This window comes from Crocuta crocuta, unplaced genomic scaffold, assembly GCF_008692635.1.
Source record: "Crocuta crocuta isolate KB4526 unplaced genomic scaffold, BGI_CrCroc_1.0 scaffold561, whole genome shotgun sequence".
Lineage (NCBI taxonomy): Eukaryota > Metazoa > Chordata > Mammalia > Carnivora > Hyaenidae > Crocuta > Crocuta crocuta.
In genome coordinates, this window is record NW_027530529.1 from 347,059 (window position 1) to 611,520 (window position 264,462).

General features: G+C 39.2%; 2 protein-coding genes and 1 pseudogene across 6 annotated transcripts in view; 1 reads left to right on the forward strand and 2 right to left on the reverse strand.

Annotated features, from left to right (window-relative positions):
* Positions 1–101,695, reverse strand: part of GDPD4 (glycerophosphodiester phosphodiesterase domain containing 4) — a 142,129-nt gene extending 40,434 nt beyond the window's left edge. Inside the window, exons 1-17 of one of the 4 annotated variants that reach the window (XM_077767563.1) lie at positions 101,643–101,695; positions 87,502–87,564; positions 87,102–87,304; positions 82,293–82,396; positions 77,560–77,653; positions 68,308–68,367; positions 59,974–60,072; positions 59,809–59,902; positions 58,888–58,965; positions 57,962–58,107; positions 57,494–57,576; positions 41,283–41,439; positions 28,871–29,092; positions 27,808–27,962; positions 7,881–8,028; positions 3,788–3,870; positions 3,295–3,344 (exon numbers count right to left, since the gene is read on the reverse strand). In XM_077767563.1, the coding sequence (XP_077623689.1) occupies positions 3,295–3,344; positions 3,788–3,870; positions 7,881–8,028; positions 27,808–27,962; positions 28,871–29,092; positions 41,283–41,439; positions 57,494–57,576; positions 57,962–58,107; positions 58,888–58,965; positions 59,809–59,902; positions 59,974–60,072; positions 68,308–68,367; positions 77,560–77,653; positions 82,293–82,396; positions 87,102–87,290 (1,762 nt within the window). In that variant the 5' untranslated portion in view covers positions 87,291–87,304; positions 87,502–87,564; positions 101,643–101,695. The remainder of the gene's footprint in view (positions 1–3,294; positions 3,345–3,787; positions 3,871–7,880; positions 8,029–27,807; positions 27,963–28,870; positions 29,093–41,282; positions 41,440–57,493; positions 57,577–57,961; positions 58,108–58,887; positions 58,966–59,808; positions 59,903–59,973; positions 60,073–68,307; positions 68,368–77,559; positions 77,654–82,292; positions 82,397–87,101; positions 87,305–87,501; positions 87,565–101,642) is intronic. The other 3 variants (XM_077767564.1, XM_077767565.1, XM_077767566.1) reach the window with 3 other exon arrangements.
* An 11,379-nt stretch (positions 101,696–113,074) lies between these two features.
* PAK1 (p21 (RAC1) activated kinase 1) lies at positions 113,075–200,529 on the reverse strand. Of its 2 annotated transcripts, none has more exons than XM_077767531.1 (15): positions 200,340–200,529; positions 182,975–183,182; positions 161,552–161,652; positions 160,898–161,045; positions 157,618–157,655; positions 145,808–145,924; positions 144,038–144,212; positions 141,654–141,717; positions 137,513–137,561; positions 132,339–132,451; positions 128,961–129,078; positions 123,297–123,396; positions 121,017–121,213; positions 118,073–118,210; positions 113,075–114,414 (listed from the first exon to the last, which is right to left on the reverse strand). In XM_077767531.1, exons 2-15 carry the CDS (start codon positions 183,162–183,164, stop codon positions 114,328–114,330), a joined length of 1,635 nt encoding a protein of 544 aa, XP_077623657.1. In that variant the 5' UTR covers positions 183,165–183,182; positions 200,340–200,529; the 3' UTR covers positions 113,075–114,327. The 2 variants fall into 2 exon arrangements, with proteins under 2 accessions (XP_077623657.1, XP_077623656.1); XM_077767530.1 differs by having other exon boundaries at positions 182,975–183,185.
* LOC144234290 (small ribosomal subunit protein eS10-like) lies at positions 196,000–240,776 on the forward strand (annotated as a pseudogene).
* The last annotated feature ends 23,686 nt before the right edge of the window (positions 240,777–264,462 follow it).

Below are 264,462 nucleotides of genomic sequence, written 5' to 3' on the forward strand. Positions count from 1 at the left end.
GCTCCACTTACATTTGATGTAATTAATAAATGGTTGGATTTATGACTATCATGTGTCAACTTGTTTTCTGTTTGTTTTGTCTGTTATTTTACTTCCTTTGGTCTCTTTTTCCTGAATCTATCTGTTATAAGATATTCTCCTGCTGGTTTTGAATAAGTAAGCTGCCATGTTGTGAGAGGGCCATATGGCTGGGACCTGAATGTACTCTCTAGGAGCTCAGAGCAAACCCTGCCAACGGTGATCAAGGAAACAGAAACAATGTCAGTTCTACAGCTTACAATTCAGTAAGGAATTAAATTCTTCTAACAATAACTAGTCTCAGATAAGATTGCAGTCTAGACTGACACCTTCATTTTAGCCTGGTGAGACTCTTTTGTTTTTCATACAATTTATTAAATTTTTAAAATTTATTTCTGAGAGAGAGAGAGAGAGAGACAGCATGAGCAGAGGACGGTCAGAGAGAGAGGGAGATACAGAATCCAAAGCAGGCTCCAGGCCCTGAGCTAGCTGTCAGCACAGAGCCCGACGCGGGGCTCGAACCCACGAACCGTGAGATCATGACCTGAGCCGAAGTTGGACGCTTAACTGACTGAACCACCCAGGCACCCCTGGTGAGACTCTTAAGTACAGAACCCTTATAATCCTCTACTTAAAGGAAGTAAAAGGTTTACATCAATTTGTTACACAGCAATAAAAAACTGATACATACAGAAATAGAAGCTACTCAAGAGGAAGCAGAGAAATTAAATAGGCTAAAAATAACAATAAACAGAATCTCAGCAACCAATGAGATAATATCAAACTTTCTCATATCTATGTAATTGAAATCCCAGAAGGAGATAGGAGCAAGAAAATACTTGAAAAAATGAAGACTGAAAATTTATCCAATTTGATGAAAATTATGCTGACTAATCTAAAAGTTCAGCAATCCCCAAGCAGGATAAACACACACATACTCCTATACACCAAAGTAAACCATAATCAAATTATTGAAAATCAGTAAAAAAGGAATAATCCTGAAAAGCAGCTAAAGAAAAAGACATATTACAAATAGAGGAACAAAGATAAAATGGAAGACTTTTTTTTCTTGTAAAACCTTTCATAAGAAACTATATGAGGCAGAAGACAAAGGATTGACTTCTTTACAGTGTTGAAAAATATATCCTAAAGCTAGAAAGATGAATGTCTTATGGTGGCATCAGTACATACCCATCCTGGAGGTTGTTGTAGTGCAATATGTGACACTGTATTTACTATCTGAGGTTCTATTCTCTTCAGCCCCAATGGATCTGGACTGTGGTTTTAGCTTCATTCTTCCCTGTTCCTTCCCTGATTCTAAACTTGGTCCTGTACCTTCTAGGTGTCTCTTAGAGGCACTCAAATAGCCTTTCAATGCATTTTCTTTCTGCTCAGATCAGGCAAAATTGTTTTTTGTAACAGATAACCAAAAACTCTTAAACAAGAAAAATTCTTAATTTATGTTCTATTCATCTTATTTTGTTATTATCATTTTAACATGGTAGGTAGTTGGGGTCAAGTTAACAAAGTACTTTTTCCTTTATCCGTATTTATACATTCCTTGAATTTTCCTTCAAAGCTTCCTCTCCCATCCATACTTTCATTATCATTTTCATGGGGTTTTTTTGTTTTTTGGTTTTTTTTCCAATTCTTGGCTCTGTTACTGTTAGGGGCTATATATTGGGCCCCTCAAGTTCTCATGTGGAAGCCCCAACCCCCAGTACCTCAGAATTGGATGATACTTGGAAATAGGGCCTTTAAAGAAGTGATTAAAATGAGGCCTAGTCTAATATGATTGGAGAAAAGAAAATCCGGACACACAGAGAGACACTGGGTGTATGTGTGCACACAGAAGAAAGGCTGTACAAGGACAGAGCAAGAAGATGGCCACCTATAAGCCAATGAGAGAGGCCTCAGAAGAAACCAAATATGCTGACACATTGATTTTGGACTTTTAGGCTCTAGAACTGAGAATATAAATTTCTGTTGTATAAGCCATCCAAATAGTGGTATTCAATTATAGCAGTCCAAGTTTACTAATACAACTACCGAAAATCATAAGGTAGCTAGAATAAAGCCTTCAGAATTCGTAACAGCCAGCAGAGTGATCTTAAAATCCATATAACTCAGGAGTTACTTGAGATCTTTCTGAGATCTAAGACATGTAGGTGAACTTAGTTCGATCCTTCAGTTTCACAGTATTAAAGATAACTCCCCTCCACTTAATTTATTCAGATTTCTGAACTTATTTTTTCATGGTCCCTGTAGATCCATTCCTGCAACTCTTACGTATTCTATCAGTTCAACCCTCTGCAAGCTAGTGTATGGCGTCTCAAGATCTTCACCAGTATCCACAAGAAATTAAATTAATTCATGATTCTGTGTTGTACCAACTTTACCTAAAGCTCCAAGAGCTATGGAAGAAAACTGTATCATGTATTACACAGTCCTTGGTCTCCAACTGGCTTTTCCTTTGACACTGCACTGGCTTCCCAACCAGTTACTCACTGTGTCAATATCCCCACAACCTCCTAAAAAATAAAATCTAGCTTCCCTTCCCTTACTGGGCCTATCTCACTTCCTCAGTCCCTGAGTTATTCTGCTAAGTGAGTTATTCTGTTATTCCATCCCTTTACACAGAAATCTAAGCATACTGCTCCCGTCTTTGAAGCTCATTTTCCATCTCTTGTTAACTTATATGCAGAGCCTAGACTCTAGTCAAGCATTTCAGGATCTCTGCAGTTTTCTCCTCCACCCTCTAACATTCATCACCCACAACTGAAGCCCCATAAAGCACATTCACCTCTCACTGGCAAGGCAGCTACTCTGGTAGCTGGACCTTGGTGACTGTCCCAAAGGTGTCAACTGCTCTACTTTTGCCTCCTTCCTCACTGTTCTTTGGGGGTCAGCCTCCCTCTCTCTTAGGTCACCTCCATACACAGCTTTCAGTTATCATCAGCCCTTCTCAGAATGCCTGGCACAAAGGGAGTACTCAATAACTGTGTGATGAATTAATATGTGAACAAGTGAACAAATCAACACCCATGCTCAAAATCCTCCAAGAGGTCTAACTGCCAAAAGATAAAGTCCAAAATGAAGCCTGATGTCAAGGGCTTTCCAGCCTACATTTACCAACTTATCCCTGGTCCCCATCTCCCACTTTCCCCAGACTCTCTCAGCTCTTATCAGAGACGTGAAAAGCAGGCCCCAAATCCTGGAGTTAAGAGTAATAGGTAAGAATGAAGAGAAAGGAGAAGGCCAGGCCTCTGACTTTACCTTTGTGAATGCTGATGTTATTGAACCTTTCTTTTTTGTGCTCTCTCCACCTGGAAGGAAACAGACCATCCATGAGCCTCACGGGCCTCATCTAAAAAAGACAATAATCCCAGGCAATGGCCAGAAAAAAACATTATCCAGGAGAATTCTCACTTAAGTACAGGGTTTATACTTTCCTCTTTAAAGGATAACTCACAAATGAAGAAATGATGGGTGTTATGAGGTCAACTATGGACTCCTCTAGCTAAAATTCTTCTACCTGGATATTTATTCCCTTTTCCACCTTGAATCTTGCAATCCTGTAGCATCTGCCCTGCAAGCATTCTCAAACGTCATGAAGAAATGAGAGGTTCAAATTATAAACCCTACCTTCCTGAGAGTCTGCCATGTGGGATATAGGAAGAGTCTAAGTGTTTTTTCTGAACTTTCAATAAGAACCACTTAAACTTTTATCTCGGGAAAAATTCATTTGAAATAGCAAATACAGGCTTACCAATGAAAATAAAATATGGCAGCAATGAGAACTGCAGAAACACTATCCATGAGAAGCCACATGAACATATAGTAACTTGGTGTCTGCAAAACAGAAAACAAATACAGTTTAAAAAACTACAGTTGGAAAGGATTTTAGATCACATGGGCCAAGTCTGGTGGTCTGCTCTCAGGGAGGGGGTAAGAGCAGGGGGTGGGGGGAGGCAGACCAGACTGATGTGGTGGTCTCAAACACACAGAGTACCTGCTGGCATCCTAACAATCACCCCTTATATGTGCAGGGGACTCTACACGGGACAAAGAACTTCATACTCTTTATCTCCCTTAACCCTCAAAGACAGAGGAGTCCCAGAGAAGTCACATAGCGAGACTATTCTGGACCTAGGACTGCAGCCCAAGTTTCTTGAGTTCTACCACTCTGTGTTTTCATAGTACTGCTTTCCAAATCTGGCTGCACATCCAAGTATACCTGGGCAGCTCTTAGTAATACAGGGTCCTAGGTCTCACTACATACCTCAGGAACTAGAATTTCTGCATTTTCATCTGCCTCTCAGATGATGCTGAAGCAACTGGACTGTGAGCCGGATTCTAGGAATTTTTGTTCTAAATCATCATGCTTCAAATAAGTATGCTGAAATTATAATCCCTGCCCCCTCCCTTAGCTAACATGCCTTCTCCACACTCTTTGCCTGAATCACCCATTACCCAGAGCTCCATCTCCTGGGTCCTTTTGGGTGAATTTTGTAATTCCCTGAGTTGATCTTCCCTTTCCAACTCCACTGTTCCCTCTCCAATTTTATGTGATGCCATTGGGACTGGCACTTTTTTTCTTGAGCCATTCCTCATCTTATCCCAAGGCCTTTCTGTCGATTGAATAACAATAATGATGATAACACTAATGGTCATGATGACAACGAACAATTAATTAGTTACGATCATAAGAGCTAAGGAAGTATTCTAAGCACTTTAAGGGTGTTTTCATACCTCCTCCTCACAACAGCCCACTAAGCAGGTACAATAGAAGCTCTTAACCAACTTCTACTAAACCCAGCTCTTAATCCCCTCTGGGAAATAATGACTGATAGCTTGGCCTGCTACAGAATGCCCACCAGTTGAGCTGTCCATTTACTAAGAACCAGTTGTTCCTGGGGCGCCTGGGTGGTCCATTTGGTTAAGTGTCCAACTCTTGATTTTGGCTCAGCCATGATCTCACAGTTCATGGGACTGAGCCCCGCACCCAGCTCTGCTGACAGCTTGGAGCATTCTTGGGATTCTATCTTTCCCTCTCTCTCTGCCCCTACCCTCCTTATTCGTTCTTGTTCTCATTTTCTCTCTCTCTCCCTCCCTCTCAAAATAAATAAACCTTAAAAAAAATCTTTAAAAGAATCAGTTGTTCTTTCTCCCTAAATGGCTTAGAACAGTTGTTACAAATGTGCAGTTTTCTTAAATGCCACTTAAACCTAAGTGAAAAAGAAGTATGTCAATTTCAAGAAAACCAAGCCAATGCTTTGAAAATCTCAATGAAGAAAGGTCACAAAAAAATAAACTGCAACTGAATGAGGTGTGACGGAAACACTGCGCAAGACTAGGGTAAGAAGATTATGAAAATCTGGGTAAATCCCTCATTCGGACTGTTTCTCTCAATGACTTTATGTTCTTGTTCTGCTTTAAAGAAACAAAACTTAGAGGTCATAGCTGGTTCATTTGGCTGTTTAAGTAATCAAGTGGATACAGAATTCAATCAGCTGAAATAATCTCAAAGAATGAAAATAAAATGTGTGAGGTAAGTATGTGATAGATTGTTTATAAAAATGACCACAGTATTCCTCCCCAAATGCAGGTCTGTATGCAATGTGATTTTGCTGTTCCTCCCCATCAAGAAATGAAGTCTATTTCTCCACTATTTCACCTGGAATCTCGACTTTGGCCATGTAATTTTTTTGGCCAATGGAGCATTAGCAAATATCACACCTAAAAAACCCTGAAAACTTGCATGTGGATTAGGGCTTGACCTCTCTTGCTGCTGGGAATCCACTGCCACCAGGTGAATGAACAGGCTCAAGCTGGCCTCCCTGAGGATGACTGACGACATGAAGAGAGACATTAGTCATCCCAGGTAAGATCCTAGACATATGAATGCAGCCATTCCAAACCAAACTGGCTGAGACCAGAGGACCATTTAGCTATCATAAAGAATATGATAAATATTTGTTTGAGGCACTACATTTTAGGTGTCTCTTTCTAAGTAGTACAGGCTGATCGACTGTGAACAGATACATAGATGCTTCTGATTTCCCACTTTAACTTTTTCAATTAACAGACCAATGATCAGACTAGTCTGTGGTGGATAAAAATACTTCTGTTGTATTATCATTATCCTTAATTTACTAGTAAACTGAGGCACAGACAGGTTAACTAACATTTCCAAATTCACACAGTAAGTGGTAGAGCCAAGATTTGAATCTGCATATTCTAACTGGAGTGAGCTGCTTGGGAAAGCCTTCGGGATACTGGCCCCATTTTCCTGAATAGAGAAGTGTTGGGTCCTTTAAAAAAAAAATCCAGGCAAAGAAGAAAAGTTTAAAAAAAGTTAAAAAACTTTATGTCCTTTTGTAGCTTTTAAATTTTGAATCACATGAATTTATTATCAATTCAAATAGTATCAAGTATTAAAATAAGCTTTATTTAATAAAACTTCATTTAATGTATGCAAAAGGACAACTTTGAAACATTAATGACTCAGGGCACAGATTTATGGAGGGGTGCGTTGCTCTCTGATTTATGTATTTTTGTAATGATTAAATTTCATATAATGAACAGGTTTACTTTGTAATCAATTTTTTTGAAAGAAAATGTTAGAAAAATATATACTTCACATATGAAGAAAAGTTATATAAAGACGGACAAGTAAGTAGCAAGGCTTCACCTATGCCAAGGGACCGGCCATTCAAGGTTTTCTTCAGGGTCATCTCCAGAAAGCTGCCCAAGCCACCAAGAAAGAAGGTGTCAGCAATTTTACACTGCCATCAGAGGGCCTCAATGCAGATTATGGCCCTAAGAGATTGTGACCTTGACCCTGATCCCCTTTCTCCTGGTCGTGACCCTAAACAGGGGCTGGTGAGGCTGGAGGTATGGAGAAGGCAACACGAAATATTTTTGCTCCTCAATTAGGCTTCTGTGCCCAAAGGTTTACCTTTTAAGGCAACCTGAAGTCTGGATTTTTACTCTCAACTGGACACTTTTATTCTGCATTGAGGCTTTTGGTGACAGGAAGTAAAATTTTAAAACTACCCAACAGTAACTAGAAAAGTTACCGGACCTGAGTAAGAGTTCATTCAGGAGCAGGAAAAGCCTACCTCACAGAGCAATTTAAAGAGTCAATGAAGAGAAATTAAGCTGTTTTCTGTTGTTCACTACTGTGTTCCACTCAGTCAACCTACTCTACACAGATAAGAACAACGAGCTCTGCAGCAGTTACTGGTTAGCTAGGGCTCTTTCCACAGCTAGGAAGCAATAGGATTTATCTGGGCTTGTGACCCAAGTATTCAGGTCCCCAAGCCTCTGGCAATTAGCAGTAGGAGGCCTAGGAGGGGCAATCAAGCCAGGTGGCTGGACACTGGGTCTCCTTTCCAGAAGGATTTTGTTCAGGACACACAGGTTTCTCCCCACAGCCCCTGTCACTATCATTGCCTCTAGAAAGGTGGCATACGAATACGCTACCATAACGAAACTCTGGAGTCAGACCTCATTTTGAATCTTGCATCACGTCCTAGAATCTTAATGTCTGCAAACTTCAGTTTCTTCACAGGGATAATGAAAGTGAGTAAGTTAGAGGGTCAAATTACATACTGCATGAAAAACCGCACTGAGAAGATTCAGTAAACAGCAATTATTATAACAATACTAATTTCTCTCTGCAAATCACAAAAGGATCTGGGTGAGAAAAGGGAGAATGCCACATCTCCAATATCATAGAAGTTTCTGCTTTTAAGCAGCTCCCCAGGTGTCTGCACAGTGGACAATGTAGGTGTGGGGTAAGGACTTAGACTCCCCCTGTACCAGACTTGGAAGAACAATCTGGACAACCAGCTCACCATGAAGAAGTAAGGGTGATTTAGCTGATTCAGGATCTGAATGTTGTCTGTGGTCACTGAATGAATCCTGGAGCACCAGGCCAGTGAGTAGAGCCAAGGCTCATTGACGATGTATAAATTGATGTTGATGTTAGCTGCTTTATAATCTCTGGAATAAAAACAGAACTCACAGTGATTTAGACTTAATCTCACTTTCCTCATCTACAAGGGTAACAGCCACTATGTTTGTGAGAGGTTGTTACTTAAATCACTAGTAACCGCAGCTGGTCTGATGGCAACTTATGACATGGTATGCAGAATGGGTTCATGTTGCAGTGAGGTAAAGGACTGGATTTACTATCTCTGCTCCTATACCAACAATGGTATATTAGCAAATTGGATATCCTAAGGGGAAAAAAGAATATGTAAAGAGAGAAAGCACTATTTGTAGCATTTGCCAATTTCCATGGTGTGAATATTCCTACTATAGTCAATTTCAAGCTAACACTGGTAAAACAGATTTGCAAAGTTTCTAACTATTTAAGAACTGGCTCCCATGAGTGGCATTAACCACCTCCAGCACACGACTGTATAGCAACTCTACTTACTTTCATCAGAGTACTTACCATGCCCTACTATATCTGCTTTCCTATCAGTCTTCTTTACTTGACTTTAATCAGATTAAAAGTAGAGATTGTGTATTATTCATTTTTGTATATCCAGTACTTAGCATAACACCTGCCTTCATAAATGGTAAATGAAGAAATGAATAAATGAATACCGATTTGGTGAATATTTACATTTCAAATATAAAAAATTTTTACAAGCATTGAGGGAATGAAACCAAATGTTTCCCAGTGCACATAATGTCAGCAGATACTTGTGCATTCTTTATAAAAAAAAGAAGAAAATAAGTATTGGAATACCTAGCAATTCTAGTCAAGTTGTCATTTTCAGGGATTTAAATTTCTTACAAAATACACCATGTAAATGGCTTTAAAACTGTTTTAATTTTTCTAAAATGTAATTTATTGTCAAGTTAGCTAACACACATTGTGTACTGTGTACCCTTGGCTTCGGCAGTAGATTCCTGTGATGCATCACTTACATACAACATCCAGTGCTCATCCCAACAAGTGCCCTCCTCCCTTAGTGCCCATCACCCATTTTCCCCACATTCCCAACCCCCCGCCCCATCAACCCTCAGTTTGTTCTCTGTATTTAAGAGCCTCTTCTGGTTTGCCTCCCTCTCTGATTCTAACTTTTTTTCCTTGCCTTCCCCCATGGTCTTCTGTTAAGTTTCTCAAATTCCACATGAGTGAAAATATATGACATCTTACTCTGACTGACTTATTTCACTTTGCATAATACCCTCCAGTTCCATCTGCATTGTTGCAAATGGCAGGATTTCATTCTTTCTCATTGCCAAGTAGTATTCCGTTGTATATAAACTGTATCTTCTTTACCCATTCATCAGTTGATGGACACTTGGGCTTTCCATGATTTGGCTAAACATTGGGGTACATGTGCCTATATGAATCAGCACTCCTGTATCCTTTGGATAAATTCCTAGTAATGCCATTGCTGGGTCATATAGTAATTCTATTTTTACTATTTTGAGGAACCTCCACACTGTTTTCCAGAGTGGCTGCACCAGTCTGTATTCCCACCAACAGTTCAAAGGTGTTCCCATTTCTCCACATCCTTGCCAACATCTGTTTTTTCCTGAGTTGTTAATTTTAGCCACTCTGANCATCTTACTCTGACTGACTTATTTCACTTTGCATACCCTCCAGTTCCATCTGCATTGTTGCAAATGGCAGGATTTCATTCTTTCTCATTGCCAAGTAGTATTCCGTTGTATATAAACCGTATCTTCTTTACCCATTCATCAGTTGATGGACACTTGGGCTTTCCATGATTTGGCTAAACATTGGGGTACATGTGCCTATATGAATCAGCACTCCTGTATCCTTTGGATAAATTCCTAGTAATGCCATTGCTGGGTCATATAGTAATTCTATTTTTACTATTTTGAGGAACCTCCACACTGTTTTCCAGAGTGGCTGCACCAGTCTGTATTCCCACCAACAGTTCAAAGGTGTTCCCATTTCTCCACATCCTTGCCAACATCTGTTTTTTCCTGAGTTGTTAATTTTAGCCACTCTGACTGGTGTGAGGTAGTATCTCAATGTGGTTTTGATTTGTATTCCCCTGATGATGAACAATGTTGAACATCTTTTCATGTGTCTGTTAGCCATCTGGATGTCTTTTTTGGAAAAGTGTCTATTCATTTCTTCTGCCTATTTCTTCACTGGATTATTTGTTTTTTCAGTGTTGAGTATGTAAGTTCTTTATAGATTTTGGCTACTAAACCTTTAACTGATATGTTATTTGCAAGTACTTTCTCCCATTCTTTCAGTTGCCTTTTAGTTTTATTGATTGTTTCCTTTGTTGTGTAGAAGGTTTTTATCCTGATGAGGTCCCAATAATGCATTTTTGCTTTTATTTCCCTTGCCTCTAGAGACATGTCTAGTAATGAATTGCTGTGGCTGAGGTCAGAGAGGTTGCTGCCCATTTACTCCTGGAGGATTTTGTTGGTTTCCTGTCTCACATTTAGGTCTTTCACCCATTTTGAATTTGTTTTTGTGTATAGTGCAAAAAGTGGTCCAGTTTTATACTTCTGCATGTCACTGTCCAGTTCTCTCAGCATCATTTGCTGAAGAGATTGTCTTTATTCCACTGGAAAAATGAGATCTAAAGGAAAGATGTAGCTTTCCTGCTTTATTGAGCATTAGTGGGCCATATATTTGTGGGTCCATTTCTAGATTCTCTATTCCATTCCACTGATATATATGCCAATACCATACTATCTTGATGATTATAGCTTTGCAATACAGCTTAAAGCCTGGGATTGTGATGCCTCCAGCTTTAGTTTTCTTTTTCAACATTACTTTGGCTTTAGGGTCTTTTGTGGTTGCATACAAATTTTAGGATTGTTTATTCTAGCTCTGTGAAGAATGCTGGTGGTGTTTTGATAGGGATTACATTTAATGTGTAGGTTGCTTTGGGCAGTATCAACATTGTATAATAATATCTGTTCTTCCAACCCATAGGACATTCTTCCATTTCTTTGTGTCTTCTTCAGCTTTCTCCAAAACGTTCTATACTTTTCAGCATACAGACCTTTTACTGTTTTGGTTAGGTTTATTATATTTATTATAGGGATGTTATGGTTTTTATTGCAATTGTAAGTGGGATCGATTTCTTGATATATCTTTATACTGCTTCATTATTAGTGTATAAAAATGCAACCGATTTCTGTACAGTGATTTTACATCCCGCAACTTTGCTGAATTCATGTATCAGCTCTAGCAGTTTTTTGGTGTAGTCATTTGGGTTTTCCATGTAGAGTATCATGTCATCTGCAAAGAGTAAAAATGTGAATTCTTCTTTGCCAATTTGGATGCCTTTTATTTGATTTTGTTGTCTGATTGCTGAGGCTAGGACTTCCAACACTGTATTAAACAACAGTAATGAGAGTGAACATCCTGTCATGTTCCTGACCTTAAGGGGAAAGTTCTTCAGGTTTTCCCCATTGAGGATGATATTACTTGTGGGACTTTCATATATAGCTTTTATGATGTTAAAGTATGTTCCTTTCATCCCGACTTTCTTGAGGGTTCAAGAAAGGATGCTGCATTCTGTCAAATGCTTTTCTGCATCTAATAAAAGGATCATATGGTTCTTATCCTTTCTTCTACTGATGAGGTGTATCACGCTGATTGATTTACAAATATTGAAACAGTCTTGCATCCCAAGAATCAATCCCACTTGATGATGGTAATTCTTTTAATGTACTGTGACTTTGACTTGTTAACATCTTGGTGAGAATTTTTGCATCCAGATTCATCAGGAATATTGGCCTATAATTCTCCTTTTTAGTGGGGTCTTTGTTTGGTTTTGGAATCAAGGTAATGCTGNCTCTGCTTTAAATGCCCAGTAAATTTTCCCTGGGAAGCCATCTGGCCCAGAACTCTTATTTGTTGGGAGATTTTAGACAACCCATTCATTTTCTTTGCTGATTATGGGTCTGTTCAAATTTTCTATTTCCTCCCATTTGAGTTTTGAGAAAGTGTGAGGGTATAGAAATTTGTCCATTTCTTCCAGATTGTCCAGTTTGTTGGCATATAATTTTTCATAGTATTCTCTTAGAATTGTTTTCATTTCTGTTGTGGTGGTTGCGATCTCTCCTCTTTCATTTGTGACTATCTACTTGGGTCTTCTCTTTTCTTTCTGAGAAGTGTGGCCTAGGGGGTTATCATTTTGTTTATTCTTTCAAAAAACCAGCTCTTAGTTTCACTGATCTGTTATACTGGTGTTTTTTTTTGGGGGGGGGGATTCTATATCATTTATTTCTCCTCTAATCTTTATTCTTTCCCTTCTTCTGCTGGCTTTGGGCTTTAATTCTGGTGATTTTCTAGCTCCTTCAGGTATAAGGTTACATTTTGTATTCGGGACCTTTCTTCCTTCTTAAGACAGGCCTGAACTGCAATGTATTTTCCTCTTAGGACTGCCTTTGATGCATCCCAAAGGCTTTGGTCTGTCATGGCTTTATTTTCATTTGCTTCCATGTATTTGTTTAATTTCTTCTTCAATTTCCTGGTTAACCCATTTATTCTTTAAAAATTTTTTTTAATTTTTTTTTATTTCTAGGAGAGAGAGAGAGAGACAGCGTGANAAGGGGGATGTTCTTTAACCTCTGTGTATTTGAGAGCTTTCCAATTTTTTTCTTGTGGTTGATTTCAGGTTTCATAGCATTGTGATCTGAAAATATGCATGGTATGATCTCAATCTTTCTGTACCTGTTGAGGGCTGTTTTGTGACCCAATTCATGATCTGTTCTGGAGAATATTCCATGGGCACTCGAGAAGAATGTGCATTCTGCTGCTTTAGGATGGAATGTTCTGAATATATCTGTTATGTCCATCTGGTCCCGTGTGTCATTCAGAGCCATTGTGTCCTTGTTGATTTTGTGCTTAGATGATCTGTTCATTGTTGTAAGTGGAGTATTCAGGTCTCCTACAAAGTAGTATTATCATCAATAAGTTTGCTTATGTTTATGCTTAACTGATGTATATATTTGTGTGCTCTCAAGCTGAGGACATAAATATTTACAATTGTAAGGTCTTTTAGATGGATAGACCCCTTAAATCCTAATATAATGCCTTTCTTCATCTTTTGTTCAGTCTTTGTTTTGAAACCTGGTTTGTCTGATACAAGTATGGCCTCTCCAGTTTTCTTTCCATGTCCATTAGCATGATAGATGGTTCTCCATTCCCTCACTTTTAACTGCAGGTGTCTTTAAGTCTAAAATGAGACTCCTGTAGGCAGCATGTATATGGGTCTTGCTTTTTATCCATTCTGGTACCCTGTGTCTTTTGACTGGGGCATCGAGTCCATTTACATTCAGAGTGATTATTGAAGGAAATGAGTTTCGTGCCATTGTGTTATCTGAAGACTGTGTGTTTCTGGTGGTGTTCTCTGGTCCTTTGTAATCTTTGCTGCTTTCCACTTAGAATTTCTTGCAGGGCTTGTTTAGTGGTCACAAACTCCTTTAGTTTTTGTTTGTCTTGGAAAGTCTCTCTCTCCTCCTATTCTGAATGACGGCCTTGCTGAACAAAGGATTCGTGGCTCTATATTTTTCCTGTTCAGCACACTGGATGTTTCTTGCCACTCCCTTCTGACCTGCCAGGTTTCAGTGGACAGGTCTGCTACTACCCTTATGTGTAGTAGGTTCCTTTGTAGGTTAAGGACCTTTTGTCCCAGCTGCTTTCAGAATTCCCTCTTGATCTTTATATTTTGCAAGTGTCACTAGGATATGCCATGGTGTTGACCTGTTTCTGTTCATTTTGTAGGTAGTTCTCTGTGCCTCTTGGATTTAGATGCCTGTTTCCTTCCCCAGATTAGGGAAGTTCTCACTATACTTTGTTCAAATAAACCTTCTGCTCCTTTTTGTCACTCTTCTTCTTCTGGGACTCTTATGATATGGGTATTGTTTCATTTCAATGAATCACTTAGTTCTCTATTTCTCCCTTTTTGATCCAGTAATTTCTTTTCCTCTTTTTTTTTTAAACGTTTATTTATTTATCTTAGAGAGAGAGAGCGCACAAGCAGGGAAGGGGCAGAGAGAGGGAGAATTACAAACAGGCTCTGTGCTGTCAATGCAGAGCCTGATGCAGGGCTTGAACTCACGAACTGTGAGATCATGACCTGAGCTGAAGTCGGACGCTTAACTGACTGAGCCACCCAGGTGCCCCCCTTTTCCTCTTTTTTAGCTTCATTATTTTCCATAGTTTTATCTTCTATTTCACTTATTCTCTCCTCTGCTTCTTCCACCCTAGCTGTTACTGTATCTAGTTTATTTTGCATCTCAGCTGTGGCATTTTTTATTTGTTCTGACTAGTTCTTAGGTCTCTGATCATTGCAGCAAGGGTTTCTTTGGTGTCTTCTCTGCTCTTTTCAACCTATTAGACTAATGACTGTTGTTCTAAAGTCTTGTTCAGATATGTTTATATCAGTTTTGAGCAATTCTCTGGCTCTGATTTCTTCTTGACCTTTCTTTAGGGGAGAATTCCTCTGTCTTGTCATTTGGGCTTAGGTTCTGTCTTTTGCGTGTTTTAAAAGCTTGTTATGTGTCCTGCACCTAAGAATACTTCTCTAATAAAAAGGTGTCATATGCTGTCCAGGGCCTGGCACTCCGGGAAGTGTTCCTGGTATATGTTGTGTGCACTCTGTTGTTGTGGTTTGGCCGCTCTGTCCCACTGGCCAGACCTCTGCAGAGCTCCTCCTTGCTTGCAGTGATGGAGGGTTTGGACCTTTAACTAGGTGTGCTTTGATTTGTTGCTGAAGTACCCTGGACCAAAAGGGGGCAAGAGGCTGATCTTATAAAAATAAAAAATAGAAAGGGAAAAAAACCAAATATAGAAAAAAAAAATGAAAAAAAAAACAAAAAGGTTGATTCCTGGGGCTGGTGGCTGTGCTGCTCTGTGGGAAAGGCTGGCTGTGCTGGATCAGTCAGTCTTGCTCCAAGAAATGAGCCCTTGCCAGGCACAGAGGGGTGGGCTTTGTTGTAAGAGAGTCCCGCTTCCACTAGGGGACCCTGTGCTGCTCTCTGAAGTCCTATCATGTTCGTGTTTGGGGGAAAAAATGGCATCACACCAATCTCTTCTCCCCAGTCCAAGCTCTCAAGGTATGCTGTGGCAACCCTCCCAGAATAGCGAGGGCATTCAGCTTGCCCTGTGCCACAATTGTGCGGTTTCTCCTTGGCACTCGGCTGGATTTCAAAACCCAAAATCTTAAAGGACCTGGCTTAGTGAGGATCCGGATCCTCTCCCCTCCTCCAGAGTAGAGCCTCACCACTCTGCCGATGCAAGGCCTTTGGATGGCACCTGCAGGGTCTTTTGTCCTTGGGGAAGCAACAACCTCTCTTCCCAAAGTGCTCCTGGAAGGGGATTGTTCTCTCCCGGTGTGCCCCGGAGATCTACATCACACTATGCACACTTCTCCCTCCTCCCCAGGAGTGTGCACCATGGCTTCCAGCTCCATTCTGGAAAAAGTTGTGTGCTTTTGAAACCTCTGAGTTTCAGCTCCAAAGGCCGTCTGCAAAAAAGAGCTGGCACTCTATCGTTCTTGTTCCCCAGTCCGTGGTTCCGAGAGGTTTTTCCTCTTGTGCTCACTTGATGCTGCACTTTCCCTACCCCTCTCTTTTTTCTCCCTTTTGTCTCTCCATAGAGAGAGACATAGAAAGTGTGCCCTCCACTCCAGGGCCATGCCCTCTTATCTCACCCAAGTCATATCCATGCACCTCCTCCTGTCAAGCTGTTTCTCTCCAAAATGTGGAGATCTTCTGCCCCTCCACAGACTGATTTCCTGGGTGCTCCAAGTGATCTGACCTCAATACAGTTGTGTTTGAGGGACGAGGAAAATCCCAGTCCCCTTACTCCTCCACCATCGTAACTCCTCCCTTCTCAGTAGTTATTTTAAATATAAATGGATTAAACTCTACAACAGAAATTGGCAGAAAAAATAAAAACATATGATCCAACTATATGCTGTCTTCAAGAAACTTATTTTAGATCAAAGATACAGATAGATTGCAAATGAAAAGACAGAAAAAAGATATTCTGTGCAAATAGTAACCAAAACCAGCAGAGGTGGCTATACTGACATTAGACAATATAGGCTTTATATCAAAAAAGGGTAACACGAGACAAAGAAAGAGCCTATATATTAATAAAAGCTTCAATACAGTAAGAAAATATAACAATTATAAACATTTACACACCAAATGACAGTCAGGAAAAGGTACAGAGCAAAACCTGAAAGAACTGAAGCGATAGATAAATATGCAGTAATAATTGGACACTTCAATATCCTACTCTAATGGAATGAACAACCAGTTCAAAGATAAGTAAGGAAACAGATGACTTAACACAAGAAACTAACTATACAGAATACACACATATACAGAATACCTAACAATAACAGCATACACATTATTTTCAAGTGCACAAGACATTTTCCAGGATAGGCCATATGTTAGGCCACATATTAAGTCTCAATACATTTCAAAAGACAGATACCATACAAAAGGATGAAGCTAGAAGTCTATAACACAAATTGGAAAATTCATGCATTCTTGAACCACACACTTTTAAACAATAAATGCATCAAAAAATCACAAGGGAGATTAGAAAATACTTAGAAATTAATAGAAATAAAAACACAACATACCAAAACTCATAGGATGCAGTAAAAGTGGTACAAAGGAGAAATTTATAGCTATAAATGCTTAACTTTAAAAAATAAAAAAATCTAGGGACACCTGGGTGGCTCAGTCAGTGAAGTGTCCGACATCAGGTCAGGTCATGATCTCACAGTTCTTAGAGTTCAAGCCCTGCATTGGGCTCTGTGCTGACAACTCAAAACCTGGAGCTTGCTTTGGATTCCGTGTCTCCCTCTCTCTCTGCCCGTCCCCTGCTTGCACACTGTCTCTCTCTCTCTCTCTCTCAAAAATAAACATATAAAAATTTAATAAAAACAATAAAAAATATCAAATCAACAACCTATCTTTATATCTCAGGGAATTAGAAAAAGAACAAATTGACCCAACATAGCAAAAGGAAGAAAGTAACAAAGATTACAGCAGATATAAATTAGAGAAGAGAAAACCTATAGGGAAAAATCAATGAAACCAAAAGTTAATTCCTTGAATAAGATCAACAAATTACATTTAGTTAGGTTAACTAATAAAAAGACTCAAATTACTGAAATCAGAAATGAAACTAGGAATATTACTACCAATGTTACAGAAATAAAAAATATAATGAGAGTATTATGATCATTTTTACCCCCAACAAATATGATAACATAGATGAAATGTACAAACTCCTAAAAACAAATATCCTTGGGGCGCCTGGGTGGCTTAGTCGGTTAAGCGTCCGACTTTCGCTTAGGTCATGATCTCGCGGTTCGTGGGTTCGAGCCCCGCGTCGGGCTCTGGGCTGACTGCCAGCTCAGAGCCTGGAGCCTGTTTCAGTCTGTGACTCCCTCTCTCTCTGACCCTCCCCTGCTCACACTGTCTCTCTCTCTCTCTCTCCTAGAAATAAATTAAAAACATTAAAAAAAAAAAAGATTTAAAAAAAACACAGAACCTACCAAGACTGAATCATGAAGAATGAGAAAATGTGAATACATCTATAATGAGTAAGGAGATTCAATCATTAACCAAAAATATCCCAAAAGAAAGTCCTAGACCCAACGACTTCACAGATGAATTCCACCATTTAAAGAACTGTGAAGAGCGAAAGTTTGACTTCTTTCTTGCTGATTTTGATGCCATTTATTTCTTTTTGTTGTCTAACTGCTGAGGCTAGGACTTCCGGCACTACACTGAACAACAGTGGTGAGAGTAGACATCCCTGTTGTGTTCCTGATCTTAGGTGGAAAGCTCTGTTTTTCCCCATTGAGGATGATATTAGTTTTTCACATATGGCCTTTATGATCTTGAGGTATGTTCCTTCTATCCCTACTTTCTTGAGGGTTTTTTTTTAATCAAGAAATGATGCTGTATTTTGTCAAATGCTTTTTCTGCATCTATCAAGTGGATAATGTGTTCCTTATCCTTTATTATTGTGATGACTCACAATGATTGATTTGCGAATACTAAACCAGCCCTGCATCCCAGGAATAAATCCCACTTGATCATGCTCAATAATTCTTTTAATGTATTGGTGGATCCAGTGTGGTAGTATCTTGTTAAGACTTTTTGCAACCATGTTTATCAGATAAATTGGTCTATAGTTCCCCTTTTTAGTTGGGTCTTTGTCTGGTTTTGGAATCAAGGTAATGCTGGCCTCATAGAATGAGTTTGAAAGTTTTCCTTCCATTTCTATTTATTGGAACAGCTTGAAAAGAATAGTCATTAACTCTTCTTTAAATGTTTGGTAAATACTCCTGGAAAGCCACCCGGCCCTGGACTCTTGTTTCTTGGGAGATTTTTAATTACTGATTCAACTTCTTTACTGGTTATGGGTCTACTCAAATGTTAGGTTTTTCCTGTTTCAGTTTTGGTAGTATATGTGTTTCTAGAAATTTGTCCATTTCTTCCAGATTCCCCAATTTGTTGGTATAAATTGTTCATAATACTCTATTATTGTTTGTATTTCTGAAGTGTTGGCTGTGATCTCTCCTCTTTCATTTACGATTTTATTAGTTTGGTCCTTTCCTTTTTCTTTTTGAAAAATCTGGCTAGGAGTTTATCAATTTTGTTAATACTTTCATGGAAGGAGCTCCTGGTTTCACTGATCTGTTCTGGTTTCTTAAAATCTTGATATCACTGATTTCTGCTCTAATCTTTATTACTTCCTTTCTTCTACTGGTCTGGGGCTTTATTTGCTGTTCTTTTTCTGGCTCCTTTAGGTGTAAGGTTAGGTTGTATATTTGAGACATTTCTTCCTTCTTTAGGAAGACTTGGACTGCTATACTTCCCCCTTAGGGCTGTCTTTGCTGCATCCCAGAGGTTTTAGACTGTCATATTTTCATTTTCATTGGCTTCTGTGTAGTTTTTAATTTCTTTAATTTCTTGGTCAAGTCATTCATTTTTTACTAGAATGTTCTTTAGTCTGGAAGTTTTCTTGGTCTTTCCAAATTTTTCTTGTGGTTAATTTCAAGTTTCAGAGTGTTGTGGTCTGAAAATATGCCTGGTATTGTATCAATCTTTTCCTACTTGTTGAGGGCTAATTTATGACCCAGTATGTGATCTATTCTGGAGAATGTTCCATGTGCACTCAAGAAGAATGTATATTCTGCTGCTTTAAGAGGAAATGTTCTAATAAACTCAAAATGGATAAAGGACCTGAACGTGAGACAGGAAACTATCAACACCCTAGAGGAGAAAGCAGGAAACAACCTCCTNATGTTCTGAATATAGCTGTTAAGTCTATCTGGTCCAGTGTGTCATTCAAAACCATAATTTCCTTGCTGATTTTCTGCTTAGACGATCTGTCCATTGCTGTAAATGGGGTGTTAAAGTCCTCTACTATTATGGTATTATTATCGATGAATTTCTTTATGTTTATGCTTAACTGATGTATATATTTGGTGTTTCAAGTTGGGGGCATATATATTTATAACTGTTAGCTATTCTTTATGGACAGACTCCTTAATTATGATATAATTCCCTTCTTCAACACTTGTTACAGTCTTTGTTTTGAAATCTAGTTTGTCTGATATAAGTATGGCTACTCTGGCTTTCTTTTTTTTTTAAGTTTATTTTTATTTATTTTGAGAGAGAGAGAGAGAGAGAGAGAGCACAAGTGGCAGAGGGGAATAGAGGGAGACAGAATCCCAGGCAGGCTCCACACTATCAGTCCAGAGCCTGATGCAGGGCTCAAATTCATAAACCATGAGATCCTGACTTGAGCTAAAACCAAGAGTTGGCCACTTAACCAACTGAGCCACCCAGGTGCCCTATCTTTTGACATCCATTAGCATGATAGTTTTCCTTCCCCTAACCTTAAATCTGCAGGTTACTTTAGGTCTAAATGGGTCTCTTGTAGGCAGCATAGAGAGGAGTCTTGTTTTTTTTTTTTTTAATCCATTCTGAAACCCTATGTCTTTTGACTGGAGCATTTAGTCCATTTACAATTAGAGTGATTATTGAAAGATATGAATTTAGTGTCATTGTGTTGCCTGTAGAGTTGTTGTTTCTGATGATGTTCTCTGGTCCTTTCTAGTCTTTTGTTATTTTTGGTATTCTTTGTTTTTATTTTCCTCCACTCAAAGAGTCCCCCTTAAAATATCTTGCAGGGCTGGGTTAGTGGTCACAAACTCCATTAGTTTTTGTTGTCTAGGAAACTCTTTATCTCTCCTATTTTGAATGACAGCTTTGCTGGATAAAGAATTTTTGGCTGCATATTTTTCCCATTCAGCACACTGAATATATCTTGCCACTTGTTTTTGGCCTAGCAACCTTCTGTGGACAGATCTGCTGCAAACCTGATCTGTCTTCCCGTGTAAGTTAAGGACTTTTCCCCCCACCTTGCTGCTTTCAGGATTCTTTCCTTGTCTGTGTATTTTGTGAATTTGACTATGGTGACTTGGTGCTGGTCGGCTTTTGTTGAGTCTAATGGAAGTTCTCTGTGCTTCCTGAAGTTTGATGTCTGTGTTCTTCCCCAGGTTAGGAAAGTTTTGAGCTATAATCTGGTCACACAGACAGTCTGCCCCTTTTTATTTCTCTTCATCTTCTGGGACTCCTATACTCTAATGTTATTCCTGTTTAATAAGTCATATGACACTATGTGGAAAACCCAAATGCTCCACCAAAAAAACTGCTAGAACTGATACATGAATTCAGCAAAGTCACAGGACATAAAATCAATGTACAGAAACTGGTTGCATTTCTATACACCAATAATGAAGCTGCAGAAAGAGAAATCAAGGAATCTATCTCATTTACAATTGCAACAAAACCCATAAGATAACTAGGAATAAACCTAACCAAAGAGGTAAAAGATCTACATGATGAAAACTATACAAAGTTTATGAAAGAAATGAAAGAAGACACAAAGAAATGGAAAAACATTCCATGCTCATGGATCAGAAGAGCAAATATTGTTAAAATGCCAATGATTCCCAAAACAATCTACATATTCAATGCAATCCCTATCAAAATACTACTAGCATTCTTCACAAAGCTAGAACAAACAATTCTAAAATTTCTATGGAACCAGAAAAGATCCAGGATAGGCAAAGTAATACTGAAAAAGAAAACCAAAGCTAGGGGCATCACAATTCCAGACGTCAAGCTGTATTACTAAGCTGTAATCATCAAGACAGTATGGTATTGGTACAAAAACAAATACATAGATCAATTGAATAGAATAGAAAACCCAGAAATGGACCCACAAATATATGGCCAACTAATGTTCAATAACAGTAGTTGTTGAATACTAATGGAATACAATGGAATGATTGCAATGGAATACTACTCGCAATCAAAAGAACTAAATATTGCCATTTGCAATAATGTGGATGGAACAAGAATGTATTATACTAAAGGAAATAAGTCAATCAGAGAAAGATAAATAAATATCATACGATTTCACTCATATGAGGAATTCAAGAAACAAAACAGGTGATCATTGGGGAAAGGAAGGAAAACTAAGATTAAAAAAAACTGTGAGACTCTTAAATACAGAGAACAAACTGAGGGTTGGTGGAGGGGTGTTGGGTGGGGGGATGGGCTAAAAGAGTGATGGGCATTAAGAAGGACACTTGCTGGGATGAACATGGGGTGTTATATGTAAGTGATGAATTGCTAAATTCTGCTCCTCAAACCATTATTATACTGTACTTGGATTTAAATAAAATTTTAAAAAATAATAATAATTTGAAAAAACAAAGAGGAACTAATACCAACCCATTTAGATGGCTACATCAAACAAAACAGAAAACATTTGATATGGAGGATGTGGAGAAATTGGAACCCTTGTACAATGCTGGCATAGTTGCTATGGAAAACAGTATAACAGTTCTTCAAAATATTAAAAATGGAATTTAAAAAAAATTTATTTATTTAAATTCAAGTTAGTAAAATGGCAAAAAGTAACAATAAAAAAGGAGATATAAAATTTCTCATATACACCAAAGTTACAGGAGTTCATCACTACTAAACAAGGTTTATAAGCAGCTTTATAAGAAAGGTTAAGGAGAATTCTTTAAGTAAAAAGAAAAGGCTATAATTAGAAGAAAATTATGAAAGGAAAAAAATTCAAAGTTAAGAGCAACCATAGATTAAAGGTAGTAGATTAATCACTTATAAAGCCAGTATAGAGGTTAAATCACAAAAACAGTGAAACTAGTCATATCTGTAAAATTAGTCAAGGGAGGGGCGCCTAGGTGGCTCAGTCGGTTAAGGCTTTGGCTCAGGTCATGATCTCGCAGTTCATGGGTTCGAGCCCCACATAGGACCCTGTGCTGACAGCTAGCTCAGAGCCTGCAGGCTGTTTCAGATTCTGTGTCTCCCTCTCTCTCTGACCCTCCTCTGCTCATGCTGTCTCTCTCTCTCTCTCTCTCAGAAATAAATTAAAAAATTAAAAAAAAAATAGTCAAGGGATACACGAAATGAAAAGACGTAATATATGCATAAAATGGGGAGGAGAAGTAAAAATTAGTGCTTTTAGAATGTGTTCAAACTTAAAGACCATAAACTTAATGTAGACTGCTACACACTGAAGATGTTATATATAAACTCAATGGTAACCACAAATTAAAAACTTGTAATATATACATAAAAATTAGAGAGAGAAAGGAATCCAAGCATACCATGAAAAAAAGCCATCCATGTACAGGGAAGAGAGCAAGGAAAGAAAAAAGGAACAGGGAAAAACTACAAAACAACCATAAAACAAATGTAAAATGGTAGTGTATGTATATATCAAAAATTGCTTTAAATGTAAGTGGACTAAGTGTTCCAATCAAAATATATAAAGTGACAGAATGGCTAGAAAAAATAAGACCAATCTGACACTGCCTACAAGAGACTCAGCTCAGGCCTGAAGACATATACAGAGTGAAAGTGAAAGGATGGACAAACTTATTCCATGCAAATGGAAGCAGGAAAAGAAAAAGGCCAGGGTAGCAATATTTATATCAGACAAAATGGACTTTAAAACAAAGACTACAAGAGACACAGAAGGGCACTATGTGATGATAATTAATCCAACAAGAGAATATAACAACTCTAAGTATCTATGCACCCAACCCCTGAGCACCTATACATATATTAACAGTAATAAAGGGAAAAATTGACAGTAACACAATTATAGTAAGAGACTTTAACACTACTCTTAAAATCAATAGATAGATCAACCAGACAGAAAATCAACAAAGGAACACTGGCCTTGAAAGATACATAAGACCTAACAGATATATACAGAATATTCCATCCACAAATAGCAGATTATTTTTTTCAATTGCAACAGGGAATATTCTCCAGGACAGATCACATGTTAGTCCACAAAACAAGTATCAATAACTTTAGCAAGACTGAATTCATAACAAGCATCTTTGCCAACTACAAAGCATGAAGCTAGAAATCAATAGCAAGAAAACAAATTGGAAAAACCACAAACACATGGTGGCTAAACAACATGCTACTAAACAACCAATGGGTTGATGAGGAAATCAAAGAGGAAGTAAAATATACATAAACATTGGAGAGCCTGGGTGGCTCAGTTGGTTAAGTGTCTGACTCTTGATCTCAGCTCAGGTCATGATCTCATGGGTTTGTGAGTTTGAGCCTGGCATCAGGCTCCACACTGGGAGACTACTTGGGATTCTCCCTCTCCCTCCCTCTCTCTCTGCCCTGCACCCACTTGCATATACCTCCTCCCCCCAACACATACACACAGTGTGTGTGTATATGTGTGTATATATATGTGTATTTACATATACATACACACAAATACACATATATATACACAAATGAAAATGAAAACAATGGTCGAAAATCTTTGGGAAAAAGCAAAGGCAATTCTAAGAGGGAAGTTTATAGCAATAAAGGCCTAACTCAAGAAACAAGAGAAGCCTCAAATACACAACCTAATCTTACGTCTAAAGGAGCTAGAGGGACACCTGGTTGGCTCAGTCAGTTAAGCGTCTGACTTCGACTCAGGTCATGATCTCATGGTTCTTGAGTTTAAGCCTCACATTGCGCTCTCTGCTGTCAGTGCAGAGCCTACTCCAGATCTCTCGCTCTCTGCCTCTCCCCTTCTCTCTCTCTCAGAATTAAAATAAACATTAAAAAGAAAAAGAATACCTTCTTTGGAAAAACAATAAAGGAGCTAGAAAAGAAGAACAAACAAAACCCAAAACAAGTAGAAGGAAATAAAAGATTATAGTGGAAATAAATGAAATAGAGACTTAAAAAAAAAAAAGCAATGAAACCAAGACTTGCTTCTTTGAAAAGATAAGTAAAATCAGGGGCGCCTGGGTGGCTCAGTCAGTTAAACGTCTGACTTTGGCTCAGGTCATGATCACACGGTTCGTGGGTTCGAGCCCCACATTGGGCTCTGTGCACGATACAATCATCAACAATAGCCCAACTATGGAAGGAGCCTAAGAATAAAATGACTGATGAATGGATAAAGAATATGTTGTGTGTGTGTGTGTGTGTGTGTACATAAACATACACACAATGGAATATTACTCACCTATTAAAAAGAATGAAATCTTGCCATCTGCAACAATGTAGATGGAGCCAGAGTATTATGCTAAGCGAAGTTAGTCAGAGAAAGACAAAGACCATATGATTTCAAACTCATATGTGGAATTTAAGAATCAAAACAGATGAATACGGGGAAAGAAGAAATAAAGAGAAGGAAGCAAACCATAACAGAGTCTTAACTATAGAGAACAAATGGAGGGTTGCTGGAGGAGAGGTAGATGGAGGGCCCGGCTAAATGGGTGATGGGTATTAAGGAGGGCATGTGGTGTGATGAGCACTGAGTGTTGTATGTAAGTGATGAATCGCTAAATTCTAGCCCTGAAACCAGTATTACCCTATATGTTAACTAACTAGAATTTAAATAAAAACTTGAAACCAGAAAAAAAGAAGAAAAAAATATATTGAACTAGAGATTAATGTACTAAATGCCACTGAACTGTTTGTTTTAAAATGGTTAATTTTATGTTATGCAGACTTCACCTCAATAAATTAAATTAAAATTTTAAAACACTATAAAATGCCCACATCAGAAATAAAGCAGTGGGCATTTCTATATTCATATAATTTTTATTTAAATAACATATTTAAACCATTCTTGGGGCACCTGGGTGGCTCAGTCAGTTGTGCGTCCAACTTTGGCTCAGGTCATGATCTCACAGTTCATGGGTTTGAGCCTTGTGTCGGGCTCTGTGCTGACCGCTCAGAGCCTGGAGCCTGCTTCAGATTCTGTGTGTCCCTCTCTTTCTGCCCCTCCCCTGCTCATGATCTGTCTTTCTCTGTCTCTCAAAAATAAATAAATGTTTAAAAAAATTAAAAAATAAAGCATTCTTGGTCTAAGTGCCAAGGTCACAATGTCTTATGACAGTGGTCAGATAGAGTATGAAGTGAGCGTAATCACAGAGAATGTATTAGAAATGTGATTGTAATTACAAATATACTGGTCATGAATATTACACAAATAACTGAAGGTACAACTATTTAATTTCTTAAAATGCAGTGGTCCTTGAGGAGAATGACTTGGAATAATGTACAACTCATGAGTTCATCACAATCACCCTTGCAGTACAGCTACATGGAAAACCCTTATTTTCCTTACGTGGTTTCCTTATGGGAAAAGATGGTGCCTTCTGGCTTTTCCCATAAAACTAGCATGGTGCACTTGTACATGTTATTACTTGGCAAAGATTTGCTGGGCTAAATTAAACTGCTTGACTTTGTAACAGAACTTAGGATATAATTCCTCTCAAATCTGATACGAGTTGAAACTATGCCCACATAACTACAGCCAAGGAATAACTTTAAGGCCCTAAGGTGAAAGAACTCTAGGGTCTGTGAGACCTATGTTTAAATCTCAGTTTGGTCCCCTACTGATCAAGTACATTAATTTTGGTGAATCACCTAGCCTGTCTGAACTTTGCCTCTTTGGGGGCAAGTTTCCCCATTTGCAAAATGGGGATGATGATTATTTCCAGGGCGTGGCAGGTAAGGATGGTGATGGTAAAAGCAGTAGCTAACACTTAATTGTGTTCTTACATTTGTCTTGCATTTTGCATGTGCATAATATGAAGAATAATCTCCTCTAATCTTTAAACCAGTCCATCAGAATATTGCTTTTTTTCTCCTTAAGCTATTGCTATTTGGAGCTGTCAGTGCAGAGCCTGATGCAGGGCTCCAACTCATGAACCACAAAATCATGATGCGAGCCAAAGTCGGACACTTAACCAACTGAGCCACCCAAGCATCCCAGTTACTGCTATTCTTATTTACAAATGAGGAAATGGATGATTAGAAATTTGTCCAAAGTCACATGTGTGTGTAGCTGATAGGTAGTCCAGGATTTGAAAAAGAGCCTGTGGTCTAACAAGCACAGAACACGACATATAGTAAAGGCTCAATAAATGAAGAAGCTATTATAACTATTTTTTAACTACTAGATTAATCTAAACTATGATTAGGAGGAGGGCACCTGGGGTGGCTCTGTCAGTTGAGTGTCCAACTCTTGATTTCGGCTCAGGTCATGATCCCATGGTTGTGAGACTGAGCCCCATAGAGGACCCTGTGATGGGCATGGAGCCTGATTAAGATTCTCTCTCTCCCTCTCCCTGTGCCCCTCCCCTGCTCATGCTCTTTCTCTCTTTCTCTCAAAAAAAAAAAAAAATTAGGAGTAGGAGAAGGACATCACCATACACCCATTTTCTATTTGAAAAAAGTAAAACGAAAGAGAAATATACTCAAAATAGAAGTAGTAGTTGAGCAAAGAGAAATTCTCTGATTGGGAAATAGAGGTAAAACATATATAATTTTCCACTGCTAAAAGGAAAAAGACATATTTTATGATCTAGCACCTCATGGCCAGAGAAGCGGGAAAAGTGAGAATAAGAACAGAAGTAAATCCAACAGCCTAGCTCATGGCCTAAGATGCAGAAAGGTATCTAAGGGTAATTTTTATTAAGTCCAAGGAGATTGTAGAGAGATATATATCCCCAAGGAAAACATTGTCTTTGAAGCATTTAAAATCATCTGAAAAAATTTACTTTTAAATCTAAGAGAAAGGAACTATGGATTAAATTAAGCAGTGATTAATAACAGGTATGTTTGGAGAAAGTTGCTATTTTATCCCCTGGTGCTTTTAATTCTTAAAATCTGTTGCTAATTACACATTTATAAATAAAGCCAATAATTTTAGTTTCTTCTTATGCTTGGCTGTTTTAAGTTGTTTTTATTTTTTAATGACTTAGGTATGGTCTTAATTATCTCATAAGAAATCTGGCTATCTGAACCATAAAGCTATTTATGAAGTACTGCGATTCTTCTAGTAATGGCTGAAGGAAATAAACAACTTTCTGATTTCTGACTTACATAAAAACAAAAACACCAACCACACAAAAAAGTGTGTTGAATGATAACAGATTGGAGATAAAGAAGGGGCTGACGACTATGTTCCAGGGACAGGGACACAGTCTACAGTTGGCAAATGTTTGCTAGTGGGGGAGGGGGAGTTGGAAGACAGGGTGAGAAGGGTAAGAAGGGGAAAGTAGGGGATTCAAAAAGAGCCCCACAAAGAAATCCTGAGAGGAGGAGGAGATGCTAATTAAAGTAGTTTGGTGGGAATGCAGATTTTATGCAAGACAATACATGATGTGGTCAAACACTTACTTCAATCCTTTGTAGAACAACTTCTTGTAGTCAACATTTATTCTACTGATATTTTCTTTTGTAAGACGTTCAATGGAATATAACCGGCCCACTTGCTGAAAACCAGGAGCTTTGCTTTGGACATACTGCCTATCAAAGCTTGGCAACCAAAAAATCTGTAAGGAGAAAAAGGAAGTCTTTAGTGGATAATGAGCTCTCCAGCTACAAAGAGCCTCATTCCAGCACTGGTAACAGGCTATAGATAGTAGAGAGAGACTCTAGCCCTTGGTAAAAGAGCCAACATGGCCTAACACTATCTAATGAATTCTTATGATGGGACTGGCATCAGGGTTGTTCTGGAGCTGAGATTTCTCAGAGTTAACATCCTGAGTCAAGGGCCCATTGTATCCAGATAGTCCCACACCAGCCAAAGTGGATGAGGAGTTGGTAGGAGCAGATGAAGGTAGGAATTCTATTTCCTCTAGATGATGCTGTTAAAAATCATCTTTGAGAGGGATCATTTCCGGTCAATGGGGAATACTATTATGACTCATCTGTGGAAATAGTTCCGTTTGCAAGAAGACACACATTTGCTTCACTCAGGACTCTACCACATTTTAAGAACTTAAGAGATTTGGAATGACTGCCCAAGTGCAGAGTCGCTTCTAAAAAATATGGTGAACAAATCTCTGCTCAAGTAAGAACCAGCTGTTTCTTCTGTATCATTAATTAAAGCCAAATCCTCAAAGCCTTAGTGTCACCCAGGCCCCTTCTAATAGTTCTATGCCAGTGATGGTGCAAGTCACATTATATAATCATTACACACATGGTTTCTTAACTGAGTGCTGTTATTTCCTTTGGTTTGGAACAGCTCCTGTGTTTTTCCCCAATGAGATATATTTAACTGGGTCATTCTTAAATTGCCACATGTAGCTACATAAGCAACAATGTCCATTTCTACAGATAGCAAAATTATTCAGGCATCCCAGGGAAGATCTACAAGGTAGGTCAGGTTCAACTGCTGTGCTCCTGGGACATGCTACCCACCTCCCAACCTCCACCATAAATAATGAGATAGACATACCAGATGTTGCTCAATTTTAGAGGCAAGGATCACGCTTACTACGTGGCGAATATACGTGTTTCTGAGAGGATGTTTTTGTGGAGGGGCATTAAGATCAAATAGCACAAATTTTTTTTCCTTCTGTGCAAATTCCAATAAATCAGTTAGTTTTGAAATCCTCTGATTTTCTGCTTTTTCACGATCAGCCTTTGATAGGGGTTTCATATGGTAAAATGGTTTAAACTAAAAACAAATACATCAGAGAATACATTGACTCCTATCAAAAGCAATTTCCAATTTTCCTGCTATATAGTCCCACACCCAGGTCTATTCCCACGTTGCTCCATTATCATTCAACCCACCATACCCTCTGAAATACTGGTCCTGAAATAACAGTTGCCAAGGAGAGAAATTAAACGTAATCTTCACAGGTAATCATAGTATTTGGAATGATTTCTTCTATACTGTAGAACATGTTGTATTTGCACTGAAAGTCCTTCATATTTTTTTCCTGACCTTCCTTTCAGCTTGTTTTTCTATAACTTGAGTTAATACAATCTCTTTTTATAAAAGTCACACTGGCTTCCCACATTTGCTCTTACTGTTCTAGTTATGTATAATGGAAAATCAGGCTTTGGCTTCAGATTAAATTGGATTCAATCCCAGCTCTATCACTCATTGGTTTTCCTTGCCAAGTCCACCTGTTAAACCTTATTCTAAACCTACAAAGCCCAGCTCAAATGCTATTTCCCTCATAAAGCTGTCTGTAAATATTCCTGAACTAAGAGACTTTGAGGGTATTAAATTCCAAAGGCTCATTTTTATGGCTCAGTTGTATGTTTCATTTTGCCTTCTATTTGTTTATGTCTTAGGCAAGATTCAAATTCCGACTTCATATGCTTCTTGCTGTGTAACTGTGGTAAGATCATTTAAATTCCCAAAGTCTTCACTGCCCAAACTATAAAATGGGAATGGGGAGAGGTAACTTATGTATTTCTCAGGATTATTTTGAACATTAAATACTATAAAATATTTACAGGTTCATGTCTAGTACATAGAAAAGTGCACAATTCGTATTAGTTACCTCACTCTCTACTGCTTCTACTGGAGTGTATTTTCCTTATGGCAAGAACTGTTATATATTCTTTGCAATATTTTGCAAACCATTTCATTTTATACCTCAGTCCATACATCTATTAGCTACGTTAAATTTAAAAGATAGCTACTTTTATAGTCATTTGTTTATTTTAGATAATTTGTGGGTGAAGTCAGTGATAAAAGGCTATCTCTAAGAAGGAAACAGGACATGAATCTTTTTCTAAGACTCAAGTAATATCTTCTTCTACACAACTTTAACTTCATTCTCATTCTCACCTGTGCTATTTCTTCCCCTTCCTCTGACCTCCTCCTTCTCAGCAAAGAAATAATCATATTGCACAGTATCTATCACCAAACTAGAACACAAGTCAGATCATAGAGGCTGAATTAAATCACGGTCTAGATCTCAGTTGAGGTCTATTATTAAGGGTCTTCTTAATCATCAGGAGAATAAAAAAATTGCCTCAGAATTCAAGATTTTGTTAGAGTCATCCAGATATAGAACAACTGATTCACTTAATTATTAGGCCTTCATGTGGGGAAAATTGTTAAAAGAAAAGAATGAGAAACACCAATATAGAACTTAAGTAACTCAGCTGTGCATAATTTTTAAAATGTCCCTGAATGGGCAAAAATAATAAGAAATGCTCTATACAAGGACATTTGTTAAAGCCTTTTAAGGATAAATTTAACAAAAAATTTAAAAAGTAAGTATTAAACAATAGAGTTTAAAACTAGATTGCAATAAGGCAGAGAAGGACAAATATCATATGTTTGCACGTATAGGAGGATTAGGAGGAACTTGACGGAGGAACAAGGGGGAGAAGAAGGGCGGAAATGGTGGGGGAAAGGGAGAGAAGCAAACCATGAGAGACTCTTGAATGCTGACAAAAACTGAGGACTTGTGGGGGGAGGGGGGGATGGGCATGGAGGAGGACACTTGTGGGGATGAGCACTGAGTGTTATGTGGAAACTAATTTGACAATAAACTATTTGTAAAAAAATAAAAATAAAAAAATAAAACTAGATTGCAATAAACTTTAATATTATGGGGTAGGTCTAACAGCAGAAGCAAACTGAGCTTCTTTTTTGGGTACATAAAATAGGAGACTTAGAAAACTAAACTGGAATGGGACAAAAAACCAGTTTAGATGATCTCCAACAAGTGGTTGAACATTTTTAAAAAAAAATCCCTAGGGAGTAACAAGCTAGAAATGAAAACAAACTTATGGTTCTCCACATAAAAACAACACTAAAAATGTCCTCATTCTCTGTGCTTATGCTTACAGAAATTACAAGTAGGGGAATCCAATGTATCCTATTGGTAAGAAATGGAAGATTTATCCAAAATCTGCCCAATGTTACCACTTAAAGGGAAACACTACTACCCAGTATATGATTCTGAAAAGAAGTATATGTAAACATAGATGAACAACAAAATAGCTTCTTGTTGATACTGGTGCCACTACCTTTACTATTAATCCCATTACCGTGGAAAATCAGATTGCTCAAAGTACCCAAACTATTCAAGTAGTGGGAAATTCTAACCATCTTAAATCCTTTTCCATATCCCAACCTATAATTGTTACTTTTGTCAGAACTCTCCTTTCTTCTCTATGGCACTTTCCTATAAACTTATCATTAGGAATCTACTGTGCAAAAAGATCCACCAGAAGAAAAATATATCCACTGCAGACAAAATATTCTCAGGAGTTACAGAAAATTCTACTGCACACATTATCAACTTATAGCATGGAAATTAGTATACTGATTCCAAAACAAGCAAATAACTGGGCATGGTACCAGAACCCCATGAGGGGAAAAGACAGAATAATTGAGAGTCAAACAGTAAGGGTTCAGATTGACTCTTTTGACCCTGTTGCCTAAAATCCTCTTAATGCTGAAGGTAAGGAAGATCTAAGCCAACTATAACAGTTAATACAATAAGGATTAATTATCCCCTGCTTTAGTCCAAGCAAAATGTCTGTTTTACCTAGTTAAAAAAGAAATATCAAAACTGAGATGGCAGTAGACTCATCCCCCATCTGTAAGCTATTAACCAAAAAGTTATATACCTCATTTTCTAGTACTGTCTAACCCAAATATACTCTCTTTGGCCCTATCTTTATTTTCTTTCCTGTTTTAGATGATGAAGACACCCAATATTCATTGCCTTCACCAGGGAACACTCAACAATTTAGCTGGAAAATGACGCCTTAGACATTTACTGAAGCCCCATCCAGTTTTTCTCAAGTGTTAAACCAAGATCATAAGGTTATGCAATAAGACATTGTGAAATTGTAAGATCAACTATATATTCATGAAGCTTCTAAAAAGAAATTTTAGGGGCACCTGGGTGGCTCAGCTGATTAAGCGTCTGACTTGTTTCAGCTCACATCATGATCTCACAGTTTTGTAAGCTCAAGCCCTGCATCAGGCTCTGCACTGACAGCACAGAGCCTGCTTGGGATTCTCTCTCTCTCTCCCTCTCTTGATGCCCCTCCGTCCCCCACGCCTCTCTCAAAAAATAAAATAAACTTAAAATGTTTTTTAAAAAATGAAAATTTTTAATTCTACAAAATAACAGTTCATTATCCAGGGTTCAGTAAACTTATTCTGTGAAGGGCCAGACACTAAGTATTTTCTACCATGCAGTCTGTCACAGCTACTCAACTCTGCTACTATAGTGCAAAAACAGCAATAGACAATTCATAGTAAGCATGGCTGTGTTCCAATAAAACTTTATTTATGGACACTTAAATGTGAGTTTTATACCATGTTCATGCAACATTTTTCTTTTGATTTTGTTCAACCATTTAGAAATATAAAAAACACTCTTATGAGCTCACAGGCTATACAAAAATAGCCAGTGGCTGGATTTGTACAGCAAGCCATAGTTTGCCAATACTTGACCTAGATCATGATACACTGGCTGAGGAAGGACATAATCTAATGAGAGATACAAATTATCCAAGGCCAAACACCAAGGACAATTAAATAATTTCTGGAATTAAGTGGATGTTGGAGAGTATGCGCAGCAGACTCTCTTGAAACAGGCCTCTCTGTGTGACTAGACTTGATCAAACATTTTGGAACCATTCTCAGAAAACAGGGAAACCAAAAAGACCTTCAGTAATCTCAAAATATTTCTTCAACAATCATCTTTGCTGATCTTCTAGATCGTGACAAACCTTTCCTTTTGAAAGTACATCAAAGGAGAGGCCACAGTCTACAAGCGTGAACAAGGTGGCACACAAGAGACTCGACCTACTAATACCCAGTGATGCGGTGTCAAGGTTTTTTATCTTCTCCTCAGAAGAAAATGCAGTCCTAGTCAGATTAGTCTAAGAATCTTCAGATGCTATACGAGGTTCATCTTTCTATTTTATGGTAACACATTCCATACAATCTCTGTTGTTAACTGAAAATACCCAGTACTTAATGTTGGTTAATTAATTATTAAATAGTTATTTTCTTTTCTCATATTGCTATTCACCAATATAACACTCTTCATACAGCAACTGAAGGAGAATCTCATAATTTCTGTAATCTGAGAAACTGTCCATGCTTGGGCGCTTCTACATCAAATCTTGATTTAATATTGTTTACTGACAGGTTTTATCTTAACAATGAAAAAAGATAATAAAAAATGGAGTATGCACATTCTGCATAATGAACTGTTCTTTCCAGATTCTCTCACAGAATCTCAAATCTATTACCAGATATTAAACTGGCTTGAGTGGCCAAAATTATGGCCTCCTCTAGGGCATGTGAAAAGTTTTTTTTACCTTTTTAGTTATCTGTATTATACATGAATAAAAAATACACAAACTATTGGGAGCATTGAAACTTCCCAAATAAACTGCTGTCCTAAAGGTAGAGGTCCACAGTAAAGAGACATTAGAAGAAATACTTTAGCAGATCATCATACTAAACATAATGCTCTAAAATCCTTAGACAAGGACCTCTTATAAAGAATAAAGACCAATCTATGGAGTTCAGGAATTCCATCATTGATGCACAAATCTGGCCCCCAATTCTGAAAAGAAACACTACAATTAATCAGGTTGCCAGATTCATGGTGGCTACCTTGTAGCACCAGTTAACTTTTTTAAAAAAATGTTTTAAAAGTTTGGTTTTTGTTTAGAGCATGAGAAGGGGAGGGGCAGAGAGAGACAGAGAGAGAGAGAGAGAGAGAGAGGGATTGAGAATCCCAAGCAGGCTCCACACTGCCAGCAAGGAGCCCAATGCAGGGCTCAAACTCATGAACCGTGAGATCATGATATGAGCTGAAACCAAGAGTCAGATGTTTAACTGACTGAGCCACTCAGGTGTCCAACACCAGTTAACTTCTAATGGATATTTCCCCAAAGTCTCCATGACACAGTTCATCACAGTAGGGATAAATGGAGTGCAATATCAAACACTGATGGGGTAACTTTCCTATGACATCAGAAGTATGACCAGTTCTTTCCTCACCTGTAACCAACATAATCCTGGAAAAACTATAAAGTGAGAAATGAATTGGAACTTTGCACAAAAGGACCCTATGCAGATCTCTAAAATGTTTTTGTACCATGTCTTCCCTCTGTGGACTATGAATTTATACTAGTAGCCATATTTACTTTTTGGTTGGGCTAAAGCATTTCTGTACTGAATAGTCACTGCAACTTAAAAGAGCTTTAAAAACAATGTCTACTTTTTGGTATTTATCCTATTTGGTATTTTCTCAGATTCTTGGATATGTGGTTATGATGTCTGACACTAATTCTGGAAGATTTTCAACCATTATTACTTCAAATATTTTTTCTTCTGTATTTGGTATTCCTATTCCCATATATGTTATATCTTTTGTAATTTTCCCCATAATTCTTGGCTATTGTCTTCTTTTTAGTTATCTCTTTGTGTTTCAGTTTGGGAAGTTTCTGGTGATGTATCTTCAAGATTACTGATTCTTTATGTGTCCAATCTACTCATAAACCCAACAAAAGAATTCTTCATTTCACTTAAACATTTTTTTTATTTCTAGGCTTTCAATTCTTAGAGTGTTTATCTCTCTGTTTACATTACCTATCTTTTCTAGCATATTGTCTACTTTTTTCATGGAAGCTATTAACATATGTCTACCTTTTCCATTAGAGCTATTAACATATTAATCATAGTTATTTAAAATTCTCTAATAATTCCAGAATCTGTGTTATGTCTGGGTTTTCTGGTCTCTTCATATTGTGCTTTATCTTGTCTTTTAGTATCTTACAATTTTTTGGTTGGAAGCTGGATGTGATGTCATAGATACAAGGGACTGAAATAATCATGTTTTTATATAGCTATGGGTATTAATGTTCAGTTTCCATGTTTTGTTTCCTCTCCTATTATCTTTGGGTTCCTTCTCAACAGAGTATGTTTTGCAGCTCTCTCCACTGTAACCCATTATTATTATATTGAAGCCCTGTTCATGTTGTGATATGGTGTTGGGGAAAGGAAGCATTCTACAGTTTTATGATTAAATCTTAGCTTTTAGTGAGTCTAAGTTCCAGACTCATTTCCTAGTCTTTTTTTTTTTTTTTCTCCTCTACCCTTACATGAGACAGGAAGACTAGAGTGAACTGTAGTTGACTAATTGTCCTTCCGCATGTTAGATAAGGTTCTGGAATAGTAGTTCTCCCTGAAGACTAGACCTTTGAAATGGAGAACACTCGGGATGTATTTTGAAAAAGTTACTTTTCTCCTCCTGCTGCCCCAGACAGAAATCTTCTCCCCAGTTCTCACATGAAAACCTGATGGAGTTCCTGGGGGCAAAACCTACAAAAATGTGTCTATATAAAATTGGGTCCCCAGGAGTTTTTAATTCTCAAGCTAGTCCACACTCAGCCTCCAGCATTAATCAAAATTACCAATAACTTAAACTGTTCCTACGAGTTCTTGGCCCCCAGTGGCTTCTGCTTCTAGTACACTTATCTTTCTCTCCAGATTGAATGGCTCTGTCCAGAGTAATGGTTTGCCCTGTGATTTCAATTCTTTTATGGATCTAAAAGAGGCACTGATTTTCAACTTGTTTGACTCTCTTCTCTTTTCTTCCTTCCTTTCTTTTCTTTCTTTCTCTTTTCTTTCTTTCTTTCTTTCTTTCTTTCTTTCTTTCTTTCTTTCTTTCTTTCTTTCTTTCTTTCTTTCTTTCTTTNTTGATTTTCAACTTGTTTGACTCTCTTCTCTTTTCTTCCTTCCTTCCTTTCTTTTCTTTCTTTTTCTTTCTTTCTCTTTTCTTTCTTTCTTTCTTTCTTTCTTTCTTTCTTTCTTTCTTTCTTTCTTTCTTTCTTTCAAGATGGGAGTGAGCACTTTCAAGCTCTTTATGTGTCGAAGCTGAAATCAGAACTCCTCTCTGATTAGATTGAGGGTTTTTTGTTTTGTTTTTTGTTTCTTTAAATATTGACATTGTATCCTGTATCCCTACTAAATTCACCTATTAGTTCTTGAATATTTTTTGTAGATTTCTTGGGATTTTTTACATAGACCATGTCTCCTACAAAGAGAAACAGTTATATTTCTTCTTATTCAGTCTGTATGCCTTTTTCTTCCCGTATTGAACTGGCTAGGATTTACAATATGATGTTGAATAAGACTGGTAAGACATTCTTCTTTTTTCCAGGTCTTAGGGAGAATAACTTCATTCTTTCACGAATAAGTATGATGTTAGGCATATTACAGAATTATCTTTATCAAGTAAAGGAAGTTCCTTTATATTTTTAGTCCTCTGAGAGTTTTTATCAAGAATGGAAGTTGAATTTACAAAATAATTTTTTTACATGAATTGAGATTATAAATTTTCTTCTTTGTGTGTATTAACAGGGTTAAATTAATTGATTTTCAACTATAAACCTTGCATTCTCAGGATAAAACCTCTTTCATCACAGTATATTATCCTTTTTATATATTGCTGGATTCAGATTGATATTTTGTTAATGATTTTTTATATCTGAATTCATAGGTTTTATCAGTCTTGAGATTTCTTGAAAATGCTTTTTTATAGATTTGTTATAAGAGAAATTCTGGTCTCATAAAAATGCACTAGAGATTATTACTTTTCTATTTCATGGAAGAGAATAGAAGAATTATTTCTTTCTTGTGCATTTGGTAGAATGTACCAGTGAGCACATCTACAAATTGGTTTCCTGTTGGATGTTTTTAAACTACAAATTCAGCTTCTTGAATGGATGCGGGACTATTTAGGTTACATATTTCTTCCTGAGTTTTGGTAGCTTGTGTTTTCAAAAAATTGTTCCATTTCACCTAAAATTTTCATATTATACTCACAGGGTTGTTCATAAAGAATGATGTGTTGTTAAATGCTTAACAAGGAGCTCTTGAGGAATATAAAAATCTGATTTTAGTGCCTGTCAATTTTTTGTTGGTTAAATACTACAACCATGCCTAATTTCATAAGTGATTTAACAACTGATTCCAAAAATTCTGATATTTAATAATTGGCTCTTATGAGCTAATATGAGTCAGCTCCACTACTACTAGTTTTTCATTTTTATCTTATTTAATGTCTGGAGGGTCTGGATGGATGAACCTTATTTCATCTCTAATACTGGAAATTTGTGTCTTTTTGTCTTGGTCACTTAGCTAGAAGCTTACCAATTTTGTTGATTTCTTCAAAGAATAAGCTTTTGTTTCACTGACATTTTCTATTTCTATGTTTCCATTCCATTCCATTCCATTCCATTTCTGCTCTGTATTACTTCTTTTCTTATACTTATTTTTGGTTTAATTCACTGTTATTTTTCTAGTTTCTTAAAGAGGAAGCTTAGATTACTGATTTGAGACTTTTCATTCCTAATATAAGCATATAATCCCAGGAGTTTTCCTCTAAGCACAATTTTAGTCGACTTCTACCAATTTCAGTATGTTCTATTTTCATTCAGTTCAAAATATTATCTAATTACCTTTGATAAACCCTATTTGATCTATGGGTTATTTAGAGCTGTGTTTTTAAAAACATTTGGGAATATTTTTAAAAAAACAAACAAATTCTGGAGCTGAAGAACTCAGCAAATGAGAAAGAATACATTAGAAAACACTGGAAATAGAGCAAATCAAATGGAAGAAAGAATAAGCAAGCTGGAAGACAGGAATCTGGAAATAATTTAGGTAGAAAAGAGAGAGCTAAGATTTCTAACAAATGAAGAAACCGTATGAGAACTATCAGACTCCCTTAGAAGAGCCAAAATAAAAATGATGGGTATACCAGAAGAAGAGAAAGGGGCAAAGAGTTTATTTGAAGAAATAACAGTTGGAGGGGGAACCTGGGAGGCTCAGTCGGTTAAGCATTCAACTTCAGCTCAGGTCATGATCTTGTGATTCAAGAATTTGAGCCCCGCATTGGGCTCTGTGCTGACAGCTCAGAGCCTGGAGCCTGCTTTGGATTCTGTGTCTCCCTCTCTCTCTGCTCCCCTCTGCTTGTGTTTGGTTTCTCTCTCTCTCAAAAATAAATTTTAAAAAATTAAAAAAAAAAAAGAAATAACTGTGGAGGGGTGCCCGGGTGGCTCAGTCATTGAAGCATCAACTTCGGCTCAGGTCATCTGGAGCCTGCTTCAGATTCTGTGTCTCCCTCTCTCTTTGCCTCTCTCCTGCTTGTGCTCTGTCTCAAAAATGAAAAGCATAAGGAAGGAAGGAAGGAAGGGAGGGAGGAAGAGAGAAAGAGAGAAAGAGAATGAACGAACAAATGAACAAACAGTAGAAAACGTCTCAAACCTGAGGAAAGAGTTGGGACACAAAAGTCCATGGAGCCAATGAATCACCTTACTATCTCAATGTGAAGACCTTCTCTAAGACACATTATAAACAAGCTGTCAAAAGTCAATAATAAGGAATGTGAAAGGCAGCCAGGATTTTTTTTTTAAGTCACCTACAAAGGAACCCCTATTAGACTATCAGCAGATTTCTAGGCCAGAAGAGAGCGGAATGACATATTCAGGGTACTGAAAAACTGAAAACTGTCAGTCCAGAATNGTTCTCACAGTTTGTGAGTTCAAGCCCTACACTGGGCTCACTGTTGTCAGCATGGAGCCTGCTTTGGATCCTCTGTTCCTCTTTCTCTGTTCCTTCCCCATTCACACTCTCTCAAAAATAAACAAACATTAAGAAAAAAATTTTTTAAGTTGAAACCTAGCAAACCATTGTGGAAAACCACTAATTTTAAAAGGCAGGCAGAAACACAAGGAAAAAGAAATAATGGAGATACAAAATAATCAGAAGACAAAAGATAAGATGGTAGTGGTAAATCCTTACATATCAGTAATCATCCTAAATGTAAATGGATTGAACTCACCAGTTAAAACATAATTAAGACAGAGAGGCTGGATGAATTAAAAAAAATAATACCCAACTATATGCCACCTTCAGGAAGACTCACTTCAGTTCTAAAGACACAAACAGGCTCAAAGTGATGTGGCAGAAGACGATATTCCAAGCAAATCAACAAAAGAAAGCATGCATAGCCATATTTCTATCAGACAAAATAGACTTCAAGCCAAAAAAGTTAACAAGAGACAGAGAAGAACATTATATAATGATAAAGGGGTCAATACATGAGGAACACAAAACAATCATAAATATGTATGCTCCTAAATTTTATTCCAGTATAGTTAAATACAGTGTTATGTTAGTTTCAGGTATACAGTACTGTGATTAAAAAATTCTATATATTACTCAGTGCTCTTCATGATAAATGTACTCTTAATCCCTTTCACAGATTTCACCCACTCCCCAACTTACCTCTCATCTACAATAAAACCTTGGGTTTTGTTTTTTTTTTTAGTAATTTATTCTGTGAGTGTTCTGCAAGATGAGTGAACATTACTAATAAATTTTAACTTCATAAATGAGCAATGTCTTATGAGTAGCACATGACACCAAATGTCACCTGATCACAACTGAGCCAATGGTTCTCTCTCTCTCTCTCACTGTGATATTGTGGGTGATCGTCTTCCATGCTCAGTTTCAGGCCCTGGTGTTTGGCAGAAATTAGTGATATTTCAGAACACTGGAAGGTGCCCACAACTGCCACTAGTGTATTTTTTGTCACTTCAGAGCACCTATGGACAGTACCTTGCTTTTCCATACAAGAGTAAGCTTAGGAATGCTTTGCTTCATTCTAGATCATTGGATAGGTTCCTTGTTAAAGTTGCACAAAAAGAAAAAGATTCAACTGAGCCAATAGACAGCAGTGATTCCATTAGTGATAGTGAAAGCTGTCCTACATAATAACCCTCCGCTCTGGTCTCCCTCACACCAGCTACAAAGTTTTTCAAAGATAAGTGCATGGATACATTTGATTGGTATAACTTAGGGCACATGGATTCCCACTAGATATATTATTAGCTGGAAATTGTAAGCTGTTTTGTTTTCTTTAATCTTTTTGAGAAGGCAGGTTTGACTTTCACCATATGCAAATCTGACCTTTAATTTAGCCACTTTAAAATACACAGGATAGGGGGGCCTGGGTGGCTTAGTCAGTTCAGCGTCGGACTTCAGGTCATGATCTCGTGATCCATGGGTTTGAGCCCTGAATCCGGCTCTGTGCCGACTGCTCAGAGCCCGGAGCCTGCTTTGGATTCTGTGTCTCCCTCTCTCTCTGCCCCTCCCCCACTCATGCTCTGTCTCTCAAAAATAAACGTTAAAAAAATTTAAAATACTCAGGATAAATTATACTACGCACAGCAATGCTTTATATTTTACCACATGTTTACTAGACTTCTTCAAGATTCCCCCATCTCCATCTCTCAGACTGAATTAGAAGTTGCTCTTGTGTGCTCCTAAGCTACCTGACTCTAGTTCAGTACTTATCACAGTGCACTGTAATTGTCTCTTCTAGCCTGTGAACTCCATTAGGGCTGACTGTGTGTTTATTCACCATTGTATTCCACATGCCTCATACCCAAAAGGTACAAAATAAATATTTACTGAACGATCAAAAGGAGTCAAGCATAAATATGTTTCCCAGTATGCCTCCTCTAGGACTGTGAGCTACTCAAAATGCCTAGGAAAATACTATGTACATGGCAGACACACTGAAAGTTTATGAGATACTTGGATAAAAAGGAATTAAATGACAAAAGTAAGTTGGCAAGCTCATCTTCAGAATTTCCAGTGAAAATATTAAGTACCAATTAGACTGACTGCATTCCTGGAAAAGCCCTCCTGCCAATGCTACAGTTCTGCTGCCAAACTGGGATGAAATCTTGTGTATGCTTGTCTTTATTTATAGGAGCAGCATAGGACCTCGTACAGTAGAGGGATTCAATGCAGGTTTGTTGAGCTGGGGAATGTGTCTTACCCGTGATTGTACAAACCATTTGCCTGCATTCAGAGTCGACAGGAAACTCCACAGGAAGAAGCTAGAATGTGTGAAGGAGGCATTTGGCTGGACTTCCCTAATATTGGTTGTTCTTCTCAGGTCATTGTCATGCATGAGAAAAGGCACCTGATCATAACTGTAGGCAGAAGGGGAAAAGAAGAGGGAGACAGGCTGAATTCAGACACCCTGGTAGACAGGGTTCTCAGAAAGCCCATCAATGTCACAAGTCTTACAGAGGTTCCTTACTCCCTCCCAAATTTCATCAAAGGACTAAGAACTAGTCATTTACACTTTGACTTCAATATTTTTATGCTCTAGAAATCAGTATTTTGTGACATATAATAATATTAGTAATACTGAAAAAGTAGCTTCTCTATCTAAGGGCTTTCTGGCATCAAGAAAACAATAGGTACAGTAGTAACCTGTGAGTAAAGGAAGCAGGGTAGGAATGGGGCAAAACTCTGAGGTCTCCAGAAACATACTAATCAGGCATCCACACAATCTCCCTATTCTGACCCATTTCCCAGCTAGGCATCTGCTGTGAGTATTTCTAGCTCTAGATGCTTCACATCAGATGGTATCACTTGAAAAGTTCCTTATCCTCTGTTATTTGCCTTTAAGTATCTCTGGATTTATGAAAAGCTTTCTTTTTTGTTAAAATACCTGTGAAGAGAACTCTGTAATGGCCATGAGGGTGTAACAGAGTTGAAACTTAGCTTCCTGCCTATAAACAACTAGAAAACTAGAGAAAACAAGGGAAATAATTTTTTCAGCCCAGTGGGGAACTGGGGACACAGTACGATTATCTCTGAAAAAAGGTAAACAGATGAAATTAGTCCCTCATTACTCAGGCTTCCTTCTTGCAAGTGAATACTTGAGTGTGGCACAGAGAAGGGGAACCTAAAAGGAACCCAACTATCATGCTGAAATGAGTAGAAAGAAAACAAATTAAGGAGAGGTCAAGACAGCTAGAATTTGTGGGTTAGTCTCACAAAGGAAGGAGCTATAAAAAAAAAAAGAGAGAGAGAGATCCAGGGAAACAGCGGTGATCTGTTGAGTGTGTGGTTAAATATTAATTAGTACATATGCAGATTAAAACTCTATAACAACTTTCAAGGAAAGAAAAATTACCAGAAAGTTCTAAGACAATCTGCAGAGCACACACACAGATGTGAAGTTCCATTCAGCAAGAGAAAAGAGACTTCAATAATTACAAAGGCATTCTTCAGACACTCCAGAGGGCCATGTCCTAGAATGGGAATAATTTAGAACTAGAATGACTTTTATTAAAAAAATTTTTTTAATGTTTATTTATTTCTGAGAGAGAGCGAGAGTGAGAGAGAGAGAGAGCACGCACAAGTAGGGGAGGGGCAGAGACAGAGGGAGAGAGACACAGAATTCCAATCAGGATCCAGGCTCTGAGCTGTCAGCACAGAGCCTGACATGGGGCCTGAACTCAGGAACTGTGAGATCATGACCTGGGCCAAAGTTGGACACTTAACCAACTGAGCCACCCAGGTGCCCCACAGAACTAGAATGACTTTAGGGCTTCCATTAAAGAATTTAAAAACAGCCTCCAAAGGACCAAACTAACTTCAAGTAACCCCTTGCTAGAAAATTCCAAAATTGTTTCAAAGAATACAACAAAATATAGCATTCAGTCTGTTAAAATCAACGTCCAGCATTTAACCCAAATTTACCAGACATGTGAAGCAGCAGAAAAATTTAACCATAACCAGAAGACATTACTCAATAAAGACAAACTCAGAAATGAAATAGATGATAGAATTAACCAACAAGAATATTAAATAATATAAAACAAAAAGTGGATATGTATATATAATGTCAAGAAAACATGAATAAAAATATAACCATAAGACACAAAAAATAAAGAAATGGAAATTCCACAGCTGAAAAAACATAACAGTTAAAATAAAAATTTCACTGGATAAAATTAACATCAGATTAGGTATGATAGATCATATACAGTTCAGTGGATTTGAAGACGTAGCAACAGACTCTACTCAAATGATCTGTGAGACAATATTAGACAAGTAATATATCTGTATTATTAGAATCCTAAGAATAGGGGAAACAGGGAAAAATCTGATGAAATAAAAGTAAAAAATTCTAAAAACTGATGAAAATTATGCAACAAATTGAAGAATCTTAATGAATACCAGGAAGGACAAATACACTTCATATTTAATACACATATACCCCACATTAAAGATTATTACATCTAAATTGATGAGAAACACTCAAACTGATGAGGAAAAGAAAATTGTAAAAGTAGGCAGAGGGAATCAAAGGACAAATTTAGAGAGAAGCAAAGATAAGCATAGAGCCGACTTCTCCTCAAAAAATATCAAAGATAAAACACAGTGAAACACACTTTAAATGGTGAAGGAAATAACTATCAACTTAAAATACTTCAGAAATAAGGGGTGCCTGGGTTGCTCAGTCGGCTAAGTGTCCAATTCTTGACCTCGGCTCAGGTCATGATCTCGCAATTCATGAAATCAAGCCCTGCATCTAGCTCTGTGCTGACAGCACAAAGCCTGCTTGGGATTCTCTCTCTGCACCTACCTTTCTCTTTCTCTCTCCTTCTCTCTCTCTGTCTCTCTCCCTCCCTCCTTCCCCCCCCTCCCAAATAAATACACTGTAAACAAATTTTATTGAAAAAAAAATCCTTCAAAAATGAAAGAAAAGAGGTTCCTGGGGATATGGCAGAGTAGGAAGCACCAGGAATCTGTATCCCCAACTAGAAACAACTGCACTGGCCGACTCTGTCTAATGTGACTATTTTGGAACTCTGGAATATACTGAAAGCTTACAACCTCCAGGGGAAGGCTTGCACATGAACCAGGGTTAATTTTGGTCAATTTTAGGTCTTACTACCAATCCCCACTCCAGCCACATAGCAAACAACTGTGTATAGTTCTAAAAGTAGCCTTAACAGTAGCTTGTGAGAGCCAGAGTGGCAAAAACAACCCCATACTCCAAATATAGGGGATCTGTGCTCTGGCCACTGTTTGCTGCTTTTTGCCACAGAAGGGTACCCAGAAAGGCAAGCAGCCGTTGTAGTACCTACTCCCACTCTTGCAAAGTCCTCCCCTTCTGGCTGAAGTGATTGCTGGGAAATGTAAAAGACTAACACTCTTTTTAGTCTCCTTCGTTTTCTCCTTTTCTTAGACATTAAAGACCAGCACATTACAAACTGCCACAAATATGAGGACAATTAGAAAGTGGGGCGCCTGGGTGGCTTAGTCGGTTCGCTTAGGTCATGATCTCGCGGTTCGTGGGTTCGGGCCCCGCGTCGGGCTCTGTGCTGACTGCCAGCTCAGAGCCTGGAGCCTCTTTCGGTCTGTGACTCCCTCTCTCTCTGACCCTCCCCTGCTCACGCTGTCTCTCTCTCTCTCCTAGAAATAAATAAAACATTTAAAAAAAAAAAAAAAAGAAAGAAAGTGACTGTGCATTCTCAAGAAAAGGATCAGAAAACCTGAGAAAACCTTAATATTACACCTCAGGCTGACTCACAGCTCAGAGACATCCTACAATGATTTAAAAATAATAACAGTAATAACAAAAAATAGGGGGACGAAGAATGTCTGATTTCCAGTATTACATTATTAGATTCAAATGTCCAGTTTTCAATAAACAAAATAATAAAGAAACAGGAAGTATGGCCCATTCACAGATGGCAGATATACCACAAAAAGACTTTAAAATAATCATCTTAAAAATACTCAAAGAACTAAAAGAAGATGGGAATAAAGTCAAGAAAACAATGTATGAACATAAGGGAAATATTAATAAAGACTTAAAAATCTAAAAAAGAAACCAAAAAAGAAATTCTGGAACTGAAAAGTACAATAACTGAAATGAAAAAGTGACCAGAAAGATTCAAAGGCAGATTTAAGCAGGCAAAAGAAGGAATAAGTGAACTTGAAAATAGGACAATAGAAGTTACTAAGTATGAGGAAAAGAAACAAAAAATATTGTTAAAAAAGGGAAGTAATGATAAGTTTTGTGTATTATTATTTTATCACAATTTTTAAAAAAATTACCAAAGAAAAAGGCTACAATATAACATTTACTTGGTAATGCAACGTAAGTGAAATAACGGTTTTCTTGGTAAATAAGTATATTTCAGAGTGGAAAAATGAAAAATTAAATAATGTTTACTAATACAAATTACATTTGTAAAAAAATGTTTATTTAAAACCTTAAAAGAATTTTTAATAAAATATGAAATTGAGTAACTTATCTAGATTTGTGAGTATAAGCTCATATCTCACTATATTTATGGATTTGAACAATATATGAGAAATTAAGGTCTACAGAGTTAACCTTTACTGTATTGTAAGAATTTATAATACATTTTATAAGATTTATAAGAATTACTTAAGTATTCTGAAAATATTTCAGTCAGATAACTACAGTACCAAAACAATATATTAAATATATAAATGCATTTTAAAACATCTAAATTAAATGGAATTAAGTATTTAGAGGTCCTCAAAAATGATAGTTAGAACAGTAGACTTATAGGATACAAAATCAATGTACAGAAACCTGTTGCATTTCTCTAACATTAATAAGGAAGCAGTAAAGGTAAATTAAGAAAATAATCCCATTTACAGGGGACCCTGGGTAGCTCAGTCAGTTAAGTATCTGGCTTCAGCTCAGGTCATGATCTCACACACAGTTTGTGAGTTTGAACCCTGTGTCCAGCTCTGCGCTGACAGTTCAGAGCCTGGAGCCTACTTTAGATTCTGTGTCTCCCTCTCTCTGCCCCTCCCCTGCTCGCATTCTGTCTGTCTGTCTGTCTCTCTCAAAACTAAACATTAAAAAAAAAAAAATCCCATTAATAATTACAACACAAAGAATAAAATATCTAGTAATAAACTTAACCAGGGAAGTGAAAGGCTCATACTCTGACAAAATGTTGATGGAAGAAATGGAAGATGACACAAACAAATGGAAAGACATTTCATGCTCACAGATTAGATGAACAAACATTGTTAAAATATCTATATTACCCAAAGTGATCTACAAATTTAATGCAATCCCTACCAAAATACCAGCAGCATTTTTCAAAGAACTAGAACAAACAATCCTAAAAGTTATATGTAACCATAAAAGGCCCTAAATAAAGCAATCTTGAAAAAGAAAAATAAAACTGGATGTATCACAATCCCAGACTTTATATTACAAAGCTGCAGTCATCAAAATAGTATGATATTGGCACAAAAACAGATACATAGATCAATAGAACAGAGCAGAAAATCCAGAAATAAACCCACAATTACATGCTCAGTTAATCTATGACAAAGCAGGAAAGAATATCCAATGGGTAAAAAAGACAGTCTCTTCAACAGTGCTGGGAAAACTGAACAGCTACATGCTAAAAAATGAAACTGGACCATTCTGACGATTTTCCTACACAATACATAAAAGTGAACTCAAATAGATTAGGGACTTAAATGTGAGATCTGAAACCACAAAAATCCTAGAAGGGAGAACAGGCAAGTAATTTCTCTGACATTGGCCATAACAACATTTTTCTAGATATGTCTCCTGAGGTAAGGGAAACAAAAATTAAATTACAGGGTCTACATCAAAATAAAAAGCATCTGCACCAAAAACCATAAAATACCCAGGAATAAATTAACCAAAGAGGAGAAAAATCTATACACTGAAAACTATAGAAAGCTATGAAAGAAACTGAAGACAAAAAAAAAGAAAAACATTCCATGCTCCTAGATAGGAAGAACAAATATTGTTAAAATGTCAATACTACCCAAAGCAATCTACATAGTCAATGCAATCCCTATCAAAATTAACACCAGTATTCTTCACAGAGCTAGAACGAACAATCCTAAAATTTGTATGGAACCAGAAAAGACCCTGAATAGCCAAAGCAATCTTGAAAAAGAAAACCAAAGCAGGAGGCATCACAGTCCCAGACTTCAAGCTGTATTACAAAGCCATAATCATCAGGACAATATGGTACTGGCACAAAAACAGACACTCAGATCCATAGAAAAGAATAAAGAACCCAGAAATGGACCCACAAATGTATGGCCAACTCATTTTTGACAAAGCAGGAAAGAATATCCAATGGAATAAAGACAATCTCTTCAGCAAGTGGTGCTGGGAAAACTGGGACAGCGACATGCAGAAAAAGGAACTTGGATCACTTTCTTACACCACACACAAAGATAAACTCAAAATGGATGAAATGCCTAAATGTAAGACAGGAAGCCTTTAAAATCTTCAAGGAGAAAGCAGGCAAAAACTTCTTTGACCTTGGCCACAGCAACTTCTTACTCAATACATCTCTTGAGGCAAGGGAAACCAAAGCAAAAATGAACTACTGGGACCTCATCAAAATAAAAAGCTTCTGCACAGCGAAGGAAACAATCAGCAAAACTAAAAGGCAACCAATGGAATGCGAGAAAGATGTTTAGAAATGACATATGAGGTAAAGGGTTAGTATCCAAAATCTATAGAGAATTTATCAAACTCAACACCCAAAAAACAAAGAATCCAGTGAAGAAATTGGCAAAAGACACAAATAGATTCTTCTCCAAAGAAGACATCCAGATGGTCAACCGAAACATGAAAAAATGCTCAACATCACTTATCATCAAGGAAATACAACTCAGAACCACAACGAGATACCTGTCAGAATGGCTAACATTAACAACTCAGGCAACAACAGATTGCCAAGGATGCGGACAAAGAGGATCTCTATTGCGCTGCTGGTGGGAATGGAAACTGGTGCGGCCACTCTGGAAAACATTATGAAGGTCCCTCAAAGAATTAAAAATAGAACTACCTTACGACCCAGCAATTGCACGACTAGGTATTTATCCAAGGGATACAGGTGTGCTGTTTCGAAGGGGTATATGCATCTGAACCCTCATAGCAGTTCAATAGCACTATTGACAACAGCCGAAGTACAGAAAGATCCCAAATGTCCATCGACAGATGAATGAATAAAGAAGATGTGGTGTATGTGTGTATACACACACACACACACACACACACACACAAACACACACAATGGAGTATAAGTAGGCAATCAAAAAAGAATGAAATATATATATAGTATATATTGTATATAATATAAATATAGGATTGTATATATGTATATATATACACACACAATGGAGTATAACTTGGTAGTCAAAAAAGAATGAAATCTTGCCATTTGCAACTACATGGATGGAACTAGAGGGTATTATGCTAAGCAAATTTAGCCAGTTGGAGAAAGACAAATAGCCTGACTTCATATGACTTCACACATAAGGGAAGGGAAGTAAAAATAATATAAAAAAAGAGAAAGGGACAAAACATAAGAGATCTTAAATACAGAGAACAAACAGGATTGCTGGAGGGGTTGTAGGAGGCAAGATGGGCTAAATGAGTAAGGGGCACTAAGGATCCTGAAATTATTATTGCACCATTATAACTAACTTAGATGTAAATTTAAAATAAATTATTAAAATCTTAAAGTAAAATAAAAAGCTTCTGAACATTAAAAAAAAATTAAAAATGGGGCGTCTGGGTGGCTCAGTCAGTTAAGCATCTGACTTCAGCTCAGGTCATGATCTCATAGCTCGTGAGTTCAAGCCCTGCATCATGTTCTCTGCTGACAGCTCAGAGCCTGGAGCCTGCTTCAGATTCTATGTTTCCCTCTTTTCTGCTCCTTCCCTGCTCACACTCTGTCTCTCTCTCCTTCAAAAATAAACAAACATCAGGGCACCTGGGTGGCTCAGTTGGTAAAGCGTCTGACTTTGGCTCAGGTCAAGATCTTGCAGTTCGTGAGTTCGAGCCTTATGTCAGGCTCTTTGCTGGCAGCTCAGAGCCTGAAGCCTGCTTCTAATTCTATGTCCCTCTCTCACTCTGCCCCTCCCCCACTCATGCTCTGTCTCTCTCTCTCTCAAGAATAAATAAAACATTTACAATAAATAAACATTAAAAAAAAGTTTAAAGCTCTGCACAGCAAAGGAAACAATAAAACTAAAAGGCAAACTATGGAATGGAAGAAGGTATCTCCAAATGACATACCTGATAAAGGGTTAGTATCCAAGATATACAAAGAACTTACAAAACTCAACACCCCAAATATAAACAATCCAATTACAAAACAAGCAGAAGACATGAATAGGTATTTCTCCAAAACCAACCAGATGGCCAACAGACACATGAAAATATGCTCAACATCACTCATCACATGGAAACGAAAATCAAAACCACAATGTGATAATCACCTCATACCTGTCAAATGGCTAAAATCCAGAAGAAACAAGTGTTGGCAAGGATGTGGAGAAAAAGGAACCCACATGCACTGTTGGTGGGAATGCAAACTGATGCAGCCAATGTGGAAAACAGTGTGGAGATCCCTCAAAAAGTTAAAAATAGAACTACCCTCTGAACCAGTAATCACAATACTGGGTATTTACCCCAAAAATACAAAAACACTAATTCAAAGGGATATGTGTACCCTATGCTTACAGCAGCATTATTTACGATAGCCAAATTACGGAAGAAACCCAAGTGTCCATTGACAGATGAGTGGATAAAGAAGATGTGGTATATAATTCAGCCATAAAAAGGAATGCAATCTTGCCATTTGCAACAATATGGATGGAGCTAAAGAGTATAATACTAAATGAAGTTAAGTCTATCAGAGAAAGACAAACATCATTTAGTTTCATTCTTATGTAGAACTTAAGAAACAAAGCAAATGAGCAAAGGATTGAAAAAGAGAGACAAACCAAGAAACAGACTCTTAACTACAGAGAATAAATTGATGGCTACCAGAGGGGAGATGGCTCAGGGGATGGGTGAAATAGGTGATGGGATTAAGAGAACACTTATGATGAGCACTGAGTAACGTATAGAATTGTTGATTCATGATATTGCATACCTGAAACTAATATAACATTGTATGTCAACTACACTGAAATTAAAATAAAAACCCTAATAAAAAAGTTAAGACTTATAAATGGAATAAGGTTTATAAACTAAAATTATAAGCTTAAGAATCAAGGTTCTGAATTTAATAAACTGAATACTTATTTTGATTTAAATCAAAGTAAAATGTTTCTAGCATACAAAAATCACTTTAAGGCACAAAATACACTTATATTTTAAAAATAAAAGGAAAATGAAAATGTTTTCATATAAATAACAGACAGGATTCTTTTCTCAATAAAGTTGTACTCTAAGAAAAATTAAAAGATATTGTTAGGCAAAAAGCAAATATCCACTGGAAACTTGGATCTACACAAAAGAATGAAAAGTACCAGAAAAGATAACTACATGAGTAAACATTTAAAACTTTTTTCTCATTTTTAATCTTTAAAAAGATAATCAACCATTTAAAGCAAAAATTAAGACAATGAATTGTGGATTCATGACAGTAACAGGTCACATGAGCGAGGCGAGATGGAAGTATACTGTTAAAAAAGATTTGTATTCTATACACAAAAAAAGTATATTTAGAGAAAGAGCTGAAATGTTAAAAATCATATTGTAACTCCAGGGCAACCCCTAAGACAAAAGGTATAGCTAATAAGCAAACAGTGGAGATAGAGTCCTAAAAAAAATACTCCATTAGTCTAAAATTAGACAGGAAATAAGAAAACAAAGAGCAAAATAGAAGGCACTCACCTCAGGTATAAAATATAAGGAGGGTGCCAAAAATTCAGTAAGCAAGATAAATACTATTTTAATGCAATATTTTTAAAATCTAAATTTAGGAAAAATCCATGACAAACAAAATGCCAAATTTCAAACACAGAATTAATGACTTCACCTTTTGCCTCGGCTCTATTATGGTTTGGCATGGCACATCTTTACTGAAATATCTGACATCTTGTTCATCATGGATATTAAAGAGCAGGCAATACTGAAATTAATGATCTCTCTCTCATACACACACACACACACACACACACACGTGTGTGGACATGCACACACTTGCTTGGTATGACATTTACACTTCCTTCCCCTAAAAAGTTAAGTAGAGATTGAGTTGGAGGGGGAAAATGGGCAATAAGGCCCACACAAGCTTGCTGCGATCTTTCAGTCTCTCTGCTTCAACTTCCTTTGACTCGCAGTGGGTCAACATTTCTCCTTTTAGCTCACAGGAGATCAACATTGCCTCCGAAAACAGGATTTAGTGTCTCTGAGAGGTGTTGCTCCATGCTTAGGGTATCTAGCTGGGCCTTTATGCTATAAACCTCAGCAGCCAAAAGTCTTTGCATAGATTTTATCAAGGCCTCCCATATGCTTTCTCTCAGACACTAAACACCAGTTTACCTTACTTGCTTTTGACATATAGACACGCCTCTTTTTCAGATGTATCTTAAAAATATCATATTCAAAGGAAAACTTTATATAAACATATTTGACATATCATTGAAACAATGTATTTGCAATTTTACAAAATGGGGTGAACACTGTCAAAACAAGTTCACTTTGGGGGGTAGGGATTAGACTTTCTTTACAGATATTTTATCACAGATCTCAAAAAGTCCATCATTTTGAGAGTAAGAAGAGATGGTAGGAGTGAGCAAAAGAAAACCATATAGGAAACAATCCAGAAAGGAATAAAATCATGATAGTATGATACTCTGGAAGCCAAATTGAAAGTGCTTTTTATTTTTTTATTTTTTTTTAATATTGTTTTTATTTATTTCTAGGAGAGAGAGAGAGACAGCGTGAGCAGGGGAGGGTCAGAGACAGAGGGAGACACAGACTCTGAAATAGGCTCCAGGCTCTGAGCTGGCAGTCAGCACAGAGCCCGACGTGGGGCCCGAACCCACGAACCGCGAGATCATGATCTAAGCCAAAGTCGGACGCTTAACCGACTAAGCCACCCAGGCGCCCCTGAAAGTGCTTTTGAAGTGAGGGAGTAATTCAAATGCTAAGAGCTTGACTCTTCCCCTCATTTTACTGAGCTATAACTGACATACTGTTGTATTTGTTTTAGGTGTATAAAATAATGATTGTGTGTGTATGTATGATTATATATGTATAAAATGAGTGCATACACACACATGTGCACATGCACGCACACACACAGGTTGACCTTTTAAATTATTGTTTTTTCTCTAAGAACTTTTATTTCCATACGGTTCTTCCTTATTCCTTCCATTTCTTTGCTAAGACTTTCTACTTTTTCATTTGTTTAATGAGTGTTCATAATTGTTTGAGATACTTTATGACAGCTGCTTTAAAATTCTTAGATGATCCCAACATCTGTTTCTCTTGAAATCTATTAATTACCTTTTCTCATTTAAGCTGAGATTTTTTTTTTGCACATTTTGATATGATGAAAACTTTGGATTGGATCCTTGGCATTTTGGGTATCATTAAATCCTCACTGCTATTTAAATTTATTTTAGCAGTCAACGTGTTTAGGTACACATGTCCTGGCCCACGTTTGTGGGCCCTGGTTTAAAAGCCAATTCAGTTTTTGAGGACTTTGCAGTGCTTTTCTGGACTTTCCCACTATGTGCTACCCAATGGTAAATCTAAAACCCAGATGGTATTCCAGACCAATGTTCAACGAGCAAATCTTCTGCTGTGTTGTTTCTGTGGGGTTTCATGAATTAATTACACAATGGTCTACCTATGATTTTATGTACCAGTTTTAAAAATCCCTTTCTCCAACATGTTTTGCTACAATCCTCTCTTGCCATTTTTTTTTAGAATGACAGCCAATGGAAGAAAGACATGGTTTACGTTTTTTGATGCATGTTATGAGTGTCACTTGATTTTAAATAATGAATAAAAAGAATGAGAACTATGCTTGTCAAAAAAAAAATCCCTTTCTCCAACACAGTACTGCATTTCCTCAGATAATTAAACACAAACTTACTATATGTTTCAGCAATTCCACTTGAGTATATCCAAAAGGAATTTAAAGCAAATATAAAAAATATATTTTTAGACTCATGTTCATAGCAGCATTATTCAAAATAGCCAAGATGTGGGGAGCCTGGGTGGCTCAGTCGGTTAAGTGGCTGACTTCAGCTCAGGTCATGAACTCATGGTTCATGAGTTCGAGCTCCGTGTCAGCCTCTGTGCTGACGGCTCAGAGCCTGGAGCCTGCTTCCGATTCTGTGTCTCCCTCTCTCTCCGTCCCTCCCCTGCTCATGCTCTCTCTATCTCTCAAAAATAAATAAACGTTAAAAACTTTTTTTTAAATAGCCAAGATGCGGGAGCAATCCAAATATCCACCAGCAAATGAAAAGATAAGTAAAATATGTTATATACACACCACAGATTATTATTCAGCCTGAAATGGGAAGAAAATCGTGTCACATGGATGAAACTCGAGGACATTATGCTAAGTGAAATAAGACAGTCACAAAAAAGACAAATACTGTATGATTCCACTTGTGTGGTATCTAAAGTAGTCAAATTCATAGAAAAAGAAAATGGAATGGTGGTTATCAGGGACTAAGGCAGGGAGAAAATAGGAGTTTTGTTTTTTTAAAAAAAATACCAGTAGAGTTAACAGTGTTTTACTCTTTTCAGGTGTATAACCTAGTGATTCAGCAATTCCATACATCACCCACTGCTCATCACAAGTGCACTCCTTCATCTCCATCACCTGTTTCACCCACACTTCCTCTCTGGTAGCCATCAGTTTGTTCTCTATAGTTAAGAGTCTGTTTGTCTCTTTTTTCCCCCCTTTGTTCATTTGGGTTTTTTCCCTAAATTATATGTATGAGTGAGATCATATGGTGGTTGTCTTTCTCTGACTAACTTACTTCATATAACATTATACCCTCTAGCTCCATCCATGTCATTGTAAATGCAAAATTTCATTTCTTTTATGGCTGAGTAATATTCCATTGTGTATATACACAGTACATCTTCTTTATCCATTTATATATCAATAGTCACTTGGGCTGCTTATATAGTTTGGCTATTAAAATAATGCCGCTATAAACACAAGGTACATGCATTGCTTTAAATTACTGTTTTTTTGTATTTTGGGGGGGAAATACCCAGTAGTGCAATTATTGGATAGTAGGGTAGTTCTATTTTTAACTGAGAGATCTCGATTCTGTCTTGATAGATATGTACTTTTTGTTACTTGTTTTTGTGGTTCTTTTTATCGTTTTTATCTGAGTTGTCTTCTCTCTTTTTTGGTCCACTGGTTTTCTTAGTGATATACCTGGATTCTTTTCTCTTTATTCTGTGCATATCTATTAGTGGTTTTTGATTTGTCGTTACCATTAGGTTTATATACAACATCTTCTGCATTTAGCAGTCTATATTCAGTTGATTGCTGTTTAAGTTTGAACCCATTCTTTACTCCTTTCTCCCTGTTTTATATCTTTTTGTAAATCCCTTGACTAATGTTTTACAGAAATACTTATTTTTACTGTTTTTGTGTTTCCTACTTTCCATACTCTCACTTATGGTCTTTCCTTTCTACTCAAGAGTTCTCTTTAATATTTCTTTCAGGGCTGGTTTAGTGGTCATGAACTCCTTTAGTTTTTGTTTGTCTGAGAAACTATCCTTCTATTCTGAACGATAGCCGTGCTGCAGAGAGTATTTTTGGCTGTAGTATTTTTGGCTTTGAATGTATGATTCCATTCTCTTCTGGCTTGCAAAGTTTCTGCTGAAAAATCTGATAGCCTTGTAGGGTTTCTTTTGTATGTAACTGTCTTTTTTCTTACTGCTTTTAAGATTTTTTCTTTATCATTACTTTCTACCACTTTGATTACTGTGTGTCTTGGTGTGGGCTTACTTTGGTTGATTTTGTTGGGGTATCTCCAAGCCTCCTGGATTTGGATAGCTGCTTCCTTCCCCAGATTAGGGAAGTTTTCAGCTCTTATTTCTTCAAAGAAACTTTCTGCCCCTCCTCTTCTCTTTCTTCTCCTTCTAGGAAACCTATAATGTGAATGTTATTATGCTTGATGGAGTCACTGAGTTCCCTAAGTCTATTCTCATCTTCATAATTCTTGTTTCTCATTTGTTCAGCCTGATTACTAATTTCTATTACTCTGCGTTTGTCTTCTAGAGTATTAAGCCACTCCTCCACTTCTTTCAGCCTATTTATTCCATTAAGTGTCTTTTTATTTATTGTGTTCTTCATCTCTGAATGGTTCTGTATGTTTTCTATCTCTATTTTAAGGGTCTCACTGATGGCCTTCACTCTCTTCGAAGTCCAGTGAGTATCTTTATGATCATTACTTTAAATTCTCTTTTAGGCATGTTACTTATATCTGTTTCACTTAGGTCTCTTCCTGTGGTTTTATCCTGTTCATTTGTGACACATTCCTCTGTCTCCTCATTTTGCCTTGCTCTTTATGTCTGTTTCTGTGTGTTAGGAAAGTCAGCTATGTCTCTTGCTCTGGAAAGTAGTTGGCAGGATGTACACCTTTAAGTAGGTGAATTTCATCCAGTTTTGTGTTTTTGTTTTTTATAATTCTTAGAAAAACAGGATAGAATCTGCTTACTCCATCTCATCTGGAACAGAAGTTCCAGTAGCTATACTCCTTTGGGTGCTCTTTCACCTCTTTTGGTAGTTAGCCACATTTTACTACTTAGTAATTCTTGTTATCACATTTTTCCTGTTCAAGTTACTGCTGTGGTATTTGTGTCCTGACTGGACTCTGACTAACATGTAATGTTTGGTTATGATAAAGCTTAGGATATGACCATAAATGTGGATGGTGCAGGAACAACAAGCCAAGACACTGAGGGGTTGGAAGGATCATCTACATCAACGTTGAAGTCACAGAAATAATAGAAGAGAGAAAGACAGTATGCCAAGAGCTCATTGGCTCAGCACCTTTACCACATTATGCCATGGCCACCAGGCACTTCAAAAAATGGATCCAGGAGCTCTGATAGAATATCTCTCTTTTTAATTCTGAGTCAAACATTCTGCATGAAACAGTTGTCATTGTTGGGTAACATCAAGATGCCAGTCAGCAGTCAGGAAATCTAGTTTTAATTCTGGCTTTATCATTGACATCCTAGCCTCAACGACCTTAATAACACATTTCCCTTATTTGAATCTAAGTTCAAACCACATTCCCTCATCTGTGAAATAGAATGGTAACTTCTCTTCTGTTTGCCCCACAGAAAGGCTGTAAGGGGAATTTGTACATGCCACATTGTCTAATATACCTATGCTACAGATGAAGCCTCTCTATTTCCAGTTGCCCAGGTACATAGGTTCTCCAGCAAAGCAGGTCTTTGTGTCCTCACCCCTACTCTAATCCAAGTCTTCTCTTGTTTTCTCTTGGACACTGCTATAGTCTATTACCTTTCTCCCTGACAATTCTCCCTCATACACTGCCAGGTGAGCTTTTCTGAAACAATAAAGTGATCTGTCCTCTAAAATCTACCATAGCTACCTATTACACATTTTGGGATCTCCATGATCCAGTCTTAGTGAGCCTTACAGCCATACCTCTTCCTCATATAGCCCTCTCCTGTCCCCAGAGCATAGCACTTTTAGAACGTATACAGGTTAGCTTGTTAATCTACAAACTTGTATTTCTCATTTAGATGCCTTGGAGTAAACTGTTTCTTCTGCCTGGAATACCTTCTTTCTCTGATTGGTAAAATAATATTTTCCCCTCAAGACAACACAAACACAATTCTGAGGACACAGATCTTTTTCACACAATAGGTGGTGGCCTTATCCTCCACTGAGGTTCCCCTGCATTTGACTTATTCATCTCGGGAAGGAACTCACCACAAACTGTTTTATACCCTGGCTGTTATAAACATGCCATGTCTCCTTCAATGGATGGCAACACCTCTTAGGCAGGGCTACATCTTATTTGCCTCTTTCTAGCACTCAGAAGAAGGCCTAGAATATGGTAGGTGCCCAGGGAATGTTGAGTAGATTGCTAAGACAGTGTATGAGGTTTTTAAGCTGTTGGAATGGTTTGCAATGAGGACAAATCTGAATTATGTACAGAGGCTATATAGCAAGTATATGATTTCTGAGACTATGTTGAGAATGTAGGGGTACAGATGTATGGTTCATAAGGAAGAAGTGGTTTGTGTGTGCCAATGAACACCGGACAAACTTCCCAGAGCCTGGCCTGTCTACAACTTGGGCCACGCCGTTTGTCTTCCATGGCATTGGCTTTATCTCCTCCCCACCCCAGCCCCTGCTTTCCTACCTTAATTGTATATCACTCTCCAGCCCACAGGCTCCTTGTTCAACAGCTTTCTCAAAGGACATCATGGTATTCTCAGGCCCCAACTGTGAAAGAAAAAAACATCAGTCCCTATACCTCAGAGTCTCTCTTCCCAACATTTCTTTATGGCTGGGAGGGAGTGCAGTAATGAAAGCACTTTAGGAAGCTGAGTCTGAATCCCTCGGCAATTTTTTCAAGAGGCTACCTTATATACTCCTCTACTCAATCTGATTCTGGGACTCTGCTCATGTGAGGCAATGTCACTGGGCACAGCAGAGCAAAACTAAAAGTTAGGTGACTTGGGTTCAAGTCCAACCTCTACAATTAACTCTTTATTCTTGTCATTTCAAGCCAGCCCCTTTACCTCTGCAGGGATTCCTATGGTTCTGAGGTCCCATTCTCTCATTTACACACCCCATGCAAACCTCTACTCATCATGCTCAGACCTACCATGGGTGCACCTCTATGTCCAAAGAAGTCTGGCTTGGGTCCCAATTTATCTTTCTCCTGAATGCAGGGAGAGTGAATTCCCCATGGCACAAAATAGAGACATAAAAGGATAAGGAAAAAAGGCAATCCAATAGCCACCTGGAGAGCTGAAAAATTGGAGAAGGAAGTGAGAAGAAAGCGGAAGATGAATGGAGCACTATCTCCAGCAACTGACTATCCCAGCAGCAGTCAGTAAATACCTAGTCTATTGGTTTCATAGACTCTGTGAACTGGCTGATTTACTCTCTATTTATGTGACATCCTTACTTATTTTCAGTGATTTAGAAGTACAGGGCTATCCAAATATAAGCATCATTATTAAGAAAAAAAATACTGGAGCCGTACATTTACAAAAAAATGAGCTGTGCAGGGGGTAGGATGAAGAGAAAATGTTATGAATGTTAAGAATACTTTCTCAGGTGGAAGAGTAGTTTGGCTCATTCTGAGAAAGCCCTGAAGCTTGTAAAGATAGGCCTAAAGTGCCCATATTTAAGGCTGAGCAATATTAGTGGAAGAGGAATTAGCTGAATCTGAGTTCAAAGCCAGACTCTATCACTTTATAACTGTGTCACTAAGGACATGTTGCTTAACCTCTCTAGGTCATCATTTTCTTCATTCTGAAAAATGGGGCTATCTTGCTAAAAACCTACCTCACAGAACTGATAGGACAGTGATGAGCCATAACAGGTAATCAGTAAGTATTAGGTATTTGTTCTTGTTACTCTCTCCCCCGCCCCCTCCGCCACAGGCTGTCCACAATACCTATTATCACTGGTCATTTCCCCAACACTTACTATTTTAGACCTCTGAGAATTTTACCCATTTGCACATTTTTAAGTTACCACTTATGCTCCAGTCACATGCAAATCTAGATTTCCAGCTCTAACCTCTCAACTTTGTGAGTATATTATATTCCTTGGCTCTTTCTCTGTCATAATATGCCATCTTGAATCTTCTCATTCTAACTAAAATTTAGGAAATGAAAAAGAAGAGTTCATTATTATCCCCTTTAAGATCTTGTCCCAGAAACATTTCCTAAAATTCACCCTCTACTTACTCATACACACCTGTACAAGGACACAATGGCAAAGGCATCAAGCCAGTCTTTCTTTTGCCTGCATCCTTCCGCAGTCAGGAAGTAAACACTCTTGTTTAACCAATAGTAAAAAGAGAGATATAGAGAAAAGAAGAACCTAATTTCTTTTAGCAAAGGTGCTGAAAGATAACTTCATTCTCAAAACAATTTAGTATAAGGCTCTGATTCTCTTTTGTTTCCATGATATTACGGCAAAGAAAAGAATGGCGAAGAAATCAGTGGCAGAGGCAGACATTTCTGCTTCTGCTGTAAGGTGCCAGGTGTGACAGTGTCTCAGAGGAGACTGCCTTGAATCACTAGGATGGAACCAAGGGTATCTGGACCTATCATAAGTTCATTAGTTGAACTAGGAATACTTGATACAAACAAAAGAACTGTGACTTGCACCATCACTGGTCAAATTAAGATGTACCTCTATTCTCACCCCACCCTCAAACCATTCCCAGACAATATGTAATGACACAGACAAAATTCTTATTTTTCTAGAAGAAGAATCCCTCTTCAGAAGGAGACTTTTGGATTAGGGAAATGCTATGACAGGCCACATATGGTTATGAACCCAATCATAAAGAGCATGTCCAAGTAACAAGTTAAATGAATTTCCAAGAGGTACAGTGGTAGCTATCTACCAAGCTTGCATTTTGCTGAGTGGAGAATACAAGCTAACATCAGAGATGAAAGAATCAGGCAGGGTTCCACCCACATGACATACCTTCTTCTTCCAAATGGATCAAGTAGAAGGCCACAGGCCAGGAAAGGATAACCATCACAGTTATGCCACTCAGGTGCATATAGGGAGCAAAGATCTGGGAGAAAGCCAAAAGTTAGGCTGAACACATCTAGACAGACAGTGCAAAACCTATAGGATGATGCTTACCTGCAGTGACAGGCCCGCTGTCAGCCACCTGTCTCGCCAGAGCTTGCATAAAATCCACAAAAAAAATGAGCATAGCAGAATCACTAGCAGAATCAGGATCTGGGGAAACAAAGAGAATCTCCTGACTTCCAGGCATTACGACTGAATTCAGAACTCTCCTTGGGGATTGTATGTATGTCCCAATAATGTCAGGGACCTTATTCCTTTATCCTTCTAATCTGTCTTGCAAATCCCCAATATGGACTGGATCCAATCACTTAGCTTCTTTGTACACAAGTCTTTCCTGGACAGCATGGCTGGAAAAGAATTACTGAGCTATGTGGTTTAATGTCTTTACTAATTTATCATCTGCAGCCTCAGCTGAGCCCTTAACATTGCTTGGCATCTCTCACTCAACTTCAGCAATGGCCATTACAAATGTTCACTACTTGTTTATATATGACTCTATACAATCACAAGCAAATAATATTTTGTAATTGTCTTTTCAGTATATGTTTTCCCCAAAGAACTATAACACTCATGATATCAAGGACAATGCCTGTTCATGATTATATCCAACATAACTTTAAGTTTTTGCCCTTTAAAAACAAATGTTTTTTAACATCTGTGCTGCCCTCTAAATATTTGGTTACCTCCTTTCCATTACCTATTAAGGTAATTGAATCCATAATTAAACCTTCTCATAACGTATCTCCAGGCTTTGTTGGCTTAAATGGTTAATGTACCAAACATTTAAGGAACAAATATTTCCAATCTTTAACAAACTCTCCCAGAGAATAGAAAAAGAGGGAACACATTCTAACTTGTGTTCTATAGCCAACAAAACATTCACACCCAAAGTCAAGGACATTACAAAAAAGAAAAAGTAAAGACATAACTCAGACATATTCCAGACCCCCACAATAAAGCAAGTATTACACTAAAGCAAGTCAGATCAATTTTTTGCTTTCCTAGAGCATAGAAAAATTATGCTTACACTATACTGTAGTCTATTAAGTGTGAAATAGCATTATGTCTTTAAAAAACAATGTATATCTGTTAAAAAGGCTGTCTTTTTTCCATTGGATATTCTTTCCTGCTTTGTCAAAGATTAGTTGGCTGTATACCTTTGGGTCCAGCTCTGAGTTTTCAATTCTATTCCATTGTTCTATGTGTCTATTTTTGTGCCAGTACGATACTGTCTTGATGATGACAGCTTTGTAGTAGAGGCTAAAGCCTGGGATGGTGATACCTCCCGTTTTGGTTTTATTTTTCAGTATTACTTTGGCTATTCAGGGTCTTTTGTGGTTCCATACAAATTTTTGGATAGTTTGTTCTAGTTTTGAGAAGAATGCTCAGGAAACTAACAATAGAACTCCCCTATGACCCAACAATAGCACTGCTAGGAATTCACCCAAGGGATACAGAAATGCTGATGCATAGGAGCACATGTACCCCAATGTTCATAGCAGCACTCTCAACAATAGCTAAAACATGGAAAGAGCCTAAGTGTCCATCAACGGACGAATGGATCAAGACGATGTGGTTTATCTATACGATGGAATACTCCATGGCAATGAGAAAGAATGAAATCTGGCCATGTGTAGCAACATGGATGGACCTTGAGGGTGTTATGCTGAGCGAAATAAGTCAGGCAGAGAAGGACAAATATCATATGTTTGCACGTATAGGAGGATTAGGAGGAACTTAACGGAGGACCATGGGGGAGAAGAAAGGGGGAAATGGTAGGGGAAAGGGAGAGAGGCAAACCATGAGAGACTCTTGAATGCTGAGAACTGAGGACTGATGGATGTGGGGGGGGGAGGGGGAGATGGGAATGGAGGAGGGCACTTGGGATGAGCACTGGGTGTTATATGGAAACAACCTGACAACAAACTATTTGTAAAAATAAAAAAAACAATGTATATACCTTAATTCAAAATTACTTTATTGCTAAAAATGTTAACCATCTTCTGAGCTTTCATAACATTTTTGCTGATGGAAGGTCTTGCCTCAGTGTTGATGGCTGCCAACTCAGGGTGGTGGCTGCTGAAGGCAAGGGTGGCCTGAGCAATTTCTTAAAATAAGACAAGAATGAAGTTTGCTCCATCCACTGACTCTTCCTTTCATGATTTTCTGAGCAAGTGATGCTATTTGACAGCATTTCACCCACAGTAAAACTTCTTTCAAAACTGAAGTGCATCCCCTCAAACCCTGCCATTGCTTTACCAACTAAGTGTATATAATATTCTAAATCCTTTGTGTCATTTCAACAATCTTCACAGCATCTTCATTAGGAGTAAATTCCATCTCGAGAAATCACATTCTTTGCTCATCCATAAGAAGTAACTCCTTGGGGCTCCTGGGTTTCAGTCAGTTAAGTGTCTGACTCTTGATTCTGGATCAGGTCATGATCCCAGGGTTGTGAGACTGACCCCACAGTGGGCTCTGCACTGGGCGTGGAGCCTGCTTGGGATATTCTTTCTGCCTCTGCCCCTTCCACGCTCACACACATGCTCTCTCTTTAAAAAAAAAAAAAAAAAAAAAAGTAACTCCTCACCCATTCAAGTTTTATCATGAGATTATAGCAATTCAGTCACATCCTCAAGCTCCACTTCTAATTCTGGTTCTCTTGCTATTCCTACCATGTCTGCAGTTACTCCCTCCACTCAAGTCTTGAACCCATTAAAGTAATCCATGAGCTCTGGCATCCACTTCTTCCAAACTCCTATTCATGTTGATATTTTGACTTCTTCCCATGAATCACAAATGTTCTTCAGGACATCCTGAATGTTGAATCCTTCCAGAAGGTTTTCAATTTACTTTGCCCAGATCCATAAGAGGAATCACTATCTGCAGTAGCTATAGCCCTTATGAAATGTATTTCTTAAATAATAATAAGGCTTGATAGTCAATATGACTCCTTGATCCATGGGCTGTAGATTGGATTAGCAGGCACAAAAACAACACTCGTTTCATTGTACATCTCTAGCAGATCTTTTGGGTTACCAGGTGTTGTCAATGAGCAGTAATATTTTGAAAGAAAAATTTTTCTGAGCAGTTGGTCTCAACAGTGGGCTTAAAATATGCAGTAAGCCATGTTGTAAACAGATGTGCTGCCATTTAGGCTTTGTTGTTCCATTTATAGAGCAATGGCAGAGTAGATTTAGCATAATTCCTCAGGAGCCTAGGTTTTCTAGAACAGTAAATGACACTGACTTTAACTTAAAGCCACCAGCGACATTAGCCCTTAAAGAGAGTAAGCCTGTCCTTTCAAGTTTTGAAGCCAGACACTGACTTCTCCTCTCCAGCTAGAAGTCCTAGATGGCATCTTCTTCTTCTTTTTTTAAATTTTAAATAGTTTATTGTCAAGTTGGTTTCCATATAACACCCAGGGCTCATCCCCACAAGTGCCCTCCTCCATGTCCATCACTCCCCTCCCCCTCTCCCCACCCCATCTGCCCTCAGTTTGTTCTCGGCATTCAAAAGTCTCTCATGGTTTGCCTCCCTCCCTCTCCCCCACTATTTTTCCCCTTCCTCTCCCCCATGGTCCTTCGTTAAGTTCCTCCTGATCCTCCTATATCTGCAAACATAATGTATCTGTCCTTCTCTGCCTGACTTATTTCGCTCAGCATAACACCCTCAAGTTCCATCCATGTTGCTACACATGGCCAGATTTCATTCTTTCTCATTGCCATGTAGTATTCCATCATATAGATAAACCACATCGTCTTGATCCATTCGTCAGTTGATGGACACTTAGGCATCTTCTAATACAAGGCTGTTCTGTCTATATTGAAAATCTGTTGTTAAATAACCTATTAACAAAACAGAACCAACCCAACACAAATCTTCATGAATTATCTTAGCTATGTCTTTTGGGTAACTTGCTGCACCTTCTACATCAAAACTTGCTGCTTCACTTTGCACTTTTACGTTACAGAGACAGCTTCCTTCCCTAAACCTCATGAACCAACTTCTGTTTGCTTCAGACTTCTCTTCTGCAACTTCCTCACCTCTCTTCACCTTCAAAGAATTGAAGAGAGTTAAGGCCTTCCTCCGGATTAGGCTTTGGCTTACGGAAATGCTGTAGCTGGTTTGATTTTCCATCAGACCATTAAAACTTTCTTCATATCAGCAATAAGGCTGTTTTGCTTCCTTATAATTCTTGTGTTTATCAGAACAGCACTTTTGATTTCCTTCAAGGACTTTGTCTTTGGATTCATAGCATGGCTGGTGCAAGAGGTCTAGCTTTCGGCTTATCTCAGCTTTTGACATGTCTTCCTCACTGAGCTTAATCATTTCTACCTTTTGATTTAACATGAGAGATGGGACTATTCTTTTTACTGGATCACCTTTAGAGGCCATTATAGGGCTATTAATTGGCCTAATTTCAATATTGTCATGTCTCGGGAATAGGGAGTCTTGAGGAAAGAGAGAGAGACCAAGGTATGGCCAGTAGGTGGAGCAGTCAGAATACACACATTTATCAATTAAGTTCACCATCGTATATAAGGGTGTGGTTCATGGTGACCCAAAACATTTACAATAGTAACACAAAGATCACTGATCACAGATCGTCACAACAAATATAATAATAAAGGAAAAGTATGAAATATTGTAAGAATTACCAAAATGTGATACAGGACACAAAGTGAGTAAATGTTGTTGGAAAAATGGTGCCAGTGACTTGCTGGACACGGGGTTGCCACAAACCTTCAATTTATAAAAAACAGTATCTGCAAACTGCAATAAAGTAAATCATAGTGAAATAAGGTATGCCTGAACATGCCAATCTCTCCTCTGCACATAGATGCAAAAACCTTAAATAACCTATTGACAAAACAGAAGCATCCCAACACAAAGGTTATTTGTCAAATCAGACTCACGTGAATCTCATAGGATTCTATGATCTATCCAACAACGAACTTACTAATGATTCCAAGGATGCAGGCAATTATAAGGTACATATAAAACATATTCCCTTGGAGAAATGTGATCCTGTCAAATGCAGCTACTCTTAAAAAGGTCTTAGGATGCATTCTGATTTTGGGACTTAAAATGTGGGGTGTGTTTTTTTCATTGAAATACAGTTGACACATGATGTTACATCAGTTTGGGGTATACAACATAATGACTGAATAAGTCTCTCTATAAATATATCGATATGCTCACCACAAGGAGAGCCGCCATCTACACCACACAACACTATTACAGTACCGTTGATTATATTCCCTATTCTGTACAACCTTTCATCTCTGTGACTTATTCACTCCATAACAGGAAGCTAGAGCTCCCACTTCCCCCGTCATTTCCCCTTTTAGCTTATCCCCTGCTCCCTCCCCTCTGGCAACCACCAGTTTGTTCTCTGTATTCATGGATCTGTTTCTGCTTTTTGTTTGTTCATCTGTTTTGTTTTTTTGAATCCACATACAAGCGAAATCATGTGGCATTTACCTTTCTCTGTCTATTTCACTTAGTATAATACCCTCTAGGTCCATCTATGTTGTTGCAAATGGCAAGATATCATTTTTTATGGCTGTATAATATTCCATTATGTATGTATACCACATCTTCTTTACCCATTCATCTATCGACATTCAGGCTGCTTCCATATCTTAGCTACTGTAAATAATGCTGCAACAAACACAGAGGTGCATATATCTTTTGAAATTAGTGTTTTCATTTTCTCTGAGTGTAAGGTATGTTTTGAGTAGTTATGTGAAAACATTGCTTCAAAGAAGAAGCCTTTTTGGTTACGAGGCATCCTTATCTTATATCCCACTAATAATTATATCCAGCCAGCCATGTCTCCCACCTTACATATATCTATAAATTCCAGAATTATTCACAATAAGCAACCCTGATTTTTATCTAGCAGGTTATATCCTGCTAGAAATTTTCATTGACAAGGACCCTGTATGCCTTTTGGCTAACAAATATCCTTAGCGTGTTTATCAGGAGGTTGGGTTACTATTAAGTTTTGATCAAGGTCATTCATTCCTCACTAAGCACCCCCAGGTAGAAGAGGAATAGGTCATAGGCTTAATGCTAACCCCTTCCTTCTAGGCTTACTCTGAGTATACTAAAACTGAAACTCCAAGCCCTACAGAATTTCCCTTGCTAATAGAAGCAGTCTCTCTTCCCAAGTTTGACAGTCCTAATTTTTCATGGTTTGAAGACCCAACAAAGGAAGTTACCTTCCAAGGGGATGCCAACTCTTCTAATACCCCACTTTCATCACTTCTCATCTCCTAGAGGCTCATAACTGGAATTAGATCCCAGAATGCCTCAGGAAATAAAGGCTCTGTTAATTTAAATTGACCAAAACCCCTGTAGAATATGTATGGGAATGAATCCTATGGGTGCTAGACAAGGAGAGAAGATAATTTTAGATCAGGTTAAATTGATTGATATGAGTGTACCTACCAGAGATTCTGAATTGAATACCCTAGAATCCAGGTATTACACATCTCAAAGTGGTTCTGTTTGGTTATCTGAAACCATGGCTCATTAGTGGCCTATGCTTAATGAAATTGGCGTGCCAACCATTCCTTGGTGTAATATAGAAAAAACAATCCAAAAATTTATTGAGAAAAGTTTGCTGGAATGCTATCACCTATGCTCAGGTAACCCATTCCCCATCATATTGTATGCGAGGTCTCAGAGCACACTGAAAAATACCCTAATGAGGATCCTTGGAAAGCAGTATCCTTGGAAAGCACTGTAGTGGCTAAACATCTATGTCTGAATAAAGGTGAAAGTTACTGCCAGTGAAACTGGCTTCCTGATTTCAAAGGCAATAATGAGATCCTGCTCTGGCAGCGGTCAAGTAGCAGCACTAACTGCCAGAGGCAAGGTGAGCGTGATTTCTAAAATACAAGCCTAGAATGGTAATCAGAATGGTGTAACTCACAAGGATTCCTTTTTTAAAAAATTGAGGGTGGTTGATACACAATATTGGTTTCAGGTGTACCACATAGTGATTCAACAATTCTCTATGTTATGCTGTGCTCACCACAAGCGTAACTACCATCTGTCACCATGCAACACTGTTAGAGTAACACTAACTACATTCCCCATGCTGTACCTTTTATTCCTGTGACTTACTCATTCCATAACTGTAAGCCTGTGTCTCCCGCTCCCCTTCACCCATTTTGCCCAACCTCCCACCTCCTTCCCTTTTAAACCAGTTTGTTCTTTGCATTTACTGGACTGACTTTGCTTTTTGTCTATTCACCCATTTGTTTTCTCTTTTAGATTTCACATGATTCTCGGCAGTGACTAACTGATCATGGCATCCCAACTCCAAAACAGCTGGTGATCTCAATAAGGCCTAATTTTTCACTTCTCAATCTACATATTTTCCCTATGAGATCCTACAACTTCAATTTTGATCTTTTCTAATAACTCTTAAATTTACGATTCCAGTTCATACTTCTCATTTGAGATAGAGGAAATTTAAGGGGACCACTCAGAGTCTGGTATGTTCCTGGGTTTAAGGAAAAGTAAAGAATGGTATCAAGCCATGCCTGAAAAGACTCTATAAAAAAGCAAGATGCGGTGGCTGAAGCTGCTCAAGCCTGCAGCAGAACACATTGAGGGAGGCTAGTTGGAAATGAGCCGCACGTCCACAGATGCTGGGGTAAAGATGCTACTTTTCTGTGGACCAGATATGATCCTCTGAGAGACATCATTTGGGAGTCATTTTAAAGGGCTCCAAACTAAGGGAGGGTCAAAAAGACCTCAAAAGAGAAATTTCTGGGGCTATCTCTGCACGAAGAGAAGTGCTGTCAAGTTCTCTGGAAATACACACAGGAAAAGCCTGTGGGATGAATAGTCAGCGACTATGCATTGACCTGGCCCAGCATCAACTACAGATGCCCCTCTTGCCCTCCTTGTGCAAGCATGTTCTGTCTCCTATCTCCTCTCTCCCTCACTATCACTGCAGGCTTCCATGCCTGGGTCAGGCCCAAAGGAGAGGAAAAGTCTTATAATGTTGAAGTTTGGGTTATTACAATGAACTGAAATTTTTAATGACTGAAGTAAGAACGTTCTTGAAACTCTCTAAAGGACTGAGAAAGTACTGGAGCTTGCCTAAGATGTTGTTGAGATGGGAAGAACAGGGTCACAGAATGAGTTTAACAAGAAGTGGTGAGACAAAATAAAGTTTGAGTTCAGTTCCTTCAGTAAATCAGTTACATGTTAGAAATTTAATGATTTCAATTACAACACTGTAAATAGATCCGTTCTAACAGGAACAATGAAAGAAAGGGTGACTCTACTTCGCCGTGAGTGCCTAAGAGGCACATTCAGTCCCGGCCCAAGGTCTCCTACAAAGGTTCAGCGTCCTACCTTATGACACCAGTGCAGGTATAGTTCATACCCTTCCCAAATCAACAAAAATCCAAGGACCTGGAAAAGCAAAAAAGAAAAAGGAGGTTATTTTGAAATCATCAAGTTGCTGTCCAAAGTGCTGTTCTGTAGCTCACAATTCCCTTCAGAGTCTAGCACTACATTCACTTCTTGCTCTACCTGCACTTGTCAGCCTCTAGTACTTTGTCAAGCTGCTCCTCTGCCTGAAAAGCTCTCCCTCCCCATGCCACTGATGCTTCAAAGGCAGTTCAAATGTCACCTTCTATTCGTAACTTTCACCAGCAACCCCAAGAATTATTATTGTCTCTGGTATTTCATAGCAATCACCATACTGATATCCTTCCCGAGTTCCTACCAATTTATTTTCCCTATGATGAACTGTATTCCTGGTATGACTTAGACCCACTTGGGAGAGGAGAGAAGGCAAGGGCCAGCCCTTCCAATGGTTATTTAAAAGCTCTTTCTCGGGGTGCCTGAGTCAATTAAGCATCTGAGACCTTGGTTTTGGCTCAGGTCACGATCTCATGGTTCATGTGACTGAGCCCTCATACAGTACAGAGCCTGCTTGGGATTCTCTCTCTCCTTCTCTCTACCTCTCCCCCATGCATGTGCTCCCTTGCTCTTCTCTCTCAAAAAAATTTTTTTCATTAAAAAATATAAAAAATTTTTCTTGAGGAATCAATGCCATTGTTATAACTGTTAGCCACTGTTGTTAACCCTGGTATTTACTCAATAAATCTTAATTAGATTTGGTTGTAAATCTAGCCAGTCACCAAGTCAGTATGGAGACGCAAACAAAATCAGAACTCTCAGATGCTTAGGATGTTAATGAGCATTGGACTTTATAAAGCTCTTAAACTTTTTATCAAAATAATTTTATGTGTCTTATTTCATTTGCTCTTTATGCAGTCCCATAAAATATCATTTTATTAAATGTTATCATTCTCATTTGAAAGAAAACATATTGACGCTCAAAGGGTTATATAACTTGACCAAGGTTACAAAGTAACCTAATGACAGAAATAGAACTCAGGTTTTCCTCTTTGTTCATTTTTGTTGCTACCGCTTAAATCCAGGCTTATATCCAAAAAGACGTAGGGCAGAAAAGAAAGTCTGTTATAGGGGTGGCTGGGTGGCTCAGTTGGTTAAGTGGCCGACTTCAGCTCAGGTCATGATCTCACAGCTCATGGGGTCAAGCCCTGTGTCAGACTCTGTGCTGACAGCTCAGAGCCTGGAGCCTGCTTCAGATTCTGTGTCTCCCTCTCTCTCTCTGCCCCTCCCCTACTCATGCTGGCTGTCTCTTTCAGAAATAAATAAAACGTTGAAAAAAAAAAAAAGTTTGATAAAAAAATGCAAATGGCAATGGATTTGGGGTGTGGGGCTTTTCTGTACCAGAAAGGAAATTGGGATGCCTCAGTGGGTCAGTCGGTTGAGCTACAGACTTCGGCTCAGGTCATGATCTTGCAACCCGCAGTCTGTGGGTTTGGGCCCCACGTCAGGCTCTGTGCTGATGGCATGGAGCCTGGACCCTGCTTCAAAGTGTGTGTCTCCCTTTCTCTGCCCCTCCTCCACTCACTCTCTCTCTCTCTCTCTCTCTCTCTCAATAAGTAAACACTGAAAAAATTAAGGAATTTTGAAATCAGAGAAACATATGTATGTAAGGACACATTGGAAAACCCATATTACCTGAAAACTCTCCTCTCATAAGCTTTCCACTTTTACAGACTTTTCTCTTGCCTGGCCTGAATTTCTCATGCCACATTATGCTCCTATGTCAGCAACAGAGACAGGGTCAATATTGCCGAAAGACTTGCTAAAATATACTCAGCTCCTAGACTAGAGGACTAGCATTTGGTATTTTTGTGTTTTTCTTTTCAAAAAAAAATTAATTCCAGTTGGTTAAAATACAGAGAAATATTGGTTTCAGGGTAGAATTCAGTGATTCATCACTTACATGTACAACCCAGTGCCCATCATAACATGTGCCCTCCTTAATGCCCATCACCTATCTAGCCCATCCCCCACCCACCTCCTTCCATCAACCCTGTTTATTCTCTATCTATAAAAGTCTCTTAAGGTTTATTTCCCTCTCCCTTTTTCTCTACACCCCATATGTTCATTGGTTTTATTTCTTAAATTACACCATGTGTGAAATCATATGGCATTTGTCTTTCTCAGACTGATTTCACTTAGCATAATACATTCAAGCTACATCCACAACATTGTAAATTGCAAGATTTCATTCTTTTTGATGGCTGAATAATATTCCATTGTAAATATATATACTACATCTTCTTCACCCCCTCATCAGTCAATGGACATTTGGGTTCTCTCCACAGTTTGGCTATTGTTGATAATGCAGCTATAAACATCAACGTGCATGTACCCATTCGAATCTGCGTTTTTGTATCCTTTAGGAAAATACCTAGTAGTGCAATTATTGGATCTTAGGGATCTTAGGGTAGTACTATTTTTCACTTTTTGAGGAACCTCCATACTGTTCTCCAGGGTAGCTACACCACTTTGCATTCCCACCAACAATGCAAAAGAGTTCTCCTTTCTCTGCATTCTCGCCAATACCTGTTGTTTCTAGTGTTGTTAATTTTAGCAACTCTGAAATATATGAAGTATTATTTCAACATGGTTTTTGCTTTGTATTTCCCTGATGGTGAGTGATGTTGAGCATCTTGTTATGTGCCTGTCACACAACAACATCTTGTTATGTCTTCTTTGGAACAGTGTCTATTCATGTCTTTTGCATATTTCTTAACTGGATTATTTGTTTTTTGGGTGTTGAATGTGATAAATTCTTTATATGTTTTAGATACTAACCCTTTATCAGATATGGCATTTGCAAATATCTTCTCCCATTCCACAGGCTGCCTTTTAGTTTTGTTGATTGTTTCCTTCACTGTGCAGAAGCTTTTTATCTTGATGAAGTCCCAAAAGTTCATTTTCACTTTTGTTTCCTTTGCCCTGACATGTCTAGTAAGAAGTTGCTCTGGTTGAGGTCAAGAGGTTGCTGCTTGTTCTCTCCTCTAGGATTCTGTTGGTTTCCTGTCTCACATTTAGGCTTCTCATCCATTTTGACTTTATTTTTGTGTATGGTGAAAGAAAGTGGTCCAATTTCATTCTTCTGCATGTTACTGTCCAGTTTTCCCAACACCATTTGCTGAGGAGATTGTCTTTTTCCATTGGATATTCTTTCCTGCTTTGTGGAAGATGAGTTGACCATAGAGCTGTGGGTCCATTTCTGAATTTTCTATTTTGTTCCATTGATCTATGTGTCTGTTTTTGTGCCATATTGTCTTGATGACTACAGCTTTAAAATACAGCTTAAAATCCAGAATCATGGTGCCTCCAGTTTTGCTTTTCATTTTCAGGATTGCTTTGCTATTCAGGGTCTTTTGTGGTTCCATACCTATTTTAGGATTGTTATTCTAGCTCTATGAAAAATGCTGGTGGTATTTTGGTAGGGAATGCATTAAATGTACTAATTTGGATAGTATAGACATTTTAACAATGTTTGTTCTTCCAGTCCATGAGCATGGAATGCTTTTCCATTTCTTTGTGTCCTCTTAAATTTCTTTTAGAAGTATTCTATAGATTTCAGAGTACAGATCTTTTAATTCTTTAAGTTTATTCCTAGGTATCTTATTGATTTTCATGCAGTTGTAAAGGAGACTGATTCTTTGATTTCTTTTTCTGCTGCTTCGTTATTGGTGTATAGAAATGCAACAAATTTCTGCATGTCGGTTTTATATTCTGAGATTTTGCTGAATTCATGTCTTGGTTCTAGCAATTTTTTGGTGGTGTCTTCCTGGTTTTCTACGTAGAGCATTGTCATCTGCAAATGGTGAAAGTTTGACTTCTTCCTTGCCAATTTGTTGGCTGTTCTTTTTGTTGTCTGATTGCTGAGACTGACTTTCTATACAGTGTTAATTGTTAATGGTAAGAATGGACATTCTTGTCTTGTTCCTAACCATAGGGGAAAGGCTCTCAGTTTTTCCTCATTGAGGATATTAGGTGTGGGTCTTTTGTATATAGCCTTTATGATGTGGAAGTACATTCCATCTATCCCTACTTTCTTGAGGGTTTTTATCAAGAATGGATGCTGTATTTTGTAAAATGCTTTTTCTGCATTGACAGGATCATATGGTTCTTATCCTTCATTAAAGTGGTGTATCATGTTGATTGATCTGTGAATACTGAAATAGCCCTACAGCCAGGAAAAAAATCACACCTGATTGTGGTGAATAATTCTTTTAATTTACTGTTGAATTCAATTTGCTAGAGTCTTACTGAGAATTTGTGTATCTTCCTTCATCAGAGATATTGGCTTGAAATTCTATTTAGGAGAGTCTTTGTCTGGTTTTGGAATCAAGGTAATGCTGGCCTTGTAGAATGAGTTTTGAAGTTTTCCTTCCATTTCTATTGTTTGGAATACTTTGAGAAGAAGAGATATATAACACTTTTTTTTTTTTTACAAATAGTTTATTGTCAAATTAGTTTCCACATAACACTCAGTGCTCATCCCCACAAGTGCCCTCCTCCATGCCCATCCCTCCTCCCCCCCACATCCACCAGTCCTCAGTTTTTGTCAGCATTCAAGAGTCTCTCATGGTTTGCCTCTCTCCCTTTCCCCCACCATTTCCCCCCTTCTTCTTTAAATGTTTGGTAAAATTTCCCTGTGAAGCCATCTGGCCCTGGACTTTTGTTTGTTGGGAGACTTTTGATTACTGTTTCAATTTCTTTACTGGCCTGTTAAATTTTCTATTTCTTCCTGTTTCAGTTTTGGTAGTTTGCATGTTTCTCTGAATTTATCCATTTCTTCCAGACTGTCCAATTTGTTGGCGTATAATTTTTCATAATATTATCTTACAACTGTTTGTATTCCTGTGGTATTAGTTGTGATCTCTCCCTTTTCATTTGTGATTTTATTTGGGTCCTCCCTTTTCTTTTGGATAAGCCTGGCTAAGGCTTATCAATTTTGTTTATTCTTTCAAAAAATCAGCTCTTAGTTTCATTGATCTTTTCTGTTTCCTGTTTGTTTCTACGTCATTTTTTTTTTCCTGCTCTAGTCTATTATTTCCCTTCTGCTGGCTTTAGGCTTTATTTCCTGTTCCTATTTTTTGCTTCTTCAGGTGTAAGTTTAGAGTGTGTATTTGAGACTTTTCTTGTTTCCTAAGGTAGGACTTTATTTCAGTATACTTCNTTTTTCTGTTTCCTGTTTGTTTCTATGTCATTTTTTTTTCCCTGCTCTAGTCTATTATTTCCCTTCTTCTGCTGGCTTTAGGCTTTATTTCCTGTTCCTATTTTTTGCTTCTTCAGGTGTAAGTTTAGAGTGTGTATTTGAGACTTTTCTTGTTTCCTAAGGTAGGACTTTATTTCAGTATACTTCCCCCTTAGGACTGCCTTTGGTGCATACCAGAGGTTTTGGGCTGTGGTAATTTCATTTTCATTTGCTTCCATGTATTTTTAAAAAATTTTCCTGGTTTTCATTCCAGGAAATTTTCATTTCCTGGTTAACCCATTCATTATTTAGTAGGATGTTCATTAACCTCCATGTATTTGTGGTCTTTCCAGATTTTTTCTTATGGTTGATTTCAAGTTTCATAGCATTGTGGTTTGAAAATATGCATGGTATGATCTCAATATTTTTGTATTTATTGAGGCTGATTTGTGACCCAGTATATGATCAATTTTGGAGAATGTTCCATATTCACTTGAAAAGACTATACATTCTGATGCTTTAGGATGAAATGTTCTGAATATATCTTGTTAAGTCCATCTGGTACAGTGTGTCTTCAAAGACTCTTTCCTTGTTGATATTCTGCTTAGATGGTCTGTCCATTAACAGAAGTGGGGTGTTAGAGTCCCCTACAATTACTGTATTATTATCAATGAGTTTCTTTACATTTGTTCATAACTGATGTATATATTTGGGGGCTCCCAAGTTGGGCATATTTACCATTGTTAGATCTTCTTAATGGATACACCCCTTAATTATGATATAATGTCCTTCTTCATCTCGTTACCATCTTTGTTTTAAAATCCAGTTTGTCTAAGTACGGCTATTCTGGCTTTCTTTTGACATCCATTAGCATGATAGATGGCTCTCCATCCCCTCGCTTTCAATCTCCAGGTGTCTTTAGGTCTAAAATGAGTACCCGGTAGGCAGCATATAGACGGATCTTGTTTTCTTTCTCCATTCTGCTATGCTATGTCTTTTGATTGGAGCATTTGGTTCATTTACATTCAAGGTGATTACTGAATGATATGAGTTGTCATTGTGTTACCTTTAAAGTTGGTGTTTCTAGTGATTTTCTCTATCTCTTTGTAGTCTTTGTTGCTTTTGGTCTTTTATTCCCCCCACTCAAAGAATCTCTCTTAATATTTCTTGCAGAGCTGGTTGGTCATGACCTCCTTTAGTTTTTTAAAAATTTTTTAATGTTTATTTATTTTTGAGAGGGAAAGAGATAGAGTGTGAGTGTGAGAAGGGGAGAGAAGGAGAGGGAGCCACAGGATCCAAAGCAGGCTCCAGAGTCTGACCTGTCAGCACAGAGCCAGATGAGGGCTCGAACTCATGAACTGTGAGATCATGACCTGAGCCAAAGTCGAACACGTAACTGACCGAGCCACCCCGGCGCCCCTTCGTCCTTCCCCTTTTTCTCTCTCTTCATCTTCTGGGACTCCTATTTTATGAATGCTATTCCCTTTTTATAAGTTGCTGTGTTCCCTAGGTCTACCTTTGGGATTCATTACCTTTGTTTTCCTCTTCTTTTCAGCTTATTTTCCATAATTTATCTTCCATATCACTAATTCATTCTTGCTCTGCATCCATCCTCACTGTCATGGCATCCATTCAAGTTCACATCTCAGTTGTAGCATTTTTAATTTCAGCCTGACTAGATTTCAGCTCTTTTATCTCTGCAATAAGGGATTCTGTAGAGTGTTCTGTGCTTTTTTCAAGCCCAGCTAGAATCCTTATAATTGTTCTAAATTCTAGTTCAGACACTTACTTACATCTGTATTGATTAAATCTCTGGTTGTCATTTTTCCTGTTCTTTCTTTTGGGGTGAATTCCTCTATCTTGTCATTTTGGAGGCAAAATAAGAAAAATAATAAAATAAAAATTTAAAAATAATAATGAAGCTAGATCCTAGTTTTGGTCTGTTTGTGAAGAGAAGCATCCTTGATAGGGTGCCTGGGTGTCTCAGTTGAGTGTCTGACTCTTGACTTCAGTTTGGGTCATGACACCAGAGTTGTAGGATTGAGCCCACGTCAGGCTCCACACTGAGCATGGAGCCTGTTTGAGATTCTCTCTTTCTTGCTCTCTGACCCTCTCCCCCATTCACACATGCTCTCTCAGAAAAAAAAAAAAAAGTTTAAATAATTTTTAAAATATTTAAAGAGAAGCTTGATAGAAAAACATGAAAAATTAAAGATTAAAAAAATAATAAAAATTGCCCTTTTCTTTTCCAAGGGGGAAAAACAAACAAACAAAACACACAAATAAAAAACCCAAAGGAAGTTAGATCCTGTTTCCCCTACAGCTGAAACTTTGCAGCACTCTATGATCATTAGACTTAGTGAGTGGAAGATGTTTGTCCTGTTCTTTTGGGAGAGGGGCCCTCTGTTCTGATTCTCAGGTGGATTTGCGCTGGTGGAGATGTGCTTGAAGGCCCCAGGGGGGCAGGGCTTGCTTTAATGGCTCCCTTCTCCGCTTGGTGGTGCTGTTCAGCCCACTGAGGTCAATCAGTGCTGGTGGGCTAGTTGGTGAAAATGGCTTCACTCCACTCTCTAGTCTCAGGAGTGGGAAGTTCCCACCCTCACAGATGCACAATCAAACACCTCTCCTGTGTCGCCAGCTTCCATCAGATCCCTGCCTTTCACCCTGTCTGTGTCCATACTATCCACCTACTAGGTGGTACTGCCTGGGTTTTATCTCAGAGTGTGTTTCAAAATTCCACAGCTCAGAGACCCGCATGGCTCTGACCCACTCTGATTCTCTGGGGGATGGTTTTGCTGTACCATGGTCAGTGCCGGCTTTTCCCACGAAACAGTTACATGACCACACAGTGGTAGCAACTCAGAGTTTATGGTAAATCACAGCACACAGCCAGTGCCAGGGTTTGCTGTCCTCAGCCGACATTTTTGTTCCTATCCTGGGGATGGGGTAGCTGTATGGCGCCTATCCAGTCTTTTGCCCATGGGTAGGCCAAATTGCCTCTACCAAATGCACTCCGAGGCATGGGAACTGCTTCTTCTCATGTGACCGAGGGGATCCTCAGACCTCGCGTGGCCATACCTGAGGCTCTACCCTGCTTCCTTGCCAGAGCATGACCAGGTGCTGAGCCCTGCAACTTCAGAATCTCTGCTCTCCACTATTTATAAAAAAAAACAAAAAACAAAAAAACTGGTGGTACTGGGACCTTCTCCTTTCCCCTGGTCAATGGTTTTGGGAAACAGTTTTCTTGTGCAGTTCCCTGTGCGTGTTTTCACTTCGTTTTCTTCACTCTTAGCTCACCTCTTTCCAATTGGGATCTCTCCCTACCAGAGAGCTCTCAGCTCTTTTCTCCCACAAATCAACTCTGCAGTTCTTACCTTCCACAGGTGATTTTTGGTTTGCAGATTTTCAGTTTTGCTAAGACTTCGGATTGATTTTTTAGGTGTTCAGAATGATTTGGCATTTATCTAGCTGACTGGGGGAGGAGGCAAGCTTACAGTCATCCTACTCCTTTGCCATCTTAACCCTCCTCTTGAGGACTAGCATTTGCACATCAGAATAGGTTTGATAAACTACCTAATTTGTAAGGCCCAGAAAGACTGATTCTTAGACAATGACATATGAAATGAGATAGTTCAACATGTAAAGGTACAGCTAATATGAATCTGTGAGTGTTTAAAGTAACAACAGTAAATGAACCAAAAAATAGGTTATGAAACAAGACCAGAAAAAGAATGTTCTCTCACCCTTTCAAAGGGAAGATTGTAAGACAGATCCTCAAGTAGCACAAGCCTTTTTTTCCTCCATCCATCCCTTGTGCCTAAGATTCAGGTAGCTGATGTAACCCCCAACTCTGCTAATACAAGAATAATTTTGGGTTCTGAAGGCTCCCAGAACCAACTGGATACCATCCCAGACAGGAGCACCTCATGTGGCTACTCAGGAACACAGTAGGAGAAATGTGAAACATTACTCACCAATAGCAATGGAACATTACTCACCACCAGCAATGAAGAGTAGGCAGTCAGGATCCCAAATAAACTCAGCAAAACAATGGACCAAAAGAACCAGTATCCTGTACCTAGAAAAATAACCCTGCAAAAATGTGTTTCAATCCTTAAAATACAGCAGAAATTAGTAGTGTCTGTGTCAAGGGTAGGGAACAAGACTGGATAGATGAGGCTTAAGAAAATGCAAGGAGATAAGAGAAGTAATCTGAGAAGAGATCTGTGAAGAGCTCTGGAGATACTTAGTTGAAAAGTTTTAACTTTATCCTATAGTCAACTGGGTACTTTAGCAGGGTTCTATACAAGTGGTATGATTTTTTAACGTTATTTAGAATATGTGCTCAAAAATCATGTCCTCTTTTAGAAAATCAATATAATAATACAGAAATTCTGCAATTACAAAAGAGAAAAAGCCATCCATAAGTTCACCACCTTAATAAAATTAATATTTTCCATTTTGGCAGGTTCCTTGTCCATTTGCAGGTATGTTTTCGTATAGAGCTACAATCATAGCCACCATATTAATGGCTCTATGCTAGAGCTAAGAGACTTGGGCCCTTTATTTATTTATTTTTTAAATGTTTTATTTATTTCTAGGAGAGAGAGAGAGAGACAGCGTGAGCAGGGGAGGGTCAGAGAGAGAGGGAGTCACAGACTGAAACAGGCTCCAGGCTCTGAGCTGGCAGTCAGCACAGAGCCCGACGCGGGGCCCGAACCCACGAACCACGAGATCATGACCTAAGCAAAAGTCGGACGCTTAACCGACTAAGCCACCCAGGCGCCCCGAGATTTGGGCCCTTTAAAAACAGGTCGAATGTGTTCTGTTCCTAAAGTATGTTATGAGCGAAAGTTGCTAATAATATGCTAAGAGAAACAGTGTTATATTGGTCTATGTATTATATGTCAAATAATTTGGACTCATTTCCAGATAACAGGAATTACCTTCTTTTCATATAAAACCTGGAGAAATTATATTTTAAGAATATAAAATTTAAATTAGTGAACATATAACCACATTAAAAACAAGAAAGAAAATTCTCTTTCCTCATGGGCTGTAAGGCACACCAAGAAGAAAGAAACAGGCAAGCAGCCATCCCAGAGAGAGCTATTCCAAATCAAGACACTGGGAATAGTATTCCGTAGAAGATGAACTCACAACTGGAAATCTGAAAGCATCAAATAATGTCAGCAAACGAATCCAATAAAGCCAACAAATAGAAAACTTGCACTTAAGAGAACAGAATAGCACAATCAGAAAAGAATCACAAAATAGATATATTTAAGATGTTTAGAGAAATAAAGGAAGGACTAACATCCATGTAACAAGAATATGATGCTTTGGGGGTTTTTTTAAAGATTTTATTTTTTACCTTAAAAATTTTTTTAATGTTTATTTATTTTGGAAGGAGAGAAAGAAACAGAATGTGAGCAGGGGAGGGGCAGAGAGAGAGGGAGACACAGAATCCGAAGCAGGCTCCAGGCTCTGAGCTGTCAGCATAGACACTTAAGTCCAACACTTAACCAACCGAGCCACCCAGGCACCCCAAAAAGATTTTAAGTAATCTCTACACCCGAAGTGGGGCTTGAGCTTACAACCCCAAGATCAAGAGTCACATGTTCTACTGACTAAGCTGGTTAGCGGTGCCCCAAGAATATGATATTTTAGTATGAACACAGAGACAATCAAAACAAATTAAGTTCTTGGGGAAAAAATGAAAGATGGACTTACTATCAGTCTAGATACAGCCAAAGGACTAATGAAACAGCTTAACCAAGAAGCGACACTGACTTTGCTTTCAAGTGAGAATGGAAAGTTAAGGTTTGCCATTTGATGGTGCCTCTACCTTTTCTAATCATTTCTCTGGCTACATTAGATTTTTTTTTTTACTTCCTTTCAACCTTATTTTGTATATTCAATCACACATAAATATTATTAGTTCAATCTATCTGCTGTGAACTTCAGGCAAAGGAAGAGTTTCAGTTTTATTTCTCTCTCTCCCTTTTCTACCTCCTCCTGCCCCATTCATCTGTACTCACTCTTGGTGGTGGTGTGTGCATGTGGTGGGGGTTGGTAACAGAAGGGAGTGAGAAGAATGAAAAGGAGTTAGCTTAAGTGACTGCCTACACATCAGTGGGAATTTAAAAAGGAAGTCTTTCATGGTCCTCACTCCTTTAATCTGGAAACATACAGTTGCTGGGAATATACAGTAGTCTCACTCCACATGGACTGTCCAATGCAGGCTTCTTCTAACTTAGTATTTTCAAACAGTTTTCTCCCTGCTTTGGGCCATTTGTTTTATGTCCCCTTAGCAGCATAATCACATTCTCCTTTTGGGTGAAGGCCTTCTCATTGAATAGAGAAAGTCTGTTTAGGGCGGCCAAATCAATGCAACCTCCTCACCTAAATCCACATTTGCTGCACTAATGCTTAAAGAGACCTTCTAGGATTCCTTCTCAGCTTTCCCATAGCTGCAAGATTCAGCTTTCTTGAATCTTCTCCAAATATATTTCCTACATACCACACGCTTTACATTAGTACCACCAATTAATCGTCACTTTACAGTAACTCTGAGGGGGGTAAAAGACACCTTGTAGTGAGACACTAGGAACTTTCACGTAACATAAGGAATGGGGAGATATGTCCAACCCCACAACACACGTGGGGGAAAAAGGGAAGTGATAGCTATCTCATCAAAAACTATGCTCTATCTCTCTCTAGCTAAAAGTAACAACAACTAAAAAAGCTGGATAATATGTTCTTTAAAATCTAAATGAAGACATCAGGGAGCCAATAAGCAGGGAAGAACTACGGAACCAAGATCCAAGTAAGAAAGGAAAATCCACATACATAACCTGTCATTTGGGTGATTTTTCTCTCAAAGAAGTGTCTCAGATAGAGGAAGCAGGGCTTCTTGTATCTTGCAGGGCTAGGAGGACAAAAAGATGGGAAGGGTAATCTGATAAACACTATACACTTTGATTTAGGACCTTTTAGGGCTAAATTCTAGGAATAAGCACAAACCAGAAATAGACTGCTTCTGGGGGACTGAATTGTAGCTTTGAACAATTCAAATGCATAATACTGGAGTAAGGTGAACATGATTTGCTAATACATGATGTTATCTGTCAGAGTAACTGAGAGAACATCATGTAATTCAAGGTCTCAAATTACCTATACAACTTTTTACATACAATATTGCACTCAAGCAAAACAATCAGGCATGCAAGGATAGGAGACCACATTAGTGAAAGCCTAAAGAGATAACAATATAAAATGATCTTCAACACATCTAGGTAAAAAAGGTATTAAACACAGTTTTCTAAATAAACATCCTTAAAATGTTTAGACTCTGACAAAATTAAGAATTTCAGTATAGAATATTTAAAGAGACCAATTTAAAAAATAAAAGAATTTGTTAAACAAAAATAGGTCAGAAAAAAATATCAAGAATGAAACAGAGACACAGGAACAAATATACAAAAAAATAGAGAAAAGTAAGACACTTGGGGATAAAGAAAGAAGGTCTAATATACATAAAATTGAAGTTCCAAAGGTAGAGGTGGTTAAAAAAATTGAGTAAAAACAATATCTGAAAAGAGAGTGTCTGAGAACTTTTCCAAAATGATTAGAACACTCTATTGGTCTGGGATCAGTCAGAAAAGGATTTATTGTAGGAATCAGACCTTATGCTGTTAGAGAAGCCAATAGAGAAGGCTATATAAGTCTGTTACATCTGCTCTGACATTTGGCCTAAAGTTGCTAGAACTCAGGACAGCAGTTGGGAAGGAAAACTGAAACTGACATATGAGAGAACTAAAATCTATAATGAGCAACCAGAACCCACAAGAACAAACTGAAACACATAAGAGTGGACTGAAACCCATGAGGATACACACAAACAACTGAATCTGTGTCTGTCTATCACTAGGTCAAGCATTTAGCTAAGCTAGTCCATGGTACTGCTGCCTCAACATCCATTTTGCTCGGCCAAGTGGCCTGCAAGGAACTTAAACTGACATTAGCCCCCTCAGAGAAGCCAATTTTTATATTTTCTAATTTTCTGCATTTAAAACAAACCATATTTTACTTCTATAAAGGTAAAACGAAACGGTATTCTATTTTTTAAAGAAGCCTCATATCCAAATATCCCCCTTTCTCCCCAAAATACCAAATAATGGGTAAGATGTGCAACCATCAAGCCAGAGAAACTGCAAGCCTGGTAGCAGTCCAGGATGAAGAGTTTGGCCATGAAAGGGTGCGAAGAAGGACCCACTACTGTGTTAACAGTCCTAGGAAGCTCCCTAATGACAGAAGGAAGGGGCAGAGGCCAGAGGTGAGGTAGAGACCTGAGGGTTGGTGGAGAGAGATCATGAAACCAACTAGTGTAGGCATCAGCAATCCAGACAAAAAGACTGAGGAACAAGGTGTCAGGGAATCATCTGAATAAATACTGGGGATACTGGAAAAACAGAGAAAGCTTCCCACTGAACCAGATTTGGTCTAAATGATAGAGTGAGCACAGGTGGGAGGTAAACATAATACGTGAGGGTGCTGAGCATTCTTCCTCCATCCCAGAGTTAGGCATCTCATCCACCCACTGTGGAAAGCCCAATTTTGTCCATCCTCCCTCTTACGCCACCGGATCTTTTCAGCCTGAGATACAATTTTGGTGGCCAGCAAACCAGAAAGCCTCTATACAAATGAAAATACAAAACATGAAACTCACCAGTCAAAGCCAAAGTATTCATTTGAGGTTTCTATCCACACGAACAGCAAAACCACAGACAGGAGAAATGAAATAATCAGACACGGGTAAAAAATTTTCTCTTTCTGGGAAGAGAAAGAAAGAAGCATAAATTAAATCCATTTATCCATGTCACCTCACCAATATCTGTATATGCTTGTCAAAGTTCTGTATAGTTGCAGTTCATTACCCTCTGGAGGCTGGAATCAACACTGTATTCTCTTTATCCGTATGGAATTTTGTATAAGTCTATTTGTAACATTTATTACACTTAACCCCAATTACATGCTTATATATTTGTATTTGGTGAGACAGTTTCTTCTTTGAGGGAAAGGAACTTCTGTTACACACCTCTACCCTGCCAATATCTAGCACAGTTCCTTAAGTGTAGCTGTTCCCTAACAACCATCTGTTGCATTTATCCACCTCTTCATCTACCAAATGTTTGGTTACTCGTTCATTGAGTAATTCATTCACTCATCATCCACTGATTCATCTAGCCACTTATCTACCCGAATTTGGGGGACAGAGGACAGGTTAAGAAACAAGGCTTTTCTGGAATAACTTCTTTTTGCCAGTACAATGCTAGAAATTTCACAAACTACTTTCATTTTGCTTAATATTTCAATAACAGCCATGTAAGTTAGATATTGTTAACCTCACTTTGCAGAAGAACTAAAACTCAGAGAGGTAAAGTAATTGACTCAAGGTCGCACACCCAAGAAGTGGCAGGGCCAAGGCCTAGATCTCTGAGCCTAAAGGCAGGATGGAGGATATCTTTACAGAGGAGGTACTCAAACAGCGTTGAAGGCAACCCCCTACATGGAAAGTCACACCACAAACCAGCCATACCAGAGGTTGCCAAGCCCCTCCTAGGAATATTAGGTTTGGATTGCTACCTGAGGTATAATCTTAACAGTTATGTATCACATGAATAAGAAATTTTGCCTTTAATCTGTAATCTTTGAACTGGACAAGGCAATCCCTGCTCTGCCTAAATTATGGTTATTATCATGAAAAATAAAAATAAAGAAATCAAATGGAAAATGTAGAGACTGTATTCCAAAAAGGTGAGAGAGATTACAGCTATCAAGGCACAACTTTGAGTTTAGGAAGATGAATAGTACAGGATCTCTGACTCAGGTCTTATTCTCTACTAAACCTTGTGTGGACCTTTAAAAAGCTCTATCAGATGATGTTGTCTCCTGCTCAAAACCCTCCAGAGCATTCAGACTGCCTGACGTGGCCCATGAGATCCTCCATGGTCAACCCTTGTCCATTCCTGACCTCATCCCATTCTATACACTCCATTTCTGAACTCCAGCCACATTGGCCTTCTGTCTCTAGAACATGACCAAATTTGTTTCCACCTCAAGAGCTTCATACTTTCTGGTCCTTTTGCCTGGAAAACTTTTGCCCCCAGAGGTTTACGCAGCTGACTCTACCTCTCTATTAGGAGACAGCCCACGTGACACTTTTTCAAAGAGCTCCTCCCTAACCACTCTCCCATTCCAGCTTCTAACACATTTTCCTATTTATTATCTTCAAAGCTCTTATCACTCCCTAAAATATCTTTCCTTATATATTGTCTACTCACTAATGCATCCCCCTAGATTGTACGCTGCAGGAGGGCTGGAGGCCTTAGTTGTCTTACTTACTGTGGGATGTAGTAAATGTTCCACAAACTTGTTTTTATTGAATAAATCAATTTCCTTATTTTATAATAGATTCTCATTGTTGCTACTCTTGCTCATTTTCAAAGGCTCCACACAGTTTACAAGAGAAAATTCAAATACTTTAGCTTGACACAAAGATGTTTCATAATCTGATCAAAATACTCCTTTCCGACCCAGCTTACCATTGTTTTACATGTCCCTAATTCAACAATGGAAATTTGTTTTCCCCTAAACACACCACTGTGCTTCTCTATCCCTTGACATCTGACCACCTCATTCCCCCTACCCACAATCCCTTGTACCAATATTTCTGTACGTGAAAGATCGGTTCCACAAGTCCGTGGCTCCAAGAAGAGTAATAAAATAGCTAACATTTATTGAGTGCTAATTGTGTGCCAACCACAATTCTAAGTGTTTCCCACATATTACCTCTTCCATCCCCACAACAAATCCCATTGGTGGGTACTGTTATTACCATCTCCGATATTCTAATGAGGAATCTAAAGCACCAGATGTCAAGTAACTTGCCCAAGGGAACACAGTGGTAAAGCTCTAATTTGGAGATAGTCAGTGGTGAAGCCAGGTAGTCTCTTCCCAAAACACAAGATTTTAGTTCCTTTTTTTTTTTTAATTTTTTTTTCCTTTAATTCTTTTTTAAATGTTTATTTTTGACGGACAGAGAGTGTGAGCAGGGGAGGGGCACAGAATCCAAAGCAGGCTCCAGGCTCTGAGCTGTCAGCATAGAGCCTGATGTGGGACTCAAACCCACAAACCCTGAGATCATAACCTGAGCCGAAGTTGGATGCTTCACCAACTGAGCCACCCAGGAGTCCCAAGATTTTAGTTCTTATGCTATATGCTATACTCCTTTCTTTGAGCAGAATGGAGCCTTGAGAATTTTCTAGGGACCTTAGGAATTATCTAGTTCAATTCCCTAGTTGTAAAGAGGCTCAGAGATCTCACATAACCAGCCCAAGAGCAGAGCTGGAAATAGTAACCAAACATTCTCCCAGGCTCTAAAGTCCAGGGATTTTTCCATTATACCACACTGCCTCAAATGTCACCCTTTCCATGAAGTCTCCCTTTCTCCTTCTTTTACTACAAAGTAACTCTCATATAACTTACCACCTCACCCCTAGGTAATAAATATCTGTTGAATCAATTTTCTCTTCTCCACTTTATCATCACTACTCTAAATCAGGCCACCAACATCTCTTACCTTAAATACTGCTATTGCTTTCTCTCTGAAGGCAAAGACATCTCCGTCCCTATTTTGTACTTTCCAATGCATTCTCCACATGATCAAATAATCATTTCAAAACATAGATCAGGCAGTATCATTAGGTTAAAATCATTAGGGATTCTTTAACCCCTACATGGCAGAGGTCAAATTCTTCAAACGACACAACTTCTGTCCCATCTCCCTCTCCAGCTTTGTTTCCCATCATTTCTCCATTTGTATCCTCTGTTCCACCTAAAATTAAACCTTATACTGCCCTCTGACTCCTCCAATACCATTTCTTCTGCCATTCCCTAATCCTTACTTACCCAATTCTTAATCTCCTTTCACCTTCTATATAAAGCTGTTTTCAGCCCCTCCCTTGGCATACGGAAACATGTATGCATACACACACATACATGATACTTAGCATTTTTAATTTTTTTAATGTTTATTTTTGAGAGACAGAGAGAGAGAGAGAGACAGAGGGAGGGGAGGGAGGGAGAGAATGAGTAGGGAAGGGCAGAGAGAGAATCCAAAGCATGCTTCAGGTTCTGAGTTGTCAGCACAGAGCCCAACACGGAGTTTGAACCCACGAGATGTGAGATTGTAACCTGATCTGGAGTCAGACACTTAACTGACTGAGCCATAACCAACTGAGCCACTCAGGCATCCGGACACTCTCACTATTTTGAGACTCCATGTGTGCTTGTCTTTTCCGCCAGCAGACCATGAATTACTTGACACCAGGAATCGTATCTAAGGCATTTCTGTTATTGCCAATCGCTAGTATATAAATTAGTGCTTAGAAGCTATAAGCTAGTATAATATCTGGGAAGCAAAGATATAGGAGACAGAAAAACATTTCTCATAATCTAGGCAAGCCTCCTGTTTCTACCCTTTTCCTGATAATGTGCTCCCTATAGAGCAAGCATAAGAAATTAGTAATCCAACTATTCAGAATCTCAGACCCTAGTTAGGCTACGTCTACAAGTGCATGAAGGTACCTGATATGGCCCTTCTCTTACCACTTCAGTGTGCTCATCATTTTGTCTCTTATAGCAAATAGCCCACCAAAGGGTGTCAGCAGGCAGTTTAGAGTTTAAAGAAAGAGGCCTTGCAGCACCTAGGTGGCTCATTCAGTTGAGCATCCAGCTCTTGATTTGGGCTCAGGTCATGATCTTAGGATCATGGGATCAAGCCCTGCAACCGGTTCCATGCTAAGTGTAGAGCCTGCTTAAGATTCTCCCACTCCCTCTCGGTCTTTCTCTCTCTCCCTCCCTCTGCCCCTCTCCCCTGTTCATGTGCATGCTCGCTCGCTCTCACTCTCTCTCTCTCTAATAAAAAAAGAAAGAAAGAGCCCTCAATGAGGCTAGGCCACATGCTACCACTCAGCCTTACTGAAGTTTTTCATTAGGGAAAATCAGGCATTAGCCTGAACAATAATAAAAGACTATCTTGTTTCCCACTTGTTTTTTGTTTTTTCGGGTTTTTTTTTTTTCTCATTAAGCATAGCTCCTTTGGGAAACTCACAATGAAGAAAGAATTAAGAATTCAGGCATTCCTGTAATTTCTAGTCAAAAACATCTAATTGTACCTAAACTTCCTTTTTCTTAAAGCTCACGAAATGAATAAAAACAAAAATAAATGAATGACATAAAAGAGTTAGGAATAAAAAGAAGTAAAGAACAAAAGTGAAAGAAGATGAAGAAAACAAGCATACGTTTCTGTAAGGTTAACTTTGGCTCCAGAATTGCGGCAGGCTTTTCATCAAAGAACTAGAGCCCTACTATGCCCAGTTCTGGAGAATCTAATGAGCCCTCAAGGCGGCAGGGACCAGCCCACGTTCCCTACATCTGAGAAAGTATGGTCCTGCTCCTCCCCCTCTCTCTGTACCCAAGAGCAGCAGCAGGGTCCGGATCTGGATTTTTTCTCCTGCTCGAGTTGCCACTCGCAGGTGTAGCAACCAGTAATTAAGGCGATATAGCATCGTCGGTTGCAGGTGCATATGATCCACGGCTTATGCTTTTCCAGACTTCTTTTCTGCTGGCCCCCAGGCTCAATCCTGTTGGCCTTCTTAAGCATGGTTCACCCTTCCGCTGCAATGATAAAATAAAACAACAACAACAACAGCAACAAAAAAATTAGGATCTTCAAATGTTTCCCACCTCACTGTTCTATAGAAAATTCCATAAAAATAGATTTTAAAAGTTTACATTCTAGGATAACGTATTGGATTTGGTGCAGATGAGTAGAGCCTCACCCTACCTTTCCCACTAACTTGTTGAATACTTACTGCGGTCATGTACCATTTGAAGTTCAGTTTTCTCATCTCTAAAACGGGATCATATTCTCTGTCCTAGACAATGATAAATACTGAAAGCATCAACTTAGACAATATACACAAATGAGTTTTTTCAACTGTAATATGCTTTTGAAGTAACTTGAGAACTTAAGAGGCATGGGTGAGGTATGTGAAAAATAGAATCGACCACTAAGTGACTCAGATATACAGCTGCCTGCCCCTTCCCTTCTCCTCCTCTCCCCTATGGGATTAGTTAGGGATAGCCTCTGTTTAAATGATGGAATATTCAAAACAGGAATAGCTGAAATAAGACAAGTTTATTTTTTCTTTTGCCAACAAAAATGCTTCAAATATTATGTGGTATGTGGCTTCACAATATCATTAGGAACCCATTCATCTTTCATCTTGCTGTTACACTACAGCACAGGGCTTCCTTCTCAGGGTCCAAAATGGTTGCTCAAGGTACATCTATCATTCTAAATTCCAACTAGGAGAAAGGAAGAAGAACAAAGAAGGATGCTCCCCCTTATTTTAAGGGCACTTACAGATGCTGAACATGACGTTTCACTCACAAGAGGTTTTCTTACTGGAAGGAAGGGAGGGAGGGAGGGAGGGAGGAAAGAAGAAAGATCGGTAGATACTGAGGGATGTCTAGTTGTCCCTGCTGCATTTTCTCACCCTAATGTGATAGGAGACTTTCAGAGAATGTGTGGAATTAGGGGAAAAATAAAAGTATTTAAAAATTGAAAAACCAAGTCTTAAAGGGCCCGATCCCAAGAGACTATTGTCTCCTGATCCGAGAGACTGTTGTCTCTGTCCCTGAAACCTTTGTGTGGTGCTCCACTGTGTTTTCCTGTGAAAGGCAGTGTTGTACTTAAGAGTGTTACAGTTCAGGGGCGCCTGGGTGGCTTAGTTGGTTAAGCGTCCGACTTTCGCTTGGGTCATGATCTCGCGGTTCGTGGGTTCGAGCCCTGCGTTGGGCTCTGTGCTGACTGCCAGCTCAGAGCCTGGAGCCTGTTTCAGTCTGTGACTCCCTCTCTCTCTGACCCTCCCCTGCTCACACTGTCTCTCTCTCTCTCTCCTAGAAATAAATAAAAAATATTAAAAAAAAAAAAAAGAGTGTTACAGTTCAGAGCGCATAGTCTGAATGTACACCTCTGGCAAAAATGGGACTAACAAGGACTGGAGTAACCCTTCCACCTTAAGTACCAAAAGAAATGGGGTAAATATGAAAGAACAGTTTTCTCACAACTGACCACAGGCAGTGAATGACAGCAATCCTTGAGAGAAGAAACAAGTGAGTATTTTAAATGCCCCATTTACAAACTAACTCGCTTCCAGGATGGAGGGCTGGGAGTAAGAATGTTAGGTGGATCCTGGCAGTAGCCCTGAACTGAGTGGACAGAACTGGGAGTTTGAGGAAGTAAAAGATCCCCCCTCTGTGTTTCTCTGAGTCTCTAATTGAATACTAATCAGTACATGCTGGTGAAGAAATTGCCCAAAGCAAGAGACAGAAACACACAAAGGGTGGGTGGTGGTTACACAATCTTCAGAACTCACAAAAGCCTGTGAATAGTTGGTGTTTCCACCAGAGCAGAAAAACCTTATAATACATGAGGCACTAGGAAACATACTTGGAAGGGTACTGCGTCAATAGTGGGGAAAAAATTAGGCCTTATTTTAAAAAAGGCTACTATGCCTGGCCAAACAAAGCTTAGAGGTGAGCTTCAAAAGAATCAAAATGGTTCCAAGTAATCTGGCTATGTTCTGAAACAAAGATCAGAATTAAAAAAACAAAATACAAGAAGCACTGTATTGTAATCAACAAAACAAAATTCTTAATGCCTAGCATTCAATCAAAGTTTACCAGGAATATAAAAAAGTAAGAGAATGTACCCATATGGAGTCAATCAATAACTCAGAAGTGTCTCAGATGATAGAATTAGTAGGGAAGGACACCAAACATTTTTACAACTGCGTTTAATATGTTCAAGACAGTAGAGGAAAACAAGCATGTAAGATATTTTTTAAAGACGTAAAATGAATTTCTGGAGATGAAAGATCTAATATCTGAGATGAAAAATATACTGCCAAGGATTAATAGCAGATTAGACACTACCAGAGAAAAGATTAGAGAACTTGAGAATTTCTTTTAAATGAAGACGTCAACTGTGAGCTGCAGTCTTATATAAATAAATAAATAAATAAATAAATACAGTAAGTAAATACAAAATATATGCAGTCTTATATAAATGTGCCTGGAGTCCCTGAAAGAAGGGAGAGAGAAATCAAGGAATAAACTCGGTATTTGAAGAATTAATGGCTGAAAATTTCCAAATTTGATGAAAACTATAAACCTATAGACCCAAGAACAATAAACCCCAAGGAAAAGGCACATACAGCAAACTATAAGACACATCATAATCAAGATGTTTAAAAACACTACTAAAGAGAAAATCTCTCAACCAGCCAGAGACAAAAAAGATATTACATGTAGAGGAACAAAGGTAAGAATGACTTCGACATTTTTTTCAACAAAAATAATTTCTTGTTGAAAACAATATAACCCAGAAGTCAGTGGAGCAACACCTTTAAAGAACTGAGAACAAACCGAGGGCGGATGGGGGTGGGGGAGAGGAGAAGGGGGCGAAGGGCATGGAGGAGGGCACTTGTTGGGATGAGCACTGGGTGTTGTATGAAAACCAACTTGACAATAAGCAATATAAAAACATTTTTTTAATAAAATCTAGATTGAAAGAAAAAAAAAGGACTGAACAAAACATGCTTAGCTAGAATTCAGCACTCAGCATAAACACACTTAAAAAATGAAAGTGAAATAAAGACCTTTTCAGATATTCAAAACTGGAACTGGGAGAATTAATCACCAACTGACTTATACTATAAGAAATGTTAAAGCCATATAGTAGAGAGGAAAAGGGAGGTACGAGGTGGAAATGCATATTTACACAAAGAAATGAGGTGCACTGGAAATACTAAATATATGGGTGATATAAAATAATATTTTTCTTATTTATAAAATTACTTCAGAAGATAACTGACTGAAGCAAAAAGTTACAATGAATATTGCAGCTTATAACAACTGAAAAAGTAAAATGTATGACAACAATGGTTTAAAGGCCAGAAGAAAGGAAAGTGTAGTGTTATTCAATTCTCATACTATATGTGAAGTGGTATACTATTACTTGAAAGTAGACTCTGATAAGTTAAATATGTATTCCATAATCAAATTTGTATTCCAAAATCACAAAGTAACCTCTGGGAAAAGGTGTATGTATATAATAAGTTAACAAAGAAGATGAAATGGAATCATAAATATTAATCAAAAAGCAAGCAAGAAAAACGTGAAAAAGTACACAGAATAGGAGAAAAAGTAGAAAGCAAGCAGTAAATGCCAAATTTAAACTTAAATATGCCAGTAATTCCTATAAAGGTAAACAGACTAAATGCTCCAATTAAAAAAAAAAACATTAAAAATTGTCTAACCAGGGGCACCTGAGTGGCTCAGTCAGTTGGGCATCCCACTTGATTTCGGCTCAGGTTGTGATCTCACGGTCATGGGATCAAGCCCTACATTGGGTTCTGTGCGGAGCATGGAGCCTGCTTGGGATTCTCTCTCTCTCTCTCTCTCTCTCCCTCTCTCTCTCTCTCTCTCTCTCTCTGCCCCAATTCACACATGCACATTCTCTCTCTCCCTCTCTCTCAAAATAAATAAGAATTAAAAAAGATTGTCTAACTGGATTAAAATAACAAAGCCCAATCATATGTTCCTTACAAGAGTTTGGTTTATTGATACAGAAGATAAAAGAATGGAAAAATATATACCTTGCATATATATATATGATATATATACAAATATATATCAGTTGTCCCATTACCAGGATAGTACCATGTACCAGCCAAAACCAAAACCTCAGTCACATGTAACAATAAGCATTTACTGCTCACACATCTAAACTGATCAGCTATGTGTTCTGCTGATCTAGAATAGCCTCACCTAGTATGATTGGGGGTTAACTTGGCTCTGCTCCATGTGCTACTCAACCAGATTGGCCTCAGTATATTCTCATGGTGGTGGAAACTGTCCAAGAGAGTAAGTCCTAACATGCAAGCCCATTTCAAGCTTCTGCTTCAAAGGATGTCCTCAAATCAAAGGCAGAAATAGAGTGGGTCAACTCATAGCATGGAGGGCACTGTAAAGTTACAAGGCAAAGAGTATGAACACAAAAGGTGTAACTAAAGGAAGGGGAATAAGTGGAACCAAATGACACAATCTACCTCACTAGTTACCAGCAGATCAAAAGACCTTGAGGCAAAAAGCTTTACTAGAGACAAAAAAGAACATTTCATAATGATGAAAAATGACTTGAAAAATAATTTTCAACTTCTAGGCACCCAATCACATGGCCTCTAAAAGAGAAATAGAGAAATCCACAATCATGGTGGGAAAGTTAGCATACTTCTCTAAATAAATGATATAATAAGCAGACAAAAAGTTTATAGGATATAGAAGATTTTAACAACTTGATTAACAAATTAATCTAACATTTATAGAACACTATACTCAATGACTACAGAATGTACATTCTTTTCAATGGGAAATGTAACATTTATCAAAAGTCATAAAAACCACACAACTGGTTTTTAATAAACTTCTAAGAACTGAAATCTTAGTATATTTTCTGACAATAGTGCAATTCAGCCAGAAATCAATAAGAAAAGCAATCTGAGTATATTTTCTGACCATAGTGCAATTCAGCCAGAAATCAAAAGAAAAGATAAATACAAAAATCTATATTTGGGAATTAAACACTATATTTATAAAAACCCATGGGACAAGGGAAAATAATCACAATGTAAATGAGAAAAAAGTCTGAACTGGTTGTTGATGAAACTGTGATGAAACTACATGAGTTTGGAGTTAAGATGACAGAAAAGTATGGCGACCCTAAGCTTGTCTCATCCCTTTGATGGTTATCAAATCATTGTGAACAACAAAGAAATCAATCAGAAGTCTGAATGAACAAAAACTATAAGACTACGTATAGAAAAGGGACCACTCTTTGGAAGATAGGAGGTGCAGAGAGTTTACCAGGGGAGACATTGATCTGGGTCCAGCTGCAGAGAGGAAGCCAGCTTAAGGAGGCTACCGCAAAGTAGTATAAGCAATGGAGCCCAAAATCCAAACTTTTAGCAGTCCTCTACCATGGAGAAAGTGTCTGGCTTAAAGGCGCACAAGCAGTGAAGCAGGGTAGAATCCCCGGAGTGACAGCATGGTCTGAGGATCAATTGGGTTACAAGAAAGACAGGCCACATCAATGTGCTGTGCTGTTTCCAGGCATAAGAGAGGGGACTCATTCCGGCTGAGGGCTACAAGCTGGGGTGCCAGCTTTCTGTTTTATTTTGACATAAACTCTGAACAGCTGAGCTGTCACTCCACTGCTTTTTTCCCATAGCAAGCAAAAGTGTGAGGAGACCTTCCCCCAGAGGAACAGAGGAAAATCTGAACTTTTGGAACTCAGTCACACACCAGAGATAAAAAATAAAAGCTGGGACACAGGCTGGGTGAATGCAGAATCTGATAGAAACTGGGGATATAGGAGGGGTGATTAATTGCTCTTCTGTGAGGCTTCCCTGGAGTGGGGATGTGAACTTTCATCTCCAGGGCTACAGAGCCGGCTGGACCATATTCATTCCACCCTTCAGAGCTGAAAGACTTCAGGGAGCAAAACAGTACCACCTAGTGGAGGCCGGAGCCACTAACACCAAATCCCCAGTTGGATTTCCACTGAAACAAGTCAGCTTGAGAGCATAAGCACAGCAGGCTCCTCCCCAAAAAAACCAGCACAAACAACCCCCTTGCACCTACTCTGCAAATCATAGTGCTGCAAAGCTTAAGCTCCAGGGGAAATAGGATCTAACTTCCATTTTACTTTTATTCTTTTTTTTTCATTTATTTTCTTATTTTTTTCAATTCCCTTTTTTACNTATTTATATATATACATATTCCTTTATTTTTTATTTTATTGGGTTTTTAAATTTTGATTTGATTTTTGGAGATTTTTAATAGCAGACCAAAACACACCCTGGATCTAGTCTTTTTGTGTTTTTGTTGTTGTTTCTTTGTTTTTTTCTTTGTTCTTTTGCTTGTTGGTTGGTTTTTCTATTCTTTCTTTGCTCTTCTCTTTTCTGGACAAAAATGACAAGACACAGAAAGTCACCCTAAAAGAAAGAACAGGCAATAGAACTGATGGACAGGGACTTAATCAACTATATAAGATGTCTGAACTAGAATTTAAAACCATGATTATAAGAATACTAACTGAGGTTGAAAAAAACAGAAAACACCAGAGAATCCCTTTCTACAGAGATAAAAGAACTAAAATCTAGTCAGGCTGAAGTTAAAAATACTATAACCTAGATATAATCACAAATGGATGCCATGACAGCATGGATGGATGAAGCAGAGCAGAATCAGTGATATAGATGATAAAAATTATGGAAAATGAAGCTGACAAGAAAAGAGAAACAAAGGCAAAGGATCACAATATAAAATATAGAGAACTCAGTGACCTATTAAAATGGAATAACATTCATATCACAGAAATACTGGAAGGTAAAGAGAGAGAAAACAGAGCAGAAGGTTTATCTGAGTGAATTATAGCTGAATACTTCCCTAATCTGGGGAAGGATGCAGACATCAAAATCCAAGAGTCAAAGAGAAGTCACATTAAATTGAACAAAAGCCGACCAACACTATGGCATATCATAGTCAAATTTACAAAATGCACAGACAAGGAAAGAATCCTGAAAGCAGAAAGAGAAAAACGTTCTTAACCTACAAGGGAAGAAAGACCAGGTTCACTGCAGATCTATCCACAGAAACTTGGCAGGCCAGAAAAGAGCAGCAGGATACATTCAATGTGCTGAATGGGAAATAAATGCAGCCAGGAATTCTTTATCCAGTAAGCCTGTCATTCAGAATAGGAGAGATAAGAGTTTCCCAGACAAACAAAAACTAAATGGGTTCATGAGCACTAAACCAGCCTGCAAAAAAATTTAAGGGGGGAAAAAAACCCCAAAATACCAAAAGCAATAAAGATTAGAAAGGACCAGAGAAAATCACCAGAAACACCGATCCTAGAAGCAACACAATGGTACTAAACTCATATCTTTCAATAATCACCCTGAATGTAAATGAACTAAATGCTCCAATGATCAAAAGACATAGGGTATCAAGATGGATTTAAAAAAAAAAAAAAAGACCCATCTATATGCTGCCTATGGGGACTCATTTTAGACCTAAATACACATGCAGATTGAAATTGAGGGGACGGAGAGCCATTTATCTTGCTCATGGATGTAAAAAAACAAAAAACAAACAAACAAAAAAAACCCCACTGGAGTGGCCATACCTATATCAGACAAACTAGACTTTAAAACAAAAACAGTAACAAGAGATGAAGAAAGACATTATATCATAATTAAGGGGTCTATTCATCAAGAAGATGTAACAATTTTAAATATTTATGCCCAACTTGGAAGCCCCCAAATATATACATCGGTTATGAACAAACATAAAGAAACTCATTGATAATTGATAATAATACAATAATAGTAAGGGACTTTAACACCCTACTTCCAGCAATGGACAGACCACCAAAGCAGGATATCAACAAGGAAACAATGGCTTTTTTTTTTTTAATATTTTTATTTATTTCTAGGAGAGAGAGAGAGAGAGAGACAGCGTGAGCAGGGGAGGGTCAGAGAGAGAGGGAGACACAGACTCCGAAATAGGCTCCAGGCTCTGAGCTGGCAGTCAGCACAGAGCCCGACGCGGGGCTAGAACCCACGAACCACGAGATCATGACCTAAGCGAGAGCCGGACGCCTGACCGACTAAGCCACCCAGGCGCCCCTACAATGGCTTTGAAGACACACTGTACCAGATGGACTTAACAAGGTATATTCAGAACATTTCATCCTAAAGCAGGAAAACACACATTCTTTTTGAGTGCATATGGAACATTCTCCAAAATCAGTCATATATTGGGTCACAAATCAGCCCTCAGTAAGTACTAAAATACTGAGATCGGACCATGCACATTTTCAGGCCATGACACTATGAAACTTGAAGTCAACCACAAGAGAAAATTTGGAAAGCCCTCAAAAACATGAAGGTTAAAGAACATCCTACTAAAGAATGAATGGGTTAACCAGGAAATTAAAGAAAAAAATTTAAAAATACATGAAATCAAATGAAAATGAAAACATGACAGTCAAAGCCCTTTGGGATGCACCAAAAGCAGTCCTAAAGGCATGCTTTTTTTTTTTTTTTTTTTTTTTTTTTTTTTTAAAACATATTCCAATTCAGGCCTACTTCAAGAAGCTAGAAAGGTCCCAAACATACAACCTAACTTTACACCTAAGGGAGCTAGAAAAAGAGCAGCAAATGAAGCCTAAATCCAAAAGAAGAGGGGAAATAATAAAGATTAGTACAGAAATAAGCGATATAGAAACAAATGAACAAACAAACAAAAACAGAACAGATCAATGAAACTAAGAGCTGGTTTTCTTGAAAGAATAAAAAAGTGATACATCCCTAGCCAGACATCAAAAAGAAGAGAATGGACCCAAATAGATAAAATCATGAATGAAAGACAAGACATCATAACCAACACCAGAGAAATACAAACAATTATAGGAGAATATTAAGAAAAATTATATGCCAACAAACTGGGCAACTGGAAGAAATGGACAAATTCCTAAAAAAACTTACAAATTACCAAAACTGAAGCAGGAAGAAATAGAAAATTTAACAGACCTATAACCAGCAAAGAAATTAAACAGTAATCAAGTCTCTCAACAAACAAAAGTCTGGGGCCAGATGGCTTCCCAGGCAAATTTTACCAGACATTTAAAGAAGGGTTATATACCTCTTCTTCTCAAACTGTTCCAAACAATAGAAATGGAAGGGAAACTTCCAGACTCATTCTACAATGCCAGAATTACCTTGATTCTAAAACCAAACAAAGACTCCACTAAAAAGGAGAGTAACAGGCCAATATCTCTGATGAAGACAGATGTAAAAAAACAATAACAAAGTAGGGATAGAAGGAACACACTCAACATCATAAAGGCCATATATAAAGACCCACAGCTAATATTATACTCAGTGGGGAAAAACTGAGAGCCATTCCCTTACAGTCAGGAACAAAACAAGAATGTCCACTCTCACCATTAATATTTGACATAGTAAGAGAAGTCTTAGCCTTAGCAGTTAGACAACAAAAAGAAATAAATGGCATCCAAATCAGCAAGGAAGAAGTCAGACTTTCACTATTTGGAGACAACATAATACTCTGTGTAGAAAACTGGAAAGACTCCACCAAAATATTGCTGGAACTAAAACATGAATTCAGCAAAATCTCGGGATACAAAATTATCATGCAGAAATCTGTTGCATTTCTATACACCAACAATGAAGCAACAGAACAAGAAATCGAGGAATCAATCCTATTTACAACTGCACCAAAAACAGTAAGATACCTAGAAATAAAACTAACCAAAGAGGTAAAGATCTGTACTCTAAAAAATATAAGACTTATGAAAGATATTGAAGAGGACACAAAGAAATGGAAAAGTATTCCATGTTCATGGATTGGAAGAACAATCATTGTTAAAATGTCTATACTACCCAAAGCAATCTACACATTTAATGCAATCCCTATCAAAATTTTTCAGAGAGCTAGAACAAACAATCCTAAAATTTGTATGGAACCACAAAAAGACCCTGAATACCCAAAGTAATCCTGAAAAAGAAAAGCAAAACTAGAGGAATCACGATTCCGGATTTCAAGCTATATTACAAAGCTGAGGTCATCAAGACAGTACGGTACTAGCACAAAAACAGACACATGGATCAGTGGAACAAAATAGAAAACCCAGGAATGGACCCATAACTCTATGGTCAACTCATCTTCAACAAAGCAGGGAAGACTATCCAATGGAAAAAAGACAGTCTCTTCAACAAATGGCATTGGGATAACTGGACAGTGACGTGCACGGGAAAGAAACTGGACCACTTGTTACACCATACACACAAAAAAATTCAAAATGGATGAAGGACCTAAATGTGAGACAGGAAACCATCAAAATCTTAGAAGAGGGCACAGGCAGCAACCTCTCTGACCTCAGCCAGAGCAACTTCTTAGTAAGACATGTTGCTGAAGGCAAGGGAAACAAAAGCACACAGAACTATTGGGACTTCATCACGATAAAAAGAATTAAAAAAGTGATAAATCCTTAGCCAGATATCAAAAAGAAAAGAGAAAGGACCCAAATAAATAAAAATCATGAATGAAAGACAAGAGATCACAACCAACACCAGAGAAATACAAACGCTAAGAGAATATTATGAAAAATTGTATGCCAACAAATTATATGCCAAAAAAGCTTCTACACAATGAAGGCAACAAAACAAAACTAAAAGACAGCCTGTGGAATGGGAGAAGATATTTACAAATGACATACCTGATAATGGGTTAGTATCCAAAACTTATAAAGAACTTATCAAACTCAACACCCAAAAAATAATCCAGTTAAGAAATAGGCAGAAGACATGAATAGACACTGTTCCAAAGAAGACATCCAGGTGGCTGACAGACACGTGAAAAGATGCTCAACATCACTTATCATCAGGGAAATACAGATCAAAACCACAATGAGATACTACCTCACTGTCATAATGGCGAAAATTAACACCACAAGAAACAACTTGTGATGCAGAAAAAGGGAATCCTTTTGCACCATTGGTGGGAATGCAAACTGGGGTAGTCACTCTGGAGAATGGTATGGAGGTTTCTCAAAAAACTAAAACTACCCTACAGTCCGGCAACTGCCATATTAGGTATTTTCCCAACGGATACAAAAATACAGTTCCAAGGGGTACACGCACTCCAACGTTTATAGCAGCATTATCAACATTAGCTAAACCATGAAGAGAGTTCAAATGTCCCCTGACTGATGAATGGATAGAGAAGATGTGGTGTGTGTGTGTGTGTGTGTGTGTGTGTGTGTGTGTGTTAGCCATCAAAAAGAATGAAAGCCTGCAATTTGTAATGATGTGGATGGAGCCAGAATGTAATATGCTAAGCAAAAATAAGTCAATCAGAGAAAGACAAATACCACGCATTTTTCACGCATCTGAAGAATTTAAGAAACAAAACAGATGAACGTATGGGGGGGGGTGGTAGGAGAAGAGAGGGAAACAAACCACAAGTGACTCTTAACGACAGAGAACAAACTGAAGACTGATGGTGGGGAGGTGGGTGGGAGATGGGCCAGCGGTGATGGGTACTAAGGAGGGCACTTGTGATGAGCACTGAGTGTTGTATGTAACTGATGAATCACTGAATTCTACTCCTAAAACCAATATCGCACTGTATGTTAACTAAATTTTAAATTAAAAAAATCAAGCAAGCAAGCGACCCTAGGGAGAAAAGCCAAGAGTTAACCAAAGAACATTCCCCATTTTTTGGAATTGAGTGACTTGGCAATATTTTTCCAGCATAATTTTAGAATTACTATGGACCAGGGGCTCCTGGGTGGCTCAGTCGGTTAAGCGTCCAACTTCGGCTCAGGTCATGATCTCACAGTTCGTGGGTTCGAGCCCCACATCGGGCTCTGTGCTGACAGCTAGCTCAGAGCCTAGAGCCTGCTTCAGATTCTGTGTCTCCCTCTCTCTCTGACCTCCCCTGCTCACGCTGTCTCTCTCTATCTCAGAAATACACATTAAAAAAAAAAAAAGAAAGAATTACTATGGACCAGTGACTGCTCAGGGCCTCCCATTTCCCCCTTTTGGAATCATATCAGAACTTTACTAGTTTCTGAAACCCTGGAAAGAACATGATGCAGGCACAGGATAAGGCTTCTGGCAGTGCTGGGTTTGAAGTTACCATTATTTTACTTTTGAGAGATATGTGTAACTGAAGCCATTAAGTGGTCTGTAATAGACTGGTGACAAAAATGGGCCCATTTCTTTACCCCTTCCTTTGTCCATATCCTTCACAATGTGACTCTGAAGTCCTCTCATTAAAAAAAAAAAAAAGTCTATTTTCCTACTTTTTAAATTTAAGTTGATGTTGTGAATTGATGTGTCCGAGAGAATGTGGCAAATGATGTGCCAGTTGTGAACCTAGGCCTCAAGAGACCCTGTATGCTTATGCTCCCTCTCTTGGAAACCCGCCGTTCCTGTTTAAAGTTTTTTAACGTTTTTTAAAATTATTGAGATACAGGGAGAGACAGAGCATGAGCATGGGAGGGGCAGACACAGGATCCGAAGTGGGCTCCAGGCTCCGAGCTGTCAGCACAGAGCCCTACGCAGGGCTCACAAACAGCGAGATCATGACCTGAGCCAAAGTCAGTGGCTCTGAGACACCCAGGCGACCCCCGCTGTTCCTATTTGACCTCCTAACTAGCCTGATGGAGTACAAGAGTTACCACAAGGAGGAGAGCCCAGCTGTAAAAGTTAAGGCTCGCCCTAGACCACCTTACAGGCAACCAACCTAAAGCGTATGCAAGAATTTAGTCAAGTTTAGTACAAGTTAGCAAGAGCTACCTGCACAACCTTGTCCTCACGGGAGGCGTTAAGTATTCATAAACAATAATAAATGCTATTGTTTTAAGCCACTGAGTTTGGGGATGGCTTGTTATGCAATGATAGCTAACATGTAATAATCCTCTACAAATCTCACTGCAAACTAAATCAAACTAAATAACAACCAAATCTTCAATAATTCTAGAATTAATTTCAACAGTCTTCTCTTTAAGTAGGGCCAGAACTCAAATTATCATTTTGGGTCCTTTCAACTTAAGACTTTGTTCTTTCTGCCAATGCACAAAGAATAGGAGGAGATTTGGCAAAGTTAGGAGAAAATCCACTATTTACGACAGAAGAGTATCTGATTTTTACTTAAAAATCCATGCATAAACTCATAATGGCTCAATTTAAAAAGGATACAACCCAGAAAAAGAGTGATCAGTTCCTCGTAAGTTCTCAAATAGGTACATATATCTCTAACCATGGAATTTGAGCAAACAGCCTCCCGTGTTTAAAAAAAAAAGATTTTTTTAATGTAAGGCGACAGATAATCTATAGTCTTCTAAAATTTGCTATATATTTATGTGTTCAATATAATAATAAAATTTTACTATAATGAAGCTAAAAAAAGAAGAAAAGTGAATTTGGTGTGACCAGTTGCAAACATTAGTATGTCAAAGAAAGATCTTGTGAACAAAAGCTCTGTGCCAGAGAGGGTGGTAAACTGCTGAAATACTGAATAAAAGGCAGCATTTTAACCAGAATCATTACCACAACCATTTCCCAATAACCAACAAATCCTGAGTTCAATAATTCTTAGGGAAAGTTCAGTAAACATCGTTTCCCTTCCTAACATCTCTGATTTCTAAACCCATACAGCCAACAGCCTGCTGAAATCTCCCCTTGATTTCTCACAGACCCACCCCCCCCAAATTCCTTCTCCCAAACGCCACGCCTGCTTTGCCCTCCCAAACCTAATCCTTCTGGTCCATCAGGATCCTCTCGGCAAAGGGCGCCACCGTTCACCCGTTGCTTGAGTCAAACACCAGGGTGTGCTTGCCGGGTTTGAGAAGCTGGGACAAGACTGAGGCTCCCTCCAAATCCAACTCAGAAACTGGCCACAAGACAAGAAACACTTTCAGATGCTGAACGCGGGTGGCGTCCGGCCAGGATCGCCGAGGGAAACAGAGGAGCGGGGCACTTCCTTCACACCTGTCGGGGGAGGGGGGCTTACGAACACGCCGACGCCAAGCCAGCCCTGGACTGGGCCAGCACTGGGCCTGCCCGGCTTGATGCTCCTGTCGCCCACCGACCGGGACAGGGGCAGGTGGAAGCCCTTCGGCCTCCGCTTCCTCCCCTGGGCACCGGGGTCATGGCAACTCCAGGTTCACCAGACAGAAGGAGCTGAGAAGGTAGCAGCGCCTCAGAGGTGGCTGCCAACTTGATTATTAGTGTAGTTTCCTACTCCTGGAGATGCGTGAGAGGGGGAGCCCCAAGCTGGACGCGTTACTTACAGCGACTTCAAAGCCCCCAAGGCCAACGCGAATTCCCCACTGGAGAAGACCAGCGTCTCTCAAGATGGACGCCTGGTGGAAGGAGGCGGTGGAGGCTGGCCGCGTGGGTGGGCGTGGCCGGGGGCGTGGCCTTCGTGCCCTATCAGCTCCGGAGGCTTCAGTTTAAGGCACACCTGGAACCTTAGCTCTGAGCAGTGCGTTTAAAATGTGTATTTAAGGTATCTTTCATCTTGCTTCTTTTAGAAATAACTTCGGGGCACCTGGGTGCCTTTGCAGGTTAAGCGTGGACACTGACAGCACAGGAGCCTGCTTGGGATTCTCTCTCTCCCTCTCTCTCTCTGCCCCTTGCCTGCTTGCACTCTCTCTCTCTCTCAAAATAAACAAACCCAAAAAAAACCCCAACAACAACAACAAAGAACTTCAGCATAATTTTAGTTTTTGTTAATTATTTAGCTCAGGGATTAACTATTTTTTGTAGCCCAATTATTTAAAGGTTATTTTTTTAATTATTTTTTTCTTGTCTTTTTTTTTTCTTAACCTACTTCAAACAATGGGCCTGTTTCAGTTTTGTTTCATCTTTGATTCCTTCAGCTATTTCTCTAGCTCTGACGTCATTTCTAAGCTCTAAACCCATCATATCCAATTGTCCGCTGGTCATCTTTATCTGAATGTCCTGTTGGAAATTCGAACTCAATAATCCCTATGCAGAATTATTTTTCCCTTCAAATCTGCTCCACCGCCTGTGGCTCCAGATTGCTAAATGGCAAGAACTGAAACGAACCTTCCATTCTTGATTCCTCCCTTTGCTTTGCAGCCCCCCCCCCACACCTCCCATGTGTTACTCCTAGTCATTCCCTGTATTTCAATGCCCACTAGGCCCCTAGTCATCTCAGTAAATACCAACTGCTTAGTAGTTGCTGTGGTCACTACTTTCAGTTTACCTTTCCCCAAATTTGCCTTTCAAAGAGCAGCTAGTGATCTCTTAAACATATACATCTGGCCATGTTTAAAATTCATTCCTCGGGACACCTGGGTGGCTGTCAATTAAGCATCAGACTTTTTGGCTCAGGTAATGATCTCATGGCTTGTGAGTTCTAGCCCTGCGTGGAGCTCTGTGCTGACGGCTCAGAGCCTGGAGCCTGCTTCCGACTCTCTGTCCTCTCTCTCTCTGCCCCTCCCCCGCTCATACTCTTTCTCTATCTCTTTCTCAAGAATAAATAAACATTAAAAAATTAAAAAAAAATTCATTCCTAAGGTTAAAATTCAAGCCCCTTAAATTGGATCCTGCCTTTCTGTCCAGCTTCTTTCTCCCCCTTCTCTCCTCCAACCTGACTCATTAAAACTCCAGCAAAACCAAACCTCTGTACTAACTACCCCTCAACACTATTATGTATCTTTATTCACGTTGTTCCTACTGCCAGGCTCACTCACTTCCCACCCTTGACTTTACAGGCTAACTCCTTTTGTTAGTGTAAGACTCAGCTCAGGAAGCCTTCTTTGATCATCACCACCCATTCCTTACCACCAGGCCCCGTTCAGTACTTCTCTTCCTGTCCCATATGTCCCTCCAAATTAACTTGGTAGTACTATGTTAGCAGCATTGATTAGAATTACCTATTTTGTTTTCCTGAGCTTGTAATTTCTGCTTCCTCCCTGTTAAGTTCATCTACTTAAAGGTGAGACCATACCTAACTCACCACTTATTCCCAGTGCTTACTGCAATGCTTGAGACAACTGGTTAAATAAACAGTCAGAAGCTGTAGAGTGTTAATCCGCATAAGACAGGCTGCGCTTCTTTCTGACCTAGCTGGGTTCCCTGGAGTATACCTCCCAAAAACCAATCAGGAGGACTTGACCAGAAGGAAGAATGGTGGCTTGGATCAGGGCGGTAATAGTGTCGAATAAGAAAAGTAGCTTGATCTTGGAATGTTTACCCTCTTCCTCCTAACTTCTATACGGGGACCCTAGATTAACCCTTGACAGGGCAGTACTAAACTGGTTGGCACCCGCTGAGATTAGGTAACAATCAAGGGATTAAGCGATGTTTTTGATATAAAGATTTTCTGAAACTCCATCTTTTCTTTTTGAATGCTTATCTATTTATTTTGAGGGAGGAGGGGCAGAAAGAGGGAGAGAGAGAATCCCAAGCAGGCTCCGTGCTGTCAGCACAGGGTCCAACAGGTGCTTGATCTCAAGAACTGCGAGACCATGACCTGAGCTGAAATCAAGAGTTGATAGCTTAACCAACTGAGCCACCCAGACGCCCCTGAAACTCCACATTCTGACTTCTTCTTTAGAGACCCTTTTCTCATATCAATAGGGAATGAAAAAAGCACTGGAAATTGGTCCCATGTTTGAGCAAATACAGGCCTAATCCTAGTACTCCTGGTTTTAAAGCAGAAGTGAGACCAGCAAAACTAAAGTGTGCAAAACAGAATGTTAAAAAGGGTACCAGGAGCACCTGGGTGGCTCAGTCAGGTGAGTGTCCGGCTCTTAATTTTGGCTCAGGTCATGATCTCACGGTTTGTGGGATTGAGCCCCAGGTCAGGCTCTGTGCTGACAGAGTGGGCCTGCTTGGGATTCTCTCTCTCCCTCTCTCCTCTCTTCCCTTCCCCCACTCATGCAAATACACACACATACACTCTTTGTCTCTCAAAATAAATCAACATTTTTTAAAAGGGTACCAAAGAACTTATCAAATAAATTATAACATTTTATTTCAAAGAATAGAAATATTCAATGAATCTCTGTGCGAGGCTTCAAATTTACCTGTTAAAAACAATAATGAAGGTAAACGGAGGGACATACTGTGGCACTAAGAGACTGCAGATCCCCATCGATATCTGGGGGAGATTTTTTCCCAGCTTTGTTGTCCCAACAGAACTGATTCAAGTTTATAAACTCATTATTCATCTAATTCAATTGTCCTTTTGCAATGAATACTGTTCAAATTCTGGTGGGCCCTGTTTGATCTGAGACAAAAAGTATGATGAACCCAATAAAAACTGTGTTGGAAAAACTCAATTTTGTTTTTTTTTAAAGATTTTCAAGACTGCAAACTGAAGGTTTGCTAGTCATTTCTTTGAAACTCTACCCTCCTTCTGTAGTGTAGTGGGTCTTTGTCCAATAGTTTCCAGAAGGAGCAAGCTGACCTGAGATACGTTTTTTCTAGGGATTGTTGTCACACTATCAGCTTGCAGAGAATTCTGCTAAAAACAACATAAGTGAGTTTGGAGCTTGCTGTAGTCTATAAAGCCAATTTGAAATATTTTGCAAGCCTACACACACACACACACACACACACACACACGTATTTAAAGCATCTAGGATGGGGTGCCTGGGTGGCCCGGTCATTAAGCATCTGGCTTTGGCTCGGGTCCATGTTCACAGGTGAGCTTGAGCCTCACTTCAAGTAAGCTTGAGCCCTGCTTCAGGTAAACACGAGCCTTGCCTCTCTTTCTTTCTCTCTCCCTCTCTCTCCCTCTCTCTCCCTCTCTCCCTCTCTCTCTTTCTTTCTCTCTCTCCCCCTCGCTCACTTGTGCCCTCTCTCTCTCTCTCTCAAAATTAAAATATAAAATAAGATAAAATAAAATAAAATATCTAGAATGGCACATCGCCACCTAGGTTTCTCAGCAAAATAGAAGCTAGTAATATCATAAAAACACAGCCAATTCCTAACTTTCCCCACAGCCTCAAGTCTAGGCAATAGCTCTTCCAGCTTCTTGGTAATTTTCTTATTTGCAAGAGCAATTTTATCACTCGCCGCTTGGACTGAAGAATGAGTAAATAATCAAAGGTTATTTTAAGTAGTCATTATATAAATCTGAAAAATGGTAAAATTGACACAAAGAAAAGGATAAACTTGAGATCTATGGCTACATATCACCAGAGCAGTTGAGTGCCAGCCTCCGAATTCTCCCTCTTGGCAGCATGCTGGGGTTTGGTGCCAGACTCTAGCCAACCGTAGAGCAGTGGATCAAGCCCAAAGCTGGGACGTTATCTTTGCAAAATGCATATGGTGGCCCTGTTTTAACAAGTGTCCTTTTAATTAAAAGGAATGAATCTCCTCTTTAGTGAAAGGTCCTTGAAATAACTAGTTTTTGCTTTTAATACACCTATAATGAAGAAATATTGAACTACAAATCTTAAAGGGATACTAAATACTAATATTAGGGCTTAATCCTTTAGCAATTTGGCAGGGAAAAAAGGGGGGCCCTAGGCTTTTAAACAGACTATTCTGTAGCAGCTTCAAATGGATACAAGTTTTTCTTTTATTTTTTTTTTATTTTTTTTAACGTTTTATTTATTTCTAGGAGAGAGAGAGAGAGAGAAAGCGTGAGCAGGGGAGGGTCAGAGAGAGAGGGAGTCACAGAATCCGAAACAGGCTCCAGGCTCTGAGCTGGCAGTCAGGACAGAGCCCGACGCGGGGCCCGAACCCACGAACCGCGAGATCATGACCTACGCAAAAGTCGGACGTTTAACTGACTAAGCCACCCAGGCGCCCCACAAGTTTTTCTTTTAAATCAACATTTGATTGACCTTTTGATTCCACAGCCAGAAAGCAGTTACTGGCTAAGATGCTTAAGTACAACCTAGACTCCTAGTTATTGATTCTTTTATAAAACCTCCATTTTTGTGCCAGTAAAAGAGTCAGAGTTGGCATGAAATTTCCTGACAAGCCAAGTAATTTCAAACATTATGAAATGGGACTGAATGTGCTGGATGTCAGGGATTGTGTTAAATGATATACACATGTTATTTTGTTTGCTTGGAATCTTAAAGGTAGATACTATTATTGTACTCACTTTACACATCTAGAAACTGAAGCTCAGGAAGGTTAAGTAGCTTCTCCATGGTCATACATACCTGTGACAGAGCCAAAAATTAAACACAGCCCATTTGACTCCAACTACACTATACTACTTTGTTTCCTCTAGACCTCAGCTGTCCAATAAGATCGCTACTCGCTATGGTTATTTAAATTTAAATTAATAAAAATTAAAATGTAAAAGTCAGTTCCTCAGCCACTAACCACATTTCAAGTGCTTAACAGCCATGTGTAGCTAATGGCTCCCATGCTGGACAATGCAAGTATAGAATCCATTATTACAGGAAGCTTATTAGATAGTGCTGGTCTAGAGGCACCAGTAACTGGCATGCCGGCTCCCTTTTTCACAATGGATACTATACACATTACCTTGTTACTTTAACTTCCTGGAAGTTCAGTTCCAAATTTGAAGCTCAACTATAGCAATACTTTAATCCTGGTAACCAGCATATTTGTGCTTCTTTTTTCCTTGGCCCACTCGTTCTCTCTCTCTGTCTCTCAAAAATAAACATTAAAAATTTTTAAAAGAAGAGTAAAAGCACAATAAAATACTATACTATACACACAAATTGGTTACAATGAAGTAGTCTGACAATATTAAATGTTAGCAAGGATTGACAGAACAATGCAAGGTTGGGCAATATGTATAAACTCCCACAACTGTGGGGGATGTGGGTTGGTACAACCTCTTTGGAAAATTTGTAGGTATTATCTTAGAAAGCTAAAGATATATATGCCCTATGATCTAATAAGTCCACACCTAGGGTATCTAGTAGATAAGTCTGTTCTTGTGAGCCAGGATCAATATACGATAACGTTCGTAGCAGTATTGTTTCTCATCACCCCAAACAGCAAATAACCCAAATGCTAATCAACAGAAGAATGAATAAATAATGTCAACATATTCACACAGTTCAATAGCATGAAGCAAAGCCAAATGACCACACAGGACACATAGCAGGCCTTTGGAATAGTGTTTATTGGAGGAAAGCAATGAATATAGGAGCAGCAGCAGGTTTGGAAGTCCCTTATTGCTCATTCCATTTAGAGTCGGCATGCAGGAATGAGACCCTGATCCTTGCACGAATATGACTATGTAGTATCTCCTCAACTCCCTTCCTCATCACTACCCATGAGGAAGATTGTTTCTTCACAAAGCCAGAGGTCTGAAAAGCCGTAGAATGGCTGGCCGGATGAGGGTTGTGATCCAATAGGAGCATGACATGGCAGAACAATGGCTCCTAGCCCTGAGCCACCACCATTTCATTGACACATATATAGCAAACATACAGAAGAGTCTGTCAAGACTAGGGGCAAAAGACCATGTTTTGGTTTGGCAGACAAGTGACCTGATCAGCATTCTAGTAGAACTGATTTCTCTAAGCATTTGGCTGTAGATAGTTTCCATGGAGCTCAAAGGCCAACTCCTTTCCTGGGAGGCCAGCCAGCAGAGAATATTGGGCAAGTTAACCCTTATTTCTCAACCATTGTAGTTCTTTACCTCCAATCTCTGTGTGATCTCTATACATCACACCCCATTCCATCAGTAATACATACCATTCCAATTTGTAGGCAATCCTGGAGAATGGTTCTCAAACTTCAGCTGTTTCAGAATCTCCTGGAAGACTTATCTGCAGATTGCAGATCCACAAAGCATTTCTGAAGTGCTCTCAAGCAATGCTAATGTTGCTGGTGTAGGAACCACACTTTGAAAATCACTGGAATAGGGAAAGCTATAAACAGCTAACTGTTCCCAAAACCAGGGGCTGAGGGAGCTCAGACTTAGATGAAAGAAAGAGGTGCCAGATTGGGATACACTAAATAACCATACTGCCTTTTTCTATATGCAGAATATTGATTATTCTACTTACCACTAATCATGATCCATAAATAATATGAATTGTTGATTAGGGCAGAGACAGCTGCTATCAGATTATGAAGATCAGTTTTGCAGCCTTAATCCATCTGGTTAAAATAATAATAATAATAATAATAATAATAATGAAAAAATCACCCTGGCTAAGGAGTCCAGCGTAATCTGCCGTCTGGCTAGAGTGATCTCATTAGTTATTTAGCCTAGCATAACTGGTAGATTTCCTATTGTTGTCTTCAGCTTCAAGTCTTTATCTCCACTCAGGAATAAGTCTATGATATCTCCTAGTCCCCTCTCCTCACTACCCACTGGGAAGTTTTCTCCTTTACATCTAGGCAGGTGGAGGCTATGGGGGCCCTGAGAATCCCAGAAAACATAAAATAGCTGGATTATCACCTCAGGGTTATAGGTCATGGTTACTGGATGCAAACAGGTGAAGACCATTTGGCCACACAGGAAAACAGGCTAGGAAAAACATATTATCCAGTCCAGAATTGGGTGTGTGTATGTGTGTGTGTGTACACATGCACACTCACACTGTATGCAGTTAAGGCAAATATTCATAGTTAAAGGCTTTAATAAAGCCTAACCAAGGCCTATAGGACTGCTCCCAAGGCTTTTCCAATGACAAGAAGCCTATGTCAACCCAGGAAGTAGAGGAAGAGTCAGACATGAAACCTAAGAGTCCATTATTGACAGTTTCATAGGCAGGTAGTGGGTAGCAGGATTCAGTGGAGCAGGATAGGAAACACGCAGCAGGTAAATGTTAGAAAACACTGGAATGCTTCCAGGTCTCCCTTGCTATATCCAATAACTGATGACTGATTCAGCATTATGACACATTAGCAAAGGAGCCGTTGTCATAAGAGATGCCTAGAAGAATGTAATAGCCTGGGTCATGAGTCTCTTGAAAGGATCCAAGTATAAGATAGGATGTACTTCCTCCAAATGTCTCCCACGGTTTCCGGTAACCCCTTATTTCTGGTGAGAGGCTTCTTCTGAAATTATCTATAACATCTGGCCAGCACAATTACCTTAACAGCAACCCAGGAGTAGTTCCAATACCACCAACCTCCTTCCTCCATGGTTCCACAGTAGGTGGACTGCATTTACTTACACCCACGGGGGAGGACACCTTGCACAGTGCCCACATGGCAGGTATAAAATAACATCAAATGCAGGATAAAGGTATTAGTGTGCCCTCAGTTGAACTGGTCACCACCCAGACAGCCTCATTGCTCTAGTAGTGCCTTTGGGTGGGTGTCTGTCTACTCTTTTTAAAAAGATTTTTTAAAAATTTTATTTATTTTTCATTAAAAGAGTGTGAGCAGGGGAGGAGCAGAGAGAGGGGGAGACAGAATCCGAGGCAGGCTCCAGACTCTGAGCTGTCATCACAGAGCCTGATCTGGGGCTTGAACCATGAACTGCAAAATCATGACCTGAGCCAAAGCTGGACGCTTTACCAACTGAGCCATCCGGCTGGCCCTGCCTACTCTTGATATAGTGTACAGAGGTATGGAAAAGAATACCTGGGTTCAGGTCCCTGCACTGTAGTTAAACTACTTCAGTTCTTGCCCTTTCCCCTAGTTCCCATGTCCTTAACAGATGCCTGAGAGTAGACAGACCCTTCCAGGATATGCTGGGCAGAATTCTAAGATGACCCAGAGTGCCTGGGTGGCTCTGCCAGTCAAGCGTCCAACTCTTGATTTTGGCTCAGGTCATAATCTCACAGTTTGTGAGTTCAAGCCCAGCATTGGGCTTTGCACTGACAGTGCAGAGCCTGCTTGGGATTCTCTCTCTCTCTCTTCTCTCTCTCTCTCCTTCCTCTCTCTGGCCCTCCCCTGCTTGTGCTCTTTATCTTTCTCAAATAAGGAAACATTTAAATTTTTTTAATGTTTTATTTATATCTGAGAGAGAGAGAGAGAGACAGCATGAGCAGGGGAGGGTCAGAGAGAGAGAGGGAGACACAGAATCTGAAACAGATTCCAGACTCTGAGCTAGCTGTCAGCACAAGAGCCCAACGCGGGGCTTGAACCCACGAACTATGAGATCATGACCGGAGCTGAAGTCGGACACTTAACCGACTGAGCCACCCAGGTGCCCCTCAAATAAGGAAACATGAAAAAAATTTTTTTAAAGAATTCTAAGATGACCTCTGCTATGGTCTGAATGTATCTGCCACCCCTTCAAATTCTTATGTTGAAATCCTGATGCTCAAAGTGATAGTATGAAGAGGTGGGGGCTTTGGAGGTACTTAGGTCATGAGGGTGGAGCCCTCATGAATGGGATTATTACTTTTAGAAAAGAGACCCCACAGAGCTCCCTAGTTCCCCTGCCATGTGAGGGTACAGCAAGACGTTAGCAGCCTGCAACCAGAAGTGGGCCTTCACCAGGACCTGACCATGCTGACACCATGATTTTGGGCATTTCAGCCTCCAGAACTGTGAGAAATAAATTCCTATTATTTATAAGCTCCCCAGTATATGGCATTTTGTTATAGTAGACCAAGTGGACTAAGCTCCCCAAGATTCCCAACCTTTGGTGTACATAACTTCTTCTGGTTTCTCCAATCTAACAGGAATCTAGGTGCTGTGATGAAGGGTTTGGCAGATTGTAATTAAGTTCCCAAATTGGTTGACCTTAAGACGGTGATTATCTAAATAAGCCTGACCTAATCACATGAACCTTTTAAAAGCAGAGTTTTCTCTGGCTGGTTGCCAAAGTGAAAGTCAGAGAAATGTGCTCTGGCTAATCTGGAATCAAGGAAATATTTGTTTCAAGAATTGCCTATGGGGCATGTGGGGCAATAAACGGTAGGCAGCCTCTAGGAGCTGAGAGTTGTCCTTGGCTGACAGCTAGACAGAAAATGAGGACTTCAGTCATATAACTACAAGGAAATGAATTCTGTCAACAGGTAGTGAGCCTGGAAGAGGACTTCAAGGCCCAGGTGAACTATAGCCCTGGTTGATACCTTGATTTCAGTCGAATGAGACTCTGAGCAAAATATCAAGCCATGCCGCACTCAAACATTTGACCTATAGGAACTGAGATAATCTGTATTGTCTTGAGCCACGTGTATGGTAATTTGTTATGTAGCAATAGAAAACTAATGCACGGGACAGATGCTTACAGTACCCATGGTGAATTAAATAAGCAGCAATTGTCTGTGAGTAGCGAGTTTCAGAGTTCTCTTGCCTCCACACTCTGCAGGCAATAAAAAGCATGGACATATGCTGTTAAACTGTATGGGTCTGAAGAATGTTCCATAATCTGAGTGGATGTCTAGATATCCCAGTAATAAACCATCATGCCTATACACCTTAAACAGAGTGTTGGAAAGTTCACAGGAGAGGCAATACTTCTGTTTTAACACCTAACTATCAGACAACTCCAAGATTCTGAGATTCCAGTAGGGCAATCAGGTAACAATTCCTCAGGCCTCGTCAGACTACCAGTTTACCACTGCAAGCTCAAAGTAGAAGGCATAACACTCCTGTCTAACACTCCAGGTGATGGGCTGTACCGTCACCTAACATTCCTCTTGTGTTACACGTCAGCAATGCTGTTGTACTTGTCCTCTCAGTAACTGCATGCAGGACCCCTAGTACCTTTGTAGTTTTTTCCAACATTGGGGGTCACCAACCTTTTCACTTTTTTTTTTCCTTCTAAATATAATTTATTGTCAAGTTAGCTAACATACAGTGTATACAGTGTGCTCTTGGTTTGGGGAGTAGATTCGCATGATTCATTGCTTACATGTTAACACCCAGTGTTCATCCCAACAAGTGCCTTCCTCAATGTCCATCACCCATTTTCCCCTCCCCCCTGGCCAGCCCTCAGTTTGTTCTCTGTATTTAAGTCTCTCATGGTTTGCGTCCCTCCCTCTCAGTTTGAAACTATTTTTCCCCCTTTCCTTCCCCCATGGTCTTCATTCCACATATGATGAAAACATTGGATAACTTTCTCTGACTGACTTACTTCACTCTTCACTGTTGACCCCTTGATCTAAAAGTGAAAGCTGTCAGCTCACTGAGTCCCCGCTGGAGTTCTCTTCACCTGGAGGTGGGGATGGGGCGTGTGATGGTTAACTTTCTGTGTCAATTTCAATGGGCCATGGGATGCCCAGTATCTGGTTAAACATTCCTTCTGGGTGTGTCTGTAAGAGAATTTCCAGAAGGGATTAGCATATGAATTGGTGGACAGAGTAAAGTTGATGAGCCTGCTTGGCTGGGCATCATTGAATTAGCTGAAGGTCTGAATGGAACACAAAGGTGGAACGGGTTGCTCTCTGCCTGACTGTTGAGGTGGGACATCAATCTCCTGCCCTGGGTGCTCCTGGTTCTTGCGTATCAGACTGACTGGAATCTACACCACTGGCTCTCTGGCTCTCAGGCCTTTGAACTACACCCCCGGCCTTCATGGGCCTCCAACTTGCAGATGTGGATCTTGGGACTTCTGTTTCCACAACTGCCTGAGCAAATACCTTATAATATATACACATTTCTCTTAATTTGTATTTAAAATAAAAGTGTTAAGAGGAATGACTACACATTGAAGTACACAGCGGTAAAGGGGCATCTATCGATCTGTAACTTAATCTCAGATTTCAGGGAGAAAAAAATATATATATTTCATAATATAGATTTTTAAGTTTTCTTAAAAGTTTCAAATTATTTCAAAATAAAAAAATTAGAAAAGGAAAAAGGGAAAAGAAGAAAGGCATACTCCAAGTAGAATATTTTCATCTCCTTTTATTGAAGGAAATAAAACTTGTGCTACAGAGGCAGTGGTACCTCAGAGCATAACACGGTAGCCAATGGGACGGACATGACAAGCCACAATGCTGGCCAGGGGTCCTATCATAGTGGGAGGACCAAAACCACAAAGATAGCAGGAGGTAGCAAACATCCCCAACACCCAGTGCAAGCAATTCCATTTGCAGAGAGCTTGGCCATGCATTGTAAAAACAGGGTCCCCTCACGGCCGGCAGAGTATCTTATCAGGTTGCCAAATCCATCCAAAACTAACATGTAGTTTCACATTTGGAGATCCTTCCCTCTGACCCAAAGACTCAGGCCATCAGAAGATCTAAGTTAATCTTTCAGCTCCTTATGCCAGATGGAGAAAGAAGCTGAGTTCTCAAAACAACACATAGGTACAGCGGGACAGGTGCTGACACCCAGCTTTGTTCTAAAAGCAGCTACATTTTTTCCCCCTGACTTCTCACACTGTTCTCACCCAGCATGTGCCTTGGGCAACCTCTCAATGTTCTAAACAAGGACAGAATTGGGGCAGCAGCCTAGGGGATGTAGGGAATCAAAAGCTGCTACATAGCCAAGACCATTTCACAAGAAATAGCACGGGGGACACTACTGGGCGAAGATCCTCCCAAATAGCTGCGAGAAGCATACACAAAGAGAAAACATGGTGGCTCTCCCTCCCATATCTGGATCAGCTGCGCCAAAGCCACAGTCCAGGAAGATGAGCCATTTCACATCCCTGGCAGATTATCAACCGTCACGGCATTCCTCCAGCTGTTCCAATTTTCAAGTACAATAGGTGTTTGGGCAGTTCAGTCAAAGAAAGGCAAGCATTAAAGTAGTCTCAACTGATTGCAAATTGATAATGTTATAAAGCCAAAAAATTATAGAGTCAAGAACTGACTGGCAGGTATGAGATCGCGGTGGGGGGGATGAGAAAAGGAGCCCAAGGGGTTATTCACAGAAGCCCTTGATCGTAAACCACCCTCACACCTGTGAATTGGGAGGAAATTCCTTTTTTAGAAATGGCCATCATCCCATTAGTCAGTTGTAGTTCTCTTCAATGCTGAACACATAGATTTCAAGGATCAAGGTCATGAGAGCACTAGACCAGGAAATGGGAGGAGCAAGGCAAGGAAGAGAGGGCATCAGGGGTTGGACTTTCTAAAATGAGCATTTATTTCACAGAAGTCTTGGCACAATGAGGCTGGGGCAAGCGTGGTTTTAGTGATTGTTCTTGGTTGCCTCCTTTGCTGCAGCAATCAGTGGAGTGAGGCTGGACAGGGGCTTGGCAATCTTCAGGAACTGATGCTAGAAAGGAGAAAAAGAGAAAAAGACACATGACTATTTACCATTCTTCCTCAGTAGCCATTATAGGATGTTAAGGGCATCCATGTTTGCACAAGGCTCTGTCTGGAGAGCTTCAGATCATCCCCAAGTTGAAGAACATTGTTAAGAGATAACAAACCATTTTGGAAAACTGTTTGACAGGATCTACCTACCACTTAAACACACATCTTTGCTACATCCCGGCCTTTCTACTCACAGGTATATTTCCAAGAGAAATGAGTTTGTGTATCCACCAAAAGACACACACAAGAATGTTCATAGAAGCTTTACTTAAAATAGTCATAACTAGCCATTTGCAACAACATGGATGGAACTAGAGTGTATTATAGCGAAATAAATCAGTGAAAGACAAATATCATATGATTTCACCCTTATGTGGAATTTAATAAACAAAACAGATGAACATAGAGGAAGGGATGTAAAAATAAGATAAGAGAGGGCGCAAACCATAAGAAACTCTCAAATACAGAGAACAAACTGAGGATTGCCGGGGGAGTGTTGGGTGGGGAATGGGCTAAATGGGTGATGGGCATTAAGGAGAGCACTTGTTGGGAGGAGCACTGGATGTTATGTAATAAGTGATGAATCACTAAATTCTATTCAGAAAATCATCATTACACTATATGTTAACTAACCTGGATTTAAGTTAAAAAATATATATTTTAAAAAGAATAAACATTTTAAATAAATGTTTAAAAAATAGTCATAATTAAAAAGAACCCAAATGTCCAAGAGAATGAAAGAACGAATAATGTAATATTTATATAATACTATACAGAAAATTACACAGCAATTTCAAAGAATGAAAAATTGACACACTGACAACAGGATGAATCCCATAGACACTATGATGAGTGAAAGAAGCCAGGCACAAGAATCATATTGTATGATTCCATTTTATATCTTAGGTGAAACTAAACTATGGTGAATATCAGAATAATAATTATCTCCAGGGGAAATTACTGACTGACCATGACCTAATGGTATATTTCGATACTGCATTTCAGGAGCACTGATCTAAGAATTTATTGTTCTATCTTTGAGTCCAAAAAGGCCTTCAATAGCATGGTCCTTTTCCAAATCACTTTCATTGGACTGTACTTTGGGCCACACCCACAACTATTAAAGAAGACCATTTTGGGGGCACGTGGGTGACTCAGCTGGTTAAGTGTCCGACTTCGGCTCAGGTCATGATCCCATGGTTCGTTGAGTTCAAGCCTGCATCAGGCTCTGTGCTGACAGCTCAGAGCCTGGAGCCTGCTTTGGATTCTGTGTCCCTCTCTTACTCTGCCCCTCTCCTGCTCATTCTCATTCTCCTGCCCCCCCCCCCATTCTCTTCAGAATAAATAAACATTAAAAAAAAAGGTGGGGGGGGAGCGCCTGGGTAGCTCAGTCGGTTAAGTGACTGACTTCGGCTCAGGTCATGTTCTCACTGTTTGTGATTCTGTGTCTTCCTCTCTTTCTGGCCCTCTCCAGCTCATGCTCTGCCTCTGTCTCTAAAAATAAATACATATTAAAAAAAAAAAAAAAAAAAAGACGACCATTTTGGAGAAAACATCATATGAAAAGTATATCTGCATTTTCAGCAAAACTGTCATGGAAAACAATCCTTTATGTAACTCAGAGCCTCTTAACTAAAAATGATTTTTCTAACATTTAGTAGTGAAAGGGCTTTGTGTCTTGTCTTGAGGATGTGAGGTTTTTCCATTTGGTAGGAAATATAGGAACTATCACATTTCCTTTTCTGTCCTGGACACCAGGAAACGGAGAATCAAATTTGATGCTTAAATTAAACTTAGATAATTAGCATATTTGATCCTTCTGCTATCCTTATAAGTCCCTTTTATTATACCGTCTAGGCACATACACATATAGGCATATATGCACATATTCATTACTGGAAGATGCTTCAACTTCTTTTTGGATACAGATAGGATATAAAAAGGCACTGAGGACAAGAAGTTACTATTACTATGAAAGAAATAAAAAATCTTGGCTAAATCATGAAGATACAAATTCCAACATAACACCCTCTGTATTTCTGTCCGTATATGTGTTCTCACAGGAGAAAGACGTGAAGCTTTTATGATTTAAGATTCCGAAAGTCATGGTTTTGAATATTTACAATGCACAGTAACAAGTTAAAGAACCACTTAATCAAATCACATGTTTCTATAACTCCTCTCTGAATTGTGAAAGTATGATAACCCAATGATCAATGTCACAACATGGATCCAATTACGCATGATCCAAAACTCAACTGGGAAGCCTCAGTTTCCTTCTCTGTATAATGAAGAAAGTATAGTACATTAGCGCTAAAGCCCTTCCAGTTTTAGCATTCTTTGAGGCAAAAGAGCAGTGGCCAAGAGAATACACACTTGAGAGCCAGACAAAGGTTAAAACCCCAGGTCCGCCACATAATAGCTATGTAATCATGTGAAGTTACTGAAACCTCACTTGCTTTCCTATATAAATGGGAATAATAGAACCTATAAATCACAGGGATGTTACAAAGAATAGAGAGAAATATTTAAATTAGTGCCTGAAATGTGGTAAAGATTCAATATAATGCAGTTATAATTAGTTACAATATTGTATCAGAATCAGAAACTCTAGAGGGCACTAATCTTTCAATAACTATAATCTGGTACCTAATTGACAATATCTTCACCAATCAGAGGCTTGGAGTAGTGTTTGAACATTTTTCCATGCTTAGGGTTTCCAGAATAAACCTCATATGAAAGGCAAAGGGATCCTATATTATAATGCCTGTTAGAAGGGGTTTTCAATCCCAAAGGATCCTAGAGACCAATAGGTTACACTTGGCAGAGCCCAAAGCTCTCATCCAACAGACCAGTGCTCTGTAGATCCATAACTCCGAAGAACTGCCAAATCTGTTCTGGAGGGTAGCATTTCAATGAAGGTAAGTAATTTAAGCAATTTCATTCAATTCAATAAATATTTTCTGAATACCTTTTCTAAGTCAGGTCCTAGGTATTAGAGGAGATCAGATAATAAGACAGAAGTTATAATCAAATGGGAGAGACAGAGTTGTTCATAACTAACTTCAATGCAGTAGGTCTGCCCAGCCTTGCTCAGCTGCTCATAGTCCTCATAATACAAAAGTAACTAACTGTGCATGCCTACAGATTCATCGCCATCATAAAGTTGAATGTGATACTTACATGGTGGCCTGTTAAAGGCAGTTTTTTGCAACCCTATGAAATAATTATGTAATTTCAGGATGACGCAGATAGGAGTATAAAAAGTTTGGTAAACCCCCAAATCCGTGCTTCCCCACAACCTGGTGGAATCTCACTCTAATTCAGTCAGAACAAAAGATGTGCTGATGAAAGATATAGGCAAAATTCAACAGGAGCTCAGTAAGCAGATTTTTAAACTAAGCCTATGTGTAGTTTTAATAGACTGAGGAAGAGTCTCAGGGAATAGCGTGAGCAAAGGCCCAGGGATGAAGGAGGTTAGGAACCAGGAACAGAAGTTGAGTATAGGTAAGTTGTAAGAGAGAGGCCTAGTAGTGCCTCACAGACAAAAATGAAGCAAAAAAGGTTTGGTGTAGTGATCCCTTGAATTTGGAGCTTCTCCGCACAGGGACAGTTACCTGCAGTAGCTCTTTAGCTGAACCTCTCTTCTCCACGTCCATCTCCAGACAGCGGTTCAGAAAGTCCCGGAAGAAAGCTGACAGCTTCTCTGGGTTCTGAAGCTCCGGGGTCCCATTGGTGGCAATGAGGTACAAGGCCTGGCAATACAAATGGAGAGTCACCTTGGGCTCCAGCTGGGGCTCTCTCTTAGTCCCCACACTTGCCCTCTAGAAATATGGTCAGCTGCTTTATGCCTTTAGGACACAAAGAGACAGCTTTGGTATACTAGAAAGAATATGACCTAAGGATCAGATTTAACATTTAAAGGCCATGTGAGTTTCCAAATTCCTCATCTGTAAAATAGGGATGATAATAGTGCCCATCTCACATGTCTATAAAAATAAAACAAAATAGTATATTGGAAAGCGCTTTACAAACTTATGAAGTGTGTTCCAGACCCATGGCTTTATTATTATTCTTGATTTAGCCTATGAGTTAAACATCTGCCCATTTGCTGGAGGAAATTATTCTTGATGCCTTCACCTCAGTCACCTAAGAACTGATTTCTTCTAGCAGAAAGGAATATAAAAAGGACATGTCTGTAAAGCAACAATCTGTTTCCCTGTTGCTTCCCTGGTTCCCCTAACATGAAACATCTTATAGAACAAGTTAAAAAACAACAACAAGATAAAACAAAACAAATAAACAGTCCTTTTCAAGAACTCAGCACTTTAATTCACAAAATGTTTACACAAACCCTACCTCATTTAATGACCACAATAAATCTGGATAATAGGCAAGAATCATCCCCGTTTCACAAATAAAATCCAGAAACATAAAGGGATGTGCCTGATATCAAGTTATTCATAGGAGCTCCTGTTCGCGGATTTTAATCCCAGTCTTATTTCCATCACACCCTGCTGGTCATCATTTTCAAGGCTACTAGAAGATGGGGGAAGATGTGGATTCAGAGGCCAAAGCTGGGACCTGCGGGCAGTTTCAGTTTGGTACACTGAAGCACTTTCCAATAATCCAAGCTATCCAAGACGTGTCCAGTTAAGATCGAATGACCCCCTACCAACAACTCACAGATAATTCCTGCACTGGGGGGGAGGGTGGGAGAAATGAGAAAATAAAAGCAATCAGGGTAACTCTCATATTTGCCCATGACCAAAATTACCAACATACTTGCATTTGTATTCATATACTCTGCCTTCCCTCTCTTACTACAATGGATAAATTGTCCATACTCTAATCTAATACTCTACTTCAATACTTGATCCATCCCCTCTCACCTATTAAAGGACATCACTCCTACAGATGTCACTTCTCTCTTTGACATGACCACTCTCCTCTCTTGCTCTAGATCATTCCTATCCTCACATAAACATGATGTAATAATATCTTAAAAAAAAAAATCCAAAACCCTTCCTCAACTCTACTTCTAGTTCCTGCTCCATTTCCCTTTTCTCTTAAAAGCAAAACTCCTTTAACAACAACTGCTTTCACATGCCATCTCAACTTCTCCCATTTGGTGGATTCATTCTAATTAGGCTTTCATTTCATCACCATCACTCCACTGATACTGTCAAGCTCATCACGTACCTCCACATTGGCAAATCTAATGTTTATTTCTTAACTTTATCTCATACAATCAGTGACATTTGACACAGTGGTCCACCCTCCTTCTCCCAACACTTTGTTCTCTTGGCCTCTGGAACACACTTCTCTCAGTTCTAGAAAGGCCATTTCTTGGTCTACTTTGCTAGTTCCTCCAAACTGTAAACACCGAGAGTACCCCAGGGCTCAGTACTCAAACCGTACTCCCTAGGTGAGAGTGATCACATCAATCGTCCAGTTCCAATGCTTTAAGTAAACCAACTATATACTACCTCTGATAAATTTATATTTATAGCCTTGACCTCTCACCCTTGAACTCCAGACTCATATGCTCAACTCTATTCAACATCTCCACTTGGAGGTCTAATAAACATTTCAAATTAACACATTAAAAACTAACTCTATTATCCCATTTTATTTGCTCTTCAATCTTCTCAGTAAATGGCAACTGAATTTTTTCAGCAATTAAGGTGCAAAATCTTACAGGCATTGTTAATTCCTCTTTCTCTGATACCTAATTCATCTTGTCAGCTGTATGTTCAAGATATTTCATGAGTCTAATCACTCTTCATGCCACTAATAAAGTCCACCACTCTTACCTGAACAATTATAACAGTGTTTCAGAGTCTGTGTTCCATTAAAAGCAGCCAAAATGGTTAATTTATAACATAAATTAGGTCATACTATTCTTCAGCTCAAAATCCTTCAATGGCTTCCGATCTCTTACAGAATAAAAGCCAAGTTCTCAAAATAGTCATAAGGTCTTACCTGATTTGGTTCCCTGCTAGTTCTCTGACCTTGTGTACTATTCTCCTCCCCACTCACTTAGGGACACTGGCCTCTTTGGTTTTTACGAGGATACAAGTGTGTTCTCATATCAAGTCCTTTATATACTTGATACCTGGGAAACTCTTGCATCAGATTAATCTCATGGCTTGCTCCTTTCTTCAGGAGTCTGCTCAAATAACTTAAAAGAGAGGACTTCCTTCTCTACTCAATAAAATAGCACCCTTCTCCCCCTTTCCCCATTGCTCTCATAAGCCCTTTACTCAGCTTTTTTCCACAGCACTTACCTTCTGTTACTATTTATTAATTTCCTCATTGCCATTAGAACAGTTACTGTTACATGGTTACATGGCAGAACTCAAATAATTGTGGGATAAATGATTGAGTGACTGTGAATATCTCTTTCCTTTGAGCATTTATACTTTAAATCCAATAGTGCCTAGTTTTATCTAGAAAAGATAGATCCAGGTTAGGATCTGTAGGGAAAAGCCTGAGTCTCATTTCTTGGGACTAAAGACAATAACCCAAACATCTTGAAATGGGACTAGTAACACTCACTCTGAGAGGATTTTCATTGAGGTATGGGGGCTCCCCTTCAATCATTTCAATGGCCATGATGCCCAGGGACCAGATGTCAACCTTGGGCCCATAGGCTTTCCGTGTGACAACCTCTGGTGCCATCCAGTATGGAGTTCCCACCATGGTGCTCCGTTTGCTCTGCTCTGGGGTGATCTGGGCACAGAATCCAAAATCAGCTAGAAAAAGAAAAGAAAAGAAGGAATGGACTTGTATTTAGGGTACATCTTCCAGGAGTACTGACTATGTGCCTCTCCCTAGCCGTCAAGCTCTGCCTAGCGCCCAGCCACGGCAATCCCTGGTCTCTCCAGAGCTTGAATCACATGACTGCAACCTTCACGTCCAGCTCTTAGCCTGGCCTCTGTCCAACATTGAAAAGAAACAGGAGGAACAAAAGAAACATCATCTCTGGCCTCCTACCCCACCTCAAACTAGAAGAACTAGGCATTAAAGTCAAAGGTACCCATTCTGGCCTTGATTACTTGCTCCAATTCTGCTTTATTCTTGAAAACCACTCCCATGCCTCAGAATTTGGCAGTCCAGGTTCTTGCTTTATTTTCTGGGAATGAATCCCAGACTTAAGCCCTAATCACCTACAAGCAGGAATGGCCCTGCTTTTATTAGTTTCTCACCCTGTGCTCCTGGACAAAGACTGCTAACAATCTTCCCATGAGCTGCTATTTGTCTAGGCTACTGGTCCTTACCCTTTTGAACAAATGTTCTGCTTACAGTTCATTCACATTATATTGCAATTATATGTTTATTTAAATTATGAGGTCTTTGGTAGAAAAGGCTATGTCTTCCTCATTTTTTTTTATTCCCAGAGAGTCCAGGTATAATAGATAATTTTATAAAAATTTGCTGAATGAATGAATCAAAGAAATTACACTAACTTCTTTGTAAATGTAAAATTTCTATTTTCTAATTATTATGTCTCCAGTGCTAGACTGAGAACTATTTGAAGACAAGCAAAAGTATCTGTGGTGCCCATCACTGGATTTAGCACACAGTGGGCGTTCAGCAAATTTCTTCTGGCTAAACATATAAATGGATGGGAAAAAAACAGAAATGACACCCTGTATAGTGCTGAGTAACATAAAGAGCTTGCAAATCCCAGGAAATACAGACATATCTCATTTTACTGCATTTCACTTTAATGCACATCACAAATTTTTACAAATTGAAGGTTTGTAGCAATTCTGTGATGAGCAAGTCTATTGGTGCCATTTCTCTAACAGCATTTACTCACTTCATGTCTCTGTGTTACGTTTTAATAATTCTCATAATATTTCTAACATTTTCATTATTATTACATTTGTTATGGTGGTCTGTGACCAGTGATCTTTGATGTTACTACTGTAATTGTGTTGGGGCATCACAAACTGCACCCATATAAGACAGTAAACTTATTTAAATCGATAAATGTCTATGTTCGGACTGCAGATGTGATAGAGCAAGAGAACTAAAGTTACAAGCGCAGCCTGAAGATGTGACTGAATTAGTGCAATCTCATGATAAAGCTTGAACAGATGAGGAGTGGTTTCTCATGGATGAGCTAAGAAAGTATTTCTTGAGATGGAATCTACTCTTGGTGAAGATGCTGTGAAGATTGTTGAAATGACACAAAGGATCTAAGATATTATATAAATGTAGTTGATAAAGCAGTAGCAGGGCTTGAGAGGACTGACTCCATTTTTGAAAGCGGATCTACCATGGGTAAAACACTATCAAACAGCACTGCAAGCTACAGAGAAATTGTCCATGAAGTGGCAGAGAATCAGTCAACGCAGCAAACTTCATTATTGTCTTATTTTAAGAAATAGCCACAGCCACCCCAGCCTTTAGCAGCCACCATCCTGAGCAGTCTGCAGCCATCAACACCGAAGCAAGACCCTTCACCAGCGCAAAGATTATGACTGGCTGCAAGCTCTGATAATGGTTAGCAGTTTTTAAGAAATGAAGTATTTTTAATTAAGGTATGTACATAGTGTTTTAGACATAACGCTATAACACACTTACTCGACTTCAGTATAGTGTAAACATAACTTTTATATGCACTGGGAAACCAAAAAATTCATTTGACTTGCTTTACTGCAATGTCTGTTTTACCGCAGCAGTCTGGAACTGAACCCGCAAAATCTCCAATGTGTGCCTCGAACTGAAGACCTCTCGCTGAGTCTTGTAGCCACTATTGTATGTGATTACCCTTCCCCAAGGAGGCAGGGTCCCATCAGGAAGAGAAGTATCATCCTTCTTACTCACTTAGCTTGACAGAACCATCCATTCCCAACAGGATATTGTCACTCTTGATGTCTCGGTGAATGACCTGGTTCGAATGCAGGAACTCCAATGCCTGCAAGCACTATCGAAGCAGAGGGAGAAAAAAGGACTTAGAATATGAAAACTTAATGAAAACCAACTAATCCAACCTCCCTGTTTTATGACAAAGAAAGTGAGGCCCCAGTGAGTAAAAGAACTTGCTCCCAGTCTGTGGTGCCTTCAATAGTTTTTAGGTACAAAAGTTCCTCCAATTTATTTTAGAGGTTTTTTTTTTTTTTTTTAATCAAACATTAGATCCTCAAGAAAGAGCCTGGGGCCCAAGAAAAACTACTGAGGAAGAATGGAAATGATTTTATAAAGATAAAACTGGAGGCAAGTGACAGAGTCTTATCTGAGACATATGAAAGTGGTATTAGAAACTGTGAAGTTAGGGGGCACCTGAGTGGCTCAGTTGGTTAAATATCCAACTCTTGATTTCAGCTCAGGTCATGATCTCATGGTTCATGGGATCCAGCCCCATGCCAGACTTTGTGCTCACAGCACGGAGTCTGCTTGGGATTCTCTCTCCCGCTCTCTCTCTTCCCCTCCCTCACTCACGTGCATGCGCGCTCTCTCTGTCTCTCTCTCTCTCTGTCTCAAAATAAATAAACATTAAAAAAAAGAAACTTATTTTTAAAAAAAGCAACAGTGAAGTTAGAAAAATCTTATTATTGGTGAAGAGATAATTTGTACTGTTTTGGGTGTGTTAAATTTTATATATGTACAAACATTTGTAGACATATGTTCGATAGACAACTGAACATATGAATCTTAAGTTCTATACAGAGATATGGACTTGAGACAAATATTTGAGTCATTTGTGACCAGGTGATTTTTTTTTTTTTAAGTTATGGTAATTATTGAAACTGGCAAATGTCATACAAAAGAAAGAAAAGAAACTTGGAAAACATCTATAATTAGCAGGCAGAGTGAATAACACAGAGGTTAATGGAACATTGAAAATGCCCAGTTCTGCCACTTTTTGACTAATAATACTAACATTCTACACAAACCACTTACTCTCTCTGGGCTACTGTTTTCCCCTCTGTAAAATGTGGGGATTAGAAAAGATAATCTCAGGTTTCTACTAAATCTACTAGTTTAAGTCCATAACCCAAAGCTAAAATTTTAGAAGCTTCTACCAACTTAAAAACACTAAAGATGCAAACCAATTGGAAGATACTACTTCAATGTTTTCAAATTAATACTTTACTTTCTAAGAACATACCAATGGCCAAATTAAAAACAAACCAATATTCAGAAGCATCTTTTCCCTGAAAAAGTAAGAGTTGCTTTCCTTAGGAGGCTGGAGACCCTGGCTTCTGGATGTCAAAAATTATGATAAAAAAATGACTTTGAGAAATTAGAACCCTTATACATTGTTTGTGGGATATTAAATGATACAGCCACTTTGGAAAACAGTTTGGGCATTTCTTAAGCAAGCACACAGAGTTGCTATATGACCAGAAGTTCACGCCTAGGCGTACACCCAAGAGAAATGAAAACAGGCATCCAACAAAAACTTGTACAAGTACATATGGTTATTATTCATAACAGTCAAAAAGGGGAGATGACCCAAATGTCCACTGATTGATGAATGACAAATAAATGGAATCTTATTTGTTAATAAAAAGAATGAAGTTCTGAGCACTAGGTGTTGTATATAAGCTAATTTGACAATAAATTATATCTAAAAAAAAAAAAGAATAAAGTACTAATGTATACTATAACATGGATGAATTTTCAAAATATTATAATAGGGAAAAGAAGCCAGTCACAAACAAGCATATATTATATGATTCCATTTATATTAAATGTCCAGAACAAGTAAATCTATAGAGACAGAAAATAGATTAGAGGTTGCACAGGGTTGGGCGCCACATCAAGAAGTGGGGTGGGTGGGGCAGTGCTTACTAATGAATGAGTAAGGAGTTTTTTGGGGGATGATGAAAATATTCTGAAATTGACTATGGTGATGGTGTGTAACTCAATATAGTAAATACCGTTAAATTATATACTTTTAAATGGGTAAATTATATGGTATGTGAATTATATCTCAATAAAACTACTTTTTAAAAGTGGAACGATCTTAGAACTTAAAGATAATAGTAATGCCACCTATTTTTGTAACATTTAAAATTTTTTCTAAGTGATTTTTGATCCATATGGCACCACTAATGTATATACAGGGTGAATTCCCATTTTAAAGGTATATAAATTGAAGCAAATTGATTTCCCTAAGCATACATATGCAAGTATCCTCAATCAGTGAGTCAGCTCCTGGGGTGAGTGACAAATATTTTAGATATTACAGTGGTTTGTGGTTTTCCAAAGGGCCACAACACCTAAACAGATATGTAGTGTATCTATGGTATTAATATTTCATGGGGGGAATGGGATGAGGAAAAAATGTCTTAAAAAGCTCCCTAGGGGAGAATAAAAAAAAAAAAGTAGAGAAACACTGTATTAGCAGTGCAGCAAAGAAAAGAAGCCATAACTTATAAGAATCCCAGGTCTATGTTAATTACATTAACCATGTGTGTGTTCCAGATCCCAGGATGCAAAGGTGATCATATTTTCTAGGACGATATTGACTTCACGTGACTTCACTTCTCCTAATATTGATTAAATATACAACTACATTTTTTTCATCTGAATGCCTCCAGACCTTACATTGTCAAACCTCAACCATACTATTAGACTTAACCTCTTAATACACTGAATCTAATCTTTTAATCACCTAATCTACTCTTTCCCTAATTCCCAAACGTTTCTGTTATTGGGCTACTGGAAAGTTCCAGTCTCTTATCAGCAAAACATCCAATATCCTCAACTTCTCTGAATATTTCTTTCATCTTCTTGCTCTAATAAAAACATGGCTATCACAGAAGTCATACAATAGAAAGAAATTAAGGGCATCCAAACTGACAGGTCAAATGTTCACTCTTTGCGGATGACGATACTTTATATAGAAAACCCTAAAGACCCCACCAAAAAATTGCTAGAATTGATACACAAATTCAATAAAGTCACGGGCTACAAAATCAACATACAGAAATCTGTTGCATTTCTATACACAAATAATGAAGAAACCCAAAGAGAAATGAAGGAATCAATCCCATTTACAACTGCACCAAAACCAATATGATACACCAAGGAATAAACCTAATCAAAGAAGTGGAAGACCTGTATTCTGAAAACTCTAAAACACTGATGAAAGAAATTGAAGACAACACAAAGAAATGGAAAGACATTCCATGCTTATGAACTGGAATCACAAATATTGTTAAAATGTCTATACTACCCAAAGCAATCTACACATTTAATGCAATCTGTATCAAAATACCAAAAACATTTTTCACAGAGCTATAACAAATAATCTTAAAATTAGTATGGAACCACAAAAGGCCCCGAATAGCCAGAGCAATCTTGAAAAGGAAAAAACAAAGCTGAAGGCATCACAATTCCAGACCTCAAGTTATATTACAAACCTGTAGTAATCAAAACAGGATGGTACTGGTACAAAACAGACATATGGATCACAGAACAGAATAGAAAATCTGGAAATGAACCCAAAACTGTATCATCAATTAATGTTTAACAAGGCCAAAAATATATCCAATGGGAAAAAGAAAGTCTCTTCAAAAATGGTGTTGAGAAAACTGAACAGAAATATACAAAAGAATGAAACTGGACCACTTTCTTACACCACACATAAAAGTAAATTCAAAATTGATTAAAGACCTAAATGTGAGACATGAAACCATAAAAATCCAAGAGGAGAACACAGGCAGTAACTCTTTGACATCTGGCCATAGCAACTTCTTTTTAGATATGTCTCCTAAGGCAAGGGAAACAAAAGCAAAAATAAATTATTGGGACTTCATCAAGATAAAAAGCTTCTGCACAGCAAAGAAACAATCAACAAAACTAAAAGGCAACCTATGGAAGGGGAGAAGATATTTGTAAATGACATATCTGATAGGGGGTTAATATTCAAAATATGTAAAAGACTTGTAAAATTCAACACCCAAAAACCAAATCATCCAATTAAAACATGGGCAAAAGACATGAATAGACATTTTTCCAAAGGAGACACACTGATGGCCAATAGACACATGAAAAGATGTTCAACATCACTTGTCATCAGGGAAATATAAATCAAAAGAATGAAATACCATCTGACACCTATCTGCAGAATGGCTAAAATCAGCAACATAAGAAACAACAGGTGTTGGTGAGGATGTGGAGAAAGGGGAACTCTTGCACAGTTGGTGGGAATGCAAACTGGTGCAACCCCTCTGGAAAACAGCATAGAGGTTCCTCAAAGGTTAAAAATAGAACTACCCTATGATCTAGCAATTGTACTACCAGGTATTTACCCCAAAAATATATAAAAATACTAATTCAAAAGGATATATGCACCCTGATGTTTTTAGCAGCATTATCTACAGTAGCCAAATTATGGAAATAACCCAAGTATTCATCAACTGATGAATGTATAGAGAAGATGTAGTATATATATATATATATATATATATACATATAGAATGGAATATTACTTAGACATAGAAAAGAATGAAATCTTGCCACTTGCAATGATATGGCTTGAGCTAGAGAGTATTACGATAAGCAAAATAAATCAGTCAGAGAAGGACAAATACCACTGATTTCACTCATATATGGAATTGAAGAAACAAAACAAACCAGGGAAGAGAAAAAGAGAGAGGTAAACCAAGAAAAAGACTCGTAACTATAGAGAACAAACTGATGGTTACCAGAGTGAAGGTTAGTGGGTGGGGTGGGTTAAACGGGATGCGGATTAGATTGTGCTTGTTATACATGGAAGTGTTGAATCACTATAGTGTACACGTGAGGCTAATATTACACTGTATGTTAACTGACTGGAATTTAAATAGAAGCTTTAAAAACATGTGGCTCTCCCCTGAGGACACTGCTTCTCACAGAAACTTTGTAAAGAGTCCCCCCACCCCCCACACACAAGCATATTACAGATCTTAGACATTTAATAGCAATGAGGAGAAAAGAGAATACCCATTTAGGTTTCATTTTCTATTTCTTTTGCCTGGAAGTATTTTACCCTAGATTTTTGTGTGGCTTGCTTTTTCGTATATTCAGATCTTTATTCAAATCTATGGTAAAACCATCCCTGACTACTCTGTCTAAAATAGTACCTCCTCTGTCACTACCTGCTTACTCTGTTTTATTTCCCTCACAGCACATGAAGAAAACAGATAAGTAGAATAAAAATATGATTAAAATATATATCCATATAAAAGAGAAAAATACTATGAAGTATTTACAGCAGTCACTTTTAAGGTTGAAATTGGGTGACTTTACATATATATGTAATTACTAATTTTTCTACAATGGGTGTATACTTTTATAATCAGCATAAAATTATCTTTAAAGAAAAGATCATAGTGATAGAAAATTCAAAACACCTAAACAAGAGAATAATAGGAGAGCCCAGCTAATTTCTCCCACCTTTGGTGCCCAGGCTGAGATCCCATCAGGTGCAAAACTCTGAGAGACACTGATTTGAAGAGCACTTCCTGCTCAAGGCTGGTTGGCCATTGGCCTTACCTCACGGCAGACAGCTGCGATCTGGCCTTCATCCATGCAAGTTTCTGTTACCACGTCTGTCAAAGAGCCTCCAGCCAAGTATTCCATGACAACCCACAGCTCATCTCCCACGAGGTAACTGGAGGAGTACAGAAAAGGGGTAAGAAGAAACGGAGTACTCTGAGCCATAGCAATGGGTTTCAAAGGCGAAGCATATACACAGAGTGAACTCGTATCTCCATCAGCTCTGGAGAAGACTAGGGTTCTTTTTTCTAGGGAGAAGAATGTGGGGGGGATAAAAACATTAATTTGATATCTCTTGTGGAGTCTCCTGGAGAAAACAAAGCAGATTATTCTAGGAAGCTCAAAAGGGTAGAACTAAAATTACTATGTTGAAGACATAATACAATCACAATCACAATACAAAGTAATGCTTCTCAAAATTAGGCACGATTCCCACACATGTAGAAGCATCAAGGCAGAGAGCAACCAAACATATGACAAAGATGGGATTTGGAATCCATGTTACCAGCATTAGGGTCAGTCACTAAACCTCTTTGAGAGTTCTAAATCTGAGATCCCCCAGACCAAGACTGGGTCTTGTTCAAGACTCTATCCCCAGAGTCTAACACAAGAGATGCCAAGATTTACTGAATAAATCAATGAGCAAAATAAAAGATAATTGATTGTAAATATTAAATGAAACAATGGCTATGAAAGCCATTTAAAAGCTATAAAGTATTATACACATAGTCATTATGCTGGCAATGATCTCCACTTTGAGTGTTTCTGATTCTAAAAATGAAATGAATTCAACAAAGGCTGCAGAGCCAAAGCCTCTTCTGGTAAGCCAAGGGCTGCTATATCCCTACAGAGATTATGGAGACGTGAGTTAGAACCAATACTATCACTCAGGGACTGGATCATTCAGCCCTATTATGTGATAAATAAAAATATCACTTAGCCTGTGTGGTCAGTCTTTTTTAGCTGCAGAATGAGAAAATAAAAAGAAGAATAACCTAGAGCCCTATAGACTTTTCTGCTAGCTTTAGACAAAGAAGCTATATTGGAATGGCTTGAGCTATATGGTATGTACTCTTACTGTCATCCTGATATTGGGACTACTTCTGGGTAGATGGAGAGATTGTTTAAAAAAAAAAAAAAAGGCTTCCAGCAAAGAGTAGGATTTGAATCCTATTCTCTTCATTCTGAATCTAGTACTCTTTCCATAGATTCTATATTCTTTGTAACTAAAAGTCTTGTAGTCTTTTTTTTCCCAGGAAGAATATATATGACAGATTAAGTTGCTCTTCAACTTGAATCTTTTTTGACAGAGAAGATGATGCGGACTTGGACTAAAAGATAATTTAGGACTGGGTAAAATGCTCTCCACTGGCATGAGCCTATTTCTTCCCTGACAAAGAATGCACATTATGTCCTCTCATCCAGCATATCAAGGAGACATCCACCAGCTTGGACTGACTGAGGGGCAGGGGGAGAAATATGAGGGTTCAAGAGACTGTCTGGAGGCTGGCAAAGAAGAGCTTCTTTACCTGGGCCTGACATGACACTGTCAAAGCTGAGACAATGCATGAATGGATACAGGTTGTCTCCAAAAGTCTGTGGCTATATCGTGTGCCAAGGTACCATCAAAAATCACAGAAAGCTTCAGAGCACTACATGTCTGGAGAAGAACAAATATGGATGGCGTGCTCTGGAACCACTCACAAAAACCAGACTGCCAACTGCAATACCTTTGCTTAATGCTCAGGGTAAGGGCACCCTCTTCTGTCTTCCCACAGGAGCTCCTCGGTATTTTTTTCCACAGCAAACTAGGAGCTATCTGAAGGCAGGGACTGAGTCTTATTTACTTCTGGTTTCACAGTACAAGCCTCTGGAAACACCAGCAAAGGCACAATTGATAAACAAATTTATAAATTTTCTAATCTTATTCCCAGAACACAAATTTCTTCAATAACATGGTCATGCACTTTATCGTTTAGATATCTCCAGTGATGACACCCCTTTTTTAATTAGCTAGGACATACTTTTATTGGGCAACTTTCCTTCTTCCTCATCCTGAGCCCAATTTGGGTACCCTTATAGCCTTCAAGAGTTTGTCCCAGCTATATTCTCTATATAATAAGTTCTTCAAAGAGATGGGTAAGTGAATAATAACTTTCAGAGGATTTTTCAGAGCCAGTCATGATTCACATCATGGAGAGACCATCATTCCCCAAAAAGGAAGAAGGCTTTATTCGCTACAGTTATTAACATTATGTGTTGGGAAGGTCAAAGTCCAACTCATTTCCTCCTTAAAGAAACCGAAGCTTACCAATGTTTAAGATGCAAAAGAAGAAATCTAGCAGAATCTGGCAGAAATGAAATACAGCTGACAATGCAACATAAATCTAAAAACAATTAGAGTCCAAGACTTAGTCCAATAGCATCTCCACCTGTGATGTCTCTGAAACCCAGGCAAGAAGCTCACTTTCTTTTTTCATATACAGGAGAAACGGACATGATATGGTGGAAAAGGGATGCATGTTGGTGCTAGGAATATTCAAATCCAAAACCCTAATTTGCTACTTGCTGGCTTAGTTGTCTTGGACAAGTTATTAACTTCTATGAGCCTCACTTTCTTCATTAGTAAAATACAGGCAGTAAACCCTATTTCACAATGAGATACTATTCATGAAAGTGCTTGATGTAAAGCATAACACAAATGTTAGCTATAACCACTATTACCATTTTGAAAAACAGAATTCTGATGAGCTGGAATAACGGGCTGAAATAATCAAAATGGGATTTAATGAAGGTTCCTAAAAATTTCTACATTACCAGCATAAGGCAAGCTCAGAATTTAAATAAAAAGGATCAGAGATTTAAATTGACTATAGACTTACTAGGGGGTCAACAATGAAACAGACTTCTTAAAAATAAAACAGTGAATGAAATCATTAGTTTGTGTTGAGTATAGAACAAAAGAGAAGTCTTATTCTTTCCATAATGGTCAATCTCAAATGAAACTACAGACTGTCAAATTTTAGAAGAATAAGATAAACTAGAACTTATCCAAGAGGGTGAGCAGGATAAGGAAAGATTTGGGATATAAGCTTATTTAAAGACTTACATGTCTGATTCTGGCAGATGGGCCTCTGTGAGGCAGAACAAACAGTTCTAGAATCAGCTGTTAGAAGCTGAGTTCATCTAACCCAGAAAGACTGTGCAGCAATCAGAGGTGTCCAGCAGTACACAGGGTCAGAGGCAGAGAGCTGCGCATCACAAAAGATTCTTAAATGGAGGCTGTTCAGAGTGCTGGTGATGCCCTTCTCCACTAATAGCTCCACCCATCAGTCCCAAAGGCTGATCTCTCCGACAAGCCCTATTACTTCATACCTGTCCAAATAGTTGACAATATTTGGGTTCTTGTTTTCCCTCATGACCAGGATCTCATTAATAATCAGCTCTTTCTTCGGCTGCTGCTGAAGGTTCATCTGCTTAATGGCCACCTGAGATCAGAGTACATTCAATGAGCAACCAGTCATTCAACGTTTACTGAGCAACTACTTAGTACTAGACCTAAACACTAAAGAGACAGACATGAATCAAATACAGTCTTAGCCCTCGTAGAATTCACATAAACCCGTGTATTCAATGTAAGGTTCCCAGGCCAGCAGCATCAACATCGTTTTGCAACTTGTTAGAAATTAAAGTCTTAATTTTTAAAAAAATTTTTTTGAGAGAGAGAATGCACGCAAGTGGGAGAGGAGCAGAGAGAGAGAGAGAAGGAGAACAAGAATCCCAAGTAGGCTCCATGCTGCCAGCGCACAGCCCAACATGGGGCTCGATCTCATGAACTGAACCATGAGATCATGACCTGAGCTGAAATCAAGAGTCAAATGCTTAACTGACTGAACCACCCAGGTGCCCCAGAAATTAAGTTTTTAGGTCCCACCCAGACAGAATCAGAAATTCTGTCTTAATAAATGCTCGAGGTGATTCTGAAGTGCACCAAAGTGTGAGGATCAAACTTTCAACTAATAAAATACTCATATGAGAAAAATATTAAAGTGTTACCGAAACACAAAATAGAGCATGAACTCCTTTAATATGGCAATGTTGAGAGGCTTCATAAAGGGGGTATGGAAAGATAAATCAGAGTTGAGTACATTAAGAGAGAAGGGGAAAAGGGGATGAGATCCCTAATATTTATGTATCAAAAAGAACTTATTAGGCTTTTTGTCTATAGGAATGAGTTAATTTCCACATAACACAAATATAAGGTATAAGTTTCCAAGACTCTTTTGCATCCATTTCTTCTATATGTCAAGTACTAGGTAAGGTATTCTCAGGTTTATTTCATTTAATCCTCAGAGACACACTATGAGTTAAGTATTAATACTGATTCCTTTTGAAGATACGGAAATCATGATTCAGAGAGGATATGTGGTTTGCACACACAGTGAATCAGTAGCAAAGTCAGGATTAGAACCCTCAAAACTGATGCCCATTTCTCCTGCACACACGGCCACATTAGTCTTCCCCATAGTACACGTTTGATAACACTCTGACCTGCTCAAAAACATAAATGGCTTCTGTTTGCCTAGAGATGCTCCTCAGCCCAACATTTAAAGTTCTCATGATCTGACCCCTATACTTCCCACTGTATTCCTTCACATACTCTGTGATCTGATCTACTCTCCATGTGGAGTACCCTGCATCCTTTGCACGTGCTCAAAAGCTATTTATACATTGTGTCAGACCAAAAGAAACCTCATTCTCCAAACCCTATAGGCTTTTCTCTCTTCTTTAAAGCCTTGTAAGATCATATTCATAGTTCTCTTAGGGACCTTATCCCATAGTGCCTTTATGATTAGTTAGGGCATGTAGCTCTAGAAGCTTGAGAGCTCATTTGAAAACTCAGAATCTCTGGTGCCGAATACAGGACCTGACACACAGTGGTTGCTTAACAAATGTTTGTGGAAATGAAGAGAGAAAGAGAGAATTCAATGGGTTGATAAGTACTTTGTTTCTAAACTATAAACAGTACCAGCAATAGACTACTCTATTCCACAGAACTTAGATTATTTGATAAATGTTTATTCCCTAGAGATATATTCTTTTCCTGCTTAACAGACAAGAACATGGAACACCTAACAGAACTGAAGGAGTCCTTCCAGAAGCAGCAAGAACTGTAAAAAATGAATAATCCACATTTTTATGGGAAAAACCCATAACTCTCACATTTCTTTAAGTAAAGTATAGGCAGTCTTCTGCAGAGATTTAGTTCATCAATAATAAAAGAAATGATTCTTCTAAACATTTTGACTACTTCCATTCCTTACCCCAAGTGAGAAAAATTTGCTTCGGAGTGGGGTCTCCTATCAGATTAGGCTTCTGGTCTGGCTGTAGCATTCTATAATGTTTGATTATTAGCTTTTTCTAATATCTGAAGAGCAACACATTGATCTAAAAGCATATTAAATATAGTCAACCCTTATAATACATATTAAAATCTGGGGCCAAAGGAATATCTTTAGAGTTCCTCTGGCCATCCTAAAGGATGGGACAGTGCTTACGGACCTCAAAGAGGCCACTGCTAGAAGCAGCAAGGGAGATGACTGGCAGGCAGAGGATGGCACAGAGGTAGTAGCCGGGTACCAGGGATCCTTTTCAAAAGCCACTGACTAAATATGTGCTAGGCTAAGTGCCCTTCACCTGGTCAGTCCCTCTTAGGCCAGCAGATAGCATTCCTATCAAAGAAAAAGAATTGGGCTTGAGCTCTGAGGACCTAAGCTCTGAGGCTGTCTGTCATTTACTGACCTTGACCAATCACAAGCTCTCTGTGCCTTGGTCTATCAATATATTGAGGATAATAATCCCAACTTTGGTTCCCTTCTTTGCAGGACTGTTTTGAGAACTAAATAGGAGATACTGGCCAATGCATTACTCAAATACAAGTAAAAATTTTAAATAATAAAGGAATAGAACAATAAAAATATGAATTGTAGTAATAACTGCATTTGAGGAATATCTAGCCCAGAGCAGCAAGAATGACCACATCAACAGGAACAACAGCAAAAACCAACCACCTTCCCACCAACGCTGTTTATTCAATGCTTACTATGTGCCAGGTGCCAGGTTAGGTGCTCTAGTTACATATCTCAGTAAAAACTAACAACAACCCTCCAAGAAAAAAATCATTATCTGTATTCTCAAGTAAGGAAATTGAGACTAAGATGTATAAGAACATTGACCAAGGTCATAATCAATGCCCTCAGGTCCATACAACTGCAAAGTCTCTTCCAATCTATTCCTTCAATAAAACACATTCCCTCTAAGAATAGGCTTGAAAAATAGTTGTTGGATCTGTAACTGGGAGGCTTCCTGGCACTAACATGCTAATCTTCCTACATGTGACAGACAACAGTTCTGTTCTTCCCAGGCGGATCCCCAATAAGCACTCACTCACAAAGACTGAGAGCATCTTGCCAGCTCCACTAATGATTTATGCTCCCTGGGGCAGGAAATGAGGCCTTCCTGACCACACTGCATTAGCCACTCTAATGGACTTGCTTCCATTCACAGTTTTGTAACCACAAGGCCGGCATATAGTGAAGTCAAGTTTCTATTTCCTGTGGCCAGCTTCTCACACATGCAGGCTCCAGGCCTTTCCAGGAACTGCCCATCACCAGCCTGTCTCTCATCATGGGCCATAGGGCCCCAGAGCCCAGAAACGTGACAAGGAGCCCTAGTACCTAACCTTAGCTCTGTTGTGGCCTTGCGCCTGGAGAGCGCAGGTCTAGAATCAAGATTCTAACCCAGCCCTTGCTAACTGCTGGTAGCATAAACTTGCATAAGTTATCTAAATTCTTTGAGCCTCAAATTCTTAATCAGTAAAATGTAAATAATATTGCCTACCACACAGGGTTCTTTTTAGGATTGGTATAACCACTTCTTTTCTATCTCTGCCTCTAATTCACCGTGTTTAAAACTGGCACAGTAATACCTTCCTTACTGACCATGACTTTAATACAGGTTCCAGTCCTCCGATCTGTTCTCCACACTGCGAGACTTTTCTATGTACCCAATGGCAAGTGTGGTCTCTAACGCTTATATATGATTTTAATGTCTGCGTGCCTGCACAGGACTCAGTATTTCACACAGTTCTTAGACAAAGTGTGGCATAAGGCAAGCCTTCAGCAACTACTTTGTGGAACAAATAATAATAAATATGTAATTTTTAATTGTATATAATAAATAGATAACTTTAATTCTTCAAGTGTATGATGGAGTCTTACATGCATTGCTTTACTGAATTCTTCCAACACTTTTGGTAGGTATGTATATGTTATCATGCACATTTTATAAATAAAATTCAGATTCAAAGAAGTCACATGACTTGCCCCAAATCATTTAAGTACTAACAACAGTAAGCATCTAGGTTGTTGAATTCTCATCTCAAAGAACAATGACTAAATCCTTATATAATGATTTTTTTTTAAGTTGACTTATCCTCAATGGAGCCTCAATACTTGGTTTAGATGCTTGTAAAAGAGCACCTCACAAGAGCAAGGTGAAATATGTGCTATCCCTACTGACCATGCCTTCTCCAATAGACTAGGGGGTTTCAACTACCAAACATACACAAGCAGGTCCTAGCAGCCTCCCTTCGAGGAGCAGTACTCTATCACGGGAACAAGAGGTCTCTCACACAACCTCTGAGTCTAGTACTCTGCTACCTAAGAACTTGTACCGGCAGCTCCCATCCCCAGCCCATCCTCCAGCATTCCTGCTCTACAACCAAAGGACAGAATGCAAGGAAAACTCAAGTACTCTATATTCCCTTCATGGCTTCCTCCTGCTGAAGATCTTGGGTCAGGAGGCCTTAGCAATAAAGTCAGAGTTCTCCCAGCTTAATGAAATGAGAGAGACAAAGAGGTGCTTCCAAATGAGGACTTCTATGTCTACTGGAATTCTGGGCGTGGACTAATGGAAGATCACTAGATTAGGAGTCAAGAGACTCCTAATGTGTTTAAATCTCTTCTATGTCACATTTCTCTACCAAACACCAAACTTGTATAAACAATCATCCACTAGGCAGTGCCAGAAGAAGTTCTCTCAGACAATATCCAACTTCTTCAAACCTGTACCTCCACCTTTTTATTTTTTTCTCCTTGACCAGGATGGCTCACTTGTGAGTCATCCTCACATTCATCAATTACCAGATTCTGTCAAATCTACCTAAGTACCTCTCAAATCCAGCCACTTCCTCCCATTCATACTACGCTACCGCCGCAGTCCAAACCATCATCTCTCACCTAAAATTATGCAGTAACTGCCTGACTCACCTGCTCCAAACTTAACTCGTCCAATCTGTTCTCCATGCTATAGCCACAGAGACTTTTTCCAAAATCTCTAAGTGCCATTGTTACTCCTCTGTTTAGTTCTAGTCTTCCATAGTTTCTTACTAAGGAAGAAGTGTCCCTATTAAGCTAAGAACTAAAAATTAACCCAAAATAAAAAGAAACAGAACTGCTGAGGAACCATAGTTGGTGGTTAATACTCACCTCCTGTCCTGTGGCCACATCCATTGCAGTGTACACAGTGCCTGAAGCACTACATGACAGATGAGAGAGAGAAAAAAAAACACTGGTATTAAATGAAGTGACATTTGTCAAATGTAGATCTATATACGACCTGGCAATGTAAGTGTTCATACTAATAGCAGCAAAAGTAACCCTCCCCAACTCCTCTTCCCCTTACCCTATTCTCATATGTGAGAGGCAGTACATGGTAGAAAGAAAATACAGGCTTTAGTGACCAAAAGACCTAAGTTTCAAAATGAAATGTCTACCGAGTATCTACTGGCTATATGATCCTGAACAAGTGACTTAATTTCTCTGGGTTTCACTCTCCTCTTGGCAAAGTGAAGATAAGAGATACGAGACTATAAGAGAATTTAAATCAATTAGTTCATAAAGCACTTAGCCAACTGCCTAGAATATAATAGGTCTTCAATATATATTAGTTTCCTGCTCTTGCTCTTCCTCCTCTCTTCTCCATTACCCTTGGCAGTTTCCTTTAACCTCTCATGGCCTCAAACTCTTCATTTGTAAACCTTGGTAAGATCAGATATATAGTTTTTAACCAGGGGTGAGGAGTGAGGGGAAAGGGATCCAAGAGAAATTTTCAGAATGAGGTGTGTGTTGGGGGGGGGGGGTGGCTTGCTTAGATTTTTAGCAAAAGAGCTATGGACTGCTGGGGTGGCAGTAATGTTCTATTTCTTAATGTAGATACTAGCTACATGGGTGTGTTCATTTCATAAAATTCATTGAGTTGTACACTTATCTGTGTTAAATTCAATTACAATTTACATTTAAAAACTATAACTACTAAAAAAAACAGAAAAAAGGGGCACCTGGGTGGCTTAGTCGGTTAAGCGTCCGACTTCGGCTCAGGTCATGATCTCACGGGCCGTGGGTTCCAGCCCCGCATCAGGCTCTTTGCTGACAGCTAGCTCAGAGCCTGGAGCCTGCTTCAGATTCTGTATCTCCCTGTCTCTCTAACCCTCCCCTGCTCACTCTATCTCTCTCTCTCTCAGAAATAGATAAAAACATTTTAAAAAAAAAACTAAAAAAACAGAAAATTAATCTCATGGTGCTTTGATCTTATGAACCTTTAAAACAGTGTTTTTCAATCATTTATCCTATCAAGAGGATATGTGAATTTTATTTTGCAGTTTATATTGTAAAATAGTTTTTATTTTTCATTTTTTCAAACATAAAATATTAAATATGGTCTTTCAAACACATATGCTACCTGAAAATCTGATATAATTTTTACCCCATCCCCAAGGTAAAAATAATCTCACAATACACACATATGTATATGTACAATACACATACATACATATATATATACACACACACTCACGCATATAGAGAGAAAGAGAACAGGAAGAAGGAAGGCAGAGACAAATTATGAATAATGCTAGGAAAGCAATCATGTCCATTCTAAATAACTAAAAACTTAATTTTATGCCAATGACCATGAACCCTGTATATCTGTAGGTGAGTGACAGGCAACAACATTTGTAACTGTATGCGCTGTATGTCAGATACATATGTGCAATGTGAAGAAATCTTAAAGTCTATATATCACCAAAATGCATTCTGAGATTATGCTACCCAGGGAAATCAGGTCAATTTAGAGAGGAAAGTCACTTGTAGGCTGTGCAGCTCGAAATTATGGTCACCAGCTTCCACGCCACCACTCTTTAGTTAGAAGCATACCTACATGCCAGGAAATTGTGATCATCAGATATGGGCTATAAGAACTGGATTATTTGTATTGGCAGTTACCTTCCCATTGCCTGATCATTCTATCTGTAGCCATTTTCTGTCACTAAGCCGGTATCTATTTTCTTAAACCCATCTTCCTCCATCCTACCGTAAGCATCATTCTTCAAGGGCAAATATGCCCAGGCTCCAGGGGACTGGACATTTTGGGACTATGTCTCCATGATTACAGAGGTTTAGAAGTCAGGCCCACTAGTTAATACTTGATAATTTTACCTTAATAAGACATATGAATTTCAGGTCCAAAAACAAATTTCTTCAGGTCTTAAGGGATAAAAAGCATACAAAAATTATAACTACCAATTCATATTTGTGTAGCATTTATTTTTTACTATTTTTTTTAAGTAGGCTCCATGCCCAACATGGGGCTTGAACACACGACCCTGATGTCAAGAGTTGCATGTTCTACCAACTGAGCCAGCCAGGTGCCCTGGCATTTATATTTTAAAATAATGGAATGTGGAAGCATCAGCATTAGGTGCTTAATACATTTTTCATTCCTCCCTTAGCACTAGCAGACCCATCAAATAAGCAAGGAAATACGTTTTGCAGATGTTGCCTATTTATGGCTATATATGTTGCAAATGTTCATTTCTGAATTTAAAAAAAAAAGCCAGAGGGACACCTGGGTGGCTCAGTCACTTAAGCATCGACTTCGACTCAGGGCATAATCTCACGGTTTGTGAGTTCGAGCCCCATGTTGGACTCTGTGCTGACAGTTCAGAGCCTAGAGCCTGCTTCTGATTCTGTGTCTCCCTCTCTCTCTGCCCCTCCCCTGCTTGCACTCTCTTTCTCTCTCAAAAAGAAATAAACATTAATTAAAAATATTAAGAAAATAAAAATTAAGGAAAAAAAAAAGAAAAGTCAGAAGTTCTGGAAGTGAAAGGCTCTGAGTCTATAATCCCTCTCTTAAATTTACAACTGAAGTCCAGAGATGGGACCTGACTTGCCCACACTTGTCCATGCACCTTTCTGCTACATTCTTAATATCGCAATGTAGTTACCTAAAGGAAATGCCATCCCAGGTTATTTTGAGACAAGCAATATGATTTCTCCTCAAGGTGTTAACTACCTTATATCAGTTCAGACTTGCAAAAGCATGTCTGGTAGGAAAAGCACTGGACCAGGAAAAATAAGATCCATTCATGTCCAGGGTTATTTTGAGGATTAAATTAAACAACGGATGCAAATAACAGATGTAAGCTGTAGAATGATGTACAAAAACATCATTATATAATGCAATGCTTTATTTTCAGAAGTTCTTGGATCCCTAAGAAAGAAAACTAGAACAGAAAACTTCAAAGACTTCATTAGCAACAATGCTTTCACCAGATTAGCTGAGAGCTTTCTAGAAGTCAGGTGCTTTTCTTTCAGCACCTGAACTGAAAGTTCAGTTTCTTTTTAATTTTAGCTATTTGGGTAGGTCTACAGAAATCTCATTATTTTGCTTTTTTTATACAGCAATATAACGTAAGTAATCTGCACAAATTTTAAGTGTGCAACTTGATGATTTTTCAATATGTACACACCCATGAGCTAACCATTAAGAACACCACCAAAGGTTCCTTATGCCCCTTCCCAATTCACATGCCCTTCCCAGACAACAACCATTATTCTGACTTCTATTAGCATAAATAAGTTTTGCTTGCTCTTGAACTTCATATAACAAACATCATATAGTGTCTGCTCTTTTATATCTGGCTTCTTTTGCTCAAGATAATGGCCAAACACTTTTAAGACTGAACACAGTATATTATAATTCTTTGTTTGACAGTCGATAGACATGAGGTCTTTGAAGACAGAGTATGTGTCGGATTCATAGCTGTATTCATAGTGCCTGGCACATAGACAGGAACTCAGTTACGAGTTGCTGAGTTCAGTACACTGAGGGCAGCATGCAAGATTCAGAGAAGAAATCAGAGAGCAGGAGACATGAATCCTGGCATCCACCTAGAAAAGCAGGTCCCATTACACTAGCAGAAGGGTCTGTAGTTCTGAGTCTTCCATTTCACATTAGTGCTGGTAGGTCTCAGCGCCAGGTCAACAGGGTTAATCTGAAAAAGCAGAGCTGTAATTTCGGAAGCAGGTTTTGTGCTAAGAAAATAAATGGTTTTTGCACTCTCACTGAAGGGTTATTTTTAGCAACATGGTCAGCTAAATGGCACATCTCTCATACTAAGCATAATTCTGCCAAACCTGAAGTCAGCCTAACAGAACACTTCCAGATGGGTGAGGGATGAGGTAGAGAAAGAACAAGGTTTATGAGAGGCAAAACAAAAGCAAAATCATATATACCAGCATACACAATTTTTAAGTCATTTCTCTACGGAAAGAAAATGCCCCTACTAACCCTTGTCCAATCTTCTCAAACCGTGTATATTTCTTCTTAGGATCGCCCACACTCACTATGCTCCCTTTGAAAGAAACAGAGACCATGAATCATTTTTTTCCCAGATCAAGATACAAAACAGGGCCCATATTCCCCCAAACCTGGAGCTAGCAAGGATTAAAAAACTATCTCTAACACCCAAGGACTAAGTAGGTCCTTAGCTTTTGCCCCTAAGGTCCAACCAAAAATTTCATCTCCTTACGGCTTTTATTCATAGTATTCTATTCCGTTTCTGAACTCCTAAAGGCTACCATTCATTTTTAAATTCATTCATTCAATAAACATTTACTCATTTAATATGCTCACTTACTATGTACCAAGCCTTATGTTGAATACTAGGAATAAAGGGATAGTTAAAACAGTCCCTGCTCTCAAGAAACTCAGTCTCATGGAGGCAACATAAAAGTAAGCATAAAGTTCCATGAAAATGCAATTGTTGTAACACAGAAAGAGGCACAAAATACAGACTGGAAAGTCTCCAGAAAGGAAGTGATATGTGATTTTTACAGGGTAAGCAGGAGTTAGCCAGGGAGAGGAAAGTCAAGAAGGGGTTACAGCAGGAAGTATATCAAGTGCAAAGACACAAAGATATGAGAGAGGCTGGGTTTTACCATCTAGATGGTGAAACCGAGGCCCACGGAAGGAAAGATACTTCTTCCCGAGATCACACAGCAAATGGGTGGGCAGAGCTAAGATTAGGTGTTTGGTCTCCCAGTCCAGTGCGCTCTCCCCAACACCAATGACTAGTATTTGATAATTTTCACATATATTATCTCATTTGGTTTACAAACAAGACAGTTATTAACATCCCTATCTCAAATATGAGAATAGGGAGGCCTAGAGAATAGTAGGAAATTGCCCAAGACCTCAAGTCAGTGGCAAGGCTGGGGCTTCAAACCAAGTGTCTTTAACTCCCAGGCCAGTCTACTGTCCCTAATTCTATGTTCTAAGTATTATTGCTTTAAAACAAATCTGGTTCAGAGAAAAACACTGCATACAGGAGTAAACAGATGGCTAGATAAGTAGCTTTTCCTACTTCATTTCATAAGGGCTCTGGGCAAGGGCAACTATTAAAAGAGTGAAATTTTTTAAAAAGTCAAATAAGAGTTACCAGGAAGTTATCGAGAGTGGCTAAGCTAAAGAACCAGAAACTAGGCTTTAAAATGCATTGCTAGTTTGCAGATTTGGCCAAATCAGTCACATCAAATCCCCTTTAGAAGTAAATAGGTACAGGGGTGCCTGGATGGCCAGTCAGTTAAATGTCTGATTTCAGCTCAGGTCATGATCTCATGGCTCGTGGGTTCAAGCCCCACATCAGGCTCTGTGTGGACAGCTCAGAGCCTGGAGTCAGCTTCACATACTGTCTCCCTCTCTCTCCACCCCTCCCCCACTCTCACTCTGTTTCTCCCTCTCTCTCTCTCAAAAATAAACATTTTTATTATGTTTATTTTTTAACATAAAAAAGAACTACATAGGTACAAAGAATAAATTAAAGTCCTCATCAAATGATTTTTCCAACCCCAAAGACCAACCTACTCCTTCCTGCTAGTATGAATTCTCTTACAGTTTACTGAAACACAGAAACAAGCTATTCTAACACACCCTCATTTCTGGCCACTAAAGAAAGTGAAATGGAAGTTTCCACCTGAGAGCAAGAGGCAGCATATTCTAATTACAGGAGCAGAGGTTGGGCCCTAACCTCAGCCCTGTTACTTTCTGGCTGTGCAATCGTTGGGCAGGGTATTTAGCATAACCTGAGCCTTAAATACCTTAACTGCAAAAAATGAGGATTATAAAGTCTATCTTCAAGAGGAATAAATGAACAAAAAAAAAAAAATCAAGAAAATACCTTGCTTGTCATTTGGTACATAGCATAGGCTCACAAAATGTTAGTTTGCTTTCACTCTTTTCCTACAACCAACATGGCAGATCTGTCTTTTCCTTGGTCAATGTTAAGCATCAATAATCAAGCAACCTTTCCGACCAGCTATGAACAAGGCCTCGGTCTTTCTCAACACAACATTCCAGACTATTCACTAGATAAGCTATTTTTCATTTCCATAACCCATGCCTAAGGTTAAGAGATGCCTAGCTATCAAAGTGAGCAAACCACACTCTCATCACATTCCCATCCTAATGTGACATCCTATGAGGGCTGCTGAGAGAGAGGAGATGGCCGCAGGGGCAAGGTGAGAATCAAACCTTATGTGGCTAAGATATCAAGCATAGCCAGCCAGCCACATAGACAAAGCCTAGGACCAGAATCCTTTTAGCAATGGTTTTCCATCTTTGTGCTCATCCAGTCACATACAAAAGGTGAGTTCAGAAGGCTACAAAATGCTTACGTAATTTCTCTAAGATCTCCTCATCAGACATTTTAGGCTTCTTCTTCTGCTTCTCAGTATTCCGGGTCAGAGCATCTGGTGGAATGGTATTATTCTCAGTAGGTGAAATGGGAGACGTAGCCACATCTCGAGTAGGAGTAACAGGAAGCGGTTCAATCACAGATCGTGTGTATACCTGCATTATTGGTGCAAGAATTTGGCAAGGCCAGTCTTTGTTAGCATGGGAGACGCTCAGGAGCCTCTTATACATGTGTTAAAACATTCACAGAAAAACAAATCCCAACAAACTCATCCCTTCTCCTAGGTCAAAATCTATACTCCTCCTCTGTGCCCAGGCTCATCCTCTGTGGGTGGAACGGCCTTACTTGTTCTCACATACACAATATAAATTAGGAATTAACAATGTCATTTTAGAAAGGAATGCTATGGATGGGGGCGCCTGGGTGGCTCAGTCAGTTGAGTATCCGACTTCGGCTCAGGTCATGATCTCACAGTTCGTGGGTTTGAGCCCTGCGTCGGGCTCTGTGCTGACAGCTTGGAGCCTGGAGCCTGCTTCATATTCTGTGTCTCCTTCTCTCTTTGTTCCTCCCCCGCTCTCACTGTCTCTCTCAGAAAATGAATGTTAAAAATTAAAAAAAAAGGAATGATATGAAGATCAAATTTATCAATTATTTATTAAATATTTACTGCCTTTCTGATATCTGCTAAGACCTATGTTAAGCACTATTAATACATATATATCTCCTGTTTTTGAGAAGTTCTTGGCTTAGTGGGGAAATTTTTTTAAATGAACACACTTGTAAACTTTAAAAAGGCCCTATCAATGTGAGCTATCTTGACAACTGTGCAATTTTGAAGCTCATTGTGATCTACAGAAAGGGTGATTCCACAGATTCTGTTTATAAGTTCTCATCCTATAAGTTCATCTAAACCCCTTAAACTTCCCTCACATCATCTCCTATAGTCAATGAACCTGTGGTTGAACATCTCCCTGAATACTCCAAAGGCAGCTTTTTTTTCTTTTTCTTTTTTTTTTTGTATTATCACAGACTGTAAGCCCTGGACCATTCTTTCACTGTAAAGCTCTTGTCATATAAAAAGTCCAAAGAATCATCTAATAGAGTATCATCTGATGATAAGTTAGTGTGCAATGATGCTAAATCAAATAAAAGGTATGGGGACCATATTGTGCAAAATGAGAACAGAGGGACTGTGGCTATTTTGAGATGCAAGAACCTCAAAGGAAGTTAAATAAAAATCACGGCTAATACCCAGCATCAAAATGCACTCCTGATGTCCAGCATATTAATAGCACTAACATATTTATAAATTCCTTTGGGCCTTTTAGTATCATCAATGATCTTCTAAGAGGTAGAATGCTAAATATTTAACAGAGAAGAAAAGATCTGCAGCAGGCTGATTCGTTGCTTCCCAGGAGACCAGAATAATTTATGTAAGTCCCGCACTAAGTAACATTAATTCTGTATATCCTCCTGCTGTGGAGAACCTAACTAGAGTTAGATTGGTATAAACACCAATTACCTAGGATTCGTTGAGACTATGTGCAAACCAGTGATAAATAATGACACCACTTCTTGTCTTTAATCATACAGAAAGTACTTTTCAGTCAAGGTGGTTTTGTGATTTCACCAGCTGCAAAAATCCAAGGACCGTTACCAGAGTATTAAACCTCTAGGCCTCAGCACCAACCTCTCCTCCCCCTGTAAGCTCTAATGAATCCCAAAGCGGTCCATATCTCCAAAGACTCACAGATTTTGTGTGCTCTGGGCGTGGAGCAATCACTGGAGGCGGGGTAGCATCATCATCATCATCTTCATCCTCTGAAACTGGTGGCACTGCAGGGGTCTCAGACACTGTCTTCACATTCTATACAGCAGAGAAAAGCCAGTTTCATCAGGTCCAGCTGATGTGAGTCTTAAGCTACCAGGATCACCAATCCCCAGAAGTAATCTCATTCAGCTACCCCTTCTCAAATCCGAACCAGCCTCCTAACTCTCCACCTCTGTGTAGCCAGTCCCAGGAACTCAGTCAGTTCCCCCCTTTTTCTTTTAGCCACTACTATCCACTAGTCCCCTGGGGGCTTCCTTCTCCCACCCAAAGCCTGCTTGTGGAGTAGGAAGCCGGCTTACAGATTCTCTACTTGCCTTGCCTAGTCCAAACTCTGAAGACAAGCTCATAGTTCCTTCCCCTAGTCTATGAATTTGACTCTCTTCACTGAACAGGTAACAAAGTACAAAATGTGGGAAAGGGATCAAAAGTTTGAAATTTCACAATGTTTATCAGTATCCCTTACTCCTTTCTGTATTTGACATGGGAGACAGAGAGAGAATGAACTCCCCTCCTGCCTGCCATTTGGAGCCTCTGAAGAAAAGAAAGTCAGGAGTCAGAATGACAGGAGCCAAGTGAAGGAACTTACCTAGTGGAATACTAGACAAGAACTACTGTGTGGGAGACGGGCCTTTACCACATTTGACATACTAAGGGAAGGAAAACCGGCAATCTCATAGATTCTAACAGGGCTGCTGGTGCAGGGCATAACTTAAAAGCTGACAGTGCTGAAGTGCTGAGTGTATGTAAGCAACTAGCTTTGGTGCCAACTGGTGATGAATCGATTGTCTTGGTCTCAAGATTCATCATTTGAAGACTGTGGAGAAAGAGGAAGGGTATAATTTGAGGGGTAACTTTAAGTCATGTTCAGTTCTGAAATCCAAGAGGTGTTTCCCTGTCAAAGCACATATTTTGATATCTTTCTGTTCTAATTTCTTTTCTCCCCACTATTCCACCCAACAAAATTTAACTAGACACCCAAAATGGGAACAAAGTTACTTAGCAACCTCTTCATCATGAGGTGGCCCTGGGGCTCCCAATATGTACTGTAAACATAGTTTAACATGTTTGTTTGCTTCCTATAACTTTGTAGAAAAAGGTACATCATCTTCCTTAGCAACACATTCTGTTTTCCACAGGTGATGGCTTTGGGTGGTAATATTAACAACCACCAGTATCAGAGCACCTGGGTGGCCCAGTCATTTGAGAGATTGGCTCTTGATTTCAGCTCAGGTCATGGTCTCATAATGTGAGTTTGAGCCCCACATCAGGCTCTGCACTGACAGTGCAGAAGCCTGCTTGGGATTCTCTCTCTCTCCTTCTCTTTCTTTGCCCCTCTCCTGCTAGTGATTGAACCCAAGATCTCACTTGCTCGCTCTCTCTCTCTAAATAAATAAATAAACAAATAAATGTAAAAGAAAAAAAAAACCCTACCACTATCAAGAGCTATAGGTTTTTAACCCAAAATTTTACTTTTATCCCTGTGTCCTTAGGCAAAGCTGTCCCACCCTAAGCCACAAGTTTCTTGTCTATAAAATGGGGATAATGATAGCGGCTCTCTGCCTGAGGGCCAAAGGATGATGAAATGAAGTGATATGGGTATAAAAACACTTTGTAAATAAATGCTAAGGAGCTGGAAGGATGCAAGGAATCAACTAAATTATTATTATGTCTAATAACCACAAATCTCTATTTTAACAAAAGCCAGTGCCATCAACTCATGTATTCATTCACTGCGTACCTGGCTCTATTTTAGGCTCTGAGGCTATATATTAAAGAAGAAAACAGATATAGTCCCTGGTCCTATGCTTGCATTTTAGAAGAGAATACAGTCAAAATTAATAACTAAAGTGCCAGGTAGCAATACGGTACACATATGAGAGCAGTAATTGGTTAGGAACGGAGAATATTAATTTAGATAGAATCATTATGGAAAGGGCTCTCTAACGAGAAGTCATATAAGCAGTGGCCTGAATGAATTGAGAGAGCAGGCCACGGGCCTCTATGGGAAAAGAATATTCATGGCAGGTGGAAGGAGTACAAAGATCCTCAGATGGAAACATGCTTGGTGTGTTCCAATACTTCTAGGAGGCCTACATATATTGCTGAGAAATGCTTACGATATAAAACCTGAACTTTGGGTAAAAGCAGTAGGAACCTCTGATGTTCTGGCCCAGGGCTACTTCCATCCATCCCACCTCCAGCGCCATCAGAGTGGGGGTTCTTCCAGGGCAGGGCAGGTTATAACTGCATCATCCAAGGGGGCTCACCTGCATTTGGAGCAGTGGACAATGCCCAGGCCCAGTGGTGCTGTCAGCGGAGGTACCCCCTGCAGAGCTGGTAGCAAAAGAGGCCAACGGCTCAGATCTACTAGCCTGAGACTGCAGTCCTGGATAGGGCAAACACATTCTGGCTAGGGCTACTCACTGGCACAGCAGATATGAGAGGGGCCCCACACCAGTCTTACATGCCTAGCTGTGTGCATATACATAAAAGAATCAAAAGAGCCAAGGAGAAAGGAAAAGCTGTAACAGACTTCAAGGAGATCTCAATAATTAATAGAACCAGAATAAAAGTTAGCAAGGATATAGAAAAATTTGAATAATACTATCAATCAATTCACCCTAGCTGACATATACAGGACATTCTACCCAAGATCTGCAGAATACACATTCTTTCTAACCACATATAGATCACTCTTCAGAAAAGACCATATGCTAAGCCACAAATCACATCTTAATACATTTAAAAGGATTAAAACACATCACATGTATTATTTGACAGTTGGAATTAAGTTAGAGATCAACAACAGGAAAGACGTTTCTCCAAAGAGATAAACAAATGGCCTAAAAACACATGAAAAGATGCTCAACATCATTATCCACTGAGAAATGCAAATCAAGTCAACAATGAGATACCATTTCACACCCACTAAAATGGCTATAATCAAAAGATAGAGAATAACAAATATGAAGGAAGATACAGAGGAATTTGAAACCTCTTAATTGCTGGTAGGAGTATAATATGGAAGAGCCACTGTGAAAAACAGTCTGGCAGTTCCTTAGATGTTAAACACAGAGGAGAACCTGGGTGGCTCAGTCAGTTAAGCGTCCAACCCTTGATTTCGGCTGAGGTCATGATCTACAGTTTGTGAGTTCGAGCCCCATGTCAGGCTCTGCGCTCACAGTGTAGAGCCTGCTTGGGATTCTCTCTCTCTCTCCTTTTACTCCTCCCCTACTCACATGTGCATGTGCACACTCTCTCTCTCAAAATAAATAAAGTTTTTAAAATAATAAGTAAAAAAATAAATAAAATGTTAAACACATATATTTTATTTTACTTTATTTTTTATTTTTATTTTTTTTTACAAATAGTTTATTGTCAAGTTGGTTTCCATATAACACCCAGTGCTCATCCCCACAAGTGCCCCTCTCCGTTCCCATCCTCCCCTCCCCCCCCACATCCATCAGTCCTCAGTTTTTGTCAGCATTCAAGAGTCTCTCATGGTTTGCCTCTCCCCCTTTCTCCCACTATTTCCCCCCTTATTCTCCCCCACTGTCCTCCGTTAAGTTCCTCCTAATCCTCCTATACGTGCAAACNTTCGGGGTCTTTTGTGGTTCCGTACAAATTTTAGGATAGCGTGCTCTAGCTTTGAGAAGTATGCTGGTGCAGTTTTGATTGGAATTGCATTGAATGAAACACATATATTTTAAATAATCTAGAAATATAAGGAGTTAAAAGTGAACATTCCTCAGGATTGCCTCGTAAAGATGGCAAATTGAACATGGGAATCTACATCTTGAAATCTCACTAGAACTATAATAAAGAAACAGTCTTTTAAAGGCATTAAACCCAGAAGAAGGAAGAGAGTAGGAGAGAAGGCAAGACCAGCAAAAAAAGGGAGGCAATGACAAATGGAAGAGCAGTAACTGACTAAAGAGGGCTGAATTCAAAGCTGAAAACCAATCTATTTATCTATGCAGCAGAATCATCAAAAGCACAGGAACTGGTAGCACTGTATACTTCAGAAATTGAAGATGAAGTAGAGGGGAAGGGGATAGTATTTTAGATGAAGTTAAATCCCTAAATCTCTTCCCCTACTCTATACCACTGTGCGGTTGCCCTCCTCACCCCTCGGAGGAAACTGGAGGTCTATTCTCTAGGAGGGAAAACAGAATTTCTGGATTAGGGATGTCAGTCAAATGAAAGACTATCAAATCAAAACCAGGGCAATTAAGAGAATATGCTGAATACTGAGACCTCTACCCGTCTTTCCTTTCTAGGCTCCTAGAATACTAGGAGTCAAACTTTTATTCTCAAAGCAAGAGATTAGAAGATCCTTCTCTGGATCTCACCAGTCTCAGTTCTAAAGATAACATGCAGGAGGTTTCAGCAAATGGTCCAGCTGGATTACTCTATAGTGATACAAACAAAAAAATTATAGTGATGACTGTACAACTCTAAAAGTTTATTAATTTACTTAAAAATTTTTTGTTTTAATTTTTAGACAGAGAAAGAGTACACAAGCATGTGGGGAAGAAGCAGAGAGAGGGAGAGAGAGAGAATTCCAAGCAGGCTCCAGGCTGTCAGGGCAGAGTTTGACACAGGGCTTGATCTCATGAACCATGAGATCATGACCTGAGCCAAAATCAAGAGTAGAATGCCTAACTGACTGAACAACCCAGGCACCCCAAATTACTTTTAAAGGTATACGTTTTATAGTTATAAACTTATAATTCAATGTCACAATGAGCTTAAAATTCTATTAAAGTCTTTAGTACCACAATTATAAATATGGGCATATCCCCAAGGATCACCAAATATCCATAGGATACCTCTAACTTAAGAGGAAGAAACCAAAACAAATGGGGGGCGGGGGGGGGGGAAGGACACCTGGGAAAAATACACTTGNAGGGCCTGAAGCCTGCTTGGGATCCTGTCTCCCTCTCTCTCTCTGCCCCTCCTCCACTCACGCTTTGTCTCTCTCTTAAAAAGAAATAAACTTGAAAAATTTTCTTAAAAAGCCTATCATTCATCTTAGGGATAAGCAAAGATACTGACTCTGGAAACAAGAATAGGATACTTCAATTTAAAAAAAAATAAAAGAGCTCTTCAAAATTAAACATGAAAACAGAAATTAAAAATTCAAAACACAGACTGAAAGATGAAGTTGGGAAAGTCTCCCAAATATCAGAATAAAAATCAAGGCAAGGGAAATAGAGGAAATATTTAAAAAATGGAGAATCAGTCCAGGAGGTCCAAAAGCTAAATAACAGGAGTTCCAGAAAGAAACAACAACAACAACAAAAACCAGAAGAGATCATCCATGAAATAAGCAAAGCAAATTTCCTAGAACTGATGGCTTGAATTTCCAAGGCTGAAAGAGTCCACAAAGCCACTTACAAAATAAACAGATGAATATAGGGATATAAATATGAAATTTTAAAGCAATGGTGATAAAGAAGATGCCACAAGCTTTTCAAGTGAAAAAATAAAATAGGCCAGATACAAAGAAGCAGGAATAAAACAGCTTCAGACTTCAATAGCCAATGCTGAAATCTAGATGACAAAAGTGCAATGTTTTTCAAATCCTGATGGAAAATTATTTTCATTCTAGAACTCCAGACTCAGCCAAAGTATCAATCAAATCTGAGGGCAGAATAGAGATGCTCCATTTTGAGACTCAGAGGACATTAAATATTTACTTCCCATTTACTTTCTCAAAGCTACTGGAAGATGAGCTCCACCAAACTGCAAAAGTAAACCAAAAATGAGGAAGGCACAGCATAAAGAAAACAACAACACCAACACAGAAATACAAAGGGACTGTCAGGACAATGGTGAAGAGAGATCCCAGAACAACAACTGTTAACTGCAAGAATTTTAGTCCTATTTGACTTTTCAATCTAATACTTGAGTAATAGTAATTTTTAAGTGAATATTCTTAATCACCATCAACTCTGGAAGTAATTACTGCTACAATTTGGTGTTTAGCCTTTCAGAGATTATCTGTGAGTGGTAATCACATCTGTATCTTTGTATGTCTTTATTCTGACCTCATGCATTCTTGAGTGCTAGTCTGATTAGGCACAGAATTCTTGGTTCTAAGTAATTTTCCTCATACCTCTGAAGATACTGCTCCTTTGCCCACTATTGCTAATGAGGAAGATTAGGTGTATATTCTCTTTGAAAGATCTGAAGATCTTTCTCTTCACTGTTGGGTCTCTGCAGTTACCTGACTTGATAACTAGTAGGCCCTTTAATCTGAAGAGTCATGCTTCTTTTTAGCTGAGGGATTTTTCTTCTATTATTCCTTTGATTATTTTTTCTACTTTCGTGCCCCAGTTGTCTAATTCTTCTTGAATCTCCTTAAGTAACAACCCTTTGTCCCTTATTCCCCTATTTTCCTCACTGTTTTTATAGTTTGTGTCATTAATTCACTCTTATATGCATTTTTTAATCCTCTGGATTTCTTTAATCATAGTCTTAATTTTCTAAGAAATCTTTTTAATCATCTAGTCTAATAGCACTGTTTTTGTGGATGCAACATTTAAAAAATATACCATATATTTTTTGAAAATTCTTTGAGTTATCTATTTCCTCTGGGGCCAGTTTTACTTTCTTTATCTGATCCTTCCCTTTAATGCTTTGTTTCCTTGAAGTATCTAGGGACCCTGGGTTCTCTATTCATCCTTATACGTGAAAAACTAGACTGAATGGTGTATATAAGTAGCATGAGTTTCCTCTGCAGTTGTGAGCCTGTGTTTCCACTGTCCCCTCCTCTGAATGGAAGGTCTTATGCAGTCTCTATGTGAGTTATAGAGTCTGTATGTGGTTACTGGCAAGCATCACTTCAGGGTATGTTGGCATGGAAGAGCACGGAGGACTGAGATTCCTCTTCTCCCAATTATCAAAAATATCTCCATCTTGGGATGGAGAAATTTAATGGATTTGCTTCCACTACAGAACTACTTTTCCTTTCCTCCTCTTTCATACCTGCTGTAGAGATCTGTAGTTAACTCAGGTTCCGCTCTGCTTCTCTCTTAGGCCCCTGTACTATAGCAGGAGTTCTCTTCAAGTAGGCGTTACTTTCTTGACAAAATTATCTGGCTTAAGCTTAGAATCAAAATTCTGCTACCTTTTGCTCACTTTAAGAGGAAGACTGCCCCTTCTGTTTCAAATGCAAAATTTTAGTTAATTTACTCTTCAAGATGATCCAGGACTCCTTCCTGCTTCTTATATGTATTCTTTCAACTACTCTTATCTTCCTAGAAGTTTCCTCTTCCACATACTTTAAGCTGTGGTTTCTTCTGCTCTCATCAATCTGATCTTCGCCTTCTATCTTCTGTGAATTTCTGGCAATGGTTTATTTATGCTCTGTTTTTGTTTTAGAGCATTGTTTTGTATTCATTTTTTAAATATATCTTTTCTGAAATTAAGAAATTTGGGATAAGGGCACCTGGGTGGCTTAGTCGGTTAGGCGTCCAACTTCAGCTCAGGTCATGATCTCACAGTCATGCGTTCAAGGCCCACAATGGGCTCCATGCTGACAGCTGGGAACCTGGAGCCTGCTTCGGATTCTGTGTCTCCCCCCACCTCTCTCTCTGCCCCTCCCCCACTCATGCTATGTCTCTGTCTCTCAAAAATAAACATTAAAAAATTATTTAAAAAAGAAATTTGCAATGGCAAGAGAGATAGATACATGAATTCATTCAAGTACTCTGATTCAATTTCCAGAGCAATCTTTCAAAGATGTTAATTTAGACTAAATGCATATCCAGCTATATCAATCTCCTATATAAAAGACTTCCTTAGCTCCAATACACAGTTCAAGGTTTTTGGCTTGACATGATGGATCCTTTACTTGACTTTACTTTTGTTCATGCTGCTTCAGACAAAAGAGCATTTTCCTTTTTTCTGCCTGGTATCATTATGTGTGTTGACCTGACAAGATATCATAAATCCCTGTTTACATGTTCTGATTCCTCCCTAAATTGTGAAATTAAGGCAAAGACCTTACCAGTCCTTGATGCCCCAACACCCAAAGAGCCTATCACATAATGCTATTCATTTTATAAATGAGAATTCAAGCACTAACATGCTATAGAATCTGAAAGCCAGACCTCAAACCATTAAGCCACAAGTAACAAAATTTTAGTGCTAGAAGGAACCTTAAAGATGTTTTTTAAATGAACAAATCATTAGGGATCAACAACTCTCTGCAAACTTCCCTGCACTACCAGAAGAATAAGTTACTATTTCAAACATGATCCCCATCATACACTATTCATACCTCTCTTGAAGCCCTCATCCCTCTAGTCTGCTGTTAATTTTACTCTTCAAGGACTAAGATAGTGCATATTCATTTCTGTATCACCAGCACCTGGGCACAAAGAAGGTGCTAAGTAAATATTTATAGTATGAATGAATAAGTGTATGCTCAAGACAATGGGATTTTGTACTGGTTTCTACTACTACTTTATTCAAGGGTTGGGAGCAAGTCACTTAATCTCCAAGTCTCAACTTCGTAACCTGTGTTATGGGAATAACAGTCCCATCCAATTACTTCACACATCAAGTGGCATGATCTATATGAAATCAATATGGAAAATAATGACATGCTAGCACAAAACAAACCATAATGCCCCATGTAAAACTAGTAAAGAAATACAGAATACTGAACTACAGGAGAAAATGTTATGAATTGAGGGGATGTCCTTGATAGCCTGAGTAGTTTTAATTTTAGATAGTAAACCAGCACAGGTATTTATCAAGCAGGTGTTATGCCCTCTGACCTATGACATGAGCCCCAGGGCTCCCTGCTCCTCATGAATGAATAACATAGCTATGACTTTACTGTAGTCTCCTTTATAAGACCTCTCTGACATCATCTTTCTCAGTTCCCTGTCACAGTGAAAAGAATCCTGGACTGGGACTCAGAAGACCCTAGTTCTAATCTGGTTCTGCCACCATCACTAGTTATGAGTTTGAGGAAAGTCTGTTTTTCTACCTGTGGAATGGGGATGGATAATGCCTTCTTCACAAGGTAAACTGTTAGGACTAATCACACTAACCATAAATAGTTATTAAGATAGTGCCTGGCACACATTAGCCACTCAATAAATGATGACTATCACTCCTATAAAAGCATAAACACATATGAGCCACAAAGCACAGCTCATCTTTGTTCAGGCTCCTTCTTCAATAATTTACTGCTCAAAAATGGGGAGAAACTACCAAAGATCTTAACATTTACAAACTTTTCCCCCTCCTTCAATTATATCTCTTTCATTTGATGAAAGAAAGATTATTCCACTGCTTTCAGGGGGAAAGCAATGCAGACTGGGAATCAGATACCCTCTGCCATTAACCCTTCTCTAGTTTCGTTTTATCATCTATGAAACAATGAAATAATCCACGTCATTAAACTCCCGTGAGGATGAAAGAAATAGTGACTATGACAGGCTCCAATATGCTACAAATGTACTGGACATGTGAACATTTTTTTATGATTGATAGGAATGCAAATGACTCAAGTAAACCAATGTCTACTGCTGGAAGCATGGATTTAAAGTATTTTGATGGTGACTCAGTATTGTGTGAGAACTTACTATTCCCCTGCTTAAAATTCTTTAATAGCTTCTCATTACCCCTTAAGATAAAGATAAAACTTCTACATGACCTGACCTGCCACTATTCCTCCTCATCATCCACCTCCAGTCCATTCACACTTCACATTCCGATCATAACAAACTACTTGCAGTTCCCTATTAAAGCATACCCTTGTGAACCTCCTTGTCTTTGCACCAGCTATTTTCTCTTTGTCTGGAATATCCTCATCTCTCCTTAATTCTTGCCCTAGATAACAAACTCTTTAAGCTCAGACTCTACAATCAAGATGTTTTCTCTTAAACCTCCAACCGTTCATTCTGTAAATGGTTACTTGTCAGATGCCCTGGATACAGCAATTAACAAGTCAGACAGAGTCCCTGGCCTCATGAAATTTTAGCACACTGTATGTACTGTGTGTGTAACTGTTTGTGCCTTCGTGGTGCTCCTAAGACTGGGACACTCTTAGGAGTTGGGACAATGATTGATTAATTTCCATATTGTCACTCTTCCACACAGGATCTGGCAGAGTGGAGATTTTGTAAATATTTAGTAAATCAATATGACAAAACCACCTCTGTCTAAGAGAAAACACCAGGTGTAAGGAATAGCAGTATACTCTTACACAAATCACAGCTTACTATTTGTAAGACCCTTTCACACACCAACAACTCATTTTATCTGCTCTGAAAAATGGAATTTGTAAATTGAGAGAGGCAGAGAGAGACCTTTAAGGTCATCTAGCTTCTTTTTTTTTTTTTAGGTTTTTATTTTTAATTCCAGTATAGTTAACATACAGTGTTATATTAGTTACAGGTGTACACGAGTTTTCAACAATTCTATACATTATTCAGGGCTCACCATGATAAATGTACTCTTAATCCCTATCACCTATTTCACCTACCTGTTCCCCTTCCCTATGGTAACCATCAATTTGTTCTCTTATAGAGTCCGCTTCTTGTTTTGTTTCGCTCTTATTTTTTCTTTGTTCATTTGTTTTTTAAATTCCATATGAGTGAAATCATACAGTATTTGACTATTTCTCTTTGTATAATACTCTCTAGCTTCACCAATGTTGTTGCAAATGGCAAAATTTCATTCTTTATTAATGCTTGAATAATATTCCTGTGTGGGTGTACTGCATCTTCTTTATCCATTCATCTATCAATGGATGCTTAGGCTGCTTCCGTAATAATAAATAATGTAAATAATGCTACTATAAACATAGGGGTGTATGTATCCTTTTGAATTTGTGTTTTTAGGGGCACCTGGGTGGCTCAATTGGTTGGGCATCTGACTTTGGCTTAGGTCATGATCTCACAGTTCATGGGTTTGAGCCCCACATCGGGCTCTGTGTTGACAGTTAAAACCTGAAGCCTGCTTCAGATTCTGTGCCTCCCTCTCTTTCCACCCCTCCACCACTCACTCTCTTTCTCTCTCTCTCTCAAAAATAAACATTTAAAAAAATCTTTGAATTTGTGTTTTTATAATCTTTGGGTAAATACCCAGTAGTGGAATTACTGGATTGTAAGGTAGTTCTATTTTTAAATTTTTGAGGATGAGATCATCTAGCTTTATTTTCCAACCAATTCATCAGTATAATATGCCTTCAAGTGACAGGGATTCACTACAATGTCAGAGGACAGAATGAATGACATTAAATGAATAGAATTGGCTCCCTTCAACAATTAGTCCTAATCCTGGTTTTGTAGACCATACCAACAAAAAAGAGGGAATTCTCTTCTAAATTTAGGTATTCGAAGACATGTCTAGGTGAGGCAACATTATGATTATGATTCTCATTTTGTTGATGAAAAAACTGAAGCCCAGAAAGGCAAATTGGCTTTCCAAGGTTCAAAGCTACAGATGAAAAACTGAGTCTAACCAGTTCCAGTTCCAAGGTTAGGATTTCTGGAACACTAAAAAATTAAATCTGGAAGGGATACTTAACTGTTTATTAAGTCCAAGTTCTTTACCATGTAGGTTAAGAACTATGAGGCCTGGTGGGGTGGGGGCAGTGGCCAAGATGAGTTTCTTTCAGCCCAGGCTCTGCATCTACCACACTGTCTGGATCGCTAACCACCAGGTCTGCCCATATCGGAATAAAGAAAATTAAGACTTACCAAAGTGTTAGATGAATTATAATCCTCAGCTGATTTATCTGCAAAGTGAAGAAGACAAGGGACTCAGTCAGTAAACAATTACAATTAATCCATTTTTGAGGGCTAAGGAAGCCTATCCAGTCAAGCACTTGCCGTGAGATTAATAGTAGTATTACTGGTACTAGGGGCCTGAGACCATGCTAAAGCACATTATATACATTACCTTCTTTAATCCTCACTACAGTTCTGAGTACTATTATTATGTCTACTTTTATAGATTTGGAAACTGAGGTTCAGAAAAGTTAAGTAATTTTCCCAGGGTATAACAGGTTAAATAGGAGTCAAGATTTGAATCCTGGTCTAATTCTAAATACTATGCTAGAACTGCCTCCACATTGTCAACTATATCATCATCAGGTCTCAATGGTCAAGGAAATTTCCTGCAATCTAAGAAAAAAGGGAAGAATTTATGTCCTGAGCTATCCATGACAAATCATGACCAGTTTGTGGCTTCAGCTTTTAGAAAGAATCCTTCTACATGCATCTTTTCCCCTGCTGGGAAAGAGAAACTAAAGTTCAGGAAAAGAGAAGCATTAATCATGTCAAGTCTAATTTAGGGCAGAGTTTTATTTCTAAGAACAAATTCAAACTTCCTCAATGAGGCAATTACCATAGTTCATTGATTCTGAAATGTAAATTTTTTACGTTAACATCTATGAAACAGAGATGTGTCCTACAATCAAAGGCATTTCATGGTTTAATTAGCAAATTTTTTTCGTTAGTGGTATATAAAATAATGATGCAGCTTGCAATTAATGATATCTTAGATTTAATGAAATATGAAACATAGACTCAATGGAGATCTTAGCAAGAAAATAAGTTTAAAAGCCAAGTATTATGTTTGGTTTTAGTCTTTAATTCCTACAGGCCTTAGATGAACCTGACTTAGCCAGTTCAACACCAATGGAATTAAGGAGGAGAAACATTCTACCAAATTCAACATATTCTTCACCAAGAACCAAGTCCAGAGAATGTTCAAGATCCCAATTCTATCATATAAGAAAGTGTCAGGTACAGCTTCTTTGGTCCTAAAACAAATCATGAACCCACAAGCTATGACAATATATTCTTTTTTTTTTAATGTTTTTATTTATTTCTCAGAGAGAGTCAGCATGAGCAGGGGAGGATCAGAGAAAGAGGGAGAAACAGAATCTGAAACAGGTTCCAAGCTCTGAGCTAGCTGTCAGCACAGAGCCCGACACAGGGCTCAAACTCACAAACCGTGAGATCATGACCTGAGCCGAAGTCAGACGCTCAACCGACTGAGCCACCCAGGTGCCCTGACAATATATTCTTAAAAACAAACCCTGAACAGCCAGCTGTACCTGGGAGAAATCAAATCAGGATACACTCTAAACATAATTCCATCACATATCAGTTGATTCACCCTGAGTAAATTATTCAGTTTCTCTGAGACTAATTAATTTCTCTGAGTCTGTGAACTGGGGATAATAGTCCTTGTCATACCAAACCCCTAAGGCCATCATGAGAATCAGTGAGCTAACTCGTGTGCAAGCATATACAAATTAAAGTAGTGCTCTCAGAATCAATAGTATGAGAAGGGAAACAGGAAAAGGAAAGAGATGACATTAAAAAATAAACAGTGCCAAATATACAATATTGCCTAGAAATGGCCCTGGTCTTCAACTTCTAAAAACTAAAAATTCTGTACTTGCGAGTACGCATACACACATATACGTGTGTGCAAAAATTTATAAAAACAGAAGGAGATGTATGAACACATCTATACATTCTATATACACAGGGTTATTCATATATGCATGCAAAGGTGAACATATACACCTGAATGTGTGTATCTATATACATATTAATTCATGAATACATAGTGGGCTTTAATTCCAAACACAAGCAAACCCACAGGGCTATGCTTCCATACACATATCTGGTACCTGTACACATCTACACACATGTACACATAAACACGGAGATTCTTCCAAAGACTCTGCTGCTGAGGCTTTCCAAGCCAGCTTCTAATCTGATGTTCATGACAAACACATTAAAATGTAAATTCTAATCTTCTGACTAGAAAACTCTCCCACCCAGCACCCCTCAACCCCAATTCCTCCTTGGAATGACCCCATCACTCAATGAGAGAAGTGAGCCAGGGCCAACGGGGCCAGACGTGAGGAAGGAAATACTGCTGGGAACACGCACGACCCTCTCCTGGGTACCACCATGGCAGCATGGACAAAGCTGCAGTTTCTCATCCTCACCATCTGTACCCTTTGATACAAGCCAGATACTTGCTGGGGGAAGCATGCTTCAAAATCAGCTAGTTCACCCTGGTTCTCACCTTCCCCAACAAAACTGCTCTTTGAAAGAGACAGTATGAACACCAGAAAGAGTACCCGACTTGGAGTTAAGAGACCAGTTCTGCCATCAAGTTAGCCACATTAGAAAGTCCTTTTTTGGCTTTAATGTCTGCAAAACAAGGAGCACCTGGAAGTAGTATATACAGAAGATATGTCTTGCTCTAACATTCTAAGATGCTGTTATAAAAGGCAAACTTCTAGAAATGAAGGCCTTCTAATATATATCCAGGAAAAGAAAAATGTCCTTGCTATGTAAGGAGGTGTTCCTGATAGAGTTCCTAGAGGCAAGTAGTAAACTCGAAAGGTACTCATCTGGGAATTAGGAGGCCTGGATTCAAATCCCAATTCTGCCATTAAAAACACCGAAAAACATACTGAAAAACATAGTCTGTTATGGAGAGGGTACATCTAAAGAACGTATATTATTACTGGCCTGTTCTGCATTTGAGTGATAAAAATTAAATCCTTGAGGAAGAAATTGGTCTTGCTTGCTTAAAAGATATACATGCAATGTGTTATTAAATTAACGATGATATTAAAATTAATAATGATGATAGCTACATTTCCATGATGCTGTTTACAACCTATAAAGAACTTTCATACCAATGAGCTCATTTATTCCTCATTACAATCTCTGGAGACAAATTATTATTCCCATTTTGAGGCCAATTTATATACATACCATGCTACTTTTAAAGAAGGTGCAGTTTCAGAATAAAGACTCAAGTTTGATGCAAAAACTCATCATTTTGGCTCTCAAATTTCAAAAGCCTACCTTAGTTACAGTACCATCTCTACTCTTTCCAGTACTTTCTCCCTTTACCCCATACCAAAAGACATGTGGAGCTTTTCCACCCAGGTGAAAACCTTTTTTTTTCCCTAGACTATTCTGGATTCAATCCCCATACCTGTAAAGCTCATGTACTTCTGGCTGTTGGAGGTCTTCTTTGAGTTATAAAATTCCAATACATCCAGAACAGCCTGCGGGTTTTTCTTCTGCTCTGACTTAGTGATATTTGATGTTTGAAGCAAGCGAGCCCACTGCTCTGGCATCCCCTAGAAGAAACAAACAACATTGTCAGGAAGGCATAGTCAGAGGGGATCCTGATGGAAAATCAAAGCTAACTCTAATACCTGCTGGCAGTTAAAGACGTGCTTAGTTATTTCTTTCTCTCTATACCCTCAGAGCTCTATATATGCCCTTTTAATAATACCTATCTCATTGTATTGGTCATTTCTTGAGATGTTTGCCCTTTCACTAGGTTATTCCTCCTTCACAATAGGAACCATGACTGATTTGTCTTTATATCATCAGTGCCCAGCACAAAGTCTACTGCCAAGGAACCATTTAACAAAGGTCTGCTTAAGGAATGATGATTCAAAGCGTTCTCTGGTATAATTTTAGAGATGAGGAAAATGTCCCTCTCATGAATATAAGAAGATAGTAATGAGGCTATAAGGCAAAGACAGAAGCATCAGGAATAGTAGGGAAAAAAATGAGTCTAATACTGCATAGTCAGAACTCTCAAAGATCAAAGGCCTTTCTGTGACCCAGGACTTACTGTAAACTCCCCTGTGACAGCATCAAAACCAACGTGAATTGTGTGCTCAAAATCTGAAGGAAGAGAAATCTCTGGCCGTTCCTTCTCCTTCTTTTTATTTGCTGCAAAAGAAACAGAGAAAAAGAAATAAAAAACAAGGACATTACTTTTTTTTTTTTGGCTTATTTAACTGTTTGTTGAGCTGTAGCCTCCTTTAAAGCTAAGGACTATCTACCTCACATATGTATTGACAAGCCAAATGCTAGACTTAGATTGGAGTAGGTGCTCAAAGCATGATTAAAGACTTAATTTTTTGTTGAACTACAGAAAGGGATAGAAAGAACGTTCTTCAGAGTTTAAAGTCCACTAATGAGCCATTTGATCTGGAATGAGTAACTTCCTTTTTCTGAACCCTGGTTTCCCCATCTCTAAAAAGAGAAGGCTAAGGCAGATGGTCTCTAAAGATCCTTCCAGCCCTGACAACCTATGTTCTATGAGCTTCTATGACCTACATCCCACCGGTTTGGTATTTGATTATGGACTGCTTTAAGGTTCCCTAAATTACAGAACTTTAGATCTGGATGTTATCTTAATAATATAAATCACTAATATTTTATCAGGTGCTTATCAGGCAATAGTTCTATTCTCTAAATGTATGAATTCACTTTAGCCTCCCAGCAACCCTAGCAGTTAGGCACTATCTGTATTTTGCAGATAAAGAAACTGAAGCACAGAGATTAAGTTACTTGCTTGAGATCACATGGTTAGTAGTCGGCAGCTTCCAGGCACAAACCCAGGTGGTCTGGCCCAGAGCCTGAGCTCAAAACCACTATGCTAGGCAGCCTCTCTAGGCTAGGACCTTAAAAGATCATTAAAACAAAATACTTGTAGTCATCTTTCTCCCATCAAAGGTCTTCCATAAAGTAGATGTTCACAGAGGTCCTGCTGACCTGGCAAAACAGCTTCAAGAGTTAAGGAACTATAGTGCTAAAGTAAAGTACCCTTGTCAGGGGCTGGATTATGTCCCCCCCACCCCCAAATTTTATGTCCTAATTCCAAGTACCTCAGAATGTGACCTTATTTGGAAATACAGTCATTGCAGATATAATTAGTTATGATAGGTGATAAAGGAGTAGGGGGGACCCCCACGCCACTAAGACTGGTGTCCTTACAAAAATAAGAAATTTGGATACAGATGTACACAAGAATACCAAATGAAGATGAACAGAGATGTCAGAGTGATGCTGTTTCAAGCCAAGAAACACCAAAGACTGCCAGCAAGCCACCAGAAGCGACGGGAGAGGCATGGGACAGCTTCTTCTTCACAGCCTTCAGGAGGAACCAACACTGCATACAACTTAATCTCAGAATTCTTGTTTCCAGAACTGAAACAATACATTTCTGTTGTTTAAGCTGCCTAATTTGTGGCGCTTAGTAACAGAAGCTCTAGTAAATATAAACTTCTTCCAACTAAAAGGAGTTTCAAGGTCTTGATATCAGTTTCAAGGTTAGACTTCAGCGGACATCTGCAAATGCAATCCCACTGAAAGAGGCTTAAAAACCCTCCAAGGCTCAGCCAGATCTTTCTTCCTAGATGGGATCCTACAGAGCCCAGATTTTCAACAGCTGTAAAAACTTTCCTTATCCCTTCAACCAAGGCTCCTCCTCCCTCGATGTTTTAAGGAGACAAAGAAGAAGGCCATCTGGTCTAAACTTCCAGGGAACTCCGTACACATACCTAGGGGAACTGGGTTCAGAGACTAACTGCAAAAGTTACTATTAATTGAGCTCTTACCAAGTGCCGAGCATGGACTAAGAATTTTGTATGCATTACGTCACCAAATACTCCATACAACCCCACAAAACAGATAGTAACATCTTCATTTTATAGGTAAGGAAACGTAAGTACTTATTTTTAATAACTTGCTTTATCATTCCTGAGTTTCAGTGACAAGTCTATCCTACAAATACTAGAAATTGCCATGTATGCTCAGAGGCCTGTAAGGCAAGACTAGAATATCCTCTCTTTAAGGAAAATCATAACGCAAAGCCCAGGAACTCTAAGTCTCTGGTCTTTCCAACTATCAATCTCTCAACGAAATCACGTTTTCTCCTTTGTAGACAGTATGTTCTATACTGTCACAGTAAAGGCCCAAAGTCCCTGGCTCCATGATAAGACATTTTCCCTCCTAGAAATGCCTAGGATTACATACCACCAAAGCTAAAAACAAACAAACAGCAACAAACAAAAAACAAACACAACAACAACAAAACAGGATGACAAGAATGAAAACACTTGTAAATGCAAAATTCACCTCTAAGAGAATTCACTGAGCAGTACTGAAGAACTTGGCTGGGGTCAGACAAAGGCTGAATGCCAGGCTCGTCTAAGCCTATCCTTGGAGATTGGATTAAAAGTATAGGCTGAATTATAGCAATCAAAACAGTACGGTGCTGGCACAAAAACAGACACACAGATCAATGGAACAAAATAGAGAGTCCAAAAATAAACCCATGGTTATATAGTCAATTAATCTATGACAAAGGAGACAAAAATTTGGATGGGGAAAAGACAGTCTCTTCAATAAATGGTGCTAGGAAAACTGGATAGCTACATATATAAGAATGAAACTGGACTTTTTTTTTTTTTTAAAAATAGTTTATTGTCAAATTAGTTTCCACATAACACCCAGTACTCATCCCCACGAGTGCCCTCCTCTATGCCCATCCCCCCTCCCCCCCCACATCCATCAGTCCTCAGTTTTTGTCAGCATTCAAGAGTCTCTCATGGTTTGCCTCTCTCNAACTGGACCACTTTCTACCACCAAACACAAAATAATTTCAAAATGGATTAGACCTAAATATAAGAGATGAAACTATAAAAATCCTAGAAGACAGCACAGGCAGTAATTTCTCTGACCTTGGCCATAGCAACATTTTTCTAACACTTTCCCTTGTCTCCAAAGGCAAGGAAAACAAAAGCAAAAATAAACTATTGGGACTACATCAAAATAAAAAGGTTTTGCACTGCAAAGAAAATCATCAACAAAAAGGCAACCTACTGAATAGGAGAATGTATTTGCAAATAAGATATCCAATAAAGGGTTAATATCCAAAACCTACAAAAAACTGAGGGGCACCTGGGTGGTCCAGTCAGTTAAGTGCTCGACCCTGTTTTTCAGCTCAGGTCATGATCTCATAGATCATGATATTGGGCTCCACGTCAGGGTCTGCACTATTAACTGCATAGCCTGTTTGGGATTCTCTCTCTCTCTCTCTCTCTCTCTCTCTCCCTTCCTCCCTCTCCTCCTCCCTCCCTGTGCCCCTCCCCAACTTGCACGAAGGCAGGAGCTCACTGCACTCTCTCTCCGAAAACAAACTTTTTTAAAAAGTACTTATACAACTCAACACACACACACACACACACACACACACACACACACACACACACACACCCCTATCAATCTGATTTAAAAATGGGCAGAGGACACAGACAGGCATTTTTCCAAAGAAGATACAGATGGCCAACAGACATGAAAAGAGCTCAACATCACTCATCATCAGGGAAATGCAAATCAAAACCACAATGAAATATCATCTGACACCTGACAGAGTGGCTAAAATCAAAAAGTCAAGAAATAACAAGTACTGGCGGGTATGTAGAGAGAAAGGAAACCTTGCGCTGTTGGTGGGAATGTAAATTGATACAGCAATGTGGAAAACAGTATGGGGTTCCTCAAAAAGTTAAAAATAGAACTACCATATGATCCAGTAATTCCACTACTGGGCATTTATTCAAAGAAAACAAAAACATTAATTCGAATAGATACATGTACCACCATATGGAAGCAACCTAAGTGTCCATTGATAGATAAATGGATAAGGAAGATGTGGGGTGTGTGTATGTACACACACACACACACACACACACACATACTCATATACATGAATATTATGCAGCTATAAAAAAAAGTGTGCCATTTTTTTGATAAAAAAAATTTTTTTATTAAAAAAAAAAAAGATAGTGCCATTCGCAACAACATGGATAGACCAGAGAATACTAAATGAAATAAAGTCAGACTGAGAAAGACAAATATCATATGATTTTCACTCATATGTGGAATCTTTAAAAAAAAAAAAAGTGAATAAACAAACAAAAAGCAGAATTAGAGCCATAAATACAGAGAACAAACTGATGGTTGCCAGAGGGGAGGGAGGATATGGGCAACATGGGTGTAGGGGAGTAGGAGATAAGGTCTCCAGCTACAGAATAAGTCCCAGGAATAAATGGCACAGCATAAGGAATAGAGTCAATGGTACCATAATAGCACCATATGGTAACAGATGGTACTTACACTTGTGAACATAGCATATTGTATAAACTTGAATCACGATGTTGTACACCTGAAACTAATGTAATGTATGTCAACTATACTCCAATAAGAATAATTTTTTTAAAGTATAGGCTGTGGACAAAAACGGGCCCCCAAATCCACAGTTAAGGCCCCAATGTCCAAGAGAGCTGCACTGCATATATATGATCCACTTGTTCTATTACCTTTCTAGGTTGACTGGTCTGAACCTCACTACCAGACTGAATATTCCTAAAGGGCAAAGAAAGTATCAGTATACCTTACAGCACTTTACAACAGATTTACATTTCATAATAATTACAATAACCACCTTCATTTGTATCATGCTCTAGTGTTCACATATATTGTTTCACCAGAGCCTCAAAACAACGGTGTGATGAGCAGGGCAGTGGTTATGGTGTCTTTCCGAGAGACGAAACAGAGGTTCCAAGAAGTTAAATAACCTGCATAAGATCACAAGTTAGGAGCAGATGTGCACCCAGAAACTGGGGTCTTCAGACTCCCAGCCACGAGGCCCTCCTATTCTGTCACTCTGCCTCTTATGGACTATAACTGCTCATGATTATGCGATCTCTCCTCTTACCTCCCATCCCTCTTACATTCAGTCTCCCAGTTACTAATGATCTCCTCTGCTATACAGAGATCAAATTTATCCACTCTTCTCTTTTTTTTATTTAAAAATTTTTTAATGTGTTATTTATTTCTGAGAGACAGAAAGAGACAGCGTGAGCAGGGGAGGGTCAGAGAGAGAGGGAGACACAGAATCTGAAATAGGCTCCAAACTCCGAGCTAGCCGTCAGCACAGAGCCCAACACGGGGCTCAAACCCACGAACCATGAGATCATGACCTGAGCTGAAGTCAGACACTTAACTGAGCCATCCAGGTGTCCCTTATCCACTCTTCTCCATTTTCATTGCTACCACCCTCTTTCAGGCATTGTTATCTATGGCCTGGATCATTCTAAAAGTAACTTGTCACCTGCATTCTGGTCCCCTCCAATACGGGCAGCAGCCAAGGTGATCTATAGCCTTGATATTCAAAGCAGCATCAGCACAACTTGGAAGACCACTAGGAATGTAGGATCTCAAGCTCCAACCCAGACCTACTGAATCAGAATCTGAATTTTAAAGAGATCAGAAATGATTCATGTGCATATAAAAGTTTGAGAATCAAGATAATGAGAAGACAAACCACAGAGAGAAAATATTTGAAAAAGATTTATCTGATAAAGGATTGTTATCCAAAATATATGAAGAACTCTTAAAACTCAACAATAAGGAGACAAAAACTTGATTAATAAAATGGGTAAAAGACCTGAAAAAATAACTCACCAAAGAAAAAGAAGATATATACAGATGGAAAAGACATGCAACATCATGTATCATTAGGGAATTGCAAATTAAGATGACAATGACATACCACTACACATCTATCAGAATGGTCAAAATCCAAAATTGAAAATATAAAATGCTGACAAGGCTATGAAACAAGAATGTTTATTCCTTGCTGGCAGGAAAGCAAAATGGTAGTCACTGTGGAAGACAGGTTGGCAGTTTCTTACAAAATTAAACATATTCTTACTATACAATCCAGCAATTGCACTTCTTGCTATTTACCCAAATGAGCTGAAAACTTAATGTTCACATAAAAATATAGCACCTTTGGGGCACCTGGGTGGCTCAGTCAGTTAAGCGTCCAACTTCGGCTCAGGTCATGATCTCACGGTTCGTGGGTTCGAGCCTGCGTCAGGCTCTGTACTGACAGCTCAGACCCTGGAGCCTGTCTTCAGATTCTGTCTCTCCCTCTCTCTCTGACCCTTCCCTGCTCACACTGCACCTCTCTCTCTCAGAAATAAATAAAAACATTAAAAATTTAAAAAAAATATATAGCAGCATTATTCATAATTGCCAAAACTCAGAAGCAACCAAGATATCCCTCAGTAGGTGAGTGGATAAATAAACTGTGGTACCTCTAGGAAATGGAATATTATTTACCACTAAAAAGAAATGAGCTCTTAAGCCATGAAAAGACAATGAGGAACCTTAAATACATAGTACTAGGAAAAGAAACCAAATTGAAAAGACTATGTACTGTATTATTCCAACTATATAACATTTTAGAAAAGGCAACACTTTGGGAACAGCAGAAGGATCAGTGGTTGTCAAGGGGTTAGGAGGGAAGGGCGATGAATTAGCAGAGCACAGAGGAATTTTAGGGCAGTGAAACTAGTCTGTACAATACTATCATGGTGGATACATGTCATTATACATTTGTCCAAACCCACTGAGTATACAATGCCAAGAATGAACTCTAATGTGAAATACAGACATAAGGTGAATATGATGTGTTGATGTTAAGTGCATCAATTGTAACAAATGCACCACCCTGGTACAAGATGTTACTTGTGGGAAAGGTTGTACACATGTGGGGGCAGGAGGTATACAGTAAATGTGGGTACCTTCCACTCAATTTTGCTGTGAACCTAAAACTGTGTTATTAAAAAAAAAAGTTTCAAAAAAAAAAAAGTTTCAAAAAGCTCCGCTCTACAAACTTGTACCCACTTTTAACATCTTGCTACTTATGGTTCACACACTCTACACCACTACCCTGAATCAGCTATGTCACCAGACATAAGGGGCTCTTTCACATCTCTTCACATTTTCTCAAGCTACGCCCTTGGCCTATGAATCCTGCCATCGTTTTCCCTTCTCTTGCTACCTCAGCCATTTATTTATCCTTTCAGGTCTCTTCTCTCTGAAGTCCTCCCTGATCTCTAGGTTGGGCAGCCCTTCACCCTTTGCTCTGTTCCCACAGCACCATTATCGTAATTGCCTATTTGAAGGGTTTCTCTTCCAATCACACTGAGTCCCAAGTGCAGGCGCCATGTCCAATTCATTTTGGATCCTCAATGGCTAGCACACGCCTGGCACAAAACAGGTGTACAGAGAGCGAGTGAAGAAAGTAACAAATAACCAGATACCTAACTCAGCGTGGCAAGGAATCTAAGGAATCTGCCTAAGACAGGCAAATTATTTCCAAGACAGGAATAAATGTTTCATTTTTACAAGATCTGACCTGACTTTCACAATCCTTGTTACCCAGCCATCATCAATCCCATTTGAAAGCCCTGCTCTGTGGGAGTTCAGCATACTGGCCTAAAGAAATTCTGAAGTCCTAATGTCTCACAGACCCAGGATAAATGGATAACCCTAAGGAAAGGCAGCAAAATGTCAGGGGAGGAATAAGAAGGTTCTAGAGTCCAAGCTAGTTTTGCCTCTACACACCATACAGTCTAGATGCTCAGCTTTCCCATATGAACAATGGAGAGAATGAACTAGAGGATTGTTAGGACCCTTCTAGCTCCTTCATTCTATAAGTCCATGAAAACAGAGGGATGAATACTCTCAAAGCTCTGTAGCTAGATTCTTCCTAACATGGCAACCCACAGTTTTTTTAATAGTTACTCCATTTACATCATCTCATATAATCACCATAATCCTGAGAGGCAATTTTACTTATAGATTAGGAAACTGAAGAACAGGCTTGCCTAACGTTACTGAAGTGACTAAAATTCAAAAGGTGGCTTCAAAGCCAAGACCCTTTACATTCTACTATTTCACCTTCCCTAAAGAATTTCAAGTTGAGTCAAGAAAACATACTTTGGTATAAAAAGAAAAAGAAATAACATTAAATAAGAACTTACCATGTTTAAGATACCATAACACACATTATTTTCCTTAATTCTTATAATCCTATGAGATAGATTATTACTGTTGTCATTTTACAGATGAAGAAACTAAAAACAAAAAAATAAAACAAAAAAAACATTAAATAATTTATTCAAGCTCACACAGCTAGTAAGAGCTGGGATTTGAACCCGGGTCTGATTCCAAAGTTCTTTTCCTCAGTGTCTTAATAAGAACTATTTGCCTACATGCCAATAGTTTAAGCTATTCAGCACTTGGCAATTTCCCTTCCAGAAGCAGCTGCTTTTAGAAAGGGAAGGCCAAGAGTTTAGCAGGCCCAAATAAAGGAGTCATTTATGACATATGTCCATCTGTCTTACTCATAGCTAGAATGCATGAGACATGTTGCAGGGCTTTGGAACTCCTTAGTGTTCCTAAATTTCCTCTGATCTAGTTACTTAAAAGACTGCAGGAAAAACCAACATTTATGTTTTATACTTCTATAACATATTTTTACATATTATTTCTAACTTATGTTATTAATATACTATACAACATGCCATCATAGGCATGGAATGTCAAATACAAAAGAAAGTTCAGTAACGGAGACACGAAAAGAGAGGGGCTTAGAGGATGGGTAATCTATAGAAAAGAGCCCCACAGAAATGAAACCATTTAACACGTGAACGTACAAGGTCATGCTGAAGCCTCCACAGATCACTTTTTGTTCTGTAACCTTTGCATATACCTCCCATATTCCCACCTCCAAGTTTCTGCTTTTTCTTCTCCTTACTTTGGAATGCTCTTCCTCCCAAACTCCCTGTCAAACTCTCAGTCATCTTTTAAAGACTGGTCCAAGTCCCACTCACTTCTTCCTAACCTTTCTTCCCTCTCTGAATTCCCAAGACACTGAGTCTGCCACACACCACCATGCATTTAGTCATTTCCTGTCTTGTGTGATTCTTTGCTATTTTAAAGACTTACTTATCCCTTTACCTAAAATGTAAGCTTCCTGAGGACCATAATCATGGCTTCTAATTATGATCGTTATACTTCCAAATCTTCTATTGTAGACCCAACACAGAAGAGGTTAGTTCAAGAACACCCCCAAAATATTAAGAAGTAACCTTAGAGTCTGTTATTCTACTTCCTGAAGAAAGGGGCCCTAAGAAGTAAACTGACTCACTGTATCACAGAGCACATGGTGGTAGGACTCAGTTCACCTGATCGAGTTTTTTTTACCCTTTGTGATACCCTCTGATCCCTACTGACTGATTTGACTGGAAGCAACTACTAACTGAAATAACAGTTTAACATAGACCATAACTGGAGGATTAGAAAAGGAAGGGCTTGGCGGAAGTGGGAGAGGAGGGAAGTACAGGGGGAAAAACCCCTAGCTGGCAGAATTTATCCTGCATGCTGTGCAATTCAGGCTGAGTAGTCACTGGCTGGGGAGCACCAGCAGGAAACAGGATACCTGAGGCAGGAAAGCAGGACAGAACTGGAGAAGCCATGCAGTCGCAGAGCTACCTGGCACACAGTAAACACTTTCCTGGAAGTAAAAATCACACTCACATGTGTACAGCCCTTCACAAAGCCTTGTCACAGTCACTGCCTCACTGGCTCCTTACAACTCCAAGAACCAGACAGCATTATCCCCATTTCACAGCAGAGAAGACTGAGTTCAGGAAATTAAAAGAAATCTCTCCTGGACTAGGAGTCAGAGTTAGATGGATCCAGCATTATCTTTGTCATTAACTCACTTTATTACTCTAGAAAAACCACTTTCTTCTTAATTCCAGTCTTCAGTCTGCAAAATATCAATGATCCATGTTTAGGTATAGGTAAAGGTATGTAAAAAATCACCTTTCTGGAGAAGATAATGCCTGAAAGGACTCATGAAGAATAAATAGGAGTTGGTCAGGCAGAAATGGAGAAGGGCAGTGGAAACTAATTTGACAATAAACTATTTGTAAAAAAAAAAAAAAAAAAAAGAAATGGAGAAGGGCATTCCAGAAGGAAACAGAATAAACAAAGACCCAGAAAACAGTGCTCTTTGTCCCAGCTTTCTATCTGCCCATCAGGTCAACCAAATTTAATAAACTCTTATTGGAGATGGACTCCGAGCATGGGACTGAGGGAAGATACAATGGAGAAAATAAAGCAAACTCAGGATACTGGTAGTTCCAAGGCCACAAACATCAGGCTGCCTGGGATGACTGCTGCTGCTAGCACATTTTTTCATGATGACTAGTAGGTATGAGTCTAGAGCAATCTGATGAAAAACTGTATCTGCACAAAGACTTGTGAGTGTTGATAGCCACGTTACTCAAATAGTCAAAACGTAGAAACCAAAATGTCCCTCAACTGAAGAAGAGATAAATTAAAATGTGGTATATCCATATAACAAAATATTATTAAGCTATAAAAGAAATGAAGCCCTGACCCATGCTACAACATGGATAAACCTTAAAAACATTATGTTGAGTCAAAAAAGCCAATGACAAAAGGCCACATATTGTATGAATCTATTTATATAAAATGTCCAGAGAAGTCAAATCCATAGACAGAAAGGAGATTAGTGGTTGCCAAAGGGACAAAGGAAATATGGTGAAGTACCGGGTTTCTTTTTTAGGGTGGTGAAAATGTACTGGAATTAGAGCATTGTAATACTTGTACAGTCTTGTGACTATACTAAAAACCACTGAACTATATGGTATGTGAATTATATTTCAATTTTTTAACAGAGTAAATGTAATATATGATAATAACAAAATAAAGGAGAAAATGTATTTGTTAAAATTTTATATTCAATTGTGATTAAACACTCATAGCAAACTAGGATTACAAGGTAATCTATTTAACCTAATAAAAGCTAATTACCAAAACCCCTAGAGCCAACATCATACTTAATGGTAAAATGTTGACAGTTTTCCTCTGAGATTACAAATAAGATTAAGGGTGTCACTATTTATCCCAACACTGAAGGTATTATTAGTGCAACTAGGAAAGAGAAGGAAAAGGATGTGAAAGGAAGAAACAAAACTATCACAATGGACAGATAAGATGATTGTGTACATGAACATAGAAAAATTCAAATAGGAGAAAAGTCTTCATATCCTAGAGTAGGTAAAGATTCCAAAAACAGAACAGAAAGCATTAGAAAGTAAATAATAAATTTAGTTACAGTAAATTCTATCAAAGATACCATGTCACACATAAATCAAAGATACCATTAAGTGCATAAATGAAGATATCTACAATATACAAAACTGGCAAAAGGCTTATATGTAGATAAGAACTCCTGCAAATCAATAAAAATATTTTTTCTTAAATGGGCAAAACACTTGAACAAGCACTTCACAAAAAATATATATCCAAATAGTCAATTAATATGAAATGCTGCTCAACCTCATTAAAGACTGACAATACTGAATGGTGACAAAAAAGTGAAGTAAGTGCAATTCTTACGCATGGCTGGTGGGAATATAAACTGGACAACTGTGTGTTTTAACTTTGAGTTTTTTATATTATCAACCAAAGTTTAGCATAAATATCTGCATGATCCATCATTTTCACTATGTATATGTACCCAACAAAAAGTGTGAATACATCGATAAAAACACACAAGTATGGTCAGAAAACATTACCCATAAGAATCTACCACTGAAACCAACCTGATGTTCATCAATAGTACAATGGAAAATAATCCTATAAGAGAATATTATATAGCAATGAAAATGAGCTAATCTATATGTAAAAATACCAATAAATATTATAAACAGTGTTAATCAAATGAAGACAAAGAAAAGAATATACATCATATAATTCTATATATAGCAACTCGTTTATGGATTTTTCTTTGGGAAGGAGATAGACGTTAGTGTCTAGAAGGAAAAATGGAGGGAGCTTCTAAGGGGCTGGTTATATCCTTTTTTTTGGACATGTTAGTGGCCACACAGATGTGGTCAATGATCACTAAACTGTACACTTCTAAAATGTGCATTTTTCTAATAAAAGTGCAAAAGTGCAGTGGAGGAACCTAAAAGAAACCATGGTTCATGAGCCACATATGACCTTAAAGAGCATTTAGTCCAATCTTTTCATTTTATTTATTTTTTTTAAGTTTATTTATTTATTTTTGAGGGAGGGAAGGGACAGAGAGGGAGAGAAAGAGAGGATGCCAAGCAGGCTTCACACTGTCAGCACAGAGACCAACACGGTGTGATCTCATAAATCAAGAGTCAGATGCTAACCGACTGAGCTACCCAGGCACCCCCAAGTTTTTCATTTTAAAGATAAGAAAGCCCAGAGATGTTCAGGAAGTTGTCCAAGGCCACACAACGAGTAAGTGAGAACACTACAAGAGGAACCAAACCCTAAACAGAATACGTTGTAGCATTACTTCCTTAGAAAAGTCTTGAACAGGGGCACCTGGGTGGCTCAGTCAGTTAAGCGTCTGACTTCAGCTCAGGTCATGATCTCATGGTTCATGGATTCCNTTCCAACCCTGTGGACAAAAACTATGTAAATGAATCAGAGAACACAGAGGAAGAAGGGAAGAAAGGGAAAGAAACGGAAGAAAGAGAGGATTAGAATAAGAAAGAAATGAAGAGTAGCTAAGATTTTGTAGTTTTAAATGGCTTACCTTTTTGGCCTCAGTTTCATTCAAATATATTACTTCTTCCAGAGATCCAAGCCCATATCCAGAGCTTAGAATCCTGCTTCTGACAGATATTACAGAGAATTCTTGGGAACTTCTTGGGAAAGCTGTTTTTGGGTCTGCTTAGTCTCAGTGCCCAAAATAGCTTTATCTGGCCTTTCCATTAGTCCTATCTCAACCAACAGGAAATACAGGCTTATATGTAGGAAGAGAAAGGTAGCTTACCCCAGAACCATTTTTTAATTCTATCTTGGAGGAACCCTGTCAGAGCTGCTATTTTGTAAATCTCGAAAAAACTCTTAAGTGTTAATCACAGATTCCAAAAGAAAACTATGACTCCAAGCAATAAGAGCCACCCAAATTTTACCAATTCTTAACAAGGTTTCAGTTTGCATAATTTTTTTCACATCTTTAATCTTATAATCCTTTCAGCAATTCTATGAGATAAATATTGTGTACCCATACTACAGGTATAAGAACAGAGGTGAAGCAAGGTAAAGCAACCTATGAAAAGTCTCAAAATCAGGGATGGGCAATGGCAACAACTTCAAGTGCTTAAACTCCAACACGGTTCCTTTTGTACACACTGTGCCTTCCCCATACTGCAGACTAAATGAGTAGGCCAGTAAGTGATAGAATGAATGTCATTCAATGCAAATTTGTTTTAAAGTAAAAGAAACAACCAAATCAGTTCTACTAAAGGCACTTGTCTGAATATTTCTACGATGGGAGCCCTCAAACACATACAGTGTCCAAAGACTCAGAAGAATGGAAGGGCACAGTCCAGAAGTCAAGAGACAATGATTCAAATTCAGACTCCATGCATTACAACTCTGCAGCATGTGCCCCTGGGCAAGTTGTTGACCTGCTAAGCATAAGAGTATCAGTGTTGTACAGTGGAATCAGAGCTTCAATCCCAAGTCAGCTGCTCCCTAACTAGATCACCTTAGGAAAGTTACTTAATCACTGTGAACCTCAGTTTACTGACTACAAAGTGAAATATTCAGCTACCTAAAAGGGCTGGTATATTTTACAAACACCAAAGCTCCTGAAATACTGTGGGGAAATTAATAGACATTCAATATAGAGTAGCTGGGTTATTGTTGTTACTATTTTATGATTATTACTATTTGTTATTGCTACTACTATTTAGCATTATTATCATCATTGAGGATCAACTAAGGTGAAGAAAATGTATATGCTTTATAAGCTAAAGAGCTTTACAAGCACGAGTTATCGTTAATATGAGAAAGTTGCAGAGTAAGAGTTCCCAACCTACTCATTAAGACAGAGAAACTGTGGCTGAGAAGAATCATCCTGATGTCATGTAACTAGAGATCACTAGCTTGAAGAAACAAAGTAGAAAGAGAAACTTGCAACCTCACCCATCCTGATTTTAACCCTATCTTTGGCCTAGTCCATTTGGTTTTCAAACAGCATGGGAAATGAGGCTGACACTGCCAAATCCTATGGTGCAGTAGAGCTGTCCGGGTTTCAGCGCAAATCACTCGTCTTATTTATTTTTTAAAAAGATTTCTTTTTAAGAAGTACCTCTCATTGGTTCAGCTGAGTTAATCTGAGCTCAAGGCAGTAAAACGCTCCAAACTTGGGAGAGAGAAACACTGACGTAGTCCAGTTTTAAAATTAACTTTACTAAACTCTTCCCAAGCCTGGAGAATTCCACTTTGGTTGTGAAAATTCAGCCAGAAAAAAGATTCCAAACTAAATGCTGCAGGACTTCTTAGAATAAAGCGAAGGCTCCAGACCCTAACCACAGGTATCAGGCTTTCCCACATGGAATTCTGCAACCCAGTGCTACCTATTACAGGCCATCAATTACAGCTTCTTCCAATTATTTATGCATTCCCCCAGGCACACACAGAAGCCGTGCTGGAGGTCAGCATTAGGTAATGCCCACAAACATTCTAACCATTGCCAGCTCAAATCTCAACCACTACCGCAGGCCACAAAGACTCTTTTTCTCATTTCCCAAATCTCTTCAGAGACCTAAAACTACCACTCTGGTAAATTTGGCTCCAAAAGTCTGGGTAGGAACTAGGCACCTCTTATTTTTTAAAAGCACCATGGGTGAGTCAGCTGAGTAATCTGGATTGAGAACAACTAACAGAGACAGTAGCTTATGCTATAACAGATACATTAGAAAGACTTAGTTCTACACTCATCTTGACCACTTTCCAGCTGCAAGATCTTGAGCGATTTAACTTTCTCTAAGCCTCAGCCTCCTCAACTGAAAATGACTTGTGGGCATCAGATTAAAACAAGAAATGAGTTTCCCATTAAAACACACAAACAAAACCCCTCATATTTGTAGTGTTTTACAGTTTGGAAAATGGCTTTATATCCACTATGTCAAATAACAAAAGGCTATTCATGATAGGGAATTATGATTATCCCCACTTTACAGATATGGATACTGAGATTAAAATCAATTGGTAAGAATGCACAAAAATAAACTCAAAATGGATAAAGGATTTGAACGTGAGACAGGAAACTATCAACACCCTAGAGGAGAAAGCAGGAAACAACCTCCTTGACCTCCACCGCAGCAACTTCTTACTTGACACATCCCCAAAAGCAAGGGAATCAAGAGCAAAAATAAACGATTGGGACCTCATCAAGATTAAAAGCTTCTGCACAGCCAAGGAAACAACCCAGAAAATTAATAGGCAACCAACGGAATGGGAAAAGATAGTTGCAAATGACATATCAGATAAAGGGTTAATATCCAGAATCTATAAGGAACTCTCCAAACTCCACACCTAAAAAACAAACAACCCAGTGAAGAAATGGGCAGAAGATATGAACAGACACTTCTCCAAAGAGGACATCCAGATGGCCAACAGACACATGAAATGATGCTCAGCATCCCTCCTCATCAGGGAAATACAAATCAAAACCACACTGAGATACCACCTCACGCCAGTCAGAGTGGCTAAAATGAGCAAATCAGAGAACTCTAGATGCTGGCGAGGATGTGGAGAAACGGGCACCCTCCTACACTGTTGGTGGGAATGTAAACTGGTACAGCCCCTCTGGAAAACAGTGTGGAGGTTCCTCAGGAAACTAACAATAGAACTCCCCTATGACCCAGCAATAGCACTGCTAGGAATTTACCCAAGGGATACAGAAATGCTGATGCATAGGAGCACATGTACCCCAATGTTCATAGCAGCACTCTCCACAATAGCTAAAACATGGAAAGAGCCTAAGTGTCCATCAACAGATGAATGGATCAAGAAGATGTGGTTTATCTATACCATGGAATACTACATGGCAATGAGAAACAATGAAATCTGGCCATGTGTAGCAACATGGATGGACCTTGAGGGTGTTATGCTGAGCGAAATAAGTCAGGCAGAGAAGGACAAATATCATATGTTTGCACGTATAGGAGGATTAGGAGGAACTTAACTGAGGAACAAGGGGGAGAAGAAGGGGGGAAATGGTGGGGGAAAGGGAGAGAGGCCAACCATGAGAGACTCTTGAATGCTGCGAACAAACTGAGGACTGATGGATTTGGGGTGGGGAGGGTGGGCATGGAGGAGGGCACTCGTGGGGATGAGTACTGGGTGTTATGTGGAAACTAATTTGACAATAAACTATTTGTAAAAAAAAAAATCAATTGGTAAGAGGAAAAGAAAGCATAGAATAAATGTCAGAGACAGGACTCAATCTGGGTTCTCTAAGTCCACTTCTAAACCACTTCTAGACCAAATACTTTAGTAAAGGCATACCACTTCAAAGATTGCCAACATTGCTTTGTATTCTGCCAGGACTCAGTGAGGCACAAAGCAAAGGGCAAAAATGCTTGTTGGTTGAATGACAGTACCAACAAGCACAGAATTAAACTGAACAAAGGATCCAAACAAAAGGGGGGAAAAATCACTTATTTCATTTTGATGTATGCATTAATTGTAGCCATCTAGGTTCTTAAAGCAAATGGGTGAAACCTCTGGGCTCAGGGCATGCATAGAAAATTTAGAAGTAGGGGATGAAAGAGAGGTTACCAGATTATTTCACAAGAACTACTTATAACTCTATGCTTTCTACATCTATGCTTTGGATTTATAAAGATACAGCTTTGATCTTGAGCTATGAGATTTATTTTCAGAACAGATTTGACCAAGGATCACTCAGCAAGAGTGCCCAAGCAAAACCTCTGAGTCTACAGCTTTATCACTAATTAAAATATTTTACAAGGGCCTACTTTCTTTCTACCTACATATACAACCCAATCCGATTTCATCTTTATAATCTTATTTATAGAATTACAGAATTTCAAAACTGCAAAAGACTTTATATGTCTACTGGTTTGACTCTAGTCATTTTTTAGATGAAAGCACTGAAATCTACAGAGAAATAACTGACCCAAAATAGACGGCCAATTTATAAAAGAACTAAGACCACAACCCAGATATCCAAAACTCCACCTCCCTCTTCGGTACATAAGATCATCCCTTTAGCTCTCAATTATGTTTGAGGGTTATACTTCTACCTGCCGTTTTAGGCAAAAATCTTCTTTAAAAAAAGTTTTAAAACCATACAATTCATCCATATAGTGTACAATTCAGTGGCTTTTTGTATATTCATGGAGCTGGGCAACTATTCTCATAATCAATTTTAGAACATTTTCATCAACCCAAAAAGAAACTCCATACCCTTAGCCATTACCCCCTAATCCCATCCACCTCCTCCCACAGCCCTAGGCAACCATTCCTCTGTTTTTTGCCTATGGACTTGCCTGGACATTTCATATAAATGGAATCATATAATATATGGTCCTTTGTGACTGGCTTCTTTCCCTAGCATAATGTTTTCAAAGTTTACCCATGTTACAGCATGCATCAGGACTCCATTTGTTTTTATTACCAAGTAGTAAGTACCTCATTGTTAGGATATGCCACATTTTATTTATCCATTCATCAGTTGATGGATATTTGGGTTGTTTCTACTTTTTGGCTACTATGTATAACACTGCTATAAACATTCATGTGCAAGTATTATGTGAACATGTTTCCATTTCTAGGTCATATGGTAACTCTATGTTTAATCTTTTGAGAAACTGCCAGACTGTTCTAAGTGGCTGTACCATTTTACACTCCCACCAGCAGGGTATGAGGGTTCCAATTTCTCCACATCCTTGTCAACACTTGTTATCATACAGTCATCCTAGTGGGTGTGAAATGACATCTCATTGTGGTTTTGATTTGCATTTCCCTGATGACTAATGATTTTGAGCATCTTTTCATGTGCTTATTGGCCATTTGTATGTCTTCTCTGGAGAAATGCCTATTTGGCTTCTTTACTCATTTTTTAATTGAGTTGTCTTTTTATTGTTAAGTTGTAATAGCTCTCTATATATTTATGATACAAGTCCCTCATCAGATATATGTGTTAAGAAAATTTTCTCCCATACTGTGAGTTATCTTTTTATTTTCTTGAATGTGACCTTTGAAACACAAAAAAATTTAATTTTAATGATATCTATGAGGTAGAAATCTTATTCGGCAATAACAATTCCAACTTTAATTTTAAAAGTCCTTTCTACTATATGTAGAAACTTGGGCCAAAGACCTACTTATTTATAGAGTTTAAGAATTACGGTTGAACCCAAAAAACAAACAGGCCAGTTAAGAAATGGGCAGAAGACATGATTAGACACTTTTCCAAAGAAGACATCCAGACGGCTAATAGACACATGAAAAGATGGCTCAGTATCACTCCTCATCAGGTAAATACAAATCAAAACAACGAGATACCACCTCACACCTGTCAGAATGGCTAAAATTAATGACACAAGAAACAACAGGTGTTGGCAAGGATGTGGCACTGTTGGTGGGAATGCAAACTAATGCAGCCACTTTGGAGAACAGTATGGAGGTTCCTCAAGAAACAAAACATAGAATTACCCTATAATCCAGCAATTCCACTATTAGGTATTTACCTAAAGGATACAAAAATACAGATTCCAAGGGATACATGCACCCCAATGTTTACAGCAGCATTGTCAGCAATAGCAAAACTATGGAGAGAGCCCAAATGTCCACTGACTGCTGAACTGATAAAGAGGATGTGATATACATACACTATGGAATATTACTTGGCTATCAAAAAGAATGAAATCTTGCCATTTGCAATGATGTGGGTGGAGCCAGAATATATTATGCTACGCAAAATAAGTCAATCAGAGAAAGACAAATACCATATGATTTCATTCATATGTGGAATTTAAGAAACAAACAGAGGAGCATATGGGAAGGCAGGGTGGGGAGAGAAGAGAGGGAAACAAACCACAAAAGACTCTTAATGATAGAGAACAAACTGAGAGTTGATGGAGGGAGGTGGGCTAGATGGGTGATGGGTACTAAGTTGTGATGAGCACTGGGTATTGTATGTAAGTGATGAATCCCTGAATTCTACTCCTGAACTCAGTATTGTACTGTATATTAACTAAAATTTAAATTAAAAAATAAAATAAAATTTTCAGTAACTGAAAAAAAAGAATTATGGTTGTTAAAGCACAATGTTAAAAATAAGCATACACCTAGGTAAACCATGAGAGACTCTTGAATGCTGAGAACAAACTGAGGGCTGATGGGGGTGTGGGAGAGGGGAAGGAGAATGATGGGCATGGAGGAGGCCCCTTGTTGGGATGAGCACTGGTGTTATACGGAAACCAACTTGACAGTAAACTATTTAAGGAAAAAATTAAAAAAATAAGCATACACCTAAATTGAGGGACACAATGTGGATGTATATGTGGGAGAAGATTCTAGGGCAGGGTAATACCACCTAGATCATAGCCACTATATCCTAGGAGTTGGCAGCTACTACCTGAATGAATTAGCCAGAAAATGAAAGCTAAGCAACTTACCCCTATCTCTTCTATCTAGGCCCCCAAAGGGCTCACAATGAAGGTAGAATAGGGGAAAGGGTAAACACACACAAAGAAACAAGCCCAAAATACTCACTAAAAATCCTCAATAGTTCTCATTTCAGTTATTCAACAATCATTTCCTATACATATATCACTGCCTATTAGACATCTCTATGTCAAGACATCTCAGACACAAAGTGCCTAAAATTATCTTTTCACCTCAAATGCAATGTGTTTAAAGTCATCATCTTTCATGCTCTCTAACTACAAACCTCCTGACTTGTTCCTCTTCCTGTGTTCCCTATTTGGTTAATAATACTATCATCTACCATCTTACACTGATCTATAGTTATGCAGTTATATTTTTCTGCAACAAAAGATATTTTCTGCAATTCACCACTGTGACTGCTATATTTGGCCTACTGCTTCAGAATCCCAATTCTGATTTTATCATCAAGTCTAATTCCTCCCAGCTTCAATAAAGGAGTAAAGAGAAAGGGTATCTAATACGTGAGTACCTTCTGTGTGGAAGGTACTTAATTACGAAATTTGCATGTAATCTTCATACAACAACCCTGTGAAATATTATCCCAATTTTAGAGATATGAAAATCCCAGTCTTTCCTTGAGAAAGGAAACTACAAGTCAAAGGAGGTAACTCACAAACAAAGATCAGAGAGCTGGTAAGTGATGAATCCAGGATTTGAACCAGGTCCATCTAAATCAGAAGCTCATGATAACTATTTACAAACAGAAAGCCAATTTTGTCAACACCCCACAAGAAAAGGACCTGCAAGCATGACTGAGAATTTTACCTCATATCAATAAACATTTGGGGAGTCAAACAAAAGTCATCTATCGATGCAGACACTCAAACCTCTATTTCACTATCTTGCCCATAGAATCTCAGGGACTTTATCAGATACACTATTAAAATCCTGATTATTCTTCTAGAAGTTTTATCAAAAAAGAAAATGAGTGCACCTAGTATGACTTATTCTTAGCAAACTCATGCTGAGTCCTGCTTCCTTTTCTCAGCTATTACTTGCCCTTCTCACAATATTTAATGTCCAAATCTATGTGAGATGAGGACATACAAATAAAGAAGAGGCAATCAAGAATCAGAAAGACATTCCAAATGAAACTAGTTTGGGGAAAAAAAAAACATTTCTTGAAGCACCTGGTTGGCTCAGTCAGTTAAGTGCCCTACTTTGGTTCAAGTCATGGTTCATGGTTTTTGAGTTTGAGCCCTGCATCAGGGTCTGCAACAGAGCCTGCTTCTGAACCTCTGTCTCCCTTTTACTTTCTTTCCCCTACTCATTCTCTCTCTCAAAAAAATAAATAAACATTTACAAAAAAAAATTCCAAATGAAGACATTCCAGTATTTATTATATTCTGTGAGTTCATAAAAGTTTAATAACTTAAAAAATAAGTAAATACTTGACTTTTAGATTGTCCAAACTCTGGTAACAGAATAATTCTTTTCTTAGAATTTTGCTCAGATATAGTTAATAAAGTATAAAAGTAAGTCTATTTTTACGAATATAATTTATTGTCAATTTGACTTACATACAACACCCAGAGCTCATCCCAACAAGTGCCCTCCTCAATGCCCATCACCCATTTTCCCCTGTCCCCCAGCCCCCCAAATAAGTCTATTTTCTATTTGTCTCCAGCCACCTTAGGAAAGAAAAACAAACGAAGTATTTAAGGGGAGAAAAGGCATTAAAGGAAAATTAAGTCAAGGAAAGGACAGATCTTTTATCTAGGTTACAAAACAAATGTTTTAAGTATACAATGATGAGAAAAATGAAATACTGTACTTTTATCTCCAGGTAAGATGGATCGGTAAAATCGGTCCTTCTTTTTCTTCTCCTCTGGGTTTGGAGGCAGAGGTTTGGAACCGTGATTTAGGGTTCCAGCATCTTTGCCGCCAGCTCCAATCATAGTGCTGGTGTTTCTCATCGGAGGGGCTGGAGGTTTGTCTTGAATGTCTAGGCCGTTATTTGACATTGTCACCACCAGCAGCAGCTACTGGAATCAGAGAGAAGAACATACTCTTTTATCATTTTCGTGGTAAAGGGAATATATATTAAAAAAAACTTTAATCCAAATTACACAAGCCATCCTCCGGGACCCAGCTTAAATCCTTCCACTGCATACCATAACTACTACTGTCTGATTCAGCCAACAATACTCAAAGATGCAGTACCTATTCTGTGCCAAGCACTGCTGAAAATTCGCAAGGTTCTTGTTTTTCTCTATCTAAGGCACTGGAGAGCACACAGAACCACCACAATGTCGTTTATTTTATTTTTTTTAAAATGTTTTATTTATTTCTGAGAGAGAGAGACAGCGTGAGCAGGGGAGGGTCAGAGAGAGAGGGAGACACAGAATCTGAAACAGGCTCCAGGCTCTGAGCTGGCTGTCAGCACAGAGCCCAATGTGGGGCTCAAACCCACGAACTGTGAGATCATGACCTGAGCTGAAGTCGGATGCTTAACCGACTGAGCCACCCAGGTGCCCCACCACAATGTCGTTTAAAAGGCAGAAATTTGGCCCAGCCGAAGTATGAATCCCAAATTTAGTGTGAATCCCAGTGCCACTTAATAGCTTTAGAAGAATTTTTTAACCACTTGGGTTACATTTATTCATTCATTAAATAAAACGGCTAACGGCATTCTACATGGTGACTCTTTGCCAACCTCTAATTCTGTAGCCTTAGGAAATCATTTTCCCCCTCTGAAATGGCCTGTATCACTACATCAAAAGTCAGTAAAGCTGATGATTTTGTTAACAGTCTTATTGGAACATAGTCATTCATTTATATATTGTCTATGGCATTTTTCACATTCCAATGGTTGAGTAGTTGCAACAGAGACTATATGCTCACAAACCTAAAATATTTATCTGGTTCTTTCCAGGAAAACTTTGCTGACCATTGGCCTATATCATCTCTCCAGTACCTTCTTCCCTTAAAATTTGAACTGGTTCTAAATATGTGATGGCCACATGCAGTAATATACGATGTTGAATTTACTGGTAATCTCCAATGTTTCTGGTAAAGGGAAGGAATAAAATGTTTTAAAAAGGGGAGAAATTCTCTATCATGTACCAATAGTTTTAATTAAGATAGATGTTATTACCTTAAATAAGTAAATGTCCTTGACAATGGACAGGTATGAATATATCCAGAATTAATAAAGTCTCTTATTATTCTCCCAGGTTAGTATAGAAACTATATCTCTAACCATGACTACTTAGAATGTAAGTTCCTTGGAGTAAAATACAATAATGCATTAGAGACTAAAGTTTCTAATTAAAACAAACAAACAAGAAACCAACATAATAATCACCACAAGCTGTTTAGAAATATAGGAGCCCTGTTTTGACCCCCACAAATTTTGATTTAGTATGATTAGGTTATGGCCCAAATTCTGTAATTTTAAGAATTAGTGATTCCAATGCCAGCCAGATTTCAATACCTGAATACCACTGCTTTAGACGTCAATTACATAAATGCTATGAACAAAACTGAATCTTCTTTCTAGTAATGCAGAACTAAATGATCCCGTGCATCTATTTTTGTCTTTCAATTATTTCTCCACATGCCATCAGTGATCTAAAATACAGCACTCCTCTACTTAAAACTCCGTCACAAAAGCTAAAGTTCCTTACAAATTAAGCCATCACATCCAGACACAGCCTACATTTAACTATACCCTGGAAACCTCTGTTCTCCTGATTTGCCAATTAGTCTCTTACTCTCCTCCCAATCCTCCAATGCTTCTTGTCACTGATAAAAATCTCACTATAAAAATCTTACTCATCTTTCAGGGCCAAATTAAAGCTTCACCTCTTTGTGTAATCCACCCTAACCTATCTCTGGCAAACCAATTGCTCCTTACTTCTCTTTTTGAACAAAAGAAAGCAAGGACAATCTTATTAATCTATGCTAACTCTCTGGGTGCTGTGCTTTTAATCCATTTTTTCCAGTTTCACTTTGCAGCTTTGCCTTTGCTTTCCCTTCCAGCCCCAACTCAAGTCCCTCAGCTCCCCAAAGAGAATTTCCACAGGCTCAGTTCTCAAGTGTACCTTCCTACCCTGGACTGCCAGTTCCAAAATTACACTCCCCACAGCCACCTGATAGCCTAAGCAGGCCCTTCCTGCCTTTTTGTCCTCAGGCCAACAGCTTCATTCAATGTAACTCCCTTTCAGGACCATAGCCCAAAATTGTGCCAAGAAAGGCTTCATCACCCTTTCTGATACAGGCTTTTCATTTCTCACTTCTTTCACCATGGTTGGAGAATTCTCAGGGGTAGCCTTCCATTTTCAAAATGATTCCAAATTATTAAAACCTAAATCTGTTGTTGGAATACAATGCTTGAATCCTCTGTACCACATTCCAGCCTAAGTCACCGAGCCTATGCTTGAAAGCTTCCATTTTTAGGAAATCTATAGTCTCAAAAGTCAGCCTATTCTATCTTTGGTCACTTCATTTACAGAGTTCTCACTTAGATTAAGTTCTATCTACCTCACACTGCATTGCAATGATCTCTTTATACATTTCCTCCCCATATACTCCCTCCTCTGCCAGACTTAGACTATGAACTCCTCAAGAAAAAAGTTTAAGGATGTCTGGGTAGTTCTATCAGTAAAGCCTTGGACTCTTGATTTCAGCTGAGATGGAGCCCTGTGTCAGGCTCTACACTGACAGTGCAGAGTCTGCTTGGGATTCTCTCTCCATCTCCCTTCGCCCTTCCCTGCTTGTATGGGTGCACACATTCTCACTCTCTCAAAATAAATTAGTAAACATTAAAAAAAGAAGAAGAAGAACAAAGCTCAGTCTTATTTATTTCTCAATCCCCAACACCAAGTCTGGAAAAGAATAATCAAAAAGAACGAAATCTTGCCATATGCAACAATGTGGATAGAACTAGAGTGTATTATGCTAAATGAAATACGTCAGTCAGAGAAAGACAATATCATATGATTTCACTCACATGTGGAATTTAATAAACAAAACAGATGAACATAGAGGTAGGGAATGAAAAATAAGATAAAAACAGAAAGGGAGGCAAACCATAAGAGACTGTTAAATACAGAACAACCTGAAGGTTGCTAGAGGGGAAGTGGGTGGGGGGTAGGCTAGAGAGGGGATGGATTGTTGGGATGAGCACTGGGTGTTATACCTAAGTGATGAAGTACTGGATTCTACTCCTGAAACCAATACTACACAGTATGTTAACTAACTTGAGTTTAAATAAATAAATTTTAAAAAAAGAATACTCAATAAATATTTGTTGAACAAATGAACAAAAAGCAAGTAAACAAACAAATGAATAAACAAAAACTACTTCTATTTGTTAGTCCTAAATCCTATCTCACAGCTATTCCAAAAAGTCTATTGCTTCTTCCCCAGACTGAACTTTAGATACTTGAAAACATCTTTCAAAACCCCCCAAACCTATTTTCTCAATGCTAAACACCATCAGTGCCTTCAACTACACTCACTCAATAGAACACAATTTTATATCTTCCTGATCCTTCCCTCTGAATTTACTTGGACTTAATATTTCTAAACTACTTTCCAGTTTCCCTGTAGCCCTCCAACCAGTCTTTTCCTATGGTTTCTCCACAAGTCTTTACTCTCTTTACTTCATAGATCCCCTCACTGGTCGTTCTGTCCATCTACATTCAGGACAATAACTGGTACATGTTTAAAACTATGCCATTTTAAACTTTTTTTTTTTTACAGGAAAACAAGTCCAAAACATCAATCCTGATTGAAGAAAGGAGAAATATACTCAACTCTTAAATAAGGAGACCAAACACATCTTAAATCTTCTAACAGTTTATGCAGGCCAAAGGTTTGGGAAGATAACAAGCCCATACCTTCTGACATGCTGCAGTATAAAGCTAGGTTCAAGGCCAACATTTAGAATGATCAGTCAGATGGCACCCTTCTATCCATCCTAGACAACAAGCTGATAAAACAGACAGAGGGAAAGATAGACTGACCACATTTTACCAATGCCCCAGAGGCTCAGGGAGCCTAATAATGTATGAGAAACTAATTATACTGAAGTATTATGAATCAACTGAATGGCTCTATAATACATGCAGGATCATTGTGAGGTTTCAAAAAGGCCACTGGTAGGACAATATAATAAAAAGATGACTGGAGGCTAAAATTAGGAGACCTGGATTTAAGTCCTGACTCTGCCATTTACTAGCTACGATTCTAATAAAAATCCCTTCACCTATGAGGGGCAATTTGCTGTTTCCCACTATATAGCTACTAGACAGACACTGCTCAGGAAGGCAACCAAGGAGGGTAAGTGATTTATGTCTCCTTTGCTGTAAAAAGCATAAAGACATTGTGCTAGGGCAGAAAGAAGGGGGAAAAAACACTTTTCAAGTAGCCACTATGTGTAAAGTACTTTACGTAAAATGAAACTGGACAGGACTGAGGGAAGGAGTATGCACACCAGCCGCTACTTCCTTCCACTTTATCACATCTGGATGCCACAGTCACAAGTATAAAAACAGCCAAGATACACATAACATCAAAGCCAGAAGCAACCTTAGAAGTCACCTAATCTGGCCCTCTCATGTAACAGATAGGAACACTGAGGTCCAAAACACAGAACGAAATTGCTTAAGATCACACAGCAATTTAAAGGTGGGGATTGGAACCCATGTTTTCAGACTCTCTGCCAAAGAATTTTCCAAATATATGTGAAGCAACTCTAACCCCTTTGTAACTTTTCTTCTTTTAAATCTGTTTGTTTTGAGAGAGAGAGAGAGAGAAAGAGACAGAAACCGCGAACACATACACGCAGGAGAGCGGGGGGAGAATCCCAAGCAGACTCAAAACTCACAGGCTCCACACTCAACTGGCTGAGCCACCCAGGGGGCCCACCCTTTGTACCTTTTCTGACCTGAATTGTGCTATTCTTGATTTAGGGGAGTCAAATCAAATCTAGCCAATGGCAAATATACAATGATATAAACATGTTTGAACTGGATGTGATTGATATTTACTAATGTCTTCCATGAGACTTAAGCATGTGAAAGTTTTGTACACCTTTTGCTATCACTGCAGATTCTTCATTTAAGTACAATTAAAATCAATAAATTTTTACTGAGTATGTATATATAAGCTGTCATGCTAGACACTAGGGGCTCAGAGATAAATAAAGGAATATGATCTAACTCTAGAGGTTCTCATAGTCTGGTAAGCAAGATAGAATCTAGAAAACCACAATGCCAGGCTACTTGTGAACAGTGCTGTCAGAGCAGTACAAGCAGTAAAATGTCAGCAGACACAAAAAGGAAAGACTATACTGAATTTAGGTGATCAGTGAGGCTTCATAGAAGAGGTGGTGTTAGAAGTAGGGGCTTAAAGAATAAACAGATCAGACTGGTGGTCTTTGACTCTGGATTATTAGAACCCCCTATAAGCTTTTTAAAGCACCAGCCAAAGTACTTAGGGGGAAGTATACTAATATTTGCAATTTACTTTGAAATGCATTTAAAAAAATAAGGTGGGTTAATGGATGAAACAGGGATGTGATAGAATATACATGTCCATATATAATTTATAATGAATGTGATAAAGCAAATACTTGAAAGTGTTAATGGAAGAAGAATCTAGGTGGTGGGTATAAAGGTATTCACTATAAAATTATTCCAACTTTGCTATACTTTTGAAATTTCTCCTAATAGAAAGTTGGGGGATGGATACCAGTGCTGAGCTCTGATTTAATTAGTATGAAATAGGCCCAGGCATCGGTATAGTACCTGAACCAAAAAAAAACAGGCAATAAATAAATGGATGATTTTGATGGAGAATGATAATGGCAAGTGCATCCCAGACCACAGGAATAGCCTAAGTGTGAGAGTACAGTGTGGTAAAAGGCAACATGAAAATGAAAAAATAGGACACAGTGCTCACAGAGAGCCTTTTATGTTCTGTAACACATACAGCACTAGTCAGAAAAACGGTCCCTTCCAAGCAGTTCTAGATCCATGCGATGAATGTCCCATGTTAAAAATAAAAGATGACACTTGATTTAAAAAGGCTGTGGAGAGATGACAATGAAAAAAGAGGTGTTGCCTGGAGGAGGAGGCCAGCTGCCATCTGTCTGCACAGAGGACTCTGTGATGACCTGAGCTCACACAATAGGACTCGGAGTTTAGAAGAGTCTTCTAAATTGCCTAACAGGGTTGCCTAGATTCTAAAAAACAGTGTCCCCAGAGAACATCTTGAGCTAACCATCTTTGCAAATAGGATTTCAGCCATCATTTGACACTGACAGTTTAATAACCACTAACATTCCAAAACACTTTGGAATTTACAGAAAACCTGGAAATCTATTTGGTTGGTATCTTTTTTCTCATTCATTCATGCAAATATTTATTCATCACCTACTGTTTGCCAGGCTGTGCTAGGTGCTGGGGATAAAACAGTGAACAAGTCAGAAGAAGCAAAATATCAGAGATGCGGCCAGCCACCCAGAGCCAACAGAGGCAGGGATCTGAAATGAAGTCTGTGTGACTACAGGACCACCTCTTTTTCTACTACACCACATGTCTCTGTTCACTCTAAAAGCAAAGGAATGGACTAGATAACCTCTAATAACCCCTCAGGGCATTATTTAAAATAAAACCTATTCCATACATTAATCACATTTGTCAGTCAACAACTCAAAGCAGCTGAGGCTGGCATGACCAACACTCCACCCAGAACTGGGGAGTACTGCATGCCCTTGACACCTGGTTAGGAGAATCTGATCTTTAATTAAATTGTGCCAGGAGGCTTTCTTTGGCAGGAGCCTGGAATGCTGCAGTCTTGAATTTGCTGAGGGATGTCCTTCTGACACGTCAAAGGCACTCCTGCTATGCAGCCACCAGCCACTTGTTCTGGTTTAGCAGCAAGAAAGCAACTGCTGAAGTAGCAGAGAGGAAAACTGTGGAGGCTGTTTCTGGGCTGTTAGGAAAGATACTTTAATTTCTGACCCTCAGTTTCCTCTAATGCAAAATACACATAAGAGTATGTACTTTATATATGTGATATATATATATATCATATATATATATAGAGAGAGAGAGAGAGAGGAGAGAGAGCGAGAGCGCGCTGCCCATGAGGGGAGGGGGAAAAGCACCTAGCATGCTGCCTGGGATAAAATAGACATCCAATAAATATCTGTTCTCCCCCCCGTCATCTTTCTAGTTTCATCTCTTATTATTCCCTAAACTTGTTCATTCCAACTCAATATTCTTTCATGCCCCTGCCTTTGCCCACACTGTTCTCTCTGCCTAAAATGTCCCAACTTATCTGCCAAGCAAACTCCTACTCATTCTTTTTTTTTAAATTTTTTAAAATGTTTATTTATTTTTGGGAGACAGAGTGCAAGCAGGGGAGGGGCAGAGAGAGAGGGTGACACAGAATCTGAAGTAGGCTTCAGGCTCTGAGCTGTCAGCACAGAGCCCGACGCCAGGCTCAAACTCATAAAGTGTGGGATCATGACCTGGGCTGAAGTTGAACGCTTGACCAACTGAGCCACCCAGGCGCCCCAAACTCCTACTCATTCTTCAAGACCCAGCTTGATTTACTCTATGAAACCTTCATAGAAACCACCCTACCTCGATCTTTTCCCCCCAAATTTAATAGTATTTTATACATACTTCTGTGCAGTAGTTTCCATATTTCATCACAATAACCTCACCAGACCATGAGCAAGTCAAAGGACAAAACAGAGTCTGATTAATCTCTATTCTCCAAGTCCCACCCAGCACAAACCTGGCACACATCAGATAATTAGCAAAGGCTCACTGACTAAGGCTGGTTTGTTTACAGGGGGAAAAATTAGGAGCTAGAAGGATCATGAAAAAAATCAGCAAGTTCCAAACCTTTATTTTATAGCTGGGAACCTGAAACCCATATGGGTATGAAATTTACCTAAGATAACTCAATGAAATAATGAGGACATGATGAGCCTCTGATTATGCTGATTCTCATAAAAACACCCTCTTTCTACACTAATTATAGTTTGAGACAAAATGAACAAAGGACTATACCTGGAATTAGAGAGGTATGAGAGGCAGCAAAATGAAATGGAAAAGGCAGAGAGATTTGGAGTCACAGACTGAGGGTAGACATGTACCTTCAACCTTCCTTCCTCTTACCAATCAGAGCTACCTATCTTCCTCACTTCTACCACCTCTGCAGATAGCCACTAGAGTTACCTGCAGAAACCAGTACCAAAGGTCTGATACTTCCCCCTACCATCTTGGGAAATTCCTGACCTGCAGCCCCAGTTAAGCTATTCCCAACAGTTAAGGCAAGAATTCAAATGTAAGTTCAAATCATTAGACTTCACAATGGATGCCCTGAACTAAGAAAATCATCACTGAAATCTGAGGCCCATACAATCAGAGAGCTGAACCTAAATGGCCATCTGGTTCAACCACCCAAGGAACATGAAATCTACTCAGCTGCCTGGAAGACTTTCCAGTCAATCTCTGCTTAAACATATCCTGCGATTTCCCACACTGCCACATGCTACCTCAAAGGAACATTTTCTCTTGGAAGTGTTAAGAACCACAGCTTCAAAGTGGACTGCCTCTCTCCTCTAAAAGATAATCAGGACTAAGTCAATCGAGCTTCCAGTGTCCATTTACCTCAGTCATCCTCAATCACCTAAAATCGTATCCCCTCTAATATCATCAAATTCCTCACTCCCTTCCTGACTCTAGATGCCTTTCACTATTTCCTCTGTATCTTCCCATTTGTCATGGACTAACTCCCCTTGCCTTCTTTTCTTAAAAGAAACCTGGCTATCACCTAAAGAAGAGACTTCAGCGGCCCTCTCATCTGGAGGCTGTTTTCTCTCTCATACCCAACCTATCAGTGCTGTCCTTAATTTTCAGTGCTATTTCCAAACAACTCCTTTCTCATTGTAAAAACTTCTTTCCTTTGAATAGCCTCCACTGGTTGCTATCACACTTCCTTGCTGCCTAATACTCACTTCCTGGTCACCTCACTCAAAGGCTTTAGTTCCTTGATCTATCTTCTTCTGTGCCTCTCCAGTTATCATTCTAGGTGACCTTTACAGCCACAATGATGACCATTCCAACACCCTGGCCATTTCAATTGCGGACCTCTAGTCCAAGTTGGCCAATACTCCCATGATCACACTCTGGACCTTATCATCAAAATGTGTATCAACTCCAACATCCGGAATGAATCATATATACTCTAACACAACGTCCTATCCCTGCAGCTCACTTGCTCAAGAACTTCTACTATAATTCTCAGACTTCATATTGAGCTCTAATCTATCCATTAGTACCTCCTGCCTTCACTTCTCTTTTTCCTTAATTACAGTCCATCAAAATCACTCAAACATCAAAACCCAACAGTCCTCTAAAACTCAACAACAAAAATCCTAACAAGTCAATTCAAAAAAGGACAAAGGATCTGAATATACATTTCTCAAAAAAAAAAAGATATGTGAATGGCCAATAAGCACATGAAAAACATCACTAATCATTAGGAAAATGCAAGTCAAAACAACAGTGAGATAACACCTTGTTCCATTAGGATGGCTACTATCAAAAAAAGAGAAACCAACAAGTGTTGGTGAGAATGCAGAGAAATTAGAACCCCTGCACACTCTTGGTGGGAATATAAGATGGTACAGCCAATATGGAAAACAGTATAGTGGTTCCTCAAAAAATTAAAAATAAAATTACCATATGATCCAGCAATTCCACTTCTGGGTATAAACACAAAAATACTGAAAACAGGTCTCAAAAAGACATTTGCACACCCATGTCCATAATAATATTATTCACAATAGCTAAAATGTAGAAGCAATACAAGTATCCATTGACAGATGAATAGATAAGCAAAATGTAGTATATGCATACACTCAAATATTATTTAGGAAAGGACAGAAATTCTGTAATATGCTATAATCTGGATGAACCTTGAGAACATTATGCTAAGTTAAATAAGTCAGAAAAACACAAATACTATGTTATTCCACGAATATGAGATCCTTAGAGTGGTCAAAATCATAAAGATAAAAAGTATGATGTTGGCTGTGAGGGGCTGGTGGAGGGGAGTGTGCAGAATTACTGTTTAAGAGGCACAGAACTTCAGTTTTATAAAATAAAAAGAGTTCTAGGATGAATGGTGGTGATTGTTACATAATAATGTGAATGTATTTAATGCCACTGACCTGTGCACTTAAAAATAGTTAAGACGGTAAGTTTTATGTTAACATATTTTACCACAAAAAAAAGAAAAAAAATAACAGGAATTAGAGTTTACTATCCAATAAATACACTACAATGTGCTGAAAGTTCACAATGGTATCACAGTCATATTATGATAGGAGCCTGTTAGCACTGGGGTAGAGGCCAATGAATTGAGACTTGAGATAATAATTACAGGGGGTGCCTGCGTGGCTCAGTTGAGCATCCAAGTCTTCATTTCAGCTCAGGACACAGTCTCGGGGTGAGATCAGGCCCTGCCATGGACTCTGTGCTGGCCAAAGAGCCTACTTAATTAAGATTCCCCCTCCCTCTGCCCCTCCCCCACTTGCACATGCATGTTTTCTCTCTCAAAAAAAAGATACTAATTACAGGCAAATGATAAATGATTCTCAGTAAAATCTGTAGGACAATAAGACAGCTTATAACAGGCTTTCACCGGACATGTATACTTTAAATAAATCTGATCCATCTAAACAAATCTGATTAAAACACACATACATATACACACACACAACAAAACAATCAATGTCTTTGCCTTCTCTCCCTTTCCAAAAATCAACTGGAAAAATCTCAGCTTTGGGATGGCTGAACTCTAACTTCCTCCCAAATGTCTCGGTACCAAAGCAGCTGAATGTCCTACAGAACACTGCCTGATTGACCACTTTCAGTTGAAAACTATGAATACCTACCTACATATGATTATCTTGCCTCAACTGGGGATTCAATTGGGCTTCCCACTCACCCTTCCCCTTTGCTGATAAACTCAACTTCTGTGAGCAAACAGAAATCTTTGCAGGAGAATTCCATCTTCCCACTCTCAAACCTATGTACCTGCCTGCACCTGCCCCACCCAGTTACAATGAAGGAGGTGTTGCTACTCCCATAAAAAGGCATTCTCTCTTCTCGCTCTACTCCTTTACTTCTGCACTCCCTCTCCTGGAATGATCTCTCAGCTACATTAATCAACCAATCAATTAATCAGTCTCTCACCCCCACTCCCTCTCTCTTTTAGATCTATTCAGTCATTCAACAAATATTTATTGAGCATCTAATACCAAATCTAGCTGAATAAGACAAAGTCCCTGTGTTTGTGGATTTTATGGACTAATAAGGGAAGCAGACAAAGAAATAAGCAAATAAATATACAATGTCAAATCCATAATGGAAATTAAAGAGTAGTACATGTGAGTATGGAGGGGAATAGGGATGGGTGGTATGTAAGACGAGATGATCAGGAGAGGCTTCTCTGAGGAAGAGACACTTAAGACCTGAATAAATGAGACAACTAATACCTGGAAGCATTTTAAGCAGAGGGAGCAGTAGGTACAAATGTCCTAGATGAGACTATTTGGGGGCATGTAGAGTTGCAAAAAGGACAGCAAGACAAAGTTTATTGAACAGGGAGAACCGTGGCAGAAAACTAAGATTAGAGATATAGCCAGAGGTCAGATTATGTAGGACTTTACAATCCTACAAACAATAAGTTTGGATTCTGTTTCAAGCATGAGAAGAGACTATAGAGTTTTGAGTAGTGTTCTGATTTATGTTTAAACCACTCTGGCTGCAGACAACAGACTGCAGGGGAGCAAAGGAAAAGTAAAGAGACCATTGAGAAATTATTACAATAATCTAGGTGGGAACTGATGGTGACTTGAATGGATTGCAGTCAGTATACGGTAGTATAAGCAAAGATAGATATTTAGAAGGTAGAGCCAAATGGTTTAGTTAGATATTGGATTTGAGAAAAAAGGAAAAAATCAAAAATGATCTCTAAGTTTTTGGCCTGATCTGAGAATACTGAGTGAATATAAACATGCTATAGTGTCTCCTATTCAAAGACACCAACATCTTCCTGGAAACACCTTCCCTTCACAGCACAGCTTCTCAAAAGAACTGTCTATTTATACTATCTCCACTTCCTCCCCTTCTGTTTGCCAAGTAATACCCTACTATTGCACCAAAAGTAGTCAAGATTACCAATCATCTCCATGTTGCCAAATCAAATGGTTACTATTCTGTCTTCACCTTACTCAATCTCTCTGTAGCATTCACCTGGTTTTCCTTCTACCTTCTGTGTACTATCTCCTTTGCAGACTCTTCCCAGCTACCCTTCACAAGTCCAAGGTTAGAAACCTCCTTTTCTCATATGCTACATTCTCATCTAGATGATCTCATCCATTCCCATAGCTTTACATATTACCTATATGTTGATGATGCCCTAGTTTCTATCTTTAGCCCAAAAGCTCTCTTTCAGACTCATAACCATCTGTTAGACAATTCCACCTATATTTCTCATAAGTACCCACACCTAACATGAACAAATGAAACTCCTGGTATTCACAGCATCTATCCTGAATTTTAATTATATTTGCTTATTTATTATACATCTCTATCAATAAACAGAAAGCTTCACAAAGGAGCAACTAAGTCTTTTGTGCTAATATATACCTACAAACTAAACAGGGCTCAGCAAGAGAAGACACCAAAATTTACTAGACCCTGTCTCTACCCTCAAAATAGTCACAAACTAATGGGATGGACAGATACATAAACCACCATGACAGTATCACATGATATGGTAAGTGCCACTGTGAGTGGTGAGAGGAAGAACATGAGTGCTTCATGAATCCCAAAGAAGGGCCCTGCATAGCCCTGGAGTCAAGGAAGGCTTTATTTAGAAGATAACTTAAGAGTTTATATTTGCAAGAATAGTTATTCAGTGCCTACTATGCATTTTTTCTTTTTTATATAATTATATTTAATCTTTACAATAACTCTTCAAGGTAGGTATAAATATATTCCATTTCATATATGAAGCTTAGAGAGATTAAAAACCAAGTAATAGGTAATGGGACCAAAATCTGAGCTGAGGTCAGTCTGCTTTTCAATCCCTCCACCTTCTTTTCTTTTCTTTTCTTTTTTTTGCTACATCACAAGGTATCACCAAAAATAGTATCTTTTATACTTGCCACCTACTATTCGTTTGACCTAAAAGAAAATCACTATAACTCTTGACCTCAGTTTTTAGCATGGGGTTCAATTACCAGTCTGTAAATCCTTCTCATTCTAACTTCCTCCTTTTCCTTTGTTATTAAAGATTGAGACTCATGGCACCTGGGTACCTCAATAGGCTAAGCGTCAGACTCTTGATTTTGGCTCAAATCATGATCTCACAAATTTGTGCGAGATGGAGCCCCGCATCAATCAGGCTTTGCGCTGACAGCTTGGGATTCTCTCTCTTCCTCTCTCTCTTCCCCTCCGCTACTTGTGCTAGCTTTCTCTCTCTCTCAAAATAAATGAATAACCTTTAAAAAAAAGATTGAGGGGTGCCTGGGTGGCTCAGTCAGTTAAGTCTCTGACTTCAGCTCAGGTCACGATTTCCCAGTTCACAAGTTCAAGCCCCACACCCGGCTCTGTGCTGACAACTCAGAGCCTAGAGTCTGCTTCGGATTCTGTGTCTTCCTCTCTGTCTGCCCTCCCTGCTCATACTCCATCTCTCTCTGTCTGTCTCTCTCTCTCTCGAAAATAAAGAAAACATTAAAAAAAAAAAAGATTGAGGGCTCAGTTTTAAACTAGTCAGTGAACAACCTTAGGCATTTCTTTCATGCTATAGCATCTAAGCATTTTTCATGGCTGAAGATACATTCAAGGATAACCATAGTAACATCTGTAGATCAGTGCACAGTTTACAATTAGTTTCACACATTCAATTTTTAATTTGATCTTCACCAACCCTGTAAGGTGTTAAATCTCTATTTTACAGAGGCCAATGGAAATGAAATGCCTAGCCTAGCTCTATCAGATCTCTGGACTCTACAGCCCATTAGAAATTGAATTTAAGAAGGGGTGAATTTGAGAGGAGTGTGGAAGGGGATGAAGAGAGCAAATGACTCATAGAGGAAGCTCACCCAAGTGGCCTAGAGCCAGAAGAAATTACCAGGGACCAAGTCAGTTTCCTTTCCAAGGTAATGAGTATTTGGCCACAGCACAGTGACCTACCACATGGAACAGCTCTTTTTTCATTTCAGTAGTACCTTGAGCCCAGCCCCAGAAGTAGGCAGAAAAGAGAATATAAGAACACTCTTTGTACATACACCACATGCATACACAGGGTCTGAAGATAACATGGCATAAATAAACAGATACCACCTTTAGAGAAGACTTGAATTTCGGCCCAATCACTGCTAATGACTTGCTGAATAAAAAGTTCCCTCCCTCTGTGTTATCACAACCCCTTGTGCTTCTGTCACATACACTTATCACATGAGGTTACAGACTCCTTGACCTGCAATGGAAGGTAGAAACTGAGTCTAATTTCCATCTCTGTGTCCCCAGCACCTGGCACCATAACTAGCACTGAATAGATGATCCAGAGAATATGTGAAAATGGATGTCATATTCAAAGCTTTTTGTGTACATATCCATTCCACATTATAGTCTACACAGTGATTGCCAGGAAAATAGCAACCTTGTCTTCTTATCTCTGCTTCCCGGCTCACTCTCCCACTTTGAGGACACTGCTCAAGAAAAGTTCATTGAGTAGAAACAAAACAGTCCTAAAAGCCAGCCTTCGGAGGGAAAGAAATTAACCTATATTGTCCTTTTTCCCAGACTGTAGTCTTTCCCACCATATAACCCCCAAAATAACCCCTATCTTGCCCAATCCACCTTCTTCTTCAAAAGACCACTGTTCTTGGGGCACCTGGGTGGCTCAGTCGGTTAAGCGTCTGACTTCGGCTCAGGTCATGATCTCATGGTTCGTGGGTTTGAGCCCCATGTTCGGCTCCGTGCTGACAGCTAGCTCAGAGCCTGGAGCCTGTCTTCGGATTCTGTGTCTCCTTCTCTCTCTGACCCTTCCCTGCTCACGCTGTCTCTCTCTCTCTCCCTCAAAAATAAATAAAAACATTTTTAAAAATGAAATTAAAAAAAAGACCACTGTTCTCCCCAGCACCCCACCCTCCTCCCTCTACCCCATCCCTGCTATCCCCTCTTCTTCCCTAGGCTCACAAGTCCACCTCTTTTCCTCCAGGTCAACAATGCTTCAAAGCTGTACAGAGCCTTTGTTCCTCTGTCAGTCATTTGTCTCACAAAAGAGTCTGGGCCCAGCCCTGCTGGACACCTTGTTCTTCTCCCACTCTAGTCTTCAAGCTGTCCACTTCCCACCTTGCTTACTCCCCACTGCCTACTGCTGCCCAATCCCCTCTGGGAAGGAGGAAGGAGTCAAATTCTGGAAGAAAGATTGCTTATTGGCAGGCCCAAAGCAAGGCATAGATGAAGTAAGGAGACAGACTGGTAATTGAGGAAGACAGAATTTGTAGAAGAAAACTGAAAGTAAGGGAGTTAGGGAGGAAACAGAGAGTCTGGACCTCACAAACACCAGAACAAAGGTCCACAGAAACCAGTAGGTTTATTGATAATGAGAAATGTTACAGTTCTAAAAGGAAAAGAGAAGAAAGTCTAACCAAGAAAAGAAGGACCCAAGAGAGGGAAGGAAAACCTAGCTATGGAGGGGAAAGGATAAGAAAGGGAAATATGAGGACAGCAAGGAGGAGGAAGAAAATGGAGGGTGGGAGAAAAAATAGGGGAAGGAAAAATGATCAGGAGGAGGAAACAGAAAAATGGGGAGAGGAAGACAAGGAGGCAGAGTCACAGAAAACCTGGGGGGAGGTAGGGGATCAAAATCATCAAGGTAGGTTAGTAGCAGGCCTCGTGTTTCTTGGTCCCAGATGATCAAGAAGGAAAGAATTATAGTAAGACATTACGCAGCCCCCACGGTCTGCCATTAACTAGGCTAAGGAGGGGGCTCCAGAAAAGATATACTAGTTTATTTTTTTTAACATTTTATTTATTTATTTATTTATTTATTTTAGAGACAGAGAGCACGCAAGCAAGCTGGGGAGAGAGAGAGAATCCCAACCAGGCTCCACGCTCAGCACACAGCCCTATGTGGAGCTCAGTTCCACGACCCTGGGATCACAACCTGAGCTGAAATGAGGAGTCAGACACTCAACGGAATGAGCTACCTAGATGCCCCAAAGATAGTCGAGTTTGGAGCAGCTTTACCCTCAAGTATCAAATCATTGGCCAGTTCACAGAAAAACCATTAACATGCCTTGACCTGTTTCTGGCCAACCCCACCTCCCTACACCCAACGTACCTACACTCAACACTAAAATAATCAGCCCCTGCCTTGTCCACGAAGTCTCTGGGTCCTCAGCAGACCAGCAAGATGTCATTCAAAAGACTGGCTAGAGGACAGGATACGAAGGCCTGCTCTCAAGTTCTCCCGTCTTCTACAGTGTTGAAGGGGACGTCTCTGCAGCCCATTCTAGGGTCTAACAAGCTTACTCTTCCAAAAGGCAGCTCCCGTCTAGGGAAGCCAAAGTTAGAAAGAGAGCATCAAGCTCTTCACTGCAAAGATAAGGAAACTGAGGCCCACAGAGGCTACCAGAACAGGACCAGCCTAGGTCTCCTATCTCCCGGTTTCTACTCCACCTCTTAACAGGTCACTTATAACGCCCCTTCCCGGCACCCAAGAGAAAACCCCCATGGTCCCTGCAGGCCAGCCGCTAAGCCAAGAAAGAGGAAAGCATCACCCGAACCACCAAGCAGAAAGGTGTTAGCGAAAGAGAAGGGCTCCTGAGGCACAGCAGTTCCCCAAAACCAGCTTCCCCTTCTCAACCTTTCCTAGCCAGGGCTGAATCCAGGTGCCGGCCTAGTCCTAGGACGGCTCATCTGGGGGTTCCGCCCTCAGCCCTTTCTCCCACTTAGAGTCTTAAGGAAAGAGACCCCTAAACGCACCGGTCTGCGCGGCACCACTCCCCGGAAGCCAGTGGAGACCCCTCCCCCTCCCGAGGAGCGCCCAGCTGGGCGTGCCCCCGGGTGGGCCAGCCCTACCTGGCGGGGGGAGCCGGCCCCGGCATCTCTGGCTCCTGTTTTTGTCGCAGAGCCGCACCTCTGCCGCCCAGCGAGCGGCACAACGCCCCGGCTCCACCCGCGCCGCTCTCCCCAGCTGGGGCCGAGCTCCCGGCAGCTCGGCCGCCCCAGCTCCCGCTCTCGGCTGCAGCACGCTCCCGCCCTCGCAGGGCGCAGCGGAGGCGCAGCTTCGGGGTTGGTGAAGCAGAAGGGGCGGGGGAAGAAGGGAGGGAAGGAGGCGGGAGGAAACGGCGCTTCTCCCTCCCCCTCCCCCGTAGAAGCTCTGAGGGCGGGGAGACTACTACCTTCCCACCCTCACTGCTCTTCTCACCCACGTAGTTCCCCAGCCTCCTAGCAGGAGGTAATTTCTCGCGGGGGCTAGGCTTTCGAGGGCCGGTCAGAGTCCTGGGTGAGCCCCAGAGTTAAGGGAGAGAACCAGACCCGCTCTGCAGCTGTTCTTGGACTCAAGGGCAATTCAGATCAAACCCGGTATTTTATCAGATTAGCCTTCAAGGAAAGAGAGGCACCCACCCCTTTAACCCACCAACAAAGGTGTCAGGTTCTATCTAATTCTAATGCCCTAGGGAAAACTCTACGTGGTCACTTACAGCTGCTTCTAAGTAAAGAAAGCTTAGCAGCAGCTACCATTTATTAAGTGCTATTGTGTACCAGGCACTTTACAAAATGTTTTGTCTAGGGGCTCAGTCGGCTAAGCTTCTGACTTCTACTCCGGTCATGATTTCCCAGTCCTTGAGTTCAAGCCTGGCGTGGGGCTGTGTGCTGACAGCTCAGAGCCTGGAGCCTGCTTCACATTCTGTGTCTTCCTCTCTCTCTCTCTCTGCCCCTCCCCCACTCACGCTCTGTCTCTATCTCAAAAATAAATAAACAAAAATGTTTTGGGTATCTCACCACAACCTGATGAAGTAGGCACTCTACCAAATCACACGTCAAAACCGAGGTCCGGGAAGAAAATGGTTTCATACAATAAGTATTTCTTAAGCACATATTGTGGGTCAGGCATTGTAATGGACCCTGAGCTGAGCAACACATTACAGGGCATTCATCAACCCTGGCCCAGATCCCCTAAACCCCACTAGTGCCCCCTCAATCATTTAACATTTTTTAAAAATGCCTTCATTCCTTTCCAAATGCTCTCTAAGAGGTGATACTATGCCATTACCTACCCCCTCTACACCCTGCTCTTGAGACATACGGCAGGAGTCAGATTATGCAAGGTCTCTTCCAGGTCAGAATGAGGATTTTGGTTTTGTTCTACATTTTAACAATCAGAAGGCTTTGGATGATTTTAAGCAGAATGACAAGATCTCATTTACATCTTTAACAGATCACTGATTGCTGAGTGGAGAATAAAGGGGAGGATGATAGAAACAAGGAAACAAGTAAGTAGGTTCTTTCAAAACAAGAAAGATAATAATGATTTAGACTAATATGTTGGAAGAAGAGCTGAAACAACACAAGCATATTCTAAGGATACAGCTTGGAGAAGCTGCAGCAGAACTTAGCAAAAGAATGTGATGGGTGGGACAGGACAGTGACTTCCCCAAGACCACACAACTGGAAAACGGCTGAGTTGCCCCAACTCTGGTCTGACTCCTAAGCCTATGCTTTATTTCTCTCTGCCATGTTAGTCATCTTTATTATCAACTGCCATACTCCTGTCCCTACTGCCTAGCAAAGAGCAAATAACCAGCATTATGCTTGATCAATGATTTAAGTGTGCTAGGCAGAAATCTTATGGTATTTATCCATTTTCCTTGTCATATGTCTACACCTCCACTCAATGTGCCCAAATTATTTAACTGCAGAAGGATGTAAGGGAAGAATTCCATGAGGACAGAAAGAGCTCTTCAGTTAAGTATCTTCCATCTTTCCCAGACCCTGAGTACCCATGCTAGTCCAATTACCATAAGTCCCAATTTTAATGGAGGAGATAGGGAATTTCTTGAAGACACCCACATTATAGAGAGAATTGGTCAAGAACACTGATTGGGGGACCTGCGACACTATGAGAACTCAGCTTGAAAGCAGTTTTAGGATGCTCCTTTAACTGCACACCCTTGTCTCAACTTATACAGAGTGGATGAAAGCCAGAAACAGTCCTCTGCTTTGGACATAGTTTTCCAAAGTAATGATCAATAATCATAGCATCTGATCTTACCCAACTTTCCACCCCATGTAGCATCCCCCCTCTTACAAATGGCTTTCTAGGTAGGAATAGAGAGCTTACTTGAAAATAGCACTATTAGACGATGCTTCCTAACATTCACCCAGGTGCCTCTCTGTAAATTTCCAATTCTGCCTCCTGGAAAACATCCTTCAGGGCAAACAGTAAAGGCTTTCAGACATGTGTTATGGTAATCAATCAAGCCCCTGCACTTTTTCTCTTCTCCAGGATAAGTACTCCCAGTTCTATTAATCACCTGTTCATTCAATAACTATTTAAGCTTTTGTATAACCCACAAGGGATAGAAATATCAGTAAACAGGACCAAACCTTTACAGTCTATGGTTTGTTTGTTTTTTACATTTTTTTAAATGTTTATGTATTTTGAGAGAGAGAGAGAGTGTGTGTGAACAGGGGAGGAGTAGAGAGAGAGGGAGACACAGAATCCAAAGCAGGTTCCAGGCTCTGAGCTGTCAGCACAGAGCCCGATGCGGGGCTCAAACTCCAAACTGCGAGATCATGACCTGAGCCAAAGCTGGACGCATAACCAACTGAGCCACCCAGGTGCCCCTCTGTGGTTTTAATATGATGGTTTTTCAGTCCTCCCTTTACATCAAAATTGCCTGGGAAACTTTAAAAATATACACTGAAGGGCGCCTGGGTGGCTCAGTCATTACTTTGGCTCAGGTCATGATCTCATGGTTGGTGAGTTCAAGTCCCACATCAGGTAAGCATGAGCCCCACTTCGGTGAGCTCATGCCCCACTTCAGGTGAGCTCATGCCCTGCTTAGCTCCAGCCCTGCTTCAGATAAAAACATAAGTCCCAGATGAGCCTCTCTTTGCTTGCTCTCTCTTTCTCTCTCTCTCTCTTGCTCTTTCTCTCTCTCTTCCTCCCTCCCTCCTTTCCTCACTCTCTGTCTACTCTCTGCCCCTCAAGGGATATTCTCTGTCTGTCTCTGTCTCTCTCTCTGCCCTTCGTGGGATATTCTCTCTCTCTCTCTCTCTCTCTCCCTGCCTCTTGCTCACTTGCACCCTCTCTCTCTAAAAAAAAAAAAGAGTTTGGTTATGACTTTTCAGATACAACAGCAAAATCACGATCCATAAAAGAAAAAGTTGGTAAATTGAACTTTATTAAAATTTACAACTTCTGCAAAAGGTACCATTAAGAAAATGAAAAGACAAGTCATAGACTGGAGAAAATATTGTGGCAAAACATATATCTGATAAAGAATTTGTATCCAAAATGTACAAAGAGCTCTTAAAACTCGACAGCAAGAAAACAAACAACCCAATCCAAAAAATGGACCAAAAAATCTGGACACCTCACCAAAGAAGATACAGAGAATATGAAGAGACAATCAGCATCATAAGTCATTAGGGATAGTAATGAGGTGCAACTACATACCTAGTAGAATGGCTAAAAGCCACAACACTGATAACACCAAATGTGGGTGAGTATACACAGCAACAAGAATTCTCATTCATTGCTGATGGTAATGCAAAATGGTACAGCCACTTTGGGAGACAGTTTGGCAGTTCCTTATAAAACTAAATACAGTATAGGCTTACCATCCAATCCAGCAATTGCACTCCTAGGTATTTATACAAGTGTGTTGAAAATTTATGTCCACACAAAACCTTGTCCACAAATATTGATTGCAGCCATATTCTTAACTGCCAAAGTGTAGAAGCAACCAAGATATCCTTCAATAGATAAATGGGTAAGCAAACATCCATACAACAGTGTATTATTCAACAATAAAATGAAATGAACTTCTCAACCACAAAAAGACATAGAAAATCCTTAAGTGAAAAAATGTCAAGTAAAACCTAATCTCAAAAGCATCGTATTCTCGGAAAATGCAAAAATATAAAAGCAGCAAAAATATCCATGGCTGCCAGGAGTTTAGAAGGGGGATGGGACAAGGGTTAGCAGGTGGAACACGGGGCACTTTTAACACAGTGAAACTACTCCATATGATACTATCATGGTGGATAGGATACACGACATTATGCACTTGTCAAAACCCACAAAACTGTACAACACAAAGAATGAACCCTAATATAAACTATAGACTTTAGTTAATAATAATGGGTCAATATTGGTTCATCAATTGTACCTAATTCACAACACTGCAAGATGTTGATCATTGACAAAGTGCAAGGGGTAGGGGTAGAAAGAGAATATTTGGGAGCTCTTTGTACTCTCTGATCAATTTTTCTGTAAGCCTAAAAACTGCCCTAAAAATAAAATGTATTAAAATAAAAAGTTTCAAGCAAAATAAAGGACATACAAGACAAAGCTCATTTTCTTTTTTAGTAGATTCATTAGACATAAAATTACTCTGTCAATTTGCTATAAAAATTTCTAAACACTCTCAATTTTTATGCTTACCTCATTGTAGACTGAGAACAGTTCCAACTCTACTTTGAGTAGTGGTGATCTAGGACATCATCCACTATGCATAGTGCTGTTTGCAGTGACCCTCTTACTGCCTGGTACACGATGGGGAACATGACACTCTTAAGTGTAGTCTGTCCCCTTCAGAACATTGTTGGACTATCACCTCCTTTAACTCTACTTACTTCCAATAAGGTAGTCTGCATTACTCTGTAGCCACTGCAATGTCTTTGGCTGACACTGAACTTAGGCAGCCAAAACCACCATTTATGTAAGAATAGCAGCATGCTAGGTCTTCTCCAGCCTGCCCATATGTTGGTATTTCTTTGAGACTTAAAATGTAGAACTTCTCTGTCATCCTCCTTAAATTCCATCTTGTTGGCTTCAACCCATCTTTGCAAGCTCCCTTGCTTGCTCACATGCTCTCTCTCTATGCCATCTAGAATAGTTTTTCCTTCCAGTCTTTATCACCTGCAAATCTAATAGGTATGCTATCTCTTCAAAAATTTATCAAACATCTACCATGTGTCCTTGCCTATACTAGGCTTCAGAGATTAAAGACAACTTAGAAATGGCCTATGTCTCCACTAATCACTGCTAATAGTGGAGGCTGGCATATATAAAATGAAAAAGTCCCACACTAGAAAACTGAATAAACAAAACAAACAGGATAAGGAAGAAGAAACAACGAAATAATATCATACAATATAAGGCAGGCCCACTAACATTTTCAGCAGGAAAGACCAAATTCAGGCATCTTCTATTTTAGATTTCAGTTCTCAAAAACCAGATGCTGGTTTGGTTGTAGAAGGTTGACTAGATGGCTCACTTCTAGCCAGCAGCCAGCTAAAAGCCTCATCAATGGTGGGTGCTACTATAGGAAGCTGGGCTAAACTTGGCTTCCTCTGATAAAACATAAGACTCATGAAAATGAGGCATATTGGTGAGAAGCCAGCATTCTATTTATTAATGAGGGCTAATAATGAAGGAAGCTTTATTACTGAGGGCTAATAACCAATCAAACTTATAATCAAGGAAGAAACTATAAGCTAAAGAAATGAAAAAGCAGAATCAAATGAGGTAGAAGGGACTTTAGAGACAAAACTGTACATTCAAAGAAAGAATTTAAATCTTAGAGATAAAAAATAATTTGTGCAAGTTTACACAAGTTAGCAGTTAACTTGTTCAAGGTGCAATTACTCCTTGCATTTATACAGTCCTGTGGTTCACAAAGTAAATAATTCACAAGTTATTCTTCTGAGCCATGGACCCTGACCACTAATGTTTTATCCATGTAATCACCTTAGGCCTGACCAGGCCCTTTAGATCACTTACCTGGCTTGTATAGGCATATGAGTTTATAACCTTCAGTAACACTATACAAAGGCTAATGATTGGTAATAATTAGCAAATTTTGTTTAGACACTACAGGTTTCAACCTAACTAATGTCTTATCCATAGTGATTATATAGCCCACAGGGAAAAAAAGATTGTTTTATTTGATTATTTTGCAACCAGAAATAATTTTAAGAACAATGCATTTACTGATTGAAAATTACAATATTCCTATATCACCAGTTAAATGTAGGAGGAAGTCAGTCAATAATGATGATTTTGCTTATAAAGTAGTCATTGAACATACTATTCTTTCTTGTAATTAGATGGGAAGGCTAGTTGCCTATTAAGGACCATGAATGAAATGAGGTATAATATAAAATAAATAAATAGGGATGCCTGGGTGGCTCAGTTGGTTAAGTGTCAACTCTTGATTTTGGCTCAGGTCATCATCTCATGGTTGGTAAGTTTGAGCCCTGTGTTGGGCTCAGCACTGTGTCAGCATGGAGCCTCCTTGGAATTCTCTCTCCCTCTCTCTGCTCCTATCCCACTCATGCGTGCTCTAAATTAATTAATTTTAAAAATTAAAAATAAATAACAACAGCTTACAAAAAATACTGCAAGAAAAGAAGGAAGCAATAGAGGAGACGGCATTTGGGATGGATATTGAAGAAGCAGATGTTTATAGACAGAGGTATTGAGATTGGGGGTAAGAGTAGAGAATTCCCTTGAGGGAACACAAAAGCAAAGGCTCAAAGGAGGAAAAAGCATTCGCTCTGTTTAGAAAATAGTAAATAGTCTAGTCATTCAAGGAAATAGCAAATAATCTCATTATTCATTCACTACTTACTGAATATGTTTTACATGCCAGACACAGTGCTAGTCATAAGGGATGCAAACATGAGGAGACCTACTTCTTAGAAGCAAAGCATTTTTAAATATAACAGAAGACAAAGCTGTGTCACTGACAGTTGGACTTAACAGGTCTAAAATCTGTTCCTTCTTCAGTTGTCTCCCTCTCAGTAAATAGCAATTCAACTCTTTCAGTTACTTAGCCAAAATTTAGATTCGTCTTTGACCCCGCCTTTTCTATCACCTCTACATTGAATCCCACACAAAGCACAAGGCCACACTCACAACCCAGTCAGTGGAAATGACTGCCATTACTTCTGATCATTAGATGCTAGAATGGGTAGCTCTGCCACTTCTGGCAGTGCGAAATTCAACCTCAGTTGAAGAGCCACCAGAAATAATACCACTTCAATGCCAGAGACTCAAACTTGCAGGTTATGCTATGGCTTCTGCCACCAAAGATACAAAGTTAGCTCCCCATTACTTTTTCTCTCATGTCATTAAGTCCTAAATCTAATTGCAGTTTTGGTGAAAGCTAGGTCACTGCTCCAGAAGCAGAGCAATTTGAAAAGCAACTATCTAAGATACATTTTTATCACTTTCAGGGGACAGCATCTTTGCCCCCAAGAAGACTCATAAATTGAGGAACACAAAATGCTGTGCAGTAAAAACAAATGATACCTATTCACTTCAGTTATCTGTTACTTACACTTTTTCTTCCCATATGTAAATTGTCGTTTAAAAATACAGCCTATCATCACCAATTGTGAGGGAAATGCAAATTGAAATCACAGTGAGATATCACCTCACACCTGTTAGAATGGCTGTTATCAGAAAGACAAAAAATAACAAGTGTTGCTGGGGATGTGGAGAAAAGGGAGACCCTGTCCACTGAAGGTAGTCATGTAAACTGGTACAGCCACTAGGAAAATAACAGGAATATTCTTCAAAAAACTGAAAATAGGGGCACCTGGTGGCTCAGTCAGTTAAGTGTCTCACTTCGGCTCAGGTCATGATCTCACGGTCTGTGGGTTCAAGTCCCACATTGGGCTCTGTGCTGACAGCCCAGAGCCTGGAGCCTGCTTCAGATTCTATGTCTCCCTCTTTCTCTGTCCCTCCCCTACTCACGCTCATTCTCTCTCTCTCTCTTACCCTCTCTCTCTCAAAAATAAATAAAACATTTTTTAAAACTTTTTAATGTTTATTTATTTTTGAGAGAGATGAACCCACAGACTGTGAGATCATGACCTGAGCTGAAGTCAGACCCTTACCTGACTAAGCCACCCAGGTACCCCTGTAAATAAAACGTTTTTTAAAAATTAAAAAAAACCTGAAAATGGAACTACTATATGGTCTAGCAATTCCACTTCTGGCATTTATCCAAAGAAAGTAAAAACATTAATTTAGAAAGATATATGCATGATGAAGCACTATTTACAACAGCCAAGATATGGAAACAATCTGAGTATCAATTGATGGGTAAATGGTTAAAGAAAATACATGCAACAGAATACTATTCAACCATAAAAAAGAATGAAATCTTACCATTTGCAACAACATGGATGGACCTCAAGGTCATTATGCTAAGTGAAACGTCAAACAGAGAAAGACAAATATGTATGATCTCACTTATATGTGTAATCCAAGTGTAGATTAGATCAAATTTAATCTTGGCCAAAAGGCCTAGAAGCAATATGTGGAATCTAAAAAAAGAAATGTTCATAGATAAACACACAGAACAGGTGGCCGGGGAAGAGGACTGGTGAAACAGGTAAGGAGGTCAAAAGGCACAAGCTTCCAGGTATAAAACAAGTCCTGGGGATGTAATGTACAATATGGTGATTATAGTTCATAATACTGTATTACATATTTGAAAGTTGCTAAGAAAGTAAATATTAAAAGTCCTCATCATGGGGCACCTAGGTAGCTCAGTCAGTTAAGTGTCTGACTTCAGCTCAGGTCATGATCTCACAGTTCATGAGTTCGAGCCCCGTGTCAGGCTCTGTGCTGACAGCTAGCTCAGAGCCTGGAGCCTGTCTTCAGATTCTGTAACTCCCTCTCTCTCTGACCCTCCCCTGTTCATGCTATCTCTATCTCTCTCTCAAAAATAAATAAAACATTTAAAAAAATTAATAAACAAAAGTCCTCATCACAAGGGAAAAAAAAGAAAAATGTAACTATGGTGACAGATATTAACTAGACTTACTGTGGTGAACATTTCACAATGTACACAAATATTCTTCTAGTTGGAACAGCCTTATCTCTCATTATCCCCCCTTGTTTCCTGGCAAACTTTTAATCTGCAGGTGTTAGCCTCTCCAAACTTGCCATTTCTGTTATGGTCCTGTCCAAAGGCCTGAGTAGGTCTTCCTCCTTTAGGATCTTAGAGCACCTCATTTACCACAGGTGTCTTATATCTCCAACCAGACTATAAGCCCCTTTGGTTAGAGAATGTTTCATTCATTTCTGTTTCCTCAGGACCCAATCAAAGCCTCACACATACAAAGTTCTTAGCAATTGTATCTACGGAATCAAAACAAATCTAAAAAAAAAAAAATCACGTATATTTTGGCCCAGCCACACAATTGCTCTCTGTCTTAATCTGCTCCCATTTAGACCCCAGGATACATGCTCATTAAATATAGCTCTTACGTATTTAAAACTGCAGCAACACAAGTAGCTTTTTAAAAAAGATTAAAGATTATTGTAAATAAATTCTTTACAAACCCAAAAGCAGTTTGAAGGTCCACTGTGTCATCAAAGCAAAAGACACTTTAATAGGCATATCCCCATTTTAAGAACTCAGAGACCCAAAACACTTTAGACACAGATTTTTTAAAAAAATGTTTAATGTTTATTTATTTTTTAGAAAGACAGAGCATGAGCAGAAGAGGGGCAGGTAGAAAAAGGGACACAGAATCTGAAGCAGGCTCCAGGCTCTGAGCTGTCAACACAGAGCCTGATGCGTGGCCCAATAACTTCCACTAGGTTAGTAAGGTATTAGAAAAGAAGTACTTCAGTCTATAACATTTATGGAGTTCATTACAATAAACAAAGCACAGTCATACTCATTATCCAATTTAATTCTTACATAAAATCTTGTGAAATTTCTCCTCACAGGCAAAGCCCAGTCCCAAAGCCATCTTTCCTGGACCACTAGCACTACCAAGGCCAGTCCCACCCCCACACACATTTGCTATAGCTCTTCTCAGTGACTCAGATTTTCTGTTCTCCACAGTGAAGTATGAGTAGCTTGAGGGAAGGGCAGACCTACAGCACAATGTACAGCACAGAAATGCTTGGCAACTGCCGAATGAACAAGGCAAAGTGAGTTAGGCAGAAGAGTTAGCATATTTGCTTTAAAATAGAAACTGAGATGATATTCCCAAATTCTCCTAGCCAAAGACATTAATCAGGGTGTTCTTGAGTTTCAGTCCAGGACAATCTTTACCACAATGCTCTCTCCTAGAACTGGTCAGGGTCCAAAGGTAGTCCTAAACTAAGACTCTGAAGTCCTGGTCCTTGGACAAGCCATTTCTCTGAGTATCAGTCTCCCTGTTTTTCAAGTGAGAACAATCACATTATTTTTTCCTCCCTGAACATACTGTGAAGATTACGTAAGATGATGGGAAAGTGGCTTGAGATGTGTGAAACGATACACTATGCCAGAGACAATACTTAGGGTGATGACTCCCACTGTTAGTGACAAAGTCAAAATCAGAGTCTGCCCTAGAGGAATCACAGTTACCCTGGCTTTATTATCCTCATTTTACAGATGAGAAAAATAAGGCAAAGAGAACTTAAACTTGCCAGAGACTGCAAACCTAGTAGAGACTAGAGCTGGAATTAGAAACCAGGTCTGTCACAGCCTAAAAAGCTTCCCATGCTGCTTCCCCAACATTATAGAACTAAGGTCTTAGTCTTCTTTAATTTCAATTACCACTAGGCAGATGGAATAATGCTAATCTTGAGTTAAGAGCATTCCATTATAGGGGCGCCTGGGTGGCTTAGTTGGATAAGTGTCTGACTTTGGCTCAGGTCATGATCTCACAGTTCGTGGGTTCGAGCCCCATGTCGGGTTTTGTGCTGACAGCTCAGAGTATGGACCCTGCTTCAGATTTTGTGTCTCCCTGTCTCTCTGCCCCTCCCCTGCTCGTGCTCTGTCTCTCTCTCAAAAATTAATAAACATTAAAAAAAAATTTTTAAAGAGCATTCCATTGTCTCTCAGGCCAAATCAAACTAAGAGTTAGCCTTTCAGGTAAGTACAAGTACCTTGTAGGTAAGCTTGACTGCAATCCCTGTGGTGCCCTGCCTCAGTAAGATGAGCTAAAAACTGAACGTGTATATTAGAAAATGTTTTGACTTCAAATTTGACATTATTTTAATGACTAAAAATCTGACAGGAAAGGTCAAAGTGATCTTTTTTTTTTAAACCATTCGTTGTTATGACTATGAAACATGGGGGAAAAAATCTAGGCTTTGAAATCAGTTTAAACTTAGAAAAGAGAAGCCTGGGGCACCTGGGTGCCACAGTTGGTTTAGTGCCTGACTGTTCTTTCGTTTCAGGTCATGATCCCAGGGTTGTGGGATGAAGCCCTGCATTGGGGTCCATGCTGAGGATAGAGCCTGCTTAAGATTATCTCTCCCTCTCCTTCTCCCCCCTGCTCTCTCTCTCTCTCTTTCTCTCTAAAGTTAAATAAACAAACAAAGAAAGAAAGAAAAAAAGAAAAAGCCTGGACAAAGGCCCAAGGCCCAGACAGAAGACAAGAAGTGGTGACAGCTAGAGTAAGTGGGGTTGGCAGTGAGACCTATGAAAATACAATCTCCTGTCTTTTATCTACTCCCTAGACACCCACACATCCTGCAAGGGACCTAACTAATGATGCTTCTTGTCTCCCTTCCCGCACCCCAACAGTACACATTAGTAAGAGAACACTGAAAACCTTCCTATGCTGACATTTCAGCCTAAATGCCTCTCCAAAGACAGAATAAATGATAGACAGGCTGTTAGAAGACACATGTTGTCATTACACTGTCCTTTCATATAGTTTGGGGAAGGCTTTTTCAGTAGAGTCACGGAGCTGCCATTATTTGCAGCCATAGATACCCATATACATGTAGCCAGCAAGTCTTTTATTTGGGATGAGAGTGTAGAGAAATTTTTTAAGGATATATTTGGAATTCACGAAAAAGGAGAGCAGTGTGAATATTTAATTTTCTCAGAAAGAGCTCTGTCACGGGGCAGGCATCTGACCCAGCAGCACCAGAGCCCAAATGCTTTCAGGCATCGAGCCTCCTAGACCTCAGCAGGACCCGTAAAAAGACTTGAAGTGAAAAGAACAGACTCACAACTCATAAGTCATTCCCTCAACAAGGTCTATGGACTTTCGCGGAGAGTCTACTAGACACAATGCCATGTGCTAGGTGAATTCAAAGCGCAGCCAATGAATCAGGAGTAACAGATAGGAGTTAATCATGAAAACAGGAAGAATAAAGTAAGTACTTCATCAGAAGTGAGGGGGGAAAGGGGGTTGACTTTGACTATGGAGGTCAGAGGGGCTTCACCTGGCAGCCTCTTCCTTTATAGATGCCCTCTTGACTATACTTTACTCAGATGCTGACAGCCCACACCAAACACCTGAACAAGCATCCCAAGGGATTGTGTCATATACCAAAGAAAAGACTTAGCTAAGCCAGGGAGAGGAGAAGACAAAGGCAAAAACTTGGAAGAGTACATGCATAGGTATGTAAGGAATGGCCAATGACCATGGCTGGAGTGCAAGGTGCATAGAGGAATTAATACGAAACGAGGCAGGAGGGGCGCCTGGGTGGCTCAGTCAGTTAAGTGTCTGACTTCAGCTCAGGCCATGATCTCACAGTTCGTAGGTTCAAGCCCCCATCAGGCTATGTGCTGACAGGTCAGAGCCTGGAGCCTGCTTCAGATTCTGTGTGTCCCTCTCTCTCTCACCCTCCCCTGCTCACGCTCTCTCTCTCTCTCTCTCGCTCTCTCTCTCTCTCCCCCCCTCCCTCTCCCTCTCTCTGTCTCATACACACACACACACACACACACACACACAAACACACAAATAAAGCAACATTTAAAAAATATAAAAAAACAAACAAACAAGGCAGGAAAGGCACATTTGGGTCAGATTCTGGAGGGCTTTGCATGCCAGTCTAACAAAGCAACTTGGAATTCATTCTACAAGCAAGGGGAACTATTGTAAATTTTTTAAACAGAACTGTGGCATGATTTGACTTCTATTTTAGAAAGATCACTCTAGCAGAACTGTGAAAAGTACAGGAAGATTAAAAGCAGTAAGACTGTTAGGAAGCTACTGTGTTATAATAGCCCAGTTAAAAAATGATGAGGACAGCCAAACATCGTGATCAGAGCCTAAACAGGGTGAGGAGAATCTACACTGGGGAGGGGGCTGGTAAGGAAAAACAGGACCCAAACAAGGTGAAAAGGGCATCCATGCACAGAACAGGAAGATGGATTGCTGTGGGATATAAAAATCATAGTAAGGAGGGCATCCATATGAGGGTAATGGTGCCTAGTACAGCATGTCAGAACTCATGCTAAAGAAAGAAGAAATCTCCATGACAGAGCAGCCTGGTCTCGGGTACTGAGGCCTACATAGGATGAAGAAAGCATCCATACAATGGAGAGAGCCTGCAATGGGGAGTTAGAACCTCAGTTCCTCACTATGTCTATTGTGAGGGCCTAGGAGCAGCATAAGCCTGACAGAAATAAGCATACCTAGCAGCCAGATCTTGGTTTCTTAATATCACTTACCACTAAAAGAAACCAAGGGCTCCTTGGTGAAATGGATTATTCGAGGCCTAGGGCTAAGAATGCACAAGACGAGCCTAGAATATCTTTTGGGGCCAGAAAGCAGGGGAGTCGTCAAAGAATGGCAGGGACATGTCAAAAGTAGACAGAAGCCAACCTGAATGGGCCTCCTACTGGCCAAATCAGGGAGAATTTGAGCATCAAAATAAATAATAATAGCAACAGCTTACTACCTACCAAATAAAATAGGAAGCCATGAGTCCATACAGATACAAATAAATATATGGAAAGCTTGGCACAGAAAAGGGTATTTATACAGTTTCATAGTACCTTCCTACAAAATACTTATTAATTATGAAGAAGAAAAGAGTAACTTCTCAGTAAAGAAGCATAGAAGACACCATCTTGAGCAAGTTGCCAAACTGAACATCAAAGTAATGAGACAGCCACAGCAATATATAATAGAATATGGACTCTGGAATTAGATCCAGTTTTGATTCCTGACTCTGCCACCTTGCCCTGATTATTTAACCCTTTTGAACTGGAATTTCCTCACCTATCAAATGGGGATAATGTTTTCATTTTAAAGTGCTGGAAAAATAATGTTTAAAGTCCTACCAAAAGTGCCATAAACAGCAGGAGTTTAAATTGTACCTATGACTTAGCTACATTTTGCTATATTATTTGTAACTTTTTGCTATTATTTGCATTATTATTTACAACAATAATTTGCATTATTATTTATATTGTTTTTATTTACATTATTTTTGCTATATTATTTGCAACTCTACCTTTTGCAAATAACTAATGTGTATACACAGTTTTAAATGCATTTAGGTTATCATTTACACCTTACAACCACCCTGAGAGGTTATGTAATAATAGTGGCACACTTTCTTTTTTTTTTTTTTTAATAGTTTATTGTCAAATTAGTTTCCACATAACACTCAGTGCTCATCCCCACAAGTGTCCTCCTCCATGCCCATCCCCCCTCCCCCCACATCCATCAGTCCTCAGTTTTTGTCAGCATTCAAGAGTCTCTCATGGTTTGCTTCTCTCCCTTTCCCCCACCATTTCTGCCCTTCTTCTCCCCCTTGTTCCTCCGTCAAGTTCCTCCTAATCCTCCTATACGTGCAAACATATGATATTTGTCCTTCTCTGCCTGACTTATTTCGCTCAGCATAACACCCTCAAGGTCCATCCATGTTGCTACACAAGTGGCACACTTTTTTCTATTTGACAGATGAGCAACTGAAACAAGAATAGAATGAACTGATGTGCCCAATTTTAAGTTAGTTAAATGCACAAGTGAGCCTGAAACATACTCCCAAGTCCCTCTCCAGTGTCCTTTGCCCCTCCAGTGTTGCTGAAGGAAATGGCCCTTCTCAAGGATTATCTCCTTTCACCAGAATGTGGAATAATATGAAAAGAACTTATCTCTCTGAGATGGGAGTGTGATTAAGGAGAACTAAAAAAATAGTAAAGCATCTTTCTTACTCTCAGAACCAGAATAGGAAGAGGCACCTAACTACCGAGCCACTTAGAACTTATCAAAACAGCAAACTTTTCGGAAGGACCTAAGTGAAGGAAACCCCACGGAAGGCAAGTAGTTTCACAACATGCTATAACTAGAGGAACTCTTACATGCCACTAAGTCCAACTTTCCCTTGTACAGACAATGAATCTGAGACCTGGAGAAAGGAAAGGACATATCTGAGGACAAAATGAGTTATACTATGCCAACCCTATCGTCACTGAATGGCCTGAAAATAAGGTCACTGTAGAGTGCATCTGGTCACTATCTATCACATACCAATACAAGATCCTGTCTTTATTACATTCATGTGTTTTCAACTTTAAACCTGTGTGTTTTTCTGTCTCCAAAATTACAGTGAATGACTCCAACATCTTAGTCATGTGTGTACTTCCACAGGCTTGGTAAGCAGCTGGTACCCAAAAAAATACTTCCCATAAAACACAGCATGATCCAGGGTGCATAAAGTTGGTTTAACATCCAAAAAAGATCAATCAATACACCACATTAACAGAGTAAAGAATAGAGATGATGTAAGATCATCTCTACTGGCACATAAAAGCATTTGACAAAACCTAATAGCTTTTCATGATAAAACATTCAAGAAACCAGTAATAGAAGGAAACTTCATTAACTTGATAAAGGGCATACACAACAAAATCCATACCTAATATCATACTTAAATTGGTAAATAATTGATTGCTTTCTCCCCAAAATCAGGAACAAGAATATGTTTTTGCCCCCTTTAACATTATATTAGAGGTTCTAGCCAGAGCAATTAGACAAAATAAATAAATTAATAAAAGCAACCAGATTAGACAGGAAGAAGTACAATGATTTCTATTTTAGGTCACATGATCTTACATATAGACAATCTTGAGGAGTCCACACATACACACACACATGCACATACAACTATTAGAACTAATAAATGAGTTCAACCAGGTTGCAGAATACAAGAGCAATAAAAAAGATACAAGATCAATACAAAAAGAAGTACCATATGATCAAGCAATTCCACTCCTAGAAATATACTTAAAAGAAAGGAAAATATACATCCACACAGAAATGTACAGAAATGCTCATTGTGGCATTACGTCTAAGAGCAACTAAGTAGAAATAACCCAAATGTCCATCAAATGGTGAATGAATAAATAAGATGTGGCATATCCAACAATGGGATATTATTTGGCACCAAATATCATTCAGCAATAAATAGAAATAATACATGTTACAACACAGATGAATCTTGGGGCATGTGGGTGGCTCAGTCAGTTAAGCATATGACTTCAGCTCAGGTCGTTACTTCACAGTTTGTGAGTTTAAGTCCCACATTTGGCTCCTCGCTGACAGAGTGGAGCCTGCTTTGGATTCTTTCTCTCTCTCTCTCTCTCTCTCTCCCCTCCCCTAGTCATGCTCATAGTTCTCTCAAAATAAATAAATGAATGAGAGAGAGGGGCAAGACGGTGGAGAAATAGGGAGCTCTGTGCATTTCACTAGCCCCCATATCTCACATGGAAAACATCTAAAGCCATAGGAAACCTTACAGAACCCAAGAGACTGGGAGAAAAAGGACGCAAAATCCACTGAGAGAGCCTTCTAACAGCTACCTCAAGAAACAAGCCAAAGTATACATGGTGGAGAGTCCCAAATATCACTACGAGTAGGAAAATAAAATAACCAAGGTCTCAACAAGAGAGACCAAGAGATACCATTAAAGGAACACTTTCTGAAAGGATAGGCCCTGGACAGGCAAAGAGTCTTCTTGGGTACAGCAGCACTCACAGGTGCAGAGAGTACAACAAGTCTTTAAAACTAACAAGAGACAGAAAGCTAACTAAAATGACAAAACGAAAGAGCTCTCCTCCAAAGAAATTCCAAGAAGAACTGACAGCCAATGAACTGCTCAAAACAGATATAAGCAGCATAAGTGAACAAGATTTTAGATCAATAATCATAGAATTAATAGCTGGGCTTGAAAAAAGCATAGGGGACATCAAAGAAACTAGGGCTACAAGCAACATGGAGCATAAAAACAGGCATGATGAATTTAAAAATGCGATAAATGAGACACATAATAAATTGGAGGCATCCAATGCACGGATTGAAGAGGCAGAAAGGAGAATAAGTGATTTAGAAGACACCATGATAGAAAAAGAGGAAACTGAGAAAAAAAGAGACAAACTGATCCAGGATCATGAAAGAAGAGTTTGAGAGCTCAGCGATACGGTCAAACGCAACAATATCCATATCATAGGAATCCCAGAAGAGGAAGAGAGAGGGAAAGGTGCTGAAGGAGTCCTGGAACAAATTATAGCAGAGAACTTCCCCAACCTGGGGAAGGAAGTAAACGTTGATATACAAGAGGCACAGAGGACTTCCCTCAGACGTAATTTGAATCGATCTTCTGCATGGCATATCATAGTAAAAATGGCAAAATACAAGGACAAAGAGAGAATTTTGAAAGCAGCTAGGGAGACAAGGGCCCTAACATACAAAGGGAAACCTATCAGAGTGGTGACAGACCTATCTACTGAAACGTGGCAGGCCAGAAAGGAATGGCAGGAGATCTTCAATGTGATGAACAGTAAAAATATGCAGCCAAGAATCCTCTNGCACTGCTAGGAATTTACCCAAGGGATACAGAAATGCAGATGCATAGGAGCACATATACCCCAATGTTCAGAGCAACACTCTCCACAATAGCCAAAACATGGAAAGAGCCTAAGTGTCCATCAATGGACGAATGGATCAAGATGATGTGGTTTATCTATACGATGGAATACTACATGGCAATGAGAAAGAATGAAATCTGGCCATGTGTAGCAACATGGATGGACCTTGAGGGTGTCATGCTGAGAAAAATAAGTCAGGCAGAGAAGGACAAACATCATATGTTTGCACATATAGGAGGATTAGGAGGAACTTAACGGAGGACTATGGGGGAGAAGAAGAAGGGAAATGGTGGGGGAGAGGGAGAGAGGCAAACCATGAGAGACTCTTAAATGCTGAGAACAAACTGAGGACTGATGGGTGTGGGAGGGGAGGGGGGAGATGGGCATGGAGGAGGGCACTTGTGGGGATGAGCACTGGGTGTTATATGGAAACCAACTTGACAATAAACTATTTGTAATAAATAAATAAATAAATAAATAAAACTTAAAAAAGCAACATAGATGAAACTTTAAAACACAGGTGTGAAAGAAACAGATACAAAAGACTACATATTGTATGATTCCTTTTATATAAAATGTCCAAAACAGGCAAATCAAATCTACAGAGACAAAAAATAGATTAGTAGTTGTCTAGGGCTAGAGTGATGGGGACAGAGAAGAATGGTTAAGAGTCTGCTAACAGGTACAAGGTTTCTTTTAGGAGGATAAAATATTCTGCAACTAGACTGCGGTGATGACAATACAACTCTGTGAATATACTGAAAAAAAACAATGAATTGTACATGTTAAGCAGGTGAAGTTTTTTATATGTTAATTACATCTCGATAAAGCTGTTAAACACACACATGCACAGACACACACAGTATAATAAAATGGCAAGAGAACCCACTGGTCTTGAGAGTCAGACCAAAGTTCAAATCCTGGTTCTACTACTCGCCACCTGCATGATCATGACTTCTCACTGAATCTATTTTATTTGTATGATTAGGATAATAATAATAATTACTACCTTTACAAAATGGCTAGAAAATGAGGTAAGAAAACAGACATGAAAGTGCTTCGCATATAGCTGATCTCCTAAGATACTTATTTTCTCTTGATAAACATCTCTTGTCACTAGACCAAAATAATCTCACTGACCAAATGACTGAAACAATCATTTTGGTCATTGAGAGAAGGACATTTTTCTCATCTAATTTCAGTAGCTCTGTGGCTTTTTCCCACAAGCTAAAGGGAAAATGAACAGACCCCAAAATTCACAATGAGAAGTCAAAAAAAAAAGGCACTCAGCATGCAGTTGTGAATTAAAAAAGGGGTATAAGTAGATATTCTAATTGCCTTCCTCCCCTGTGATTCAAACCTACTTTCTGTCTTAATCAGAATACCCTTACCACCATATCATCATTAAAATAGGAAGTAGTTGTTCAAGAGAGAGAACATATTCATAGTTCTGGGCTGGCAAGGAGGATGAGGTTTCCCTGATTTTTTGTAGATACTTATTCTGTGATTGGATGCCACACCAGAACATCACCAGTGGAAACAAAAATTGAAATGAGAAAAGAATAGTTGTTTAATACTTTTGTTTGCAGAAGGGAGAACTGAGGGATTTGACTCCGGCCACACAGCAAGAGCATATAGTGCCAATCATATGATAGGTATGTAGCAAGAAACACGATGTTTTACAAAGAATTCTAGGCCTCAGGATAGGAAAAGTCAAATCTAGTCCCAAAATTGCTACCAAATTGCTGTCTAACCTTGAATAAATCAATCTGATTCTCAGTTCCCTTCCTCTGTGCCTACTGATTCAGAAATTTCACAAATATAAGTGATAACTACATGCAAGGCACTGTGCTGAGATATTGTTGTGAACAAAACAGTTTGTTTACACATAGGTCTACATTTATGGTGCTTACAGAATAGAACACTGCAGAAGACAGTAAAAAAAATAAATAAACAAGCCAATTATACATAATTACAACTTGTGACACACAGCCCATGTCAATCAGGAAGTAAGAAGTGGGCAGAAGAGCACATGTGCAAAAGAAAACCTCACCAACTTGAGATTACAGATCAGAAGGAGCTCCTCTCGGCTCTCTCCATCACAAACAAGGCTCAGGATTCTCTGCACATGTCACCTGACTGTCTGTTGCTTTGTGTGGCTGGAAGCATCATGGTCAACCACAAAACACATAAAACAGACATAACAAATGCCAGCCAGCTCCACCAGTTTCTGCCCCTTTCTGACCCTGAGTCTCAGTTTCTTCAGCTACAAAATGGAGATAATATCATCGACTTGATGGTATTGTTTCAGGAGATAAAATAGGAAAAAGTACTCTGGAAACTAATCTCCAGTGTGCTCTCAGTGCTTAGTACAGAGTTAAGCACACTATAGCTTCCTCATCTGTAAAACCGTGGTAACTCTGAACCCACCTCACAGAGTGATTGTGAGGATTAAATGAGATAATATATAGGCAGAGTCCCTGACACAAAGCAACTGATAAAAACATCAGCTGCCCTTTTCACTTAACCTCTTCCCCTCAGTTTCCACAGGAAACTGTAAAACAGGAACAATAAGAGTACCTAATTCTTGGGGCGCCTGGGTGGCTTAGTCGGTTAAGCGTCCGACTTTCGCTTAGGTCATGATCTTGCGGTTCGTGGGTTCGANATAATTTTATCTTTGACCTTTCTCTACAATTTGCATGTATACAGACCACTGGTTCTCAATCCGCATTGATTTTGTCCCCCCAGAGGACATTTGCAATGCCTAGAGATATTTTTTTGGTCACAGCTGGAGGGAAGAGTAGGTGCTACTGGCATCTAGTAGGTAAAGAACAAGAACGCTGCTAAATACCTTAGAAGGCACAGAACAATCCCCCAGCCCAAACACAGATTTGTATGATCCAAAATATCAAGTCTCAAGGTGGAAAACTCCAACACAGTCTAAACAAATCAAACAGTTCTCTCTTCCTCCTCCTCTGAAATGCTAGAATATTTTATTTGGATCTCTCTTTTATTTTTTTAATTTTTTGTAATGTTTTATTTATTTTTGAGAGAGAGACAGAGTGCCAATGGGAGGGGGGCAGAGACAGGGGGAGACACAGAATCCAAAGCAGGTTCCAGGCTGTGAGCTGTCAGCACAGAGTCTGATGCAGGGCTCAAACTCATGAACCACAAGATCATGACCTAAGCCAAAGTCAATTGCTTAATGGACTGAGCCACCCAGGCACCACTTGGATCTCTCTTCTAGGCTTTATTAAACAGGTATAAAAGTTTTAGACCAGAAGCCGGTTTTAGAGAGGTCCTTTCTTTGCCAAGGCTAAAATGGCAAGTATTCTGCAAAAGAACTGAGATTCAGGATGAAAGCTTGAACTGGAAAGCAGGGCTCCTAACTCCCAGATTACCTATCCTTCCATGGAGCTAACTCAGATAACCCTGCAAGCATTTTTTTTCTCCTTCCCTACTCCTTCTACCCTTCTCCCTCTTCCCCTCTCTATCCCTCCTTCCCAGGATTGGATCTATTTCTTTTCTAGTATCATCAGAAGTCAGAGTTGCCTACCTTTAGAAGGACCTGCCCTCTGGAGCTCCAGGCTGGGCTTTGGACCCGAGGCCTAGAACTCTTCCTATTTACCTTTTTTCACAGGGGCCAAGCTCAGCTGCTTTGGCCACCACTCTCTTCTCTCTCCTGAGGTTAGGCAGGCATTCTTCCCAAAAGTATAACCTGAGTAAGACAACCTGGAGTAATTTCCTTTTCTCTGTCTATAGGAAAGAACTAGCCTTAGGGAGGGGCCATAGGCAATTTGTAAGCTGACATTGGACTTTCTTCCTGGAAGTGGTTTTGAAGAGAAAAAAGACTATGAGTACCTTGGTGAGAAAAACATGGAAAAAGAATGTGTAAAAGAAAAAGACTACGGATGGCTTTAACAGAGTATTCAGCCACATCTAAGACATCTCAAACATTTCCCATGTCTAATTCATAGCAGTACTTAGAGGACAAATGCCTGCCTCCTCAAGAAAGTCTCTCACGGCTGCTTCAGCCCAGGAAAATATTAAGCAAGTGCTCATTATGTGCCGGCCACTCTAGTAACTTTATCTCATTTAATCTTCACAACCCGAGATAATTATTATCCCCATTTCAGAGATGAAGAAAATGACGGTAAGAGAGGTTAAGTAACTTGTCTTATTGCTTAGCCAGTAAGTAGCAGAGCTGCAACTTATCCCCAGATATTTCAGACATCAGAAAACAAAGCTCTCAACCAATTTACTAAAATGATTCTCAAGACAATTTCCCCCTTCTTTGAACCTATATTGCATTTACTGTCTATATCACATATTAAGCAATTAATTTCAGGCTGCCTTGTCTTGGTTACATGTGCATCAGATCTGTTCCAGACCCTATGCTAGCTCCTGTGAATAAAAGCTATAAATAGCAGGCAGTCTCTTCTCTAAAGCAGGGTTTCTCAAACTGTTTTGACTACAACCTACAGTAAGAATGCAGTTTAAATGGAGACACAGCGTGCATGCACAAACACACACAATCTACAACTATAAAACTGAAATACAAGTTTCACAAAATAATCTTTGCTCTCTCTATAGGCCGTGTACTCTGATTTGTCTCTTGGCCTATTATATTTGACTTTTTAAAAATGTGGTCCAAGGTACTATATTAAATCTACAATACATGAGTTATGACTTACACAGTTTAAAAAAAAAACACTGCCGTTGAGAGCTCCCAGGTTAAAAGGAAAGATAAGACATGAGTAATAGTAAAATCACAATAACAGTAGTTAACATTTCAGGAACTTTTATTGTGTGTCTGGCACTCTGATAAGCACTTTACATCAATTATTTGGATCCAAAATCCAACCCAGGCCTGCCTGTTTGAATCCAATGCCCATATTCTTTTCACCATACCACACTGCCTATGCAGCATGAGAACCATAATGAGGAACATTTCCATGAGGAAATGGGGGTGGGGAGAGGGAATACTCAGAAAACTTTACAAAAGTGAAGATTGCTGAGTTGTGTCTTGAAGTATAAATTTTCAAGAATTTGGCACATGAGCTCCTATAGTTGCTCTACAAATATTTGGAATTGAACCCTTAACCTCTTCTTGTGATACTGAAAAATAGCATGCTATTTTTAGATGGAAATCTATGAAATTTTTAACAATGTCCTCTTTCCTAATAGAAATCTCAAGAAACCCCTACCACATGGCACTTGAAAAAAAAGTTTTGGGGTTTGATAACAGTTGCTCTAGAAGAGCTGTCTATAGAACAACATCCAGTACTTGCTACCAGGAGACCAGGATCCTAATCTCAGAAATTATGTGTGTCTTTGGGCAGAGAACTTCACCTCTCTGGGACTCAGTTACTAATCTGTAAAATGATAAAAACAGGCCATATGATCAGCAAGTTTCTTTCTACTACTAATAAATTCTAGTGATTCTAGTATGAATAAATTTAGCAGATCCATGAAGAAGAATAAATAATTATAATAAAATCCATTTGCCCACAAAGACATCAGGATGAATTTGAGCCTCTAGAACTAAGCTCCTAGGTCTCTGTCTTGCCTGATCCCCTTAGCTGGATGTGGAATTGACAATGCACACCCACAGACCTGACATACACCAATTCATCCACCGGAGCCTAAATTTTTTCACGTGAGAGGCCAGTGATTAGAGGCCACATAGGAGTAGATTTTAGTTTTAAGAGCCAAAATGTCAAACCACAAAAATGACTGTCTCTACCAATAGAGAGCTCTCCATCACAAAGTATGCCAACAGATACTGGCAAAATACTTGGTAGGACTTGGCAGAAGAAATTCAAACATGAGGTAAAAGCTGTGTTAGATGTCCTTAAAAGGAACTTTCATTCCTAAAATTCTACAATTTTGTCTTCACAAACAGAAAGAATAGCCTTTCACATATTTTGAAGGGGAAAAAAATACTCAAAAAGTTTTCTGAACTTTTCCATTCTGCTTCCCTCCTCTTCCATATTACAATTCCAGCACACTAGGTCATTCACAACCAGAGACATCATGGCTACACTTGTCTGTTCTTTTCAGGATTTGTTTTTAATTTATGAAGAGGAAAGGACAAGTTCAGTTGTCAAGGAAAGAACCACGAAGTACATCTTCAGGGCCTGGGTCCACACCATTCTCTCAGGAGAATGAAAAGAAAAGATTGGCTCGATGCAGCAGTATCCAACTGAAGGTGGCCTCTGGCTTCTCAGGGCACATAGATTAATGGCCCTCAAAGCATAAAGCTGGGAACCTACTGTGGAAATTTACCCCAGCCCAGCCTCCCAGACTAGTCTAAGACACTCTTGTAACTGGAGAATGAGGTACTGTAAACTGAGTTCCTGCTGCCTCTAGTGATCTTGGGACATTCACTGCTTCACTTTGGGCCTGAATAATTCCAATTATAAAATGTGCTAGTTGTAAAATGAATATATAAGGTGAACTGTAAAACTTTTTCCAGTACTGACATTGTTACTCTAATATAAAACGGTAATCTTATAATTAGCATCTATCCTAAATTCTCAAAAACATAAGTATAAAAATAATTGTAAATACTTATCACCTAGTGAGCACATATATGGGGAGATGCAGTACCTTACATATTTACTGCCTTTAATCTTCACAGCAATCCTATTTTACATATGAGGAAACAAACTGAGAAAGATTAAGAAACTTGTCCCAAGGTCAAACAGGAAAGTAGGAGAGCCAGAGCTTTGTCTAGACCTCCTGATTCTAAGTCCAGTATTTCTTCCACTAACCTATTGATTTCCAGGCTTCTATTCCAAAAAAGAATAATACCTGGCAAGTAAGAGAACAGACAGTAGGGAAAAATTGGCCAAAGACTAACTTCAATCTGCTAGTAAAGATCTGCTTTCTACAGCCAACAGGGAAATAACAAAAACTATTGGAGCCACCAAAAGACAAGGGCCATCCAAACTACTGGAATCAAGATTCATCTGAAATTCCTCCCACCTCTACCTTCTCCATTAGTCTCCAAAAGATAAATGGGCTTGGGGACCCGTAACAGGCCAGAGAAAGCATTTTTACATCTATGTAATCCTAAGGAGGCAGAGGCCAACTTATAAAACCAGTCCTTCTCACCTGCTGCTGATTCACCCAGCCTCCTCCTCTCCCAGGAAGCCTGTTCCATGACTTCTGCCTCTCCAAGAAAAGGCCTTCATTCATTCCTCCAGATCTGGATCCTAATTCCAGAAGTTATGCCACATTAAAAATGGGAGACCCACCACTGGCTTAAAGGAAAAAAATCTAAGGAGGAAAGGGTGAGCAAAACATCTAGATTTCTTAGAAGACATCTAGGTCCACTGCTCTGCTGTTCTATCTGTAGAAATGTAGCAAGGATAGTAGGCCAGGACCCTGCTTACCCAATGGCATCAGAAAAACCAATCCCTTTTTTTTTTACATGGAGAAGGCTTTTGCCATCATTCAATCCAATGGCTTCCAAGTCTTTTTTTGAAAGCCTCTCAAACTCTTTTTCCAGTCAAATCTTACAGACACCACTATTTAAACAGGTAAATGCAGAGCTGCTCTGGCTGAAAAGGAGGTGGGGAAGTTTGCCTTCCTCAGCGTCTTCCCACTTCCCAGTCTCACCACAATAGCCTGTGAAGTTGCACCTCCAAACCCTGAGACTCTAGTTTAACACCTCCTTGTTTTACTTAAGGAAATTGGTGCCCAGGGGGAGAACATGACTTTGTCAAAATCACACAGTCATTTAGGGCCTAAGCTGGAACTCAAATTCAGATGTACTGACTTAAATGGCAGTCAATTTCCCATTTCATCACATTATTCTTTTTAGATGATCACATAAAAATGAATGTAAAAGGGTTTTTTAAAGCACTAAGTGCTGGAGGCTTGTAAAGTTCCCTCAGCTAATCTTCTCTACAGGTAAAGATTTCCAAGGTTAATTTCACCAGGTAGCACTCAATGGCAAAGAAATCCTCCCATACTCCCAACTCCTCAATAAAGTGTCTATTTGTAAAAACAGGCATGATTACATTACCAGCTTAGAAAGATCGATAGTAAATACATGAGACTCAGGAGGCTTCTTCAGGATTCCTTTTCCTTGTGTCCTATGAAACCAATCATTAAAGACATGAGAATTTTCCTGATATCCACCATACCTGGAATATGGAATAGGATCTAAACCTGTGTATTAAAGTTAACTCCTTAACTATGAATTATACAGCCTAGGCTTCAGCTTCCCTACAACTATGGTAGCCAGCCTCCAAGACAGTACCCGATGATCCCTGCCTCCTGGTACGGGCACCTTTGTGTATCCTTTCCCACCTAGGAGAAGCGTTAGTCTGTGTGACCAAAAGAATACAGTTAAAGTAATGATATATCATTTCTGAAATTAGATTATAAAAGGCACTACAGCTTCTGTTTTGGTTGCTCTTTTCTCTCTCAGATCATTCATTGTGGGGAAGCCAGCTGCCATGTTGTGAGCTGCCCTCAGAGAGGTTATATGGCAAGAAACTGAAGCTGTCAGCCTGTCAACAGCCAGCTAAAAACTGAGACTGGCCAATAACCAGATGAGTGCGCATGGAAGGGGATCCAGCAGGCCCAGCTGAACCTATTGAAGACTGCAGCTCGGGGCAACAGCTTGACTGTAATCTCAGCTGAGCCAGAGCCACCCAGCTTGGCCACTCTAAAATTGCTCACCCAGGGATGCCTGAGTGGCTCAGTCAGTTAAGCGGCTGAATTCAGCTCAGATCATGATCTTATAGTTGTGAGTTCAAGCCCCGCAATGGGCTCTGTGCTGACAGCTCAGAGCCTGGAAAGCCTGCTTTGGATTCTGTGTCTCCTTCTCTCTCTGCCCCTCCCCTGCTCATACTCTGTCTCTCAAAAATAAATAACCGTTAAAAATTTTTAAAATAAAATAAAATTCCTTACCCTCAGAAACTGTGTGAGATAATAAATGTTTATTTTTTAAGCTGCTAAATTTTGCAGGTAATTTACTGAAGCAGCAGTTTATAACTAATAAAACCACAAAATTAAGGCTTCTGGGTTTACATCCAAAAGCCCATTATGAAACCAAAAGTCCAGCTGAAACAAAACCCAAGACATCTAGGGTTGGAACTTCCTCTTAAACAATAATTGTCTCCACTGCTTACTCATAAGGAGACGGACTGAAAGTCACTTCATCTCTCTTAGCTGTGGTTTCTTTGTTGATATTCAATATCAAATATTGGGATATTTTCCTTGCACATGATGGTGAGAATTGAATAAGAATAGCCTGTAATATTATCTTTAAAACAGTATAAAACTATACAAATTAAAGTTGTTATAATAAAGACTTTGGAAGGTATCCCACCAAGCCCACTCCCAAAAGCCACCAAAAGGAGATGACTCTATTCAGTGGAGTCAAATGGAACGGCTTCTTTTTTTACCATTTATCCAACTGTATTAAAAGTATTCCCCTCGGGGCACCTGAGTAGCCCAGTCAATTAAGCATCTGACTCTTGATTTCAGCTCAGGTCCTGATCTCATGGTCTTGAGACTGGGCCCCTTAAGATTCTCTCTCTCCCTCTCCCCCAGGCATGTACACGTGTGCTTTCTCATAAATGAATGAATGAATGAATGAATGAACGAATGAATGAATGAAGTCCCTATCATTACTTCTCATAATAACAAAAAGCAACAATTATCAGTGTTTGGTATTATATACCAAGCATAGTGCTAATTGCTTTCACATTTTTTTTTCATTTAATACTCCATTTAACATACAAGGAAACTGAAACTTAGAGAGGTTAAAGTGATTCGGTTAGTAATGGAGCCAGAATTGAACTTCACATCCATGCAACTCCAAAGACCATGTCCTTTCCACTAAACCAACATGCTGCTTACCATACCTGGTAGCCTGAAAGTATCCAATACAGAGGGCATTCAGATACAACTTAAAAGAACTGAAAACATGAAAGAGAAAGGAAGAAAAATCATCTTTCAAGTTAATGGGGAAATAAAAAAATTCAGGAGATGTAGATTTTGATCCTGTCTAGGGCACCAAGCAGTTATAACAACTTGAGCAAGTTATCTATCAATGAAAAAATTTTAAATCCTCATATTGCATAGTACTTTGAATCTACAAAGCATTCTGAAAGTATGTGCAAATATTTGATTATCATAGCAAACCTCAAAGGTAGTTTTAACTACCTCCATTCTACAAATAAGAAAACTGAGACCCAAAAAGAATTCCAGTGACTTGCCCATAGTTATTAAATGGCTGGTACATGCCAGAGATAATACACCTAGATTTCTTTATTTTCAGAGGTACGTAAAACTCAGTAGCTTTAGGGAATGTCTAAAGGTCACAGAAAAGACAAGAATCTGGTTTCTTTTTTCTCTAAATATCCCTGCTTGGGGAATCTCAGAACTCCTTGGTTCTACCAAGATGAATTTACCTGGAGTGTCCTCTTATGAGGGTTTGGACACTATACAGATTTGTCTCACAGTACCTCCACTTCTCTCTCCTAATTCTTTCCTGAGTTCTTTCCCCTAATCCTCAAGCCTATGGTTATGGGTTTGAGCTGTGTCTCCCAAAATAAGATATGTCAAAGTCCTAAGCCCTAGTACCTCAGAATGTGATTTTATTTGAAAATAAAGTCTTTACAGAGATAATCAAGTTAAAATGAGGTTATTAAGGTGGACCCTAATGCTATATGCCTGGATTCCTTATAAGAAGGAGAAATTTGGACACAAATTGCCAAATTCCACCTAGGCTGTTTTGGTCTGTGCTTACTAACAAGTTCACACACACATATACACACACACACACACTCACACACAGAGACTATGAAAAGACTGGGAGAAGATGTTCATCTACAAGCTAAGAACACCCGAGGCTACCAGAAGCTAGGAGAAGAGCCTGGAACAGATCCTTCCCTCACCTTCAAAGGCAGCATGGCTCTGCTGACACCTTGATTTTGGACTTGTGGCCTCCAAAACTGTGAGACTATAATTTCTTTTGTTCTAAGCCAACCAGTTTGTGGTACTTTGTTACAGGAGGTCTAGGAAACTAATCATACACCTTTCTCTAAACTCTTCAAGTTTGTACCCAGTTTATTTGGTGGAACGGTTTTTTAGCATAAAAATCCTGCAGTCCTAATAAAATCAAAGGCTCTCAAGGGCAGAAACACCATTTTATACTCCTTTGTTATCTACAACTGTTAGGGAGAGACTGACCTCAGAAAAAAATATTCAGGAAACATTTGCTCACTTGATCACTTTCTGGAAAATGTTCAGCAGCCACTACTATTGTTTTAGAATTGAACAACCAGAAAATCACTTTTCCGACTTCCATAATTCTGTTACACTGGAATTAGCTATTTTTATTTTTAGTTATTTATTGCTAATTAACATTTTTATTTGCATTTAACTTTTAAAAATATGATATGTCAAGGTGGCTAGCATACAATGTATACAGTGTGCTCTTGGATTTGGGAGTAGATTCCTGTGATTCATCGTTTACATACAACACCCAGTGCTCATCCCAACAAGTGCCCTCCTCAATGCCCATCACACAATTTCCCCTCCTCCCTGCCTCCCCCCAACCCTCAGTTAGTTCTCTGTATTTAAGAGTCTCTTATGGTTTGCCTCTCTCCCTCTCTGTTTCTATTTTTTCCCCTTCCCTTCCCCCATGGTCTTCTGTTAACTTTCTCAAGTTCCACATATGAATGAAAACATGCTATCTGTCTTTCTCTGACTTACTTTACTCCAGTTCCATCCATGTTGCTACAAATGGCAGGATTTCACCCTTTCTCATTGCCAAGTAATATTCCATTGTATATATAAACCATCCATTCATCAGTAAATGAACACTTAGGCTCTTTCCATAATTGGGCTACTGTTCAAAGTGCTGCTATAAACATTGGGCTACATGTGGCCCATAAGCATCAGCACTCCTGCATCCTTTGGATAAATTCCTAGTAGTGCTTACTGCTGGGTCATAGGGTAGTCCTATTTTTAATTTTTTGAGGAACCTCCACACTTTTCCAGAGTGGCTGCACCAGTTTGCATTCCCAGCAACAGTGCAAGAGGGTTCCCATTTCTCCACATCCTTGCCAGCATCTGTTGTTTCCTGAGTTGTTCATTTTAGCCACTCTGACTGGTGTGAGGTGGTATCTCAGTGTAGTTTTGATTTGTATTTCCCTGATGATGAGTGATGTTGAGCGTTTTTTCATGTGTCTGTTGACCACCTGGATGTCTTCTTTGGAAAAGTGTCTATTCATGTCTTCTTCAACATTCTTCTTCATGAGTTTCTTGTATATAAAAGACCACTTACTCTCTGATACCCATAAGTGAAAAATTCACAAAATCATAGAATCTTACACTATTTGGAACTCAGAAAGGGCTTACAGACCATCTAGTGCAACTCTAAAGTGATATCTTCCTCAGGGCACACAATACCATTTCTCTTTTATTTTTAAAAATTTTTTAAAGATTTTAGTTTTAAGTAATCTCTCCACTCAACATGAGGCTAGAACCCACAATCCGAAGTTCAAGAGTTGCATTCTCTGCTGACTGAGCCAGCCACCTGCCCCTCTCTCTTTTATGATAAATGCCAATATCATCCCCTGTCCATTGTATTGGTTAATGGCTTACAGGGCTCCTTCTCACCTTACCACCTCCCACTAGGCTGTAAACACATCAAGGGTTGAGATTCTCTCATTCATCCCCAGGGCTTATCATGGTGCATGGTACATGGTCAATCAACATTTCCTAAAGTATTGTTTTCTCTTTCTTTGCCACAAGTCTATGAGCTTCTCCAAGAGAGGAACTGGATCTTATTCACCTTTATATACCTAGGATCTAGCACACCATGTAGCATAAAATAAATACAATAATATTTGTTGTTCATGTAATAAAAATGTTTTACTCATTATTTCTGTGCTAGGCTATTCTAGCCTATGAACTTATAAGAAGTTTAGATACCCAACAACCAAAAAACAAAAAGCAGCAAGTCAAAATAGAGCCAGCTTCTACTCCAAAAGGAAAAATACATTGGCGAGACACTTTAAGAGAATTAAATGTTTAGGTATCTTAAATAGGTTAGGTCCTAAAGACCCCAGAGCTGCCTGGGATGACACAAAGTAGAGATTCCAAACAATTCTCTCTCAGAATTCACTTGGGCAGCTCTCAAAAGGGCAGACATAATTTTCTGCTTACCTGACATACATCCATTAACAGTACCCAAACCTTAGGGTGCCTAGGTGGCTCAGTCAGTTGAGCGTCTGACTCTTGATTTCGGCTCAGGTCATGATACCAGGGTCCTGGGATTGAGCCCTGTGTGGGGTTCCATGTTGAGCGTGAAGCCTACTTAAGATTCTCTCTCTCTCCTTTGACCCCTCTCCCCTGTCCACATGTGCGTGCTCTCTCTCTCTCTCTCTCTCAAAAATAAACAAATTAATTAATTAATTAATTAAAAAAAAAAAAAACAGTAGCTAAACCTCAACCAGACTAAGAACAACAGCCTACCCAAGTGTCTTGTTCCAGATCTCTACTGGTATAACGAGAAGTCCAAGCCAGCATCAGAAAAACACTAAATCAGACTTCCAAAGAACTTTTCAGTTCCTAATGGGCTCCAATGACTTCCCAAAGAAGGAGTCCTCTAGGTTGTGCTGAAGCTCAGAGAAAAGGTAGACCTCAACACATTTTCAAACTGGTAAAGCTCAGTGGAAGCTCAATGGAAGCTCATTCTTCCACACTCAAATGTCACCTCCTTTCTGGAGTCTCCATTGCCTCTTCTCCTCCCTCTCAACTCCTTGCTTAGATAATAGGTTGTACATCCCTCTATATACATTTACCACTAAATGTTATAATAATTTTAGTGTCTTTCTCTCTTGCTAAAGCAGACACATGATAATCACAGCTACAAAAAAGCAAATTGCTGCTCCTTCCCATAGTAAGACCTCAGGTACCCTGGGCTTGTCTTAATTCTAGAAGAAAAAGGAAAAAGGGTGAAATGTTTTAAAAATACCTGCCTGTTTATCATGTATTGCCTAAGATTTATGGATTTGTATACTGCAATTCCTCTTTTTTTAATATCTTAATTTTTTTAATATTTATTTATTTTTGAGAGAGAGAGAGAGAAAGAGAGAGAGGGCATGTGTATATGTGTGAGTTGGGGGAGAGGCAGAGAGAGAGGAAGCCACAGAATCCAAAGCAGGGTCCAGGTTCTGAGGTGTCAGCACAGAGCCCAACACAGGGCTCGAACTCACAAACCATGTGATCATGACCTGAGCCCAAGTTGGACGCTTAACTGACTGAGCCACAAAGGCACCCTTTTAAATATTTTAAATAGCAGCATTTATTCATCACCTTATATGTTCTAGATATTGTGCTAGATACATCAATATAAATTAGCACAATACTCCTAATAACACAGAGCATTAGACAGACTCTCCGTAAGTGGTTACCGAAGAATTTTCATAAATGTCTTGTATCTCCACCCCGTACACAAACACCAAATTTTAGTTTTCAAACAAATGTAATGAAATACTTTTTGACTAAAAAGTCAAAAGAGGTTTTCATACTGCAGGTGTTCTTGTAGTCCTAACACAATAGGTAGAAATTGCCAGCTTGAGAACATTTCATTGGCATTGCTATTATGTTGGGTCTTTCTTCTTTTTATTTTATATTTTCTAATTTAAACCCAAGTTAGTTAACATATAGTTTAATAATGATTTCAAGAAAAGAATTTAGTGATTCATCACTTACATATAACACCCAGTGCTCATCCCAACAGTTACCCTCCTTAATGCCCATCACTACCCAACCCCTCCAATGACCCTCAGTTTGTTCTCTGTATTTAAGAGTCTCTTATGGTTTGTCTCCCTCTCTCTTTTTATCTTATTTTTGCTTCCCTTTTTTTTTTAATTTATTTTTGAGAGAGTGTGAGTGGAGGAGGGGCAGAGAGAGAGGGACAGAGGATCTTAAGCAAGCTCTGCGCTGACAGCAGCAAGCCCAATGTGGGGCTTAAACCCACAAACCATGAAATCATGCCCTGAGCCAAAGTCGGATGCTCAACCAACTAAGCCACCCAGGTGCCCTGCTTCCCTTCCTTTTTTAAAGTATCATGCTCTGGTCATACACACAGAGATTTCAGAGCACCCAATCCTGTTTGTCTGAATCCTAGGCCTTAATCATCCATAACAAGGGGTTAGACATCAGCATTAAAGGGCCAGTGCTCTTCAGGAATCAGGAAAATCTCAGACTCCTTAGAACAGTAAGGAGCTTAGAAGTCATCAAGGAAAAGTTCCTCATTTTACAGAGAAAAATTGAGAAAAGGAGAAAGGATTTGGTCAAGATTCCATAGTCTGCTAAAAGCAAACTCATGTTTTGATTACGATTTCAGTGCAATTTCTGACATATCTTTTCTCTTTAAAAGAAAATCCTACCTCAAAAGTGAGGATAGCAGGGGCGCCTGTATGGCTTAGTCAGTTAAGTGTCTAACTCTTGACTTCAGCTCAGATCATGACCTCACAGTTCATGAGACTGAGCCCTGCTTAGGCTCTGTGCTGATAATGTGGAGCCTGCTTGAAATTCTCTCTCTCTCTGCTCCTCCCCTGCTGGCGTTTTCTATCTTTCTCTCAAAATAAATAAATACACTTTTTTTAAAAAATGAGGATTGGGGAGGTAATTTGTCCAAGGTCATATACCTAGTACATGATGAAGTCAAAATCTGAACCTAGGACATCTCCTAGGAAGGTCTAGCCTCTAACTCTCACTTAACTTTCACGGTGAAGTTTTTGCAACTCCAGATATAAATGCAACTTCATTCTTTACCTTTAAATTCCTTTGAAGTTTGCTTATAGTCAAATTTGCCAGAATAAAAACACATTTACCTATGTTCCTACCCAAAATCACACTAAAATAATACAAAGCTATTTTAAGAGGTGTGAACAAACCGCAACAAGGGTAGGAAGATGTCAGATTTCAACAAATTTTTAGACTATACATGTGCATGGAGGATTTGTGACCTAAAAAAGAAAGGCAAAAGAAGCTACAGTGTAGCACAGTCCCTGGACCACAGAGGTGTGTGGCACCTAGACAGCAGGACCACATCGCCTAGAAAAATCACTGGATTAAAACACCTAAAAGAATAGGTTTATATTAATCATTTGACTCAAATCACATAAGGCTAACAAAAGCTTGAGCCCTGGTCTTATTTTTGTTACCTTTCCGCAACACATCTGCTATTAGTCAACTTAAGAAAATACAGAATGGCTCAATAGCCCACGTCACAAAACAAGGAGACAGGAGTGTTTCCCAAGGTCTACAATTTGGCCTCCTTTACCGACTCCATAAAACTCTTTTGTGTTTAGGTTCTCCCTGGTAAGAGCTTAGTCTCTTCAAACATTTGGAGGAAGAACCCCATATTCCAACTCATATTTTAATTGTCTGATTCTACAACTCTGAAAAACTAGGTTACCAGCACCTGACAAAATTATGACAAAGCTTGGGAGTGAAAGATTTCAGACGCACTAACACTGTTTCAGGTCAAAGCTGAGCTCATCCACATTACCCATGACAGTGAGAGAGAAGAAGCTTTTCATCCCTTTTTAGAACAGAACATGCCCTAAGGTAGGTGTTGTTACATCTGCTAACCAGCTAAAACAGATTCCTTCGTAAGTGCCAAATTATAGGACTGCCTACAGTACCGATTAAGGCATTAACAACTCCAGGATCATTTCTTAATACACAGCAATTATGTGAGTGCTACCACTATTTGCAACCTACTCCCATTTGAACTCTTATCTATCACTGCATTAAGCACATCTACATACTCAATTTGTGTTTTTCTGATGTACACAGAAAGAACACTGAATTAGAAGTCAGAAACACAGTTCTAAATATAGTTCAAGCTTTGAAGTCAGCAAACAGGTTTGAATCCCCGTCCTCTGAGTTACGATCTGAGATCATAAATAAATCACTCACCTCTGGGTCTCCATTACTTCATCTGTACAATGGGTGTAATACCTACATGAGAGACTTATTGTAAGGACTGAGAGTATACGGCAACTTGCACAGCAGCAAGGCACTCAGTAATGTTAGTTGCCTCTTTTATTGAACACCTGGCATAGGACAGCGACTTCCAACACTGGAATAACTATGAGGAAGTGTTTAGGGAGAGGACAGATACATGAACAAGTATAACTACAATACAATCAAGAACAATACAATTAATGCTGTCATAGCTACTGGAAGAAAGTATCACATAAACACTGAAAAAAAGGATATTCTGTCTGGAACAGGAGGACAGTGTCAGGGAAGGTATCAGAGACAGAGATATTTTAACTGGGCTTTGAAGGTTGTTGAGCAGAAGTATAGCAAAATAAAGAAAAACAGGTTACACAAAAGAAACTATAGAAACAAGTTAGGGAGACATGAAAAAGGTACATATGGCTTATTTAAGCAACAGTGAGAAAACTTGAGAGAAGTGAATGAGTTACCTAAGACCAGAAAATTAGCATAAAGAGCCTACCCATAGGAAATTTTTGTGGAGAAAAGTGATATGAGAGACAAGGAGAGGCAGTCATCTGAGAAACTCATGAAGAAAAGTTTACTAGAAAAGAAAAGAAAAAATCACTACTGTGATTATAAAGGACTATGATATGGAGAAGAGCTTGAATTTACTTTGTATGTCCCGAGGGTCAGACTTAGGAAGGGAGAGGGGAATTAAGAGTGACATAAAAATGGCCCAGGAATGGGGCACCTGGGCAGCTCAGAGAAGCATGCGACTCTCGATCTCAGGGTCGTGACTTTGAGCCCCACGTTGGGTGTAGAGATTAAATAATTTTTTTAAATGACCCAGGGATATTAATCACATAGCCCAGAGATATTTATCCCATACAGAATGGGGTATTTGGAATTAAAATGAGATGTCCTTTCTTTAAGTGGTGAAATTCACCCAGAGAGCTCAAGGAAGAAACTCTTATCTACTGGCTAAGGAGGCCAGGCTTTCTCTTCCTCTTTAGGGACAGGACTTGACTTGATGGGCTTTTGATGCAATCACGTTTGAGGAAGGTGTTTCTGCCACTTCCTGAGATACTTACACAATTCAATTCAACCTCCAAAGGGAACACTAGCCCACACAAAAACAGCCTAAAAAAGAAAACTAAACTAAAGCAGGCAACTGACTTAAGAGGAAACTAGGCAGTGAGATTAAAGAGTGGCCAGAGGGCTACAGAACATCACAGGCATCAAGTATGTGCTACTTTGTAATGGAGGAAGTAAGCAACAGAACAACTGCAACACCCTTATTTAAGTGTCGGAGTTGTCAGGAGCCACAGGGGTCATCCAGTCCAACACCCTGTGCAGAGAAACTGAAGCCCAGAGGAGGGATGGAGCAGAAAGAGCCAGGCCTGAAAACAACTTATACACTTTATACTGCAGGTAGGCTCGTTTACTTGTATTATCTCAATTTTCCTCAAGATAACAGACTGAAGGAGGTATTATTCTCCCATTAAGACACTAAGTTCTTTAAAGCACTATAATGTTTGTGTTAGTTACGTTTATGGATTTCTGGAGTAAAGGAAACTTTTCTTTTTGATCCCATGGGTTATTAAAAAATTCAATTTGAGGACTGACAAATAACATAGACTAGAAAAACAGTTTCTCAACACCTCACCCCAATTGCCCTACTCTCTAAGTCTAGATTTTCCAATGTATCATATGTTCAATAAAAATTATTCTAAGTCAAGAATTACACATGGCCAACAGACACATGAAAAGATGCTCAACATCACTCATCATCAGGGAAATGCAAATCAAAACAACAGTGAGGTATCACCTCATATCTGTCAGGATGGCTAAAATCAACAACACAAACAACAGGTATTGGCGAGGATGTGGAGAAAGGGGAACCCTCTTGCACTGCTGGCGGGAATGCAAACTGGTGCAGTCACTCTGGAAAACAGTATGGAGGTTCCTCAAAAAGTTAAAAATAGGGGCACCTGGGTGGCTCCATCAGTTAAGCATCCATCTTCAGCTTAGGTCATGATCTTGTTGCTAGTGAGTTCAAGCCCCGCATCAGGCTCTGTGCTGACAGCTCAGAACCTGGAGCCTGCTTCAGATTCTGCATCTCCTCCTCTCTCTGCCTCTCCTCCACTCATACACTCTCTCTCTCTCTCTCTAATATAAACATTTTTTAAAAGTTTTTTTTTAAGTTAAAAATAGAATTATCCTACAATCTAGCAATTGCAATACTGGTATTTACCCAAAGAATACAAAAATACTAATTTAAAGGGATACATGAACCCCAATGTTTATAGCAGCAGCATCTACAATAGCCAAACAATGGAAACAGCTCAAGTATCCAATGATTGATAAATGGATAAAGAAGTTGTGATACACACATACACACACACACACACACACACACACACACACACACACACACAGTGGAATATTACTCAGCCATCAAAAAGAATGAAATCTTGTCATTTGCAATGACATGGATATAGAGCTAGAGAGTATCCTGCTAAGCAAAATAAGTCAGTCAGAGAAAGACAAATACCACATGATTTCACTCATCTCTGGAATTCAAGAAACAAATAAGCAAAGGGGAAATAAACAGTAAAAGGCAAACTGAAGAGCAGACTCTTTTAACTGTAGAGAATAATGGTTACCAGAAGGGAGGTGGGTGGGGGGATAGGCTAAATAAGCGATGGGGATTAAGGAGGGCACTTGTGATGAATACTAGGTGATGTATAGAAGTGTTGAATCACTATATTGTATACATGGAACTAATAATATTACCCTGTATGTTAGGGTGCCTGGGTGGTTCAGTCAGTTAAGCATCCAACATCAGATCAGGTCATGATCTCACAGTTTGGTTTCTGAGTTCAAGCCCTACATTGGGCTCTCTGCTGTCAACACAAAGCCTGCTTCAGATCCTCTGTCTCCCCTTCTCTCTGTCTCTCCCTGGCTCCCATACTCTCTCTTAAAAATAAATAAATATTTTTTAAATTTTAAATATTACACTGTATATTAACTAACTGGACTTTAAATAGAAACTTCAAAAAAATGTTTAAAAAAATTCTATTTCAGTTCCTGTGCTGAGAATAGGAAATATAGATTTGACTCAGACAAGACCCCTGCCTTCAAGGAGTTACCATTCCAGCATGGTAAACAGACATGGCAATCAGTGATTATCTTTGAGTCATAAAGACCTGAGTTCAAATCCTGGGTCTACCTTTTACTAACTAAGGCAAGTCATTTCTTTTATCTAAACTCTATATTCCTTATCTGTGAATTGAGGGCAATATCATCAGCCTAACACAAAGGGTTACTAAGCATTTGGTGAGATAATGTGTTCAAAGTACGCAAAAGAATATGTGATCTATAGTATACATGGTTAGTATGTATTTACTGAATTAATAGCTTATATGAAAGTATCCTTTTGGAGGGGGAAGAAGAAGAGAAACTACCAGCATTATGCTTTCCCATAACCCTGGAACTTCTGAGGAAATGCTATTTGCTTGATCATGCAAATCTCATGTTCTCCAGCTCTCATGCATTAGAACCACCAACACCATTCCAGAATTAAAAACCAGAAAGAGGAACCTGGCAGATGCCACACAATGACTAGGAATGAAGGAAATAGTTGTACGGCCTGAACCAAGGTGGTAAAGGGAAGTTGGCAGTAGAGCAAAGCTTAAAAAAAAACCCAAGACATGAAATCCCACAAATTCATCAGGTTAAAGACTGTAAAAGCCTATTTAAATACAAATATCTCAGTAAAATGGAGCTTGGAAATTAGGGGCCACCAGGGATTCATGGACCCCTATGGGCCACAGTGCTTCACTTAAAGTACTCATTCTTCCAACAAAAATATATTATATATGCATCTAGCTCTTGATTTAAGCTCAGGTCATGATCTCATGGTTCATGAGATGGAGCCCTGTGTCAGGGTGAGATTCTCTCTCTCCCTCTCTCCCTGCCCGTTCCCTCCTCATGCTTTCTCTCCCTCTCTCTCTCTCTCAAAATAAATAAATAAATGTTCAAATATATATATATTTATAAAAATATGTATGTATTACATATCTACTATAGGTCAGGCATTTGGGGCAACTGAGGACTTAGACATGTTCCCAACACTTTGAGACATTTATATTATCAGAGACTGAGATCACAATGAGAAAAGATTTCACCACAAAGGTTCTGACATACTGGTACTCAGTGGCCTGTAGACAGTGGGGATGAAAAGCAGATTACTTTTCCCATTTCCATTCTCCTTTCCAAGTTTCCCAGCCACCAAACTTCCTCTACCTCTTCTTCAATCAATTCACCATATGCAATGCCTGTCATCCTTGCAGGCCCTTCCCTGGACAGAAGACAAAAGAAAGAGCCTGACAATGGGCCACTATAGTTTAAAGCAGAAACCTGACCACAAAGCCCATACCTTAACCCACCTGTAGCCTCTGAATCAAACTTTACAAAAGAGTTTTAAAGCCACAGAAGAATGAGTTCTGCTATATCTATTTTAAGTCTTAAAGGAACAGTTCTGAGAAGACAGAACTGTCTTCTGAGATCTCACTTATTGAACACCTATTATGTAACAGGCACCATTCTGAATGCTTTACATACACTAATGTTCTCCAAACAGTTCTGTATGAGAGTGACTATCACCCTAGTTTTACAACGGAAAGAAACTGTGTTCACAGAAACTAAATGACTTGCCCCAAAATCACACAGTTAATAGTAATAGGACTGAAATCTATAGGCAAATTGGCCATGTCCACTGTAGTCTGCCTTTTTTCCCATTGCATCTCACATTTTATCCTCATAATAACCCTGTAAGGCAGGTAAAAGAGGTATCAGCATTATCCCATCTTACAATGAGGAAACTCATACTTGAGGAAGTGATATTACTTTCTCAGGAACAAGTCAGTAAGTGGCAGAGACATGGTTTGAATCCAGATCTTTTGCTCTCAGATCTGTGCTCTTTCTACTACCCAACATTCCCTCTTACACTTGCCCCGCAGAGGGGTGTAGTGGAAATGCACTTAACAGGGAGTCTGAAGTGCTGAGATATAGTCCTGACTCTATAACTAACATATTGTATAATACTGAGTTGTTTTCCTTTACAGCCCTGGCCCCATACAGAGCAGCAGCTGAGATACTGATGCCCAAGAAAAACACTATTCCATTTATGAATTCCTTTTCAAGGAGGGAGTGATGGTGGCCAAGAAGGACATCTACATGCCTAAACACCCTGAGCTGGCAGACAAGAATGTGACATTACATCACCAAGGTCATGCAGTCTCTCAAATCATAAGGCTACATAAAGGAACAGTTTGCCTGGAGACATTTCTACTAGTACCTTATCAACGAGGTATCCAGTATCTCCGTGAATACTCCCATCTGCCCGCTGAGGTTATGCCTGCCATTCTATGCCATGGCTATCCTGAAACTGGCAGGCCATGGCCCAAAGTTCTGGGGGGGAGAGCAACTTGAAAGACTCACAGGAGGGGAAGCTGACAGATGCCTACAAAGTGCTGTGCCCCCTGGTGCCAACAAGAAAGATGAGGTTGGGGCTGGGTTGGCAAGTGAATTCCAGTTTAGAGGTGGATTTGGTCGTGGACCTGGTCAGCCACCTTGGTAAAATTGGAGGAGATTGTTTTGTGTTGAATTAATCCGTAGCCAGAAAAAAAATTTTAATATTGAGTGAATTATTTTTTTCTTCTCTTGGTCTCAGTTTTCTCATTCATAAAATAAAGGTGTTAAATTGGAAAACCGTTAGGTTGCCCTTCAGCTGGCAATCTAGGTTTTAATTAGTACCAACAAGTCTATGAGAAGAAGTTTCTCTGGTTTCCTCACCACCCAACAGTAACTTTCTAACACAAACAAACAAACAAATATTAACTGTTATTTATAGCATAGATAAAATTAGAAGTGCTCAGCACCAGCGTAAAATTTGTATATTCAACTTCATTCCTTCCTTCCTCAAACACCTCTATGTAAACACAGAAAAGACCACTAATAATTCAATGTTGGCACACTCAATAACTAGCACATCTAATAACATACCAAGTATGTCTAGGAGTGAAGAGTATGTCCATGGTGGGCCCTTCTTTCCACTGCTGGATCCACAACACTTCTACTCACTAAGTAATCTTTTTTCCTAGGTTGGGACATCAGCTCTGCTTCACTTTCAGCAGACCGGCTTAATGACTTTAACTAAATCCTATTAGGTATAAACAAATTACAAGAGACTTTGACTAACTAATTAATGGGGTGGAAATGAAATTTAACCCCAGATATAAGTTCTTCCATGGCAGGAAATGGGAAGAGGGCAAGAAGTAGGATATGAGACTGGACAAAGTACTTCCCTTAGTTTCTTATATAAAGTAAAGGAAAGTGGGGCGCCTGGGTGGCTCAAAGTGTCCAACTTTGGCTCAGGTCATGATCTCACAGTTTGTGAGTTTGAGCCCCACATCTGGAGTCTGCTTCAGATTCTGTGTCTCCCTCTCTCTCTGCCCCTCCCCCACTCAGGCACATGCACACGTTCTCTCTCAAAAATAAACATTAAAAAATTAAAGAAGAGAGTCTAAACCAATCCTGAACACCTTTCCCACTGTAACATAACAGAATTTTTTAATATTCTATACTTAGAAAACATGAAATGTGTAAAAAACAAAAAGTAGGAGGAAGGGGGCAAAGTGTTACAAATTAAAATGATCTCACTGACAAAAATAAAAAAGAATCAGTTATTCTGCTAAGGCAGAACATAAAATATGTATGGTCACATCATCATTAATACATATTAGTTATACGAGCAGAAAGTAATCTCTGTATCCCTGTGACAGCCAGAGTAAATAATTCACATAATGCCCCAAGAAAAGACTGCACAGGCACAAACCATTGCTCATGAAATTAAATCAGAGCTTATCTAAATATGGTCAAGTATCTGACACCTGAAACAATTACTGAGAACCAGGGAATTGTCTTAAGGGAGCATACTTTCCCCTGTCAGAGTAAAGTTCATACGACTTTGGCCAAGTATTTTCAGGAAAGTTCTACTAATAATTTTTTTCAGTAATTATTTACTAATAAATATTTATTAATAAGGTTAAGTAATGACCTAAGCACACACATTCATTCATTTAATTCTTCCAACCCTCTAGTAGTTATATTCCTTATTTTACAGAAGAGGAGTTTGAAGCTCAAAGAAGAGACCAAGATAAGAAACTAATCTCTGACTCCAAGTTCAATGTACTTTCATTTTTAATTTTTTTTTTTTTTTCTGAGAGAGTGTGCATACACATGGGGGAGGGACAGAGAGAGAGAGACAGAGGATCTTAAGTGGGCTCTGCGCTGACAGCTGACAGCAGCAAGCCCTGGGGCTCGAATTCACAAACTATGAGATCAGGACCTCAGCTGACTCAGCCACCTAGGCATTCCCTGTATACTCTCTATCTCATCCCATTATAATCCATCTCCTTCACTGCATGGGACCTTCATATATATGTTATCTAGTTTTATACCTTAGAACAACCTTGTGTGGTAGAAATTCAAGATTCCTCATTAACTGGTCTCCTAACCACCTTTACAGTTTTGAAACGGGTGCTATTGGCTATCTACGCAGCATTCAGCATTCATTCTCCACTTCCTCCTTCCTAACAGAACCCTGGTTTCTATCCAGTATTCATCCCTCAGCAGCCTGTGTTACTAAGGCATTTCTCAAATTTTAGTATGTTGTCAGACTCATAATCACCTGGAGGACTTGTAAAAAAAGCATCTTTTTTTTTTGTAAAAAAAACAGATCTGTAAAAAAAATCATCTGGCCCCACACCCAGAGTTTTTGATTCAGTGCATCTGGTACATGCCCTGAGAATCTGCATTTTTAACAAGTTTCCCAAGTGACCACACTTTGAAAACCACTGTCCTAAAGTAATGCTGACCCCAACCCTAGCTCCAGGGATAGGTCTTGATTCTACATTCAAACCATAGTATTTAAACCATTCTTGACAGTCATTAGTTCAAGAACTCAGCCTTAACGAATTAGCTTCTGGTATGTCTCTAGAAACTCTTGTGGTTCTGGGATGGGCAAGTAGCCTAAGTTGATCCAATTGGACAAAATAATTTTTTTATCCATTTTGGGAGATGAAGTCAGTGTCTATCTCCGTCTCTTTCTCTGCCTCTCTCTCTCCCTCCCTCCCCTTCCCCTTCCTCTCTATGTATCTCTCTCACCCACTGGTTAACAAAAACCCTTATGTCCTTAACTGTTCCTATCAGACAATTTATCACCATGATGAGAGCCAGCTTGGGGAATATAAAGATATATATATATATATACATGCATTTCCCAGACTCCATTCTCAGTGTGATTTAGGCTTTGTTAATCAGATGTTCCACACTAGATACAGATTTGGAATGAAATTAGATGGGTGGAGAAACTAGGCACAGAACATCCCTCTCATTGGAACAAACTGCACAGAAGCAGCAGAGTTCTAGATCTAGCAGTTGTGGCAACAGCTTCCTGATTCTGCAGCTTCTAAAATATGGCAAAGACTGTGGCATCCTTGAGAACTCAGTTCTTCAGTGCTGCTTGAGGACTTTGTTCTTGGAAGCCCAGCCTATGTCCATTTCTTACTCTCCCAAAGGCTCTTTAATCTCTCTGGCACCCTTTAATAAACCATTTTTCCTTGAACTTGCTAGAGTGAATTCTGTTACTTGCCCTTATTAATAAGAAACCTGACCAATAAACTGCCCTACACTAAAGATAACTTATATTATTTACTATCATGTTCTCATAACAGCTGACCCTTTACTTCCTTGTCTTTGCAGCAACTCTTTCCTCAGTCTGGAATGTCCTCCCTCAAAATCTTCCCATTTGCAAAAAGCTATACACTTCTTCCATGAAGAGATTTACATAAAAAGGAGTTAATCACAGAGGAAACGAAGTAAATAGACTTGACAGAGGAGACTGAGCCCTAAAGAATGAGCAGTATGACATCTGGCAGAGAAGGGACAAGGAGGAAGGAGAGGGTATTTCATGTGCAAAGAACAACATTCCCCAAAGCATTAAAGTGCCTCTTGCCACCAAGGACTGACCCTATGAATTCACACCTTCTTACAGTTGGGATTGATGCCACAGCATATACTGGTGTTTGCTTTTACAGTCAGTTGTCAGTAATTACTAAGCCTTAATAACTGTGTATTTTTTTTAAATGCTATACTAGGAGCCACAAGGAAATTCCCATAGTGAGATCATAGTCTTCTAGGGAAACAAAGATATCTGAAAAGTCAAAGGACATAATACAAATACTATAAAGACAAGTCCAAATTCATATAAACAACTGTAAAGAAAAAAGATTCAAGTCATTGGAATGTCTAAAAGTAGGTGTTTTTCAGAAAGGATTTTCTCTAAGATAATTCATTAATTTATTAAGTATTTACCAAACATCTACTATGTGCTAAAAATTACTCTAGATAGTGAAGATACAGGGAAGCAAGTAGACAAAATCCTTGCTTTCACAAGGCTCAGATTCTAACTGAAGGAGAATTAGAAACAAAGGCTTCAAAGACAGCCGTAAATTAAAGCACTGTCATTAGACTCATTTTAGCCTCCATATGCTGTAATAACAATGATAGCCAACACTTACTGAATGCTTGTTATGTGCCAGAATCTGCTAACTGCTTTACAATTATTGCCTCATGTAAACTTAGTAAACCTATGAAGCAGGTACTGTTATTAGTGCCATTTTAAGGATAGGAAACTAAAACTACACAGGTTACTTAACTCTCCCAGATCACATATGGAAGTGGCAGGGCCACAAGATTCAAAGTTAGGTCAGTGGCAGAGGTTTAAAATGCTGAATAGAGAGAGAGGACAAAATTATATTTACATGAGATAGATTTTTGTTAAAATGGGAGGAATTATTCATTAATCTGGCATGAGCTTTATCATCTGAGAGGTTTTTTTTCCCTTATCCCATAAAATGAGGGATTAGATTCCCTAAACTATGTTCACTTCCAGCTTGTTTCCGTGGTTTCAAAAACAATGTGAAAAGGTATTCAGGTGTCTTGTCCAACTGTTAGTGAAAAGGTACTGTGAAGGTCAACCCTGTACAGTTCTTATCCACCAGCTGGGACCATGTGCTTCCACGCTTTCATTAAGGAGCACATTAGCATTATATTAATTGCTATAAACAGCTGTAGCACCTCCAGCAGACAGGAGACTGGAGGCACAGAGAACAAAGGGAGAGGCAGGAAAGCAATGATTGGCTGACCTGGATCCGGCTAGGTCAGGCTTGGCATTTGGCCCCTCTGCATTTCTAAGTTCTCATGAATGTGGATGCCCAGGCAGCAGCCCAATGCCTTCCTCATTTCCATCTCAATCTCCAGGAAGAATTACAATGAGAACAAGAGCTATTGAGGCAGAGAACAGACTCTGAATATTTAAGTACACACTAGGCAGGAGCCAGCAAAAGAATAAGAGATTTTCCTTGTGGACCTAACAACGTGTTAACAGTCAAACCTTACTCACTCACCTGCCATACCAGCTCTGTCCCAAAGAGTACCTTTTCTAGGAGCCTTCCACACCCTTCAATTATCATTTACTTCTTCCTGTCCCTATACATTTATTAGATATCTCCTAAGTACCAGACTCCAAGCTAGACACCACAGGAATATAATGAATAAAGCATAATCCCCAACCTCAGGGAACTAAAGCTACAGAGAAACAAGTACATACAGTGGGATTCTTATTATCTGAATATAACTAATATCAAAAAATGCCATTTAAGTTCACTGACGAGGTACCAAAATTACCTAGTAATTTTTCTTTTAAATGATTGGGCCTTCAATTTGTCAAGAGAAACAGAAAACAAATGTTCCTAATTCTTAACATTTTACAAAATTTTAAGTTATAATTGCCTATAAGGTAATTCTTATACCAAAGAACATCTGTCACTTCACATTTGGCTTTTAAAACACATTGATAAGAGGATCAATTTTGTAAAAATATTCAAGAGCTTCACCAATCTTTCCTGAGGATCTCTCTTAATTCTTTGTTACTCATTGTCCTCTGAATCTCCTATTATGTCATTACTCATGTTAATTTTCCCTTCAACTTTAAACTGGTCTAACTCTACCTAATCCTCATTTGTCAAGGACTTTTTTGTGTATGATTCAAACTGTTCTCCAATATTGCTTTATTTCAAATTCATAAGTCTTCATGTTTTGTAGAAATGCCAGTTTTCATTTTATAATCTATTTGCAGGGCACCTGGGTGGCTCAGTCAGTTGGGCGTCTGACTTCAGATCAGGTCATGATCTCGTGGTTCATGGGTTCGGGCCCCACATCCGGCTCTGTGCTGACAGCTAGCTCAGAGCTTGGAGCCTGTCGTTGGATTCTGTGTCTCCCTCTCTCTCTGACCCTCCCCTGCTCATGCTGTCTCTACCTCTTTCTCAAAAATGAATAAAATATTTTTAAAAAATAGATGTGAATTATCCCACCATTAGAAAGTCACTTGTTGAGAAAGGATAAAGAGGGATAGAATCCAGTGGTGAGCAGGGAGGGATGCTTGAGTGGGGATTAATTTTACAAGTGATCAGTTCCTAAGAATAACAAATGAACTTCTAATTATAGTGCAAGGAAAGACAGAGTACTATGGACATTCAAAAATGTTTTATAAATATTTCTTAAGTGAGCAGACAAGTAAAATATTTTACTCAATCACTCAACAAGTATTTATTGACGGCCTACTACACGCCATACACTGTTCAAGATTCTAAGTATATAGTAAGAAATGAAAAAAAGTGCTACCCTGTCATAGTCCATTTAGGCTGCTATAATGGAAAACCACAGACTGGGTGACTTACAAAGAACAGAAATTTGTTTCTCACAGTTCTGGAGACTAGTTCAAGATCAAAGCACCAAAAGATTCAATGTCTGGTGAGAACTCTCTTCCTGGCTCATAGATGCCATCTTCTCTCTACATCCTTGCATAGCATCAGGGGCTATGGAACTCTCTGGGGTCTCCTTTATAAGAACACTAATCCCATTTATGATGGTTCCATCCTCATGACCTAATCACCTCCTAGAGGCATCACCTCCCCAGTCATCACATTGGGTATTAAGATTTAACATATAAATTTGAGAGAAACATAAACATTCAGTGTAGAGCACACCCTCAAGGAATTTATAACCATGAGTGGTTGGATGAGGACTCAAAGACTGCATGGAAGACACGGCATCCAAGCTGGATCTTGAAGAATGAAGAGTTTTTTTGTTTTTTTGTTTTTTTTTATTTCTAGGAGAGAGAGAGACAGTGTGAGCAGGGGAGGGTCAGAGAGAGAGGGAGTCACAGACTGAAACAGGCTCCAGGCTCTGAGCTGGCAGTCAGCACAGAGCCTGACGCGGGGCTCGAACCCACGAACCACGAGATCATGACCTGAGCGAAAGTCGGACGCTTAACCGACTAAGCCACCCAGGCGCCCCTGAAGAATGAAGAGTTTTAATAGCAGAGAGGGAAAAGGAATTTTGGCTGAAGAAACAGGGTCATATGACATTTGAAAGCGAATGAAACTAAAAGTCTTTCTAGAGAGATGAAGTAGAGTCAAGAGAAATGAGGCTGAAGAAGTAGGTGGGGTCAAATTATAAAGTTCCCTGGAAAACAACTTACTTTACCTATTATTTTACAAGCAATGGGGACACAGTGATTGCTTTTGGACAGAACAGTAACAGGATCAGAAACATTACTCCAGGCAGAATAATGAATGAATAAGAGGGCAGAAAGACTGGTGGCCAGGATACTAGTTATGAGGTAATTAAAAGCATAGAGAAAAGAAGATTAAGGTCTAAGCCAAGCAGAGGAGATAGAAAAATAAAAACAAATTTGAAAAAAACTTCAGAAATAAAGCTGCCAAGGCCTAATAATCCTTGATAATGTGAGATCACTCATTCAGCAAATATTTACAACATTATATTCCAACACACTGTATTAGGTGATGAGGTTTAATGGTGGATAAAAAAGATATGATCTTTGATTCCATAGAGCTGGAAATCTAGACAATAAGAGTCAGATAAATATAGAATTACATATCATTACAAATGCCATTACAGAAAATAATAAAGTACAGTCAAAGGATAACGGGAGGATCTTCTTTAGACAGGTCCTGGCTCACAACAGCTACTTAATATTTGTTTTCTAAAAAGAAGATCGAGTGGGGGGAGAGAGAAACCAGACTTGTGAAGAAGGCAGACTGGGGAAGAACACACCAGAGGAGAACAGGTGTGAAGGCCCTGAGGCAAGAAAGACTTTCTTGGGGCACCTGGGTGGCTTGGTTGGTTAAGCATCTGACTCTTGGTTTCAACTCAGATCACAAGATGATCTCAAGGTTCATGAGATCAAGCCCCACATGGGGCTCTGTGCTGATTGAGCAGAGCTTACTTGGGATTATCCCTCTCCCTCTCTATGCCTCTCCTGCATGCACGTGCACATGTGTGAGCCCTCTCTCTCTCTCTCTCAAAATAAGTAAATAAACTTAAAAGACACTCTCAACTTTGCAGAACAGGGGGAAAAGTGCCAATCACTCCGAAGCACAGTCAGTGCAGTGGACAGTGGCACAAGACAAAGTTAGAGAAACAAAAGTAGGGGCCAGGTCTCTCAGAACATTACAAATCATGTTTAAGATTTTATATTTTCCCCCAATTAAAACAAAAAGCTTTTACAGGTTTTTAGCAGAGAGCTCAGTTAAAAGACTACTATAGTAGTCTAGGGTAGAGATGGTGGTCACTTGGATTAGAGAGGTGACAAGAGACATGGAGAGAGGTAGTTGGACTCAAGAAACACACAGGAAGTAAAACTGACAAGATTGGGGATGGAGTACTTACAAAGGCTAGGAAAGAAGGAGGTGTCAGGGGTAAGTCTTATATTTGTGATTTGAGCAACTAGGGAAACAAAGATGCCACTAAGACAGGGATAACTGAGGGAGCACCAAGTTTGTGGGAAAAAATCAAGAATGCAGATTCAGGGGCACCTGGGAGGCTCAGTCAGTTAAGCATTGACTCTTAGCTTGCGTCATGATCTCACAGTTTGTGAGATTGTGCCCTACATCAGTCTCTGCTTGGACAGTGAGAAGCCTGCTTGGGATTTTCTCTCTCTCTCTCTCTCTCCTCTCCCCACCCCACCCCTGTCCCTCCTCCCCACAATTCGTGCACACACTCTCTCTCTTCAAATAAATAAACTTTTTAAAAAATGTAGTTTTAGAGCATATTAAATAGAAAATGTTGTAAGATCTCAAAGTGGAAATGTCAAGTGGGTAAAAGGATATATGGGTCTAGAGTTAAGGACAGAGGTTAGGCTAGAGCTATCTGGGAAATATGGGAGTTGCCAGTATATATATAGTATTCAAAGGCAGGACAGTGAATGAGATCAAGCAGAGAGTATGGTGTAAGAGGAGGAGAGGATCTCACCCTTGAGGAATTTCAACATTTTCAAATCAAGATAGGGGCACCTGAGTGGCTCAATTGGTTAAGCGTCAGACCCTTGATTTTGGCTCAGGTCATGATCTCACAGTTGTTGAGATCAAACTCCACAGAGGACTCTGGCTGACAGTGAGGAGCCTCCTTGGAATTCTCTCTCTCCCTCTCTCTCTGCCCCTCCCCAACTCACACATGTGCATATGCACACACTTTCTCTCAAAATAAATAAACTTTAAAATCAAGATATAAAAAAGATGGCCAACAGACACATGAAACGATGTTCAGCATCCCTCCTCATCAGGGAAATACAAATCAAAACCACACTGAGATACCACNGAGGTAGGAGGCAAAGAAAGTTATCACAGAAGGCAAAGAATATTTTTTAAAGGCTCTCTTTTTTTAAGTTTATGTATTTGAGGGTGAGAGACACAGACTACATACACACACACACACACACACACACACACACACACGCATATGCACATGCACGGGGGAGGGGCAGAGAGGTAGAGAAAGAATCCCAACCAGGCTCCCGTGCTCAGCTCAGGGTGGAGCCTAAAGTGGGGCTCCAACCCACAACTGTGAAATCATGAGCCGAAATCAAGAGTCAGTCACTTAAACGACCAAGTCACCCCAGTGCTCTGGCAAAAAAAAATTTTATTTTATTTAAAATTTTTTTTAATGTTTTATTTATTTCTGAGAGAGACAGAGAGAGACAGAGTGAGAGAGAGACAGCATGAGCAAGGGAGGGTCAGAGAGAGAGGGAGACACAGAATCTGAAACAGGCTCCAGGCTCTGAGCTAGCTATCAGCACAGAGCCCAACACGGGGCTTGAACCCACGAACCGTGAGATCATGACCTGAGCCGAAGTCAGACACCTAACCAACTGAGCCACCCAGGCGCCCCGGCAAAAGAATATTTTAAAGATAGAGTAATCAAAAAGGCAAAAATACAGAGAGTTTCAGTAAGTTGAGAATGAAAAGGAAATTCCATGGCTGTTAATATCACAAAAAGAAAGACAACCAGGCATTAAGATCCCTTTGATGAAAGAACATACTAATATATATAAAATGGTCATGCAAAGAAAAAGAAAAAAGATAAACCTGAATCTGAATTATCCTCCAAATCCTAAATTACACATAATATTATATAGAACCAAGGAGCTTGTTAAAGTATAACAGGGAAATGCAAAATCCAGTCAGTGGGAAACTCTACAGAACAATGTGGTTTCTTCAACAAATGAGCTGAAATAGGTAAAAAAGAGATTGAGAGGGACCTTAGAGTAAAGAAATAGAAAAGATCTATCAACCAATCTCTCAAAGTAGCTCTCATTTGGATTCTGCTTCAAACTGTTAAAGAAGAAAAAAGTATGACATTTGAATCACAACTGAGTATTTTTAGGATAGTAAGGGATTACTGGGTAGGTGTATGCCACTATGGTTTTTGGTTTTTTGGTTGGTTTTTTTTTTTTAACTAGATTTGGCACAATGGGGGTTATTATGGGCCTTGGTAAGAGTAGTTGTGATGCGGTGTTGAGGGTAGAAGCAGACCGGAGTAAGCTTCCAAGTAAATAGGAGGTAAAGCATTGGAAACAGAAGCTGTAAACAGCAATTTAAACAAAACTGGCTTTGAAGGAGAACAAAGATAGGGTTTAGCTGGAGGCTGACATGAGATTTCAGGAGGGCTTTTATTTGGTAGGGAAGGGGAAATTGTTTTCATTTAAATAGAACATCTGAATGCTGCTTATGATAACTCAGCAGAAAGCAAAATGTAAAGATTCAGTGAAGTGAGGGTTCTAAGATGGAACCAAGGGAGGGAATCTAAAAGCATGTGAAGGAGAATCACTTCCTTCATTGTAAAGGAAGGCCCAAAGGCAAAAATGGTTGCAAATGCAAGCAGATCCTTAGATTCAGTAGTAGGAATATGAAATTTCTATCTTATCTGTGATATAGGAAGCAAAGTGGGGTAGGAGGATGGGGGTGGGGGGAAGGGAGAAGAAACCCAGGGGAAAAGATGACAGGTGGAGATTGAAGGGAACTGAAGATACCCCTGAAGAAAAGCAGCTATTTCCAGAGCTAAAAAACACAAGGAGGGAAAAAAATTCAAAAACAGGTTTTTGGAAATGAGAAATGAGTCCACCGAATAGACCGACTCCTGAAGAAATCGTTAAAAGAAAGACTGTGGCGGTATTTTCAATTTGCAAATATTAAGTTCTGTCAAGAGCACATTAGGTCTTTATATCCCTTGACCCAGTAATCCCACCTATGGGAATTTATTCTAAAAATAATCTGTTAAAGGAGAAAACTGTATGTAGTGTTATAGATAAAATTACAGTGCAATTTACAACAGGAAAAGAAAACTTAAGTGACTGTGACAGTTTTATGTGTCGATTTGGCTAGGCTAGAGCACCCAGGTACTTGATTAAATCTAGCTACTAATCTAGGCACTGCTGTGAAGGTATTTTGTAGATGTATTAATCTACAGTAAATTGACATTAAATAAAGGAGATTATTCTTCCTAATCTAAGGGTAGGCTTCATCTAATCAGTGGAAAGGCCTCAAGAGCAAAACTGAGGTTTCCCAGAGAAAAAAAGAATTCTACTGGTTCTACTTCCCTGGTAGAACACTGACTCATACAATGGTTTTAAGCAAATCATGGAATATCAGTTAAAATTTCATAACAAGCACTAAGAAACTACATGGAGAAATGTTTATAGATCAAGAAAAAAGGGGCGGCACCTGGCTGGCTCAGTTGGTAGAGCATCTAACTCTTGATCCAAGGGTCATGTAGTCTACTTAAAAAAATAAAAAATAAGAAAGTAAACAACAGAGGTCTACATTGTGTTTACAACTATGTAAACATGTATGTTTATATGTAAGAAAAAAGGAAACAAAAGTAGTTATTTATTAGAGTAATGGAATCCTGGCTGAATTTTAAATTTATGAATAGTGTTACAAAATAGTTTATGAAATAGAGCTCTGTTATTTTTAAAATACTTTTTTCTTTCTTTTTTTAAATGTTTATTTATTTATGAAAGAGAGAGAGTACATGTGCGTGAGCAGTGGTGGGGGAGAAGTGAGGGGAAAACAGAATCGGAAGCAGACTCTGTGCTATCAGCGCAAAACTTGATAGAGGGCTGAAACTCACAAACCATGAGATCATGACCTGAGCCGAAGTCGGACACTTAACTGAGCCAACTGAATCTGACTGAGCCACCCAGATGCCCGTTATCTTTAATGGAAGAAAATTAGTAACATTATTGTTAAGTCTTATTAAAATTACATAACAGTTTAAAGAAACTCCTAGTAATTTAAAAGGAAACTTCTAACTTTGAAATGTTGCCTTGGATAGTACTAAAAAGAATGGACCCTCTAGAAGGCAAATATGCCTACAAGGGCCTCAATCCAATGCCATTTTCCAATAACAGAATTCTTCAACTCAAATGAAATGAAGGAAGTCCCAGAATGGCAAAGTAGCCAGTGATCAGTTTGATCAGCTTAAGAATTTCCCACATCCTTAACCAGCTAGCATCAGGGCATGCATTCAACTTTGACTCAGATCAGAGATATTTGTACTGAGCAGCTAAATATTTAGCACTCTAAGGCTTATTCTCTCCTTCCCTCTCCAACCCCAGGCACTGAAAGGATTCTTGTATGCTTGTTGAACTTGAGAAAAACCAAACAAATGCTCTAAGAAGTAATGACTCAGTTTGATATTGGCTCCACTTTCATTCTTTCAATCAAAAAATATTTATTAAGTGGCTACTATATGCTAGGAACTGTGAATACAATGATGAGCAAAAAAAAAAAGGGTAATTTTTATCTTTCAAAAAAGGGTACTATAATAAAAGTTATTCTCTTTATATTGCCATGCTTATAAGGAAATAATTCTCTGGAGCTTAGGCTCTAGTAGGGCAGACAGATATCAATCTAACAATGTCATCATGTAGTAGGTAAGAGTATAGTTCTATGTAAATAAATAATGATACAAATGCTAAAGTGTTTTAAGGGTAAAGTGCACTGGCATCTGCAACTTACTTGGAATTGCTTCACAATAAGATGGATTGATGAATGGATTAGGGGATGGATATTCAAATACAGCAAAATATTACAGAATCTAAATAATGCGTATATGGGTGCTCACTGCACATACTTCCCTCTTAATATTTTATTATAATTTTTAAACGTACAAAAAAGTTGAAAGTGTACCATGAAACAGTTTCAAGAGGAGTAAACCTACAGGAAGGATTTTTTTAAATCAAAATTCCAATCTTTGACCAAGAGTTCTACTTAGATATTACAGATACCAAGAGGCAGTCTAAAAGCCACTTATATTAATCAATTTATCCATCAGTACTTATTTGCTTGTTTGTTTTACCAGATAGTGATAGAGAACACTCTAAACTCAAAATACTATGCCAAAAGTGCTGGCACTATACAGGTGGTAAGTGGCCCTCAGGCACTAATTGTCTGTCTATAAAATCATATTTAATAATCCCTTCTCAGTCTCTAGGGATTAAACAGGATATTGCATAGACTAGCATTTTGAAAGGTGTCTTCCTACCACCCCAACTCTATCAAGTACCATTCATTCTTGTTCCATGTGCATCAACCATATGGTTTTCTTTTTAGTTCCTACACTGAGGTTAAACCAGTGCTGTCTGATAGAAATGTAATACAAGCCATTAACATGAGACACATATGTAATCTTAATTTTTCTAGTAGCTATGTTTTTAAAAGCAAAAAAAAAAGCAGGTGAAATTAATTTGAAAAATCTATTTTAACACAATTAATCAAAAAGAGTAACATTTCGATATATAATAGTGAGTTGTATTCAGTTCTTTTTTCAGTACTAAATCTTCAAAATCTGGTATGTGCTTCATACTTAATAGCACATCTGTATTTGGAGTGTTTACACATCTGGAGTGAAATACACATCTGTGTTTCAAGTGTTCAGTAGCGATACCATCTAGTAGTTACCATCCTGAAATCATAGCTCCAAACTTTTACCTACTTTCAGGGTCTTTGTGCATTTAAAATGTTCCCTCTGCCTGACATGCTCTATGTCCCATTCTCTGAATGGCTAATCACTACTTATCTTACATATCTCAGTTTAAAAGCATCAACTCCTCTATGAGGCCTTCCCCTTCATCACTTCAAAATTCTCTACATTAGTCCTTTATCTCTTCTGTAGGACTTAGCAAAACTTCCAACTATTTGTTCGTACGTTTAATGCTTTTCTCTGTATTCCCCTCTGGAATGTAAGCTTTATAAGAGTAAGGAGAAGGAGCATTTCTATATTTTTTATGATTATACCCCAAGTACTAATCACGAGGCCTGGCACATATGAAATACCAATAAATATTTGTAGATCCATTTAGGAACTGATAAATAGATATGTTGTAGAGACATACTGAGTTTGTGGGCATCTGAAAGTGTGTGTGTGTGTGTGTGTGTGTGTGTGTGTTGCCCCTACTCTACCAGCCAACAAATAAAAATATGTTCAGCAGCCATTCCCATCTAGCCTGGGACAGAACTGTCAAGACAAATCTCTGACAAGCGGCAATGGTTAGAAACAACATGATTATTGGAAAGAGAACAAGCTTTAAATAGCTTTTACCATTCTCAAAGGAATCAGGAATTTTTTAGAAATCAAAGGAAAGTGAAGGAAGTGCCACTGGTCAAAGCAACACCCAAATGATCAGAAGCCAACACCAGATTTGGAGACTGCAAATTTCCAAACTCATGGCCATATTATTATGGATAAGCCCTTAACGTCTCTCCATCTATAAAAATAAGATGCCTTAAAGATAGAATTAAATGCGATTGTATGTGAAAGTGTTTTGAAAACAGTAATGTCTAGATATACATTAATTGTCTCTAGGCTGCTCAGGAAATTTGGAGTTTCATCACGAATTTTTCCCCTTTGCTTATCTGGTTTCTTGTCTTAAGTTACTTTGCAGATAATATATAGGTACTTTCTTTTTAAAATGTTTATTTTTGACAGGGGGAGAGAGAGAGCGAGCGAGCAAGGGGGGAAGAGAGGGACAGAGAGGATCCCAAGCACAGCCAAACGTAGGGCTCGATCCCACAAACTGTGACATCATGACCTGAGCCAAAATCAAGAGTTGGGACACATAACTGATTGAGCAACTCAGGCACCCCAATAACCTCTTAAACTAATCAAGCAAAATCTATCCTGATACCAAATAAAAATCTGAGACTCAGGAATGATCCGATAACTCCATGAGAAAATAATCGTAAATGGAAGAAAATGTTATAAAATAGTAATTCCCCAACAGGTGATGGGGGCTAAGAGTCCTCCAACATACCTGGTCCCTCTGCACCCATTCCCCAACATTGAGAATGGTTTCCACACTAAAACACTGTTACTAATGGATTATGTCTTAGTGCATTACAGAAGAAAACTGAGGACAGAGGAGGAAGAGTAAAGGTAAAAAATCACTCTCGTACAATATTTGAGCTGGGGAAGTTAGCCTAAGATTTAATGCATCTATAAAACAGCTCAGGAAAACTGAGGCTCAGCCTGGTTAAGTGACTTGCCATGGTCACAGAGTAATAATCATAAAAATGTCTCCAAATCCCAGCTTGATCCTTCTGCTCCTAAATTTCTTCATCTGTAAAAGGAGTATAAAACAGCATTTCTCCTATAGGATTATTCTGAGTAAAGGAAAAATCAAATGTAAAGTGTTTGGTACCATGAAAGTCCTTGGTAAAAGGTCAGTTGTAATGAGGCTGATGATGTTCATATGTTCCTGATCTCATTTATCCCCAATGAACAATGAGGTTGGTGGAAGCAGGTGGCTGGGAAACAGGGAGATCACCAACCCAAACTCATTTTTCAAAAAGATTAAAAGAAAATTAATGAAATTATATTACTGGTTACATTTCCACAATAAAACTGATAGGTTTGTTGGTTTGGGTTTGTTGGTTTTTTTGGTTTTTTGTTGTTTTTTTTTCATTTATTCTCCTGTATCCTTGAGTCAAAGGACCTGGCTTCAAATCATAGCTGTGCTGCTTACACTCCAGGCAATCCAATTAAGCTCTACTTCCTATTCTATAAAATGGAGATAAAGCAATCACAGTCCTAGCTAATCCACATACTTGTTGAAAGAATAAAGTGGGATAATATTAGTGAAAATACTCTGTACACTATACAAGAGGCCCTTCATCATCTAGGCCTCCTTGTCTTCCTCTCTGCTTTTATGGCTCTCTACCATGCACCCCATCCTGTAAATGTACTAAAATATTTAGGGATACCCAAACATGCTCTCAAGCCTTCTAGCCCTCACACTGCTCTCTTTCAAGAAGGTCCTTCCTCTCTCCTTTCATCCTACCCCTCCCCAACTGTGCTTGGTTAACCCCTGTTCATCTCTCAGAACACAACTTAGCTATCATTTCCGTTAAGAAGCTTGCCAGGCCTGGAGCGCCTAGGTGGCTCAGTCAGTTAAGCATCTGACTTTTGATTTCAGCTGGGTCATGATCTCATGGTTCGTGAGTTCAAGCTCCACGTCAGGCTCTGCACTGACAGAACTGAGTCTGCTTAAGATTCTGTGTGTGTGTGTGTGTGTGTGTGTCTCTCTGTCCCTCCCATATGCCCACCTCTACTCCCTCTATCAAAAATAAACATTAAAAAAAGAAGAAGAAGCCTTGCCAGGCCACCCTCATTTCAGGTAGAGTAGATGCCTTTCCTCTGCCTTCACGTAGCATGAGCATATGTCTCCACATGTCATTTTTGTCTCAATATAATTATCTATGGACACGTCTGTTTCTCAACTATGAATTGAAGGGTAGGGACCAGGTATGATGCCTCTATTCCTTCAGAACCCCTGACAAAGCCTTGATGCTTAATATGTGTTCAGAAATATACCTTAAGTGACAATTAAAACATTAATTTTCATACAGTAGATACCTAAGACTTTTATGCAAAATATTACAATATAAAGCAATACTTCTCAACCCTGGCTGCATATAAAAATATAGATTCAAAGAGATTTTGATTAAGCAGACTTTATAGCTCAAGCAACTGTATTTTTTTTTTTTACATCTTCACAAGTAATTCAAATGCATAACCAAAATTTAAAACCATGGCTATAAATAACTGAGGTCATTACGTTACAATTCTACCTAACATCTACCTAGCTTAACACCCTACAACTCATTTTCACATCTATTATTTTTTTAATCCAGTTTAGTTAAAATATAGTGTTATATTACTTTCAAGTGTACAATATTCATTTTCACATGTATTATTAACTGAATTTTCACAACTCTGTGAGTTAGGTATTATTTCTATTTTCCAAACTAAGAAACAGATATTTAAATAAGTGTCCAAATAGGTCTTTGCCAACCTTCAAATTTAATGCTTTCCCTCCTACATCAACCTCCTTCCCTAGAAAGTGATAACACTGCAGCAACATACAAAGTACATGGAGACAAGGGTTCAAATGAAAAAGACGTTAATCCCAAGCTTCGTGGGAATCAGGGAGAGAATAAGGAAAGCTGGGCCTTGAAGATATAGGCAGGGAGATGACAGTGGAAGCCATATATATTGTGTCACTGTCATCTGTCACCTCAAAAGATTCAAATGGCAGATTCTGTAAAGGAGAAAAATATTCTTGGCAGCCTCGCTTGGTACTTACACAGTCTGAAGGGACACTAGCAAGGGCTGGATGTGGAAAATGGAATAAGAAAGTCCCACAAACAAGAATGAACTTCCCAATGCTGCATGTAGATTACCTAACCCTGACTCCATGAATAAGGGCCAAGATATAACGGACTTGTTATAGCTAAAACTTAGATCAATTTTAGGAAATACCAAACAAACTCATATTAATGAGGGACCAATGAACTTCTAGTTCTTTCTAAACTTATCACATTATTGTTAGAAAGGGGATAATCTGGAGGATCCTAGCACACAGATCATTTCCCCCCATTTCAACGACTAGAAGGGTAGTGTGGTAGAGGAAGTTACTTACGAAAGATAAAGCTTAATGCAAGAGCAGGAAACTGTATGACATCATGTTAATGAGTTTATGATGGCAAAGGAAAATGAATATTCAGACACAGGTGACACAGAATGCTGGATAAAGTTCTAATTTCTCAACTTCAGTAGTGAAGTATTATCTTGTGAGTCTGCAATATCATGACCACCTGACATAGTTTGACCAGAAATTATTTTTTTGTAGTTCAAACAGTGAACTTTCGTCAGGATTTTCTTTGAAGGAAAAGGTTAAAAAGAGTAAGAAGCAATCTAAAAGGACATTTCTAGTGCTCCAAAGTTTAGTTTGACAGAACTTAAATATAAGACAATAATGATAAAGTGGAAAAAGTATTGCATTGAGATTCAAAAATTGTAGTTGTAAATTAATATTTAGTCATTTGCTACTGATGTGCCTTTGAGCTAATCAAGCCTTCTATAGTCCAGTCTACTAACTCATAAAAGGGAAATACTTATCTCACAGTGCTGTTGTGAAGACTAAACAAAAAACACCAGGCAAAGATGTTCTTTTCTCTGTATGAATGATAAATGCAGATGCATGGAAATCTATCTTCACCAATCTTTCTATGCACAAAAAAAGGGAGCAGGCTAAATGAAGAAAAAATTTATTTTAACTCTCACAGCAATATACTTGCAAAATGTTCCGATACCCTCTATACAGAAAAATTAAAGCAGCCGGGGTAATGAACCTCACACATAATTGCTGGTATGAAGTGAATATGAACTGGAACAGAGATCTATCACTTACTTTCAGCAAACCTTAAGTTCCCTTTGCCAGTGTGAGCCTCAACCTCTTTACCCATTAAACAGACATACTAGCAATCACCTTATATATTACATTATTTTGAAGATTGGCGAAAACAACTCACATAATGTCTGGTACATAACAGGTATTTACTAAGGTTTACCACCACCACCTAACAACTGCTAACAAATTATCTTTGTTACTTTCTAAAGTTTCCTTTAGGGGCGCCTGGGTGGCTTAGTCGGTTAAGCGTCCGACTTTCGCTTAGGTCATGANATTTTATTTAGTTGCTTCAAAACCTTATAAGCTAGTCATAGCAACTGTTACTATCCCCATTTTACAGTGGGACAAAAGGCATAGAGATAAAACTACTTCCATAGGGTCATTCAGTAATAAGAGACTAAATTAAGGTCACCTGACCATTCCTCCCATTCCAAATTACATTCGTCCTTAGGAATTAAAATGACATCTATGAAATAGTACAATGCTTTCGAAAACCTTAAACTTCTCTCTTTACAAAAAAATAAATAATAATAATGGCTTTTCCCCTACTTTCTGGGTACGGTTTAGAAGATAAAAAAGGGGAAAGGGGCACTTGGGTGGCTCAGTCAGTTAAGTGTCTGAATCTTGATTTCAGCTGTCATGACCTCAGAGTTCAGGTGAGACAGCCCTGCATTGGACACTGCACTAAGGCACTGACATTGCAGAACTTGCTTGGGATTCTCTCTCTCCCTTTCTCTGCCCCTCTCCCTCCTCTCTCTCTCTCTATATATATATATTTATTTATTTATATATTTATTTTTATTTATATGTGTGTGTGTGTATATATATATATATAAATTTTAAAGAAAGGAGGGGAGGGGAGAAAATGAATTAAAGAATTTATTAAAACCAACAACAGAATTGAGAAGTGTCTCAAATTAGCAACTACTGATTCCACCTTAATTTTTGTTTCTGTTTTCCCCAACAAAGCCATCGATCTCTTAATCAAAATGTTTTAAGGGGCACTTGGGTGGCTCAGTGCATTGGGCGTCTGACTCCAGTTCAGGTCATGATCTCACTGTTCCCGAGTTTGAGCCCCACGTCGGTTTCTGGGCTGACAGCTCAGAGCCTGGAACCTGTTTCAGATTCTGTGCTGCCTCTGTCTCTGCCCCTCCCCCCACTGGTGCTCTGTCTTTCTCTCTCAAAACTAAATAAAGATTTAAAAAAATTTTAAAGATATTTTTAAAAGTCTGCTCATCAAAATGATACTTGTTTGATAAACTATTCCTAAACTGAAACGAAAAATTAGAAAGAAAAAAAAAGAAAGCTTTCTCCCATCTTCCTGAGTACATGTCACTTTTTATTCCTCTATCCCTTCATTTCAGCACTTATCATACCATATTGTAGTATCTTTAACACTCTGAGGACTTGAACCACATCCTCTGTGTACCTGGACATCCTGTCCCGACAAGGGGCCTTGCACATGGTAGAGGAAGGCTCAATAAGTGTTTATAAATAAAGAGGGGCAAACGAAACCAATCTGTCAGAGGGAAATTAGGAAAGGAGACACTGGATATGGTTATCTTAGGGCTAACAGGAAAGTGAAAGAAACAAAATATTTTAAGGGCTTCATAAGGAAGAGAAACCTTAGTGTGGAGTCAAACAAACCCCTGTATGGCTTTAAGTATCACTAGAGAAAGACAAAAACCACAAAAGATCCAGAAGAGACAGTTTTAAATAAAAAAACTCAAAAGTTAGGGTGCTTATTTAGATTTGCAAAACCGAGTTGTAAATTCCCAAGAAATAAGCCTAGCCTAAGATACTTTGATAGCAGGTTTCAGGTCTTGGCTAAATGAACGATAGCTGAAAAAGCTGCATGCTTTGGTGGAGAAAGACAGATGTAAAAGGGAAGGGAAGATAAGCTCAGTCTAAAATAAATCCCCAAAAATGTTGGAATCCACTTGGATTTGTATATTGGAGTGTGGTTCCTCTTCATTCTGAGAACTATTCTTGAATAAAACCCCAATGTCACGGCTGGCAGTATATAGGACTAAATCATCTTATGATTCTTATTCAACAAAAATTTGAAAGCCTGCTATATGCAGCCACTACTCTAAGCATTGGGCATAAAGTAGCAGGAAAAAAAAAAAAAGACAAAATGCTGTCAGGAAGCTTTCAATCTAGTGGCAAAAGATACATGACAGATGGGACGGGATGGGATAGGAAGGATGAGTTGGATGGAAGGTCAGGCAGTAAGTGCTAAGGAAGGAAAAGAAGGGAGGGTGGGAGAGAGAGGGCAGAAGGGAAGAGTGGGAGGAAGTTGGCAACGAGATGGTCTTATCAAAAGCAGATCTTTTAACCCAGTGGTTTTCAAACTTTATCAACTGTCAGAATTGCCCAAGGGGGCTTGTTAAAGCAGAGGTTGGGGTGGGGGGGAAATGGAGCCAACTCCACAGATTTTCATTTATAGGTCCTGGGATGGGAAAAGTCATTCGTCATTCTATCAAATTCCCAGATTACGCTGCTCCTGTTGATGTAGGGACCACACTTGGAGCTAACTGTTCTAACCCAGAAGATTAGGAAGCCTCTATCCCATGAGTCTTAATTTGCTTCTTCATACATCCATTCATTTCAAAAATATATTCAGTGCCAGGAACTTTTCGAGGCACTAAAATTACAGACTCTACCCTCAAGACATTCACAGATTAATGCGGGGGGGGGGGGGAGAAATTCAAATAATTGCAATAAAGTACTATAGAGAGCTAGAAAAGTGGTATGTCCAGGAGGAGGCTGGAAGAGTAACCAACTCCATGGAAGTCATAGAAGGAATGACTAAGGGACTGCTTCCCAGAGGTGCAACAAGCACTGCTCCACAGGCAGGTAGTGGGCGGGAGGCCAGCGTTTCCAGTGGAAAGAACAGTACCAGGGAAAAGCAGAAATGAGAAAGAGTATGGCAGGGCAGCTATAGAAAGTGAATCTGCAGGGGCACCTGGGTGGCTCAGTTGGTTGACCGTTCGACTTCGGCTCAGGTCTGATCTCGCAGTTTGTGGGTTTGAGCCCCGTGTCAGCTCTGTGCTGACGTCCAGCTCAGAGCCTGGAGCCTGCTTCGGATTCTGTGTCTCCCTCTCTCTCTGATCCTCCCCTGCTCACGCTGTCTCTCTCTCTCAGAATAAAACATTTTTAAAAATTTAAAAAAGAAGAACAGAAAGTGAATCTGCAGAGGTAAGCAATAATCTCATCTCCGAGACTTTCTTATTCATGTTGAAGAGTTTGTCTTTAGACAATAACTAGCCAGGACACAGGGAGAAATGATGTGATCAGGTATAATTTAACAAAGATCTCTCTGGATACAGAGTGCCCTTCACGAAGCACTGCCTTCTCCAAGCCTAACACAGGGCCCCATAACAGGAGCTTTAGTAAATGTCTATTTAATTGAACTCAACAAGCTTTCTGTCAAGTGCTGTCTTACGGATGAGACGCAGGTCACCACCTTCCCCACAAGACTCACTTTGGCCTGGACAAGACTTGTAAAACAGGTCCAGCAGCCTCAATTACTGCACACTACTCCTTGTACAACTGGAGTCCCCCAGAGATCAGGGCAGGCCTTCCTTGTTTACATGTCTACCTCACCCACTAGACTTTGAGCTCTTTGAAAACAGGGAATGTCTTCATAGAATCTGAATCCCCACAGTCCTAGCAGGAGAACCAAAACATAGGAGCTCTCCAGACTTGAGTAATGTTGGGTAAATGAATGCCTGTGCAAGCAAATTCACCAGATAAACCCATGAGCTCATACAGGTAAGGCTATGGATAAGCTTCAGGGAATGGTTCAGGGTCCATGTTCCCAAAACCCTCTGTGACAAATAGTTTCCAGCTGAGGTGAGGTGGATTTCATATGCACCCAGTATAGGATTTCCCAAATAGAAACAAAAAAATATTTCAAGTGCCATAAAACTCCTGTGAGGCCTCTGGGGGCCCCAATGAGAAGTCAGTTGTGCCTGAGAGGAGTTTGAGGATGGATGTTAGCAAAGCCCTGGGGGTGGGGTGGGGGGTAGGGTGAGGCAGCTGGCAGAATTATGCAGTAGACTCCTCAAAGCTGAGCAGGTGCTTGATACCTGCTGATTTCTAGGGCATAAAAGGAAAGTCCTGGAGTTTTAAGGCTGGAAGTGACCTGTTCAAGGTCACTACGGTGAAGTCACAAGGTAAGACCAATGAGGCACCTGTATACTGTTGATTCCTGTTCTCTCCTGACAGACTCAGTAGGCAAAAAGTCCATCTCACGAACAAGTTTTAAAACATGGGCTACACTAATGAATTTGACTTTTGACTGGTAACCATAGGACCAACCCTTCCCTTCGCCTTTCAGTTCTGGGGGAAAAAAGCAGAAGACAGTTATCCAAGCGGTTTAACAAACAAGCACTTTGCTCCCAACACCCACAAATACCCAAAACTTCTTAAGTATTTTTCCAAAACATTCGCGGCGATGTTTGCTGCTTAAACATCCAAAACGGTAAAAGCCGTAATAATCATGTCGTTCGAAACGGAATATTAAGCGTAAAGAAACTACAAGTCTCCTTTCCTTGTGTTTTTAACTCCACAAGTTACAGTATTCCCCGGGTGGGGGAGGGGCTGCAGAAGTCAAGCTCCATCCAGCCGGATTTTTCAAGGAGGTGAACCCTAGAAGTGATTCCCCCGACCTGGACAGGAGGGATGTTTTTCCAAGCAGGATGAATCGGACGCCGCTCGGCCAGGCTCCCCGGTAGCCCGCCAGGGAGAGCGCCAAAGAACCGCGAAGTTCGCACGGGAGGCGGCTCCGAGCCCCAGACCTCTCGGGTCTCTGAGCCTCTCCCCCGCCCNCCCTCCCGCCGCCGCCGCGCGCTCGGCGCCTCCCCCACCCTGCTCAGGCCGGGGAGTCCCCTCAGGACGGGGCGGGGGTCAGCGACGGCGAGAGGGCCGGAGGCAGGCGACGCGGGAGTAGGGGTTGCTGTGAAGGGCGAGAACTGCGGGGACTCGGGCAGCCCCTGGGGAACGAGGTGGGGAGACAGAGTTCTTTGAAAGCACGGGGTTCCGTGAAAGAGGGGGTAAGAGTCTGAGAGGAAAGCGTCTGCGA

What these genes read in the sequence shown, in the direction of transcription:
- PAK1 (XM_077767531.1), bottom strand. Translation starts at nt 183,164, where the DNA reads ATGTCAAATAACGGCCTAGACATTCAAGACAAACCTCCAGCCCCTCCG. An exon ending in GAAGTACATGAGCTTTACAG is followed by an intron (nt 157,656 to 160,897) that starts GTATGGGGATTG and finishes TTCACTTTGCAG; the next exon opens with ATAAATCAGCTGAGGATTAT. An exon ending in TCAATGAAAATCCTCTCAGA is followed by an intron (nt 118,211 to 121,016) that starts GTGAGTGTTACT and finishes TTGTATTGCCAG; the next exon opens with GCCTTGTACCTCATTGCCAC.